This window comes from Larimichthys crocea, chromosome XVII (genome assembly GCF_000972845.2).
Source record: "Larimichthys crocea isolate SSNF chromosome XVII, L_crocea_2.0, whole genome shotgun sequence".
Classification (NCBI taxonomy): domain Eukaryota; kingdom Metazoa; phylum Chordata; class Actinopteri; family Sciaenidae; genus Larimichthys; species Larimichthys crocea.
This window is the reverse complement of record NC_040027.1, coordinates 25,530,502-25,732,827: the sequence shown is the minus strand read 5'-3', so window position 1 is coordinate 25,732,827 and position 202,326 is coordinate 25,530,502. Positions and strand designations below refer to the sequence as shown.

The 202,326-nt window shown below is 41.6% G+C and overlaps 6 protein-coding genes across 15 annotated transcripts; 3 read left to right on the top strand and 3 right to left on the bottom strand.

The window, feature by feature from the left end:
- Positions 1-29,424: 29,424 nt before the first annotated feature.
- On the top strand, positions 29,425-36,409 carry LOC104922760 (aquaporin-4). The gene is made up of 5 exons (XM_010735684.3): positions 29,425-29,643; positions 31,711-32,164; positions 32,325-32,489; positions 33,217-33,297; positions 34,664-36,409. The coding sequence occupies exons 1-5, from the start codon at positions 29,609-29,611 to the stop codon at positions 34,904-34,906; spliced, it is 978 nt and encodes a 325-aa protein (XP_010733986.2). The 5' UTR covers positions 29,425-29,608; the 3' UTR covers positions 34,907-36,409.
- A 10,799-nt stretch (positions 36,410-47,208) lies between these two features.
- On the top strand, positions 47,209-60,843 carry LOC104922759 (uncharacterized). Of its 2 annotated transcripts, XM_010735683.3 has the most exons (5): positions 47,213-50,403; positions 53,312-53,505; positions 56,054-56,198; positions 57,656-57,961; positions 60,541-60,843. In XM_010735683.3, the coding sequence occupies exons 1-5, from the start codon at positions 48,784-48,786 to the stop codon at positions 60,697-60,699; spliced, it is 2,424 nt and encodes an 807-aa protein (XP_010733985.3). In that variant the 5' UTR covers positions 47,213-48,783; the 3' UTR covers positions 60,700-60,843. The 2 variants fall into 2 exon arrangements, with proteins under 2 accessions (XP_019134525.2, XP_010733985.3); XM_019278980.2 differs by lacking the exon at positions 60,541-60,843 and having other exon boundaries at positions 47,209-50,403; positions 56,054-56,226; positions 57,656-57,747.
- Positions 60,844-62,709: 1,866 nt separating this feature from the next.
- On the bottom strand, positions 62,710-79,207 carry LOC104922763 (transcription initiation factor TFIID subunit 4-like). The gene is made up of 16 exons (XM_027290614.1): positions 78,852-79,207; positions 76,697-77,170; positions 76,382-76,503; positions 76,097-76,204; positions 75,142-75,270; positions 74,364-74,486; positions 74,059-74,148; positions 73,780-73,929; positions 72,290-72,422; positions 71,155-71,239; positions 70,892-71,052; positions 69,744-69,874; positions 69,039-69,164; positions 68,796-68,852; positions 65,455-65,562; positions 62,710-63,243 (listed from the first exon to the last, which is right to left on the bottom strand). Exons 2-16 carry the CDS (start codon positions 77,160-77,162, stop codon positions 63,118-63,120), a joined length of 2,115 nt encoding a protein of 704 aa, XP_027146415.1. The 5' UTR covers positions 77,163-77,170; positions 78,852-79,207; the 3' UTR covers positions 62,710-63,117.
- Positions 79,208-81,067: 1,860 nt separating this feature from the next.
- On the bottom strand, positions 81,068-86,708 carry ddx10 (DEAD (Asp-Glu-Ala-Asp) box polypeptide 10). The gene is made up of 2 exons (XM_027290448.1): positions 85,208-86,708; positions 81,068-83,586 (listed from the first exon to the last, which is right to left on the bottom strand). Exons 1-2 carry the CDS (start codon positions 86,555-86,557, stop codon positions 82,390-82,392), a joined length of 2,547 nt encoding a protein of 848 aa, XP_027146249.1. The 5' UTR covers positions 86,558-86,708; the 3' UTR covers positions 81,068-82,389.
- Positions 86,709-88,495: 1,787 nt separating this feature from the next.
- Positions 88,496-176,117, top strand: szt2 (SZT2 subunit of KICSTOR complex). 9 transcript variants are annotated; one of them, XM_019278985.2, is made up of 76 exons: positions 88,496-88,710; positions 89,416-89,541; positions 91,095-91,268; positions 93,462-93,632; positions 94,488-94,610; positions 95,196-95,358; positions 96,233-96,339; positions 96,727-96,937; positions 97,676-97,846; positions 97,928-98,159; positions 98,290-98,419; positions 99,231-99,376; positions 99,518-99,670; positions 100,177-100,291; positions 100,416-100,621; positions 100,700-100,936; positions 101,079-101,157; positions 101,299-101,387; positions 101,646-101,814; positions 102,000-102,117; positions 103,020-103,133; positions 103,239-103,442; positions 103,569-103,663; positions 104,305-104,443; positions 104,535-104,852; positions 104,978-105,185; positions 106,115-106,162; positions 107,705-107,832; positions 108,640-108,907; positions 109,039-109,210; positions 109,372-109,464; positions 109,600-109,678; positions 110,511-110,801; positions 110,904-111,039; positions 111,578-111,694; positions 111,800-111,869; positions 112,123-112,308; positions 112,861-113,091; positions 113,187-113,439; positions 113,819-113,893; positions 114,739-114,877; positions 115,062-115,179; positions 115,362-115,482; positions 115,627-115,779; positions 116,074-116,176; positions 116,940-117,051; positions 118,148-118,235; positions 122,142-122,260; positions 122,488-122,652; positions 123,471-123,555; positions 130,213-130,263; positions 133,780-133,959; positions 137,500-137,691; positions 137,816-138,015; positions 138,992-139,158; positions 140,704-140,801; positions 140,924-141,056; positions 141,837-141,967; positions 143,840-143,887; positions 145,672-145,793; positions 147,076-147,261; positions 151,742-151,997; positions 152,079-152,158; positions 153,496-153,621; positions 153,798-154,000; positions 154,660-154,756; positions 156,535-156,615; positions 157,962-158,036; positions 164,271-164,336; positions 166,890-167,103; positions 168,639-168,816; positions 168,903-169,025; positions 169,726-170,242; positions 171,671-171,781; positions 172,844-172,912; positions 173,007-176,117. In XM_019278985.2, exons 1-76 carry the CDS (start codon positions 88,687-88,689, stop codon positions 173,148-173,150), a joined length of 11,220 nt encoding a protein of 3,739 aa, XP_019134530.2. In that variant the 5' UTR covers positions 88,496-88,686; the 3' UTR covers positions 173,151-176,117. The 9 variants fall into 9 exon arrangements, with proteins under 9 accessions (XP_019134530.2, XP_019134529.2, XP_027145735.1 ...); XM_019278984.2 differs by having other exon boundaries at positions 115,627-115,788; positions 143,843-143,887; XM_027289934.1 differs by having other exon boundaries at positions 115,627-115,788.
- Positions 176,118-178,256: 2,139 nt separating this feature from the next.
- Positions 178,257-184,606, bottom strand: hyi (hydroxypyruvate isomerase). The gene is made up of 8 exons (XM_010753359.3): positions 184,295-184,606; positions 184,038-184,149; positions 181,934-182,048; positions 181,685-181,763; positions 180,206-180,255; positions 179,768-179,837; positions 179,218-179,352; positions 178,257-179,132 (listed from the first exon to the last, which is right to left on the bottom strand). The coding sequence occupies exons 1-8, from the start codon at positions 184,491-184,493 to the stop codon at positions 179,077-179,079; spliced, it is 816 nt and encodes a 271-aa protein (XP_010751661.1). The 5' UTR covers positions 184,494-184,606; the 3' UTR covers positions 178,257-179,076.
- Positions 184,607-202,326: the final 17,720 nt, after the last annotated feature.

Below are 202,326 nucleotides of genomic sequence, written 5' to 3'. Positions count from 1 at the left end.
TACTTCTATCATTTTATTTTTTTTTCATAAAATGCTTTTTTGTTTCATAACACTATTTGGATAGTCTCTGTCACGACACCAGCTCAGAAGTCCTAACACATGAGAAACATGGATGTACTGAATTGCTGCAATTAGTCACCTGCAGAGTAGAGACAAAATTAGGAACAGCAACAGTGTGGGGCCCATCACATCCTCATACGAGATTAAACATTTCAACTGTTTTCTATGTCTGGAGCTGTTAAACTGATTATCTATTAGGGTGTATGTGAAAACTCATGAACATTACTGACCAAGATGTTTTTTGTGCCCATGAATATGAGCATGGTTTTATTTGTTGAATCTCACTAATAAGCTGTTGAAATGTTACCAAACTAAATAAATAAATCTGTAGACAGCCTCTTTTCTTTTTAATTGACAGAATTTTTTTTTTAGAAAATCCTGTTTTTTGCCTTCTAATTTCCAGTAAACTGAACACACGCTCCAGAGTCACATAACTGAACACAAAAAGTCCATTACTGGATTAATCAAAGCCCAATATGACGCATTTTATCCAAAAGATTTCTGCCGGTTTGTGCTCTTTCGAGTTCACACCATGTACTACAGGTGACGTGCACAGTGTACCCTCATAGGCTGAATGGGGAATTAGATCTGACTTGTTTACTTTGTTATTTTCTACTTCATTTCACATTGATGTGTAGTACAACTCTAGCTGACTCTTCATTGGACTAACTCCAGATTATTATTTGTTTTAAACTGTCTATCCTTGCCAATACTGTTATAGGATCACTCTTCAGTACTCTTTTCCAGACTATAAACATCCCATTATTGTTCCACGGTTTTGTGTTGTGACTATCCACTAGAGGAGGCTTTACATGCGGTATGCAAGAGCACACTAGTCATCAGAGGTGTAGGCTTAGACTACTGGGAAACAGCCACCTGGTGGTGTCACAGCCAGGGGTCCAAGCGTCCAACCTTCTGGGTCAGGATTTATGCAAGGGGTTGCAAAAATATTAACACATCATTATCTTTATATGCATCCATTCAGAGCCATGGAGGTCCATGCTGACATTGTCATCTTATATAGAGAAGGAGCAAAGTGACTTGATGGATAAAAAGGAGCCATGCATTTGTGAGGACCTACACATCAGTGAAAACAAAAAGCATGGCACAACAGGACTCTCCAGTTTTCTTACACCTTAAGGACAAGGGACACTCTTTGTGACATGATGTCTGCATCTTGGATAGGAAAGACAGGTGGTTTAAAGGAGGCTATCTATGTAAAGTAGGGAAACCTTCACTCAGAGGAGGAGGCCTCCGACATCACTTATCAATCTTGAGGCTAAATACCTGGATCTCCCCACTGGTCAGTCAGAACTGAAGAGCCTCTTGGATAGAAGGCAAAACATCTTGGATCAATCTACAAACAAGTCTGTCAGGCCGGGACTCAAGGAGGACTCAGATGCAGAGTGAGGCAGAGAGCTGTTTTATTCAGATCTACAAGGATCCTCGAATGAGTGAGGTATGAAAGAAGGCCTAAACTAAGAGAAACAAAAACTCACTCCAAGGAGGAAAAAACTCTGAACTACTCTTATTAAAGATTGACAAAATCAAAATCACTCACACGGGAACAAACAAAAGGCTATGAAACATTAACTTAAGGCGCTCAAAAACGAGGCTGAAAACACCTAGGCTAAATACAAGAACAAAAGGACTAGACTACGAAGTACAACAGGAAATCACTCTTAGAGGAACACTGAGCTAAGATGCTGTGGCTGTGGACTATAACTAAGGCTTTGGTGAACGCTACGAGAGACGAAACACTTCGGCACGGGACAAAGGGAGACGCAGACAATATATACACAAGGTAATGGGGAACAGGTGGAAACAATCAGGGCGGGGAAGACAATCAGACCAGTTGACAATGCGTGACACATGAGGAAGGGCAAGTGACCTGAAACAAGAGGAGAGTTATCTTTCAAAATAAAACAGGAAATGACAAGACATAACAAAAACCCAGCTTGACCTCACCGCGGTGTGACAAAGTCCAGTTTCCCCAGATTTAACCTTTTATGAAGATCAATGTATAAGGCTGATTATAAGGCCTCACATCAAGTGATTGATTATTCATATTTGTAGCTGTCAAACACATTTCTCTGCAAAAGCCATGGGGGTTTGGAAATAGGACTAAATTGTTATTTTATGATAATCCAGATAATATGTACCAACCGACATGCAGAAGATACCATATGAAGAGCAAGGCAGTGAACCTCTAACTGCTCCCAGGGCATCGCTATGCCACCGTTTCTCCATGTTTGCATGCGTAAACTGGTTCTTTTTAGGTTCATTAGTGTTAATATTGTATTGTATTGTAATGTAACCTCATGTTATGGTAGAGTCACTGACATTACTTTTTCTTTCCCCTTCTCATAATGATTCTGAATATGATGTGAATGCAGCTTTAGCCATTTGTTTGACATGTAACAGGTTAACCAGCTAGTTACTTTAGCTATAAGTGGTTAGTAAACCAGTATGGCTGAGTTAGCTGAGTGTTTAATAGAGTGGATAGGAGGGCAGTATATCATAAAACGTACTAAATGAAGACATAACGATGTTATCTAATAGCAGATTCGCCTGTGGGTTGAATGAATGAATCTGTCATGCTGACGGCTGCTCCATCCTTCCTCCTCCTCCCCACGCTCTCATTTCTTCATTACAGCTTGTGTCCCATGTTGCTCATCTTTAGCTTTAGTTGTAACATTGCTCTTTTGTTGTCGCCTTCCTCAGTTGATTAGCTGCCTGCCCAGCTGCACATTATTCATTAGTATCTATAGGCATTTCAACAGGTAGAGCACAGGTGGAGTTAAAAACATTAGCAATGGCTCCTTCACCTAAGACAAGTCAAAAAACATTAAACAATAAACTGAGCAGGAAAAGCACAAGTGTAGTGAAAAACCTTAGAAATGATTTCAATGAACTAGCTTCAGGGTCTTGGCTCACTGTTATGACTAAATAAAATAGATAAATGAGCACTGAAAGCAGTGAACCAGAACAAAATACAGGCATTAATTCCATTAGTTACACTTGGGGTTGTCTAAACGTTCTGTGCATTTAATTGTGATGAATTTTTAGGGAAGCTCGCACCGCTTCTAAAAGTCTAATTACCAACATGGGTCATGTAAGCATTAAGTGGAGCATGTTTGAGGTATTTGTCCTGTTGCACCCTGTGATCCTCTACTACCTCTTTCTGTTCATCATAAGCAGGATATCTAGGTGCAGGTCCGGGGGGTGTCCGGTTTGTGTGACATTAGTGAAGCCCCTCTGTCCTTGTAGCTTCATCAGACTGTGAAGACTGATGTGCACTGAAGCCTGAGTGTGTCCCGTCATGTGAAGTTGTACAGCATACTGAGTTGTTGCCAGGAATGCATCAGCGCTTCATGATTATTTCACCATTACTTATCAGCAGTTTTGGCCAGTGGTGCATTACTGAGTACCTGTCTACAGTAATATGTTTTTTCCTTTCTGAGTATTGTAAAGGATTACAATTTGAAATTTAGGATAGGATTACAATTACTAATCTCAGTAATGTTGTCCTTCATCAGTTGAAGGACCTCAGGAGGATCTCAGTTGACAGTGGACAGACTGGTTAGGGATGTTAGCTCATCTTTACATTTATGTTTTGTCTTCTATGTCATTCAGAAATGACGTGGTTCGGAGGCTGTGTCAGGGCTTCAGCAATCACCAGGACCAAAATGAAGCAAGCTGTTGTTGCCGTGCATGACAGCAAAAAGTAAAAATAAAGGGATGCAGGAAAAAACTATTAAATACACAATGAATGACAAAAAAAAAACATTTTAAATTGCTATTATGGTGGTGTGGTCCTAATTCAGTGTGGAGCAGGATTGGTTTAGCCACGAGAAACCTCGGCAGAAGCCCCAAGCCAGACAGAAACAAATGATTCACTCGACGTCTGGATGTAATGTTAGGTCTAACGTTATGTAGCTTTGTTTATGGCACCCAGGGCTTCACAAAGGTATTCATTTAGAATTACAAAAATGTCTTTCATTTTTGTTTGTTCATTTATCTACAGAGATGGCGGCAGCCAGAGCCACCGCACTCTGTTTTACACTGTCTATGAGACAAACACAAAACTGACAACTTCAACTTTAAGTTGATGTGACAAACTTGTTCGCCAACAGTTGCTTATTTCAGTTATAAAGCAGCATTATCTCTATCCCTCTTTGTTTTCACACTGCGATTTTGGTCTGTACAAACTCCCGAGGCGAATATCTGGCTCTTTAGCTGCTAATTGGTCCACCATGTTCACCAGCAAGTCTCTATTTCTGTAACTATGTCTGTAATTGTGTCTGTGTGCTGGTAATGTAACAGGTAATGTGCGGTAGGTCTTTGGAACATTTTTCTGTGAAAACAGAACATGAGAGCAGTGAGAGTGAACCAGAATAATGCCAGACAGCTGAACAATGAGCTTCAACTCTTTTCTGTATTCATCACTGCGATCTCTTTCACATTATTTTGAATGTATATTAATATTCATTACAGTTCAGTTTTCAGAGGTGAACTCTCTCATCACGCTGGTGGAACAAGAAGCATGAGTCCATGAGGGACAGGAGGAGTGTGGAGGAGCAGAGTAACCTGTGTGGCAGAATGGGGAAATCAAGAAGGACAACTAGTGATAGATGTGGTTAATGTGTTTCTCCTCTTCTCCCTGTAGGTGGATGTGAGCAACAGATACGATGATGGAGGCTTGTATGTACCGAACGGGACACCATAGAGTGTATGACACCCAAGGGTTCTGTAATGCGTGGAAATAATTAATAACAGTGTCAACAATAAATATCTGATGCTTAAGGATTAGTGGGTTAGGGCCGCATGCTGATTACATGGGATTACATGTGAGGGCATCAAAGAAAGTAGCTGATAGAAACAACACCAACAGACAATCATAATCAGGTTATTAGTTAAAGAACAGATGTGAGGCAGCAATAAAAACAGCTATGAATGTTTTACAGTTCTTTTCGGGCTCAGACTGGATTTAATATGTGACCGTACAGCTGTGGAGGAGAAATGTTTGGTTTGTCTTGAGATTGCAGAAAACAGCTTTTTTGTGCTGAAGGCAAAGTTTTGTGGTTTCATTCAGGATCAGACACAGGATTAAACCCTTTTTATTTTATGAATAAATATGTTGGAGCCGCCATATGTGCTGTCCTCAGAGGTAGTGGCCACCCAGTAAGAAGTTTCTGCATAGGATTTACCTGACACATTTAACTGATTATAACATGCTTGATGATGGCAGTAGTGGTGTGTCGGTCGTGAACATATCGTTCAGTATGAACTAATCTTTTATATGACTCGGGAGTAATGAGTCGTTTCAGTGAGTGATTCGTTCATTTTGATGCACTATGTTTTCTCGCCACAAGACAGCTGCATGGCTGCTCAATACACACAGCAGTACGTTCATATGGATCGGTCTTTCGTTTATTTGTCATGTTTACTTCGGCCACAAGAAGGCTACAGCGCAGCACTATTGAATGAACAAAACCTTCCAGAATTTTGGTATGGAGGTCAAATATGTGTGTTTGCACAAGACCAGAATCAGAACAAATCTGGTGCTTTTCCAATCATTCAAACAAAAGGCTGTGGTGGTCTAAGGCATAAAAACACAGTGACCTGTGCTGGACTGAACTATGGTACCTGTTGTGTTCTGACTTAGTTTACGTTGTGTACCCAGTTTCTGTGTCTGTCTGGCCTGCTGTCTATACAGCAAATTAGTGAAACTAAGAAGTCTCCTTTGGTTTGTGACTGTTTGAAAAAGACAGAGAACTGTGGTCAAGCAACATGGACAGTGAATAAGAGAAAGAGAGCACATAGCAAAAAAGGCAGTAAATCAGCGAAAGATAAATATTACATTTTCTGATATATAAGTTTTAATAGTGGTTAAGTTTATCACAAATAAATACACCCCAGCACCAGATTTGGTTTAAATTTGACCTAAAGTTTAAGTTTGTTTGTGCTCATGCCAATTGGCTGAAAGGGGTCGTGATCAAAGTCAAAGTCAAAGTCAACTTTATTGTCAATGCTGCTATGTGTACAGGACATACAGAGCATCGAAATTACGTTTCTCTCTTGTCCAAAACAGCATGGACACGAGTATAGTAAAAGATGTAAAAGTATATAAAAAATATGTATATAGAATAGAAATATACAAATCTAAAAAATATATACAAGCAAAAGACATCTGTGAGGCAATATGGCACAGATACAGATACAGACTTGCACAAGATTTTGTGGAAAGGTTGGTCATGAGCTGAAGAAAAGCTGATTGTGCCAATTGGTCCATCCTTTGATTGGTCATGGCAGGGGAAAGTGTGTCCAACAAGAACCTAGAACAGTCTAAATTTCTGGTCAATATCTGACCAAAAGAAAAACATATTTGTAGCTTCTATTAGAGTTCAGAATCTGATGTAAAAGAACTTTTTCGGAGGCTGGTAAAGATAAGAACAGCAAAAAACCCAAGCAGCCCTGCAGATCTGCTGGTTTTTCGCTTTAAAATGTCCATGTAGATGAGTGAGCTTCAGCCTAGCCCCCATTCTCCTTGCTCAGTATGCTCCACAAGCACCTCAGCCTGCTGGAGATAACAGCCAAGGCCACAGGCCTGCTTAGCTCTGCTGATACTGTTGTTTCACTGCCAGCTTCCTGTCTTTGGGGTTTTTTCCACAGAGAGAATCTCACCACTCTACTCTATTTTTCCAGCCTAACTTCAAACTATATTCTTCAAAAAAAATGCTGAAATTCTTTAATTTAATGTAAGAAATATGATTAAATACACAACCTCAGTAATTGCAGTCAATGTTCAAAACTATAAATATGTATAATATTTAGTATGAGACTTTTTCCACAACACCCACACTGAAGCAAACACAACTTTCTATCCAGGAAGCTGAAATTTGCCACAGGGGTCGTGTTTGTGAGGTTGGCTCAGGCGTCTCTGTGTAAAGTGAAGTGACCGAGGGTTGAAGAATTGTGCGACTGATTGCTGTAAGGCCAGCTGTGGTAATGTAGGCACTGCATCAGACTGCACTCGTGTAGAGAGAGGTGAGCTACACAGTAAAGAACTCAATTTACTGGTCAATCTTCATTTTTGACCCTCCGCTTTAGGTAGAGACTGAAGGTTGAGATGAAGCTCCTCACCGTGCTTGATACAGACACAGACACACGTTTATACAAAGAGGCAAAGAAACTTCACGTCCGTGGATTCACTCGTCATCAAAAGCTCAGTACTTTGTGATTTTCCTTCCAGGGTAAAGCCAGTCCAGTGTTCTGTGTATTGGAGGCTTCAGATAGTAGCAAAGTAAAGAAAAGTAGTAAAGTGCAGCGTATGTACATATGTATAGAGGTTATATTTAAATAAACAGTAAGCAGTAGATATGAATATGCTATCACCGCGGTGCAGAGTTCAAAAAGGTGACACCCGAGGGGAAGACCATGTCCCTGAGCCTGCTGGCAGCCCTAGAACGGAGATTCCTGTAGCGTCTCCCAGGGGGTAGGAGGGCAAACAGTCTTTGGCTGGGGTGAGAGGTGTCTGACGATGCTGCTTGCCCTTCAGAGACACAATGTGCTGGACAGCCACAGTGGTGGGAAGTGTGTAGTACTGGTAATGCAGGTCTCCACCCTCTGCAGTGCAGTCAAAGACAGACATCAACAGTGCTCAGTAAGTAAGTCTTTTCCCTACAGGAATGTACCACTAGACATTTTCAGAAAAATAATCTACATACTGTGAATTAACTCCCAACAAATTAAAAGTGCATATCTCATTTCATCTTAAGTACTTCCTACAATGTTGCGTAGACAACTCCAGACCTGTCACATGAACATAATGGATGGGAAAAATCTGAGTTAACAGACCAGAGTCAAAGAGCCACACTAAGTTTCACTTCATGGAACGGAAACCAGCATCGATCCACAATGGATCCTGATCCACTTAATTAAAAAACAGCAGGAAAAATTATTACTATTAATTACTAATAAAAGAAGTCCTAAATAAATGTATGCCAAGGTATTCCCTGATACAATTCACTACAATCAAACTAGCTTCATACAAAATAAAAGTCTTACAAACATTAATAGAACTACTAAGACCAGAAACAAGACCTGACACTAAGAAAGCGTTCGACCAATGGATGGACTTAACTTTTCAAGTATTAGAAATGTTTGAATTTCCGGAATGATAAAGACAATTCATAGGTCAGGAGGACGTAAGTGGCAGTAAAAGTGGATGAAGAAAAACATGAATTTAATTATATACAACCTAATGTTTCACTCACCTCTTTTGTCTGGTCTAATAAAGAGGGGAGGGGGGTTATAATTTAATATCCGCAGGAACGCGGAGCAATAATTCATGAATAAACCTCCAAAATGTGGAGCTTAAGTGGGGCACTTGGAATGAAACATTTATCCGAAATAAATATGCAGATATTTACAGCTAAAAAAACTGGCTTAGTGAAAGTATCAACTGACGATATGATTTGGTGGCAGGACACTTTGAGGACGCTTTGGTGAAAGAAGCAGAAAGAATGTCAGGATGTACGACATGTTGCTGAAGGAACAATCTAAACATTACTCATAAATGTCTCCATTTTAAAGAAGCTTGTATCTCATTAAACAACATTACATACAATACAAGCCGATGACAATTACATACCATGGGAGTGACCGTGGCTCAGTGGTAGAGTGGGTTGTCCAATAACCTCTCCAATAGCTCTCACCACTCATAAAAGATTGTCACGGCTGAGGTGCCCTTGAGCAATGCACCGTACCCCCCTTACTCCCAACATCCACTCCATGCATGCTGTGAATTGATGCCCACCGCTCAGGTGAATCTGGAATCTGTCAATTTGAGTGTGTGACCCTGTGCATGTACCACACAAGAGATCAAATTGATTAAAAAGTTTCATCCAGATTCTTTTGACCGGTCTGGACATGTACTAAAGTAAACAAAGTGAGGACTGAATTCCAAGAATGTATTAATAATCTTTTACTAAGATTTAGTTCTCCGCTGAGCTGTGTATTTTTCAGAAAACATATTTACATATCTGGAAACCATTGATGAATATTATTTGACCACAGAAAGACAATGTCTGAAAATAACCATGAAATAAAGCAATTTAATGAGGTATGGAAGAACATTTATGAGGCTGTGTAAGACTTTTATCTTAATGTTCATCTTCATGTGAATCCCAATTAGCTTTGACAAAGTGTTTGTTAGTCTTTTGATTATAAGACAACTATTTTAAATGACACAACATCAAGAAGACCAGAAACTGCAAAATAAGTAATTATGGAGGCTCGTAATAATAATAAAATAATATCTGTGATTAATACATTCTTGTTTGAGTGAGCAGAATGGACTTTACTCTGTAAAGAACAGTTCTCATCATATAATATTTGTGGATTTAGTAGAGCTAAACTAACTAACTAGCAGAGCTCACTTGGTGTTTTATATACTCATGACAAAAAACCTAGATTTGAGTTTAGTAAACTTCATGGAGAAGATGTAATCCATAGACATATATACATAGACCCCTCATTGAGCAGGTTGCTCCGTTGCTGCGTTACGTTAACGCGTCCGCCATGTTGGATGTGGCAGATCTCCCCTGTGAACTAATAAAAAGAAATGTGTTTTATAAGACTGAGACTGAGCTTTATAAAGCACCTTTCTACAAAGTGTGTAACACTGTTACTGTGATAATAAATATTGAAATATTTATATTTAACATTTAATCTGTGTCTATAATAACCAGATCCTGAAATGTAGATGTTTTGATTAATAACTTTTATATTCACATTGGTAATTGATGAACATACATGCAGCTATACAACTGCAGTCTGTGTGTGTGTTTCCAAGTTAAAAACCTTGGTAAAGAATACTCTTGCACAGTTGTTCCGTGTGTTGCCACTCTGCAACTTAAGGGTTGCGCTCCACTTTGCCACATCCAAAATGGCGTCGACGTCGACGTACGTTTCAGCGCTCAATGCGGCGTCTACGTATATATGTCTATGATGTAATCAATCTGATCAGACTAATACAGACCTGCTCAGCTGATATCAATCTATAGACGTGCAATAGCATTAACAAGAACATTGCTATGAACAAATACAATACATTTATTTTTGGGCATATTCAAGACTAATTTGTTCATATCCCTTTTAGTAATGTATGCAACTCAATGTGTAGATACTCTCTCTGCTCTGCTAATGTTGGTGATGCACAGAACAAAGCTGAGTCATCAGCATACATAACTACATCTGCATTTAACAACACATAGTAAGTTATGAAAACTGAAAATAGAATTGCTAGTAACAGATTATAAGCAAAACCTCACTGTGGAAAACATGAAATAAAACAAAGATGATTATAAAAGAGAGAGAGAGCAGGGATGTCTGTTCTCCTGAGGTCGACGTGGCCTCAGAGAAGGTCAGGCTCGGGGAGTCCTCTGCATACTGCTGCCTGTTTGATGCTATTCATCTATTCAGCCATCCTTTGCATATCACAGGGTAACATCAGTGACTTGAGCCGCTGTTGGTCTCGTGTAAAGAGCACGGTGACATTTTTGTCACAAGAACAACAAACAGTCAGTCAGCAGAGACAGCAATGAGAGGTGAGGCGAGGTCTGACAGAATAAATACATGCCACCACTGTACACCCACACACAATCCACATGCAGTGTCTCTGTGAGGAATGTGTATTTTTCTCAGTGTAGAGTCTTGGCGATGTATTTGTAATTCTCAGAATCCTTTTTTTTCATCACTCTTTTTTACCGCTTTATGATTTGATAGCTCAGCTCGGAGAGCTGAAAATTCCTCCGCTCTCAGGAAGATGGATAGCATTAAACGTTTGCATGAAGGTCTCCTCTAGCCCCAGGCCAGAGCCTGCAGGGCTCACTAATTTCATAAACACCTCTTTGATGAGTTGGTGAATACCGAAGATTTAAGGTTTGCTTAGGAAGCATTGTCAGGGGGAATCTTAAAGCTCTGAGGGCTGAGCAAGTGTTTCACAGCAATATGAACTGTCATCCATGTAGCATAGATAGATAGCTGGATGTGAACATACAGGCAGAGGGACTGCTGTTCTTTTCATTAGCAACAACAAACATTTGACGTCTTTTGTGACTGATTGTGCCAGACCAGGATAACGCTGATAATCTAAATTGTCATTGACATTGTATTCATGCTGTCATGTTCATGTTGCGAAGTTGGAATTTTATCTTTCCCCAACCAATCAATAGTGAGTGAAATATTCACATCACCTACATCATTTTCAGCCAATACAGAAGTTGCTGTAATTCACATCATGAAAAGATATGTCTATAATATGCTACAAATGTAATGTCAGTGCGTTTGAAATTAAAGCACACCTTTTGACAGATATCTTGCACATTTAAATATTCCGCATACTGTGAATGTCTGCTCACTACCAGCTGAATACTTTGCACATTCCTGCACACAACAGTACAGCTCCTCTCCTTTTACATTCATAGTTTCTAGTACTTGACTCGTACATTCATTATCATTCTTTTATTAATTTGTTACTTGTTGCGTAAAAAAGAATATTGTGCGAAAATGTAGCTCCAGTGAAAAATGACAGAGAAGAAGGCAGCAAACGTGATGGCTACTTTATAAGCAGGCAGGTGAAATCATACATCTGCACCTGAGCCCTACATGCACTGACTGAGCACCCCAAAATCAATGCAGTGCCACAGAAAACACATAACTACATGCACCCTCAAAACAAAAACATTCTGCTCATGTTAAGCACCATTACTTCCCGTTCTTTTTATACACCACACTACTAATACTTAGAACTCAGATCTAATGATCTGCATTCGGAGTCATGCAGCAATTTATGTTTTTCAGGTTCTTGCTCCTCAGATTCTTGCTACACAGAGCGCTCCTATTGGTTGTTGACACTGTGACACTCTTTGAAAAAGACCTTCAAACTTTGTAGAAATCTTTGAGTTTTATGACCACCTTACATCATACATACAACGATCTAGATGACTCGAGCATGCCACAACTCCAGCAAAACTTTGGGTTTATGCAGAGATTGGAAATTAGTCAATGAGTTACAATAATGTGTACACATCAGTCCATCTAATGAACATTTTGTCTCATTTCATCTGATTTCGAGGTAAATCCAACAGCATGCGACCCTGTGGCAGGCATTACAGCACTGAGAATGCCTATATAGAAATAGTCCATCTTCTTGCTAATAGTCTGGTATGTTATGTAGTTCAAACCTCCTTGCACCCTTATTATAAAGCGTTACCACTATTTTCCTCAATAAGCACAACAGAGCACACCGGATCTTTCTGACCATCACTGAACAAATCACAGCCATGGTCAGTAATTCCAACTAACAACAAACAGGGTCACACAGCGACAGGAGTGATGATTGAAATCCTCCACTCACCCAGCTCACTGTACCAGCCTTCACCTGTCACTGGATCACAAACTTCTTGACAGACAAGAGGCAGCAAGTGAGGCTTTCTGCCTCCAGCACTGGGACAATCCCCCCAAGGGATGTGTGCTGTTACCACTGCTCTTCTGCCTCTACACAAGTGACTGCACCAAGGAGACCCATCTGTTAAAGTCCTGAAGTTTGCAGACTACCAAATGGTCATCAGCTTTGTCCAGGACTGTGAAGTCTGCGTAGAGACAAAGGGTCAAACAGTCGGTCCTCTAGTGTACACATGATAGTGGACAGAGCCTCCAAACCTGCCCCCCATCACCATGACCACACTGTCTGCAGTGGAAACATTCAGGTTTCTGGGATGCATTGTCTCCCAGGACCTAGAATGTGCATCCAACATTAACCTCATCATCAAACAGGCCCAGCAGAGGAAGCACTTCTTGTTCCAGCTCAGGAAATTCTAGTTCTCATCATCCAGTTTATTCTCTGCCCATTCATCACTGTCTGGTCTACATCGGCCACCAGACAGGACATGAACAGTTTACAGCAGACAGCAAGGACTGCAGAGAAATTCATTGTTTTTTCCATCCTGGACTTGTGCATGTCCAGAGTTAGGAAACATCACTGCAAAGTCATCTCATCCTGGACACAACTTCCCCCCTCTGGGAGGCGCTACTGGGACAGGGCACCAAAACAAACAGACATTTCCAATAACAATTCACACTGAAACATCCACCTACATATAAGAAATGATATATTCATAGTTTAATATGCACTGTTTAACATATACATGTCAAATATAAAACCTGCATGATGTCTATACATGCTTATACTGTACATATCCACTCACTTCATGTATATCTACTCAAAATTTATTTCTATACACTATTGTTTACAAGGTGCAGAAACCATTGACTTGTTCTATATACAGTAGATATATTGCATATTGTATTTACATTTATATATACATGGAGTACATGTCCACACACAGGCAGTCAGTGGGAGAGCACCATCCACCACAAACAGCCAAATCATGACTTACATTATTATTTTAGCCGAGTCAAATTCATATTTTATCAAGAAAAAAATGTCAATGGTGTAAGCCATTTAAAAAGAAAATGGAGTGCTATGTTATGTACAAATAATATTGACACAATTGCTGTTTTTGGCAAAAATGCATGTTTAGCCTCAGGGTTTTGTTGTTCAGCTCGCCATATAGCCACAAATAATGATATTTTCTACTCTGTGCCTTGCCTTTGACTGTGTGAATTTACAACAAAGCCAGCGAGAAAATAAGTCACCACAAAAATAATAAATGAAAAAAGGAACACGATGCATAAAAAAGACTTTTGCATAAATGTCAAATCTGAGAACAGATTTAACAGAAGAAACAGAGTCCCACCGCTGAGGCAGCCGTGACCATTAAACTCTGGTAACCTTTCGTTATTAGCCGGGATTTAGAAACAACCGAGGCCCCCTGCTCAGAGATCACAGTTTCAATTTATGTGGAAATATAGCAGACTTGATGGAAAGGTTAATAGAAGAGTCAACAGTGATATGATAAAAGAGCTGTACGGCTTAATGAAAGAGGTTTGATGATTTCCTTCTAATTTCAACTAATTATGGTTTCATCAAGCTCTTTAATGTAGAATAAAGTCTTCATTATTATACCATCGAAATGTCAAGCAAGTTCTCCACTAATTTACAGTAAGTGCATGGTGGTGGGTTCCACTGATCTCAGCTGCCTATCATAGTTTTCTTGGGTTAATAAAAATGTTTCCTCAGCTTCTTTTGTGGACATGTGATGTGAAGCCTCTGTCTTAACTAAATTAGCAATTATTTCTGAAAATCAAATAAGGATTCTACTTGGAGGAATGAAATAAAATGCTTTTTCAGATCAAACTTTAGGGACAGTCTTATCATAACTGCAGAGGAGAGCAGCTGGTTTCTTGCTAGCCTTTGGCTAAAGACTATGAAGCTCACTCCTCAAGCCTAGTGAGTATATTTAGGAGATACAAGATGAGTTGGCTCATCGCAGAGCGCTTTATTAGTATTTAGAGTCAAATTGAAGCAACGTTGTGGAGAAATTTGTATTTTTATGATTTGTTGCCCCCAGTTTTAGAGCCAGTTCCAAATTTACTCTTGTCCAACGGCTTCTTGCTCGCTCACTGTCTTCTTTTCTCTTCTTAGCTTCCACTGTCAGGTAATATCCTTTTTTACAAAGCTGGGACCAGGTAATACCCTACCCCTGAGATATTACATTTATGTAACACTTGTTAGTTTTTCCATTTTGAGAGGAATGCAATTGCCGTTCACATTGAGCTGCAATGTAAAAGGATGCCTCCACTGTTTAGGATTAGGGAACAAAGTCCTTTGGTCAAGATTAGTGAAAGATCGTCTTTTTCTATCTTGGGCAGCTGATCAGATGATCGGGGGTTTCAATCCCCGCCTCCTCCAGTCTGCATGTCAAAGTGTCCTTGGGCAAGATACTGAACCCCAAATTGCTCCCAAAGATTGCGCCCTCAGTGATTGAATGCGTATGAATGGTTAGCTCCTAAAACTGATAAACAGTTGGCACGTTGCATAGCAGCCAGGACCATCGATGTATGAAAGAAGCTTATTCAGTTCTAACTGACCAGTGGGGAGATCCTCCAGTCTGCAAGATACTGAACCCCAAATTGCTCCCTCACAATCGGTGTGTGAATGCATATGAATGATTTGCTAAAACTGATGAGTTGCCTGGCACCTAATGCATCAGTGTATGAATGTGTGAATGAGATATGTTGTGTAAAAAATATGTGTGGTCAGAAAACTTTAACCAAACACCTATGTTGTGGAATTTTCTATGCTTTGGTTACACAGGGTCGCACATGGGCCTTGAGGTCATAGACAGCACTAAATAATAAAAGAGAAGACTCTCACTCTTTGGTATGGAAGGCCGCTGCAACACTCAGTTTCTTTGACCAGGGTCAAAGAAACTAAATGTTGCTATCAGGAGGCACACAGAAGGATTCACGATGCAGACTCAGAGACAAAGGTGGAGGTTCAAAAAGTTTACTAGACAATAAAAAAAGTACAATAAATGTACAGGTGAAGGTACAAAGTCGTTGGGCGATAATCAGGGTCAAAAACAGGCTCAAGGTCGATAGTCAGGTAATCGAAAAACTAGAAATTCGAGACACCAGAACGTTGTACAAGACAAGACGAACTGGTGACAAACGAAGGGAGCACAGAGACTAAATACAGAGGGAAAAGGGGAGGCAGGTAATCAGGGAGCAGGGATGACTCACAGGGGAAGGTGGAGACCTAAAAGACAAGACAGGTGAGACATAAGGAGAACTGAAAATATGATTTAACAAGACAGTCACCTTCCTACACAGAATAGATAGCTTGCCATTGACGTTCCATTAACATGGACAGACAACACTGGCTCCAGACTACAATTTGCTGTCAGTAACACAAACATGGGTAAATACCTTCTCATTTTTTCGGCGTATAGTATATCATATGCATACCTGACTGTATGAGTGAGTGTCTCTAATTCTCCTTGGCCAAGCTTCAATAAATATTACAGCATAAGAGACTCCTGAACACTTTCTTCCCTCCAAACCTGGTGCAATTGATTTCAGCAATTTCTCCACAACAACCTAAACATAGCCAAACTTTTTTACTATGATGACAAAATGTCATTCACAAGGTCTACATTACATATTTTCTGCAGATTACTTGTACGTAAAGATGATTTCTAGCTGATGGAGTCTAAATATGTGTGTGATTTCATCAGGTCAGAACCTGAGACTTGAATGCTTTTAGTTTAACGGCCGGCTCTTTATATTGGAGAGCAGCTCGACAACTCGTTGTTTCCATAGCTTTCAAGAGCATCTTCTCCACCAGATGAAATGAGTCAGCTGGCATGGCTGCAACCTGGCTGAACTTTGGATGGACGGCAATGCAACACCAGGTCAATAAAAAATGACCAGGTTCACATTCTGTTTACTTTATGATCACCAAGATGGGGGATTAATTGATTGTTGCCATACTCACTTTCCAAAGATTCCTGTCTCATATCATAAAGCACTATGCTGTGTTTTAGTGTCTGATGGATAATATCATCTGCAGTATTGACTTCTTCTTTCTACCGGTAGCAACAAGCCCACACCAATGCATTGTGAATTGATTTTCCAGAAACTACTATATTTCTTTTTTTTTTCCACATCACCCAGTACAACGTGAGAGCTGATCAGTGTGTTGGATCATGTTTACACATGATAAATAAGTTATATGTTTTTCATGCTTCATAATTAGAGCGCTGTTAACCAGACTGATGCCATGTCGGGCAGCATCACGAGCTAAACTCCACTCACTCCAGCTGTCACACGCCAGTCACTCCTACAGTCGCGGGGACTTTTCTCTCTCCCTCCTCTCTCTGCTGCACTTTTTAATTTGTCTCCGTGCTCGAGAGATTCTCAGTAGAGAGGCGCGTCTCATTTCCTAATTATCTGTAGTGAAACAAGCAGGAGATGGAGAGTATGTTTTATGAGCCCATGTCAATCAAACAGACACCTGGCATTCCATTTGTGAGTGTTTGCTCCAGACGCCTGAGATTTGCATAAAGCTGACTAGCGATCTACTTTTGACAAATCCCCCTCACTGTTACATTTGCAAATTTTTTGGACGTTCACTCTCGCACCGCACGTTTGACACATTCTTGGCCAAGACACTGAACACCAAACTGCTCCCAAAGTGTGTGAAGAAACTGTGAACACAAATCCTGCAAATATCACTTAGTCTTCAACAAATTATTCACCGGATATTTCCAGAATTTAGTTTGTTTAAGTTGTCGACATGATTGTCTGACTGTATCTTGTTTTCCAGATTCTGATGGTGTTTCAAAAATGTAAATAAAAAGCCTTTGCATAAAGGTGTGCTCTCCCTGAGGGCTTTCTTTGGATTTATATGCAACCTCAATTCCAAATAAAGTTGGGACAATTTGGCTAATACTGCACAGTGTTTCTCACTGTTTGCCCAGTTAGATGTTTTGTTGCTTGAACTCCTCAGGTGTAAGACATTCGCTACATCAATGTGTAAAGCAAATACAGACAAAGTAACAGTTCAGCAAAGCACACAGTGCAGCAGTCAGCACAGAGTCGCTTTACTAGAACAGCAGATTTGGAAGTTTACGGACTCTTGCTTCTTATTGAAGACATAGATCATTTTGGGGGGAAAACACTGATGATATATGATGATGAACAGAGAGTTAGTATAAAACAGCAACCTGAGCGCAAAAATTTTACCAATTGATTGCTAACTCAGGGGAAGATCATGGATCCTCCCGACACCTTGTGTAATCATTTTTAAGATTTGTCAGCACAAGACAGATGAGCGCCACACTAATGAGCTCACCATAAGAATTTAGGACAGGCACCCATACTGCGCCATGGTAAAGGTGCTCTCTGTCACGTAACTAGGTCAAGAACCGTGTAAAAAACTGAAAAACTAAAGGCAGCAGATTTGCTTGACTTACTTGGAGTTCCACGACATGTTGGCTGGATTTAGCGCTCTACAGAACATCTTGTCATCAGGGTGGCTTTGTGGAAATCCAAACTGAACTCCTCATGTCTCCTGATTGTGCCAACAAATGAGGATTTGTGTCTTCTTGTCTCTGCTAACAAGAAGATAAAGTAAACAGCAAGTAGATAAAGTGCAGTGAGTACATGAATGTATTCAGACCTTTGTCGTGCATTTCCAATGGAAAGCCCATCCACTGCTGTGCTCCCAGTTTGACTAATTAAAAACATTTTATCAGTTCTTTTCTTCCAGTCATTTCCATATAAAAGTGCTGATCCATTTATAACCTCTGAAAGCATTTTATTAACTGGCAGACAATACGATAAAATGCTGTGAATGCATCTCTGTTCAACTCTCTCAGTGGAGACAGACTTGATAAACAGGATTTCATAGACTTTACGCAGAGTTTGTGTACTTCTGAGCAGAGAAGTTCAGCATCATGAACAGACTTCTCTTTTTTCCAATGGACCTTTACTGCTGACACAGCATCAAAACCAATGACAGTAAAAAGAATGGACAGAGCATGAGTCACCCGTGGTCATCCGTAGGTTTCCTAAGTGCCGTTTTGAAGCTCAAAATATGTGCAAAGACATGGATCATTGATGGACCTAAGGTGGGCCGAATGATGCTCTAATCTGTAACAACACCTGTCATTCCTGCATTACTTTAAGCTGTAATATCATTTGAACAGTTGTCATGAGCGGGGAAATTAACTACAGAGACCAAAATTTTATGGAGGTTGAAATGTTCTGTAGCCAGCCTCAAGTGGCCGCTCGAGGAACTGCAGTTTTTGGCACTTCCGTAATGGCTAAATCAAAGACATCTGCTAATGTCTACTTCAGTCTAACGTGATTATAATTATTATTATTCTAATTATAAATTGGCATAGCTACTGTAACTGCAGGGGGCGGGCTTAATTCAGCAGAAGGAAATAGAAGCCTCACTAAAGAGTTACTTTCTGTGTCACATGGTCCACCTTTAGGAGACCAGCAGGAGGTCTTCAGGCTGTTGACTGTAATGGGAGAGGTGGATGTGAGCACAGACTGCAGCAAACACTGGAGCCATGGTTCACAAGATACTCATCTTCGTAACTCTATTGTGAGATATGGCAGCACAGGTTTCTCCTCTCTCTGTTAGTGTGAGCAGTACTTATTACTGCACTAACATGTCCTTGTCGCGCTGTACTTTGACTGTTTCCCTTTTTTCGAAAGTTGCGTTGGATAAAAGCTTCATCTAAATGACCAAATGTAAATGTAATGTTCTCTGGCGTCTCAAAGAGCGCACCAAGAAAGAAGTAATTAGGATCGTCAGAAACAGAATGCAATGAATATTTAATGAATGTTCATGTTCCATCACAAACTTTTAGATGTTTGTGTTTGAACGTTACAGCTTTACAAGTCAAAGTGTCATGGTAACAACATGTGGACTGTGTTTGCTGTCTGATGTTGATGTTTGAGAGTCAGTGAATCCTCATATCTTCGCTCAGCTGAGCAGAACTAAATAAGTCGGACTGATCTGTTTCGTTCTGTGTTCTTAGCTGAGAAGCAGAAAGAGTCTCAGACAACAGCAGATAGGTCCATCATGCATCTGTTAGCAGACTGAATCAGCAGCTGGGATCTCACCTTCAGAGACAGACAGTTGTAATCTCAGCTGTACTGTATATTAATTATACAGCTTGTACAAAATTGAATTTACGTCTTGCCATCTGCACATTGTGTGTATTTACGTGTGTGTGCTTCCAGTCGTGTACAAAAACATCCAATTCATACACCCATGCAGTTACACATGTACACACACGCACACACACACACATACAAGTGTGCCACACAGAGAAATATCCCCCAAATTCCCAAGGAGACATTTGCACACATTCATATTCAGGAGACGAGGAAACGATCAGGCCGCGGAAATGTCAGAATCAATCAGCCAATCTCGGTCAAGAACAGAAACCCCCATGGTGTGTGAGGCTGACAAGAATGAAAGAACGTGTGTGTGTGTGTGTGTGTGTGTGTGTGTGTGTGTGTGTGTGTGTGTGTGTGAGAGAGAGAGAGAGAGACAGAGAGAGAGACAGAGAGGGAGAGATAGAGAAATAATTGCTTCAGTATAGTTAGAAAGATTTTTTTTCTGAAAATCACAGATAAAGAAGGAGATTGTAATTACCTTTGCTTGAAGTTTGGAAGAAAGAGAGAGAGAGAGAAAGAGAGAGAGAGAGAGAGAGAGAGAGAGAGAGAGAGAGAGAGAGAATATAATAGAAAGGCCTCGCGCTGTATTTTTGTTTTGTAGAACTCTTCTGCCCCCTAATGGACTGAGATAGTCCAGACAGGACTCCATTCATTCCAGCACTCAAATCAAGCTATAACCTTATAACAACAAGTACATGAAGTGTGTTGTAAGAACAGAACTGAAGGGATGACTCCATGTTGGTCCACGACCAATCACAGCTGGGCGTGTCTCTCACAACCTGCGTCATGTCATCAGGAGGGAGGTGTTTTGGATCAACTTCTGGGACGAAGAATGTTTGAGCAAGTGACGTTTATGTGTGTTCAACAAAAGAAACGATTGTGATCTTTCCCCACAGCACTGACTGTAATTTCTCTCCAACTCTAGTGTTGGGAAGTTCAAGTCTATTCTTGTGGGTAATGTAAACATAACAAATGAATGAATGAAAGACCGATCCGTATGAACGAACCGCTGTGTGTACTGCTCATCACACAGCCCTGTGGCTGAGCTACCTGTCACATTGCAAATGAACTAGAGACCAAAACTTGAGGACGCACAGTTGAGTCGTGAACTAATAATTTATTTTTCCTGTCCTGACTGAGCTTATGCAGCTGCCATGTGGTGAGGGAACACTCACTGAGACTGCTCATTACTCATACTTTACAGAATCAGTTTGAACAGTTTATTAAAACCAATGGTGAACTCAGGAGCAGACTGCCTGGATAAGATCTTGGAGGGTGGAGGGTGGAGTTGAGGCTGGTGGCGCAGGGCTGGTGGTGGAAGATAGCTCCAGGAGCAGGCGCTGGAATGAGACAGAGCTGGAGGTGACAGGGGGGAAATGACTGCTGCAAGGTTAGGCAGAATTTCACAAGGTTGGAACGAACTGTATAAGGTTGAGCCGCTCTTTTATTCAGCGGGGGTTGAAAGGATGGTGAGCAGCAGGTGGCGAGGTGATAACCAGGTGAGAGAGAGACTGCTGGAGGCCACGCCTAGCAACACACACCACAGAGAGAGACACACAGGAGGGAGGAGGAGGAGGGAGGAGGTAAAAAATACTTTGTGAACTTGTCACATTCACACATACGTTCATACACTGATGGCGGAAGCTGTTGTACAAGGTGCCAACTACAGCACTTCCTGGCCAACGCACAATGTCACACACATCAGGAGCAATTTGGAGTTCATTCTCTTGATGGGTGACTGGCCTGGAGACCCTCAACAACCTTAAGTATGAGGGCCATGGCATGTACCAAAGCTGACTTACCTCACCTTTGAGTTCAAGTGAGTGTTTGTAATACTGCACATCCACAGTGATGACAAGAATAACATTCATACCAGGATCTTTATTAAAGAGAATTAGTGATGAATAGCCCCCATTGCTTGAATCATACATCAATAATAGAATCATTGTATGTCCTCAACCATGAGGATGAAAATACAGAAAAATCAAAATGCAGGACAAAAAGACAGCATTTCGTCAATAATTCACAAATCCATACTCCTCCTGCTCTCCTCTAGTTCACATACTCTGTGTGCACGGTTGGGTTGAGGTCAGGTGAAGACCACAGCATGTGAATCACATGTTTTCACATGATTAGACCATTCAATGTGCCCTCTATACAGGGGGCATTGGAAAAGACCAGTCCTATCGTGCCTGGACCCCAAGACAAGTGTCTCAAACTGCCAGCCTGCAGGTCAGATCCTGATCAGGATCCAGAATAATAACTTCATGTGAGGAGCCAGACAATTTATTGTTACACTGAGACTGTATTTAATTCTTTGTCTTTTATTTGAATTAATAATAATGATTATGACAATTTGAATTGTGTTTAATATTTAATATTTAACAAGCTGTGCAAGATACATACTTTACCACAAACCCACAACCACTCCTGTAGTACCCAGGCTCCGTCTTGCTCGACGACAGTTTGTTTTTGTCTTTCATCGGTCTCTGGATGTTATTTCAAGACTACATCTCCTCTGCCCGACCTGCTTCACACGCACTCCAAGTAAGTAAAAAACTGGAGACAGGACAAGAAGCTGTGTCTGTCTGTGAGAAGATGTCAGCCAACATCTGAAATAAAACACACAGCAGTCTGTAGGTCGTGCAATGCAACATTTATGTCTGGAACCACCTCAAACTTCTAGCAGCATGAAGAAAGAAAGTATGAAGAAAGATAAGATCAGTTTAAGTCATGCTAGCTAGTTAATGTTAGAACTTATAGAGATAGATATTCAGCAGTATTAGCTGCAGTATATGTTCAGGACACTAGTTTCAGAGGGATTATTTCATTATCTCTACAAATTTTCAGCTGCTTTGATTTCTGTCTGGTTTTAGTGCCAGTACAATAAGGATGTAAGTAAATATACCTACAAAAATAGAGTGGTCATGGTTGGCAGGGCATGAATTTCAGAGCTCCCTCCCTACATTGACTGCATTGTGTCACTGCAGGACTCCAACTCTTTATAGATGTGGGTCTTTGTAGCCTTATCTCATGCATAAGTTATTCTATCTTGTACAGTTCCCATACTGTTTCAAGCCTGATGTTATATGTTGGTGGCTCAGGTCAAAAATCTCATTGTGATACATTTGCTGGCAGATCCCAAGATTGTAGCAAATAGATTTGGTCCTCTCTCCCCCTTCAGGAGTTGAATTAAGGAGGACCACTTTCAGGTATAGGGATATCTCGGTGAAACATATCTCTCAAGGCGTCTAATACATCCTTGTGGTTTTCCATTTTGTGGTCCACATTTTCTCCAACACTTGTCTGCAGTGGCCCGGTTGCTGTTACTGGTGATGTCCGAAAGTATCCCATTAAACTCTCCATCTGAACTCCCTCCAAATATTAGAATTGGTCATGTCTGTGTTCATTTCAACTTCCTGTTTCTCTCCTTTTATTTGTGTGGTACTGGGTTCATTGAAAGAAAAATTAAGTATATATATTGGAGATCGCTTTTCTAACCTAATTCCCAGCTTCCTGTTTTATAAAGAACTGTTCTATTGGGGCACTGGTTAGTGTTAGGTGTTAGGTGAAAGGGCCAACGGGCCAGAGAAAGTGGTGATCATTTGTTGTTACTGAGTTGTGACGTTTCTTGTGGTACACACACACATACAGCAATAAAAGAGGTGAATCAAGAGAAATCTTCCTCTGTGCTTTTATGGATTTTTTTTATGGAGGGGTCGCTTTTTGTGAACGTTTGAGATCCATATGAGGACCGCCTGTTCCATTTTCCATTTACACTTTATCAAAAGTGTGCGCAGTGTGGAGCTCGTACAGGTCAGGTCCTGGTCTTGAAGTGGTTTCCCCATCATGCCTTGCTCTCAGTCATGACTTGGTCCTAGTTAAGGTGGTGTGACTACAATACTGATTTACCACACCACACCTTACACCAAAATGTCTCTTTCTAAACCTAAACAGATGTTCTTGATTAATCGATTTTCTGTTTCAGTCACAGATTGTTCATTGATAACCGCAATGTATTTATTTAATATTGTTATGGTCAAATGTAGCTGCTCTTGTCTTGTCTTCAGTAATACTCTGATATGAAGTTCAGTTCTTCTCATTCTCTTCTGATCCACTGTATAAACTCTTTCTCCAGGATATCAGGAGACCAGATGTGGTGTCCTCAGAGAAAATAAGAACAGTCCATCCTGTTGGAAACAGAAATGTGTTCAGTGTGAACATGGGCACAGCAGACTTTGATGTGAACACTAGGGTAGCTGCCTCGTGGTTGCTGGTTAAAACCCTCTGCTCTTATTTTATATCAACAAGGTGAACCACTGTGATGAGTTGGACACTGTACATTCAAATGCTGGAATGCTTTAAACTTAAAGAGTGGAGGCATTTTAGGACAGGTGGACATGTGCTGTCCATGGAGTGCTGGGTTGTCATTGGCTTTTTGAAATAGCACACTGGCATGCTTCATGTCTGTTCTAATGCCACACCAGATGGACTCTCAAGTGGACCCAAATGTCCCTCTGGAGTGAGTTTAAGGCACAAAAGAGCTGTTACCCTAACATTGCTAATTTGTGGCCGCCACTGTTAGGACCAGTCCCATATGATGGATCTTCCACATTTCATATCTCCACCACACACTCCAACAAGAAAAATGACACACGTGAGCCAGATGTTGGCAGGTAAGATGAAGTTTAGCATTTTGGCCAGACAGGAGGAAAGCCGTGCGGATTTCTTAAAAAAAAGAAAGAAAAACAAACAGAGAGAGAATCGTCTCTGTTCATGTGGCTTTACAGTCTGTGTGTGTGCTGCAGTAGCTGGAACTAATGGGACACATTTGGTCTCCCAGCTGTGGAATATACAGGCTCTGCTGGAGGACTCAATGTCCTCCTGCTTCACAGTGACCGAGATCAGGTGCACATTTGTTCAATATTAATATTTATTATTAATATTAAAACATGCTGATGTTTAACTCAATAAATGTGTTATTGTTGAATGCAGATGCGGCGCACACACTTTCACACTGTGTCCCGTGTTGTGGGGTACAACACGATGTTTCTTTCTCTTTCTGTGTTGTTTGTTGTCGAATTTGTGGTTTGCCATCTTGTTTTTTTGAAACCAGAAGTGACCATCTTTAAACACATGCAGCCGGATTTGACTTTGGCCTGCAAAGTTAGAATCATTCATACCTGTACTACTACGAGAGAAATGGTCAAAAAACTGTTCAGTGAGGTCATAAATCATGTGAGAAGTCGGTTAATTTCTCCATAAAACATAATACAATCTGACCTTATTGTTGCAGCCAATGGAACTTTAGTAAGAATGCACATTGGCTTCTTTTTTCTGACCCAGAAGCTCTGTCTACCAAATATTTACTACTATCTACTACTACTATTTACTACTACATATGAATCGTTTTAATACAGAACGTGTGGAGGGACTTGAAGCACAGTTTTCGTAAACTTTTATTTGGATGCATTTTGAAGTGTCACATTATAAAAGTTTGATGGAATTCTAAAAATTCCAAAAATAGATATAAGTTTTTACACTGTTCTAAACAAAGTTCATTGGTGACATATTTTTAGAATAGGTTGTGCTCTAGTGAACATTTGAGTCACATGACTGATCAGGTGTTTCCTTGTAGCTCTCCTGGCTCTATAATTCATCCATGATAGCTCCACGCTGATCTGATGGAACCTTCCTCACATTATTACATGAAGCAAAAATCTGACTTATCTCCTGTATTCTGTGTTTCTCACAGGTTCCACTAGCTCTCTTTTAATGACGTCAACTTTCCTCTGTTCATTCCTCTTCCTCTAGTTTTCTGACTGGAGAATTTGTGCAACATACTACTTATCTCATGATCCAAATCTTAAATATTCACGTAACAATGGTAACAAGCATTCATTTGTCTTTGCTTTTGCAGCATTACCTGAAATGTCATTAGAATTTGCAGCACCTTTGGACGTAAACATGGCGAGTGACTGTAAACATCCCAACACAAAACAGATTAGTGGTGTAACAATGTAAATTGTCTGGGCAGGGTTGAGTCATGTGACTCAGGTCCACACCTCTGTCATGCATATGAAACTGCAGCATGTCTAGAGTGTCTTTGGTGGCTTCTAATCTACACTACAGAGACAAAAATATGTCATTAAACATGTATTTCTCTGCTCAGCCTCCATCTTCTGTTTTCAGACGTTCCACTAGATGTTGGATCCTGATGTTGAACCTACAGATCTAAAAATAGTTGTGTTTACCGCTGTCAGGAGACACTATTGTTTCCTTGTTTGCATTATTACAGTGTTCCCTGTTTACATTAAACATGTCCTCCTGTGGTGAGGACACCTCAGAATACACTTTCTGGCAGATTAGAGTGCAAATGCAAATGAGCTCCTCGTTATGAGTCTCCTGTAGTCGTTAAAGAAACAGCAAACAGTTAAACAAAGTGTTGATGTCTTGTTGGATTATTGGTTACTAAAGTCAGCATGGATCATCGTCTGGACACAGACACATGACATTCACAGCAACCTGTCCACTTTATCTGTGTTGTACAACTGGCCAGCCTACCTTCACGCCCTCTTTACCGCCCGCAGCGCCCTTACCACGAATAACCACCATGATTCCACCACATACAACATGTTGCCGCTGCTTGTGGGCGCAGTCGGGCCAAGGTGCTCTAACCCCAGTTGACCTATATCTTATCAGAACACACACACACACACACACACACACACACACACACACACATCATCCTTGCTGCAAGTGCAAACAGCAGAGCAATGCATCAGACAGTTGAGCTGGCTGCCTCTGGATCAGCCCGAGGGCTGGGGCAGGTCAGCCCAAAACACAGATAAGCATCTCTGAGGAGTCAGTAACAAAATATGGGAATGTGTTATTATCTGACCTTCAGTCTCATAATTTCTTTTACATGTTCCATGTATTTACTGATGATTCTTATGATTATTAATCGTTATTACTTTTGTTCCAGCGAGTATTTAGCATCAGTCTAACAGTGAAGGATTAATTGTAGATGTTTGCTGCTGTTTTTTTAACCTTTTTTTTTCAGTTTCAGCTACTTGTAGAATAATATGCATACATATTCACATTTCGTCTGTTGTTTCCCATTTATGATCTGCTGAAAACATCACATACTATGACATGCTTTAAGTTAAACATATGTGCAAAATGACATGCTTAAATTTTTATGTCGGGGAACTCGTGCATGAATGTATGCAGTTGCAATGTATTTACTGCCTTAGAATAGCTGTGGCAGAGCTCCACCTGTTAACAATTTTTTTTTTTTGAAGTCTCAAGGCGTAATTTATTTGTCCCATCTGATAAATTTCATATTTCATGTGTAATAAACATAAGCGCTGCAGTCAGTAATGTTTGTGCAATATATTTGTTTCTCCTTTATGTCAATTCATATTAGTCCTAGAATTGCCACCTTGGGATCTTTTATTACATTTTGCTGAAATACTTTTCCGAGTGCCTCAAAAACCTGTTCCCTAAGTATTTTCAATTTAGGTCCAAAATATGTGCGTATGGTTACTAATTTGTTTCCCGCAGCTTCTCCAGCATGTATCTGAGTGTGTGGGCCCCATTTTGGACATGATTGCTGGTGTCTGAAAGAATCTTGTCATTACCTGTCACTTGAATTTCCTCCATGTATCAGAGTTAGTTGCCTGATGTGTTCCTGTATCCTGTTTTATTTGGATTCATATCTAAAAATATTTGGTTAAAAAATGATTTCTTTTATCATTTTTTTTATTTCTGCGACCTGTTTGTATTTCTGATTTCAAATGATTTGAGGGGCCATCCTCATGAAGTTGGTGTTTGGAGTCAAAATGTGTTTTTGAATAAATTTGGTTGATTATGACACAAATTTGAAGAACAGATCTGACAGAATTGAATCATTTTTGTTGCCTCGTCAGAATGAAACTCGTTAAATGTTGCAGCAGTGAAAGAAAAGCCCAGAGTGTTTTCCTCTAAATGATAAAAATAGAAAACTAGATGAGTTACATAACCCACCACTTTGTTTTGACAGTGGCCCCGTTGTGATTTCTTATTTGTTTATTTTTTAATGATTTATTTTTTTTGTCCTCATCAACTCACACACACATTTCTGACAGTACTGTATCTCCAAACGGATATTGTGTAATACGTACATAACAGATACAATGAGGTGTGTGTGTATGTGTGTGTGTGTGTGATGTGACAGGGAGGAGGGTTTCTCTGTCAGCTTGCATGAAGAAGCACAAACACTGGCAGCTTTGTGTTTCAGCAGTGTGTCAGTATCTATCCAGTGGGATTGGGGTGTGTGTGTGTGTGTGTGTGTGTGTGGCTCCCCTAGCAAACAATAATAGTGACAACAAGCAGGGCAGCTTGCTGGCAACCAATCTGTTGTGTTTAGTGGTTTGTAATCTTCTGAGAACTGTGACTAGATGCTTTTTGCTGTTATTAGAGTACATTCATGCTGCACACTGTTCTGTTCTGTTTGGTTCTGTTCTGTTCTGTTTGGTTCTGTATGATGGACCCAGTTTGCTCTTGTTGGCTCCATGTGTAAGTAAAGATTTAGTTTGATAGCTCCAAACAAAACACAAGAGCAACAAGACAGAACTTCTAAAAGAGAAAGAACATCAACACTGAGGTATTTCATTTCAGATTAACTGGATTCCATATTTGGGGGCAAAGGCAGCAAAAGGACAAGATTCTCTAAGCTCTTTCAAAACCAGTTATTTTCTGACCTAAAAAAATATGTCACAAGTTTGTTAATAAGATTATATCCTTGCAGACTCACCTGGACTCATCACAAACATTCTTCATGAGTCAGATGTGAGCTGATCTACACGCGAGAACTGTTGAACCGATTCTTCTGTAGTTTTATCATCTGTTTCATGTACTTAGCAATTTATCTGAAAATCTCAGCAGGAATCTCAGAGAGTCACTTGATAAATGAAAGGACCAGTGTGGAAAACTTCTTACTGACAGTAAGTTACATTTTACACCGAACTCTACAGTCAGACGTCTGTCCATACAATGTCTGTCCATAACCGATTCAGCATTTATCTATGAGTTGAATATTAACAAAGTGCATTAAATAATCAAAAGTATATTGTTTTCCTGTTTTAATTGAATAATATTTGAGTGACAATAAAAATGTGTGGGGGTAAAAACAGCATCCAATAACATCCAAAGAACCTGCAGAAAAAGCTGATCAGCCGTGCCCTTTATTGTCATGAAGCCAGTCAGCACTTATAACCACGTGTCTTATATTTTTATTTGCAATATAATTTTAGAACATCTTTTTGAAGTGAAACTCCAGTTGGGTCTTAAATAGTGTCACTGCAATAGAACCCTTTTCTAAAGGTTCCTGAGCCTCGTTTGGTTCTCCAAAGACTCATTTTATGAAAGTTCTCCACAGCCCATAGAACACTGAAACATGCCGTGCTCTTGCTCATTTCAAAATGAATTAGGTTCTATAAAACAAAAACAAAAAAGTCTTTCTCATGCACTACAACAGCTCTGCAGCAACAAAGACACACAACTGAAGTTTCACTTCAATTTAACCAAAGAACCACGTCAGAATCTGACCTCCAAGCAGGATTCCCTTCATCACTTTATTATTTTTCACGTTGTAAACAATGACAAATCCCCAAAACTAAATAATTAAGTCTCTTCTAATGTTTACATACCACCATTACCTTTTTATAATCCGTGAACTGAGTCTATTCAGTTTTCCTGTTGTATTTTTCTGTCAACATCCGGTCCCATCCAGGCCAGGCCCTCAACAAGACCCTAACATCAAACAAACAAACGCACACACGCACAAGCCCCCGCTATAAAAGACCGAGACAGCCATCAGGCTGGTGGAGTCATGACGGAGAGCGTCGGGGCTCTGGAGCGCCTGAGGTGAGTACACGCGTAAAGACGCACAGGAGGAGCTGGGAAGAGAAGTTACACCAGAGGCTGCGACAGGAGAAAGAGGGTCCCCTTCTCTCTGTTTAGGTCTGATTGGCAGTTGTAATGAATGAACTGTATGTCTGACTGAGAACTGAGGCGCAGTTTGGTTAGTCCTGGGCTCTGGCGCTTGAGATTAGAGCTGCGGATGACGCTCCGAGTGTCATGTCATCAAACAGTGGCGTCCTTCGAGACAGGCAGGATAATCCAACGCTTTAAACTGAGCAGTGATCAGAGGAATATGGAGTATCCAGTAAAATTGTCTCTGTAGTTTCTGTTGTTGCTGACTTTACCTGCAAACAGAGATAAATGTGATGAGAGGGAGAAAACAGGACTCATGGTTTGAGCTGCGCTATACTTCTGATATTTATGATCCACAGAAGTGTGTTCTTGGCTCTGGTCTGTTCAGGTGTCTCTGCGGGGGATATTTGCAATGCTGAGATGTAAGCACAAGCTGCCATGAAGAATCATTACTCGAGTTTCTCTGGGATTTTAAATGCTGCGTTTAGAAATGGAGGCTTGCAGTAATACCATAACTATACACCTACAGAGGAGCGGCTGTGGTGGATTATGTAATAATATTTAATATATCATATTTGTCAAGCCACTTTTCACTGATACTGTGACAAGTACAGATACACTGTAAAAAATAAATCTGTAGATTTTATGTTGAAAAACACAACTGACTTTCCTTTTTACAGTGTAGTATTTAAATCACCACTATTGTGTGTTTTTGGTTGATATAGAGCAGATGGACTGATTTAAAAATATACTTACATTTTTATATTATATATTTATATTTACAAAACATACAGTACAGTAGAGTACAGTAGTTTGAACATTGTGCCCCTCGAGGGGCCCACAAAGATACTGTATGGAATTCATGGACCGTGATGGTTTGGCATTGTTTCCAGTTCAATCAAAGGACAAAGGAAGTCTTTTGTGGTAAAGATTGTTGGTTAATGAAAGCACATAAATGAAAATTTAGGCTCAAATGAAGCAGTCAGGGTAATGACTTGATATGCTTATTTAATCATGTGCAGGGCTGGATTAACCCTGTGAGGCACCTTGTGGCTCATGTAGCGTGAGCAAAGACAAATGTAATTAATCTATACATATATTTTGTTGATGTCACAGCTTTTTCACTCTGCTGACCAGAGGTCAGACAAATCTTATTCTAGAAGCCTCCAGGTTCACCACTCAGCCAATTTAATATACAGATATACTACACTAATATATACATCTGTTTATTACTGTTTATAATGTGTAAAGCACGAGGTAAACCAGGCCGACATCTACTGTGAACAATAATAAGTCTGATTCAATGGGTGTTTACATGAAAACTGCTTGACATGAGCACGGCCACTGGCTTAATGTCCTTTGTACAAGCTGAAGTTGTTTACATGTTGAGCTGTGAGAGAAAAGACAGTGATGTCAGTGACGTGTAGTCCTTTACAGTCTGCTGCAGGTTGTTTGTCGTTCTGTAGCTGCAGGTCATAGACCAGTCAGAGCTGGCTGTACCATCGCAACATACAGTAGTCCCCCCAACACAATGTTACTGCGATGACAACTCAGAAGAATCCATCTGCAGAATCTGCATATTGATTAGGAGTACAGTGCTGTAGGAGGAGGAGGTCATGGAGGCTGTAACGCGGCACAGCTGTTTGTTTCCTGCTTCCTGACGGTCAACGGCCAGCATTGTTTTGTTTCTTTTAAATCTTGACCACCATCGTCTCTAACATAACCTCATGGTTATTATTGTAACCATGGCGATGAAGATGCCCTAACCTGCCATAGTCATTTTAATCCAAGCTCTGATCCTTCCCTAAACCCAACCAGAGCTTTGCCACTTCATCAAAATGATGTCATCCTGCTGAACGGGGGAACGTCAGATTAGAAAGGTTACAAACAAGAACATATTTGGTTTACATTATGTGTTGAGATTCTGGTTATTTCTCCATTTCTGATCCATTCATTTCATTTCTTATTGATTTTTGGTCTTCCTGTCTTCCCTTCCAGAAGCTATTGCTTCCCCTGTACACCACAGTGTCAGTCCGGGCTCCCATCCTGCTGCACTCGGGATAAAGTCATGACTGCTTTCAAGGGTATCTGGACTCAGGAGTTCTGGCGCTGCGTGGGCGCCGAGTTCTTCGCCATGCTGCTCTTCGTCATGCTCGGCCTTGGCTCAACCATCAACTGGGGGGCTGTTGAGAAGAACCCACACCCCCCTGACCTGGTGCTCATCTCGCTCTGCTTCGGCCTGAGCATCGCAACCATGGTGCAGTGCTTCGGCCACATCAGTGGTGCTCACATCAACCCAGCGGTCACAGTAGCCATGGTGGTGACCAGGAAGCTAAGTCTCGCTAAAGCCGTCTTCTACCTGGTGGCCCAGTGTGTCGGAGCCATAGTGGGGGCCGCCATTCTGCTCGGGGTCACCCCAGCCTCTGTTAGGGGCGGTATGGGGGTCACCACGGTTTGTCTATACTTTTTAAATAACTGTTAACTGTTTATTTCAATGTAATGTTGTCATCTAATTTCAGTGTTTCATGTTTGATATCCAGATAGAGACACATCCTAACACGATGTCTAATAATATCTGGTGATATATTTCTACACTGCTGTTATGTTTCCAGGTGAACACAAGCATCTCTGTGGGAAGCGGGCTGGTTGTAGAACTCCTCATCACCTTTCAGCTGGTCTTCACGGTGTTCGCTACCTGTGACCACAAACGTAGTGACCTGAAGGGTTCATCTGCTCTGGCTATCGGCCTGTCAGTGTGTGTTGGTCACCTGTTTGCTGTAAGTACACATGTCCAGCTGTTAAAACCTTGCACTAAAACACCAGAAAGATAAGATACCTGAAGGAAAACAGCCCTCTAAGTACTATTCACTTAGAATCAAGTGACAGTTCTAGAGTGGACAGATTTAGACTGTCCAGTTGTTGGTAGTGCTAAGAGGAGAATATTCTCTGAAGAGCTGGAGGTCTTTAAAGAGAGGGACGCCCCTGACCTGGTAGGAACTGGCATGATGTTCCACCAACAGGGAACAACAGACAAGTTTAGCTTGACCTGAGTGTTGGGGTGTTGTTCATTGGAGGAGCGCAACAGTCAGGAGGTAACATGCCTGTATGAGGGCATTTCAGTAGATGACTGGTTGGATGAACTCTATGAAGCATGTGGGAAAGCATGACAAATTATGTCATTTTGCTGATTCATGCATTAAATCAGAGAAATACTTATTTGTACCATTTGGAAAGCACTTACAAATTCTATTCTATCTACTATTTATTGATTGCATCACATCATAAGGTCAGTATATTATACTGTATAAACATACACAGTATACTGTATGTATATATATATATATATATACCATATATATGTGTGTATGTGTTTATTGGCTTGATTGTTCCCTCAGATTCCTTACACTGGAGCCAGTATGAACCCCGCCCGATCCTTTGGTCCAGCAGTGGTCTATATACCATATATATGTGTGTATGTGTTTATTGGCTTGATTGTTCCCTCAGATTCCTTACACTGGAGCCAGTATGAACCCCGCCCGATCCTTTGGTCCAGCAGTGGTCACATGGTCCTGGGAAAACCACTGGGTAATTTACACTAATGATAGTTTATTATCAACAAGAGACTATTAATATATGTATATACTGTATTTATATTATATACTGCAAATACAGTATATAATATATAATTCATATAGACTTCCTATACATTCTACACTGCAGGAAATATCACATGATGCAGTTATTACAGCTGATTCTCCACAAGGGGGAGTTGATTATTAGACTTGAGTCTCATTCCTCTGCCTCCTCAGTTTAAACAGCCCTCGGTTGTTGTTTTTCACCCCAAAGTAAAGCAGAGAATCAAAGTCTTGTTTGAGTCAGGTTCAACAACCACACAGGCAGAGAGTCTCTGAGCTGACTCGCCTCTCTTCAGCGCTGCTTTGCTGACATCTCATTAGCATCGTGCAACTTTGTGCGTCCTCCCAGCTTTGATGTCATTTCTTGCTTCGGTTTTGATCTCGGAGATTGTAGTTGAAATGATCAACTACAAGTTGACACATGGAGCTGTCGATTTTTTCATGGGCTTCAGCCTGCTGAAACCATCATGATGCCATACCTGCTTCTGCATGACATGGTTGAACTGGATGTCTCTGCAGGTGGTAGTTTTGGTTAGTGGTCTCTAGAGACAGAAAGGTACTGTGTGTAAAACATAGGCAGATCTCTGTCTGTATTGTACATTATATTTTTTTAGCCACTTTACATTTACAATATTATACTTACATTAATTTGGTGTAAGCAAGCGTTAAAATATAATAATATATTATAATAAGGGCACGATGAAGACCTGAACACAAGCCCACAGGCTCACAGCCTCAAGGCAACCAAAGAGCTCATAGAACAATGAGAAGAAAACACTGATTTTGTCAAGAACCCTATTAAGTATGTAGGAATGTAAAAAAAAAAAAAAAAAAAAAGGAAATAAAATACATAATACAGGTAGAATTGTATAAAAAGTTAAAATTCACAGGAAATAATTAGCCCAAAATTCATCCAAATCTCTCGTGTGACACAATCGTCCTGCAATTATTGCGTTCACTGTTTGGGTTCATTAAACTTTTCATTAAACTTCCTCAGTTTAACAACTGAGGAAGTTTAGACAAGTTTACTCAATATTATTACTCAATAGTAATCTAATTACAGCCTCACCAGCTGCATGCTGGCACACAAGTGCACAGACAGTCACGATGCATTAATGATGAAATTGTTTGATTGTGCATGACTGACTCACTGCTACACAACAACATTTATATCTACAGTCCTTTTCCACAGTAGCCCAGAACAAACAAACTAAGTACTGACTCTTTAATCAAGTTTAAGGGGTGTTTTTTTTTTTTTTTAGCAATTTTAACTATATTTTTGTTTGTGCTGTGTGTTTCCTCTGTGTGTGTGTTAGGTGTACTGGGTGGGTCCATCTCTTGGTGGGGTCCTTGCTGCACCCCTTTATGAATATCTATTCTGTCCGGACCCGGAGGAGAAGAGACATTACACAGAGGCTTTCATCAAAACGCCCTTTGCTGCGACCATCAACCGACACGACTCCGTCACAGCCCAGGAGCCTCTCTTCACCGTCATGGACGTGGAGAGAGCTGAGATGAAGGAGAGGGAGGTATCGGGGGATGTCTTGTCTTCTGTATAACTAGAAAGGCGATCAAGTGAAAGGCTGCAGGTCTTTTGTCAGTAAAATGGAAGAAAAAGAAAAGTGGCATTGCTAAAAGAGTGTTTGTGCACATGCAAAATGTATTTTTGGAAAACGGAAATATATACAAATTGTTGCTTCACCTACAGTATATTTATTATTGACTGTGGGATCTTTCCTGCAGTGAAAACTGCATCTTAAATTTAATGTGTGAGAAGAGCAGGTGTAAAATGTGCAGCAGTGTTTGAAGAGACGCACACAGAGGAAAACAGATTACAGAAAGAGAGAAACAGTAATGAGATCCCCGTCCTCAGTCACAAAATAAAAAGACTTTAGAGACAGCAGTAAAGAATATATGGACTAATTAAAAGACACATTATAAGGGTACTTTAGAGCTCGGCAACAAGAGGAGCAGCCTGTTTCTTTTACTACATGAGTTTCTTTCAGTGACTTCCTGCTTGAATATGGATTTTTCCTGACTTTTAAAGACTCACGGCAGGCACAGTTTAGTGTTTTAGGCAGCCAGCGATCCTCGTTAAGTACAACATCACATTTTCATAACTCCAAGAGGCCTCGAGAACATTGATCCTTTTACTGCACTGACAATATTTTCTGACATGTAGTCACTACTGCAGCCCAGACAGTGAATGTCTTCTCTTCAACATGAATCAAAAAAGGTATGTGAAGTGGAGGAGGAGGACAGGATCTCTAACACTGATCTGGTTTTGGCCAACAAAAAAAAAGACAGAGGGCGTCGTCTCTCATTTTCATCTTCAATTCTACACTAACTGATTCTTACAGCAGCAGCATTTACTTTTAAAGACTTAAATCCTATCCTCAATGGATTTGGAGTGGGTGGACGGGGTCCGTTGGCTCAGCAACATGTTGCTGCACTCCGTTCACCCTGGACTAGACCCAGCGACAGCAGACAGCAGAAGCTGCAGAGCTGCTAAAGATTCTGTGAAATAGACTTTGCAGTCAGCTGAAGGATTTCAACTTCATCGATCCGTTTCCTATTTCTTCTTTACAAATTCTCTTCTCTGTGCGCGAGCACGAGGCGATAACGTCATGTAGAGGAGTTTATTTCACGCGATGATGAATGAGGCTTCACATTTATCTCAGTTGTATGACTGATGTGTGTAAACAAACAGCTTCTAATCTGTATTTTTATGATCTTTACAGCTGAAATCAAGATTGAGATTGTTACATTATCTTGTACTAACCCTAACCCTGAGCAGTCTAAAGCCTGAGTTGTATCTAGTCATTGTTTTACTGAGTCAGTTTTAATTGAATATAAGTATGTAGAGATGATGATATGGGCTGTTTTCCCTAATGTGTTGAGTCTACTGTTGTTTGATGGATTTCTGAGTAAACCGACTGATTTTGATGAACTGTCTTTTGCTGGTCACAGTTCTTATAAATCTTTGTATACACTAAAACTACACCATTGTTTAGTAGACTTTGAGTTTTCTTTGACATTTAATAAAGATGATGTAAAAATGACAGGATATAATAAAACAGAATGAGTTGGCATTTTGTTATAAACATCAAACACATATTATACTAAATGTTTTCTGGAGGAAGACGCCTCAGACCACACCTGTGAGCATCCAGGAATACAACTACCTGAGTGTTCAACGAAACAGCAAACTGAACTGGTCTGACAACACAGGCGTCCTGTACCAGAAGGGTCAAAGTCATCTCCACTTACTGAGGAGACTGAGGTCCTTTGGAGTGTGCAGGACTCTCTCTTCTATTCAGTCGTCTGCTGGGGAGGGGGGAAGCACGGAGAGGGACACAAAATGACTCAACAAAGAGGTCCAGCTCTGTCCTGGGCTGCCCCTAGACTTTAAAGAGGAAGTGATGGAGAGGAGGATGTTAGCAAAGCTGACATCCATCATGAACAACTCCTCTCACCTCCTGCAAGAGACTATGGAGGCCTTAAACAGCTACAGACTGCTACTCCCACCATGTACGGAGATCTACCACAGGTCCTTTATTCCAACAGCTGTCAGACTCTTTAACACCAGCATGACTTCATGACTTTTTCTATATATTTCTTCCGTGAGTAATTTCTTATGAAGCTTGTGCACAGTGCTTGAGAGAACAGACTCTTCTGACTCTGAAGTTTATCACATGATCGATGAAATTCAGCCACATTGAAAGCAGATCTCAGGTCAGTGCGAATACATTTTGAAGTACAAAACACTTAAACCACCAAAGAAATGCACATGAATATCAAAATTACTGACATGGAAAACAACTTGCTTTCACATTTGGAGGCAGATCTCAGACCTGTGTGGTCGACTGACAGCTCCGCCACTCTGCTGATAAATTTCACCTTCCTTTACTTTTGTAGCCATTAATTATGACTTGTCATAGCAGGGAAAACACTGCTCTGTTTAATGGATGACATTAACATTGGCTGATGTCTGTGTGGGTACTGGATGTCAGATGCATGGAACAGAGCCACTGTTAAAGGGCTGTAACAAATACCTGCTGGCAAAATGTCGCTCAATTTTGAGATAAAGTTTGCCTTTTTCTTTGTCAGATAACATGATGTGTTGTGCAACAGGATCCTATCCATTTTAAATGTCACAGGTAATCAGACGGTCAGAGCACAACGCCGGCCGCCACAGACGCTCTAAATACAGAAAACTGCAAAGTTGTGTTACTGAATGAAAACCTTCAAGGATTATCAGGTTTTATATTGCTGGTCAAACATCTGATCCATCAGGTGTTTCCCAGCACGCACTGAGGTTTTGTTCAGCAGTGGAGAGCAACTGCAGCTGACTTGATCCGGTGAGGCCAATGCCAGCATGGCAAAATATCGAGATATATAGATATTTTATTGAATTCAGCTGAACGTTGACTGAAATGAATGAATGAGGCTGTCATCACAATGAGACACTGAGCTGTGTGTGCTTCCATCAACCAGCAGATGTCACTAACAGCCTGATGGAATCTCTGGAGCCGAGGAAAATCCAGTGTGTGTATGTGTGTTTGTGATTGCAGCACGACTCCCCACTCAAGGGCCATTTATTAAAATTCACATCCTAATCGCTCTATTTAAATTAATTGGAGATAATGAATAAAACATTAAAACTGCAGCACATTCAGCGTTGAGTCACTTTGGCACATGAAGTAATCGACAGTGTCGTCCATCACTGCCTGTCGCAGTCACACAACAAAGCACAGAACATGATATTAAAAAACATCTCTGCTTTCACATTGCTCGGCCTCTGTGTATAAAAGGCATTTGTTTATCACGTTACAACCTCGTCTCCCAGAAATTATTTTTATATGTAACTCATTTGCAAGAGCAAATAGGGAAATGAAGGGAATGTTCTCTGTTAACATAATGAGGAAATGTTGCTAAGTAACATATCTACAGCTCCACATTCAACACTATTGCCCGCAGCAGACTGATTACCAAACTGTTTTAGACCTGAGTCTCACAAACTCTCTGTGCATATGAATCAAGGACTTTCTATCCTAAACCTCTAACCACTGACAGACAGTCAGACTTGGTGTCCTGACCCTCTGCCCCAGTGCTACAGGACCTAAAAGACCAGGCTGCAAGACAGTTTTTAGTTTCTAGTCTGACTCACCAGATGTAGACTATTGATACAAGCCTGCCACATGTGTGCTGTCTGCATAAAGAGTAACTAATCAGATTACAAAACATAATATAAAGATAACCATAATCAACACAGATTACATGTGAAAAACGTACATTTAGATTAATGTCAAGGACTAGCTGATTACATTTTTCTTTAAAATATGTGTATAATTTATGATAAGCATAAAAACCATACTATATTTTTAGTAATCCAGTGAATGTACCAGCTAGGAACCTACATGCTGAAAAGCTAACCGAACTAACCCTAACTTCGTTGCAAACTGTGCTAATGTAACCAGGCTAGCAGCGTTTAGTTCGTCTGTTGCAGGCATTGGAAATTTTAATGTCAGGCTTCGCCTCAAATGAGTCCCTCAACACTGTTTTATGAGGACTCTGTCACTGTAACAAGGACTCAGCATTGCCACAGATGATTGTAACTGGTTTAAAGCTTCTGGAAAACACTACTCCCATGTTAATTTGAGAAGAGAAATTTCCAAAAGCAGCAGGGAGCACCTGTTCTTTCTCTAACTCCCAAAGCCAAAGTTTTATACAATTTTAGCCTGAAAATCGGCAAGGAAATTGTCCATGATGCTTTTGGTTTGCGGCACACCTTTTTTGGCATTTTTGGCTACCTTCAAGGGGCTTCATTTAGAGATTTTCTGAGTGTCTCAGGGGAGAGACATAGAGTGTGTGCATGCACCTGTGCCTAATTACTCTGGCCTGCCGCTGACCCTGGTTGCTTGGCAACCTCAAACCTGCCTTTGACTAACTTTATTGAAGTCTCTGTATGATATCAATGACTATCAAGACTACATTTTTAATGTCGGCCATTTTATCCTTCTCTCTCGCAGACAGCACAGACACATAGATAGAGAGACAGACAGACACACACACACACACACACACACACACACACACACACACACACACACACAGCACACACAGACAGACAGGGCAGACACACAGAGACAGACAAGACAAACACACATGCACACGCACACCAAGACAAAAATCTTTCAAAATAAGAGTCCCTTCAAAATAAAAAACTTAAACTCTCTCATTAACAGACACAAGACCACACAAGCACGAACAAACAAAATACGAGTCCCTTCAAAATAAGAGCCCATTAAAAAGGCAATGATGACACAGCTTGTTATATTAATACTGAATTTGCTGAGCAGTGTCAATAATAATGTATGGGGCCGACGGGGCCAGAGTCAGGCACACTCAAAATTTCTTTTTTGAAAAATCTCTAGTTTGAAATATTGTTATTGATGTTTCTGTGTCTTTATTGATATTAGGTTTGAATTGGGAGTGGTTATTCTCACACATTTATTACACAACTAAGCACTCAATCCGTCTCAAAGCCAGTCGGAGCCTTTCACACCAAATTAATTGTTGCCTAGAAACAAAGACCGCTAACCCTAACCCCTGACTAACCTGACCCCCCTGTAGAATTATCCTAACCCTTTGTCAATGTAATGTGTCCATTGCACTAATAAACTCTTAACCATATTGCATTTTGTATTTTCCTTTGAGAAAGTGACGTCAGTTTGCAGTTTTTCTTGTCCTGCAGCTGTGACCTGTTACAGCGGTCAGCTGTGAATGACTGTTGTTTTTTCATTTTTTCAGGTGTCTTTGTCTCTAGTCATGAGAACTTCCTGTGGGGAGTTTTTGTTGATAACCTTCATGGCTAAAACGAAGGGCAGATATCCTCATTATATATTTATATAACTGAACTTCTCCTTGATCGGGCCAGGTGTAGGTCATAAATAAAATCTATGTTACATTTGTTTCACTCTTGGTCAGAGTCTGAATCGCTTTGTGTGTAAGCAGCTTCTGACCTTGAAAGGTTTGTGACTTCTCTGAGTAGTATTAATTCTAATGATGTTTTATGATCGCATGCTCATATTTTCTTCTTAACCTTATTTTATTCTACCTCTGTTTAATAATTCCAAGACAATATTGAAGTAACTTTTCTTATTTGTTCATCTCTCACTGGAGATTTCCCCCACATGAAACATTTTCTATATATATTTATGTATATAAATGTCATTTCTCAGAGACAGGGTTACAGAATGCTGAATGTGGTTGAGAAGAACAAAGTTCAGTGACTTGCAGAACTTTGTACTGACTTTTCTTCTTTTCTTCTGCAAAATGCAACACATTCCCCTTGTACCTTGTTCAAATGATCGACCAATCAAGAGGAATCTGAATAAATGAGTGGGCAAAAACAATGAAAGCACCTGCTTCTTTACAGGCCAATGGATGGCTTGAGGAAAATGATGTGAATCGCTGATGTGCTGCAGCCAGAATTCAACCCTACTGAACAGACAGCGCTCTTCATCACCATCATCCAAACACTTAGAGCATCTATGACAAGGAGCACTGAAGCACCGACTGAAGCTGTTTGCTTTAATTTGTCACTCATCTGTATCAGTCACAACAGCGTGTCACGTGATGTCCACTGGCTTTTGCACTCAACCCATGATTAACCGATCTGAAATGACTCTGTGTATGATGAGAATTTGAGTTCCAATGAAAATGTAACAAATCTCAGAAGGCTGTATAGTTAAACGATCTTCATGTGTCTTAAAAATATACTGAGAAGCCTGAAAAACCTTGTTGTTCCTTCAGCACACACATAAATGTTAGAACTGTGCAGCTCATTATGCAATTAAAATGTCTAATTATAGTTGACGTTTTTGGATTCATACTCTTTCTTTGTAATTTACTGCTGTAGATGGTTATGACTGAACTCATTTTAGACTGATAGACTGTTGGCCAACATAATCTACAGCAATGCACCATGGTCTGTAATATTATCATATGTTCCAAGCGCTCTGCTTTCAGTGATTGGAGTGATTTCTCCTTTTTTTTATAAATACACATGCGTGGTTGTCTTGGGCTGTGGTCAGTGGCTTTTCAGTTCAGTTGCAGACTGTGTACAGTAAGGTTTGTCCTCACAATAACTACTCACACACATGCACAGTTCCACCCAGACTCGCTGTGTGTGTGTGTGTGTGTGTGTGTGTGTGTGTGTGTGTGTGTGTGTGTGTGTGTGTGTGTGTGTGTGTATGCGTGCGTTTTGTGTTTGGCTAAGCACAGATTCTGATATGTGGCTTCAGGCCACCCAGTGGTTTGTCAGGTTATTAATAATGTATGATAGATCCATTTAAGACAAAGTGACGGCTCCTTCTCTGCTCAGATACAGTGGATGCTTAGAGATTCATATTTCTGGAGCTACAGATCAAACTCCAGCCTGGACCTCAGTGCAGAGACGGATGCAGTTTAACGTTTTGGTTTGCATTTGAGTGAAACTTAATACCAGCCTAATAGTGGCACAATAAAAACAGGCAACAGAGCTGTTACACCATCTTTGAGGAAGTTGATATGGAGCAAAGTGGTGAACTGACTGATGCCATCCTCATTTTTCAGTACATCTTATTTACATAGTACGTTCATGTCATTCATGTGATACTTCTTCAATACTCTGGACATACTTTATTATAATCTTATTCAATCACTCCACTTCTTACTTTTTTACTTTATTTTACTTTATTTCTGTATCTATCATTTTATCTTAAAGGTACAGTGCATAGGATTTGGTGGCGTCTAGTGATGAAATTGCAGATCGAAACCAACTGAATACCACTCGCCTCACGCACCCATCCTAACCTTGTAGGGGAAACTACAGTGGCGGCCAAACTCACGAGAGACAGGAAAGGTCCTATTTAGAGTTCTGGGTTTGGAGAAACAAGGCGGACTCCACAGAAGAGGACCTGCTTACTCAAGAACTCACAAGCTAATAAAAACATAATTATTCTTATTTTTAGGTTAACATACACAAATGAAAACATAGTTTAGAAAACATGGTGATTGTAGTCTGTCAGTAGATCCTCTTAAACAACTATTTTTTTAAATCCTAACTGTAACTTGTGTTCTTACTAGCTGTTTTTCTGTTTTTTCTTGTCCAACACATTTCATGAAAATGAAAAGTGGAATGAACATTCAAATAGCATGGCCAAAAATAATCAGGAGGAAAACAAGTGAAAAGTGACTCCCTTTAATTCCCTCACTTTGTTTTGGTTAGCACTGATGCCTTACAGCAAGAAGCCGACCCAAGGGTGTACCCTACCTATCGCCCAGTGTGAGCTGGGATTGGCTTCAGCCAAGTTAATTAAGTCATATAACCAATAATATTATATTCATATTCATAATAATTACAATGTAGATTTTTATTACTTTTGTTTAAGTTAATTAAATCAACTTGGAAAACTTGGAAAAAGAGGCAGCATAGACTTTTAAAGGACTACGTTATCCTGGTTTCCCCTTCCCATGTAAAATGTAAAATATAAATGTTGCTCCAAAAATGAAAGTCTGAAAGTGTAAAAATCATTTCAACTGTTTGTTTTTCCTTTATTTCTGGACTCACCGACATATGCAGACAGTTTGGATTGTTACTGTAGTAATGATGTTGGCTCTGTGAGTCCCTGGAAGACATGACAGTGTGACAGTGAGTCAGCATGCAGAATACTGGGACCCTGGAACTGAAATTACTCATTGTATGATTTTATTTATTATTCTATTTTCAATTCTCACCCCAATGTCAGCTGGGATTGGCCCCAACCCATCACCAACCTGCAAAGGATATGTGGCTATAGATAATGAAATGGATGGGTATTATTATTCACACTCTTTTCCTTCCTGTCACATGTTTTCTATGAAAAGGGCAAACCATTGAACATGTTAACACGGCTTATTGGATCTGGTGGTAATGTGTACCCCATGTACAAAGACTAAGTTCTTGCTATCTGTCTTTACCTGTCCTGCCAAAAATCTATTGGATATTTAGTCGAAAACTAACAACCAAACATCAGCAAACAACACAAGACATAGCAGCCAGCTAATAATTACTTACTAGTCCAACAGCAAGAAGCCCAGCTCAGCGTCTGCTCAGCCTTTTATTTCACAAAGCTCTCGCCAACGACTAAAAGTCAGTCCCAGATTAACTCTTGTCCAACAGCTTCTTGCTCACTCACTCCTCAGTCCAGCTCCGGTTCTGGCACAACACTGGCTCCACTCCCCATCAGCGCCCCGGGCCTAAAAACCAAAACTGGTGGTCCAAAACGCCTGTGGTACAAACACCAACACTCCCCTGGTGCTCTGAGCTCACAGTCTGGGCAGCCTGGCTAACAAACTGAGCTAACAGCAGCTGACAGCAGCTACAGTTGATGGCAGTTTACTTTACTGTCCATCAGGAAAAATCTGTAAGTCACAGAGAGTTGAAGCAGAGCAGTCGTAGGACATCAGACGGAAAACCAGGAAATATTTTCTGGTTTGTGATGTGTGAACAGGGGTATGGTGTGGGAATAACAGGAGCATCATTTCTCCTGATTCCAAGTCAGTGTAGCATCAAAATTAAAGATCACACAGTGTTGCCTCAAGGTTTATGACAGATTGGAGTCTTGGCCAAAATCTTGGCAGTCACTTGCTAGAACTCTGACCGGTGGAGGGAAAACTGTCTGAAAAAGCTCTGAGAGTCTGTTTGTAGAATTCAAACTTATTTTGCAGGGAATGACTGGTTTGTGTTGCCTGATAATTGTCGGTGTGTAAAGCATCTTAGAGTTTGGCTGCTAACTGCCAAAGCTGTTTAAACTCTAGTTTTAACCTGATCTAACCTCCACCCTACACTCCTCATCAGATGCACACAAACACCAACACTCCTGTATGTCTCATAAATGAATTATCCTCAGATATGCATGTACTTAAATGTACACACACACATACACATAAATACTGGTGAAAATGCAAGCTCTGGGTGAACTTGCTGAAAAAACGTGTGCGTACACATGCTCCCGTCGCCTCCGAGGTTGGTGCAGATCCTCGTCTGTTCCAGCTATTACACCTTGGTGTTAATTTCTTCAGGTTTTTTGACAAGCCTCCGAGCTAAAGCTTGTTCTTTGTGTAAGTGCTTTTTCTGAACTTCTCCCTATCTCTGCAGATTAGTCAGGGAGCAAATTACCTGCCTGCACAAAAAAAAAGCGCAGTCCTACACATTTTGCTGTGCTTGGTGTACAGATCTCCTTTTGAAGACAGGCTATGTTATTTCCCCTAGCCCTGCAGCGGTCCTGGCATGCAAATCATCATAAAATTAAATTTAAAAAACTGCACATGTACTCCGGGTGCTCTTATCAGCGTCTGCACAAACCGCATACAAATCAGGCCTGGATCATACACCACGGCAAAGGTCTCCACGTAAAAGGCTGGCTAATTGCTAATTGGGTCGCAAGGTCTGAAGCAGGCGCGGCTAACAAGAATTAAAATGCGGGGGCGCCTCATGCCTGTGAAGTGTCTCCGGCTTCCTGGTGACATGCCCCAGAGCAGAAACACACTGACAAACACCACAGCCACAGCAGGCCGCTGTGAGGCTCTGTCTACACAGCTGCTTCATAACATCACATGACGGCTAAGACACAGCAAACGATTTTTTGCTTTTCGGTGGCACTGACATAAAGTCATTACACTGAAATGAGATGAGTTTACTGTGCATGGATATATATATATACCACATGAGGCTTTCATCATTAGCTGTACATTGATGAAAAACACATTTTCATTGTATGATATTCACAGCAGACAGGAATCTATTCATACATGGTGTCTCCCCATTGACATCAATGAGTTCAAACACCATTTTATTGGTCTAATTGTTCTAATACATGGAATGATTATGAGAAAATGGGCATTTTTGGAACTTTACATTAAAATGAAATATATGAGTGTATATTTCCTGCTGTGTGTTTTCATTTGTGTAGCCTGCTTCATTGGTCAAAATAGTCATTACAAACACAACAAAGAAATACATGTTTTATGTATTTTTATTGCACTATAGTGCCCCCTACATAGAGTAAGTGTTCTCCTTGGGGGGGTGAAACGTTTGGTACCAACTGACAATGTCTGTACTGTTTTATTGGTGCTATATGTATGTGGGTGAGCTCTAAAAATACATTATAATATTACATCTTATATCTAGTGGTGAAGTTGCAGATCGCAATTAACTGAATACCCCTCACCTCAGCCTCTGCTACCAAGTGTGTAGAAGAAACTAGTGTTTGATTTGTCCTTTCTGGCCTACTGTAGAAACACGGCACAACATAGTAGAGTCTGTAGAAGTGGGTCCACAGCGTCTGCAGATATTAAACGCTCATTGTAAGGTAACAAAAACACAATAATTCTTATTTTCAGGTGATTATACATTACACAGAGCCCTTTAACTAGCTGGAGGCAAACTTTGTCAGCAGCTGACGACCTTTATTTCAGCTCTCCCTTACATTGCTCCATAATTTATTGATTCAATAATGAATTTATTGATTCAACATAAGTTCTGAGGTTATAGGACCACCATATTCTGTGTGTTTAGTTTGGTCATTTGACTTTACCGCAACAGGACCCATCGCTAAAAATATGTAGCATCAAACAAATACATTAAAATGAAATAATGACATGAATAAATTGAATGGAAATTGTATACATGAAAAATCATTTGTGGGGGTTTTATATGATTTTTATAATAGACATTTCATAATGCTCCTATTCAAAAGAATATTCTAGTTCATAGCGCTCACAGAAAAGATTTTACAACTCCTGGGCAAAGATTTTATCTTTCACTGCCCTGCCTCTGATTAACTTAACCTAATATTCTTTCCCAGAGCCTGACCAATCTCACTCCTCATGCCTAAACCTACCCAACCCAATCGACAAGGGAAGAAGTACTGGCCAATCAGAAGCAGAGTCCGACAGCTCATGCCTTCACCACAGGATTCATAAAGTGGCTGCAGGACAACCCTGTGTTGTTGTTGTTGTTGTTGTTTGCTGGAGTTCCCCTGTCTACTTCCTGTTTCTACCAACAGTGACGGTTGGGTTAATGAAGGCCACCTCATCATAATGAAGTTGCTATGATTCTAACCATAATGTTGAAGGTCCTTAATCATATATGCATAATAAGCACTTGATGGCACAGTTTGCACATACAGTACCCCTACCTGTACATATACACATACATGCACTCACACACACAGATCTCCATGTGTATCTATAACCGGACAGCAATAATGTTAAGTGGGGTGTCTTGAACTATGAATGTATGAGAAGTGTGTGATGGCTCTGGCTCATGCTTGCTTACACTTGGGTCTTTGCTGGTGGACAGAAGTGATGAGTTGATCAAAACTTTTTACTTTACAGTCCATGAGTCATCCAAGACATCTGAAGCTGTTGACCAGTGTTGGGTGTGTTTGATGTGCTAATGACCAGTTTTCTTTAGTTTTGCATGTACTTATCAGTGCGGTGCTGTGTGAGGCGAGGAACGGAGTGTTGGGAGGTTGTAACTATTATTTATGGCAGTGTATGTGAAGCCTGAGCTGATGGGTGAAGGTCTACACGGTCATTTGTGGATTGTGTAAAGGAAGTAATCTCTATAAACTGATATCTGCATATGAATGCAGCATCTGAAGGCAAGGGACCAGAGATTTTGGCAGTTTGTTGTGCGAGGAGTATTGACCAATCACGTTCGAGTGAGCTTTGGTTGCACACAGGTAAACATTCTGTGTGGGGCGCGAAAGAGGTGTAGGGGAATCCATCAGCAATCATTTGGCGATATTTATTTATTTTTATTCATTTGCAGACATCTGTCCATAGAGATTAGCAGAGATGTGTCTGTCTTGTCTCATGTATCAAGTTGCCAATCTGACTGCAGAGGAAGTCTTCGCTCAAATATCTGTTTTCCAGATATCTGCTGGCTACACCAGAAGCCCTCAAATACTGACCACTGCCCACAGAGGCCGAATCATTGACACTGTAAAATCATTTTAAAAACTGTTTTCAGTGAGTTTTAGTCCTGCTGCCTTTCAAAAATCTTTGCTCGTCTCTTCTTTTTTTTTTGCCTTCTTATGTAACACAAAAGTTACAAAGACGATGATGACCACCACTGTGAATCAGTAGCAGCGGACATAATAGTTTAATATGAGATAATAAGTTGACACAGTCCAAACAGCAATGAGAGCAGTGCATGGGGTGCAGACTGTATATCAAGGTCATGTTTGCCCAGGGGAGGAACCAGTGCTCTTAGCTGGGAGCAGGCATAGAGCATGATGGGATACTATATTAAGAAGCTGCTAAAATAACTGCTAATATAACGGCACATCAGAAAAGAGTGTCTCAGGCACAAAGGATCGATGTTACTTTCTTGCAGAGTTCAGAACAGGGACCAAATGCATCCCATTTATGTGTGTCAGTGTATTGTGGACTGTGTTAAGACTGTGAGAGGTCTGTCTTTCATGTTCCTAATAACAGTGCTTGAGTGAACTGCATGAACAACGCTCATTAATGTGCGCCATGACTGTCGTCGTTCAATCTGGGGCTTCTCCTGCCATTTAGAATCACACTAACATTAAGCTGCCAGAGTCTGACTCCTTCATCTTGACTCTGTCTTGAGCTTTCAATCGGATCACACAAAGTTTGCAAAGTCAGATCTCTCTGATGAAAATCATGTGATATGATTGAAATCACCTGAATCGGCTTCACATGAAGCATAACTTCTACTATTTATGCGGTTATGTGGAGCAGAATATGCATACAGCTCTGTGGATACACTCACACAAACATAGAGTCGTGCATATTTAAAAGACAAATAACCAAACAGAAGCAGACACATATGTAACTACTGAAACGAGCAAAGCAAGATGAAACACATAAACTCTGTGTGTGTGTGTGTGTGTGTGTGTGTGTGTGTTTTGATTTACATGTACCTCACCTTTAAATCTCTTTTTCATAATAATATAGTGATAATAACACATAATAATAGGCTGAGGGACTCAAAGTCAAATCTACATCAGCTCTCTTTAGCTGGTTTGTCTCTTGTCTTTATGCATTCAGACACTCATCTTGTGTCAAAGTGTTTGAAAAGTCGTCATAACGCTGTTTGTTTGGCTCGTTCTGAGACTGGAGGTCACCGTCCTGCAGTCCTGTTATCCACCACAGCACAGTGTTCATGCTGCCGGTCCAATATGCAGTCCAATACTGCAGCCTTTTGACGGAGAGCGCGCTTCCAAATTTACCCTCCCGCTGCGCTCGCTCCCTGGTACCTTAAAAAAAAGCGCGTGCACGGCTGAAGGTCACTTAAACACAAAAGGCTTTCAGCGCTGCGGTCCAATATAGCGCATGCGCGCTGCCGGAGGACTGCTTCACAGACCGCAATATGGCGAGAATGCCTGCCAGCGGAGACACGGAGCGGGAGCAGATGAGCTGCCCCGAGAGGAGCAGGGATGAGGAGAATGAGGAGGAAGATGAAGATGAGATCCAGGAGGTCCAGATCACCGGGGAGGAGGAGGATGAGGAGTCCGATAGAGATGCTATGGAGCTGGAGTGGGAGTCAGGGAGTACAGTGCTGGACTCCAGCGGCTCCACCGCGGAGACACGAGCGGTCGTTATGCGGAGTATGGACCGAGGAGAGGAGGAGGGAGAGGCGGACCCCTTCAGCGGCAGCATCCCCGCCGGGCTGGAGTCTCACCTGGAGGGAGAGCTCCAGCGGTCAGAGCGGAACAGGCTGAGCGAGAACACCCGCCTGGCCACCCGGTATGCAGTGAGGATCTTCAGGGAGTACCTGAGTGAGAAAGCCCAAAGTCCAGACTTTGAAACTCTGGACAAGGAGGCGCTCTGCGCTGTGCTGCGCTCCTTTTACGCGGAGGCGCGCTCCAAAAGTGGACAGTTGTACAGCAAGTCGTCCCTCATCAGCATCCGGAGCTCACTGAACCGGTACCTGAACGAGCCGCCCTACTGCCGCACCTTAGACCTCACCAAGGACCCAGAGCTGCGCAGCGCTAACCTGACCCTGGCCGCGGTCATAAGGAGGCTGGAGGAGCAGGGAGCCGGTCCCGTGGTGCAGAAACAAGCCATCACGCGCTCGGACCTGCGGAAACTGTACGAGTCCTCCGTGTTCAACACCGACACTCCGTTCGGACTGCTCAACAAAGTCTGGTTCGAGACCTGTATGTATTTCTGCACCAGGGGCCGGGAGAACCAGCGGGAACTGGAGGAGGACTCGTTCGGCCTGGCAGTGGATGAGGACGGGAGAAAGTTTGTGTATTTTAAAGCTCTCGGACCGTACCACAAGTCCCGCTCCGCCGCCTGGACCAAGAAGCGTCCGGACGCAGACGAGGACACTTTGCCGCGGATGTACGAGACTGGCACGGAGCAGTGCCCGTACGCCAGTTTCGTCCGGTACGTGTCGAAACGGAACCCCCTGTGCAGGGCGTTCTTCCAGCGTCCCCGGGACCACTGCTGCGCGAGCGACGTGACGTGGTACGAGAACAAAGCCATCGGTAAGAACCTGTTGGGCACGAGGATGCAGATGTTGTCGCGCGCTGCCAAGCTCTCCAAGACCTACACCAACCACTGCATCGGTGCCGTCTCCATAGCAACGCTCAACAGCATCGTGGGCGCCGCGGGCTCCAGGCCGACGACGACGACGCTTTACGTTGCCTCGGAAACGGTCAACGGTCACACGCAGTCCCACCTCCAGCTCGTGATCCCGTACCTCCGCCGGGTAACCGACTCCGCAGATCTGAAGCCGCAGCTGACAATGGCAGCAACGACAATAAACACGTCAGCGACAACAACAACAACAGCGAGCAGAGCCAGCTCTGAGGAAGACCCGGACCCGGGGGCTCCTTTCGCCAAGAAGCTGTGCGTGCGCCCCGGGACTCGCGCGGAGTCGCCTCTTGAGCGGAAAGAGAGCGAGACGGCGCCCACGAGAGCCAAGGAGTCCCATATTCACACACAGCCCGCCGTCCGGTCCCCGGTCGTTGTGGCCACACAGGTAACACGGTGCACGAGGCCGTATATCAGCTTCACTGTGTGAACGGCCCGTGCGTAAAATCCGCCTGCGGGCATCCGGCGTGTCCGTGCGTCCGCACCGCGTGTGAGCCCTGCATGAGGAGCACACGTGCTCATAATCCATACAAGATGTTTATGTTTAAAGGAGGACATGATGTTCAATCAAGTGCATGTACTAATGATGCAATACAGTACAGTGATGATGTCACTAATCAACAGGATGTGCGTCACTTTACTCATGTTTAGTGCTGTCCATAAGTATGACAGTGATGTTCTGTGATTTCTATTTTCTATATTAACAATGTGACAAACACACACGCAAACTTCACCAAACATTGCATGACCCTGTATGGAGCCTTTCAGATTTTGGTTCAGTGCTCCTCAGACTTCACTGTTTCACTTCACACTCTCACCAACCTGCAGCAGCAGCTGTTTCCAAAGCCACCGTACACCACCTGCTCAGCAGCAAACAGCCGACAGATGCAGTTAGAGGTTAGTTTGTGAACATAGTGGAGCGTTTAGCAGCTAAAGAGACAGAGATTTCCCTCAGGAGGCGGCGGAGCACGAAAACAGAGCAAAAGGTTTTGTTTGTGTTACTCCAAATGAATGCTTACATTTCTAAATAGGCAACTTCATTATGTTAATACTAACATATGTATGTACAGCATGTTGGGGAGTTTGAGTTCGAGTTTGCATGTTGTCCCTGTGTCAGCGTGGCTTCTTCCCACAGTCAAAAGTCACGCAGGTTAATTGGTGACTCGAAATTACCCGTAGGTGTGAACGTGAGTGTGAATGGTTGTTTGTCCCCATGTGTCAGCCCTGTGATGAACTGGTGTACCTCGCCTCTCCCCTGATGACAGCTGGGATTGGCTCCAGCCCCCTGTGAACCTGATAAGGATAAGCAGTTATGGAAAATTAATTCGGAGGCTTTATTTACTCAAAGTAAAAAAAAAAAAAAAATGAAGTCACAGACTTGAGGTGTGACCTTGCAAAGCTCAGAACTGAACAGAAGACAGTTTGAAGAGAGCTGTTTAAAGAATCTGAAGAATTAAAGACGGCACAACAGTGTCGAAGCAAGTGAGAGCCCAGGAGACTTTTGTTCCCCTCCTGTCAGGTACTGGCCTCTTACCAACCTGCCAATTGCTTCTTTTTGAGCTTAATGCTTTGCTTCATGCCAGGCACCTGGCATTGTAAAGTAGCCTACAAGGCAATTTGGAATAGCTGGTGCTCCGACAGAGCAAAGTCATATCTATGTGCCTGACAGGCTGTCCTTGTATTTCTCCGCTTCCTGTCAGGTTTCTGGCATTATCCTCCTGTCCCCAGGCTATGATTTGAAATCATCAGCACCTCTCTATAACTCTACTTGGTGGGGAAGGCCTGCCAGCCAGCTCGCAGGATGTCACAGGGTATAGTGTGATTGGCTCATTGTAGAGGAAAGGTAGCCTTGGAGATACCTGGCAGACTAAACTGATGAACAGTAGTCCTGACCTGACAAATATATTACCTAAAATAAAATTTGATATCAGAAGGGCATATTGAGACCTCTGTAATGTTCATCATTGCTTTGGACACTTGGAGGGAGCAAAACAAGGTGTAAACTCATCAACACCTTTTAAAGTTGTTCTTGAAAAAAACAAGCAAACGGTTGATAAGTGGCAACCTCTGTGGCTGTGAAATGAAGCCAACACAGGAAGTGCCAAAAACTGTAGTTCAAGCGTCCACTTGAAGCTGGTTACACAACAAGGCAGTCTCCATAAGTCCCCATGTTCAAATGTCCAATTTCACAGCAGAAATAAACATGTTTACAGCCTGGTACAAAAAACTGTTTTGGTCTCTATAGCTAATTTCCCTGTTCATGACAACTGTACTGAGGGTGAATTTTTAAAAAAAATCACCTGTTTAAATGATGTTTAAAGTTATGCAGAATTAACAGTGTGGCCACTTTGATTGACAGGTAGGTGCCATTCCACATGACTTGTTTGAGCACCCAGTTGTTATTCGGTCTGCTTCAGTTCCACCACATCTTTGCCAATTTTTAGAATAGCTGGGAGGCGGAAATAGTAGGACTACCAACATGGCAGATTTTTACAGAAGTCAGCATGCGCTGTCCATTCTTTTTTACTGTCCTTGGTTTACACTCCCACAATATTATGGGAAATGTAGTTCCTTTGCAGGACTATCACGCAAATAAGACAAGACTAAGAAGATTCTTTTAAAGGAAGTTTTTCTTTGCCAACATTCCAGAGTGTTGGCTCTAAGTGTCCTGTGGTAACTTCTGTCATAATTTGGCGTTATATAAATGAATTGAATTGAATGTTGGGTCTGATCTGACCCTCCTATCAACAGGACGATAAGTGCATTCAAAACTTACAAATGAAAAATCCGCATTTTGTTAAGGTGATGGTTATGGTTTTGGTTTAATGACTAGTAAGTTTTCTAGTTATGGGACCTTTGTCGTCATGGTTACAATAGTAAACACTGGGTTAAGGGTCGGGATTGATGGTTATCACAGAATTAATGTTGACTGTCAGTAGGAAACATGACGACACGAGGTCTCTGATTTTTTATTAACTCACCGTCCACCCTGTTCTCCTGTGTGAGTGTCTGATGCTTCCTTCAAATAACTTTGTGCCACCGGCATGCTGGTGTAATGATAATACAGTTTATATTTAAATTGATGATGTGGGATGATTGCGTCAGTTGTGACTCTGCACTCTGCACCGAGGATCTCTAAAATAAGTGGAACATTTTGTACAGGATTGTACTGACTGGCTGACTGGCCTCTGTTGACATCTGACAACCACACTACTAATAATGCTACTATTACTTTTATTTTGATACCACCACTGTTGTGTGTGTGTGTGTGTGCGTGTGTGTGTTTTGTGTCTCAGGACAGTCGTGGCAGCAGCAGCAGCAGTATGTCCAGTCAGCAGGTCGTCTCTGTGTCTCCTGTGTCTCCTCTGGGCTCCGCTGGGATCCCCACACCGGCCAAGCTCAACAAAACCAATGCACCTGTCCACATCGATGTAGGAGGACACATGTACACCAGCAGCCTGGGCACCCTCACCAAGTACCCTGAGTCACGGTGAGGCGCACACACACACACACACACACACACACACACACACACACACTGTCCCTTAATCATCTCCTAATTCATCTACTGAAAACACACTGGACACCTCATTTTAAATCAAGCTGTTATAGTCACAGTCTTCATCCTTTCATTTGTCTGTTCCAACTTAAGCCTCAAAATTAAACAACTCAGTTTCAAAAAGCCCTAAATTAACAAATTAAATAGATTTTAAGAGGTAAGTCACCTTGCCCTAATTTGCATATTCATTTTAAATAATTGACAAATGCATTAATTATCAAATTAAAGTGTTATTAAGGATGGGATTTGGCTTTGCAGCTAGGGGGTCTGAAATATCTTCAGGTGCAGATTAATGAGATTTTAAGAGAGTCTTTGCCAGTATTCAGCTTTATCCCAGATTTGGGATAGATTCAAGGATGAACAGGTCATACACCATTATTCAGATATATTTATGTGGATACATTAATGAGCTGTCTGCATGGTTTAAGGCATGGCTCTGTCAGGCATAAGGACCCTGTAACTGATACAGAGACGGTACACTACATGTATTATATGCAGTCGTGTGTGTAACGTGCATCCTGTAGTGCTAACTCACATGATTGCACAAGGATTCATGGGTCATTGTGGGTTTTTTGTTTTGTTTTTTAGTAATCCTATAAACTTTTTTATTATTTATTATTATCACATATGGAGCGTTCTCCTTACATGGAGCCTGACATCTTGTGAGTGCCGGCAAGTTTTTTTTTTACACAAGCCCAGAACGGACAAAGGGCTCTACAGAGCACGCTCCACCACAATGTTGCTGACATAGGAGGAAAAAAGAAGTAGTAGAAAAAGAAGACGGATGAGGTGGAGAGGAAGGAGAAGAAGCGTTTGCTGGTTCTGGATAACTGTGTTCAAGAGTTCAGTGCAACCAAACCACCAAATCTTAAACACTGTACCTTTAAATTGTATGAAATATTATTGCAGGTGTCAAAATGTCTTCAAGTACAAATGTACGTGTGATTATTTTCATGTTTATGTTGTTTGGTCACTGGTGAAGCCGGCAGATACCTCTCTATTCTTGAACATATAACAATACATTAATTTATCGATCAATTACCCCCATTTAGATCTCATTAAAACACCCTTATGACATTACTAATAAAGGGTACAAGAGGCGGACAAAAGGCAGAATGATCTGATCATATGTTCTGCCCTGCTGTGAGTCATCCGTCAGTCCTCGTCAGCGAGCTTCCCCTAGCCACCACTGGTACAATTAGCCTGTTTGCTCCATGTTTCCATGACTCACTGTTCATCTCGACCCCATAAGCTATTTTTTCCTTTGGCCCCCAGTGTCTCTACAATAACTGATTATGTGGCCTTTGCACAACACTGTTAGTGCCCTTGTGCTGCTTTAAAAAACTCAAGTAGCATTCAGCATGTCTGCCCCATTTGACTGATTGTGCAGTTATTTTTATTTAGTCTTGTAGGTGGTCCATTAATTTAACCCACACTTCCCTTTTTTTAAGGATCCTGTTATAAAGCATATTGGAGGAATATGAAAAAAGACAAATTAAAAATGGTGACTAATGCTTCCTAATGTTAGCAACCCTTAACTAGACATTGTTGTGTAACTTTACTGACTCAGTTTGCCGACTCTGCTTTACTTTCAGCATGTCACAGATCAACATTTTCACGGTTTTATCTCCAAAATAAAACAACAAGTGAACTCGTGTACCTCACCAGGAGACATCTTTGTTGTTTTTGGTCTCATTCCAGTCTCTCTCAGTCAGCTCACTCGATGAATCTAGCAGCGTAGTTGCTGGTTGCAACCCCCTTAGCCTCTGACACACTGGAGCTTTACCAGTCCTGCTTTTAAAAGCTATCTGGGGGTGCAACATGCTTCAGCATGTTGTAAATGGTACATCACAGCCAGGTGAGATCATACCTGACCACCACAACAACTGAAAATCAGTGCAGCCATTTTATTTTATGCTTCAAGAATCAGTGTGGACTCTTTAAAAGTTTCAAATCTGTCTGTTCCACATGTGCATTTAAGGAAAAACCATTTCATATCGGCCTTGAAGAACCACTGTGTGTTACAGACAGGGGATAAAATCCACAATTCCATGTGACAATGCACTGTAAAATTCACATGACGCCAATGTAAGGCTTCAGCAGTCAGTCAAAAAAAGAAAAAAAAAAATACTGTACTGGTCTAAAAATACTGTTAGCTTACTCTACACTCTACAGTAATCCAGGAAGCTGTTAAGCAGTTTTCACTTCTGATCATGGACATGGTCAGAGTGACAAACCCAGACAGAGAGAGGAAACTTTCACCATCCACTGACGTTAGAACACAGAAAACAGTGGATGATGGGAATTAAAGGCTGCTGCAGCATCTAATTATACTGAATATGTTAGAATAGGATTGAGTGTACTTTCCTTTGTCTGTCAACAAGGACATCTGTGAGCAGCCGACATGACAGCCCTTCCAACATTTGGTTGGTATTTGATGAAGAGTCCTCTCTGTCTTTGTCTTTACCGTCTCTGCCAGGATCGGTCGTCTATTTGATGGAACCGAGCCCATCGTGTTGGACAGCCTGAAGCAGCACTACTTCATCGATCGTGACGGACCCATGTTCCGCTACATACTCAACTTCCTCCGGACCTCCAAGCTCCTCATCCCTGATGACTTCAAAGTGAGTGTCTGTCTAGAGCTTTGATCAGGTACTAACACAGTTCATCACTGCAGGGAAACCAATAAACAAATGAACTGTCAATGAACTTTTTTTTGTTAAACTCTATTTTGGATTTTGAAATTTAAAATAACAGATTGACCAAAGTAATTATTCTTACATAAAATATTTATTTCATATTTTTTGTAAAAAGTTTCTGTGCACTATACTGCACACGTGACTGTAATCAGTCATATGTTGTTACTGGAACTATTTTTAACACTATTTACAGTAACTGTGGCTGAATATGTGCACTATGAGAACGCGTTACCTACATATGTATTGTTTTATTGACTTCGGTGCTGGCAGGATACCGCGCTGAATTCCCCAAAGTCAAAGACAAAGAAAATGATGTGGTGCTCCATGTAGAATCCACCTGAAAAACTTCATATATATGTACATTTGTGATTGTATTATCTTGCAAATGAATCTGATGACCTCTGCTTTTGTTTTGTAGAAAAATGAATATTGGTGCAGTCTATTCATTCGCTTCGCTTCAACTTAGATGATCATTTTCAAACTACACTTATTGTCTTTAACTGTGTACTCAATAAGTTAGTGGTTTAGTATCTCAACTGTTGACTGATATAAGTATCAATATATTTGTTTTGGTCTAACCATTCTTTGCCTCTGTGTCTCAAAGTGGTGACCATAATGTTTCCATTCACTCATGTTCAGAAATATTTATGCCACCATGTTAGAATGTTCGACCTCCTGGAACAGATTTATTTTGATCAACAAACTCAGTTAGCACATTCCAACAACCATGATGCACAATCATTTGTGTGTTCAGTATAACCTTATGTAATTCCCTTAAAAGGTTAGTGCAGACTACAAGACTTTCAAAATCTCTGAATATCTGTATTGATCTGTTTTGACTCTCAGAAAAAGATAATGATGATGCCGGAGGGATCATCAACTCAAGAAAATGATCCCGATATTTAATAAAAACATGTAAGAAGTCACTGAGTGTGTGTTGCTGCCTCCGTTCCCCCGGTTTCATCTTGCAGTCTCATTGGATACTGCTCACACCATGTCTCAAACTCTTCTCCAAGGTGCACCATCTCCAGACATACTGTTTTTGGATGAAAAATGTTTGATACCTGACGTAACGTCTCAGACAGCTCATGACAAATTCAAGACCCAAGACTTTCAAGACCCAGGCTGACAAATCCTGTAGTCTGCATTAAGCTGGTTTAGTCATCTGTCCTCTCGATTGGTCAATATATTGACATAATAATTTCATGAAGTCTGTTCTAAAAGTGGCAAATCTCTGCGTGACAAGTTGTCCAAATGTTCTGTTTGTGTTTGTGCTTACAAATGTGTGTATTCTCATAAGCCTTTCTTTTCTGTCTTTGTTTCTTCTGTCCACGTGTGCACGTCTCTGGCCTTGTCTTCATGTATACGGTGTGTGTTTGCAGGACTACTCTCTGCTGTATGAAGAGGCCACTTTCTTCCAGTTGGCTCCACTGCAGGCTGAGCTGGAGCGCTGGAGGACTGAGCGGGAGTGCGGGGGTGTGTGTCTGGAGTGTGAGTGTGTTGTGATTCATGTGGCTCCGGAACTTGGTGAGAGGATCAGCGTGAGCGCCCAGCGGGCCGTGATCGAGGAGGTTTTCCCCGAGGTGAGAGACGTCACGTCCAATTCCCTGAACACCAGCTGGAACCAGGACTCCACACACATCATTCGTTTCCCGCTCAACGGCTACTGCCACCTCAACTCTGTGCAGGTACAAAACACACTCTGGGTGTAGGTTTAACACCCTTCAACACTTAAGGTGCGGCCTGAGTTCATTAGTCTAGCCTTAAGCTGAAGTGTACAGTATATTGTTGGCGAGGCAGCAGCATCAAACTTACTCTCAGATTCGTCCACCATCCTTAAACTCTTTGACCATGTTTGCTTTTTTTGGATAGAATGTGTTTTATTTCTCTAAATGTAACTGAAATAAAGCTGATTCATAGATTTTATTCAGTTATTGGGTTGCACCATTACATATAAATCAATATCTTTGCAATTTAGCGCTCACCAGCCAACTACTTTGCGAACAGCTAAACATCAAGCAAGTGCACCAACACAAGACATAGCAGCCAGCTAACAATACTTACTAGTTCAACAGCAAGAAACCCAGCTCGGTGTCTGTATTTCAGACTTTTATTTCATGAAGCTCTTGCCAACGACTAAGAGCTAACACAGCTCAGGTTCTGGCATGACACCGGCTCCGCTCCCCTTCACCATTCCTTCGCACCCCAGGCCTGAAAACCTCTTCTTCTTGTTGGTCCAAAACACTTGTGGTACAAACACTAATATTCCCTCAGTACTTTGAGCTCACAGTCCAGACAGGCCAGCTAACAAATTGAGCTAATAGCAGCTACTTTACTGTATCTGTATATCACAGAGAGTTGATGTGCAGCAGCCAGAGGACATCACAGGGGAAACCAGAAACCATCGCTTCATAAAATATGAGTTATATGAATTACATAGTTCAGAAACAGACCTGATTACCAGATTACAAGTCAGTGTGGCATGAAAATGATTTAAATCTGTTTATGGTTATGGGAAAAGTTACACAATGTGGCTTTAATCCTACTTTGTCAGGTGTCACCACATTCTTCTTAGTTTTATTTGCAAACATATATGTTTTCTTAAAAACCTACTTTAATATCAAGTTTTTATATGATATTCATTGAATCTCGGATAAGCCCTGTCTTTTCCTTGAACTATCAGTAAGACTTAGTACAGTATTCCGTCAAGAGTACCAAGGCCGAGTCCTTACAGCAGCAGCCCGGGTTCAGTTCCAGCCTGTAGTCCTTTGGTGCATGTCAACCCCCATCCCCACCCGCTCTCCACCCCTTCCCTGTCTCTCTACAGATGTCACAGTCTAATATCTTCCTCGCTGATAAAGTAAATAGACTGAAACAAACAGCCAATAACTTTCTCGTGTGGAGATAAATTGACGGCTGACACATTTCATCACTGTGTGTCTGTCTGTCTCTGTCTCAGGGGAAATCTCAGTCAGTCAGACGGATGCAGTACAGAGGAGCAGAGACCTCCTGAGGGCAAAACACAGATAATGTCACCACGTTCACTTTGGTGGGAGGGGGAGGGAGAGAGGAGCTAATGGACTACTTCGGAAGTAGTTGATGTTTCAGCCCAGAGAGGCTGAGTGTGGGATGGATTTTACCTCGAGAAAATGAAGAGTGACCCTGGTCCCCCAGGAGCCAGCTATTGTTATCTCAGCTATTGTTAGCAACGCATTTAAGCACACACACACAAAAGAACTAAATCAGAGATCACATCAAACTGTCACGTACTATCCCACCCTTCCTTTTGGAGAAAATCTAATGATCTATCTAGCGCAGGTAAAGTTGCCCTAAAAGGTCAATGTGCTGCAACTGAAGAAAACATAAATAGACAAACGACACAAGTAAACGTACGGAAGCCCAAAACTGTCATTCGTACATTTTATTACCTCGATTTTCTCATGAAAACAAGTTAATTCTATTTGTATTAAGAGTAGTGTAGTTCCCTTTGAAATAGAGCAGTGTGTAAGTGAGAGTAAGAGTGGCAGGGACGGGCAGAGTGACTGTGTATGTAGGTGGAGCAAGAAAGCAGGTAAGACATACAGTGTAGGTTACAGTACACGATTACATAAATGGCTGAAGTGTCTCAATGTCAACTCCGAAACTCTGGGTCTTAAAAAATCAATAATAAATCTTAGCCCAGCAGGACGGCATCTCCTCCTGTGTTGCCTGGCCACGGCCTGGCAACCGAGCAGGAAAGGTTAGCACCGGGAAAAAAACAAAGTCTTGTTATCTCACAATCTCAAGAAAATGATCCCGTTATCTCGCACAAAGCAACATATAATAACTTGAGAACTCGAGAAAACAAATGAAATGAACTCGTTATCATGAGAAAACAGAGGAAATAAAACGCAGGAATGCATGACCACTTAGGGCTTCCGTACGAACAGATTTGACATGTATAGCATTTTAAATGCCGAATGTTACAATATGAGAAAACAACCAAACAATAACACACCTCTGAGCAGGCCTGCCTGAAAGGGCGGCCTGTACAGACACCTTGAAACTGTGCAACAACACCAGTTTATTTAGATTATCTGTGTGCACGTGTTGACTAATGGAACGCTCTGTGCCTCAGTGTCCGCCTTGGAGGGCGCCAAAGTGGGAACAAAATCTACATATGTTGTCTTCAAATTGACCCATGGGTTACAGTACTCTTGACTTCAGAGGCTCCTTGTCAGAACCTCATTATTGTGCTGCTGTCGTTTGGTTCTGTCCGTGTCTGCAGGTGTTGGAGCGGTTACAGCAGAGAGGGTTCTGGATCACATGCTCGTGCGGCGGTGGAGTGGACTCTTCCCAGTTTAGTGAATACATTCTACGGAGGGAGGGCCGGGCCGGCCGGCACCCACCCAACCTCATCCGGATCAAACAGGAAGTCATGGACTGAGCTCGCTGACATTTCCATTTTTGCACGACACAAACACACAGACTGGGATTAGTGAGTTAGTGTGTATCAGTTTTTGATACTTTACTTACAGTTGCCACATTCATATCAGACAGTGGTACCACTACAGTAAAAAAAAAAAAAAAAGATCCATCAGTACAGGGATTAGCATGTGATCCTAATTTTGAAGTTCACTGGCGTCAGCATTTCTGTTGATAAGAAATGGAGGCTAGTACTCAGGGGGTGTGCAGTGTGGATCTTTTACCATAGTACATTTACATCATTTTATAGTGTGATATAGTATATTTCATAGAAATTCAATTGAGAAACGATTGACAAATATCATAACCCGATGCTAATGTCTGATGCTTTTTGACTAATCCATTGAATTGAATACCTAACAAATCAAAGTGCATCACATTGATGCAGAAATTCTGGAAATCGATTGCCCACATTGGCCTAAAAACCTCCAGAGACGTTAAAGGGAGAGAAACTACAGCATGAAAACTGTGGCAAAATAACATTTATTATTGCTATTAATAGTCATATTGTACAAACCTACCATGATAAGTCGAGAGTTAACTCTACAAATTCAACTCATATAGTGCCAAATGTCATCTCATGACATGACATAATTTCCATCATTTAGAGACTCAATAATTCTGCGAGTCATTTCCGCTGTGGTGTCACAAGGTCCACATGCTGAGGCTGGAGACTTTGCCATGCCCACGTATACATGAACTTTCTCCTCATGCTGACATTCTTGGAAGTGACTGGTGGATAATGTGACTGCATGGTTTACACAAGGTTTTTTTTAACGCAGTTTAAACATTTTAATGACGCCGTATTTTAAAATGAACACTGGATGCTGCATTTTGTTATGTATGCATAAGAATTTCCTCTCAAGATACCATTTTGTTCTTGTGCGAATTAAAAAAGTCCTGACAGATTGATACCGATATTGGATTTCTCACATCAGTAACTGTCGCATAAATGTAGACGTGGGTGTTTTTCTGGCATCTAAACAAAGACTGCAGACAGTGACGGATGACATGTTGAACAGCAATATACATCGGTTCTACTGTCGTTTTACAGAGAGAATGACTTTGCACAGACTGCTCTGCGTCTTCTTTAACATGCAGGCAGCACATCAAGAGCACAACTTTGCCTTTCAGATCGAATCAGAGGTCTACGAGGATCGCATTGAAAACAATCTTTTTCCCAGCCGAGGCTGTAATGTACTTTATATATTGTATGGGTTCTGTACATGTTCAATGCAACTGTGTATCAGTTGTGCTGTATAAATTATGAGGCATGAGCCTTATCTGCATGTACTGTTTGATTGTTTTGGAATATCTGCAGAGACCATCAGTTACTTTCACCTGGAGCAAATCTTACTTTGCATTCAGTGAAGTGTAAAATTACAGCACAAGGGCAGTTCCCTGAAAAAAACAAAAACATATTAGGCTAAATTAGATTTATGGCATGTAATATCTTTGTTATAGATGCACAATGCAGTCTTCATTCTGTTTTGGGGAAACAGAGGGAGAAGATCTGTGCAAATCGTATTCTTTTTTACATATATTTTATATGATACGTTGGGGGTTAGCTCGTAGAGAAGCATGGAACAGAAAGCAGAGCCAGCAGCGTTTATTTGTACATCACGTTTTCTTTGTTTTGCATAATTATAGTAAGATCATCTCACGATGAATAAACTCATGAATAAGGATTTTCAAAAGGCTGAACGCAGCGATGTCTCATGAGTTTTACTTTGCCGAGACAGCTGCAGTGCTCCCTCATGCAGTCTAGATGGTATCAATCTAACATCTGTACGTTAAATATGAAACTTTCTGCGAGGATTTAACTAACAACATATAACATTATTAATAAAATCTAAGGTCTTGAAAATGTGGTTGTATTTCAACAGAGATGAGTTAGCACGTGTAATTGAGTACAGGAAATTTTGACAGAGGCTTGCTCAGCTGTGATTGGAGCACAGAGCGAAGTATTGACGTGACAGAGCGACATCACTCTCCTCACAGCCATGCTACTCTCATGGCTAAAACAGAAAACAGAGACAGAGTCAACGTCAGAATGTGACAGGTTTTTTTTAATGGCCAAACAAACTCAACATCCAACTGACAACTGAACAACACTCAATCCAACACTCTCTTCTTTTCTTTAGAAACAATCAAAACCAAAATTAGGAGTGCTTTTAGAGACCAGTCACTGATCCAGCACCATCCTCCAAACAACAAACTAAATAAAGCCTATAAATAAATAAAGATATCTGATATAATTAAAAAATAAATTAAGAGAAAGTGCAAAAAAAACCAAACAGATCCCAAAACTTGTGATCTCATCACAGAAACTATTATTATTCTTCTGATTCAGTCGTCAACAGTCGGAGAAGTCAGGCGGTCACAGCATGGCTTTGTAGAGAGTCAGAGAGTGGCGGAGGAAGTGCTCCTGCTCCATACACATCAGCAGATCCCTTAGCATGACCCGAGTCACTCTGTGAACGCTCTGTCTGGGCAGCAGAGTCATCTGACACACACACACACACACACACACACACACACACACACACAAAACAAATGTTCTGTATCATTTCTTTTCAGACTCGAGCAGTAACGTCCAGTGTGCTGGTCATCATCACAAAACACAGCAGCTGAGTGAAACTCGTGACAGGAACTTGCTGCTCTTATGCGGAGTGTATGACACAATTCAAATCAAACTATTACTTTAATAAACCAAAGTTAGTAGCTGTATTCCATGCAATGACAACTAAGTTTAATGTAATCATCTTATCAGACATTTTGAGTATAAAGGCCTTGGGAACTGTATTTTTTATACTCAGCGTGGACTTTGCTTTCTTGTTACGGAGTCTAAACTCTTACAACACACCAGATCAGCATCATGGGGTACCACGAGGAGAAGGATGGAGAGAGAGGGAGGTGAAGCAGGTCAACAGGGGGCAGCAGTGTGTACAAAGAGGTGATGATAAAAATCTCAACTCCTCTAAAAACAAGAACAGATGAACTGACCCTCAACAGGGACCAGGGGCATGCATCAAATCTAAACATCATTCTGTGAACGCTAGGGGTGCGCTCAAATAGTCATTGGCTTAGGAAGGTTCCTAACAGAGTAAAATGACGGAAGTATTGACGTAGCTGTTTGAATTCTCTAACTGTTAAGGTAAGGAGCTTCAATGCTTCTTTTATTATCTCCTTTAGCATAGGATACACCAGACCGTCCTTTATAAAAGATAAGAAGGTAATGCCGTCCCACAATTCCTTACGGCAGTGACAAAAAATTGATTTTAGGTCATTCACAACCAGACAAAAACAATAAACTGCAGCAGAGAGAACGTGTGAATATGGACAGACGTGTTGACGTGATAATAAACTTTGATCATGAAGTGTGTTCTGTTGTTGACTGTGGAGCTGTGTTTACACACACAGTACAAATGTTGTCTAACTGTGACTGTTGATGATCACATATATATATATATATATATATATATATATATACACACACACACACACATATATATCTTCGCCGTAACTTGCTAATATGTTTATATATGAGTGGACAGGAGGGTGAGCGACCATACCAGCGTAACAAACACTTCATTTATCATTTAAATTCTGACGTTGATAATGAAGTCGTATTTTGCAGGTTGACCGGGTTGTCAGCGTTTGTTTTCTGCAGCACACAGGGTGAAGGATGTAAGATGTGCATTTTGTAGTCCATCTGAACTTTGTAGTTTTACCACAGATCACTTCACATCTCACATTTGCGCCACATAATAATAATATTACATAATAATCTAGTGCAAGTGCAGTCGGATTCTCTGAACACCGTGGTTGTCTTCTCCTAAGTCCTTATGAATTCTCCTTCACATCTTTCCTTGACCTCGTGAAGTTTTCTATTGAGGTGAAGGAAAAGTGGTTAGGAAAGGACTTGGCAGCTATTACTAATCGACCGTACCTCAGAACCAATCCACTCCCAGCATCCACTGTGACAAGGTCAAAGGTCATCAAGGAGGAGTTATTTTCTAGCCACCTGTACGCCTGTGACTGAAGTTCTGAACTTCTGTAATCTCCATGACAACTGAGCATAATACACATGCAGAGGACACAGTCTAAATGTGTGTAAAAGCCATTTGAAAAACTAAATGTATTATACTTATGTCACTTTAAAGCTCATGTCTAGATGTTAGTGGTCCCGCAGTTCTGTCTGAGCATGTGCAGTAAGACATGAAGAGTCATACTGTACAAAGAGCTTGCCCTCCAAACACAGTTGCCATCCTGTCATATGTGCACACTGTGCCAGCTGTGGAAAAGCATGTGAAGAGGTAAAGGAAGCCCTGTGGCTGTGAGAGGAAAGAGAGACAGAGAGAGAGAGGAGGCAAGCAGCCGGATCCGCTGGGTAATGGAGTTCAAAGGCAGTGGGAAGTGTGCGCAGTTAACAGAGTGTCCTCATCGTTAAACCTACAGCCTGCAGGGCCACAGCTTAAACACACACAGAATTAAAGACTCGATGAGCTAAACTAACACTCTCACACACGCGCGCTAGCTGTGCTAAGATGTCTGCGTTGGCTGTGGAGGGGCAGCTGGAGCTGGAACGTGAAACATGCTGCTCTCTTTTATTTGAAGTATCTCTGATGCATTTTCAGATCGATTGGCTTATATAGTTCTCCGTCAACTATGATCCAGTTTTCAGCGCAGAAAGGAGACAGCACACAGACCTTACCTGGCTTTCGGTCTGTTCCATGGGTCTCTTCTTGCGAGGCCCGATGGCAGCCAGAGCAGTGAGGTTGGCCTCTCTTTGCTGCAGCTGAGCTTGTTCTATTTGCTGTAACTGCAAAGAAGAAGAAGAGAGGCAGAGAGAATGTTGGAAACGTGGCGATGTGCAAAGACTGAAGAGGAAACAGCTGTCCAAAACTATTCGCTCTTTCACAGGGGGTGATAGAAGACTATTTCTTGGCTGGACAAGTGACTTCCTAGAGTCTCCGCTGGTTGCTTGATGCTCAGAGCCAAAAATACACTTTGATTGCTGGCGGCAGTATTCATATTTACTGTACGGCTAACTAACCAATCCAGACAGCTAACAGGCATATTTCCAATGCAAGCTATTCCTTTAATGATTTGAACTGGGAAGCATCAGCTGTGAAATCGCTAAGCTATTTCTTCTCAGAGTCATAAGTCAGTCAAATCTGTACACTCATGCATGATCCACATATTTTTAGATTTTACATTTCCTGTTGATATTAACATGATCTCTGATGTCCAGTGAAGAAATGTCCAGGAAAACTCAAAAACTTGATTGAGAACTCCCACGTGTAGCTGAGTGGAACTCAGTGAATCCTTAGTTATATTATACTTCATGATTAAACCAAGTGGCAACCTGTGTGACTGAGAAATGAGGTGCCATTAACTGCAATACCTCAAGCAGCTGCTTGGGGCCGGCTACAGAACATTTCAACGTGTATAAGCGCCTGTAATAAAATAGAAACTTCACAGCAGAAATAAACATGTTTACAGCCTGGTACAAAAACTGTTTTTGTCTCTATAGCTAATTTCCCCGTTCATGACAACTGTACTGAGGGTGAATTTTTTTTTTAAATTCACCCATTCAAATTATATTGAGGCTTAAAGTTACTCATAAATAACAACATGACTGCTTTGACTGACAGGTACGTGCACTTACAGATGGCTTATTTGAGCACCCAGGCGTCATTCTGCCCATCTTAGGTCTGCCAATAATCCAGGTTTTCAGATTAGTTGGGAAGCGGAAGTACTCAAGTTTGTGTGTGTGTGTGTGTGTTGTGTATGTACATTGTCCCAAATGTCCCCTAACCCTAACCCAGAGAAATACTTTTTTTAAGTTGACAATATATTTCTACTTGACTCTAGTTGCTAGAACTTCCAGTTAAATACAGAATAGGCCGGAGTGTGAGGAAGAAGGTCAAAACTTGAATTCAGTCCCTCGTCTGTGAATGTGATTTCTGTCTGAGTCATGTCAGATTAAGAAAACAACGCTACTTCACAACATCACCAAACTGTCTTTTGTCATTGTTTTAAAGTGAAAGACCCCTTACAGTATAGTATGTACAACACTATGTTATAGTGACGCTATATACATTACTATATGAAACCCTAACCCCTAACTGAATCACAAACCAACAGTTTACCAACAAACAAATAAAGTTCGTCTGTCTCTGAGCTGCTGGCTTCCAACCAGAGAAATAAACACCAATTAAAATCACTTCCAATTAGCACCGCACCTACTCAGGCTTTGAGAGTGTGTGTGTGCATGTAGGTACAGACTTGGCAAAGTGTCATGGGTGTGTGTGTGTGTGAGTGTGTGGGCAGGGCATGTAAATGAACAGATTTTTTTTGTTGTGGAGAAATCTCTGGGAGCTCTGGGATGACTTGAAGCTACACAGCAGCCTGAGAAGGAAAACAAGCCCTGCGTGGTGTTACCGCCTCCTTAAATAGCCGCACTGCTACCGATGCCTTTCATCTCCCTCACACTTCTCCCTGCCCTGCCAGCACAAACACATTACACACACTATTGCATTACTAAATGAACAATTAGCATGAAAAATAACGGGGATTTAACGGGTTCCCAAACAGCATTTCCTGGCAGTTCACACTTGCAAGCTGAACTTAAAAAAAAAAAAAAGGGGGGTTGGCTGTGTTAGTCTGTGGCTAACCAGTTCACTCTGTGAGACTGGTTCAGGTAAAACATGAAATAACCCGAGCTAAACACCAAGGGTGACATCTTTAGCCAGACTTTAAAGGGGAGGAAATTATTTCTAGTTTTTCCAAAGCTAGAATAAGATGAATTATGTGATCGTATTCTTTGCGTTTCTCTTTGTTGAACATCATTTTAATTCTCTGTAAAAGATTTTTCCTGCAGGTATTACTCGAGTGTTTGCTCCCATCTCAATACTTAATCATAGTTCTGATTCTGTGTCTTGTAACGTAGTGGTTAACAAGAGCTGTGTGCGCATGAGTTAATGCTTTCGGTTTTATTGCACATACAGGGGGGACTTCAGCTGGAGTGCTAACACCAGAGAGCTGGTAAAGAAGGCACAGCAGAGACTCTATTTCCTGAGGATCCTCAGGAAAATCCATCTCTCCCAGAAGCTGCTTGTGTCCTTCTACCGATGTTCCACAGAGAGCTTCCTAACATACTGCATCTGTGTACGGTTTGCCAGCTGTACAGCTGCAGAAAGAAAAGCGCTCCAGAGGGTCATCAACACTGCCCACAAAATCATCGGCTGCCTCCTCCCCTCCCTGGAAGAGCTCTCAGCTCCCGCTGCCTCAAAAGAGGCCGGAACCCACATCCCACCCCGGCTACATCCTATTTGAACAGTCACCCATAGGCAGGTGATACAGAACAATGAAAACCCACACAAACAGATGAAAAAACTGCTTCCATGCTAAGGCCATAACTGCTAAATGACCACATGAAATAATGAATGGACTGTGCTCTGTATATACTGTATGTGGATGGATGTGCTGCTTTTTTCCCCAAAATCCTTTCCTTGTTTTATCCCTTTTATCTATGTTTTATTTATGTTTTATACTATGTGTTTTTCTGTACTGCACTGAAGATGGCACTTAAATTGTGTTATGCACTGCATAATGATAAAGATTTTTTATTCAGTGTATTGTTGGTGCGATCTCTGACTTTGACAGTGAATTCTTCTTTCGTGAAGGTCAGAATATTTCATTTGTGTAAACACTTTGTGCAAACTGTTAAACAGCGGTTGATTCAACTGTACGATCATTTTAGATGATGTAGTTTGTGCTGCGGTATTATATTAAACATGTTTAGAATATTTTGTCCACCTCATTAGCATCAATGCGGGTAGGCCACATAAGAAAAGATACATTAGATTTTTACGTGATGACGTACCGTTACCAGTCCAGTGTTTCCTTTGCTGAATGAACCACAAACAGATCTCTGTACAGCTTTTGGACTGGTTTAGTCTCCTGTCCTGGTTATTCAGCACATAGACGTGACATATGAGATTCTGTGTGGAGTCTCACAGATTTCTCCAGAATGAAACCCATACACACCTCTTTGGCTCTTTGCTTGAGCTGCTGCTGATGTGGATCCTCAGTGTGTGAGCGACTCTGTGATCACAAATAGGCAGAGGTCTCAGTGAGCTTCATTCAGTACTTAAATATAGGCACAGATGAAATTTACTCCAAGTGACCACGCTTTTAAAAAGTAGACTTAATACCATAAAAACATGCTAATCTTAGTTTGATCTTTGTTTCTGAGGACATACTGTAATAATAACTGTGGTTTAAGCTTACTCTGGCCAGACGTAGAAGTCTCTCTCTCTCCTCTTCATCTTTTCTCTTTTTCTTTAAACTCTCCACTTCCTCCAGGAAGCGGAGCTGGGAGCGTACATCACTCACTTTGGTATGCCACAGATCTTCCTGTTGCCACACAAACACAGACAAACACACACACACAAGTTAACAAGATGACAGGCTGGTGCAACAACCAGTATGAGCAGCGCGCCGACAGTTAAACTTTTTATTTTTTTGCCTATCTGTGTGATATTTGGGTGAACGGGTGGAGGAAAGGAACAAATAAGTGGGAGGTTCATTCAAATAAAGTAAATAAAATAAAGATCATTTGGGAGAAACTGAATTTTAAATGTCAGGATGACAACAGAATCACGTCTGTTTATTTAAGGAGAGCAATCTACTTCCACTGCAACAGAATTAAAACTGATATGGCTTCGCCAACATTTTTAATTATCTCTATCAATCAGTCTTTATTAATATGTGCTAATTTAGTATCAGTACTAATTAACTGTAAACACAAACTCACAATCTGCCTCCGGCTGCAGATTTGTGGTGCCAGTAATAATGAGAAAATAAGTCATCATGACATGAATAGTGTTTTGTAATAATGTGAAAAGGATCTTTCGAAAACATCAGAAAAAATAAATAAATCAAAAAATGTGACTGACTGCATCATGAGGCTATATGGCAGTATGGCTGCCGTACCTTCAGGGCTGCCTTCCGGTGCTCTGCCATCACAGTGAGCTTCTCTATGAGGCCACGGAGACACTCCTGTGTCGCATGAGAAACCAGAGCGACCACCTCCGGGCCCACATCAGTTATTGCCAGGGCCTGTCCTACAAACAAACAGACAGACCATATAGGCCAGGCATTTTCAAGGAAGTCAAGCTAAATAACTCATGAAAACCTTATATCACTGGATATATATATAGATAATATAGATAATAATATTAATATAATATATATATATAGATAATATATATATATATATATATAATATATAATATATATATATATAGGCAGCAAAACATTTATTTATTATGTAAAGATATAGTGCCGTACCCCAAGGCATGCTGCCGCCATGCAAGTCTCTGTATGTCAAACTTCTGGCTTTAAATGCTGCCGCCATGCAAGTCTCTGTATGTCAAACTTCTGGCTTTAAAAAAACATTTTCTAATCTGCATCACTGAATTAGGTTTTAATTTGTATAAACCATCAGTGAATGTTGGAACGAGTAACAAAGATGTGGAGTTTTATTTTGTGTCTTTCTAGTTCAAATGAAGCTACAATGTTACAGTGAAAATATCCAATGGAGTCTGGTGGTGAGTGACAGCGATAAAGGCAGTTTTCTTTAAAGGATCCTTCTCTTTAATAAAAAGGGATCCTTTTCATGGTGTTGTCAGAATAACAAACTGAGCGTGTCAGTGGCATTAAAAAGGTAGAGACTTTTTCTCAGGATTTATTTCAACCAATCCAGAGTTGATCATTGTTGAACAGCTGAAAGACAAAAGACTACATTTTATTTTGTTTCCGTCCAGTTTGATTATCTGCAAATTAACATTAATGCTTTTGTCAATGGAGTCTGGTGGGCCACAGGACCCATTTATTTTGTTGTGAGATGCTGGAGCTTTAGTGTGACCTATAGCGGTAGAGAATTTTATATACAACCTTTAACATATTAAAAAGACACTATATATCATTAAACGGTAAAATCATAAAACCACATTTAACTTTCAATCTCTTCATTAGTTGTCTTGTTGCTACATTATGCTTATAATATAATATACTATTATAACTATAATACATGAATAAAGCGGTATTTTTGTGGCTCTGCCTCAGTATGGATCTCGTACCTGTCTGAAGGATTCGGCTGAGCAGTGGATTAGGTGACAGGAAGGGCTGATCCTGGCATGACTGCACCACAGAGCCAACCATGGTGGTCAGGATCTGTGCGTTCTCCTCTCTCAGGTTGACTCCAGCCATGGAGGCCACATCATTAATGTCATCGTCTTCTCTGAGGAGCACACGCACACACATGAACGACACAGCTTTGTGCAGGTCAGCCAGCTTTGCACTGACCTGTTGTGAATGAGATATTCGGAGTTGTGTGTATTACTTGTAAGATCCTGAACTGTCCTTAAATGCAAATTTAGCAGGCCGAGACGGATCCTGAGCAAAAGGCTGCTTGAATGAGAAGGTTCCTGTAAAAAGAGAAATGTTCAAAGTTATTTGGAGAGCGGCATTTTAATTTAGCAAAGTCACACACGCGTACATACATTACTTAGATATTTAAGTTTGCTGAAATTGAATGACCACTCTGAAGGGCTCAGTAAGACCTGATATTAACATCTGTATCTCAATATGTTATCTATTGACATCTCTGGTATTAAAGTGCCATCTCATAAGCACAGTTTGGTCTACGTCAGTTGAATGTCAATATGGAAATCAGACAAAAGAGCTTGTGGACTTGATGTGGTTTGATCACACTAAGATTCATTCCTCCTGGTCAAGGTTCATTTATCAACAACTCAACAACACAGGGTTGCACAGCGAAATGCGTAAGCCCTCATACTGCACAAGAAAAACTATTATTTATCTTGTAGTTGAGGATGAGTTGAGTCTTATAGCCTGAGGAGAGAAGCTGCTCTGTAGTCTGGTGGATACTTCTGTACTGCTTGGCAGACAGCAGCAGAGAAAAGGCTGAAGTTGGGGTGGGTCTCTGTGCTGCAGAGCCCTTCTGTCCTGGACTGTGTACAAACCATGAACATTTGTAATGTTTCGAGTCAGGATTCTTTTCTATTGCTCCTCTGTAAAAGTTAACAAGAACTTGCCATCTTGAGAAATTTAGTCAAGCTTTCTTAACCTGTTTGGAGATGGTTGTCTGTGGTTCTGAGTTCCAGGAATCTAAAACTGTTTACATGGGGGCGATTGTGTTGAATGATGAGCTGAAATTAACAAACAGCATTCTGATTTAGGGGGTTTGTTCTTTTCAAGGTGTGTGAGGACTGAGTGGAGGCCAGTGGAGACGGCATCATCTGTAGGTCTGTTGGTTCTGAATGCAAATGGAAGAGGGTCGAAGAGGCTGGGATGTTGTTCTGGATGTTGTTCTTGATGTGCTGGAGAACCAGTTTCTCAGAGAACCACACAATATATGCAGAGCATGTTAACACCAGGTGGAAATAGGATCATTGTGACAGCAAGAAAAAGAATCAAATCGTGAGATTCTCCAAAATCCCCATGTCTACCATTACCTGTGAAATGTTTTCCTGTCTGGACCACTGTGTGTTTGGGGGTTGGTCTGCTGCTCTTAGATATGTAACTTCTGGACTGGGCTAATGTCATCAACCCAGGTCTCAGAGTCACTCCTTGAGGCTGCTGGATAACCTGCATGTTAAGGGCAGTCATTAAGCATCAGTTCCAGATGTGACATTTATTGCAGATGACACCCGCTTCTAGTGTGCTGAACTGACCCCAACTAACAGGGCAGGGAAATAAGTAACTTTCATATTTGTTGGTACTGAAGAAAACACATCAGTACTAATGCAGACTTTTTAGGAAAACTAAACATATTGTTTTAGCCCTTTGATGCATCAGTTTGAAGAGCTAACTCTGAAAATCGAGACAAATCTAGGACAGAACTCCAAATATCTGCAAATGGATGTCGTAAAATTCTTTGCAGGTAAACCGAGGACAATTTATGTCACACAAGTCCAGACACGCAATGGCATGATATGCAGTCATGCCAATGGTTTTGCACTATTCCACTGATCAGCATGTGGGGGTTACACGTCAGGATATGTGAGATTTTATATTTAAGTTTGTGTGTGCCTTAGTGCAAAGAGACAGCACAGACAGAAGAGAAGATGCAGACAGAGCAGAAAGTGTCTACATCTGCTATGACTCAGAATTCTAAAGGATTCTTTGTGTTAGTCAGTGATGGGAGTAACTGGTTAGACGTAATGTTATGTAAAGAAATTACAGTTACTAGTAAAGTATATATAGTAATAGTATATTATTTTCAGTTAAAAGCATATATGTTGCATATGACATGTAAAGGCTTTCTTTGAATGGTTTTAATGGACAGCTTGGGTCAGGAAAGCTGTTGGGATGATTTTATACATCTCCTTTTTTGAGACAGTTTTTGATTGGTTCTCATCTCACCGCTTCTCATCTGCCAATCACATCAATCTGCGTTGTTCTATGTAATCAGTGTTTAGTATTGTATGAGATTGAAGTGTTTTTAGAGTTGGCAGCCTCTGAGCGGTGCAGTCAACTCTGTGTCCTGACCACAGTTCTCAATTAGTTTTTGGTGTCAAACGTGTCAGAAGATGAACTCTCTTTGTAGTGTTCAGTATATATGGTTAATGTGACCACAGCCCCTCTGACATGATTTGTTGATTGCACTCTTGAGTTTTTTTGGCCACAAACAAAATCTTAGGGTCACTAAAGGCCTAGGGCTGATCCTGTTAAAAGTAATCAAATTAAATAAGCTACATAAATAATGAGTCATTAAAATAGTCACAAAAATTGTTACATTTTACAGGGTAACTAGTAACCTGTAATCTATTACATTTGAAAAGTAACCTTGACACGGGTGTTAGTTTCATTTAGACTTCTTTTCTTCCACCCCGCTTGCTGCAGCAGGTTTCTCATGTAATTGTACTCGATTACCTCACGTTACTGTGAGTATTGACGACCGATTTCTATAGAACTATAAACACTGCTTACTGCATTTCTTTACCTGCTGGCTCGTAGTGAAGGTTGGTCCTGTGCCTGTGCTGGGCTGTTTCATGGTGGAAGACGAGGTGATGGGGTGGCAGGTGGAAGTTGAAGCCTGTTGAATGAATAACTCTGGGTCTGCAGTGAGACGACGCACTGCAGGAAGACTTTTCTGGCAGCGACAAGGAGAAAGACGTGCTAACAACCAAATTCCTTGATTGGCTCAGGGCATCCTTAAATCTACAGCCTTGAGTTTGAAGCAGGACCTGAACATTAAATGTGTTGTTTAATCTGTGGTCACCTCGAGGAATGGCACCAAGCAAGGCTGAGGAGTCGACTTCAACTCGCGATAGAGCTGTTCTGTAAACTCCTCGGCTTCAAGCTTCCCTTCCTGGAAGAAACAAAAAAAAAAACACATACAAACACTCCAGGAAGTAAGATTTAATAGATTTGTTATACATAGAAAATTATGTTCAAAGCAAAAGAAAATAAACAGAAAGAAAAACTGAAATTCCAGATGAACTTTATGCAACTACAAAACAAGATAATTTTCTCTACTATTCTACTGAGTGAAAGCTCCTCTGGTGGTGAAGAGGTGACACGTACCAGCAGCCTCATGACCAGCCCTCTGACATTGTTGGCCATGTTGGCAGACCTGGAGTCACTGGAGGCCAGCTTGATCAGAGTCACCAGGAAGTTCTTGCACTTCTTCACACTCTCCATTGTCTCCTGAAACGACCAGAAAGAACATTTTCGACAAGAAAACTCATTTCATCATCATCATCCTGACCCTTCTCAGTCTCTTTCTAGAAACGGTTAAGTAATAGTTTGCAGAAGATATAAGGTATGCAATTTCCCGGCTTGTCTGACGTGGTGACTTTCGACCCCCAAGGCAGCGTCACATGTTGGCGTAGGCCACAGAGAAGTTCAACTCTGACATAGCATTCTCAAAGATGAGGTCAATGGCTCCCTTTGGCCTCTCCTCTGTGTCTATTGCCTGCTTCATCAGCTCCTAAAGCTTCTGGGGGCTCGGCTTGTTGAGGATACTGCGCTCAGAGCGGCTGTACATAGATCTGTAACAAGAGCACCTCCACCCGAAAAGTCTACAAACTATGGAACTTCATCGATTTGAATAGCAAGGCATCCGCATAGCGTCAAACTGGAGGCATAGCAACATCGGTGAACTGTAAATAGATAGTTATTTTATTTGAGCTCATAAACTCTCTTTAACTCTTGTATATGATACATAAAAAAAAAAATCATAAAATGAAGCAGAATATATATATCATATTTTCATTAGTGGAAGCAGTGCCAGTAATAATACAAAGTGATACTTTACTACTGTACAGGGATGAGCTCATGTCTGGGGGCTGGTTGGACTCACCTGACTAAACGTGGCTGGCGGCTCCTTCTTGGTTTCTGTGACGACCGCCTGAACGCGAGGCTGGCTGCCCCGCTCAGACACAGCACTGAGGTTCTGGACTACAGCTGGTTTGGGAGCTACGCCAATCACCTGAACGACACAATACGATCTATGACGACAAAACTATGCACTGATCAAACTGAGCAACGCTGGGGCAGAAGGCATGTATGTACTGCACGAACAAGTTGTGTGTGGTTGTGGTGCAGCAGGAATCAAACTCACTAGGGCTGTACTGGTCATTTTCTCGATTAATCAATAAGTTATTTGGTTTATAAAATGTCTAATGCGCTGTCATTTACAATACTGGCAAGCTGTAAACGAGAAGGAGCGATGTCTACTAGAACTATGCGACAATGTGTATGTTAAATTATTTGAAATATTGAAAAAATGAAAATTATACCTGTACATCACTCACATTGGGGCACAATCCATGTAGAAAAGGTCTATTTTCTTTCCAGCACAAAAATCAGCTGCACAATCAGTGATCAGTGAATTTTATCCCTCTAAAAAATAATTGGTTCTTAAAAATACACCAGTTTTTTTTTTTAATTTTATTTCACTGCAGGCTTTCCGTCATTATTCCGTCATCATTAGCATTAATTATGACAGGTGAAATCCATCTTCAGTCTAAACTGACAACGCTCGTCACCAACCGCCAACCTGAAGACTGTCAGGCGAGACGAAGTGCAACATCACTCATTAAAAGTTAGCACTCAAGGTGATCAAGACGCTGACTGTGACCGCGGCTGGAGAACTCTAATAAAATAATCAAGTCAATTAAAAAAATCAAAAGTGCTCATGTAATCTTTCCATTCTTCTGTCATCATTATCATTACATGTGACAGGTGAGGTCATTTGCAGGAACAGTGACCAAACACTACATGACCCGCTGTCAGTGACCGTTGAGTGTAAATACCTTCACCACAGCCGTCTTCTGGACTGGCGCTGGTTGGAAACTAGGAGGGGCTGCCATCCTGATCACCGTCACCTTCTCGTTACTTTTATTTCCAGCTGTTGCGCATACCTGAATCGCAGACATGACAGCTTGTTAACACCAGTGAGACGTAGCTATATTCGTACAATTCAGTATTTTAAAAAAGGGATAGTTCTGATTACATTACTTTGCGCCGACCGCAGTCTACAGTAGGTAACACATTGACTGTCCCTTTAAATAAAATAAAAGCAGTACACACACACACACCTGCGGGGTCAGTATTCTGGGCGCTTGACCACTGATACCTCTTGGTGCCTGCTGAGCCTGTGCCAAAGCCTGCTGGGACACCAGCATCAGCTGACCATTGTCACTGCGGATCAACATCATACCTGCCAGGGTTCAAAATCAGGAAATATTTTAATGAACTGTGGACAAACACAGAGCAAATGTAGTGGCAGACATTTAAACACACACAGACTAACATACAGTCCACTAAATATCAAAGATTGAAGCCAAGATGGAACATCTGTCAACATGGGTGATGTGAATACAAAGGAGACCACAAATGGTGGTGCAGCTCACCTGGTGGTATCTGGATGTTGGCTGGGAGCTGTGGTGAAGTGCCCTGCGGCAGCCGAGGGGCCACAGCAACCGTCTGTGGAGCTGCCGCCCTGGGTACAGTTATCACCACAGTCCTGCCTGGGGTTGCAGTCTGGCTCATCGAGGCTACCTGGCTCAAAGCTGGTTTGGTTACCTGCGGTTGGCTGTTGGCACTCACTCTACCTGGGGTGGCCACCTTCGTTATCACCACGACAGAAGGAGAGGAGGTCTGAAGGCCTGGCACTGTCACTGTAGAGGAGGCAGGTTGGTGGGGGATGACTTTAGGCGGGGCAGAGACACAGTCACCTGCAGCGGTAGGTGGAGGCTGCACGGCAGTGATGGATCCACATTTGGGTGGTACATGTAGTATCTTGACTTGAACGGCGTTGTCTCCTGCCCCGCACAACTCCAGCTTTTTGGCTTCAATAACCACTTTATCCGTGGCCATGATTTTTTCTAAATGGAAGAGCAACATGATTTTATTCACCATCCAAAAATATACAGTTACTGAAACTGTATTCTTCTTGAATATCATCTGCAGAATCCACTGATTTATGTTATTAGAATGCAGCTTGAAGTTTTTGTGTTCCACCATGACTCTTTTGTTAGAGCATTAACGAAGAATGCTCATAGAAAATCGTCATTTTAGTGTCCGAGTGTTCAGAAACCTAACCTGTTAAAATGAAGTCTGGTGCTTACTCCAGTGAGCGAAGTACAGAAATTATAGTGTTCCAGAGAACGTGGACAATCTAAACAAATAAACTCAAACTATATGCAATCTGAGTTAATGTTCACTTGTATCGTAGACTCAGGAGCTGCTGCTGCTCGTCATATACTGTATGTGACATTACATTTTGATAACTATTTTCTCATTTCATTTAAACATTTATACAACACTTTATCCAAAGCTACTGTTTTTATTTGCACTATATACAGTCTGTTGCTGTATGCCATCTACAAACTGTTCACATCTTTTTATTGTAGCTATATTCACACTGTTTGTATCTTTTTATATCGCTATATTTACAATTTTAATATCTTCTTATACTTGTATATATTTGAATATTTCATGTTTATTGCTCGTTTGCACCAGAGGAAACCAGGGAATATTTCATTTGTCTGTACGTCCTCGACATATGGAAGAGTTGACAGCAGAGTTGACTTGACGTTGTGCATGCCGTGAACCTTTGCACATTACCTGCTGAACACTGAGTACAAACTGCACAGCTTTCACTTTAAAAACACAGTGTGTGTTTTTATCTGCTCGTCCATTTCTTTTATCTTCCTTTATGTCTGCTACGCACTCAAAAACAGAATATACCTACACCTTTGTACCACTAACAGTATGGTTTGTACATGTATATGAATATCTCTATTTGTAGTTTCATTTCTTCTTTCTATTTTTTTTTTAAATATATAGTTTTCTACTTATAAAGAAGCACGGGTTTGATTAGATTTTTATCTTATAGGTTAACTTTAATGTTTGTTTACTGTGTTATAAGTTCATTTGAATGTATGCTTATGTGGACTGTCTCATGCTGCTACTGGATGCTTGAATTTCCCTCAATAAAGAATCTATCTATCTATCTATCTATCTATCTATCTATCTATCTATCTATCTATCTATCTATCTATCTCATTGAAAAGGAGAAAACACTTGACACAGTCCTGACTGGGTTGCCATAATTCATGCTGTACAGAGCTGGATATGACTGAAATAATTCAAACTTCACATTTAAAACTCAACAACAAGATGGAGGCTAAACTCACAAACTGAACCACTCTGCACAAACCAAAGACTGACCAGCTCCAGCTCGGTAAATTAGCAACTTGAACGAGCCCCAACATTTGTCTTTTAGGACTTGTGTTTATTTTGTTTGTTTTGTTTCTCTATTCACTAACTCCCCTGAGGGGTCTGTGCTTCAGACGAGGCCATGTCTGGTCGAGTTTCTAGAAAAAGTCGTCGTTTAAAGACAGGCGGACGTTAGCTGTGACTTCTGTTTGGAGTCATTTCATCCAAACAGACAAACTTTGACGTGAAATTATCGTTCGGGCTGTGTTCATTAAAATACTACACCTCCATGAACAGCTCCACCCTGCAGACTTTTAAGGAGAAAAAGCGGAGTCACAAGCTCACCTGTTGTAGGTGTTAGTTTGGCAGCATGGAGCCTGAACTCATCGTGGACCGGTGCTGCGTTTGTGGCGCAACGTACATATGGCTACCATCATTAGCTACAGCTAAATAAATAAATAAATAAATAATGACATTTTTTTTTTAATCTAGCTGTAGTGACACAAATGCACCAACACTCAAAAGTAGTTTGGTGGTTAGGTTGGTCAAATTTGACACAGTGAGCTAAAGTAATGTGGCCTATCAAAATGCAGTGGAACACACAGTGATTTGAATTAATAACCAGTGTAATTATTTTATATTAAATTTGAAATGCATTTACAACGTTACAGTTAGATACATCCGTCATGCACGCTGAAAGGTGACCACGTGTCTAGAGAAGCCCAGGTACGGAAGCCCTAAGCAGACTTACATTTAATTAAATTTGTTTACTCGAGATCTCAAGATATTTATATCAATGTGTTGAAATAACAAATATTGTTATCCTAAGATAACAGGATCATTTTCTAGAGATTGTGAGATAACAAAACTTTATTTCCCTGAGATAACAGGATTAACATAATTAACATCATTAATTTGAGGATAGTCTGGTATTAAATATTCAATTGTAACATTCTCCTGCTCCTCTGAGATTGCTACACTGAATGATGTTTCCTGCAATCATTTAATATACTAGATTAACCTTTTGTTTTCTGGAGATTATTAAATTAATGATGTTGTTATCTCAGGAAAACAAACTTTTGCTTCAGACAATATGTATAGTAATACCTGAAGGAAATGATCCTATCTCAGATAACAACATTTGTTATGTCAAGATGATGACATAAATAACTGGAGATATCAAGAACAAATTAACTCCTAAAATCTATGAATGCATGACAGCCTGGAAATATATAACAGAATATATACATCAGGCTCAACACTTTGAATGAGAACATTTTAGCATAAACAAAATTAATCAAGCGTGTCTATGCTCAGAGGAGCAGCTTGCATTGATGCTGCTGCTCATTAACATAAATATTCAGCTGTGACTGATCACTTTCCTGCACTCACTATAGATCACATTTTCATCTACAGTTGTTTAACTCAGTCCAACTTACATGAAGTCATGAAGCTGTGCTTTATAGTAATAAAGCCAAAGCCTGTGTTCATTATTTAACTAATACTCATAAGATGTTTTTTATTACTTGTCATCATGTGTGATATCTCTAACAAATAACAATAATAATAATAATAATAATTAAGTATTATATAATCAAAACCTTACTGTGAGTATGATATGCTGCTCTTGACTAATTCAACACTTGTATAACAAACTAAGTGCTGCTGTCTCACTGAGGACAGGCTGCTCGTTAAGAGTCACTATACCGCCTCCTGCTGGAGACAGACAGGACTGAAGAAACAAGGACGAGCACTGATGGGAGTCCATCCTCATGGGAGTTATTTTGAGTTTTGAGTTGATGGAAGTGGATATGTTGGGAATGATTTTGTTGATTGATGATTTTGTTTTCATCAGTCCACAACACGTCAGATGACTTGTGTGAGTTTTGAAACCTGTCATCTGACATGTCACTGTCAACCTGAGGATTAGAACATATGGAAGCCCTGTGCGGTCATACATTAATTTTCTGTATTCTCATGGTAACAAGTTAATATTATTCGTTTTCTCAAGATCTCAAGTTATTTACGTCATGTTATGTTATGTTGAACAAATGTTATCCTGACATAACAAGACTTTCTTTTCTCGAGACAATGGCAAAATGAATGAATTAACCTGACATTGCTACACTGAAAGATGTTTCCTGCAGTGATTTAAGAAACTAGACTATGCTTTTGATTCCTTGAGGTCATGTATTAATTATCTTGTTATATCGAGAAAACAAAGTATTGTCATCTCAAGAAAATACTAATCTTGAGAAAACTAAACTATTAACAGATGAAATACAATCGTTAATGGCGATGCCAACGATGAAACACAATAACCAGACATTATTTGTTCTGCAATCATTTATGTGCTGCTTTGTGTCTGCATGTTATCAATGTATGGTTTTCTGATGAGGTTAGCCTCCGTCACATTTCTCTTTCACAGGCTACAGAGAAAAAAGTAACAGGTAATGTTTGATGGAGATATGACTAAAAGTAGTAACAATGGTAATAATACAAATAATATTTGTAGCGGACATCATCAGGACCACGGCATCCTGAAAACTTTCTGTAACAATCTGACGGTCAGGCTCTTCATGTGGTGATTGGTCAGGTGTGTAAGTGGGCGGGGATTAACTGTCTTCCTAAGACAAGTGCAGCAGTATGACTGCTTTCGAGAAGAATGTGTGCAAGTATCTTATGATGATTATGATTCATCACGTCGACACAACAAACACATACCTGTTGGAGAGACATCTGGACAGGGAGACACACTGAGTTTACACGTGGTAGACAGGACGACACGTTGGCCAAACTAGTTGAAGCAGACTGAGACCTTAACTTGTGATGGCGTTAACTTCATTCACAGAGATGAATGCAGCTGTAAGGTGTCATGTAAAAGTTCAAATTCAATTTCAAACCATTAAAGTGAGTAATTAAATTCTTTAATACAATCACTCAGTGATCCAAGTTGACCCCAAGATGCTGATAGACTCTGACATTAAATTACATCGTTAACATGAGAAAAGACAAGTTCAAACAATAACTCCACCTCCAGTCTCTGCGATGATGATGAAGGGTGAGTCGACACACGAGAACTTTAAGAGAAGAAGGGAGGAGGATCATCAAACCATCTGTTACTAACATCCAGGTCTGCTGGAGTTAGTTTGTGAGTGACGGCTACTATCACAGATTTAATGATATGAGAATGAAGAGTGAGTCTGTCATGTCCACACACAGGCGACGCAGTACTCCGCTGACCTACAGAGGAACTCTCCTTGGTTGAAGCTAAGTGATGCACTGCTGTGGACGGGCAGCAACAAAACCTCTTTTAGCTACCTGAAGAGAATCAATAGACCAGGTGTACACTATATTTAGGATATTTACACTGCTTAAACCTGCTGTCAGACGGGCCTTTCTCACTGGAAACTTATTATCAATCTCCTCTCTCTTGAACGCCACCACACTCCATTGACCAAAACAGTGATCTTACCTCACAGAACATGAAGTTGCTGGCCAGTTCGTTAGAGTTATTGCATTAGTTTACATCTGGACTAACGCTAGTGGCTGCAGATTGAGGCAGCGGTAGAAGGACTCTGGTGGTCTCTGAGACAGTGATATAAAGTCTCTGTCTGACAGCAGGGTAAAGCAGTGAAGATATTGTTAATATAGCGTACTCGTGAATAATGTATATGGATATGCTGCTCCTCCTGTGTCCAAACTGGGGACGTGCTGACCGCAGTAAATGATCTGTATTATAGTACAGTATAGTATTAATAGGTCATTGGTTTTGTTAACACAAAATCATAAGAACATTTTTTGTCATTTCATTTCTGACTTTGTTCAAACTGATTTAACTCATGAGTTCAGAGTGTTTGTGAAGCGTCCTCTCCATCTGTCTCTACCTCCGTCCTCCCAGCAAATGTAAGACTAACTCCTCGTCTTCAGCCAGAGACAGTCCGGTGTCCAACACAGCGCCCTCTTCCTCCTGCTGCCTAACTCTCTTCTTCTTCGCTACCGTGAGCTCTTCCTCGTCGCTGCTTTCACTGCTGTACTGCCGTTTAGCTGACTTTATCTGATCCTCCTCGTCCTCCTCCTCCTCGTCCTCAGATCGCGGTTTGTCAGGGTCTGGCAGGGTGCTGGGGTCGAATTCGTCTTCGCTGTGATTGGCCAGGTAAGCCACCACGTCGTCCTCCTCTTCCTCGTCAGAGTTCTTTCCTTGCTGCTTGCTGGCCTCCCTCCTGGCTGCCTTGGCCTTCAGCTTCTGCTCCTTGTGTTTGGCCTTCACTTTGCGCCTGTACTCCTGCTTGTCGAACTCCTGGTCCTCGCGTCTCAGCCTCTCCTTGGCCTTCTCCACGTTGATACCCGAAACCTCCTCTTCCTCGTCTTCCTCTTCCGCAGTCGCAGACTTTTGGACGGGCGGCCACAGCTGCACGGCCTGTCCTTCTTCACTGAAAGTCACTTTGGTGTTGAGCTGGAAGTTTCTCTTGAGGGCCTTTTTGGCTTCTTTGAACTTTGTCTCTTTTACAGTTTTCTTTTTGGAATCCGTGTCAGAGTCTTCCTCCTCCGTCTCCTGACCCCCCGTCAGGTTAAAGACGTCCTTTCTTTTGACTGTCAGCAGCTCCAGATCTTTTAAATCGTCATCGTCTTCGCTGTCGCCATCCACACCCAGGAGCAGAGCCTTGGACTGATCCGCCTCTTTTTCATCACCGCTTTCCTCGTCGTCGCCTGAATCTTCTGACTCGGAGCTCTGGCTTTCCTTGTGAGGAACTTTTCCTCTCAGCTGGGCCTTAAAGCTTTTCAGATCTTCCTCTTCTTCAGACTCCTCCTCCTCTTCCTCCCTCTGTCCTCCTTTCTCAGCTCTCTGGGCCTGGGCTTTGTTCAAGAAGCGCACCCTCGGAGCCACAGCGAGGCCCAGAGAGAGCGCGTACTCGTGGAGCTGAAGTTTAAAGACATCAAACACCTCTTTGTTCTTCATCAGGTAGACGGAGCGCAGGTAGGAAACAAAACACCTCTGAGCTCTCTCCTTCTGCTCCTTCTCCTGAGCCAGGAAGGCCTCCAGCTTCTGCTGGACGTTCTGCAGCTTCTCTGCATTCACCTGGAATCAGTCAGACAATGACACGAATGAATACAGATGTTTGTTTGTTTCTCTTGTGAGTAACACTTCAGTCTTTTTAGTTTTTGCCCTCCACACAGGTCACATTCTTTTCTCTTTCTTGTTTCCTGGAAACAAACAGACTAACCCATCAAACAGCTCTTCAGTGGCATTTAAACTTGCTTACATCATCTCCTTAAAAGACTAAATTAGCAACTACTGAGAACAAACCAAGAATAAAATGAATGACGGGGTGTCTTCATTTCAAGAAATACTCCCCACACGAGCTCATTTCAATGAATATTAAGGCTGCAGATCAAACTAAACACCATTCAGCTCCACTGTGCTGTGGGAAGAATGTTTACTATTTGAGTGAAATGATAAATATGATAATAGGGATGCATCGGCTGAACATCGGTATCGCCTCCTTAACTGCCATCGGCAAATATATAACATTGACTGATGGCAGTGGCCGATGATTATATGGCGGGTTTTTGTAGCCAAAACACGGGCACTTCAGATCCTTCTTCCTGCGACCCTCTGTTCAGCAGGCAGCAGTCTCACTCACTCACTCATTACAGCTCTGGCTGACGTGCCCGCTAAACTCACAACAGACACTCCCACTAACTTCAGCTCACGCACGCCGGCCCCGCCCACCCTTAACCTACAAAATGGGCAGTGTAAGTAAAAAAAATCTTTTCATTGATTAGTTAGCTATACACCAATTTAGGAGGGGTTTTGAAAGTTATTTTTTTAGAAAAGAACATGTCATGTGTATTAGGGTTATATTAAATGTAAAAAAAAAAAAAAGACATTAAAAGTTTTTTTTGTTTTTTTAAAGATTATTTTTTTGGCCTTTTTTATGCCTTTAATGATAGGACAGTTGAAGATAGACAGGAAGCAGGGGGCAGAGAGAGGGGGAGTGACACGCAGTAAATGGCCATCCGATGCGATGGATTCAAACTGGGGCCAGCTGCAGCAAGGACTGTAGCCTCTACACACGGGGCGGCCGCCTAACCCACTACGCTACCGACTGCCCCTTAAAGGTTGTTTTTGGTTCATAAATATGTCTGATTGAATTTGTGCTCATTCAAGAATGGTACGATGAAGAGCGGTGAAGACTTTTAAGACAGTTCAGTAATGTTTCCGTGGCACAGAGGGAATAAATAACAAAAAGAAAAAACATGGCATCGGCCAAGTTGTTATTTTAAACATCGGTATCGGCCCAGAATTTCACAATCGGTGCATCCCTATATGATAATAAGAAAAAGACTCAAAAACTGGTCAAGGGGTCTAGATGGAGAGGAGGATGTTAGCAAAGCTGACATCCATTATGAACTCCTCTCATCCCCTGTACGACACTGTGGAGGCCTTAAACAGCTCCTTCAGCAACAGACTGCTACACCCACCATGTAAGAAGGAGTTCTGACAGGTCCTTCATTCCAACAGTCAGACTGACTGAGTAACACCATCATGACAGCGTGGGATCATTAAAGTCACTTAAAATCTCATCTCTTATCTTATCCACACATAATAATAATAAGTTTAAATACTAATATAAATAAAGACTGAATGACTGAATTACATTCCGCTGCCTGCACTGTGTGTGCACCGTGACGCTGACCTGGATCTTATTGATGGGGACCTTCTTCTCCTGCAGCTGGCTGGTCATGCCTTTCTCTTCTGAGGGCAGCAGCAGCAGCAGGGCCTCTCCGCCCTCCTTGTACCTGGCGGTGCGGCCCACCCTGTGGATGTAGGTGTCTGCGTCCTCCGGACAGTCGAACTGCAGCACCCAGTTGACGGCGGGGAAGTCCAGGCCTCTGGCGGCTATGTCGGTGGCGAAGAGCACGGCGTTGTTCTTCTTGAGGAAGTCGTTGTAGACCTCCACTCTCTTCATCTGCTGCTGTTTGCCGTGCAGAGCCAGAATGGGCATCCCGGGTCTGAGGCGGCAGAAGACCCGGAACAGGTACTGCACCTCCTTGCAGCAGGCAAAGAAGACGATGATCTTCTTCTTCAGGTGGCTCCTGATGAACGAGAAGAGCATGTTGACCTTCTGATGGAGCTCACACACCACGTAGTTCTGCTCCAGCGTGGCCGGGGTGCTGAACTTGGCCTTCTCGTGAACCCACACGTACTCCGGGTCTTTGAGGCTGAGCCGGGCCAGGTCTTTGACCGACTTGGTCTGCGTGGCGGAGAACAGCAGCGTCTGCCTGGTCTTTGGGAGGTTCTCCACGATGGCGTTGAGCGTATCAGCGAAGCCCATGTCCAGGATGCGGTCCGCCTCATCCAGGACCAGCATGTGGAGGTTGGAGGCGTGGAAGGTGGCCGTCTCGTCCATGTGCTGGAGCAGCCGGCCCGGGGTGCAGATGACGATGTTGGTGTGCTGGATCCTCTCCGACTCGCTCTTGAGGTCTTTGCCGCCGATGATGAGCCCCGCAGAGAACTCGTGGTTCTTGCCCACCTTGCGGAGGACTTCGAAGGTCTGATAGGCGAGCTCTCTGGTGGGGGATATGATGAGAGCACCGAGGCCGTCCATGGAGGTCCACTGCTGGCGGAACAGACACTCCAGCACCGGTATGAGGAAGGCTAACGTCTTCCCAGAGCCGGTCTTAGCCGCGCCGAGGACGTCTTTCCCCTGCAGAGCGAAGCCGACGGTCTGCCTCTGGATCTCGGTGGGCTGCCGGTACTGAGCCTCCTGCAGGCCCAGCAGGGTCTTCTTCGAGATGGGGAAGTCTGAGAACTTGACCACGTCCTTGTTGCTGATGTCGCCGTACCTGCTGACCAGCCTGTCGATGTACTCCCGCTCCACCTGCCACTCGGGCTTCTTCTTCTGCGCCCTCTCCCTCTTCACGCGTGTTTTCGTCTTGTTGTATTTTTTCTTCCACTTCTCGAAGTTTTTCACGGGGTCGGCGCCATCTTTCATCTTCGCGGGCTTGGGCTTCTTCCCGAAGGAGCTCGAGCCTTTCTTCTCCATGTCAAGACGAACGGAGAGTTAAAAACACGCGGACACGGACACGCGAACACTCTCCCCCGTGTGTGTGTACAGCGTGGGAAAAACAGGACCACGGCGCATTTAGAATGACGTAATTACCACGCGACACTATTGGGTGGGGCCAATTTGCCCCGAGTGTTACCTGCAAGGCAAAAGACTACAAATTAGACTAATTAATCAGAATCAGAAATACTTTAATAATAATCCCAGGGGGAATATATATAGATATATATAAATATAAAGGTATATACAAGAACAAAATTGACATTAAATAAAGTGCAACAGATGCAAAAGTAACGTTTTTACCCCAAACTTTATTGAAAGAACAAACAAATAAAGAATTCAGTCATACTCGTTCACATTGTACAATAGTAACATGGCACCAGCATAGTTACATGACAGTATAATAATGATCAAAAGGGAGAAGCATGAAAACAGAAAAAGCAAATCTAAAACACAGATGTGTTAGACTTAGTTAAAACTGTTGTGACAGGTTACTGGTTGGAAATATCTGCATGAATATTCATTATAGATAGACATTTCTTATTAGTAATTAACTTAAAATAGACTTAATAATCATCAACTTCAATCAAAAAAAGCTTCAATGACGTTGAAACTTCAATCAAAAAAAGCTTCAATGACGTTGATGAATCTTGACATTTACATTTATGGGTGTGAAATTTCCCTAATAAAATATAGATGTTGACAATAATATGTAGTTTCTTTTCTTTGTATTCAAAATAAGAAATTAAAGTTAGTAAAGACCAATTAGAGCGTTTATTAGCCCTTCACCTCCTTATTACGTCATTCTTTGTCAGCGTTGCATTTTTTTAAATTACTGCAATCTGCATTTCTTCTACCTCTATCTGTAAAACCTTAAAATGGAAATTAAGCAAATCGATAATTGTAGTTCTAGTTCATATTTTTATAAAACATTTCTGTTTCTACGGTTATACTTTTCTATTTGTATATATGTTAGCACGGGTTCACTTTTTAACACAGTTATATATTTATTTTCTATGCAAATGTTTAATTTCTTTACAAACGCTTCATCTCTGTATACATATTGAATTTAGATTTATCTCAGGTTCATTTTAACGTATGACTACTAGGTTGATTCTAATGTAATCTAATCTATCTAATTGAGTATTGAGTATTTTTTTAGACTTGTGTCTGTTCAGTTTTGCCTTTATCCAATATATATGATGATATACAGTATACTGATAATAAAGATAATAAATAATACACCAGTGTTCACCCTATAAGTCTTCAGCGTGAATCTGTCTATAAATATTCAACATTCTGTTATTCAGAGTAAAAAATCAACAATGTGATCTGACGCTGAGAAATAAGAGCCACCTGGAAGACTCGACTCTGGGCAAACCCCTCAGGGATTCATCAAATATCAAACATCAAATATCAAATATGAGGTGGGAAGTTGCTGAAATGGAAGAAAACATGTATATACATAAAATGCACGTATCTGCATGTTAAAGAATATAATTTATTTAATGTATTTGTCATGTTAAATCAGTTCTCTTGTTTTCAGTAGTCAGCTGTTTGTTTGTTTGTTTGTCACACAGGGGGAAAAAAAAGAAACGGTGACACTTCCGGATCACATGCCGCTTGAAAACAAGATTGACGGAAGTTTCATGAATGTCATTTCAAAACAAAACTATATGACTTGTGTTGAAGAATAAAACCTGTGGTCTAACTAATGGTTACTGTGAAAAATAACACGTTTGTAACTAAATGATATATAATAGAATATATATACACATTTTATGAATGACACGTTAATGTTAATAGACGTTTTTTATGATATAAGTTACAATATATATTCAATATAACATCTACATGGAATAGCTGACGCTGATGTGACGTTACCTGGAGACGCTCTACGTTTCATACGTTTTATTTTGTAAGGCATGACCGGAAGGTGTATGCGCAGTCTCCCTGTTTGAGCTTGACACCTGTTCTGCTAACACCTGATCAACAGACGAGACAGATGATAAACAAGTGTCGGGACAGATTATTTCGCACAGAATCCGAGTGAATATTCGTCCCCTGAGGCTCGCTGACCTCCCCGCAGTCCCTATGAGAGACACGGCATGGCAGAGAGACAGGACAATGAGGTAAGGTTAGCTCTCAGCTGCAGTCACAGCACAGGTTTGCATTGGTTTGGGTTGGGGCAGTGCATGTTTTCAGTGTGGCTGTTTGTCGTGACGGTCGGGAGCGGGCAAAGTGTTGTTTAAAGTGCGGGCACACACGCAGACGGTCGGGGCTGTGCTGACCACCGCGGACCGACACTAACTTGTGTTAGCCGCGCGTTAGCTCAGCGGCTAGCTGCACCGGATACATTGAAGTTTAGAGCTGGGACTGTTTCTCACAGTGTTTTGGTTCAATGAGGAGAACAAGACAGTGCCAAACACCACAAGAGTTCATTATTAAAATGATTCAAGTGTTGATTTGTTCAACGGCAAACGTGTATTTAAGTTATTACGACGTATTTGACGTGTTGTAAATGAGCTAAACAAAGATACAGTGAGTTTGGTGCACACTTCATGTCAGCCACAACAGGAAGAAGGCAGTTTATCAAAGTGGAAAGTTGATGGTGGCCATTGCCGAACAGTGCTAAGTTCATTAATGAACATAATTATTCATTGTATTTTTGCAGCAGTTCAAATTTGGGAGTGAAGAAACGTGTTTGAGTTTAAAGTGTCAGATTTTTTAATGGAGTCTGGTGTTGGAAACTAAATGAAGTTCAGCCAAGTAAGTCAGTGTTGTAGTGCTCATAGCTGTGTACCTCATGTGTGTCTACTGTGTTTGTTGTGGTCAAGGTGGAGGAGGCTGACCAGATCTACCTGCTGATGAAGGAGGAGTATCGCATCTCTAGGAATGTGCGCCTGGCGTGGTTCCTTGGTAAACTCAACCAAGTCATCTGGCCAGCCTCGAAGCCTGAACTGGTGAGTTAACACTGCTTCCCTTTTAAGGTTGTCAATGTTGACATCAAGCAAGACCACACAGAATCTGTGAGACGAGAAAGATGGAAAAACTAAAGCTGAGTTCGTAACATACATTCATGAGACATGGGTGTGTGGAGATATAAATATATATATATATGAACCACAAGGAACCCTGTGTTCTGAGAGCACAGTGTTCTAGAGAGGTAACAGGCTACTGTGAACTCTGATGAAGATGCAGACCATGAAAAGATTTCTAGGCAATCTAAAAGTAACAAATGCGTGGACTATTTTTTTCTGAATCTTTGTGAGATGGGATGCGCCTGATTTTTGTGAAGTTACTTAGGTGAAAGTTATGGTAGCTATCAGTGAAGCAGGACGGTAAATGCTGACTAAGCATTATACAACAAGTAGCTTCCGACCGAGCAATGTGATTGCTCAACTAGACATTTAGAATGTGCTCAAATCAGCATGACTGCACACCTGACTCATCACTAAAAATATTACTCCTCCATCTCCACAAAATCTATAACATGTAAACAAATATGAATAAGTCCACTGGAAGTCAACTTTAATAAAGTAATACATATGAATTTACAATTTCAGCTTTCTTTAATGAATATTCTGTGTTACAGAGCTGTTGGACTGCCTCGTTAATACAGGTGTGTGCCTCGTTAATACAGGTGTGTACCTTGTTAATACAGGTGTGTACCTCGTTAATACAGGTGTGTACCTCATTAATGTGCAGCACGTCAGAGATCAAACAGTTTAGTGAGCTCAGAGAAAATATTAAAGACTAAAGGTGGATTAATATGGACTGAAGAGGAATATTACATTAGATAAAAACATGTTGTTCATTTTGATTCCATATATTTGTTCAATATATTTTGACTTTTGACCTTTACAACGCTGTGGAGTTACTGGAAATGTTTGGGTCATCCTCCATCAGCTGTTCCGGTGAGTCACTGATACAGCGCTAGCTTAAAAATAAATGTGAAGTTCATGGACTTAGGACTTAGCAAAGCAGTTTAATGTCTATATGTGCAGTATTAATTCAGTATTTATTCAGCTAACGGGCCGCATCAGTGAAATGCCAATAATAAGTTAAAGCTCACTTTGAGTGTAATATTGTACAAAAAAAATACAATAATTACCAACCTAAATAAAATATATCATCAAAAGATATTCATGTTATGGGGCAATTTGCTCTCAAAATAAACATTTCTTTACTTGCGAGTCAGGTGTGCTGTCATGCTGATTTGAGCACATTTTAAATGTCTAGTTGACCAATCTCATTGCTCGGCCGGCCCTACTTGTTGTATAATAAGGATTAACATATGCCACTGGTAAATACCAGAACAGGAGTGATGTGCTGTTATCATGTGCACCATGCTGGTAAAAATAAAACAGAACCATACCAATACAGTATGACATATGTGTGACATATCCCTAAGAAATGGTGTATGATATAAAAACAGAAGTAGCAGGCTGACAAATGCTTGTGTAGTCCAGAACTACATAAATGATGATGTCCCGTTGGACTCTCTTTATTACAGTTGAACTCAGAGAATGAATTGGACTTACTGAGCATCTTACCTAAAGGATGGCAGTCGGATTTCTCCCCCACCATGTACCCCTACATGTTGATGCCGTCCACTCGGGCCACTTTCCTGGCCCGGAGGTACCGCTTCATCATCGAACTGGACCTCAGCCCCTCCACAGGGATAGTGGTAAGACTTGAACACACTTTAACGGGTGATAACTGTTCAGGGTTGTATAATATCTACAGAACATTTATTATAAACCTGAGCTGGTTCACTCTGAGGACATGACCTATGCTGCATTGCCCATGGGTTCCTAGTCTCTTGGCTGCTCCAGTTTGCAGCTATGCATATCTTTAGTGTGCTACTTGCCAGTGTAACCAAGACCTGCTGGCATATCAATGTGAAGACTGGACTGGTCAAAGCAAAGATGTCTCTTTTTAAGTATCAGTGTATACAGAGCACAGAGAAATCTCAGGGGACACCAGGTGCTGTTAAGTGATTTCCATCGAGTTATGATTGTACAGTTACAATTTGGACATATCAGCGTCTAGATCATTAAAAGCCTGTCCAGATTGAAATGCCTGGATATTGGATACATTGTCAAATGTTCCCAACAGGATGAAATGTAACCCTGAAATTTTATCTACAGACATCATTAGGGCAGAATTTCAGTTTGTCCAGTGCTCAGAAGCTAAAACGGGTGTCATAAGAAGGATTTTATTAAACTGGGTCATCAGATAGAATCAACATGGACTCTTAAAACACAATTCCACCCCTTTCAGACAGTTTATTATTTATTATTGTTTGACTGCTTCATATGAGACTCCAGACACAGATTCATGTCAACTGTAGTTGACATGAATCAATGCACCACTGTCACAACACAGAATTAAAAAGAATCACATAACAGAGGCATACAAAAGTTAAGTTTCACTTCTCTCTTCATTTTTACATCTGTATTATGCTCTGTCAGTCACGTTATTGCTGTATTATTTTTAACCCCTTCTGCACCAGACGCACAGCAAATGGAAAATTTAAATTATATGACCAATTAATTTCTTTTCACCTTGTGTTGATGTTAAATTACCATTACCTTGACTGTATCCTGATTAAAAGGCTTGTGGAGAGGATGGGTGTCTCTGGGAGCACCCTTGACTGGTTCTCTTCCTATCTCTCAGATAGAAGTTTTTCTGTTTCACTTCTGTCTTTCTGTCACTGTCCGTACATGTCATAAACAGCTGCTCTGTCCTGTGGTGTGCCACAGGGTTCTGTGTTGGGTGCTTTTTTATTTACCTTATATATGCTTCTGTTAAGTTATATCAATAGCAATTTTAAATGTATCACTTATCTGCTGATGATGCGTAACCGTATGTGTCTTTTAGGCTTTATGAGTCTAAAAAGCTGCCAGAACTAAACAAAACAGAAAAAAATCTGAATTCATTCATTTTATTGCATCCGATGCAAGGTTGCTCAGTGCATTGTCTCTCTCTCCAGCTGTAAAGTCTTCTCTTAGAAATCTTGTTGTTATTTTCCATCAGGCTATACACTTCAACCTCTTCTACCTGAGAAACATTGCCAAACATAGGACAGTTATATCACAACCTAAACTACAAATGATAATTCAAGCCTTTATGTCTTGTATCTTATATCTAGATTATCGTAACTCTGTTTTTACCTGCCTGAATAAGGTGTCTTTGTACTATCAGAACTAGCAGGACTGTTGACCAGGTCGAAGAAAATACAGCTCACATCACTCCCATATTATCTGCTTTACACTGAATTCCAATCAGGATTCATTTTAAAGTTCTTCTGTTCACATATAGAGCTCTGCACAGTCAGGCACAAGAATACATCTGCAATATGCAGGTCACTTGGATCTTCTGACCAGGGCTTACTTGCCCCCTGTACACGATTTAAAAACAAAAGGTCACCATGTCTTTGAAGTGGTGGCTCCAACACTAAGGAATGTTCTTCCTGTAGACCTACATTCTGCGGTGGCTCTTCTACTGTATATGTTTGATTCAGTGTCATCAGTTTTAGACTGTAGTTTGTCCAACAGTGAAAACTGATGAAATGTGAGCAAATGTGTGATGTTCAGTTTGTTGGGATGTTCTGCCCCCAAGTGGCCAAGCGGAGAAATGTATCTGTAATAATGAAATGAATGGATCGCCTACAGAAATATTCATGTTATGTGTTTCTGTTAAAAAAAAACCCATCACAGGTCAATATCATGTTTTTTTTTTTTGTTTTACAGCTGTTTGGACTTTAACTCAAGAGTACAGTCTCCGTTACTCTGGCAGAAGATGCTTTAGAAGTTACTGAGCGCAGAAAAGAGTTGTCAGTTTGTGTTTGAGTTGTGTTCTGTTGTCTGTTCTGCAGGACGACAGCACAGGAGAGATGATCTTCGATGAGGTGTTCCACGCCTTGTCAAGGTGCTTGGCTGGTCTGGCTCAACCATTTCAAGTCCCTGGAACTGATCAGTTTTTCAAGCCTAAGATCTTCGTCACCATCTTGGCGTATTCGTCAATTATTGGCCTCACCTCCCATCAGGTCGTTACAGCAACTTACACGCCATCCTGTTTTTGTTAACTGGTGTTTTACAAAGTATGCTCAGGAGCCTTGAAATGGATCATGTGAAATAAATGCCTTAAAGAGTAACTTGAATAGAACAAGTTCATTTTCAAAGGTAGGAAAAATCCTGTCTTCTCATCACAGGAGCAGTTCCTAAACATATGGCTGTATCATCTTCTATCTTATCTTAACTTAAGAAATCCTAACTGGAACTGCAAACTCAATTCTTCATTCAGCACTCGTTCGTTGATGTCTATACTGTGTTTTGAATGTAGACTGCCTGGACCTTGACGACTTGTCTCACTTCACTTGTGACCTGTCTTTTCCTGTCTGTTATTGCATTCTAGCTAGTTTGGGGTGGCAAGAGGTTGTAGATGCTGTCATTGTCATGCTATACAACATATTAGCAGTTGATGTATAGCAGTTAGACATGGTCCATATTCAGTGTTGTTTTCTGTACATTGAAATTGTTCTGATTGCACATTGCTAATACTGACCTGACTACAGTATGATGTATTTGCAGTGCTTCTTAGATAAAATAATATAAACCCCCCAAAGTTCTTGTAATCAGCAGCCTCTACACTGTTATATTAATAAAGCTCAGTGTGTCTCTGTCCTTTGTTAGGTCCCAAGGACGTCCCATATTTAGAGCTCTGTAGTTTAATCAGCTTGTCCCTGAAACTTGTTCTTCAAACAGATTTTTTTCTGCCCCTAAACTTCTTAACCATGGGGCACTTGCGTCACTAAAAATAAATATAAGCACAGAGCTATGATGCACAAAGCTGCTGTAGATGTTATTGCCGTCCTCTGACAGCCTCGATTTCCTCCCTGCAGGTTTTGGTACAGGGCTGTCAGCTCGATAGAACAGACCTCGATGAGTTCCTGCATCACATCTATCAGCAGCTCAGAGCAGTGGAGAGCAACATCGCACAAGTCCTCCATCAGCAGCACGAACAGGCAAGTGTTTATGAACAGTACTTACACTGTATTTTAAAATAAAGATGAGGACAGATGCTGTTAATAAAAAAACAACAGATCTCATCCATAAGTTTAAGGGGAAGGTCTGAGCCTTCTGGAGGCCTAATTCAGTGAAACAGGAGATGACCTTGATAACTCCAGAGGCAAACATATTCTCATTCAATAAATTCAGATTAACTGGCCGGTGACCTGCCTAATGTCCTGATGTCTTAACATATCTAAGGTTCAGAAACACTTGAAAACAACTCCATTCAAATTTTAAATAATATACAATAATAAATAATATTACATATAATAAATTTAAAGCATTGTTAAGAGGACAGTATTAATGAATACATGTTCCACCTGTGAGGCTCATGTTTGTCATTCTAAAAATAAAGCAGTTGCTGGAGATTTGATATTCTATATCAAAGCTATGCTACATTGCTGTTGTTGTTGTTGCTGCACGGGGTGCTGAAAAAGCATACCGTCCCCAGGAGTTGGCGCACATGCAAGACTTTTTGATATAAGACCCACTGCAAGACAACAAATTATCCTTATTATTTTTCTTTCTCGTGTCTTTAGTCGGTGGAGCCAGTCCAAAGCTCAGGTCTTCATAGCAACACCCTGGATGACCAGCCCCACAGAAAACAGGGCATTTCCATGGTGTCAGCTGACATGGGTCTCGTCAGCATGGTGCGCCAAGGCATCCTGGCCCTTCAGTTGCTGCCCCCAAACTCCAGTGCAGGTAGGTTTGTCTGAAGCACCCAAGTTGTCATTAAGTTTCTCCACCAAGGGTTTGTCATCCAACAGTCAACACTGTAACTCAAAGATTAACCAGGGTTTGTTTAACATGTTTTCTAACCCCAGTCCTAATGACATTATTTATTTTTCCTGACTGCCAATGTTTTTGTTTGAATTAGTGCTTTTTAATCTGGGGGACACCAGTCAAAATCACCCAGTTCCTCCTGTGCAGTTTTAATAGATATATTTATTTATATTTTATTTTAATAGAATATTTATTTGAATTCATGTTTGCTGTGGGTTTAGGTTTAAAGTATCATACACTCTCAAGAAGGGAAGGGGCATTTTCAGTTCCTTTAAAGGAGACATGATGAGTGGTGGAACAGCTGCTCTGCATCTATATGAACTTTTTACTGAGATGTAAAAAAAACTGTTTGGTAGGATTTGAATGTCTGAGTTTGTTCAGGAACATGAAAACTCTGATGAACCAGTGAGAGCTGAAATTAAACCCTCTAACCGATCCATTGTGTACAGAAACAGACTGATGAGTCAAAACACATCATGCTGTTTGGACTGCTTACAGCGCACATGCCTGTTCCACTGAACTGTGTCTTTGAGATCAGATACTGCTTGCATCATTGTGGAAAAGTTCATTGTTGGCTCGTTTTCCATCATCGCTGATGAATAGTCAGCCTCAGTAACTTCATTTAGCCACAAACCAAGCATGTTCATCACTTTTTAATGTCTCTTTCTAAATAGTGTGCATGTTGTACTGTATTTACATCTGTTTGCAGTGCATTGTGCTTTTAAAAGCACATCATGTGACTTTATCCCACTTCACACTATAACTTGTTTCTGTGTGTGTGTGTGTGCTTCAGGTATCATTATAATTACAGATGGAGTGACGAGTGTCCCTGATGTAGCCGTGTGTGAAACCCTGTTGAACCAGCTCAGGAGTGGAACTATCGCCTGCTCCTTTGTGCAGGTAAAGACGACAACATCTGGATGTTTGCAGCTCTGACTGACTCATATAGCTTCCCTTTCCAGATGTAAGACTGAAAATAGTCATTAGACAGTGTTGTCAGTAGTTTTCATTCTGTGCTTAAAGGTGTTGCTGCATTTGTATTTGTGTAGACAAATTAGGAGTTGTTTAAAATGAGCAGCAGGTTTCTCTTTAACTGCTTTTTGTGACTTGGATGTTAGAAAAATGAGAGGCTGAGATTTGATGGATAATGTTGGAATCATGCATACAAACAGGTATACCAATAACCAGATTACTCTATATTAACTCCACTCAAAGAAACGTTACGTACAAGGGTTTCTGTGACAAAAACCAATCCAGAATCTCAACTGCTCTCCTTTGAACGTCCAGGTTGGCGGTGCGTACTCCTACGACTGCAGCTTTGGCTACATCCCCAACGTAGAACTGATGAAGTTCATCTCATTAGCCACCTTTGGTTCATACCTGCCCAGCTGTCCTGAAGTGGACCTGAACAGTCAGGAGATGAATGCCTACCATAAGGCCTTCTTAACATATTCCTTCCTCAAGACCCCCGAGTCTATGAACTCAGAGTACTTCTGTGGTGAGTCTGTTTGCAGATACTTACGTTACTGACAGATCTGAATTGATGTGAAAATATTGCAATTTTGTAAAATCATAAAGCTAATTTGAAATGTGAGATGTATCTGAAGCAGCATCGTATAGAAATGTTTGATTTAGTTTCCAAGTGTAATCCCAAATCGTAAATATGGACAGCTGTACGCGTGTGTTTGTTAGGATTACATCACTTACTAATGAGTCAACAACTTTGCTAATAGCCAAACATCAAGCAAGCGCAACAACACAATACATAGTAGCCAGCTAATATTACTCACTAGTCAAACAGCAAGAAGCCTAGCTTAGCGTCTGTATTTCAGCCTGTTATTTCATGAACGCAGCTCCGGTTCTGGCATGACACCGGCTCCACTTCTCGTCACTATTCCCTTCTGCCCCGGCCTGAAAATCTCTTCTTGGTGGTCCAAAGTGTTAACTGTGGTACAAACACTAACACTCCCCCCATGCTCTGAGCTCAAAGTCCAGGAAGCCTGGATAACAGACTGAGCTAACATTAGCTAACAGCTGCTACACAGCAGCCAGCTAATATTACTCGCTAGTCCTGCAGCAAGAAGCCCATCCCTGCGTCTGTCTGTCAGCCTTTTAAGTGCATTTTAAAATCATTTCGATGTATAGGACAAAGGTTCCTCATGGTGTAGCATACGGTACGTCTGTAATGATCATGATGGTTAACATCAAGCACACTGACCGCTTCACTGTTTTGCAGTTTCTCAGCACAAACTGTTCAACGAGCACCTGGTGTCAGCCAGCGGTAACCCCGCCCTGGTCATGAGGAGGAAGAAGCACACGGAGAAAGAAGTCCACGCTCATTTAATCAGCGTGGTGTCTGTGCGACTCAGAGAGGGCTACACCATCAGAGAGATCAGCCTCACCAAAGGTTTGTCTCTACAGAAGTCTGAAGTTTGAAAGGTGTGTCATCCTCATCTTTGCAGAGAATGAAGCTCTCTCCTCTCTTAAGGTGGGACTCAGCTGGAGGTGAAACTGGTGCTGCTGTGGAAACACAACATGCACATCGAGTACTTGGCTGCCGCCTCCTGGCCGCTGGACCCTGCCAAGAGAACCACCAGGGTGGAGGTGACAATGGAGGGAAGCTACGACATCCTACACGACATTAGCTGTACTCAGAGGAAACCCATCACCAGCCCATACCGCACCTCCGTCATCCGACGCTTCTGGAACACGCTGCAGAGGTACACCAGTCTCTGCGCAGCTCCACCTTCATGTAGAACATAAAATAACAATGACACATTTGATAGAGATCAGCTGATGTTCTTTCAATGGTGGATGTGTTGTTAGCTAAATTCCTGTGTGTCCTTCCAGCATCAACCAGACTGATCAGATGTTGGTGCACCTGCAGTCTTTCAATTCAATCCCTGAGAACTACATGATTCCTGAGAGCACCAAAAACGGAGTTCCTCTGTTCTACATCCCTCCCGGCTCTACTACTCCGGTATGGTGCACCTTCACTGATCATACCAGTATGTTGAAAACACATTGACATTCTTGTATGTTACGGACACAAACACAGAAACCCAGTCAACCTGTAAATTACAGCTAGAAAACAGTCAACCTGAGACAAACATGGACATGGGTGCTGATCAGAACCGGCTTAAGGCGGTGAAAAAAAGGTAGAAGAAATATCTAAAGAGACAGTTCAACTTGTAACGTTTTCTTTCAGGAACTATATAAATGGTAAGACAGTTAAAACATGTTGCTGCAGAGGTGCTGTTATCCGTGACAGAAGAGAATCTGAACATCTGAACACCTTAAAAAATGAATGGGTAATTAATGTTGGGGGCAATTAATGTCTACAGAGAGCAGTCGGGTTTCATTGAACTTGACAAAGTGGAAGCCCAGTGTTTCATTAGTGGACCACTGCCAGCAGGTTCAACACACTCTTATCCAATACTGAATACATGACTCAGCAAAACCTGCAGCTGACTACATGGATAACTTTAATCTGTTCGGGGTTCTTTTGTGGTGAAGGCATCTACTCAGATTAAGGTTAAAGCATGTTGACAACCAGCTCACACAGCAGCATGAAAACAGCACAGCCTGCTGATAAACAGTTCATCGACTAGTCTACTTCACTGTCCCCTGCCTCACCTCTTTTGGGATTCACTGATGAAAACACTGATCCAACATGTTGTCTGCCTCCACCACAACCTGATGATGATTAGGAAGACAACAAAATCTATCTCTGTCTGCCTTCCCCTGTTAGCCTCGGGCTTTTCAACTGAACTCTCTCTTCTTTTTTCCAGGTCCTGTCGTTGCAGCACAGCGGATCCAAAGACTCCTCTCAGTCTCAGTTTGCTTCCTACTGGAAGCCCATCCTCTCCATGGACGCTAACTTCTGGCAGAGATGGCTGCACATGCATCGCATCGCTATCATCCTTGAACATGACATGTGAGGAAAAAAACAATTTATAGACAAAGACCACTGACACCAACTAGACCAGATATAAGAGGGATATTTATGTGGATGATGCAAACGCTTGATGTTTATATTTGTTATTCGCCATCTTTGTTTGCCTCTGTTTATCCCCAGGCCTGTCCCCAAACACCTGCACACAGCTGGAAACAATGGACGCTACAGCACCATTCAGTGTCGTATCTCGCACTCAGCCCTCACATCACTGCTGCGGGACTGGAGCAGCTTCGTGCTGGTGGAGGGTTACTCGTATGTTAAACTCATATACAGGTGAGACAGCAGATGTGAAGAGCACTGACACCTGCCCTTCATTTGCTACTGGAAATACACATGTCATCCAGAGCTGGAAGAACTGGCACTAAGATTATTAACTATAAATGTGTGTTTATGTTGATTGGTGGTTAACATTTAGAATCTTTGGTTTTGATCATACTCAAAGTAAATTCCCCTTAAGATGTGTGGAACACGGCCCATAGATCAGTGCTTTCCAATCTGGGACCCTTGGAGGGATCTCAACAGAAATATGAGAAAGTACCAACATGATTATAAGAAATCAAAATATGTATTTCTGCTGCACAAAATTGAGTTTCATCCAAAGATTGTCTTTATACGAAGTACTAAACACTGTCATATCAGGGGTTTACCCTTTAAATCTAATAATCCGTGCAGGAAGAATGGTCAAAGATGTGGCCACATGGCAAACCAAAGAGGGTGAAGTAACACTGCCTAGGGTCACAGCCAGCTTCAGTGACATTCATTGAATTCTGTCTCCACAGTTCTTCTGACCAGCCTCCCACATCCTTCTACCTGGTCCGTCTCATCTCCAAGACACCCTGCATGGTGCTGCGTCTGGGCTTCCCCATCGGCACACCAGCCCACGTTAGAAACAAGGTACAAAGAGTCAGACAGACAGGGCGCTAACACAGTACAGATCCTGTCGATTGAATGCGACTACAGACAGTTTGTGTTTACTCTGACCTCACGGGTGACGTATTGTGTGTGTGTCTTTCATCAGATTGTGGATGAGCTGCGAGAGCAGATCCTCAAACTCCGCTTCCCTCACCGCGTTCAGAACAAAGAGGCGACTCCGAAAACCAAGAGGAAAAACGTCAGCCATCCGTCGCCGTCCAAATCTCCCTCCATCCCTGCTCCCAAGCCCGCACTGTCAGACAGACCCTGTGTGGTGGTGCTCAACAAGCCTCTGGAGAAGCTGCTCATAAGGTGAGTAAGGCATATGACACGCCACAAGCCTGACACTTCTTCCATTAAAAGGATGAATAAACTGCAGGTGATTTGCAGGTATGAGAAGCTGCCGTTGGACTTCAGGACTCCGTTTATTTTCAACATGGAGAACTTTCCTCAGCCCTCCAACAGCACTGTGCCCCTCAGCATGGCAGCCAACCGGACAGCTTCCTCCACCCTGGCCTCTCTGTCCCGTTACTTCCTGCACCAGCGTTGGGTGTGGGCCGTGCAGAGCAGCCAGGGATCGACTGTGGCCATGCAGGCTGTGGCTCACATCCTGTCTATGCTGTCTGAGTGAGCTCACACACTTATTTAGCTTATACCCAAAATATCTCCAATTTCTTTATATATTAGTCTGAAGTCAAACTGTTTATCTCATAAATGCTCAGAGAATCAGCAGCCGGGTTGTTTTGATGTTCTCTTGATGTTTGCGCAGGATCCGCCTGTCAGAAGGCTTTCACTTTGCTGCCAGTGGAGAGGGCATCGTTAACATGGTAATCGAACTGCCGATGAAGGTAAAGAACAGCAGGACACCAAATCACACAGTTCTTCCACTTGCATCATTTGTTTGGTTTTATTTTCAGCACTGTAATGTTTATGTGCGCTATTACTGCTCGTCCTAATCTGCCTGCACGGAATTGAATTTCTGTCCTCAGGGCATGTCAGGGGACACGGACAGAGAGAGTCACTCTTGTATTGTTCAGTACATCCTGTTCCCACCTCACTCTACATCGACTAAGGACAGGTAACAGTGGCCGTAATCTTCTATTTTTAACACTAGAATCAGTTACATTTAGATTTAGCCATTTAGCTGACGCTTTTATCCGAGTCGACTTACAAAAAAGGGAAACAATCAAGGTGCAGTGCAGCAAGGACATGTTAGAGGAGCGCATTAGAGGCTTACCAGTACTTGGCGGGGTCAGGTATAAGGAGTTGAACACGTCCTCTGGTGTGATGGTACATTTGACAGCCTGCTGTTTTTTGTCTTTCATGGGGACTTCAGCTTCTCCACTGATGATGACAACGACACAGAGGTGGAGGCTGTAGACTTGGACACGGAGCTGAACCTCGTGACAGAGTGCTGGGTAGAACCTCAGAGTGGCACAGTGATGAACTGCATGGACCAGCATCGCCACTTCCAGGGCCTCAAGTACCAGGAGGTCCCTCAAGCAGTAAGTATGACGGCAGCAGATCCCAGACTGACAGACTGTCAACCTACTCTGGTCTCAATCGAAGCCCTGTGTTTACCGTGTCTCAATAAGTTATCTGCATTTAAGAAGCACGACGTTGTGGTTAATAGTGACTCACTGTGTGTGTGTGTGTGTGTGTGTGTGTGTGTGTGTGTGTGTTGTTTTAGATCTTTCCCAGGGATCTGGCCTGTATGTCCACCATGATGACCTTTGAGTTTCTGAGTCAACTGTGTCAGAATAAGGACCAGGTCTGCTCACTGCCAGCTGGACTTAAGGACATGAGAGGTAACGACTCACTCTGCTCTGTTGTTCAGAATATCATGTTAACCTGACTGCTCCAGGTGGTTTGTAACACAGAACCATCTGTAAATGTGTTGTTGGAAACTGTTTGGAAAAGTGCAGGTTGATCACTTTGCTTACAACCGCTGGAAGCACACCTGTAGTCCAAACACATCATTCCTCCTCACCCTGGGCCTGAAAGCCTCCTCTTCTTCCCGGTGGTCCCGATGGCCATGTTACGAACACTCCCCTGGTTCTCTGAGCTCAGAGTCCGGGCGTTCTGGCTAACACACTGAGAACACATCTGGGGTCAGGTCACAGTGGCAGCAGATTTAGCAGGGTGCTCTAGATGTCCGTCCTCCCAGCAACCCATTTTAGCTCCTCCTGGAGGATCCTGAGGCCTTTCCAGACTAGATGGGCTATGTAGAGCGAGTCCTGGGTCTGCCCCAGGGTTTCCTTTCAGTTGGACATGCACAGAACACCTCTGAAGGCAGGCATCCTGGGAGCATCCTAATCAGATGCTTTTGTTGCAAAGGAGCAGCAGCTTTGGTCCAAGCTCCTTGCCTTATATCTAAGGCTGAGCCAGGCTCATTTCACCGCTTTGTATCCTCGATCTCATACTTTCAGTCTCTACACAAAGCTCACGGCCATAGGTGAGTGTTGGGACGTAGAGGGACTGCCTCCAGCTCAGCTCCTTCTTCCCCACAATGACCCGGTACAACGTTTAAAGCACTGCAGACGCAGCACCTCACATACTCCATTCATTTTACATCACTGTTATAGATTACTGCATTACAATAATCATACCATCAAAATCTATAATTAATGCTTCCATAATAGATAAATCTGTGTTTTGCTTTATTTCAAAGACAAAGTGAATAGTGGATGTGTTTCCTGTGTTTGTGCAGGAGAAGCCCCGGCCTGTGAGGACAGCATTCACATGGTCCCTTTTCAGTTTGACCTCATTCAGCTGCTCCCAAAGTGCCAGCAGGTCGAGCTCTTCTTCCTCACATTCAGTACAGGTACTGTACTCCTCAGTTCCATCTGTAACAATGAGAATAATGTACATCCATCCTGAAATAAAGAAAAAAAACACAAGTATTCTGTGTTGTCGTGTGTGTGAGCAGCAGTGGAGAATGACGAGCAGGTACACAGCTCCACCTGTCTGCCCAACGAGCTCCTGCTCAGCCTCTTCCACAACAGCCTGGAGCACGAGCTCAGTGACCGAGAAATCCCATTGGCTGATGGCGACCACGTCGCCTTCATTCATCACATCTTGGAGCGAGAGCGAGACGGCCATGTCGCTCCTTTTTCCTTACCTGTTATTAAAGGTCAGGACACGCCTGAACACCTCTGTTACTCTATCCTCGCCAATGTATATACCGCAGGGCTTTAAGGCGATGGCAGGTACCTTCTATTCTCTCACATTCTGCCTTTTCTTTTTTGTGCTTTGTCAGAGGAGTGTGTGAAGCCTGCAGACAGACAGGACATGACGTCATTCCACACCACCTGCAGCAGCAAAGAGGTGATGGGATCCACCAGCACCTTACAGGTAAGCCCGTCCATAAAACAAGCTGAGCAGCTGGCACTTACAGAGCTGATTCGAATCTGTCAGTGAAACTCAACACGTTGTGCTGATTTTTCACAGTAATATGGAGGAAACGTTACATGAGAGGGTGAGCTTTACCCTCTTTGATTCTAGTCACCAGGTGATTTGATCAAGTTTCAAATGAACTACTATTTGTTTAATAATCTTTGTGGTGTCAAAAAATACATTATACTGAATGAATATCAAGGCAGCAGATAAACATGGAGTAAATGTATTGAAATGTATTGATTTATATAAAATTTGTTTCAATATGAAATTAAAACAGGATTTTACAAAACAGAGAGGACTCAAATATAAAGGCCTATCTCTGCTTCTCTCTGCAGCTGTGGTAAATAAATGATTTGCAGGGTTATGGTAGAATGAAATGGTTGTAAATAGTGGCACCCTAGTAGAATCTGGCTGACTGAATCTACACAGTGGTCTGTGGTCTTTGTCTGCCTCTGGCTGTAGCTATCTAAAAAAGTCAGAAATGCTCCCCTCAAACAATTAAACACTTTTCCACTGGAGAGCTGCAGTGGAGCTACTCTATCATTGAGTCCATGCAAGTAAGCTATAAACATTAGTTCCCTCTCTGTCTCTGGCAGAGTTTCAGTAATGCAGACCTTGTGGATGAAGAACCTCTGCTGGGGGAGAGGAACTGCTCCACGCCACAGTGGAGGTGCTATGCCAAGTACATCAACTCCCAGCAGATCCTCCTCACCTTTCTCCCTGCTTCCTTCACAGGTATACCAAGATTTGTCTTTACTGTAACGTGCTTTTTAGCTTTCTGCCACACTCCCAAAGAGTTAATGTGGCTTCCATGTTTGTTTTGCAGATGTTCTGATGTTGATGGCATCGGGGTTGGAGCCTCAGAGTAATGTCAGCACGCAGGAGGACGACACTCTGACTCCAAGCAACAAATCTCAGGCGGACTCCCTGTCTGGCTCCACCAGTGGGATGGAGAGGTCTGAGTCTGGCCTCAGTCTGGCCAGTAAAATGCGAAGGAGCTCCAGCAGTGGACACTTCACCGCCAGGTCCCCTGTGCTTTCACCACGGTCTGAGAGCCAAACTGGGCCTGTTGACTCCCTGAACCTGGACCAGGACAGCTTGGACAGTAGAATGTCTGAGACAGAGACCGGGACACCAGGCTCAGGTCAGTCTTGTGCTTGTCCAGGACTGTAGTCAAAACCAACTGTTACCACATTGCATACATTTTTGTATTTTACACAAACACAGGTAGGGCTTAAGGATGTGAACGATTCTTTTCTAATCGTCCAGATCTGGGAGAAAAAGAGGGAGTCCAGTTCTCTGAACCACAGAAGGCAGATTTCCACATCAGCTTCAGCAGGCAGGTTTCTCAGCAGAGTGCCAGTGACAGCAGCCAGTTAAAGTGTCCTGTCTACGTCTACAACTGCTCCCTGGATCACCTGAAAGAGCAACTGGTACACCCCAACTCCAGCCACCAACCCAGGGACATCTTCTTCAGGTACTGTGCTCTCTTGCAGGAATAAGGACAAACGTAGAAAGAAAGGGGGGAAAAAGTTTCAGGGAATTGAAGTGTTAAAGTATGGTAGAAAGTTTTCCACTTTCCATCATGTCTTTCTGCAGCAGAACCACACTGTAGATTAATCTTTGCAGTGGGACATTATTACTTACTATTAACATGGTATGCCAGGAACATTAATTATTAACATAGATTAAGATCATTCCAGTTTATTACAACTTGAGTCTTATTTGTTGAGTTTTGGCCTTCATTTATATTAGTAATGATGTTTTACTCAGCTAGACACATTTCTGTGATCGGTGACCATAGCGACGTCACTAAGAAGTAGTCCGCCTCATGTACTGTAGCTAATATGTGAATGTATAGGTGCATTGTTGATATTTGGTGTGAAATGCCGTTTGAATGGCAGCAGCAAGTGCTTGGTACGTCGCTTTGGACACAAGCGTCTTGTGAACGAGCAAAATGAATGTAAATGTCATGTAAGTGGCACGACCTACTGTATCCAGAGATATTTTGGGGTAAGTTTGGCTCCAAATGCACTCTGGGAATCCTTTTTATTTTTTTAGCCATCAAAATATCTTTGGACTGTATAACGGTCACCCAAGCCTAGAGGTTATTATTAATTGTAATTAATCTGGACAGACTATTGATTTGTGAACAACCTGTCTGATGTGCGAGTACATTATGTCCCCAGATTTCAACAGTTACTTTGTGGTGAGTATAAAGTTATCATAACTGATATAAATGATGGACGAAGCTCCAAAGAGAAGAGCCAAGTTGTAACGGACATATTTATTATCCTCTCATTGAATTATTTCCCCACCGTTAGTGACCCATGAACATTGTCAGGAGTAAGTTGCAGTCCAGTTGCTAACATGTGTGTCTTTGATTGTCTTCACGCGTGAGAATAGAGCTCAAGATGCTGAATCCTGGGAGATGAATCAGCAGATGAAGTTCAGGTAGCGACGCTTGATTCTGTTTCTCTGCTCTCCTTCCCTCTCTGACGAGGCGCTGCTCCGCTTTCACTGGACGTCTCTGAGAAGTTAGGACGCGCTTGTTTCCTGTAGAGCGGGAAAGTGTTGCTTTTCTAATGCTGTAGGCTCCGAAGCCACCTTCCCTTCCCGGGCCTGTCTGTGCTTCCTCTTCGGGCTTCTGTAGCTACATACATACAGCAGGCGCAGTGCCACATGAGGCATGAGTTTAGGCTTCATCACTTTATTCTCACATATACATAACACTTTTAGAAGGTTTAGCTTGTCACATGTTTTGTCTCCATGTTGTTGTGGAGTTCTTTTGCCTCCAAGTGGCTTTTTTAGGGTACTGTTTTGTTGTGTGTGTGAAAGAGACCTGAAGGGCAAAGCAAGAAGATGAGCACATTGAAGTAGTTTGTGAGTAAACATTAAACTAAGAATTCAAACTTTAAGAAACGTTTTACTTTGTTTTTGCTGGAAATGCAGGTCAGACTTGCAGAATCTGAAACAGCCATGCAGCTACTGCATCTGTACTCTCGACTGGTATCCGGTTACTCAACGATGTGACCACTTTTTAAAATTTTGTTGTCAAAGTACGCCCATGATAGCTGCAAAATATCATACATGTCATACCTTCCCCCAAACAGTTACAGTTATAAAAAAATCATATTTCAGGTTTAAGTGGTGGGTAGGTGGAGTCTAGACAGGAGAGTTACAAAAACTACAAAGTTCTTCTTATGATCGATCTTGCAGGTATGATGGTGAGTATGGAAAGCCAGCCAGTTCAAATATACACCACTTTCAACATGTTGACAACACACGCTAAACATGTCACAGATACAGAGAGATCCATTCTTCTGCTCTCTAACTGAGCAGCGTGTTTGTCTTCACTGACACCAGATGAGATCAAACTCATTATTATTATTATCATATTTTAGTATTTAACATTCTATGACTCCATACATCTGCACATGTTGCTGTTTGTGTTATAAACTGATATAGCTGTAAAACTAAAGTGTGTGTGTAGTACTAAAACTAGACCACTGTGCTTGCTGTAGCTTTGCAGGTGAGTGTGTGTGTGTGTGTGTGAGATGCAGCAGTTTGTCTTGAATGAACTTTTGACACCTCGCTGTTAATGAACAAAATCACTTCACTGCAGATGCACCATCTTCTCACCTGTTCATGTTTCTCTTTTTGTTGTTTCTCTTTTGTCCCGATGAGAGATCTGTGTTCTCCGAACACGACGCTTTGCACGCATGCTGTGTCCCTCACAGCCTCGTTGGCTTCTTTGACTTTTGCTAACTGTGGTGGAGATCTGGGCTAAAGCTCTAAACGTTCCGCAAAATGACATGGAATGGAATTTTCTGTACTTTTAACTTGCATTGTGTTTGTACACCTGTGAAATATGTGGATAAGCAAATATGGCAAATATGAAATGAAGTTGTAGTTTATTTTTATCGTCTTACAAACTGAGCATGCTCATTTCCTGTGTGTGTGTGTGTGTGTGTGCGTGTGTGTGTCCTCTGGCAGGTCACTGTCTCAGGACCGCAGCAGTCCGTCCCCTTGGATTGACCTCCTGGGTCAGCATCACAAACACAAGGAGCTGGCCAACTACTGCAGCCTGCTTCAAGAGCATTACCACCAGAGCTACGTCAGAGGTGACCGCTACCATCCTTCCCTCCCTCCCTCCATCCACCCTTTCCTCCCTCCTTACAGATTTTTAAGTATAACTCAAACTGGCAGGTGTTGCAGTGCAATATTACCCAGTCTAGTATTTAGACCATGACACAAACCATCGAAAGAGGAAATGGCTTTTCTTCAGGGTGTGCTGAGTGTGATGTGTGTACACATCTTTATAGCATCAGTGGGAAAGCAAATGACAGTACAGGGAGAGGTAAATGTGCAGATGAAACAGTTAAATGTTGTCACACTCATTTCTATGTCTGTCCCTAGTTGCCACAGTTCCACAAGTTTTCACCAGGTCATTTCATGACTAACTCATGACAGTCTGTGTCAGTCGTATGAAGTGGTATACGGACACGCTCCCTAGTATAGTGAAGTATAGTGAACATCCTGTGGATAGATGAAAGCAGATTGTGTTGTCCCGGAGATGGTTCAGAAAGTTCTCATAATCTGAGCTCATGTTCACGTCTCCCGTTACAGTCAACAGACTTAGGAGCAGCTGCTGGTGGCTGAACCCACGTGACACAGACGCACCAAACGACTCTTCAATGAGGCATCTGTCTCTGCTGCTTCACTGCAGCTTTTTTTTATATTATAAAAAAATGTGCAAGAAGTAAAGCCATGAAGAATTTTGCATGGATGCAGCATGTAGGAGATGTTTAAAGAATCATCGGATATTGTTTCATAATCTTATCGTTAACATGAAAACACAAAAACCAACAACGTGTAAATCAGTCTCTCAGTTTTAAAAGACGAGTGAAAGTCAGTGTGTGTGTCCTCAGGTGTGTACCGCAGCCTGCAGCAGTCCTACAGCATCAGCTCCCAGGACGTCCTGATGGCCATGGACTACTGTGAAGAATCCCTGCAGGAGATCGACGTCACCTCCTTCCTGCATACCCTCTGTGGACACATCAGGGTCTTCAGGGAGCACGGCGAGGGTCCGGGATTCGGAGGGAGTCTAAAACCCTCTGCGACCCCTGCCACCTTTACAGTCGGAGAGGTGGAAGAGGACCAAGCAGACGACAGAGCCCCCCTGGCCTCCTCGTCTAGGTAAGGCTGTGTATATGAATTTATATAAAATGGAATCAGTCAGTTTACTGAGGTCTACAGGCAGCTGTTTCCTATAAACTAACTTTATCAACTAACATAAGCTAACACAGTTGTGACATCTCTGTGAATAGCGTTGACATGGAGGATGTCAGTGAAGCTGAATCTAGAGGGAAGTCCTCTGCTCCTACATCTCCACTCATCCTGGATGAGTCCAAGACAACCACGATCCCGGAGTTCCCTCTGATGCTGCTTCAGACGCAGCCCAAGTGTGAAGTGTATCCAGACCTGCACAAAATAATCCAGGTGAAATGATTCACCGGCTCCTGATTTCATATCTTTGAAGTAGACCTTAGTGTTCCTTTTATAATCGTAGACTGACCTCTGAGTAATTAGTACGTACATGAGCTAATGAGCTAACAGGGTGAAAGTGATGTCATTCAAATTGAAACCTAATCATTGGACAGGATAAATTCATGGGGATCGTGTCTCAGTACTTCAAAACTGTGCCCTCCAATCCACACTACTTCTTCTACTGCCCATCGTCATCCAAGAGAGAGGTGAGTCGACAAAGCTGTTGTTGATGTTCGTTGTCACATCACGTGATCAATCCAGAACAGGAAATGGCAGTAACAAACCAAATGCTGCTGTCGATTAGACTGGATGCACGCTCACTCTGCGCTTTGTCTCCTCAGGAGGACTCCGAGGACGGTGAGGTCGGGAGGAGACCCAGCGAGGAGCTGGTGTCAGACGCTGAGCCAGCTACAGAGGACGGTGAGTTCAAATATTCAAATATTTTCATGGCAGTTTGAGACACCTGTTAGTTATATTGTTTAATCCTGACAACGCATTCATACAGTCGACTTGAAATGTTGATGCACAGTCAGAATTATTCCACACAGAGTTTAAGTTGTGCTGATTAACCCTGTGAATCTCTGTATTTTGCAGCATGCAGAGTTTTAAAATGAGAAAAATGAGTCAGTGGATGGTTTTCAAACAGCAAGGTTAGCTTTTTAAACCCAAAATGTTGCATCTACGCACCTGTGGAATAGCCGTCTTTCCTCAGTGATCATACATGACAACAAGCCACAAAGTTCACATTTCGTAGTTTATCTGTTCTGCGATGCGAGAGGCGTCACTTGTCTTTGTCTTCATTTGCCAACGGCTGCTTTGGGTCTCAAGCTGAGTACTTTAGTTCACTTCCTGGGGTCCAAAAGAGGATTTTTGTTGCTGAGATTAGGACTCATTCAGCGTGTTTCTGTAATTACTCTCACTGCCAGGAGGGGAAGACAACGATTTGGCACCTCAGGTTTAAATTGAATCTGGTTCAGTTAAATCAGGAGTTAAAAATGTGATCGGTTAAAGGTTAAGTTATCTGTTTACTTATTATTAAGACCCTAGAGACAGCTCAAACAACATACTGAATGCTATTTGATCTGCTTGATACATCGTGACTTTTCCTAATTCTACAAGAATTAATCTTAAAAATGAAGTCATGATTTATGACTAATATGTTTAAAGTCTGCTACAAACATGTTTGAGCTCTAAAAGATCTGTGATCACCTCCCAAATCCCCGACTGCTCAGTTTCTCATTTCTGTGTGCAGAAAACGTGTTGAGCTGCTGCATCATGACGGAGAGTGACACAGATCTGGTGGTGGAGTATGAGGAGCATCCAGGAGCCAGCTCACACGGAGAGGGAGAAGACCAGTCCCTGTCAGACTCCAACACTGTCAACCAGGACCAGGACTCCTTCAGCATCCTGGAGGGAGACTCCTTGCTGGAGCCGGAGGGGCCTCAGTTGGACATGCCGCCGCTGTTCGTTCACGTCACATGTTCGGTCAATATGAAAAGCTGCCATGGCTCCATGCCCATACAAACACTGCCCACCTGCCTCGGTGAGTGTCTCTTCACTTCTAGTTAAGATCTCTGTGCTCATCATTTGACCACTGACACTTTTGCTGCAGTGCTTTTATTATTATTTTTTTTTCTGATTGCAGGTGAGATTATTTCCTGTCTGGAGAATGCTGAGGCCTTACAGTCTGTGGATTTGAACGAACTCTCAGTCACCTTAGATATTTTTGTTCTGACACTACCTCTGGAGATTGAAGTCATGGCTGACTTCCATCATAACAGGTGAGTTCTGAATGAGAAAAAAAAACACAGTTCAGCAGGTTTGTATGAAACATAATACGTCTGATCTTCTTACCCTATTCCTAAAGCCAAGCCTGGCCACCCAGCCGAGGAAGCTCATTTCGGCTGCTTGTATCCCAGATCTCATTCTTTCAGTCTGTACCCAAAGCTCATGACCACAGGCGAGGGTTAGAATGTAGAGCTTTGACTTCCAGCTCAGCTCCCTCTTGCACCAACCCGCCGGCTGTGAACAAGACCCCGAGATACTTGAATTCCTTTGCTTGGGGCAGCAACTTGCTGTGGCATCTAGCACTAGTAATAACAAAAAAAGGATGTTATTAGATTTAAAAGAATCATTTTAAAAGATAATATAAATACAGTCAAATCCTACACATAGTATCTTTGTAATATATCATGAACAGTAAGAAAAGATGTCCATTCCTTGAACCTAAATATCCTCTGATGTTATACGATGATCTGTAGAATCACTTTGAAACATGAAACCATGGTGCGGGACATCAGATCGCCTCTTTGTGTGCAGGTACACCTCAGAGAGCAGCGTGTCCCTGAATCGTTCACCAGGACAGCCCTCCTCCTATCGCTCTGATGAGGAGCTGATGGCAGTGCTGGACAGTCTGAGGGGAGCCTGTGTTGATGGGTGAGTTTGCTCAACACATAAGCTCGTCCTACGGGACTTTATCTGATTCTGTCAGTAAGCAGAAGCTTCTGTTTTTTTTCTGATATTTGTCTCGTCTTCCATCAGGGTCTCCGGTGATTCTTTATCCAAACTCCCAGTGCCTCACAAGTTAGCGATTCTGGCTACAATGGACGAGGTGAGTTTTATTCCTCTAAACATGAGCTAATAAATAACATCATCTAAGACAGGACAGAGCTAGGAGCTTTACTCATACTCAGCATTCCTTCAGCATCACCCTCAGGAAAAACACAGGGTGTATGATAACATACTTCTTAGAGATTAATGAATTAGATGATTATTAGGAATTTATTGACCACATCAATGTGCAGTTGACGTGTTTACCTCATTGTTGGTCTGATCGTAAGAATATGAAACTCTGTGCGTTTCAGATCCGCTGGCTGCTGGAAGACGAGATTGTCTCCGCTCTGCGTCACTCTCGGGTCATCAGCTCGGCCACGCTGCAGAAAGTAGCGGAGCATGTGTTGCGCTCCAGCGGTCGACCTCACTGTCACTGCGAAGACGTCCCGCTGCAGTTTGTCTTCGGGCCTGAGCAGTCTCTGGAGAAATTCAAAGAGGCAAGGACACACACACACACACATAGACACACACACGCACACGCACGCACACACACACACACACACACACACACACAGTTCCTGGAGCCTCGACACAGACCCAAAAATCAGCTTTTTCCTATTTGGGGACAAGATTTTCGTCTCCATTTGGACAGGCTGTCCCCAATTTACTGGTCTTTAGTCTGAAACGTGTCCTTGGAGGTACACACACCTGCATGTATAAATATAATTTCAAATATAGATTTTATTTAGTTTATAGTGTGGAAGCAAAGCTGCATTCTGGACCGAATGTTACACCCCTTTATGTTTTTTAACCAGCTTTGATAGCAGACAGGTTTGTTCATGTCGGCTTTTATTTGAAAAAGAGCAGTACTCTAACAGTGGTGCAGTACATTATATTGATTAAACAGCATGGATTTTATTATTTTAAGAAGATACTTTGTTCATCTTGTATTCTTTGGCTCATTCCCTTTAATCAGCCTCAGGAGTTTTCCTGGTACAGGAAGTGAACACACACTGTTTGATTGTGATGTATGATGGATGATCCTGCAGGAGTTTCGCAGAATGTCTTTCTCTGGATACGTGCTGAACGGAGAACAGGACAACTTCTACTACATGTCCCTGAGCAGACTGCACCCTCAGAGGATCCATGCCACCAAGAGGCTGTCTGAGAGCACTGCAGACCCCCCACAACAGACCGCCGCCTGCAGTGTCGCAGCACAGGTGGAGGAGGTGATGCTGGAGAGTGAAGCAGAGGCTCAGGCAGCGGAGGCAGACAGCGAGGTCAGATACTAGTCTATAAAAGTCTGAGAAGTCCTTTGTTGAGGTTTTACAGTAGACATGTTTTGCATCTTTACTTGAATTCTGTCCACCTGCAGAGCGAAGACAAGAAGTCCATCAGCGCCGCTGCTGACACTCCCAGTGACTCAACTGCAGAAGCCAGTGAGCCAGCCAGAGCCTCAAGACCTGAGGCTCCTGACAACGTTTCTCAGAGTTCATTTAGTATGGCGGCGGACAGAGGGCAGCCCGGTACCCCTCAGCTCCAGCCTGAACGCTTCACGGAACCCAACTCACCCCCCAAGACACCGTCCAGTGTCAGCCTGGCTGAGTCCATGCAGTCAGCCTCTCATAGTGAGTGTTACAGAGACACATCTGTGATGGATTCATGACATTATAAGAGCTGCTATAAGCCCACAGTTAATGAATAGTAATTATTAGCCATTATAAGTATGATCGTCATGCTGTAGCACAGTCTGGTATCACATTGTGGATATGTCATGATGACAGGCCATTCTCTGCTACATATGAAAAGCAACATTTCTGTATTGCTGTATCAGTCACTGCATCACATACTCAAACAGCCAGTCACCGCCAGCTCTCTCTACACCATCTTTCTTTCAAAACCTACGATGGCTGTCTCAGGGCAGGCAGCAGGTTCTTTAGGGTCTGAGCTCATCTGTGATTTGTGACACTGAACCGGTGACAGAAATGTTGAATTGTCTTTCCTCAGGCTGTGGAAAGCTCAGGCCGAGTCGGGTCCAGAGTGTCGTCTCCAGCCAGGGCAGTCTGGACTCAGACATGCAGGGTAAGTGCTGCACAAAGCTGAATGATGCTTGACCAGCATGACCAGAGTTAGAGAGCTTTGAATAGTGAGGTGGCTGTGTTCAAACCTAAATGGTTGGTATGAGTAAGAGTTGGCTGGAACGCAGCACGTCCAGTCTTGCTCTGTTAAACACCACCATCTCGTGGACAATTTCCATCATTGCATTCTCTCTAAAATGGATGGTTGTGATTTTTAACATTATTACCATGATGCCTGATGTTTAAAAAGCACCTCCTGTCTCTTACACTGAGCTCTAAAGCTGAAATGCCTCTACAAGTTTTTGACTATAGAAACTGAAATACACAAAGAGCCAACAGTTTAGCCTGTCAAAGCAATCTTAAAGAGTAATTAATTATTCATGGTTTATTTGAAAGAGTAACTTTATTATCAACCTTAACTTTATTTTCTCATTGTTTGTGACTAATTGGGACAACAATTTTTAGGTTTAGCATAAAGAGTTTATTACTAAACCAGAGTTTTAATTTTTGTAGCAGTGGAAAAACAAATGAAGGTTCAAGTTTGAATGACTATTATATTACAAGGTAAAATGACGTGAAAAATGAAGTAACACATATTATATTTATTTTATTAAACATGTTTCCAAAGCAGTTTCACACTTTTCAAATGAAGTTTAGATCAGAAATGACCATCAAACTATATAAACATTCCAAACTATAAAAAAAAGTTATGTGGAATAAAGTGGAACGATAGGAGGAAAAAAGTATTGAACACACTAACTGGAATATATTTAATACTTGGTGGAGAAGCCTTTATTTGTAACAACATCGTTATGTTCCTTTTTGTGGCTTTGCTCTGTGTGGTTGAAGGTTATGATGGCGGCAGTAGTGACTCTGAGTGTGAGAGCCCCACCCTGGATGAACAGGAGCGTCAGTCACCACTAATGCCCGACTTCTGGCTGATTGTTAAGATATACCAGGACAGAGTGAAGGTCTACTCACATTCCAGGTCTGGACATGCACACCACAGTCCATTCTTTCTTCTGTAATCTGTGTAATCTATATTTGTCAAGTAATCCAGACTAATTAAATCAAATGCTGAACACAATTCCTTGGACAGAGTCTTGCATGCTCGATCACAGCTGGTGATTGGATCCTGTACGCTTCTTAGGATTTTTTTCATATTTTTGCAGGTGCTTCACAGAAGGGAAAGAGGTCGGTGCTGAGGAGTTGGAGAAGAAGGAAGAAGATCAGGAACTGCATCAAATGGTGGTCAGGAAGATCGGTGAAATCTGCAGAATAGTCAATCAGGTAACTATGGCAGCACTCAACAAACTGCATGTTGTCTCATGACAATATTAAAAGAGTGCAAACTCATTGTGCCAAACAAGATTTGGTGTAGATCATGTAACATAAATACAACTGCACAGTCCATGAAATGTGTCCTTTGCTTGCTACTCGGTTTCTGCTGTAAATACTGTGTGTGTGTGTAGCGCATGCTGCTGCAGGACCTACACGACAGCCATGTGTGTAACTCTCTGCTGGTGGCTGAGAGTGAAGAAGACATCTGGAAGAACGAGTCTCTCTACAGGCAGAGGCTCAACAACTCCGATGGTAAGACAGGAGAAGGTCCAGGTTTAGAGGTTTCTGTGTGCAAAGCTGTTAGAAAGTAGTGGAGGTGAAAGGAACAGACCCTAACGTGACACACACACTCACACATTTCCATGCCCTCACTCTTATATTTTCCTTACCATACAGATTACAACACAGAGGAGAGTTACCAGGCCAGAGACTACCTGGCAGCCACCATGCAGTTCATCCCAGGACATTTTGCCTGTGACGTGGTGTGGAGCACAATCATCCACATCCACCCACGCCTCAAGATGGGACCCAACATAGGGGTCTCCAGGGGTGAGTGGGGTAAGGGGACGTTTATCAGCACAAGTGCCACCACGTAAAACTCCCAACTCAAGCAGTGGGGCAGAGTTAGTGTGGTTACACTGTGCAGCTCAGTGTGTGACCATCTTTATCTTCCAAATCTTTTCCAGTGGTTATTATGTAATATAATGTCTTTTCTGAGCATGTTTTAGCTTCATAGGTTTGATATTCAACACCTCACTTCAATGTGTTGTTGAGAGATGATCCTCTCATTAAGATTATTTGATTCATTTCGCAAACATTCTTAACATGTCTCCCTATCTTTAGCTATCCAAGCCCTGCGGTCTGTGCTCAACTCTTTCTGCGTGGTCAACAGGAAAAACATGTTTGTGTACCAGGAACGCACAACTAAATCAGTCTTCTACCTCAGGTTCGACTTGTCCTTGTTACTCTTCTCTTCTTCATTCACAAACACAGAATGTCCTGTGAACCCTCCTTTACATACAAGGACTTTATCCCTTAGAGGGTAATGCTGAGTTTGGGGGAGATGGGGAGAAGCTGTAAACTGAACTGCTGTCAAACACGGCAAACAACATTTTGTGACGCTCTGAGCCAGATGATGCAGCTTCCATATCACATCTTTAACTGTGAGATCGGAGAGAGCAGTGCTGTGATCCTACACTTCACAAATCATCACACAACCAACAAGAGGAAAGATTAGAAGTTACCCAAGACCTGCATGGTCCACACATCCTGCTAAGTTCTCTTGTGTTCAATTTTTGCTCTAATATTTTATTCTTCATATCATACGTTTCATAATGTTGTGTAGTGGCTGTGAAGACTTTAGGACAGGTGTTCACAGTGAAGCTTGCTTCTGTATAAAACACCCCTCTGATACATTATAGGGGAAGGTATCGAGCCAAGCTTGGACACAGCAGCAATAAAAGCCAACATGAAACTGTTTATTTATTTGGTTGTGTTTATTTGTCTTTATTTTATTAGTTATCTTTAGCCTTTAGCATGCAGTTTACTGACTTGTTAAATCAAGTAAATTAAGCGAGAGTGGTTTTCAGATAACAAACCGAGGAAGGATGAGAAAGCTAAGAGAAGAAAGATCACATTAGTCAGGAGCAGCTGGGGAAGTTTGATTTCCAGCTTGGTAACGCACCTGTTCCTCGTGTTCTTCTTTCCAGACTCTGTGAAATGTCACTAACCGGGAAATACTCCGACGTGGATGGAAATCTCCACAGTCGCTCAATCGCGCTTGCCAGGAGTCAAGAGCCCCTGATCTCCGATGACATTATGGTAAGTGAGGAAAATGGGTTTCCAATGGCTACACAGAGACATTTCAGCTTTACTTAAACAAAACAATTCACCCATTGTCAGACTCCACAAAACTTCAACAAGGGCCGCATAAACACTTAACAGCTCTGTTGGCTTTATGTCGACTCCTGGCTGACATTACCACTGCACATTATTCTTAATTGGAATAGGCTTTGTGGAAGTTTCTTTGGGAAAACTACACTAAGTGTATATCTTTTCAACTGTAATAGTCCTGCACTGTCCAACACTTCACTGAAGTCAGGAAGTCATCACCTGTCAGCTGTTTATTTCAGAAAAATCACTGTCAATCGCAGTGTTCCTTATTTGGACGAGAAGCAGTGTTCATCTCCAGTGCAGAGTAACACAAATAACATTGAATGTGAAAGTGTGTCCAAACTTTTCACTGGTACTCTATGTAGAACTTTTGAGAAGTCTGTAACCAAGTTACAGAGAGGATTACAGGAAAGTTTGAGTTTGATGACAGACATTCTAATCCCGGTGCTTTCCTACAGTTTATCTGATGCACTGAAGTGGAAATTAAATCGTGACCTGCCAGTTCCAGTATGTAGGCGATAAGGCAGGAAACCGTGCCATTTCCCCTGCATCCCACTCAAATTCATTCTACCAGGGGTTGATGGACAGTTTTGAAAGGACTTACATAAAGCAAGCATACGTAATGCTCAGCATACTCCCACCATATTTCCAGACCATCCTGTGCCTGTAGAGCAGACAGGAACTGGGTTACTAACTATGTTCTAAATGCCAACATGAGGTGCAGTCTGTAGAGTAGAACTATCTTGACTTGTCGGTTGCAGAAGTAGAGAGGAAAAACAGATGTTGATAAGTCTATTAAAACAGGATATAGAAGCTCACCGTGTTTACCTGCGCTGATCTCCAGATAAGTAGAACGGTTCATTGGAGAATAACAAAAAGTAGGGCAAGAGAAGGATTTTGGTCTGTATTAAATGCCAAGTCCCTGCGCAAACACTTCACAGAGTCTTCATTCTCAGTCTGCATTAGTGGAGTAGTCAGTGTTCTGATGCCAAATTGTTGACAGCTTTGTTGTCTCTTTTCTCAGGGCTCCAGGTCTTCTCTGGACAGCTCTCGACCAGTTGGCCAAGTAGACAAGCACATCCTGCTGCTGGTGCATGGAGTAGGAAACGCAGGTAAGAGCAATAGTAACACTGGATTGCCAGAGGTATATTGTCCAAGGCTGTAAAGACGGCTCAGATATCAAGATCATCAACTATATAGAGCAATGTGTCATCAGCATAGCAACGAAACCTGTCACTTATTACACTTTAATGCCATGCCTTACTCCTACCCAATTTTCCAACCTATCACAGGTGTTGTCTGCTGTACAGGTTGTTAAGCCCCCTGAGGACAATTGGTCCAACTAATTGGACTAATTTCAAAATGCAACACTTCACAGTCAACAGGCAGACAAAAAGCTTTTCAAATACAACGAGAAATAGTTAGAAACCTGATCCATGTAACATGTAATATATATATAAGAATATATTCAATAATAGAACTGACAACCTGCTCATACTCACAGGGTATTGCACTTTTTCTGCCTTTTATCAGTCTAGAATTAAATCAGCATATTGCCATGTTAACATTAGCATTGCTGCTAATTATTTTGTCTGTTCACTGATTGATTCAACTTCCCGATTCCACTGATTGTCTGCTCAGTTCTCCCATTTGTGTCTTTATCATTTAACGCACGAGGAGGACTCTGATGGGCCCCATGATCCATCATATAATTTGGTTTTCTGTGCAATCAGCATTACAGCTTACAGAGCAGCTCTATGGAGTTTGTTCATTGGTTATTTCCTTGCCACCGTCACTAAGTGCTTGCTCATGGTGGGAATGGTTGAGTCTCTGTGAATAATATAAAGATTACAGTCTGGATCTGCTTTATATGGAAAGTGTCATGAGATAACCTCTGTTATGATACACTGAATCACAGTAGTTTAGATAAAATACAGCATTATGAATATAAAATACATATATACATATGTATTTGCATAGTTCTGCATGTGATTAAAGTTGGCATTTCACTGTACTGACACCATCACCCTCCCATCTGTGGATATTGTAGAAACAAACGTTGCTCTCTGTGGCTGTAGAAGAGCGCAGCAGATCATGCGTAAATGGCAAAGCAGTCCTTGATAACTCCCTGACCGCCTTTGGCTAATTGTGTTGCTTGTGGTGTTATGGGATGAGGCATTTTGGAGCTGGATGGCAGTCAACACAAATGAAGGCCTGCAGCAGAAGCAGCAGTCGGCACTCCTCTGCGGAACGAGCTGGTGACTGATGCTGCTCCACTGCTGACAGCTCTGTGACGAGCCGGTGGAAAACAGCCAGGCTTGGAGACAGTTTTGCTAACATCCTCTGCTGCTCTCCTGCTCTCACTGAGTGTGTCTCAGTCCAGTGACACAGCAGCCATTTGTCACATACTTTTGACAGACATCTTCTGTGGGGGGAAAAAAGGGTTTTGCCGAGTAGATGTGCAAGCACCAACTTAGATACAATAGTACGCAGTTTGTCATGTGTACAGTAAGTCCTTTGAGTTGCATGCTTGTGTGCACTGTTTGTAGTGGAGGCAACTGTTAGTCTGTGTTGAAATTTGCATCATGTATTTTTTTTTTCTCAGATGGACTGGAATAAGGCTTCTTGAAAGACTGGGCGAAGGCTTGGAACTTAAGATCAGTCTAGTCTAATCATTGTAGCTGTGTACTATAGTCTGGCCAACACTGAATTTCTGAGGCCAAGGCCGATATCAGTATTTGACAGTTTAAAGGATGAGGCTGACACAAATCCAGAATGTGTTAGTCTGTCTCTTTATACTGCCTGGCTCGCCTCCCCTGTCCATGGCTCTCACATCCAAGCCCATTGACTCTACTGAAGATGTAAATGTTAAAAAACAGCTCACAAGTACACAGCTTCGTTTTTAAAAATGTCCGACAGGGGACACTAGTTTATAACACATTACTCAAACAGGAGGATATGGCACTTTTGATGAGGACTATTTTTAACAGCGGATTAATACTACATCACTTGGATTCTGGAAGACCGTCAACAGGAATCCAGATGTCATTTCTCTGGATGAGAGCATGATGGTAAAATTAGGGGAAGCTGTCAGAGAACGGCACATTGCTTTCCAAAATTCAAATATTAGAACTTTTGTCATCCACCGTGATGTTACAGATGTTACGAGGAGAAAACATCTGAACAGCGAGAAGCTAATTAAAAATTAATGGCATAAAACAACAGACATGAAATTATTTTATTTAATAGATTTCATTCCACTCTTTGTGTTGAATACAACATCACCATGGCAACACATTGCCAAACATCTTTTTGCCATTCTGGTTGGACTGTTTGTTTGGTTTTTTCCCGTCCTGTCCAGAAGGTTTTGTCTGTCTGCCTGAATCCATGTGAATGCAGCTTTGTCCACATTCCATGCTCCAGTGAGGATTTGTGGCAGCCTGGCAGCCGGATAGTGTGTGTGTGTGTGTGTGTGTGTGTGTGTGTGTGTGTGTGTGTGTGTGTGTGAGAGAGAGAGTTTTCGTGGTAACATGTCGGGCAGTACTACAGTTGTTAACTGTCAAACTCAACATCCATTCTCCTGCATACAGCAGCTGCTTGATCAACAGCTGAGTCATGTGTCATCACGTCACACCTTTCACACTCAGGTTCGGGGCACTGGTTACGGGCAGGGTTTAGTTTAATGTGATGAGCTCTTTGTGTTACTTCTGTCATTATTTAGTTTGACCTTTTATTAATGTTGCTGTGCTTTGCTGCCATTGGTCCAGACCACACCTTGATAACACTCAGCAGTGTCTGTGGTGTGCAGGCTGCTGTTCCTCCTGTGGGTGCCTTGATGGCACTGTTGTACTGGGAATATTTCCCTTCTCAGACAGACTGGGATCACAGCAGCAGTTTCTCAGAGGCTAATTAAATTCCTTGTCTGTTTCCTCCACTCACTGTACTTTGAACTCTTTTGGCAACATCACTATAGCTGTATTGACTCTCCATGATGTATGTGTGTGTGTGTGTGTGTGTGTGTACACCACTATGGCCTTTTGTGAGCAGAAGAACTATTGTAATTAAAAGAATACACGGCCCTCTGACACATTAATAAATCACACATGTAAACAATTATCAGATACTTACTAACATTGTGCAACACTGTAGCACACACACATAAGTAGAAATGTTAATAACTGAGCATGAAGTTATTATTTTGCTAGATTTTTTTCAGTGTATTCAGCCACATCTCATATCTGTGATCTCTCTTCAGGCGATTGGATTCTCAGTTGAAGTGGAGACAGCTTATATGTCCAAGTTGTCAAAGTTTTTTTTGACCAAAAATTGACCAGACTACATGTACAGACACATATTGATGCACAGAAAAGGCCAAAAGCTGACATATTCGAGCTCACTTCATTTTTGTCTGCATCTGTCAAACAAAACGTGTTTTAATGCCACGGGGGAAACGGCCGGGCATTTCTAATTCATCTATTCTGATGATAAAAACATCACAAAGATGAGCTTGAAAGTTCATTCTTGACTTCTCAACTTTTCAGTCATGCCATCCTTGAACTAGATGGAATGTTTAAGATGCCTTTTTGATGTTTGTATGTATGTTTGGTTCACTCTATGTACATGTGCAACACATTTCTATGTGATAGACACTGGTGTTACAATTGACCTTGGATTTAACATGCTCCACCTTGGTCCATGCTACCCCCTTCCACCAAGTTTTATGAAAATCAGGCCATGAGTTTTTCTGTAATCCTGCTGACAAACAAACACCCCAAATAAAACCTCCTTGGCCAGCTGTTAGCATGTGACCAGATTCCATATTTCAGTTGGAAATATATACTTTCATACCTTGGCACACCTGGCCAGCTTGGTTTCTGACTTGTTGTTTCAGATGCTCTTCATCCATCAAGCACGTTATGTGAAGCATCCTGAGACCTTTTTAATTTGTGTACTGGTTGGAACATTAATGTATTTGCAGTGTGTGGGTGACGCAGTGTTTCTTTTTTTTTCACTTTCAGGTCCAGAGATCACGGACGAGCTGGTTAAGGTGCTCCGTAAACGCCTGGATGAGACCACATTGGACATCATCACTGTCATGCTTGTCAGGAACTGCAAGCTGACACCGGCCGACGTAGAGGTGAGTTGTTCCTTTTTGTGGACTGTGATTCGAATAGAAGAAATTGGGGAAAACGCTGCTGCTCTGTAGTTCTGTGCACACAGACCTGTGTAATTCAGTGAGCAAATTGCTTACTGTTTCAGAATTATAGGTTTTATTCTCACTGGGGCAACCAAAAAACACTTGTATGCACTCTCTGCTGAAAATTGCTTTCGATAAAAGCCTTCACCAAATGTTTGTCTGGTCAGTTCATCCAGCCATCTGGATCTCCTGCCACTGAGGTGATGAACTTCAGCCTCCCACAGTACTGTCTTCCCTGCCTGCCTGCTGTGGCTCACTACCTCAGGCAGAACCTCCTCATCTTCCTGCATGTCCCAAAATACACTGACAGCAACACAGCACACCACTTCAAGGTACCGTTTAAGGTTAATGTCTATTATTTGATGTTTCTCATGAATGCTTGAAAAAGAAAAGAACTGTTCTTCTGAACATGAAACATTGTTTGAAGTTCAGACAAAGGAGTTAGAAGCAGAGGGTTGGAAGATTGATACCACTCATATGGCTTTGCATTAACTGTGAAACTCAAGCCAAACAAATGAATTAGCTTAATCTTGGCATAAAGACTGGCAGCAGAAGAAACCGGCTAGCCTAGCTCTCTCTCTCTCCTTGAACTTAAGAAATAAACTTACACCTCTAAAGCTCATTAATGAATATGTTATATCTCTGTTAATATATCTAAAATAAGATCATCTGTTTTTACCAAGCTAGAAGCTAATTCTCTCACTGTCACAACATTTGCCAAATCCCGTGGACTATTTGTTCGGCAGCTATCAAATCACTCATCACGAGGATTTGTGACTCACATAATCCTAAAAACTGTTTGTGCGTGTCTGATGTCTGAGTGAGCAGCGAGAAAGTCTGGGTCATAAAAAACCCCAAAGTAAACAATCAGTCTCTGAGTACTTTGAATGATTTGTTGACTTGTAATAAGTCATCGCTGCTTGTGAATCGACAACGCCTCTCTGCACTGATAGATGACAGTTTGACATATGCAAGTGAACTACCTGCAAACAACTCTGTTTAAAGTGATCGGGATTCAAAATGAATAAATCTCTGATACGGGAGGCTCCCGGCTCTGCAAAAAAACTCATCTCATTGTGATGTTTGAAATAAATGCTGACTTGTGTGCTTTGAGCATCCGGAGTGATTTGCTCTCCTGTTCTGTCTGTAGCACTACTTTCATTTGAGCAGCGACTTGGCTGACGGTGATATCTACCTCTACAATAAACCTGGAGGCCAGGGGACAGGAGGCAAAGGTAATCACATTCTCCCAGACCTGCATGCCCTCACAGCCATCAGGCCTCAGTACTCCTCTGTGTATGTGTGTGTTTTTGACTTGGCTAACTTCAGGGTTACATTTCAGACTAAACACCAGTGAACTAGGCACAGCTTGTCCACTTGTGGATCAAAGCAACGTCACCAATTGGGAGAAAAACCTAATTTTAGGGTTAGTGGTTAAGGGTTAGGTTTAGACAAGTCTTAGGCAGTCTCTAGGAAATGAATGTACGTCCCCATGTGTCCAAAACAAATATCACCAAAGTGCCTCAATATTCTGTGACCCCAATATAAGATGAACCCTGATCATTAGATGACACAGCCTTTTTTTTTTTAGCACTTATAAGAAACATCCATGTTAGTGCTGAAATATTTAATCAATAAATGTATCAGTCATGAGTCCCTGCATGCATTCCCTGCTTGCTTTACGTCAGACCTGAAAATACTATTTAGTTAAAATAATAATAACTATTATATAATATTTTATTAAGGTTGCGTCTGAGATGTTATGTAGCCCTCCCTCTCCACACTAATGCTCACGCTGGTTGTACGAGATGTCATGTTTGTCTCGCTTTAGAAGTTAAATTATAGTCACAACATTTCGTTACCGTGGCCTACTTTAGGATTAGACAGGCTGATTTCACTCTACCACCTAACCTCACACAACAAATCAGTTTGAGATGACACTATGGAACAAGCTACGCTATGGTGGAGCTGTGGTTGTAAGGTAATGACATAATAAAATATCTGTCAGCCTCTGTATATGCTGATAGATAATGTAGCATTAGCTGTAACACTATCCTGTGTATCTCATTCAAGTATGTTTTGTTGTTCACATCACAAAGTGAATCTAGCCAGTGATGAATAAAAACAGTTAAGACATCAGGTATAAAGTTATTCCACAACACTGAAGCAGCCATGAGCGTGATTTCTCTCTAATAACAGACAGCGTAGAAAGACATCTATCCTATTTCAGACGCATTCAGCAGGATATATCAATATGAATTGAACAGATGAGTTAAAACTAAAAAAGTATAGAGACCAAAACTATATTTCAATCAATGACCCGCTCACCCTGAACGCCCAACACGTGTTTGCCCCTGTCGTTCTTTGGTGAAGTATTGGTTGTACTACACTGAACAAAAATATAATTGCAACACTTTTGTTTTTGCTCCCATTTTTCATGAGCTGAACTCAAAGATCTAAAACATTTTCTATATACACAAAATAACCATTTCTCAAATATTGTTCACAAATCTGTGATAGTGAGCACTTCTCCTTTGCCGAGATAATCCATCCCACCTCACAATAAATGGCCACTCTGAAACATGCAGCACAATGCCACAGATGTCGCAAGTTTTGAGGGAGCGTGCAATTGGCATGCTGACAGCAAGAATGTCCACCAGAGCTGTTGCCTGTGAATAGAAAGTTAATTTCTCTACCATAAGCCGACTCCAAAGGAGTTTCAGAGAATTTGGCAGTACATCCAACCGGCCTCACAACTGCAGACCACGTGTAACCACACCAGCCCAGGACCTCCACATCCAGCATGTTCACCTCCAAGATCGTCTGAGAGCAGCCACTCGGACAGCTGCTGCAACAATGGTTTGCGTAACCAAAGAATTTCTGCACAAACTGTCAGAAACCGTCTCAGGGAGGCTCATCTGCATGCTCGTCGTCCTCGTCGGGGTCTCGACCTGACTGCAGTTCGTCGTCGTAAACGACTTGAGTGGGCAAATGTTCACATTCGATGGCGTCTGGCACATTGGAGAGGTGTTCTCTTCACTGATGATTCCCAGTTTTCACTGTTCAGGGCAGATGGCAGACAGTGTGTGTGGCATCGTGTGGATGAGCAGTTTTCTGATGTCAATGTTGTGGAACGAATGGCCCATGGTGGCGGTGGAGTTATGGTATGGGCAAGTGTATGTTACGGACGAACATAGGTGCATTTTATTGATGGCATTGTGAATGCACAGAGATACCGTGACGAGATCCTGAGGCCCATTGTTGTGCCATTCATCCACGACCATCACCTCATGTTGCAGCATGATAATGCACGGCCCCATGTTGCAAGGATCTGTACACAATTCCTTGAAGCTGAAAACATCCCAGTTCTTGCATGGTCAGCATATTCACTGAACAGGTCACCCACTGAGCATGTTTGGGATGCTCTGGATCGGCGTATATGACAGCGTGTTCCAGTTCCTGCCAATATCCAGCAACTTTGCACAGCCATTGACGAGGAGTGGACCAACATTCCACAGGCCACAATCAACAACCTGATCAACTCTATGCGAAGGAGATGTGTTGCACTGCATGAGGCAAATGGTGGTCACACCAGAGACTGACTGGTTTTGTGACCCCACCAAAAAAACAAAACTGAACATTTCAGAGTGGCCTTTTATTGTGGCCAGCCTAAGGCACACCTGTGCAATAATCATGCTGTCTAATCAGCATCTTCATATGCCACACCTGTGAGGTGGGATGGATTATCTCGGCGAAAGAGAAGTGCTCACTATCACAGATTTATGAACAGTATTTGAGAGAAATGGTTATTTTGTGTACGTAGAAAATATTTTAGATCTTTGAGTTCAGCTCATGAAAAATGGGAGCAAAAACAAAAGTGTTACAATTTTATATTTGTTCAGTGTAGTTGATAAGGCTAGGCAGTTTGGAGTACATTGGTCATTGTGTTTGTTGTGGTCGTCTTTAGTGCCATGTGACAACACATCTGCTTGACCAATCACGACTGGCAACACTGCTGCCAACATGGAAGTACGTGAAATATGCATTCATTATTACCTCCTGGGTCCAAATTTAGTCTGAGGAGCGGAAAAGCAGAACCCCTGACGATGACGTTATGTTTGTAAGTTCCTGCAGTAGCAAAAGCCTCGGTCTGAAACTTTGAGAAAAAAAAACTATATTAACGTGTAATTAGGACAGGAAATGGAGCGCAACAACGGATCACAAGAGGCAGACGTTTTAAACGGAACTCAAACCACATTGTTCTTATCTAACTTGGATGCATCCTTTTTCTTTTCTTTAGTCTTTGTTTTTATTTTCTTCATCTACTGCACAGCATCGATGTTAGATAAATTCTCCTTGTTTACTACGAGCAAATAATTGATTGGAAACTGTGCTGTAACCTCGGGCTTCGGCTCAGTTGTAGACTTTTTCATTGGCTCCTCTCTCCCATTGTTATGCTGCTGATTTGGTAGCAGTATGATATGATAGGATATGCTGACAGTTTCTATTTATAACTCCCCCACATTAAATTCAGAACATGTTTTTCTCTGCTTGTCTGGCATAACAGAACCTACTACACTCCTCTCCTCTTCACTGTGCTCGCAGTGCTAATTTCTTTGATGAGCATCAGCACAATTATTTTCCCGAGGTGGCCTCACTGTGCACCAAACCTCAGCAGACTCCTTTTCTCTCTCTGCTGGTATCGGCCTTTTTGTTCCACTTGCTGTGTAATTTTCAGGCATGGGCTTTGCATTTAGATTGCCGCCTTAATTTGCCTTCTTACCAGAGATGACCAGGCTGCTACAGGAAACCATCTTAACTGTCTTCTTCATTATACGTTGGTTTGTTGACAGCCATGCAAACAGCTCACAAATGTCGTTTGTGAGTAGCTGACTGCTGCCCTGCCTTACCAGACATGCAGACTGGTAGTGCAGTTTGTGATGTCACACCTGTGTAGAAACTGGTCTTAAAGGTCCAGTGTGTAACATTTAAGGGAATGTATCGGCAGAAATGAAATAACTATATTCTCATCTGTGTTTTCATAACCTAATAAAAGCAGTCATTATGTTTTTACTACCTTTAGGTATTCAGTTGGTTGTAATCTGCAACTTCACCACTAGATGCCATTAAATCCTACACGCTGCACCTTTAACAGCACCTTGTCTGAATGCATGCTTTTACACCAATGAAGTTGAAATGATGTTCAACTAAGTGACTCCTCCATATATTTCCCTTCCACTTAGAAGTGATCAGTGTCATTTCCTGTTGACATATTTTCTCATTTATCAATTTGCTCGTGTTGTCCTCTGGCATTTGAAGTCAGTTAAAGGGGAGTGCTGCTTTGACTGAAGGCGTACCATGTGGCTGTGTAGAATTTATATAAGCATATGAATAACTCTGCCATCCTTCAACAGCTCCCAACAAAGGGCAGCTAATTATGGACATAAATGATGAGTTTACTCAATTAAACCCTCATTTATAATTTCTAGTATTTTTGTTAGACACTACCTTGAATAAGCATTTTAACTTAACATTTGGCTTTTAATCACAGTGCTACATTTTCATTTGCAGAACACAAACACACACAAGTATGTGCATTAAACAGAAGGCAGATACAATCAGGCTATTGTTTTCTTTCTGTGCAGTAAAAAAAGTTTCAGGTATTTGAAGTCACGTTACTTGGACAGACTGAATCTGAGTTTGTCTCAGCTCTGCTTAAAATCTCATCATTGGAATCATATGTTCATGGCAAACAGCAGTTTACCACGCGATTGATTCAGAGTTTTAGTAATGTGATTTTTACTGCACCTGTTCCCAGTTTGGATGTTCACTTCAGTCTGAGTGGTATTTACCAGAAATATCTGCATGCAACCGGCAGTCCATGTGGAGAGCAAAAGGGGTGGAACACATTGGCCAAAATGCAATCTTGGAACCTATCAGTGATTTAGCATTTTACATATCTGCATTTATATCCAGATATTGGGACATCCTTAATTTAAATGTATGTTTGAAGTTACACAGGATTTCAATGTTTTTTTTTATTTTATTTATTTTGAAATCGGAACAACTAAGAGCTCAGCTAACACATTAAAATACAGCAATGTTCCCAACTGCAGGGCACCAGGTGAAGTCATCTTTAGTTTCTCTTTAAAAATGACCTCCCTGCGCCCGTCGAATCCGAAACATCGAAGCTGACACGAAGAGTTCCCTCCTTACTTCTGTTCTCCTTTGACTTGCTGTCCAACTAGTTTTTAATTGCTGTGCAGAGGAGCTCTGACTCCATCTCATTAATTTTAGCAGCTGCGGAACAAGGTGCTTAAGTTATATGATGTTACCCGATCCCTGCCCCGTGTATGAAATAACTCTGTCAGTGTTGGACAGCTCAAGCAATGTTTTGGCAAAGCGGGAGGTTCCCAGATACTCACCTGTGTTTCCTGTCAGCTAATTAATGAGATGTCTTCTAATGACTCCACTGCGTGGAACGGTTAAAGCTGAACAGTTAGAGTGTGCTGAATCCCAGCGGACATACTTTGATTTAGACTGATGAGACTTTTTTAAAGACTAGTATAATTGCAGACCATTTATTATGTGATGACTGTTTGTGTGGGATAACAAGGAGTTCTCAATTCTTCCCCTGCTGCTATGGATGAATTGCTCCAATCAAATAAAAACATTGAATCAACCTCCAATATTTAAACGTATTTCACGGCCACCGTTTCTCCTTCCTTGCATGAAGGAAAGGTTGAAGAGAGGGTGTTGCAATCAGCATTTACAGCACTAGATGCCACTGAAACCACACTGGTTTGGAACACACTGGATGGTGTTTTATTGAGATTAGATGTTGACATTTGCAATTAAGTTGTTCAAAGTGCTGGAGATGACAAGCTAATTGGTGATCTGGCCTGCAAACTGACATTAAATAATTATCATTGGCTGTATGGAATATCAGAGAACTGCTTTATATAAATGCAATTTGAAATGAAAATGCTCACGTCCGCGTGCATTGAAATTGTCATTGGTTGCTGTAACCACCCCTTCAGTCCAGACTGGCTGTACAGTGGTTGCATTCAGTCTTTATTAAATACAAAAATGCTTAGTCTTTATCATCTCATACTCAGTGTGGGAGCTCAGACTAAACATGAACCCGAGTGTTTTTTGCGGTCTGTGGTAATTCGACACTATATCAACGGTGCAGAGGTTATCTGCAAGCTAGCTAATAATGTACACTGTGTGTTTAGATGTGGAACATATCTGTGTGTCTTAACCTCAAACGTATTTCAGATCGTTCTTGGCACTCAGCTCTTTCCTCTGTTTTCCTTCAGATTCTCTCGTTTTTAGTTATTCTTGTGTAAACACAAATTGAACTTGCAAAAATGTAATCGTTAAGTAGGGCTATGGTTTGTACAAAACACACTGCAGCATTAGAGCTCCATATTAGCTTTGGCTGACCTATAGAGTACATTTTTGCATGAATGAAGAAGAAGAATTACAGACAAACAATAACTCTGGAAACTAAACATATCCTTTGATACATCATGTCAGTGATAGCATTACAAAAGACACTGTCGCAGACTGAACCTACATTGAGAAGAATGGGCTGGATGCAACATGGAGACTCCATGTATTTTCAACAGGAACGTTGCTTCAAAATTATTCCATCCACTCTCTTACTTGCCTTTTCCATTCTGTTTGGCAAAAAGGAGGTGGACATTATAGAAAGGTCATCAGCCTGTGTGAGCAATTGGTGGAAGTAGAAGAAAACTTACCTTGAACTTATGACCTCCTTGCGATAAGGCAGCAGCACCTTCCAACTTGGACTTTACTTGGACTGGAAGTGAATAAATGACGGTATTCCTAATGCTGTTCTCTGGGTGTCTCTAATGTTGACTCAGGTACCATGTCGGAGCTGGTTCAGCAACTCTTCCCACCTTCTCAGTTTAAAGGTACCACCACATGTCTTCGTCTGTCCCCTTTACGACCTTTCACACCCATTGTGTTGACTGAACCCATGCTGCCGCTGCTGCTGCTGCTGCTGCTGCTGGCCCCGTGTGCTCTGCTCTTGGCCCTTTTTTTTCTTCTTTTTTTTCCCCTCCATGGTATTTCTTTGCAGTGCTGTACCTCTTTTAGTTAAGGCTTCCCTCTGCATATCCGCATTTTTATTTAAAAATCCATCTTTGAACTGCCTGGAGATTAGACATGGACCTCGAGGGTGCATGAAGTGTGGCGTTTCTGGTTGTTTGAGCCAGAGTTTCTCTGCTATCGCTGTATTTGTCCTGGACTGGCTTTTGCCACACTGACTGCTGTTAAACAGACCCTAACACAACCGCACTACATATTTTAAACACACAAAATAGGACTTCCTACTGTAAGTACTCCAATATCAACGAGGTAGAAATATTTTGAGCCAACTCTACAAATCCTCATGGACATTTGGGGATATATTTTCATGCCGTTACAACTATAACGCAAACAGCGGTCCAAACGTTTGGTACTGCCGGTGGAGGAGAGGAACAAACGAGGTTGATTTAAATGAGGCGGGGTGCTTTCGGTGGGAATCGGGTCCTCAACGCTGCAGAGAGAGACCGCTTCGATTTTTTTTGTCTTTCTGGTGTAGTCACTCAGCTGCCACAAACAATACACATGGGTTCACAGCGATTTTGGAATAGTATTTAAAATGCAAATTAAACAGCATCTTGCCAGTAGGTGTGTTTAAATTGGCATCAAAAATATATTTTTTTCAAGTTGTCAAAGCGAAAGCGAATTAGTCTGAATGGATCTATGGATGAATATGAGTGATTCAACAGTAATGGACCACTCAAGGTGCTTTTACATAATATATCTCATTCACCCATTCACCCATTCACCCAGACATTCATACATTGACGGCATCTAACTATTCAAACACATTCACACAACGATGACACATCATTTCGCTCAAGGACTGACATGCAGACTGGAGGAACCAGGGTTAAACCACGGTTCACCTGATTAGTGGATGACCGTTTCCTGAACCACAGCCGCCCACAGTTGTCGTGGACTTGTTGTCCACAGCTGCATGTTTAAACAAAAAAGCTTCTCCATCAGTTTATTAGATCCCTGCAGCATTCAAAGGCAGCAGCACACATATGTAGATACATACTGTGTTTACTGTCATTGAGTCACGCTCAGACGACAGCAGGCTGCTACAGAATAATCCCATACACTTCTGCATTCATCACACTGGTCCCTTTTAATTTTCTGCCTTTTTATGCAGGAGATGTCAAATCACCAGAGCTCATTAATGCTGCGTGTCGACGCCTCCTTTCTCCACAGTTTTTGAGAATTCCATGATTTATTCTTCAAATGGGGCCCCGTCTCATTTTCAGATCGTGAACGTGAAATACAGAAGAATTAAGATTGAAATAGCATAATAAGTAAAATAAAATATCTAATGCTTTGTACCAGAGTTAGCCCAGGGATAATTTGCAGTCTCCTGCCAGGTCACAATGAAAACATCTGCACAGTGACAGAACAGCACTAAATAAACTGGGCAAAACGATGATACACAGGTGTACATCACACACACATCCCATGCCAGCACCATGTTTCTATCATGGTCTCATTGTACTAATTAAGTGTTACAAAAAACACACACCATCTGCCTTTGTCTCTTCCTTTAGTGAGCTGTCTTCATGCTTCTCTGTGATTGGCTCAGATGTTTCAGTACAATCACATCAGGGATATTAGTCCATACCTTTGAACCTTCCGCTGTGCACTTGTTGTGCATTGTGTGATTGAAATAAACACATTACTCTTTTTTATTATTATTATTTGTAAAGGCAGCAGTTTATGATTTCTAAAGTGAAGGTTTTTGAGTGAGCCAGCTGCTCTCACAGTGTCACCCTTTGTTCACATACTGTATTTCGGATGTGCCACGTAACCTCAGAGTGATGGAGTAACTGTCTCGGTCAGTGCTGGAAGATGCCAGCTTTCAGACACATAGTGAGTTCCATCACTTTAAGACTGTCCATTAAGGCTGTGTTGTAGCAATCATCGGCTTCATTTCCCAGGTTGACACGGTCAGCCATCATGAGCAACCGTTGCTAAGGCAACTGTCAAGAAACATATTCGTCTTCAGCTCGAATTTAAAAACATAAAAATCACACAAAACTGGTTGTTGTTTCTTGAATTCTTTTTGTGAAAAGAAAACTGTACATTTTACACCATTTCAGCAAAGCTCCTCTAAAGTCTTTAATCCTCGATACGATGTTATCTGACAGTCCATCAGACGAAACCTCTCCTTTACGTATGCTGTCTGTGAAGGGTTTCCATTGTTTAGCAGTACATTAGCTACAGATACACCGCCCTCTTGCTCAGTGTTACCATTCATTCATCTCAGACGTTTTTTTCTCATGTTTAGTTTCAAAAAGGACGTTTTAAATGTTTGACGCCACTTTTTCTCAGCAAAATGTGCATTTCAGAGTCTTCTCCTCGTCAGGAGCTCTCAGCATGAAGTGTACATTACACACACAGATTCAACATATCGTCATGTCCACATCAGGTCATCGCGTTGGTTTAATCTGTAGTGACGTGTGTCAGAACTGTAGTACAGGATCTGCTCTCATGTAATGCTGAAATGCTTTCTGATCCTCTGCAGTCTTCAGTGCACTTTCAGAGTCATTTGAAGTTTATGCACAATGGCTTCTATTCACTTCTCTTTAATAACCGCATTTAAAGTGATTTACGTGGCTTTTTGTGCTCGTTCAACTCTACGTCAATTACATTTGCTCCAAAGCTTCCTTTAGTGACGAGTATAATGCTTCCCTCTCACCGTGAATGATGTGCTCATTTTGGTGTTTATAGTAATGCTATATGTGATGTGAATCATTAAACACGAGGCATTCATGTTTTGTTTGTTTCTTTTTTTTTCTTTTTTTTTTTTAAGTGATTTGTCTTTGAAATTCATCAGCGTGTGCCGTCTTCAGCCCCCCTCCTTGCGCGGTGCTGCTTTCTCATTGTGCACAATAATAGCCAGTGTCAAAGCCAACGCATCCAGCAATGTCTCACCACGGCAGTGTTACAGGGCAGCTATGCTTCACGGTGAAGCATGTGCACAGCTCTAATGTGGCGAGGAAGTGACATGGACATTAACACTCCACCTTTTCTATTCGGTCCTGCCACAACAAAATCCACAACATTTTGACAAAACACAAGGGGAAGGTGAAGGACACTGTAACAATTAAACCAAAGTATTATATTTCCCAGGTATACAAATGGATATCTGAGTAATAACCCCAAGGTTAGATGAAAATTGCTTCTTTGTGAAGGATGTTTGTATGATTGCCAAGGAAAGCTAATCATTTGTGACTCAGGAGGCTGTAGAAATTGAAAACCTAATGATCTGGCTAGATTTTTTTCAATTTTAAAAACTTTGCACAAGTTTGTTTGTCATTCTAACGCATCCCCTTTTGCTCTTTTAGGTATTGCCTGCATCACCCTGTCATTTGTCGACACCCACGGCCGTCCCCTTCAGGTTCCAGCTCAGGACTGTGCCGGACTGCAGAGATCAGAAAATTGCACCATCCCCCTTCATCCAGATCATTTCGATGAGCTGACCACTGTGGGTAAAGTGTACTCCATCAACGTCAGCTCAGGTTCAGGTAAGCACAGCACTGAGCAGACACGCTTAATCTGTCCTGCGCCGGGTTGGATGAAGATGTTTGTCACACGCAGGAAGTGACAAACATCGCTGCTTCTGAAAAGCAGCCAGCAAACTCTCCATTCACAGAAAAAACGGCTTCATTTTAGTCTTATGATTGTGTAGTAAAAGCTAAAGACCGGCCAAGGTGGTAAAACATAAACATGCTCAGTTTACTGCTGACATGAGGGTCATGAATTAATGGGGCCTTGAAGCAGCAATGTCAGAAAATGGAAGATGAAGCAAAATTGAAGGTCCAAAAATGTCTTCCATAATGAAGTAAACTCCATGTACATTTATTTTCATGGACTTGTCACACATTCACACATGAATGCAGTTACCATCCCTACTAATAAGGTAAGTTAGTGTGAAGTAAACTTTACTGAAGCCACGCAGGGGAATGAAAAGTGTCACAGCAGCAGAAAAGTATAAAACAGCTGAATAGTAGAGTTTAGAAAAATGACCAAGTGGCTAAAGATAAGAATATTAGGAAGAAGTGAGTCACAACATGATATAAGAAAAATACAGGGTTGCATTAAACAAGACTGGAATATTTGTGTAAAGTGATGGTTGAATGGTGAAAGTAATTCACTTAAGATGAACACTTTTGTTTATTTGAGAGTCGACAGTGTAGACAGACAGAAACAAGTGGACAGAGACGGGCATGATGTGCAACAAAGGTCCAGAACTGAACTGAAATGAACTGTGGACCTTGCGGTCGCACTGACCGGCAGGCCTTCCCGGGCACCGCAGAATGGAGAGGTTATTAATCAAAGTGTGGCAGAATTTGAACAGAAATTGCTAACACAAGCAAACAACAGGAAGAAAACAATGTTGGCTCAGAGACACAGGGGTGAAAATGAACAGCTTCAAGATGGAGTGTGAAAATAAAGATGTGAAGAATGCTTGGTACGCTGTAAATGAATTGTGTTTCCCAAAATGTGCATGAAACTCCCAACAAATGGAGCACAGGGAAAATATCCCCAGGGGAGAAGAAAGAAATATGTATACATTTGATTTCAGGGTATTGAAATGAAAAATGTTGAGTCACCTCGCTCCTTTTTGTCTGTTGCATCTGAAGCATTTGTGAAGCAACCTCAGGCTGGTTAGTATTGTCCGCCTGTAAAGTTGGCCCACTTGTAAAATGGCTTTTTTTTTTTTTTAAGTTCAAAACTAAGGTGACATTTCTGACTATTCTTACTATGGAATAACATTTAAAATGCTAACCTCTCATAAAGCAATTTATTATACAGTTATGGCCCAAACTACAAACACCCTTACATATTGGTCACATAATGCACTACATCTCCCAGAAAATTATTGCAGTCACAAATGCTTTGGGTATTCTCATGTTTATTTCTTTTGTTTGCATTGAAACAACACAAAAAAGCACAAAAGCTCCTTTTGTTTGTGATTAAACTCACCTACAGTAGTAATTCACAGGTTCTGGCAATATAAAAATCACACTTGCAACCAGTTAAAATGGAGAAATCTACAAGTCCATCTCCAGAGATCATGGTGTTCCTGTGTCCATATTGTGAAGAAGATTACAGTCCATGGCACTGTAGCTAATCTCCATACACGTCAGAATCATCAATGAAAAATTGCAATGAAGTGACAGTCAACTAGTGGATAAAGAACCATGATGATCAACTTCCAAACCAATTCAAGCAGACCTGTAGACACAATGGTGACAGCTCACACTATCGTATATATGAATGAAAAGGAACACTATGGTAGGACCTCACTGCTAACATAGAAACATAAAAACGCCAGAATAGAGTTTGCCAAAACTTACCTGAGGAAGCCAAAATCCTTCTGGGGGAATGTTCTGTAGAAACTTAATGATTTCAGTTATTTTTTCCAAAGGGTGTGCCAATAATTTTGTAGAGTCCAAACCAAAGAAATAATCATGAGAATACTAAGTCATTTGTGCCTGCAAGAGTTTTGTGGGAGATGTAGTGCATTAAGTATCTATATTTTTGGCCATGACTGTATATATTCTATATAATATTACATATTGTCATTAGACATCTCCACTTTGTAATGCTACACCTTGTATTAACACGAGTGTTGTATCTGGATGATGACATCTGATCACAGGCCTTTGCTGTTGCAGAGTCAGACTGTCCAAACGTCATTTAAACCTGTCTGAGATCAGATCTTAGCAGCAGGCTGTGGGGTCTTAAAGAGCTCAGACAGTGGTTATTTTCATGGACTTGGCCAAAGCTCTGACAAATCCACAACTTTTTGCAGAAGCTGAGTACCAACCAGCTGGATTTGCTGGGTGAAACCAGTGCATTTCCCACTTTTTTTCTGTTCCAAAGTCATTCTGCAGCAGAGAATGAGCTCCGTTTCATTGCTTTGCACGTTGTTCTTTCTCATCTTGAGACTCATTTTGGATCTGATTATGTTGCAAGGTTACAGCCAGTGCCAGGAGTCATTTTATTGTGTAAACTGCACTAATTTAAAAATGGATTAATTACAGCCATAAACGTCAAGCTACGTCATGGGTAACAGTCCGGCCATTAAATTTAAAGTCTAAATATGAAATGCCACTAAAATTGAACGAGTAAATCTTCCTGATTAATGAATGCAACTGTGTAATATGAAGAGAGTTTTGTTCCTGGAGGCTAAATTTGTCAATGTGACACTTCATCACAGGGCCATAAATCAAAATTAAATCTTAGTTTTGGGGATTTATTAATATAATTGTTTTTATAAAGTGTTCATCATACTTGGTGTTGCAACAGGGAGGGAAAAAAAACAACAAATATGACTCCAGCTGTTTGTTTTTGAGCGTTAAAAATTAGAGCCATCTTCAAATGGTTGGTTTAATTGTGGCTTTAATTCATTAAAACTTTACTGTGCAATGACAATCAAAATACATAATTCCCCATCTGTGCACTTGTATATCGTTCGAAGACATCTTAATTAAAGGTTACCCGAAATATTCAAAGCGTGCATGATGTGGAATTTTGATGATGCTGCTGGGATCAAAGCGGAGCGCGGAGGACAGAAGGCAGGAAGAAAGTTTGCGTCAGTTCCAGATCACTCATGACGCCTGGTTTCTGAGTTATGTCCTTATAGCATGAACACGAATCATATTTCTCATCATCCCTCTGAAGATGAGCAGCACTGTAGCCTGTTAGAGGTGAGAGGTGTGTGAGAGGCTGAGCCAGCAAGACGGATGTGGATAATCATTGGCTTGTAAGCAGTGTACGGACGGTGTATTACGGTATACAGTGTTTTTAAACATCAGTGTGTCATAGTCAGAATAATGGTGTTCCCTCTGAAAAAAATGACACCATGGTGGAGATGATTAATGACTTCTATATCTGTTGTTAGTATTGCTGGTCCAACATTAAGACCACATTTCCCATAAACCCCTAAACCTAATGTATGTACTCCCGTTGATCCTGTTTTAGAGGCTAAAACAACATTCCTATATGCCGAGACTAATGTTTGTTCATGTTAATGTGTTTAATGTGTCTTCTGACAGAGCCACAGCTGTATGTGCGCTTCGACATCTGGGAGCAAGGCAATGTCAGCCCCTTACAGCTGAGTGACAAACTACAGGGGGCGCTGCGCCACGCTCTGTGTGACGTCGTCATGGAGCTGAGAGTCTTACCGAATCCCCTCTGCGTCGGGGGGCCGTGCCCGGCAACCAAAGCTCAGAGAGAAGAGGCTAAAGGTTAGCTCAGCACTGTATGAATATGCCATCAGAATGCATGTTTGTATACGCTGAGGAACACAACTTTAGTTCACATCCAGACTAATCTGAATGTTACTCTGCCTCCTCTTTCGAAAATCTTTAGAACTCTTAAATCCATTGCCTGAGGTGAGAGAAGTGAAGGACAGCCACAGGCAGCGCAGCGGATCACGGGTCTTTAAAAGCAGCCCTTCCCCCATTACCTTGACGCAAGCCGTTGGGAACACGTCCATGACGGGGACCAGCACACCAGAGTCCACCACACCCACCAGCAAGAGCACCCGCAGGAGCTTCTGGGACATACTGGTCAGTTTTCCCAGAGGTGGAAGGCTTTTATAATGGAACTCTGCTTTGTGGAGCCGAATGCTAACACTAAATGATATTCATGGACACATTGTTTAGAAGCGAAACCACTTATTTCCTGATTAATCAGTGATTTCTGTACTCCAACAGACCAAACAGTCTTAAATAGTCTTCAACAGTCTTCAACAGTCTTCAACCTTTAAACTGAATGAAATATGGAGGCAGCGCTTCACCTAAAACTTACAGTTGATGTCCAACCTACAGAACAGCAGATGATGATTGTATTTATTATTTATTGTTATATTTATTTTTTATTAAAAAACAGAAATAGTTATGAAGACACACTTCAGACTCCATAGAAATTAGGGCTCACTTCTAGGTCAGATCCTCTTCCCTATTCATACTTTACCTTTAGCTCATCCTTTAAGCAGACACACTGTATGTGACCATGTATGTGAAACCCTGTTGATGAAACCAAACAGAGAGGAGTCTTATCGCAGAGCTAACTCTGCAACTCAGGGCAGAAAAAGCTCAAATTCTTGTCCCAGGTCATGAAAATTCATTAATCAGCCCTGAACGTGAATCGTTAGCCTCCAAACATGGACAAACACTGCTGACGTCATGATGACAACCTCAGCGTAGACCAGCATGTTAAAGCAGTGATTATCTTTTCACTAATCACCGCTGTGATGCTCTGATGTCTCCCATTATAATGGCCTTATGTACAGTAAGAAAAATATCAAACAGTCCTCCAGACAGTTTGTGCTGAGCTCACTACTTTCCTCTGTGTGAGTTTTTAGATTATTTTTAAGTTTGCATTAATCACCGTTGAGACACGTCTGGATCTGTGACCCGCTTACATTTTAGACTTTGTTCCTTCAGTGCATCGACCTGAGATGGAGTCAGTTGTTTTTCTTCTCGTCACCGGGCTTATGTTGGATATTTGTGACTTAAATGTGTCCTTTTCCCGTCTTTGCAGAGTAAGCCTGACTCATCGGAGCTCGGGAGCCCAAAGACAACTGACGACATAGTGCAAGAAAAAGGAGAGGAGGGCCGAGCGGCACGACGAAGACACAAAACGGAGAATGTAAAACAGCAGTGGAGTCAAGAGAAAGCTATGGCTGTGGAGCTGGAGCAGGCCCAGAGGTGGAGTTAAACTGAAAAGATATAAGTAACATCACTGCAATGAACTACGACCAATGAATACTAAAATCGTAAAAGGCTGCCTCCTTTTTTCAACAGATAAAAGTCTAAATTGTATAATATGTTAATATTTTTCATTACTGAAAGAGAAAAAAAGCTCAGTGGGGAAACATCAGAAAGTCTTTATAACCTCCAAGCCTCTGTGTCGGCAGGAAGTGTCCATGTTTGATTGACAGAAGACTCCCAATGTCAACAAACCAGTGCAGCTAACTGTAGCTTACAAGGGCGGGTATTTTGTTGGCAGTGTTGTAGAAACAGTACGCCACCATTCTGCATCTAAAATAACTCCTGTTGAAATTTAAACACATGTTTTTAAAGCAGCACCAACCGACAAATTGTAATATTAACAGTACGAAAAACTGTTTTGGTCTCTTTAGCTAATTTCTCCGTTCATGACAACTGTGCTGAGGGGGAATTTTTATAGAACTCACCTGTTCATATTACATTAAGGCTTAAAGCTATGCAGAATTAACAGGGTGGCCGTTTTGATTGACAGGTGGGTGCCATTGCAGATGGCTTGTTTGAGCACCCAACAGTCATTTGGCCTGCCTCAGGTCTGTCGATGATCCGCGTCTTTGCCGATTTTTAGATTAGACGGGAGGCGAATGAGGCCGGACAGCCAGTATGGCGCCAGCTGGCGCCGCATACCAAAATGTTGCTTTGGAAAGATGAGTGACATTCATACAATGTCCATTCTTTTTACTGTCATTGCATGAAACCCCATTTTTAAGGTGTTGTGTAAAATGTAAATCAAAACTGAATGCAATGATTTGCAAATTGTTCCTGATCGATATTCAGTTAAAGTCAGGACAAAGTGTTGAGGAACTCATTTAGAGACTAGCTGGTGAACATGAAAGCTTATGTTGCTCTGTTTGTGCTTGATGGATCAGTAGGTAAACAGATACAGATAATATGTCAGTGTTGTATTTACGGCATGTTGCACTGCCCCCATGTGGCCAAAGCAGTCAATGCAATGTGGCCAATTTTGTTTTTTACTTTTAACCATCTGCAGTACACTGTGTGCATATGTATTTTGTTCTTCATGAAGATTAAGTTATGTTGTTCAACAACTTTATTACATCTCACAAACAACACATAAAAATTCTGGCTCATGTTCTTGAGGGGGTTCAGCAGTGTCCCAGGCAAATAAATTAAAGAAGAAAAATAGAACTGCTAGGAAGTTGTGAGGCTCTTTTTGTGTGGTGTCACGGCGCATTGCTGGCATGACAACAAAGTGTAGTCTCAAAGTTTCTTCCTTGTGGTGTTGACGTGTCATCCACAGCAGCAGGGACAAAAAATGTATTTCACTTCAACAAATAACCAGAACAAACTGATCATATGTCAAAACTTCAAGGCAAAGCGCTGCTGCTACACCACCATGAGTTAACAGTGCCATGAAACTGAGTTGCGAAAGCCAAAAATGTCTTTTAGTGCTACAGGCGCTGTAAAAATGTCCTAATGCGTGGTAACTGTTTTGTGGCTGTGTAGGCGGCAGGTGTCTCAGTTGGAGGAAGGAGACGTGGGCACCCTACACCACATCTACCAGGTTACCTTCCAGCCGTGGATCACTTTCATGGCTAAACTTGGTAAGTGATGTTTAATTCTCCCATATTTTCTGCACCGGTGTCAACAGACGATAAGATGTTTTGTGGCGTATAAGCTCACTCCGTGTCTCTGTTTTCCCTTCTGACTGGCGGCTGGTAAACAGGCTGCTCGTCCATTCAGCAGTGCACGGCTGAAATTGCTTCACACTTCCTGCTGCCTTCCATCTTGGCAGAGATTGTCAATTTGGTCAGTTCTCTGGCCAGTGACACAACAGTGAAGGCATTTGAAAGGAGAAGGTGAGTTTTTTTTTGTGTGTGTGTGTGTGTGTGTGTGCTTAATACGAAATTCCAAACTGTACACTGTGACATTTTGAGTCCTGAACAGCTTCTGCTTCCTGTTTGAGAATCAGTAGTGACTCATTCTGCCACTGCCACATACTGTTGTGATATTTAGTTTTTATTGCTGTCATATAGCGCCAAGCTTCACCTGACATTGTACCTGCTGTCACAGGTGACATACTAACTGTCAGTCCAGCTGCTGACAGTGAACAGTCTACTATCTCTGGTGCTTCAGCCTCAACTGCAAATCCTCCACACATCAACTGAAATCATTTTTTCACCAAATTTTGCTCATGGTGAATACGCTCGCTAGCTATCAAGTAGCTTTCTCATTAGCAACCGGCACTTTGTCAAACGTTGTGCCAAGCAGCACTTCATTTTGTTTATGTCTGTAATCATGGAGTCCCGTGTCACCAGAAATCTGTTGTGTGTGTCGGTGGGTCTTCACTGTTACACTTTAAAGGTTCAGCTGCCTTCAGTGTTTACTCCACTTCTTTTACCTGTGAATAACCAGCTGACAATTCACCTGCTGGTAATCTTCAATTCATTCAACCTCTTTGAGTGTTTAAATACAAACAGTTTAACTGTGTACATTTCAGTTACATATATAGACAGTGGTGTGTAGTTTTATAAAGCCCCTAAGTAAACGTCCTTAGTGTTTGTCTTCCATTAAAGAAGAAGCTGAACAAATTAAAGTAAAAATATTCCGCAATGTTTTTTCTCCATTTTCCTTTTTAGCTGTCCCACATCTGGGGACATCTTTGTACCGTTCCCTCTTGTCCAGAACCTCATCCAGCCTCCGGGCACTACAAGGAGCTTCATCCTCGTTGGCCGCAACTTCCACCAGTGGCACTGTAGCACAGAGCAAGGTAAGCAGTGACAGCAGTCACCTGCTGCCTCGATGCTCAGCCTCCGCACTGCTTACTAAACTGTACAGCACACACAAATGCAGCACGGACGACTGATTATCAATCCTGAATGTCTGTTTGGACATACATTGCATTTAGAGTCCAAGTTTTAAGGAGTAAGTAGAAGGACTGATTCAGAAATAAGAGCAAATAAATTTGAGCCATGACCTGGGTCAGTGTGAAGCTTGCCAGTTTCACAATGTTCAAATTTCTGAACACATTTTAACGAAATTTCATGGACTGAACCAACCTAACGTACAGCTCCTGGAAATCTGAATATTTGAAAGTTTAAAGCCAGCATTGAGTCTAACATTTCTGGTTTATTACTTTAGAACACTGGTTCTCAAACTGTGGTACCGGGTACCACCAGTCATATGCATCCTTCCTGAAAATTCTCTTAAATATACTCTGGATATATATATATATATTGTTGTATTTTATATGTCATGCTTATGCTGTTTGCACGGGATGAGAGCGAAATGCAATTTCAATACTCTGTATGTCCTGTACATATAGCAGCACTGACGATAAAGCTGACTTGAACTTGAAAATAAAGAAAATTAAACAATGAGATTGTTGGAATGTAATTAAAATAAGTTTTGCATTTGCTTAAATATTTAGTTTCAATGTCAGCCTGCTGCATCTTCACATTTATACATGTAGCACAGGCATACATCAGTGATTAGTTCAAATATGACCATGAGATAGTAAGTGGATTTAAATTGTGGCTCTAAATACGAAATATTATGAAGAGAAAAGGATCAGATTAGAATCAGTAGTGCCTCTTCATGGTTTTTGAACTGGTTTCTCCACAACAGACTAAATAATCATATACAGTAAATCTGCTTCCTAATACACTGCTGTGTTTTCTGAGGTGGTACATTTGAGAAGCGCTGCTTTATAACATAAATGATGTCTTTCTGTGTATTAGAAAAATCCTGTTTGACAGTATTACAAACCACTTACAACTCATGGATCTGTTACTTGATCTGGATTTAATTTAATTGCAGTTTATGGGTCGTTCTGTTCTGTAATTATCATGAATATAATATGAAATCAGTCAGCTCAATGACAGATAAGGGGTCTCTTAATGAAAAAGGTTGGGAACCAGTGCTCTAAATCATGTTTCAAAGCTACATTTGTAATTAAAGTTGCTGAATTTATCAAATGAGTTCTACACATCTCACCCTTGATACTTAATTCATAATTAGTAGCACAGTAACAAGATTTAAAGCTCAGTCACTGAGTTCAAGGTTGGCTTCTCTCAAAAAAACAAAGAAAAAAAACATTTGGTTTTGTTTCCCTCATTCGCCTGACTGGACCGGCTCAGTGAGTTGGTAATGCTCCAGTCATAGTCTACTGTGGTGACGGCGATGAGACTTTTTTTAAAGTCATAACTGTGAGGGGAATGGATACTGTGAGAGTAAAGAAATCCAACTCTTTATAGTGTAACTGAAGTCATTTGAAATAGAAGACAAAAGATAAAGACAGAATATGATGGTAACCATGCAGAGGAGCTGATATTAATGAATGTCTATCAAGTCCGTCATTATTACATGACAACAGCATGTTGCTAACACCTGTGTTAACCTCTGTGTAGCGTAGAAGAAGAAGTCGGAGCATGAGTGTGTGTTTGTGTGGCAGCTTTTTATTTTTCGACTTTGCTCCTCCTCGCTGCCGCTCTTTGATTCTGTGTTTCTCTGTCCATGCTAGCAGCTGTCCAAACATTAACCGTGTTATTTTGCTAGTGTCTGCTTACATCAGTTTGTGCCGAGCTCTGTGTTTCACTGTCCACGCCGCCTTGCTGTTTGTGCCATCTCTGTTTGCCTACAGAAGACAGTTCAGATGAGGAAAACACCCCAGTGCTAAATAGGTTCACACGTAAGTTGGCCTCTCGGCTTAACACTTTGATGCTGACAGGATGTTTGAAATGTTTGTTTTTTTTTCTATTTTTTGATTTTAAAAAAAATGTATGTTGTTAGTTATCAAATTCAAACACAGAGGCAATTCATGCCCTTGAGGCGTCAAACAAAGACATTGGGCCTATTTTTGTGAGTCGAGGTGTGCGGCACAAACACAGTCAAGAAAATAAAAGTTTAAGTTAAAGTTTGTGATCAATGAAAGTTTTTTTTTTTTTTTCCTTCTGCAGCCCGTTGATCTAAAGTAAATGTTGATTGCAAAGTGTAATGGCTATAGAATGACACCATCTGTGTTCACTGCGCCGTCTGTCTGCTACCAGGCACCATTTCCTGTGAGCATGAAGGCTGGATTTATGAGACTAAATGAATGAATAAACTCACCATTGTTCCCTGAATGTTTTCCTGTAACATTAATGTTACTACACACTGATGCACACTGATGCAAAACACTGCTGTAATTAGTTATATCGTTACCCAAACTGTTATTACTCTGCAGTGCTTATCATCACAAAGGCTTTCTGCCCGTTCCCGAATTCAGTATAGAAGTGTGACAATTTCAATTTACTTCTCCAGTGAACATGCTTCTTTCTCCTCTCTTATTTCCAAAGTGGTGTTGATTGGTGAGCTTCACAGCTCTGAGGGAAATGGAAAAGTGATCCGGCCTTTACGATGGCGGCACGAGCTTTGATATCACGTGGAAACACCAGGGAGGGAGAGGTTAAAGACGTGTTTGTTTCCGCTGTAAAGGAAATCTTGACGGTGCAAAACAGATTTTCTCATCTTAAACTGGTGTTGACCCCAGATCAGCTTCAACGGTGGCAGATTATATCAGCTCATCAACTAAGATTTGAATCCAAATTTGGATCAAGCATCTCGTGAACAACAAGGTGTGTCTGATACATTTAATCGACATTTCACGTCTTATGCTGAGACACTGTGTATACTGAGCGTCTCCAGTACAAACCTTCAGGATAAGTAAAGTTTTATTTGATGTCATTCTCAGGTCACAGGTGCAGTTTGTGTAAAAAGAACTTTGTCACAAAAGTCAGTGAGCCACTAAAAAACTGAGCTTGTCCATCAGTATCTGATGAGAGAACTCTGTACTTTGTGCTGCAAGCCTGCATGAAAGTAGAGCCCAATTTAAAGAGAAATGAAATACATTAAAAAGGATCAAATTAAATAAAGATTTACTTTTAGTGTTTCAATACAGTTATGAATGGTTCCAAAGAAGAGTTTAGAGTTGAAGCAGCTTTGATAACAACATCATAATTTCTGTTTCCTTCCTGTTCTGATAAAACATCCACAACATGTAGACAGATACTTGAGTCTGAAGAATACCCGTAAGATTTTATTTTGCGATGCAAAGAATAAACACGCCTTGTTTTTTTGCTCCCACTGATGACGTACAGCACATTTTTTTTCTCCTTGAAATAACTGGAATTACCACACCAGCGTTCCTTTTGTGTTCTAATATGTAAAGCTTTTAGCTAAACCTCGATTGAAGCGTGATTTTTTTCAGTGCAGCCTCTGGGCTTGTAAAGAGCCACTGAATGAAAATTAATTACATGTAAAAAGTAATGGAAGGCTCCTGTCCATCCACTGCAATCCTGTAGTTAGATAAAGAATAGATGAAAGGCCGTCCTAACAGTCAGGAGGGAGCCCATGTTAAAGGACTTTCCATGGCGTGCGGTCTGTCTGCCTTTGATTCATTTTCCGTTTCACTGAGTTTCTCTCTCTTCTGCCCAGCTCATAAGGGCTTCCAGCGCTTCGAGGCTCTGGAGCAGAGTGATTGGTTCAGTCCCAGCCAGGCCGGGGCAGGACTGGCACCCCGCCAGAGGTTCCTCTTCATCAGTATCCTGGACAAAAAGGTGACTTGGCAACTGTATTGTGAATATCCCTCAGGCAGAGCAGAGGACAAGGCAGAATTATCTCATATTGAAAAGGTCCTGTTTGTTTGAGCTGTGAATACATCTGACCAGTGAGTTTCAGTGGGATTAAAGTGCTCACCGGTCCTCTGGTCCATTTAATGGTTGCTTCACCCAAAAGAAAAGTCACACTTAGCCGTAGCTGTATGTCAGCATTCAAATATACCTCACATGAAACTACGTACCTCCAACATTTATTTGCATTTACACGTGACCTGAACCAGGAATATCATGTTTTCTGTTCACCAGAACTCAGCTGTCAGGGAGATTTAGGTCTTGTCAACTGCAGAAGTAGATGAAGTTTAGTTTGTGGTGTTCCCACATTGAACAATGTTCCAGTTACTCTGGGCAGTTTTCGTTTCAAAAAAAAAAAAAAAATGCCTGTGAAAATGACAGCTTGGTCTGTGGATTATCTGCAGTAATGAAGATAAAAACAGTTTGTATGAATCAATAATGCCTAGAGACAAGTTTTTGTTTGTTTGTTCATAATATGTGTAATTGTGTGAGATAAAATTCTTATCTTGTAAATATGCTTCATAATGTGAAAATTTGTGTATATATATTGTGTTCACAGATGCTCGCAGCTCGTATTGTTACATGGTGTTTAAGGGATTATATTGGTAACACATTACATGGCTATTTCTAGAGTTACAAGTATGTGTAAGTATTAATAGATTGTGCAGTTGTAATATCTTATTGGCATTCTTTAAACAACATATACTCGATAATACCAAATTTTATCACTAAATATTGCATGTGACACAGCTGTTTACACAGCATACAGATGTTCAAAGCACGACATGAAGATTGTCAGGGACAGGATTATATTACGAGCTATATTTAACATGAAAGACGATTGGCTCGTTGTTTATTAACTTTCCAGCAGTGTACTTCACAAACGAGTTAGCAACTTACAGTGAAGACACTGCTTACTTTCCACCACCATCTGCTCAGCTGCGACGCTTACCCTGCTGCTGCCGACAGACCGGAGAGGACCACACTAAAGGGTTAACATCACTGAGAGCTGCTTCTTCTCTCTTTTTTGAATTTAGCAGAACGTCTCGTAATGACTGAATGCCAGTTCAGTGGGTTTGCACAAAATGAACCGCCGCTGTACTTGTTCCTTTAATTTGTGCGTCACTATTGTGTAAAACAACTTTTTCGAAGAATGCATGAAATATATTCTGAATTATAAGCACAAGCTGCTTCATGTGTTTTTCTTCAGGTGACTCTGTACAGCTATAACTGGTCTGTAGACCTCGGCGCCTCTCTGAATCGGGAACTAGTCCGCCTCGTTAAGTGGCAGAACGCGAGGGCTCATGTCGTCCACTGCCTGCTCAACCAGAAGATGGGCCTCTTCCATCACTACTGCTTCTCTGATGCACCCATCCATGAAATGGACTCCAAGCAGGTAAAGACACTAAATAAATTCGGCAGTCATTATTTGTTTCATTAGTCCACTGTGAGTTAGTGGTCTGATCAGATTATTCCTGCAGCTCTGGTCCTGCTCACTGTCCCTCTTAGACACATTTGTGAAAACAGCATCGAAGTGTTGAGCGTTGGGTGATGTTGGGAACAGCTTTGATAGAACATCTTACTGCGTAGCCTACAAACATTGACGACAGTCAACATTTAGTAGGACCAGTCGTGCTGTGTCATCGGCAGCTTCTGCACACTCGTCCCTGTGGGGGCTTACTAGCATTAGCTGTCATAGGTCCCAGATGTGGTGACAGCAGAGCTGAAAGCAGAGGGTAGATCTGTAACATCAGCACTGCAGAGGTTACTCTGTGATTCCAGCCATGACCTGCTGTAACACAGTGAGGGCTCAAATGACAGCTGAGACTCTGTTTCAAATGAGTCAGCATTAATTATAGGTACAGTAATAAGAGAGACAATTCATTTAATTTAAATCATATTACAACATCATGTTACGGGAATTTTAAATAACAACCCTTAAATAAGGAGGATCGGATTCAAAGCATCAAAGTTTAAGTTGAATTTATTGTTCTTGTACAAGAGGAGCGTTTCACAGTGCAACCCCCTAAAGGGGTTACAGAGAAAAAGGCTCCCAGAGGAGCGTTAACAGTTGGTTCTTATACATTTTCCTGAAGATGGGCTGTCTCAACCCCTGTAAATTGTTAACAGTCAATTTGCATATAATGCCTTTAAACAGCTTATTTCCTAAAGAGTAGCCAGGATGTCCCCAATCTTGATGTCATCTCCCTGACTCATTCTGTTCTCAAATTCCTCTATTTATACGTTAACCTGGACTTTACCTTACCCTGCCAGTCTGAGTAAAACATCAATAAAGGGAAGTGCCCTAAGAACATATAATGTAAGAACAAACATTGTATAAGTTTAAAACATCCAACTAGCTGTGTAACCCTAATTTTTATAACACATCACAAAATCATGTTTTTGAAGCAGTAAGTTTTTTCCAGTTCTAGACTGCTGAGACAGACAGACCTGAGCAGCACTTTTTCGGATAAAAGCATTTCCTCCATCAGCATTTGCTCCCTTGCAGACATTTACAGACGTGCCGACGCATTCCAAACGTGCCACTGAAACAGTAGCCGTAACGCCTTCTGTTTCAAACTGCCAGTCTAGTTCGCCTCCATACGGTGGAGGCCAGGATCTGCTGAGGAGAGCAGGCTGCTAGCTCAGGTGGAATCAGCCTGTCGGGGCAGCATCTGGTTCGACACCATCACAGAAGGTAGCAGGTCCAGGGGCAGACTTCGTACAGCTGTTATATCCCAGGGAGGAATTCTGGTGTCTTCCACCTAAATGATGATGTCAGTACCTGTTACACTATCAGCCTGTTTGACATGTGGCTAGAAACACGTGGCTGTTTCTACACACACTTGTGCCATGACACAGCATTTCTAACCACAGACAGTCCTGTCTTTAAATCTGCATTTTTTCTGGCCACTTGAGGCTGCGTAACAAGCTACAAAATGCTGACATATTATCATCATATACAGTATTTACACGTACAACTCGCTGGACAATCAGGTTCATGACAAAACAGTAAAGATGGGCATTTGAAAACCAAAACAATGGACTGAAAGATGCTAAAATGCTCATTAGAACTTAGGGGAGCTGCAGAGTTAAACGATAACTCTTGATGGATGTTGTAAAAACTTGACATATTACAAATGTCAATATGATTTTTGAATTTTTGTTTTCTTACTTTTAGAGCAGAACCCAGAAGTCCTGCTTTCACTTGGGTTTTTAGATAGATCTCGAACCAATATTAAAACTGTTAACTGGCTCTAAATGAGTAATTCCACCGTCTGTTACTGCAGATGTATTCAGACAACCTTTGGGGAACAGAATGCATTTCCTCATCCACGTAAGATTGAATTAAAATTTAATCAATTCTAGGTGAAGAAATGTGACATTCAGTATAAACGCTGGCAGCCAGAGGCAGTCACTAAATTCCCTCCCATATTTCCGTCACCTGGAGCTTCATCACAGCTTGTTGCTGCTTCATTCAGGCTTGTTTTCTGTTTTGAGGATCTCAGCAAAAGCGCTGGACCTCCTGTATTAAATAAGGAGCTACAGATCAATATGCGACTGATGGTCTCTGCAGCACAAACCAAAACAAGATCTCTCAGCCATGTGACTAAGCATTTCTCTTCTTCTTGATTATTACTCTTCTGTATTTCCTGCCTTCTTGTGTTGTCCTGATCATATCCTGGAAATACAACCCTGTCACATCAACAGCCTTGTTTTTCAAAATGAAACACTTAACTACCTCAATGCAATTTAATCCTTGTCACTTTCCATTTATCCACCTGGATTATTTATGATCAGCTCTGGTACAGAGAGGAACGAATAGGAAAGTTTTCACAGTCTTGTGTTTTTAAGTGTGCTGCCAGTTACAAAACTGTTTGCGAGGCATATTTAACAGCCCGGCTTCCTTCACACTCCTATCCCTGCTCTCCTCCACTTCTCACATCATGACTCAGCTGTCATATCAACCTCACTGTTCCCACTGGTGAGTGAGAGGACAGCGATGCAGCAAAACTCCGTTTCCAACTCCGCGTCCAGTGATTTTCATTTCCACAGCCGCCAGAGAGCCCGGCGTAGCGTAAGAGAACATGGCAGAAGTTGCATATACACGAGAAAATACAGATTCTAACAGTAGAATGGAGGTAGGGTGAAAATTGGGCTAAGGTTGCTTCGTCCAGACTTGGTACAGGTTGGGGAAATGTGGGCAGAGAAGAGCAGAAGTAACAGTCTTACCGCCCTCAGCAACTGCTGTTAAGGTAAAATAACAATGTATTTTTTTCTCCCCATCACTATTAACGTCCATGCCAAGAATAAGGCCACCGAGCTGCAGGTTTTCCTTATCTCAGGAAATAATAGGCTTCCACTGTTTCTAAAAAAAATCCATTAAAAACCAGGTGGCAGTGACTTACTGCTGCCTTACCTGAGATAATACATCATTTTGAATAACACATCAGTTTAGTTATCTATAATTTGATTTTGAAATCATCGCAGTTGCATCAAAAGTTGTTCTGTCCTGCTAGAATTCTGTGAGGAAATCCATGCATAGATAGGCATGAGATTAGATCAAGAAAACTGTAATTAGGAAAGCAGGTACTGAGACCCAAAGTGTTGCAGTGTTGAGCTACCATGTTCTGTTTCCAGTACAACAGCCCACATATCATGTTGGGAAATCGTGAATTTGATGAGTGTGAAGAGGCTGAATTAGCAGGCCGGAAAACCCCAGATACAACGCACGTCAAGTGATTTGTAGTAATTTGATTAAGTGAAAATTACTTTGGGTACGGGCACCTGAAAGCACAATAACAGCTGATATGATGAGGGCCAAGCAGGAGGTCATGGGCACTTTGATCGTTTCAGTCCATGTAGTCCAATGCTTCTTCGGTTCATGTGTTTGCAGCAGCACAAAGCAGAAAAGGGGCTGGATGATGCTTACATGATGCTTACACAAAATTAATTAATTTGTGTTCAATCCAATTACCACACAGAAAACCTTTGGCCAGTTAGCTTTCCAACATAGGAATAACACAAGGCAGGAAGGGCATGGGGGTAAATGGGTTAATAGGGGTCCAGGAGCTCATTTTGCCCTAGGGCCCCCCAGCAGGTCAATCTAACCATAGTGACATTGCATGCTAAGTTAAAAAGGAAAAATGTCATGTGCACTACAGTGTTGTGTAGAAGAGGCTGCAGTAGAGATTTATTCGAGCAGCAGTCTACAGCAAAGAAAGACACCAAATGCCCTTTTAGCCTCCCCCCATGGCCAATTACAAAGCAAGCTCAAAGAAAAGAAAGAAGCAAAGTTTTCCCTTCCCTTCGATGGCCTCGCTCTTCATCGCTGCATTACTAATGAGTCCGGACAGAAGGCAGAGTCAGAGCAGCAGAAAATTTGCCTGCACAGAGCTTCATCTGTCATGGTCCTGATGAGAAGCAGAGGGAGCACCAGTGCACAGTTTGACCCTCCAGCCTGTGGGCATGGTGCAGCCAGCTCTGCCACACTTGGGCATCTGGGCCCTGAGCTGCTCTGCTGAACAAACTCGCCCAAAAGTTCCTCCCAACAGCCACCAGGGAATATGAAAACGCTCTGAAAATGTTAGCATACAATAATATTAATACCCATAAACTTGCATGAAGTGTTATTATTACGGGTACCCTACATTCAATGCATACAGCATTTCTCAGATGAAGGGATGAAGGTCACTGCTATCGTTTTACCCGGATATTCCTCAAAAGCTTTTTGAACCTTTCACTCACTGGAGTGTTATTATTTAAAAGTATCCGTCCTCTTTGCTCCTGATGATAAAAGAGGCTCTGTCTTTGCTGTTTAGAATTTATTGTCACACTATTCATGTTTCCTGTCTTTTTTCATCTATCTTTTCCAGGATCCCAACCCATTCCTAAGCCCCTCCATGGAACCCGATGCGTTGCTGCGTAGTGCAGTTCCTCCTTTGCCCAGTAAAGAGCAGGGCAGGCTGAGTAGCTCTGGGCGAAGTCTTGCTCCTCTTCACTTCCCCTCTGAGCTGCTTCCCTTCGACGAGGCTCTGAGGGACGTCTGCACAATCCGACCCTTGATGGAGGGCGATGCGGTAGCCCGGCATGGCGGCCAGCTCTTGGATATCAAAGCTGCTGAGCGGAGAGGTTAATATCATTTTTGTCCATTGAGCCCATGAAGCTCCACACTCGACAGAAGGGATAATGACTTTGTCTTTGTTCTGACAGAAATGGAGAAGCAGATGAAGATCGAGAACCTGTTTGTAACTTGGCAGCAGAGGTCAGCACAGTCCAACATGCCCATTTCAGTAAGTACCCTGAGTCAAATACAGATATAAATAAATGAAATACAGTCTTGTAATGGTTAAATTTGTTCACACTGCAAGGAAAGTGGACAAAATCTTTTATCTTCATATGTGGAGTACAAGTTTATTTTTTTGTTTTAACTACAGTGTGAACAAACACTAAAATAACATTAAAATATGACATCATGTTTTATGGTTCTAACTAATACAATACTGATACAAGTGAGACAACCTCAACAGTTATTTCACTTTATGATTAACAAATTAGCTAGCGTTTGGCTAGCATTAGCAATCAGATGTAACTAACAATTTATGTAAATTAGCTAGATAGTTGGCTAGCTCTTTGCTAACATTAGCTAGTAGTAAATTTGTGGCATTATATATATATATATATATATATATATATATAAGTTGCTTTTATTCATCTTCAAACTGGTTGTGTTTTCAACGTGGAGCTAGCCAATAGCATAAATACAAGGAAGGAAAGGGAAACAGAGAACTGTTCAACTGTGATTGGAGCACAGAGCAAAAAGAGGCGGTACTTAGGAAGGGGCAATCAAATGTATTGGTATTGTACTTTTGTTCATGGGGTTTGTTCAGGAATGTTGAAAATGGTATTAGATATTATATTAAGAAACTTAATGTGTCCAATATAACAACAAATTGGATCTGACCAGTAAGTCAGAATTGAGTATTAGATTTTTGTACTGTGTAGGTAGCCTAATATCTAATATAGCTAATTGGACTTGACAAAACCTTGGAGAATGGTGGCTTTCACCACTTTGAGGAGCTACAATTACAGTTCACCCCTCTGGGAAATCATTTAGTATTGCCTTGTTTCCAAGTGTGGAATATTGGCGCTAATTAAAAAGGTTTCTATCTGCCACAGTGACATCTCATGAGAGGTTATGCGGTGGCATTAAATTTAAGAATTTGATATTTCAGCAGACACCCACAGAGCAATCCAACTCAAGAACACACAAGAGGAGGTCTGCAGCCTGACCTGGGTCCAACAGGGCCCACAGCCATTTCCACTGACATTTTGGTTTTAGGCAGATTTTCATGTCACTAAATGAACTGAATGAACTCTTAGATGTGATCTGACTACATCATAGTCAAGTTTGGAACTGAATGTCAGGCCCCTGTATTTAATGTACTAAGTTTAAAGTCCATCTGCCAAATGTCTGATGTCACAACTGTCTGTGAGCACTGGTTAGTCTTATAGACTTTATCATTTAATGTAAAGCTGTGTGTCACAGTCATCCCACTTAATGCAACCCAGTTTAATGCAGTGTCACCATCTTATCTTCAAGTCATACTCACTATGAATGTCTCAACAGGGGACAGATTTGGAGACCTTGAAACATTCATCCAGGCTGGTCCACTACTGCGCCACCCCTCTCCTCTTTGACCCCGTCTTCCGCAAACAGATCCAAGAGGAGCAGATCGTTCAGCCTCCAGTGAAGGTGCGTTTGTCGTCTGACTCAAAGGAAAGTTACAGGGAGGGGAGGTTGTGTCTTCATGAACTGGTGTCTATAACCGTGTGGCTTTATATACACAATAGTACACTAATTCAGGTCAGCATATTTAAGTGATGAACATTGTACTGTGAATGTTTGAAATTCTGATATATGTGCACCAGAAACGGCATCGCTCCAGCGACTCCACGGCTTCAGGTCGGGACCGAAGCTACAGCACTGACTCAGCTGACATGCTGCCCAGCCGACTGAAGGAAGAACCCTGGCTGCTTGAGATTTCCAGCACCTTCCTCCAGCAGTACGTTCAGTACCTGCAGAGCATGGGCTTCATTCTGGTCCAGGTCCGGCCTCAGTCTCCAGCTCGCAGGTTCGCATCACCATATTTTTTGCCTCCAGTTGTTGTTGTGTGTCTCTGCCAGTGAATAAGAGGAAAGCTTCGTAGGTCATAATAACGTACACAAAACAAAGTACACTTGACGGCATGTGAGACTTTAAAGCAGGACACATCGAATCCTAACGGCAGTAGACAAAGTAGCTAACTTTTTTTTTAAGTATTACACTGTTTCTATCTAATGTAGGGTTTTTCAAACAACAGCCCAAGCTCTTGGTTGTGAAATAGATGACCTGCCTGACCAGTCCATTAGTAAATGGATGGTATGTGTTGACACAGAATCACATCAAGTATTTTCTGGCATGCAGCTCATTTTTGGTGTGAAACTTGAAATGTATTTACCAGTTTATCTTTCTCATTGTGAGCAGCATTCATCCGTTAGTCATCATATGTGTTTTGATCCTCACCTGACCTCTGAACTCCCACCACTGCTGCCCTGTGGCTGATAGAACCAGAGATGCCGCACTATCTGTCACTTTCCAGGCTCCGACTGTCTCTCAATTATATCTTCCGGGTTGGCTGTGCGGTGTCTGTGGAGCCATCAGATGAAAAGTGTTGGAGATGGAGAGAGAACATTTAAGCGTATTTTAACTGACCCCTGCACTTCTCCTCCTTCCTCTTACCATCTCTTACAGCATCGCCCGGGCTCGCGCTGCCATGCTGAGCTCCATGTCATCGGAAGGGAGGATGTCTTTTTCTTATGTAAAGCAAAAGAGTGAGGACAGTCCTAAGGTGAGTGTTCACCTCAGAGCGGCACAAATCTTATTCTCCAAAGACACACACACACACACACACACACACACACAGACATACATGCAAACCTTGCTAATGGAGGACCTGTTATAGTTCACAGCCAAGTGGGGACTGGTGTTTCTGGGCATTTTAAAAACACAAAATTAAAACTGAAAATTTAGAATTTAGTTTTAAGGTCTTTTAATATAATATTGCTTGTGATTTTTTTTTTTTAAATAATTTTTTATTTTTTTAAATTGCCAAGTGGGGACTTGCAGCCTTTAGAGATGTTTACCTACCAAAGAGGGGACGTCCAGTGATGACAGCAGTAGTGACAATTGTCCATGTGTCCAGCTATTCCCCAGAAACAGTGCAACATTCTTTACTTCATTTCTTTTAATTTTTCTAATTTATGTTTTCTTTAGTTCCCTTCTTGAAACTGACACATGGACCATATCATTTTTTTAATAGTCGTTGTAGTAACAGTTAAGTTAAATACAATTCTAAAAATTATAAAACCAACCTGTACAGTACCCAGTCTGCAGCAGGAAGCCAAAAGCTGGGCAGTGCAGAGAAAGAAGTTCATGCATTGTAAACTGGTACATTGCTGTTCACTGCACGGATCAACGCTAACTTTTAAAAGTGGTTTCCAGGCATCAGCTTTCAGTTGGTTTCTTTGGTTTTCTTCTGGTTCTTTGCTAGTTTAAATCAATATGCACATTTTGTTTGTGATGTTGTCATGTTAGTCGAACTGTTCAGCCCACAGGCAAGCGATTTCATTTAGTTTGCTTGATGCACAACGCACATTAGCACACTAATTGTTATTCACCATCCTCATAATGTGTGATCATCGTAACACATTTGGCTGTCCCTGTTTTTTGCTTGTTGAAAAGTACTTGCCACCGATGGCAAGCAATAGCCAGAATTGGCTGCCAATAACAAATAGTTATTGTAGTACTCTGTACTGTTTTGTGTATTTATAAACTGGATTTATGTGTCCAAAGACAATATTTCTTGAGAGTGTGTGTTGTTGTAATAATGAAAAAAGACTGCAGTGCTCAATTCCCTGCAGGCCATTCAAGAAACACAGTGTATTCTTTTGTCAGGTAGTGGTAACCTTTTCACTGCTGCTAACATCAGTAACAGTGGTTTGTATTAAAAGTTTTTGTCTTTTGTGGCACACCGATAAACTAACCAACTTTAACAACTTACAAAAAGGGCCTCGTCATGAAACCCAGCCCTGAGTTTGAACTGGTTCTAAGTTTATAGAACCTGGATATATTTTGAGTTTGGTTCTTTTCTCTGTACTTAAATGAAACCAGGGACTGAGATTAGCAGAGCAGAAAATTTGGTTTGGCTGTAATTTACTGTCACACATGCAGCCTCTGCTCTCTGTCTATCTCTCTTCTGCTATCTGTATCGGTGACCATGGTTACCAAGGGTCAAACATGACTGGTCAGTGCTACTCAGACAACAGACAGAAATACAGAAACATTTTCAGTGTCAAAATTTTGGTCTCTATGCATATATGCAGATATCTGTTTACAGAGATTACTTTTACACAGTCATATTGTAGAGGGCTCTGTTAGATCTACACATTTTTATAGACCTGCTGGCTGAGATAGCAGCTCCCCATTCCAAAACCAGCTCCTCATCCCTCTACCAGCCTCACCTGCACAGAGGTCACTTCAGTCGAAAAAAAATAATTACAGCACAAAAATATCAGCAGCTGAATTTGTCTTCAATGGATAAATTATTAATGTAAATGAACTTTGCAGACGACAGCATCTGGCCCGACTGCTTATCACCTCCAGAGGGCGCTGCCAGGGGGGATCGTGTTGATGGAACTGGCTTTTCAGGTAAGAACAGGATCACTATGGTGCTACACTATACTAACATGTTTGGCAATATTACAATGTTTTTAATCTGTTGGTCCCTTTGATATTCTCATAAGAGTACATTTAACTGCAACAATGGAGCATACTGTAACTTCAAACACCCTTTCAAAATGGTCAAGAGTTTAAAAAGGCTACAAGTATTGCACCATGTAACTGACACAATATTGAAAAGAGTAAAATTGTGTCACTATGATTGATTACAAACCTCAGGCAAGTTTCAAGTCTCTTTTAGTGTAAACCAGCAGATCCCTGCAATATAGGAAATCAGCCTCAGAATGTTGGTCATAGCTGAGGCTGATGGGAATGTCATTAGTTTTGCAGGTATTTGGTCACAAACCAAAGTATTAGAAAGTTAGAGGGTCACCACAGTTCTTACAATTCATCCTGAGGGGAACATGAATGTCAGAACCAATGTCATCATAGTCCATCAAAAAATTGCTGACATATTTCACTCAAAAGTCAGGGGTTTTCCAAACGTGTTTGATTCATCCTCTGGGGAAAATGAATGTCAACAAATTTAAAGTTCATGGCATCCCATCCAATAGTTGTTGATATTTCACTCTGGATTGAAGTGGTGGACCGACCAACTGACTTTTCCATTCCTAGAGTCACAGTAAAAGCATCATCTCAATCAAAAGGAGATACCCTGACTGTTAGACTATCAGTCCCTATAGGAAGCATCAAATAATGTCCTACTCTTTGCATACTGCAGTTCGGTAGCATCTTTCATCAGACCTTTCTGTTAACAGTTTGTAGTTTCCAAGCCCAAGCTGAGATAATTAAGTAATGTCACATTAGTCATTTTGTCAGACTTGACAAAGCTCCTACAGAGCCGTCCAAGATGACATAATACCACTTTCACAAGATGAGGGAAATAAGGCCAAAAGGTTTACTTTCACCAGAAGATATTAATGGGCCCAGGAGTAATGTGTAATTCCATTTCCATGTCTTTATGGTACCGTATGACCATATATGTATTGTCTGCAGCTGTATTACTTCCATTCAAACATCACAATTAGTTCCCTGGTGTCTGTTTTTTCTTGGCTGTAGTAACTGCACATTCAGAGGGAAATAAACCATGTGTGGATGGACTTAGGAAGCTAAATTAGGCTGAATTTCAACTGAAGGTCATTTAAAAAGGTCTTAAAATATCATCGTGTCTCTACAAAACCTGAAACTCCTCTGATGTATATGAGTAGTATATTAGAAAGTACTATGCTTAAAGAATTCAATGTACCATTCTCCCCATGGAAGGCTTCATCAACTACACATCTCTAATGTTTTCCCTAAATAACCATGTGTTCCAGGGGTGTTACTTCTGTGTGAAGCAGTATGCACTGGAGTGTTCCCGCATTCCCATGGGCCAAACAGTCAACTCACAGGTAAATGCTTAACAGAAATCTGCACTGCTGTGTGGATCCACAACACTGAGCTGTGCCTTTTCCTCTGTGGGGACTAAACGCATGAAAGAGTCATGAGCTGGTCCTGACAGGACGTGAAGATGTGAACAGCACTTTGAGTCTTTCCAACAAAACATCTGTCTGCGTTGCCAAGCCCATTGTTTAATGATTAGATGAGTAATCTGCTCTAAGTAAACGTCACTGTAACATTTCTTTGCATTTTGCCGCTCTGTGGTCAATGCTGTAGTCTTGCTTTATTTTGTCTCTGAAGTTGGTGCTCTGATATATGTGGGATTCTCAAGTGTTAGTGTGTTAGTGTTTACACTGAACTTTAAGAAAATGACTGGAAATACAGTTTGTGAGGTCCCATGTATCTATTGATGACGTTTGTGTAGCTGGTGCTCCTTACGTCATCTGTTCATCCATAGTGGAGGGTTTTGGTCATAGAAACAACAGATTAGAGGATAAAGCTGTCTCTATTTTGTTATTGTTCCCATGATCCCATGAAAAGACTAGATGTGTAAGTCGTCTCTCAATACTTTAAAAATGTCCTACTTGCTCAGTGGCTCTCTGAAAACATTAATCTTTTTGCTCGTACAGTACACACGTGGAAAATAAAATCCTCATACAGAGAAAGTAAATGGACAAACAGCTGGATGGAAGACGGCATCGATTAAAAGTCTGACTAGATGTGTGTGCAGTGCTCATGTGCATGAAGAAACACCTGACAGATGCAGTTGTTGTTTTTTCTCTATAATTTACAATGTTCTAGCACAATAGACAGTATGATCCATCTAATTGTCGATGTTCGAACCTGCAACAAACTCAGTTGCTGCTGACTCATACAAAACTAAAAAGGAAAAACTTGCACGGCACACAGACGGTCATGTTTCAGACAGTTGTCTGTCAACACCAGCAGCTGTCAGTGTTTTGTGCACAGTGTTTGTTTTTTTTTAACTCCTCACCTCTCCACAGTGGGTGAGATGCTGCCCTGTGCATAGAAGACTATGAATAAAATAAGAAAGCACTGGATTTACAGGAGGAAAACTTGCCAGGCAGCAGAAAACCTGTGCAAATACTGCATAAACTCATGTGGACGTTCAGTAAACACACAGCCTCCCTCTCATTACTGGACATTCAGCCTATTCACATTATTTAACAAGACTATTTGAAAAATCTTCCTTTTTATAAGTTAGAGGAAGGCAAGCTGTCATGTCAAGATACTGAAGTAAAAAAAACATTTGTTTATCCTTCAGATGTATTTATTAGATATTGTTCATACAACAACAGAATAATAACAAGTTCCTGAAGGGAAACTGTAAAATGATCTTGCTCTGGCCAGAATGGGGAAATCTGACTAACCTGCTGCATGTATTTGTGGGTTTACAGTAACCAGCTCCCTGCAGTGCAGGTAAATGTATACTTTTTAAAAAAATATATATAACTCTTTCTTCTTTTTAATTAAATGATGCTGTGAGTTAATGAGCTCCAGTAATCTGACATCTTGCACATAAAGAGGCAGAATACAGAGTTCTAACTGACCATTGAAGTGGGCTTCTTGTCTTGCAGCCTGGGGTCATGTACTGTAATGATACTGTACTCTGGCGCGGCACTCCTCCAATCAGAGGCTGCAGATTTATCAACATGTGTGTGCTGCTGCCTTCAGATGCTGCAGAGGCTCAATGGAGTGAAGGAGAAGCTTTTCATACAGTATAAAGCAGCTGTGGACAGCAGATACTCTAAGAATCGCTTGGGTTCTCATAGAGATCAGTTCATTAGTCTCATCTGTTTTATTCTAGTTTGAATACATAGTCTCTGTGACATCACCCACAGATTAACATAGGACTCAATGTGGATTCTCTGGCCATTGCCAGCTCCCCACTAATCCAAAAATGGGCCCATGGTGTGGGCTGAATCAAGCCTAGTTGCTCAAACAAAGCACCTGTAACTGCACCCACCTGCCAGTCATGTTTATAATACAGCATAACGTTAAGCCTTAATGTCATTCAATAATCCTCATCAACAGGTAAGTTGTATATAAATTCACCCTCAGTACAGTTGTCATGAACGGGGTAATTATTTATAGAGACCAAAACAGTTTTTTGTACCAGGCTGTAAACATGTTTATTTCTGCTGTGAAGTTGTATTTTAACATGGGGACTTATGGAGACTGACTCATTCTGCAGCCAGCCTTAAGAGGACGTTTGATGAACTGCAGTTTTTAACTCTTCGCAGCCACAGAGATTGCATTTCTGATTATAAGTATACAGGAGGTGTTGTTTTACTATCAACAGTAGCTTTATCTTCTAGCTGTATCCTTCTGTGACAGTGCTCAGCACATAATGATAAATAAGGTGTTATTTTGCTAAGGGGGTTGCCATGGCAACATAACCTGATGAATGAATGAATGAATGAATGAATGTCGCAGAAAGTATGTGTAAAGTTTATGGCCAGGCATTGCTGTTTTACACATTATACTGTACAAGCAGTTGTGACCAAGCACAGCGTGCTCATAACTGCCGCTTGTGTAAATGTGTCTGCTTTGTTTGCTCCTGTTTGAAGATCAGGAAAATACTGTCAGCACGCTGCATGTGCTGGACTTTGCACCACCACCAAATAAATACTCCAGTGTGGATGTGTGTCCATTGTAATGAAGAAACAACAGTGTAGCTCACTGATGTGTTAATAGTTTTCGGACAACAATCGAGCTCTATGACACTGAGAAAGAAGATATATCAGACTTATATACACACACGGTACCAGTTAGTAGATACATTCAGTGTTGGGCTGAGTCTTTTAATGGATACTCCATCAAAAGATGAAAAGAATAAAATGTTGCCAGCGTGATCCTGTATCTAGGAGAAGCAAGGAATTAGTTGCTGGTCGACATCGTGTCTGTCAAGCCTCCCAATCAACATTCATCTTCATAAAAAGTCTCAGCATTGTACAGTAAATCCATTTCATTGCAGCTCATTTCGATCTTTACCGGGATTTACTGAACAGTTCCTGTCAGTTATAAGAAGAAGCCGTGATAGCAGCCATTCTTCAGATGTTTCCCAGAGCTCGTCTCTCAGATCCCCGGGGTCCAGCTGATTGACTTGTCTTCCTCCGTCTCTCCTCCTCACATTCTTTCACTCCTCCTCTCTGTATATTACAGCTGAAACTGAGCCCAGGTTAGCTGGGAATTACTTAGTATAAATATTTAGATTGAAGTTACCAACTGCGTTGACCATGTCGACCCGTTTATATCTGCTCTGCAGTTGTTACTATTGTTGCCATTAATCTACACATATTATTATACACATCATGGAGGAACTGTGAGTTGAATACAATATGTAATTATTTGGAAACAAATTTGTACACATCGTTGGTATTCCCTTGACCTCCAAATGTATATTTAACTAGCCTTTTTGTTTTTGGACCTTGGGTTTCTATCCGTTCTCAGCACTGGAGGTGATTTGTTTTTGTTTTTTCGGTTCAGACCCTTTCAAAACGTAACCGCCTGTGAAGATGAGATCCTGATGCTCCACAAGAGTGATTCTTCATCTGGAAAGAAAATAACTTTGCTTCAGTACGTTCACCATTCAGAGTGTTATTCACACCATGTCACTTTTCAGACTTCATTGGGTTCTCCAATCCGTACTGTCTCATACATTCCCAGAGACGAATTACTGCAAGAAGGAAAGAAGTATTGTACGGCAGACACACATGCGGAGCTGTCTGCTCTCTGAAGTGGTGGAGTGAAGTCTGTAAAAAGTTCAAAAGTGTGCATTTGTAACTAAATAAGTGTTAATTAGACTGGTGCTCTTGCCATCAGCTCTTCTAAATGCTGTAAATTGCTATTATTTAGCTCCCATGTTCTTTCTTTACTCAAATTCCATTATCTTTACTTCCCTTTTGAGACAGCCAGGCAGTGTTGAGTCACAGGGAACAAAAGGTCCAAACATGGAACACTGCTGTCACCTGAGCCTCTCTTCTGATGGCTGTGTGGCAGTCATTAGGCTCAGCTAGTTGCTACAGACTGTCATAAGTCGAGTGACATGATGGAAGAGAGCGAAGACCATGAGGAAAGTTTACAGGAGAAAAACTGACAAAAATCATCTCAGTGGAATTGACACAGACAGTTTTCACTTGAAGTAAAGTCACGCAAATGTTTCACATCAAGTTTAACACTGGTGAACTTCTCCACGAGAATTCGGCAGGTGGAAATTGTCTTGACAGGTCTGACCTTTGACAGAATGAGAGCTGTAGCCTCCAAGCGTAGCTTCTTTTCCGAAGAATAACAACTTGAACTTGAGCCACAAGTGAATACAAAATAAGCAGTCTGTTGTTTCCACCATCTTCCAGATGTGATTTGCATCTTCCATGAGAACAGCCAGAATCAGCTTTCAGCTTTCATTTTTAAGTCTTATTTGATATTTGTGTAACTAAAAAGCTATTCTAAAGTTTAAGTACTTTTAACATACGTTTAAAGATGAAATACAACTGCATCTGTGATTTATCATTTTTGAAGGATTTCACTCATAACTTTAATTCCACCTGCCGACACCCCACAGGTTCATTTCCTGTTCCCAGCCATAGTCCTACTGTATATTAGTTCTATCATTTACTCTTTCATTTTCAGATTTGAGATGTCATGGCACTTGTTGTCAAAAGTATGTCTTGTAAAAGCGATGGAGGCTTTATGCACAGCGGCGTGGCAAAAAGGTTTAAGTGGTGAGAAAGGCAGAAAGGATGTGTTTATCACAGCTGCTGTGTGTGCTCCTCAAATAGTCTGAAAAACGGTTTGAAATTGAAGTTGGGGCTAAATAAACGATTAAGATTAATTGTTGCATTCATAAATTAAATTGTCTCTCTGAAAACAGCGATGTAGTAATCATGTGAGAAGGATTTATAATTGCAGTTCATGTTAATCTGAAGTGGGTAATTGGATGCTGTGCCAGTAATCCTTAGTCACTCTAATATGGACATTGTGGACATTGTTGCCTGGCCTTAGTGACCAACATTTTATGCACAAACAGTATTACCAGCAAGAAATATTGATCAAAATCTAATTTTATGGTCCATTAACTGACATCAGCAGCATTGTCAAAATGTGCTTAAACACTAAGTAAACAATAAAGATATGACTATGACCTCCTGTTATGATAATTAAATGAACTTTCTTTAATGAATATAACTTATGGTGCTGTTAGACTGCCCTGTAAATACTGTAAAAAGATCATTATTACATCGTTTTACAACACTTTTCAACTTTTGGACCTTAAGATGCTGTGTGGAGTTATTAGAAATGTTTGGATCACAACCTCCATCAGCTGTGCAGTGAGACACACACAGCGCTAGCACATCAAGACTGAACTTGTAAGGCATTGTTTAAATGTGTGATATTTACTCACTGAAGTTTTTTTTAAAATGTGTTGTAGTTATCCACCTTAGTGTTTACATGTGCGGTATTTATTCAGTTTAGTGTTTACATGTGTGGTATTTATTCGGTTTAGTGTCTATATGTGTGGTATTTATTCAGTTTAGTGTCTATATGTGTGGTATTTATTCAGTTTAGTGTTTACATGTGTGGTATTTATTCAGTTTAGTGTTTACATGTGTTTATTCATATGGATTTATAGAAAGCCTTCATTTTAGTAGACTGGGACAAGAATGGTCGCCACTATGTAAACTGAATTCTATTACATATTGGTGTGCTGATTGTTTTCCGGTTATTAGTCAGACTCCAAGTATCTCCATGGAAACAGAGATAACAGAAGCAAACAAATGTGACGTTGCCCCTCAATATGAATACTTTTAGATTATCTATATGTTTAGTTTATTTGGTGATTGTTGTATAATCATGATATTACATTACAGGGTTTGCTTTAGCATTATTGCCACTTCAGACAGCATCACTGCCATGTCAATACTCAAAGCACACCCTCTCATGTAATATTGCTTTATTAACTACTGTATATACTGTGCCCACAGCATTGACTAGTGGTTTTACCACACATGGTGAAATGTGTATACAACAGACATGATTAGGCATCAAACGGCATCAAAAGGTTCACCGCTCTAATGTTTGTATGTAATGCATGTCTCATGGAAAAGGTTTGAGAAGCCATGTTCTCATTTATTCAGGTAGTATCTCCTCAGTCCTCCTTTCCATCCATCTGTCTGTGTGTCTGTGTGTCTGCCTAGTCCCACCTCATGTCATCTCTCCATCAGGGCAGCCTCCTCACCAAACCTCGTTGCAAGCCGTTCCCAGATGCCACCCCAGTATCTGACTGTGCGGTATGTCCCAGCCATTCTCAAGGGAGGGGTGTCTCACTACAATCAGGCTTCACCCCTCCCCGCCACTCTGCTTGCTGCCATCAGTCCTGGTCTCTTCCTTTTCCAAATCTACATGTCTGTGTTGTTGTCTCTTCGGGAATGAATGGGTTTCAAGTGTTTAATGAAGTGTGCTTTCATACCTATGGGAACTACAGTTGCTACAACATCCAGCTTGACTGTAAAGCAAGTTACCAGGGTTAGCTGGATGTTATATCTCAAAGACTGGTTTAACTTGGGCAAAGGTCAGGTATTAATATCTTCTTTTTTTTAAGGTTCAGGCCTGAATCAAGCTCCCCTGTGATTTCCTTTTCCTCCTTGCCTTTCCACAGGCTGTCCGTCTCCGTGCTTGCTGGTCGTGGGTGTCTCAGCTTGTGATTTTCTAAGTGTCCGTGCAAACACTGTTGCGCCCTTTGCCCTTTCTCTGATAATCTTACTACATTTCCTCTTGCATCTTTGGTAGCCGGGGGGTTGACTGGAGCTAGGAGTTTCTTCCGCAAACTTCCACTATCATGTCGATGTATCTCTTTGGGTTTAAAGGGGTCAATCATTGAATAACACAGGGCTAAAATAACTGCTGCTGCTCTGCTCGCTATAGATGATTATGTAGACAGGATGTAAAATTGGGTTGGATTTCCCAGCTCTAAATTTTTTTGACATGCTATTTAAAATAAAGAGATTATTTGTGTCAATGACTATGTAAAGTATACCTGAGTGAACAAAAATGATGCGGCATTCCCCAGAGTGCATTTTTAGGACTTCTTCCGTTCAAACTCTACATGCTCCCAAACACTAGCTTCAGTTATGTAAAACTATTGAGTGCAAGTCAGTGATTGGATATGCTAAAAACAAGGAATTTGAGGACTGTAGGATTGTAGCAATGTAGTCTGTAGGCTAATTTCATTATGTACAGTATAGATGTATATATGTGTAATTTCACAATGTATGTAATGTTTCACTTTTTGTTTACATGTCTAACACCATTTGACATGTGAAAAAAAATTACATATTGCCTGATGGAGTTAGTTTCACTTATTTACACCTATAGGTTTGGTTTAATGACAACATTTGAATTTGTTTTTAGAAAACTAAAGTTGTGGACGTTTGTTTTTCTTGGCCTTTTTGCAGCCCACCATCCATTTATCAGGATGAAAACTGACATTAAATGTCAAATATTTGAAGTAAGGTAGTTAAAAAACTACAAACTATAATCATAAACTAAATCAAAACTCTTTGGTCAAAGAGTCACACATTACTCAGGTTCTTAACTAACTTTACTAGCTATCATGTGAGTACAAACTGAAATGTCATTGGACTATTTTTAAGCTTTCCTATCATGACTGTTCATGTCTGTTTTCAGTCAACATGCTTTGTGTATTCTCTTCTTCTATGACTCCAGATGATTACAGATTCTCACATCATTGTTGCCACTGCTATTAGTATCACTTGCAGGGAGTAAGGCTGACATGAGACGAGCTGCAGCCCTGTGACTCACCCGAACAATGTGTTCCTGTCAAAGCTACACAGGGTGTTCAATTAGCTAGAACATGAACAGTTTGGGATAACAGGTTAGGAAGTAAGAAATGTTAGCTCAATAGTCGACAGGAAATGTTCTACCTCTGAGCTAAAGAGATGTCTATAGTCCCAGTGGCTCCCTGGCTTCGTAGATAGCAGGCTAAGAGGTCACACCTAATTTGTCTGCCAGACAATGGGAACACCGCCTGGGAAAGAAGAGTTAATGTTCATCTTTCATTTGTCTGTGCCAAAAGAATCTTCTTCTTTCTTATCTATGCAGTGGGGTAGTGACGATGGTGAAAGTCTCCTACCCTTTTACTACTTTCCTAACAAATGTTAAGGCAGGAAAAGGTGTTGAAAGGTACCAGACACTGGCACAGAGATACAGAGTGCTGCAATTTCTCCTGCCTCTTTGATCTGATAATGCCTATTTGTATATGTTCCAGGCAAATGGTCCAGATGAAAGTAAATGCAGGAGTATCATTTAGCTCTCCCTGTAAACTCTTATTGTGCCGTAATTAACTGCACACCGTAGCCTCTCTGTGCATCCATTTGCATTTGCAATTAATGCTTTTGTCAGCCCCCTTTTGATGTTTAATTAAATAAGATGCTATTATGAATCTGATTGATATCAAAGTTGCTTACAAAAGGCTCTCGCCAAGGAGCAATAGGAGTCACAGAGCAGCAGGGCCTTAAGGTGCACAGCACAAAGCAGTCGAAGCTGGAAGCAGCTGGAGCGGCAGGGTATTCCCCTTCAAATGCAAAGCAGGTTCATCAGTGAATGATTACACAGATAACTATTCAGACAAAGCTGTGTCTGCCAGATTCGATTAATTCCAGAGTGATCTGTTTAATGAAAATGGCCAGACTTGAGTTTGGTGAGAGGACCTTCTGCACAGAAAATACTTGTTGTCTGTGACTTCTTTTGCCCTGAGTGTCCACTTGTTATTCAGTGCTGGTAATGACTGTGCCCCTCCTCCCCAACCCACCCCTCTGTTTTAGCTCTCTATGCTCTTCACTGAGGAGTGTGATAAGGTGCGGGACCTGATGCACGTTCACTCCTTCAGCTACGACTTCCACCTGCGAGTGGTTCACCAGTACCTGGTCGGCTGCCACATGACACTACGCCAGGGCTACCAGCTCACCGACTTCCTGGACGACTTCATCTCCCATCACCCAGACATTCCCAAGTTTGGCCGAAACCACGTCTTCCAAGGTGACTTTGGTGTGAAGTAATATTTCAAGTTGCCCTAATTTGCTCCAAACATCTAGAATCGTCAGTAATATGTAGATCAGGTGAAGGTTGGGGCTGGAAACGGCAAACTTGCATCCAAACAACATTCATGCCTAAAAAGTTTGGACCCTCAGTAAAACGCATATAAAGATGATGAGATCGACTTACAGAAAGTGTACCAGCGTTCTGTATTTTGAGGAGGGTTCAGTCTTGGGCAAATGGATGTAGTTGTAGATCTGGGAAGATATTTTGCCTCTCATCCAAGAAGCTTCTTCAGTTCTGACTGACCAGTGGGGAGATCCGAGTATTTGGCCTAGGCAGGATCGTAGACCCGGCCATAGCTTCTACTTGGTTCGTTAATGCTCATTCAAGTATTCGGATCTCCCCACCTGTCAGTCAGAATGAGAATGAGAGTCGAAGTGTTTTCATCAACCAAGTCCAGTTGTCCCAGATTTAACCCTTACTGAAGAAAGATTATCTGAATGACTGAGAACCTCCACAGACTCAGTGTTCTGTAGTCTGTTTTAAATGTTTTTGGAATTCGTGGTGTCTCCAGGCAAAAGAGGGAAAGAACCGTCTAGATTACCACCACATAGTTTAAAAGCCAGCATCTGTCATGGTATGGGGGTGTGTCAATGTCACTAAGACCTGATTCAAACCAAATCCTTTTAGAGAAACACACCCTGATGTCATGCTGCAATGATCAGACCTGTCAAACCTCCACAGTCAGCTGGAAATGTTACTGAAATTGAGCACTATCCATGTAGATTCATACACCAATTATATGACAGTTCTCTCAGTTGTATTCTGGCTTGGTTTATTTCACATATGCAGTTTCTACATATGTGTCTGAGTTGCAGTCTATGCTGCAAAATAGTGACACTAGGAAGTGTCCTTTGGTCTGTGTCTGATGGTGTGAGAGAGAGAGGGAGACAGCTGGGCTTGAGCAACTTGAACAGTGAATGAGAGAGAGGGAGTGCCAGTATCGGATCAGAGAAATAAAGAGAGATTTTCTGATAGTGTAGCAGTTGCATTCAAACCCCCCCCCCACTCCACACCACACAACCCTTCACCACAACAACGGCCCATTTGGTCTGAATACGGCTTAAATTCTGCTCATTGGTCCTTTAAGCTGTGAGCGGTAGTCAAGTTATTATCCTGTGCTGCATGTCAGACACCACCTCCAGCTCTCTCTCCGGCTTACTGCTGTCCAAAATAAAATTCCACTGAAAAAAATCTTTCGAGTAAATCTTTCGAATTGCTTCACTGCCAGAAAAAAGAGATGAGTTAAATCCCAACTGCTTTCATTTGCTTTGTTCTTTGCATTATGTATCTGTTCAGCACTCCTGCTTCAGCTTTACCAGGAGGTCTTTCTGAGTCATTCTGGAGATAAAAGATAGATATTTGCATCATGGTTTTTTCACATGAATGGTTTTAAAGCTCCGTGGGTGAGCAGGAAGAACGGGGATATGGTGATGATCATCTTTGTGAGAGTCTCTGATCCTTGTGTTCATAAGGGAGCTTCTCCATCTCCACGGGGATGATAACGGCTCACCAGCTGTACAACTACATCACCGACCACGCCAGCACCTACGGCATGAAGCCGCTCCGCATGTCCAAGGCTACAGTCACCAGTGACAGCAAGAAAGGGGCACCTGACTTGCACGAGTACGCACTGGTGGCTCTCTGGAACAGGTAAAATCATTACAGAATAAATGTATTCTCCTTTCATGAGCAGCTACTTTTCAACCTCGTCGGTCTTCCCTTCTTTCTTGCTTCAGTTCGGGCTCTTACAAAGATCTGGAGGGCCTGCACCACCACGATGACTTCGACGTGTCCCTGGTGGTGTGCCATAATGCAGCTCCATTTGAGGAACAGTCAGACGGGGAGAGGCACTTGCTGAGGTAAAGAGCAATGAAGGCATAAAGACTAAAATACGACATCATAATAACATTGGTTGATGAGACCAGAATACAGCACTACTGTTACACCGCGCCTCACACCACACACTGTGGAGAATCTGGGAAGAGGCTAGTTTTCTTATTATTCATCTTACTTCAGTGGTCTACGCTGTTTGCATGCAGGGTGCGTTTGTTACTTAGTTTCCCCCCAGTTGTTTTCTTAAGTGCTTAAACCATTAGTTGATTAATCCATTTGATAATGGGCAGAAAATTAAGAGACAGCATTTTTAAATTTGTCAAACACTCTCTAGTTTCAGCTATGACGATTTTCTCTGTTATGTAAAAAAAAAAAAAAATGTGCAAATCATTTCATATTGAGCAATATATCATCAGATATATATCATCCTCAAACATTCAGGCAAGTAGAAAGACTAAATACTGTACTTTGGTTTGGGTGAGCATCTGTGATGAGCTTTAAAGTAGGACTATGTCTCTTCTGAAAGAAATCAAACAACTCACTATCTCCCACAGATGAAAAATCTTTGAGACAACAGACTCAAAAGAATCTTGGGAAATGAAAAAAAATTCAATATCATGTAATTACTACGAGGCCACAGTGTCATAGTCTTGCTTTAAAGGAATCAGTCAACATGCACAGATGTGAACGTATGATGTATAATGTATCATCCACCTTTGGTTGTAGGTTGCGCTTCTATGTGATCATGACCAGTCAGAGAGAGCTCTTCCCCCGCCTCACTGCTGATATGCGCCGTTTCAAGAAGCTTCCTCAGATCCACCGTGACCCCGGTGAGCTGGGAGGCCGTCTCCCCCCAGATCGAGCAGAGGCCTGCGGGTCACGCGGCGCCGAGCAGGACCTCTGGGAGGACACGTCATCCGAAGCTGCAGTTGCCTTGGCCCCCAGCGATGGCAATGAGTTTTACCCTCTGGCAGTTGGTGGACCAGAGGCTCAGGGGCTGCTTTACCCCTCTCCCCTGTTCCCTCTGCTCAACAATGAGGTGGCGTCAGCCCGCAGACAGATCCAGGCCAGCGTGGAGCAGGCCATGGGTCACTGTCGCAGGGATAACCTGTGGAGGAGGCTGTTCCATGGAGAGCACCTGGCGCTGGACAAACTGAAGCTGACCAAGCTGTCGTTCAGCGAGCTGGAAGAGCTGCTGGATGCCGTGCAGAGCCGCTCGGTTGGGGAGATCGACCCGCAACTGGTAAGAGTCAGCACTCAAAACTAAGCTGTGGGAATATGGGGGTCATTGTGATTTATTACAGCCTATATCTTAGGTTAAGTTATAAAAACATTGTGAAGGTCCATAGCTGAGATCTGGGAACACAATGAAATCTCTGTAAAGTCTGATGGACTGCCTGTCATAAACATTCTTCAGAGGTAGATACAGCCACAGAGAAGTCACCAAGTCCTAACTATGAAGTTCTGAATCAAGTCGTGCTGGTGAACGCTGTCACATGACCCTTTCTCTTCTCTTACTCCACGTGATTGGCTGGAGTATATATCTGTAGTAGAAGAGTTGATGCTGCATACCTTTTTCATCTTTGGGTTTAGAGTGGTAATTGAATCATTTCAAGGCAGTAAGCTTTGTTTTTTTAATCGCGTTACGGTTAACCGAAATATTGAGAAATATTATATTACTGTTACAGTTTTAATAGTCCGTAAAGAGATTCCATTGTCCTCCTCTGTATTGTGATGGGGTCAGAAAGACATTAGATATCTGAAAACCAAAACTTTCACCATGGACAGATCACTCAGAGGGGTGACCGAAATAAGAAGATTACTGTTTGATGCAACGCCACAATCTATGGCCTCATAAACAAGTGCAGAGTTGAGTCAACACTTGACAGGAACTTTAATACTGTATTGATTTTGTATTGTGTAGGGATATATTACATTGAAACAATCTCCATTGAGAATCTCATCTCATCAGTAGAGACAGTATCTCAAACAAAATGTTGGCTGATCTCATGCAACCGTGACATCCATCCATCCATCCATCCATTTTCTTCTACTTATCCGGGGTTGGGTCGTGGTGGCAGCAGGTTTAGCAAGGAACTCCAGACGTCCTTCTCCCCAGCAACACGTTCCGGCTCCTCCTGAAGGATCCCGTGGTGTCCCCAGGCTAGACTATTGTAGTCCCTCCTTCAGATGTCCGAGCTCCCCCACAATGGTCTGGTACAGTCCCATCCCACTGGTCCATCTCACACTTAATTTCCCCATCACTCGTCAACAAGACCCCAAGATACTTGAACTCCTTCGCTTGGGGCAGCAACATGGCCTTAGACTTGAAGGTGCTGGTCCTGTTCCGTTCTATGAATATCACAAACAGAATCAGGGACTAGGGGCAACCAACACCAACTGAGTATGTCTATCTGATGTATTTGACTTTGTGCCAAGAATACAGACACAACTCTCACTTTGGTTGTACAAGAACCAGACCTGCTGGTAGCATCCCGTACTCCCTCAGTGCCCCCTACAAGAACCTCTGGGGGACACCTAGGTTATATGCCATCATGACAGAGAAGCTTTATTCACTAAACAGGAGCTTTTTATAATATTTGAATATGAGGGAAAAGTCAAATGAAACACGGTTTGTGGTAATGACAGTGTGTGTGATGTGTCTCTGTAGGACTGTTTCCTGACCATGAGTCCAGCCTGGTACCAGAGTCTGATCAAAGTCCTCCTGAACCGCTTCCCCCAGAGCTGCAGGCACTTCGACGACAAGGGCATCCAATATCTGGTGAGGAGACGCTCTTTAGTGTGTCAGTGATTCAGTGTAAACAAAAGACTCCAGAGGGATTCTCTTCATCTCGCGGGGGATAATTATGGAATCGTTCAGAGTTCAGGAGACTCATTCGATTTGTAAATGAGAAATCTGGAGATCAAAAGAATCTCTTTTGGCTCTTCGCCATCCTGACCTCTCACTTCTGGCTTTTCCCTGTTTACATTTTAATAACTGCGCCTTTTTCTGTCGAATGTTTCATCGTGTCGTTGCACATGTTTAGCTCCATGGAGTCACTCCAAACAAACGGAGACTCATGGGTAGGGCCAATCAAATCAGTTCACCGTTGTGCTTCAGAAATTTAAATGTACTGTTCCTGCTGCTCCAGGCAGCTATTGGTTATTAAATCTGAACAACTACTAGCACACTTTTGAAACTCACCTGAACATTAAATGTGCATTTGTTCTTTTCAGTTCCACTAATGTTTATTTATCAGAAGGTAAAACTTCCTTTAGAACCTTTCGAACGCGATTTCTCTGAATAAATGTGAAATTGTTGGGTTGGGGTTTTTTTCCTCACACTCACTGCTCACACAAGATGTAAACAGCTTTAAATAAACTCTGAAGTTTCTGCAGCTGGACACTGTAGATTTTATCAAAGAGAAGGAAACTTTGCTTTTGTTTGGGAACTATTTTCAACAGCGGATTCATTCACATTTGGTACTCCAGTGAGTATTTGCAGTGTGTCTACAGTGTGAGAGGCTCTTTGGCACTTGTTCGTAGAATACATTCAATGGTGGTTTGTGGGATTTGCCGACAACAAGAACAGTATAGAATATCACCAGACTTACCCTATCAATATTTACTGTAGAACTAAAGGTCAAAACAAAAGCTTACAGTATGCAGTACTTCAGTTATCCAGGAGACTTCATTGTTTCGGTGTTGAGGAACATTGTAGTTTTGAGGAGAGGAAACCTCAAATAGGACTTTGGGTGAATAAATTCCTCTACAAGCAGCAGCTCTGAACACTTCAATCCTGTTTGGTCACTTTTTAAATGTCTTATCCGTCATCTGCTTTCAGGCTGTTCTCAACCAGAAGTTCACTGACTGCTTTGTTTTGGTCTTTCTGGACACCCAAGCTGGAAAAACAGTGAGTTTTAAAACTGATATGACAATTAATATTCTTGTAATAACACTATAGTTGTGTCAACATCTCAGAGATATTTTGTTTCCTCCTCCCACAGAGTCTAAAGGTCGTGTTCCGGGAGCCGCTGCCGTCACAGACGCAGGCCAGCAGCAGTCCTCCTCCTCAGCTGGTGTCCATGTATCATCACCTGGAGTCTGTCATCAACACGGCCTGTTATAACCTCTGGACGGGACTGTTATAGAGCTGAGTGTTACCTAAACTTATGTGATCCTTGGAAACAGGAAGCGATGGTAGAGGAACAGAACACAGGAGGTCATTTGGGGAAAATCTCCCAGCAGTGGAGGAGCAGCATGTTTCTGTACTTATTTAAAGGCCTGCAGCTTACAGGACGTGTTTACTAGAAGTGTTTACAGCTCAGAGAATTGATGGCCAACAGAAAAAGACTGGAGATCCAGGCAAAAAACTCAAACCTGAATGGACTATCTGCCCGCACACTGTGTGCCATCTCTTTTCCTTTTTTCAAGCAGTGTAGAGTTCTTGCATCAGTTCACCTCCTCAGCCCCAAAACAATCGGAAAAAATCTTTAAATGGCTCCAAAGTGGTACACAGAAAACCTCCATTAGCTGGTTCAGTATCCTCAATCCTCTGATGTACTTAGGCATTCATGTATGCAGTAGAACCAGCCCATATATCCTGTGTTACTCCAGAGCGTCAGTTCTGTGCAGGAATTAACGCGACACATCCACAAGATGGAATGTTAAAAAGAAATCAATCACAAGCATTCACTGAGTGCTGCGTCACTTTTCTCTGTGAACATACGAAGTGCAAAATCTGTAAAAAACTGCCGACAGTGAAGCTCACTGAGCCAGGCTAACTGATGAATGAGCAGGGTTTCCCTCAGTGTGTTACAGTGTTACAGTGGGGGCACAGCGCCTCTGCTAACATCAGAACAAATATACACATTTATAAAACATAATATTAAGCTGCAAGGAAAATTAGCTCTGCTAAATAAAGCTGCCCAGACACCATCTGTTGTGTTAAGTTATATAATCAGCATTTCACGCCGTACTGACTGGACAAGAAGTGAAGTGAAGGAGATGTGACTGGCAGGTTAGATTCTTATTTCTGTTTCCTGTGTGCATTTGCCAAAAGACAGAGAAAGAAATCATGTAAAACAATCAAAGTTGATTCTTTTTTCATATGGAGATCAAATATTCCAGTCACCCATTAGAAATTCCTGTTTGACCCACTAAGCCACCCCGACGTTCTTTGGATCACGACCATCCTTTTTTCTCCATTTATTTGAACCAAAACAATGTAACAAAGTACGTAGTGTTTCTTGGCATGTTTTCGGGTATCTCTGGCATAAACAGACAAACCTCAGGCATTAGTACAGAATTCCCAGGTCAGTTTTGTCCAGTAACACTTCCAGTAAAGTTCACAAGACGAAAAAGAGAGAAAGAAAGAGTTTATTCGTACAAGTCTACCGTGAATGTAAAGTAAAAAGAACTGGAACACACAGGCAATATGATGTCTGTTCTGCAGAGACAGCAGCCGAAGCCATAACATTACATTTAACATGCTTCTTTAGTAATATTTAAACAAGTTTACTAGTACAAAACCAGGAGAGAAATCAGACCACTGGACTGATCGAAGTAACTGCAAGGAGACGACTGAAATTTCTGACTGAATTCAACTGTCCATCGAAGAGCCAGATTGTTGATAGTTCAAACAATTAAGCAGGAGTCATGACTACAAACTGAACGACAAATGAAAAAGGCTCCTCGTCCCATGGTGAGGACAGTCATTTGCCGATTAAAGACACATCTTGCGTCATCAAACCAAAATCCAAATTTTGCACAGTCCGTAGACTTGTAGCAGTTTGATTTGAACTCAACCTGCAGCTGAGAGGGGTTTACAAAGTCTGGACCAGACACCCCTTTGGGTTGGGTCCTCAGGGTTTTCAGGGATCAGGTCTGTCTGAAGACCTTTAGCACAGAGCCTTTTCACTGTTTGACTTTGACCATCCTGAACTAGACGAGAAAAACGTGTAGATGAGTAGATGTCCGTCTCTTTGGTGTCGTGTCATGAGCGGAATGCTTCTGGGCTGGTGGATCAGAACCTGAGAGAAGAAGGTGCTCTGACCTGTTTGTATCAGTGGGGAAGACATTTATCCACTGTATTTATCTCATCACTTTAAATATGTATTAGCAGTTGTGATGCTGAAACGCAGTGCGAGTCGGTCATAAGCAACCAATGATGAAGCCTACTGGCTGCACGAGGTTTCCGCTCCACAGCTTCATGAAAAGGTCTGAGCTCTCTTGGATCTTGTGCCTTCTTGTAGCATTTTGCTAGCTCTTCATACCGCATCAGTGTTCCATATGAGTGAGAGTCAGCTGAGCTGTCAGTGCTTTTATGTTTTCACAAGTGTCAAACCTCTTACTCACTTGAACCCCACTGCCGTATCTGGTGTCCCAAAGTGCCTTTTTCTGTTTATTTATCCCTCCTCCTTTCTTTTTTTTCTAAATTCCCAAACCTATGAAGTGATACTGTTGTCATTCCATCAGCTCTGCATAGAAGATCTTTGGAAACACACACTCCTGACGTTATGCAGTGAAAGTGCCTAAGTGGGTTTGGAGAATGTGACAAAAATTGCCTTTTATAGGAAAGAAAATGGGTCATATTAACTTTGATGATTTGCATAATAGCATGCCACATGTCATCAGCGCTGAGTGTTTTCCAAAGCATGTTCGGAGCGATGAGTTTGACTTGTGCATTCTGAAACGCCGCGGCTGGTAATCACACCTCAATTTACACAAGGGCAGGAGCCAGCCTCAAACAAGAGCGTGTCATCGCAACACGAAGGCTCGATGTTCATCGCGGCGCCGTCATTAATGACATACTGAGCAGCCTTAGATTTTTTGACACGCTGTCACAGGAAGGAAACCAAAAACATGTTTGAGCTTCCTCATGGATGTAAAATGAAGAAACGCTGAGCGGCGCTGTCAGCGCTCAGAGGATTCAGTCTGAATGTTAAACACTGGATATCCATCATGCAAAATGTGAAGTGTAACGAGTAAGCCCTTAGCATTTTGACTCTGTAATATAAACACTGCAATGTCTCTGACTGTATAATGTATATTATGTATATACAGAACACTTTATACAGTATGTGAAATGCTTAATAAAGCAGTAGGATGAAGGTGAACGTGTCACATCGTTTTTATATGAACACAAGAACAATAAGTCCCTGTGGGAGATCATTAAAGGCAAATAAACCTCAATAAATAAAGACAAAACTAAGATGAACTCATTCAGATTAATGAGACTGTGTTTGTCATTCATGGATAACCAACTCCAGGTCTGATTTCTAAGTTCTTCAGACATGACTTCACATTAAATTTTTGTCTGCTGCACGTACATATCTGCCCTGTAAATCTTTTGTTCCTCTTCGATTTCCGCATTAATTCAGCAGAACGCCGTTAGTTCTGGAGACCTTATTTCAATACAGCCAATCAAATCTTGCATAAAGCAGTAACATCAGTCTGTCAGAGGAAGAGCAGACAGCAGCTATACGCAACACGAGAATGACTTTATTAATCCCTCTGTGGGAAATGTTATTTTTCACTCCATTGTTAGATTACACACACACACACACAAAGACATGCCAGACATGAAGTCTGTGTTGAATAAAAATGTATGTGCTGGTTTATTACAGCCAAAGACAGGCAGGACTGGGGGAGAGTGAGTGATTGCTTGGAACTGAACCCACACTGCTGCATCCAATGTTCATTATGTCACCCATTTTTCAATTTAGTCTTAGTCTTGTTTCAAAGTTCATTCTTAGTCTTAGTCACTTTTAGTCTTTCACAAATCATTTTTGTTAGTCATATTTTAGTCCAGTTTTAGTCAAACGTGAACACAGGGAATTTTAGTCCAGTTTTAATCAAAACATTTTAGTCTTTTTCTATTTATTTCAGGAATATATCACTTGTGTTCCACAGCTAACATATTGATTTAAATGTCTTGATTGAATTGAATGAATTCATCTTCAATGCAGCTTTGCTAAGTGTCTTGTCTGTTGTTTCAATACACACGTAATATGCACTTGATTTCATTTTTTAATCTACTAATAGCAGGTACACCATATTATGACATGTTCTGTCATCTTCTACATGCAATTGTTAAATTTCAATATAAATAAATTGATTTTATCCCAGTTGCATCTACTAAAATGTTCAAATTAAGATGAGTCCATCACTGTTAGTGTTTAGCACAAATGGGGAGGCTAGACTCATTCTTGACTGTTATGCCATATGCGCACATTTTAATAATGTCGGGCTGCATACGGGTTCGGGCTCCATAAAGCTGTCAATCAAAACGGGCCGGCCTGGGCTCGGGTAGAATTCTACCGGGCCCGGGCCGGGTCGGGCCTGACTTCTAAGGCCCGTTTCATGCTCTAGATTGCACTGTCCGTACGCCGCATTTCTCCTGCATGCTGTTTGTTTTCAAGCCACAGGTGCGAGAGAAGCAAGAGGATCTCAAACGTGTGGCCGTGACGTTGCTACAGTAAAAGAAGTGCTGGCACAAACACATGACAGCAGGACTGGATGCTGCTTTTTTTCTTATATAGTAGACGAAAACAAGGAGGACGTTTTTGTTCTTGCGTGATATTTTCATCTCGTTTTTATTCGTCAACAAAAACCCACATTGGCACATTTTTCGTCAGTGTTTTTAGAACATTGTATTGTCTCGTCATCGTTTCGTCTTTGTCAAGGGAAAAAGGCTTGTTGACGAACATATTTGGTCTGACGAAATGAACACTGGCTGCGTCCCAGTTATAGTCCTTCAATTATAGGCAACAAGGAAGAAATGCTGAGTTAATCATAATGTATAAAGTTAAAGAAGGAATCAAGATCTTTCAGTACAATTATCAAAATTTATTTTTTACAGTAAAAATGTTTATACATAATAAAATGTGTTATACAACAGAAGTTAAAGACCAAGTCCAACACGACATCAACACTTCGGCTTTAAATAAACTCAATAAAGTTCCATGGCAGCCAATCATGAGTACGATCATATGATCAGCCAACAATACGAGTGCTGATCACGCTTTCAACTCTGCACCACAGATGATGTATTCTAGCTGGATACGGGGCGGCTCTGAATCGCTGTTGACACCGACTGAATCACACTGCTGTCAGACTGGTGTGATTCACAGTGCGTTACTCCATTGTTAAAAGAATATTAAAAGACCTGAAAAGGTCACAGAGACGACGAGAATGTGATGAAATAATAAGCCTCATGTGCAGAGGCTGAACGGGCTGCTTTGTTTTTAAGAACATTAAGTCTCCATCACCATGGCTGTATGACTGAGCTTTGGAAAAAAAGTGAATGAATATCAAAGTCGTATCACAAACGTAGCACCGCCAATTTGTGCAACCGCCAAAAACGAGGGCAGAAAACCTGCACGGAATACCGCCGACGCTCAGCCAGTCAAACCTCCGAGAGCATCCAAGGTTTCCACTTATTCTGGTCGATTAAACTTCTGCAGGTTTAAAGCGAGTTGAACTCCGTGTACTAATAATGACAAAGGTAATTTGTCTCGCCCGACAAAGCTGACAATAGAGTGTGGGGAGGTCAATCAAGTCACGGGAAGAGCTCCAATCACTGGAAATAACTGAACTCATCCAGGAGGGTTTGGTTTGGGTGCACAGTCCGACTACAGAGGCCAGGACTTGACCTCGACGGGCCAAACGTACAGCTCTGCTGCGAAATATGGATTCTATGCTTTGCTACTCAATGACTTCCAACAATAGTCCAACAGATGTCACGTGTAGAGCAGCTGCCGAGCTGAACTGTGGAATCAGTCAAGACTTTATCATCAGCAGTCTGAGTCTCCAGACGGTCTTTGCTTCTTCCACTTCATCATTTTTAAGAAATAAAAAAAAAAAGAATCATGGGAGAAAATTCTCATCTAGTCACGTTGGTTTTATTTTCAAATAAGAGCTCACTCGACTCCAATTAACACGATCATTTCTTTCTGCCTGAGATCATATTTGCCTGAGTCAAGCAAACCTTGTTAAAAAAGGTTAAAAATAACTGTGATGAAACTGATATGTTCATAACGTGTTCGCGCGTCTGTGATTGGACAGCCGGGCTCATCACTTGCTGTGTGTGCGGTAGTCTTTGAGCCAGCCCAGACCTTCCTCCGTGGAGCCTGCAGTGGACAGAGATGGTTAATTAACGTGACTTTTTTTTTTGTTCTATCACTCCATAATAAATCAAATGAACAGAGCGCTCACGCTGTGGCTTGTATTCACAGCCGATGTACCCCTGGTAGCCGTGGTTTTCCAGCGTGTTGAACAGGTAGCTGTAGTTGAGCTCTCCGGCGCTGTCGGGCTCGTTCCTGCCTGGAACCTGAGCGATCTGAGTGTGACCTGAGACAGACCACAAGACTTCTTCACAGACTGCTGATGCCTTTCTTTGTATCTTTCATTACATTCAAAGGCTTGACTGATGCTCTTTAGTGAACAACACTCGCATCAGGTCTCACATTTTTTGAATTATCGCCATCTATCTCTACAGAGCTGCACAGCTTTAGCCTCTTTCAGAACTCTGTTTTGCTGCTGTGTGTCTGCTGGATGTATAAGAGGCTTTATCCATCCATGTTTTCCAGTTTAGCTGAAGAGCAGCGATATAGTACAGCCACATACATATATCATCACATATCATCCTCCCCTCTTGTCATCTAATTACAGAACATCAGACGGCGTGCTGTATTCTCATTCATCTGCATGGATATCGTGTCTGGATGTAAGCTGTGCAAATTGCTTTATGTCACATCATACTCACCGATTATGTGGAAATACTTTTCTATGTTTTGTGTCAGGTTTCCATCCATAATTTGCCAGTGGAAGACGTCCTGAAACAGTTCAGACATCTGTTAGGTCAGGAGCGAAGATTTTATTTCCTTCATTTATCTCAAATTAAAAAAAGGTCCAGTGTGCAGGATCCAGTAGCATCTCCATCCTAACTTTCAAACTATGCTCGCCACGAAACACAAATCACCTAATTCAGAAAGAGTGTTTAGTTTGTCTGTTCTGGGCTACTGCAGAAATATGGTGGACTCCATAAAAGAGGACCCACAGCACCTGTAGAGATAAAAGACTAAATGATTCTCATTTTCAGGTGATTACACATGGATGAAACAGAGTTATGAGTATTATATTCTGTAAATGGAACCACCTAAATCTGACACACCGGACCTTCAAGACAAATATGAACACCCACCATTTGCAGTTTGATGTTTGCTTTTCCAACCTTCTCCAGGATCGCAGCAGCTACAGACACAAAAATGGAAATCAGCTGAGAAATAAGTCATGGCAGGTAGCCAGACATTATGTATGTCAGACAGGGGGTTGTACTCAACATTGTACAGCATCAAATCTGCTGAGCATACTATTCTAACATCACACACACACACACACACACACACACACACACACACACACTGTAACTCATTCTGTCTGAATCCATTCCATCACGACTCATGATCATGTACGGAGTGTGCCGTGCACGCACATCAGTGGACCTGATGGGAAAAATGTGTTTGTGGTGGCAAACTGACTTCTGACATATTATCAGAAGTGGAAGAACATGATGACATACACACACACACACACACACACACACACACACACAGAGGACATTTGAACTCAGTGAGTACTACTGTGGAGAAATTGCTGAAGTCAAAGGTCAATGGTGAGGTCAGGAAGAAAGAAAGTGTTCAGGAGCCTCTGATGTCTTATGCTGTATTATTTATTATTTATTAGAGACATTCTCAAAGTTCATCAGAAGTTCCTGAGTCGGTCTCAAATTCTGCCCAACTCATCCTGGTGGATAGACTTTAAACCAAACGATCACACCACAAATACTACACGCCCCAGAATTAGTCAAAGAGAATGTCTTTACCCATGGAGGTGTTATTGTCAGCATATTCTAGTCTGGAGACACAGATGTCTGTTTACGCAGATTGGAACAGCAATTTAGGAAGGCAGCAATAGGTCTCCTTCCCAATCAAAGCCAAACAATTAATACTGCTGAGGACCTCAAGGCCCACACATGACCTTGTGTAACCTAAGGATAGAAAATTCCATAACAAGTACAAATATTAAAGGTGCAGGGTGTAGGATTTAGTGGCAGCTAGTGGTGAAGCTGCAGACTGCAACCAAGTGAGTACTGCTTGCCTCACCCTCCCATTGCAAGTATGAAGGATAAAGTACAGTGGCCATCTAGAAGCAATGATTGGTTTGTAGAAACATGGCGGTAAAGTAATAAAAACATTCATACTCTTATTATATTCCACTGCACGCCGGACCTTTAAACTTGGAATGCTCCGTCAGAAATCTAAACATAAAGGTTTTTTCTTCTTTGGACAGTTTAAGTCTGCCGGTGGGGCTGATCTGCCCTCCACCAATCTAAAATATTGGGATGTAAAAATTTTAAACATTCAATTAAATTATTCCGCAGCATAACTGACCTTCACTTACTGTCTAATATCTGACAGCTTCCTGTGCAAACTGATTCTGTTTAACACATCAGAGTGTGGGCAAATCAAGTGCCTACCACTCCAAGATGAATAACAGATGAATAAAAATGATTGAGAATGTCAAGAGTGTGCAAAGCTGTCCTAAAGAAAAAGGTGGAGGCAACCCCACTCCCCACATGTAAGTCGTGCTTGAGGTTCCTGCCTCATAACGTGTGTCTTACCTTGATGAGGAGAGTCCAGGAAATACCTGGGATCTGTAATCCGCGTGTTGATTGGCTCAATCAAACCAGTGATTCCTTCCTGTGACATTTCAACAACATTCACATCAACACAGAGAGCATCAGCACTGACTTATGGTGTAAAATAATTGTAGTAAATTAAATTCCAGGAAATGTCAGTTACATGTGTTTTAATCTGATCTTTTCATTTCTGCAGAGTGTCATTATGTTGGAAAGAAAAAGGTCCCGCACCTTCGAGAGGACATCAGCAGCATAGCTTAGGTTCTGCACAAAGACGCCCTCCATCTCCTTGGCAACCGCTGTTCTTTGTAAGCCCACAGGGACCCTCCCTGCCATCAGGTGGATCCTGATGGATTCATGAAAATACTTGTACATAAATGCAATGTTGAAGAGGTGAAAAGCCGCTTTATGCATGAAGGCTGTCCAAATGATTGTATTTAAATAGGTCCCTTCCTATAATGACACGCTTTTTTTTTATTTCCGTGAAACGTTATTTTGATTATTAGAATCCAGACATTGATCTTTACATTTGTCAGAGCTTTTTTTTAAGTAAACATGTACATCTACACTCAATGTACTTTGTGTAATCTGTAGAAATGAACGCAGCATTCACATAAAAGATGTTCTATCAGCCGTCCTGCAGTGAAAACACTGTTATATTAGTATTCATGTCACTGTTTACGGTATTGTTACATCATCACTGTACTTCTACTTTATTCAGTCTATCTATAGCATTAGCTACCCTGCTGTCTGCAGATATTACCAACACAACTGTAGCTGCTGTTAGCTAATGTTAGACGGGCTGCCCAGACTGTGAGCTTAACGCACCAGAGGAGTGTCAGTGTTTGTACCACGGGGGAAGAGAAGGGTTTCAGACCCAGGGTGGCAGGGGATGCAGACAGGGAGTGATGCCAGAATGTGCACCAGAATGAGAGCAAGGAGAGTGGACAAAGAGCATGGCAGAGGCGAAGTGACCTGAAGGGACCTTGATGAAGGGAGCTAAGACTGTTGAATGTAGGTGGCGCTAAATTGGAAAAATACCAATTTCTACATGTTGCTTTAAATCCCAGTTCACAAAGTGACATTAACTAATTACACTTATGTTATACTGACTAATTATATTACAAAATATTAGGCTGGAAATAGAGCTTAAAGTGAAGTCAAGTTACATAGAACTATTCAAAACCTCTTTAGCAGAGTTGTGCAAACATCACCACAGTGCAGCTGGTTTAACTAAAACATCAGCCATCACAATCATAAAAATGCTGTAACAAAGTACAGATTTTAAAAAATAGATTTACCCTGGACAACAGGTAACAACTTTCAGCACTTCATTTGCGAACCTTTGACTGACACCTTGTGTGGTTCCCGTGCCTGCGTTGGCCTTTCTCCGGGCGTTCCGGTTTCCTCTTACAGTTCAAAGTCGGGCAGGTTAATTGGCGACTCTAAATGTGCGACTGTGAGCACGAACAGTTTGTCACTATGTGTCCACTCTGTGACTGACAGCCTATCCAGCGTGTACCCTGCCTCTCGCTCAATGTCAGCTGGGATTGGCTCCAGCCCCGTGACCCTTTAAAGGATAAGCCGGTGCTGCTAACGGACAGACGATTCGGTCCGACAAGTTGTACGACTTGTGTGATAAAGTCACGTCCTGTTTGAAGGACAGAGACTACTTTGTGTCGATGGGTAATTGGACATTTTGTGCAAACAAAAATGGCGCATGGAGTTTCCTTTCTGTCATCTGTCAACATCTGCATGATCCAACTAAGGCCGGTGGGTTCTGAGTTCAACTGCTGAAAGACACTAAAACGCTCTATAGAGCTGAGGAGTGCTTCACAGTGCACAGTTATATGGAAGGTGTGCATGTTGGCTCTATGGCTATTCATCACACCTTCCTCTGAGGAGGTTTGCAAAGACATGCACAAGCCCGCCACGGCTCTGCAGCACAGAAAGAAGGAGGTGGTGGTGGTGGTGACCTGATCACAGCTCCACACAGAGGCGTGTTGGATGCCTGATAGTGCAGCCTTTTGTCCTAAATGAAGCTGTCATGTTTCCTCTCGTTTATTACACTCGATAGGTGCGGTCCTGACACTTGCATCCATCATCAAATAGAGCTGAGATCCCGTTCAAGCAATTATCCAGTGAAACCTACTCTGCGCTGACTCTGATGAAGACACAGTAGTGGTGAATGTGGGTCTGTTTGCGCAATTAAAGGCTCTGAATCAATCAAGTTCAATGATATCGAACTGAGAGGCACGTGACCGAGCTGCATGCTGCAGGAACATGCTCACAGAACAGCACATGCACATCTCCATGTTCTGCTGTGAAGCTTCACCTTTTGCACCCCAGAGCTCTGGCATACTTCAAGGACAGATCCAGACCCTGTCTGAACTCGGCTTCTCTTCCAGGAACTGCTCCGAGACCAAGATCACCTGCCTTTGCATCTCCTGCAACACACACACACACACACACACACACACAAGATGATTAACATCATCTGATCAGAACCACCATGGAAGCATCAGCAGCAGCACAGTGTGGCTGAAGTGAGCAGCAGCTGTGTGAGGGTCCACGCTGGTGCGTTTAGTTTACCCTGTGGAGTGTTGATGAGGACCACCTCCACCCCTGTAGCCTCTCTGGCCCTCTGGAGCTCCTGCAGGTCGCAGTCGTAGAGCCAGGCTGCCTCCACAGCCTGAAAGCCCGCCGCGGCAGCCGCGTAGATCCTCTGACTGAAGTCTGGCAGCTCCGTGAACAGCCAGGAGATGTTCGCACAGAACCGGAGCGGAGCCATGTTAACTCTCACCGAGGGAGGCAACAAGAACAACCGGAGCCGGGGCAACGACCCCGCGGTCAGTCCGGCTTCAGGATGTACTTTGACTCTGCCGGGTTAAGTTCGCTACACTTAGAGCGGAAGACAGACGGGTGCACTTTCAAAATAAAGTTACGTGGCTTATCATTTAGAAAAAAAACGCAGTGATTTTACCTTATCAGTTTTGGGGATAGGTGTGTTTTTTTTCCACATGCCTATATTCTTCTTCTAGCGATATTCATTCATAATTGTGTAGGGGTCGTTGCTTTATTATGAAGACGTAGCAGTAGGACGTGTTGCGGTAAGTGACCTGAACATCCGGAGAGAGTTGTTATTGTCACATGACTAGTGGCATGCTTCCTTCCCTGAGACTTGCGCATGCGCAGAAGGCTCCTTAACTTCATTTTTGAACAGAAAGTCAAATAAAAGAATAAAGTAAAAAGCAGTGACTAACTTTCCAGCTGCTCCTGAGAAACATTCACTCTTTAAGTATAGCCTCATGTATTAAATCCACAATAATTATACAACAACAATAATATTAATTAACATACACAGTGCAATTTGTTACATGATTACAGTCCTCTTCAATGAGGATGAGGCAATAGGCATTATTATTGTAAGCTGGCTTAATATCAGCAGTTTAAGTAAATGTGTGCTAAAATAACTAGCCAGCGAAATATAAATGTGTGAAGGTTCATCTAAATATCGGCAGAGTCGTGGATCATCGACAGACCTGAGGCAGACAGAATGGTGGGTGCTTGAATAAGCCATCTGTAATGGCACCTGCCTGTCAATCAAAGCGGCCACACTGTTAATTATGCATAACTTTAAGTCTTAATATCATTTGAACAGGTGAGTTTTATAAAAATGAATGAGGAAATTAGCTATAGAGACCTATATAGCTATATTTCTGCTGTGAAGTTGGACATTTGAACATGGGGACTTATGGAGACTGACTCACTTCTACGGCTGCTCAAGTAACTACAGCTTTTAGCACTTCTGCATTGGCTTCATTTCCCAGAACTGGAGGTTGCCGCTTGGCCACAACCCCAGAAGTAAATGGTAAACGGACTGTTCTTATATAGTCTTGCGACCACTCAAAGCACTTTTAAACTACATATCACATTCACACACATTGGCTGCCATACAAGGTTCCAACTAGTGGCAGCAGATAAAGCAGGGCATTCTGTAACATTTTCCAGCTCCTGCTTGGGCATCCTCAGGTACACCCAGACTAAATTGGATATGTCATCTCTTCAGTGACTTCTGGGTCTGCCCTAGGGTCTCCACCAAGCTAGACTTGTACAGAAAACTTCCAAAAGAAAGTGCCCAAGAGGCATCCTAATCAGATGCCTAAACCACCTCAACTGTCTTCTTTCAACATGAAGGAGCAGCGGCTTTACTTTCACACTATTTCTAAGGTGAGTCAGGCCACCCTACAGAGGAAGCTCATTTTGGTGGCTTGTATCAGTGATCTCATTATTTCGGTCACTACCCTGAGCTCATGGCCATAGGTGAGGGCTGGAATACAGATCAACTGGTGAATTGAGAGTTTCAACTCGGTTCCCTCTTCCCCACAACAGTCAGTACAACGTCTGCATTACTGCTGACAGTGTTCCAATCCACCTGTCCATTTCTTGATCCATTTTTCTGTAACTCATGAATGAGATCCCAAGATGTTTCAACATTGCTTGGGGCAGCAACTCATTCCCAATCCAGAGGGAGCAAGCCAATGTTTTTTCCAGCAGAGAACCATTTGGAAGTGCTGACTCTCCTCCACTGCTTCACACTCAGCTGAAAACTGTCCCAATGTGTGTTGAAGGTCATGGTCTAATGAAACTAACAGGATTACAGAATTGTCTCAGAGTCAATGTGTCAATTATAACAAAACATGAAGAGAAGCTCTATTTTTCAACACATTTTATCATGTTTGTGTCTAAGTAACAAAAGGGGGCAACAATTCTTTATTATGCTTCATATTAAGTGAGCGTCATGAATTGCACTGCAGAAATCCTTCTGGGCAATTGCACACCATAAGTGTACATCCCTCAAGTGGTATTTCTCTGTTGATTACAGAAACCTCTTCAGCATCAGCGCCCAACACATTGCCAACACCATGTGTCAGACCTTCGCTAACTAAAAGACTGCACCTGATCTCTTACTGCTTTATCGCATCTCAGAATATTACAGAAAGAAATCTACAGAGATAGACCTTTTTTGTTTATCCAGAAACAGCCTTTACATCATTTAGTTTGCCAGACTTCACTGAGAAACAGTTTTTTTTGTGTGTGTTAGTGGCTTATTCGGTTAGTTTATTAGTGCTATTGTGTGTTTGGTGTTTTAGATCCAAGCTGACATCTGGTAGTGCCAGAATTCTTCAGTTCTATTTGTACTAATCAGCTTATTCTGATACCATGTTATCTAGATCAGGGAGCATTTATGTTCTTAATTTCACTAATAGAGTGGTGGTATCCTGCAGTGACTGCATGGCTCACACCGATGTGTTCAGACATCCACCTGTTAATGAGGCCACCAGCAGGCCAGATGGCTGGGTTTCCATGAGAGGGCAGGAAATTGAATAGCAGACCACCAGCCCTCATATGTCTGTACACTAACAAGCCTGGAATGGGTTGACAGACTCAGACAGGACATTATATTGATTTCTCTTTTTTTCCAGGCTGATGTTTTTACTGACAGCTACCAAATACTGATGGATGTCTCAGCTGCTGCAGGAGGAAACGAGGACAGTGTGGGTCACATGAGGGAAAACTCGATCCTGTATTTCAGGTGAGCTTTTGCTCTTTGTATGATGTTCTATATTTAAATTCATTTCATCATAAAACAAGATGCCCTTAGAATACCTTTAACATACCCCTGATAACATAATACAAAGATATTGAGTTGTTGACGAGAGATCCCCAAGCTTGACTTTCCTTCAATTTACACATTTTATTTAGCATAGAGGCTCTCAAAAGGCCAAAATGAAACAATTTAAACCTTCTTGCATCTTAATTTACTCTTGAAAACACAGCAAACCCTTTATTCACATTAAGGTATTCAGGAAATTGCATTTCATGTGATTAAGTAAATTAAGGGTGAAGGGTTCATTTCCCCTCTGGAAGATGAATAAATTATATTATCTCATCTTGTCCAACAGTGAGTTTTATGTTCTACACTGAACAAAAATATAAATGCAACACTTGTTTTTGCTCCTATTTTTCATGACCTGAACTCAAAGATCTAAAACAAATATTGTTCACAAATCTGTGTAAATCTGTGATAGTGAGCACTTCTCCTTTGTCGAGATAATATAGATATGCATAGGATTAATCCATGAAGAAAACACCTCGCTAACGTGCCAGACACCATCGACAATGAACTGGGGTCAGGTCGAGACCCCGACGAGGACGACAAGCATGCAGATGAGCCTCCCTGAGACGGTTTCTGACAGTTTGTGCAGAAATTCTTTGGTTACGCAAACCATTGTTGCAGCAGCTGTCCGAGTGGCTGGTCTCAGACGATCTTGGAGGTGAACATGCTGGATGTGGAGGTCCTGGGCTGGTGTGGTTACACGTGGTCTGCAGTTGTGAGGCCGGTTGGATGTACTGCCAAATTCTCTGAAATTTGGAGTCGGCTTATGGTAGAGAAATGAACTTTCTATTCACGGGCAACAGCTCTGGTGGACATTCCTGCTGTCAGCATGCCAATTGCACGCTCCCTCAAAACTTGCGACATCTGTGGCATTTTGCTGCATGTTTCAGAGTGGCCTTTTATTGTGACCAGCCTAAGGCACACCTGTGCAATAAATCATGATGTCTAATCAGCATCTTCATATGCCACACCTGTGAGGTGGGATGGATTATCTCGGCAAAGGAGAAGTGCTCACTATCACAGATTTGTGAACAATATTTGAGAGATGGTTATTTTGTGTATACAGAAAATGTTTTAGATCTTTGAGTTCAGCTCAAGAAAAATGGGAGCAAAAACAAAAGTGTTGCATTTATATTTTTGTTCAGTGTATGTATAGATTTCAATTCCATGCATATTCTTCTGCACCTTCTTCATCTTCTATGGTATGGCGTGGTAGTTATGTCACTACACAAGTGTGTGAAATCAGAGAGATGTGCATCCTGTGATCCTGGAAGTCTTTTTCTATAAGTTACATTCCAGCTGCTCTTTATGCTCTGCATCTCACCTTCATTCAAGCAACCCTAACTTCACTCAGTGCTAAAGTAATGCATAAGTATCTTAAGATGTACTTCTCTCTTGAGATCTCTAAAATCTCTTGAAGCCCATACTCACAAACTCCCAAATTGTCTCAAGACGCTTAGTCGCTTGATTTCTTTGTACTAGAACGCTGGCTCTCTGTCATTGTCACTTTCATTATGTGCCTTGGGGTCACTTGTAAATGTCATTGTTGAAATAAGAAGACGTTATTGTAAGATGTGGTGCCCTCAAGTGGTAGTATAAAAAACGATGATGTATAAGAGTTTTTCTCATTTGCTAAAACACTAAAACCCACTGGCTGAACAAAGTTCTCAGTTGCCTGAACTCATTTAGCTAATCCATCCATCTATACTGGTAAACACAAGTGGCAAAAATGAAATACAAATAGAGCAGACATGTCATTGATTACAGTTTGCTAAAACACAATTTCTGAAACCTTGCTCCATTTTCTGAAAATATTAAACCCAAAACCTCATCTTCAAGCACTTTTACAAAACCTCTGACCCAAAATCAAACTTTCCCTTCAGAACAGATTTACCTGTGCTCAAAACCAAACACTGCTCTCAAATCATAAACAAAGCGATCAAAATGATCTACACTATCAAGCAGTCAATAAACAATACACCAAAAAAATAGAAAACATTGTTCAAAACATATAGTTCTCAGGGAGAAGTACATTTTTAATCTAACAAATTTCATATTTTTCTGTTATTGTCTTTTGTTGAACGAAAACACGTTCCATCATAGTTTAAAATTGATCAGAAATTACCTCCCTGCTTTGCTCTTTGCATTTGTTTTTCATCCTCCGTGTTGCTTGAATTTCATCAGATGTTTCCACTCTTTGTCTTCCTCTTCCTCACTTGTGTTTACCAGTATGGATGACGTGCAAAATGTGAATGGAGGGGCCGTGGTGCATCAGCTGCAAGAGAGCTCAGGAGAGCAGCACCAGGTGAGAGTGATTGACACACCGGTTTCCTGTTGAGCTAATCACTCTCTCCTTTTAAAACACAGTAATGTGCTGGACCTGGGAGAAGAGAGACACACGAGACAAGGAGAAACGCTCATGGCTGTCGGCAGCACTAAAACAAAGGAGATGCCTGCGAGCGACACCGACTGAGCTGTATTGTATCGTGAGCCAAAATAAGCAATTAAAACGTCATCGCTGTTTGAGTCATTATCTGCTGAAGAAACCACAGTGGCATCAGACCACACCGCAATGTGTTTTTTGCTGAAAAGTGTAAGTGAGATCTGCTCACTTAGCTAAATGAGTTCAAGAAAGTGAGAACTTTAGTGTTTTAGTATTTTAGCAATTGATGGAAAAACTGTAAACACAGCCACTCAAAATTGATTTCACTTGTTTCAAATGATGTGAAACAACCAATATAAGCCAGTTCAGACAGCAAACAGGTTGTTGAAGGTGGGAATGAGAAAGTCTGAGAATAGATAGAAGAAACTATGTGAGAGGAGTGCGTATGAGAGGTGGAGGACAAGAAAGAAGAAGACAAAGAGTGAAAATATCCAATGAAGCAACAATCAGAGCATGGACTGACAATGTATACTGTTATTGTCTGGCCCTGAACATTGTGCTTTCCATTTGTTTACAGTACTGACTGCTCAATAGATTTTGACTGGTTGCAGGTTCATATCAACAAAGAACAAGAATTACAGGATCACAGAGAAAGGACATGTTTGTGAGATGCAGGGTACAGTACTGTGAAAATACAAGGAGGAGGAAGAACAAAACAAATGCAAAGAGCAAAGCAGAGCAGTAATTTCTGATCAGTTTTAAACTATGATGGAACATGTTTTCGTTCAACAAAAGCTGATGCACCACGCCCCCTCCATAGACATTTTGCACTCTAATGCACATGTCATCCATACTGGTAAACACAAGTGAGGAAGACGAAGACAAAGAGTGGAAACATCTGATGAAATTCAAGCAACACGGAGGATGAAAAACAAATGCAAAGAGCAAAGCAGGGAGGTAACTTCTGATCAATTTTAAACTATGATGGAACGTGTTTTTGTTCCATAAAAGACAATAACAGAAAAATATGAAATTTGTTTTGAGATTAAAAATGTACTTCTCCCTGAGAACTATGTTTTGAACAATGTTTTCTATTTTTATGGTGTATTTATTGACTGCTTGATAGTGTATATCATTTTGATCACTTTGTTTATGATTTGAGAGCAGTGTTTGGTTTTGAGCACAGGTAAATCTGTTCTGAAGGGAAAGTTTGATTTTGGGTCAGAGGTTTTGTAAATAGTGCTTGAAGATGAGGTTTTGGGTTTAATATTTTCAGAAAATGGAGCAAGGTTTCAGAAATTTTTGCTAAAAATTTTTAGCAAATGAGAAACAGTAACTCAAACTGTGAATGTGAGTGTGACCGGTGGTTTGTCTCAATGTGCCCTGTGATGATGAACTGCCAACTTGGCTTAAGTCAGCTGGGATATGCTCAAGCTCCACGATGACCCTGATGAGGATAAGCAGTTACCGATGATGGGTGGATGGACACACAGACTGCCCCACTCTTTATAATTTCTGTCTCATGGTATGTGAGCAGAATCATTTGAAAGTTTCTGTAATGCCAGAAAAAAACTACAACTTTCTGCTGGAAACACGACCGGTGATGACAGTGCTGAGACAGACTGAGTGTTTTATTGTCCTGGCTCTCAACTTTACTGCTTTGGTTCAAAGTAAAGTGCAGAGCGGGTGCTAACTTTCTGTAGGTATACACCTCTCAACCCATTGTCTAAAGTATCAGCATCGATCAGCTTGATTAGTTGTGCCTCTATTGCCACATCTAATCACTCTTTACTTATCAGGAGAAACTCACAGTAATGTGGAAGCAGAACATCTACATCTGCAGAGAGACTACCCCCCAACACCATCAGTTGTTTCAGCAAATGCCTCAGCCAACATCTTTTTACATCAAGCAGCAACTTCTGTGGAAGTAACAAAGCGAGTATAAGCCTCCATGTTAAAATGCCCAACTCCAAGTGGTTGTTTTATTTATAAAGGCTATGATTTACATATAAATGGAATGAGTTATGATGAAGGAGGTCATGTGATTTTTATTATAGAGCAAAAGTAGGGAGGACCACATATGGGGGTGGTTGGGGTGGATAAGAGTCACTATTCATTTCCTGTTTCCAGCCCACAGTCATCATTCGGTTCTGTTATCGAAGACCACTGTTGCACTCTAACCTTAATGTTGAGTTTATTATTTTAGCTATAAAGCAATAAATTCAACCCAAATCTTGATGTTACTGTGAACCTTAACAGGTCATGTTTGGACCTAAACCTAATGAAACTAAGAGATGATGTGATTGTCTAATGGGTAATTTGGAAAACTTGATGTCCACAATCTGGTTTTGGATTTGAAATACAGTGTTCTCTTAGATATTGTATATCTGTGGTGGTGTGTGTACTGTGTGCACGCGCGCACACACACACACACAGATTTTGCATTTGTAAATAATCACTGTGGCAATATTTGGCCTGGCATCAGAGGCAGATTTCCATTTGAAATGCGGTGCTGAACTGTCAGATAGGTGAGCTGTTTTAGGTTGACACTAACAGGTGTCCAGAGTCACTGCTGGCTTCATTATCTGTGAGCAAACAGCCCTGCTGACTTAGTCTAATGTATGCAAATGCTAACATGGTTGCACCTCTGACAACAGCTGATAATGGTGGTTTTAGCTGCTGTTGTCATCTACACTGGCACCCTCCGGCTATGAAAGAGCCCTGTGAATTCACTGCACTCCAAGGCACAGATACTACTGCAAAAATACAGGTAAGTAGTTGTACACAGAAAGGCTTTGGTGCCCTCTTCATAAACTCATTTGTTTCACAAGTGCAAGTGTGCGAACAAAGCATTTCACCACAGGTTTCATCAGTCTTGCCTTACAGTAATCTTACACACACAAAGAACAATAAATAGTCTCAGTGAAACATCCAAACACATCGATCACAGGTGCATACAATGAGAGGGTGGGTGACAGAGGGGCTGCAGCTATTTTTCTGACCGCTACATGGTGTTCAGAACAAGATATCTACTGTACATAACAGCCAAAATATTAACTGTTTTAAAGAGTTCTCTGTGCTGCATGTAAGCGAAACAGTGAAGTGAGTGCAAGTTTGGTGGCAAACCATTTTAGAAAGGCAGATGAGGCCAATTTCATATTAAACTCTTAACAACAAATGATTCCACTGTGAGGCAGAGAAGTGTGCTTCAACACTAGACTACTTTTATGCAGAGTGCTGACACAACCCATCTTGTGTATATGTGTGTATATATATAAAATGAACTGGATCTGTATCACATCCAAAATATGGCAACAAATGGTCAAATACAGTACTTTGGCTTCTTTAGAGCACAGAGTAAAAAAACAAGAAAAGCTCTCACTGTATAGTACTACTGCCAAACCACAAGTGGGCTAGTGGACATTTTTAGTATTATTAGTCATACTAGCATGTAAATTCAAGATGTAAATGAAGAAAGCGGGATGATGAGAAAATCCCAAGTCTTCATTGGTTGACTTTTTTTTTTTTTAACTGGAGTGCCAATAGGAAGTTTTCCGCTTTGCCCATGCCCTGATTAGGACATGAGTACTACTAGTTGCTCTAGCAATTTAGGTCTTACTAGCACTTTTAGTAGACATTTACTAGTAGTACTAGAGGCGCTGTCCCAATCTGCACTTACCAGTTCATTTCATTCATTGACTCTATCAATGCCCCCACTCCAATATGCTCCACTGCAATCAGCACACACACACACACACACACACACACACACACACACACACACCTGCTAATTATCTGCACACACACCTGATTCAAATTGACTCACCCACTAATTTAAACCCCAGCTCTCCACTCATTCCCTGCCAGATTGTTCTTTGCTGATCACACACACACGACTCGCTGGCGTTCACCATTTGTAATTTCAGTTGCCGACTCTGCATGTTTCTGACTACGAGACTCTGGTCTGAGTTTTCTGGCTATGATTCGTGTTCTTATTGAGTGGCTTGGGAAATTTTCCTATTTGACTCTCTGCTGGTGATTCCTGACTGTAACTTAGTCTGTGATGCAAATTAAAAACACATTGAGAACTGTACCTTCTCGTCTGTTAATGTGCGTGCAACTGGATCCACCTCCAAATTTTACAAGGGCGGCAACGTTATGCAGGCTTTTTGCCTTACCAGTAAGGCCCAAACTACTCCTAATACCAAATGCCATATTAATATTGCCAAAATGCATACTAGTACCAGAAATGAGCATTTCAGCATTTAATACGTTTGCAGAAATAAACAGCTGTTGCTGTCTGTTTGATGTTGATCATGTGGTCTACACTGACAGTATAAAGAATGGACAGAGCATTGGTGACGTCACCCATTGGCTTCATCATTTTCTAGCCATGGAGGTTGCCCTTGCGTCCACAGTGGGTTTATCAGTTCTGACCCCGAAAATACGCTGCATGCGGAACGGCTCCGCTCCGGAACGACAGCGTACAGTACTCCGCCGTCCACCAACTCACACATGATCCGTTTGTGATGCACTCAGGTGCGTCTCCGCCAGCTAATGCGAATTCACGCATAATCGCACGATGTTGCCGGCTGTAGTCTCTTTGACTCCTGCAATGGCATTCCATGCCAAATCTTTTTTCTGGTGTCCTTATAAAAAGGATGTGAGGTGTCATTAATGATTACACCTGAAAACCCCTCACCTGTTGACTTCAGGTCGCCCCCCGCCCATTATGACGTGTTCTTGGAATGAAATTCAATCCGCTTAGAACACGGAGTATTTTATTTTGAAAATCAACCGGGGTTTTATTTTGTATTCTGTAGCTGATTTCCTTCCCCGCACGGTCTGCTCTGTGCTGTGCTGAATTTATGCGCCATGCTCCGGCGTCCGTGAAAAATAGATCTCTGCGTATGTGTTGCGGAGGGCTGCCGGACGCCGCAGTCGTTCCGGAGCCGTGACACAGCGGGGACGGAGACTGTGTGAGCTGACACATTGACTAACATTGATTCCGCATGCAGTGTATTTTAGCCTTGAGACTGAACCAAAACATTGAAGTAAACCAAAACAACGGGCTGAAAGACTCTATGAAGCTCTGAGGGTTCATTATGACAAGCATGAAAGACTCTATGAAGCTCTGAGGGTTCATTATGACAAGCAATAAGCTCGATTCATTGCTAAAATTCTGACAAGTTGAAAATGTATCTGATCACATGAAATGGTCATTCCACATTTATTTCCAGCTTTTCTGACTTATTTGTATCATGTTATTTTGTATAAGAAGCACTGTGTAACTAACACACCAGCAAGTCCCTGAAATACACCGGTGAGAGGAGTTAACTGCCATTATTAAATAAAGCCAAAGATGATATAAATATTCTGACAGAAGCAGGTTACACTGTAAAGTGAAGCAGTAATCGCCTCTGGGGGCTCAGTGCCACATGACCCAGGAGGATTAGCATTCTGCCAACACACCACAAACTCTGTCACACACTGAGTGGAGGGAGGATTCACATTTGATTTCACAGTCAGCACAGAGACTTCTGTATGAGAACCAGCTTGTCTCTGACCCTCCATAAATCTGATCTGATTCTGACAAGAATGTGATGGTCTGGTCTGACTTTCTTGTGTGATCCGCTGATAACAGAAACCAAATAATTTATTTAGAAATGTGAGCGTAGCTTAAACCTCTCATGACAGTCTCTTTTTTTAGATATAAGATATTACACAGATAATCCATTTAGCTGTTGTCAGACGTCACTTTCAATTGACAGACTGAGTGGATTCAATTTACAAACAGCTGCTCAGAAATATGTACACTTTTCATATATGAGAAACATAGCGCACCACCAAAGCCTCGTTCATTTACATCACAGGTGAACTTTGAGAAGCAGCATCTACGTCTCTTGTTGATCACCAGAGAGTACTGACGAGTTTATTTTTACACTGTTAAATGTTGCATTCAGTACAGTACTGGTAACAATGATGGATATGTAATGATTGATAAATCCAGGGTTTCTATAGACCCTTAAAAGATCTAAAACAGGGGTTGGCAATTAATTTTCCCAAGGGGCCCCAGGAGATTCTGCAAAGGTCATAGAGAGCCAGACTAATACTCTGAACTCAATTCTGCTCAATAATTTCATTGCTTTATAAAATGCAGTAAATTATATGGTTTTGAGCTGCTACTGGTAAGAATACACATACATAATATGATAACACTGTTATTGTGGAGTCAAATATAGCAGTAAAAAATAGTAAAAACTCCAAAAAACTAATTATCCTACTTTTTGATTTATTTAAAACACAATATAGAACATGTATATATGTTTTGCAGTACCAGCAATTTATTTACTTCATTCAAAGAGCAATAAATGCTTTCAGTTTTTTTTTTTTTAGTTCTTTTATTATTTAGTGAGAAAGGTCCAGTCTGTCTTGGGCTTCGAAGTCTAGCAGTGGCTATGCGAAGGACAGCTGACAAGTGATCATCAGTGAGAGAGGATCTGTATCTGGATTTATTGAACTTCATCACTGAGAATGTTTGTTCACATGTGTAGGTAGATCCAAAGAGAGCCAACATCTTCTCAGCACGCCTTTTAATGTTTGGAAAGTTCTGCTCTTTGAGAGAGGAGTAAAACTCCAGCAGTGATACTGACTTAAAGTGCTCTGCCAGTAGTCGATCACACTGCAGGTCAATCAGTTCGAGCTGAACATCACTTGGTGTATTAGCAACACTACAGGTAAAGGGAGAAGCTATCATGTTCAATTTCACTCTCAGCTGTTTTGAAGTCTTGAAATCGCCTTAAACTCACAATGCAGTGCTCCTAACATGGATGACAGCCTGTGGAGGTGGTCAGATGATGGTGTGGTTTTGTTTAGTGTTGGCAAGTGAGTGAGAATGTTTTCCTCTATACTGCACTTTACTCATGAATCTTGGCTCTCAGACTCTTTTAAGCACTTTGCCTAGGCTGAGCCATCTGACAGCTGTGTGGTAGCCTGTGTCACTATGCTCACTATCATTCTCCCCCCAAAGTGCAACAAACTGTGATTCAGTGCTCTTGCCCTGATGAAGTTAACGATTTTAGTTACAACATCGATAACATGGTTAAATTTTTAGCACTGACTTACACAACACCTACTGTATTGATGAATAATACAGTGAAAAAATACCAATTTCCGTTTAGGGTTAGTTTCAGTAACCCTGTGGTACACATGAAAGGTGTGTCGGCGGAATGAACGATCAACAGAACCCACGTGAAAAGTGCCAACTAACGAAAATGTACTCAAAGACATGGTTTGGGTCTTTTGAAGTGTGAAGGGTTCTATAAGGTCCTTAGCTATGGTCAGTGTGTTGCATACAGCACACGGCGCAGTGTGCCCCTAGTTGGAGAAGCAGACTCTGCACTGCTGTGGACAGGATCAGCAGAAAAGTATTTTAGCCACGTCAGAAAAAAATGTATCAATTGAAGTGTAGCTATTTTAAGAATATTTTCAACACTTTACCTCCTTGTTAGAGGGATATTTTCTTTGGCACTAACTGGTAGAACTTACGCTGCAGCTCAGCTGTCAGAAGTTGCAGAACAGACTGAAAGGTTACAAAGACGGTGCATGCTTGTGTTTTTCTGTACTGCAGTAACTCTGATCGAAACAGCTGATCTGCCGCATAAACAGTATGTAGAAAAAGAGGTAGGCCTTTTTTAGATAACTAAATACATTTATCTGCAGCTACTGTTCAGTGGTGCATAGCTCTGGAGGACTCGCATAGAAGCATGGTCCTCCAATGTGGGTATGTTGGCTCTACTGTAGGTAACAGATTAATCATACAACCACACTTAAAAAACCAACCTATCCCTGAGGTTGATATCCATCTGAACATCTCACCACTGAAAAAAACAAGTACACATATTTCACTTTTATTTTTTATTTTTATTTACTGTAGAAGACAGTACTATAGTGAACACATTGCATTCAAGGGACTGACACATATTGGGGAAGACTCGACTTCCAGTCCATCTGATGTCCAACCGTCATCGGTGGTCATGAGCTTTGAATAGTGAACAAAAGCATGAGATCAGGGATACAAGTAACTGGAATGAGCTTTCTCCGCCGGGTGGCCGGGCTCAGCCTTAGAGATAGTGTAAGAAGCTCGGACACCTGAGGGGTGCTCGGAGTAGAGCGGCTGCTCCTTCACGTCGAACGGGTGCCATCTGAGGTGGTTGGGGCATGATTAGGATGCCCCCTGGGCACCTACCTTTGGAGGTGTTCCGGACATGTTCAACTTGGAGGAGACATGGAGCAGAGCCAGAACCTGCGGGAGGGACATATGCCTATTCATGGGAACACCTCGGGATCCCCCAGGAGGAGCTGGGATGTGTTGCTGGGGAGAAGGACATTTGGAGTGCCCTGTTAAACCGTTGCCACCCGACCTGACCCTGGAAAGAGCAAGATGATGGATGGATGGCACTTCTGCACTGGCCACGGAGGTGCCACTTGATTGCATCTAGTGTGTCGCTCTTTGGCTCACTTGTTATATATATATATATATATATATATATATTATAGATATATAGAGAGAGAGAGAGAGAGAGAGAGAGAGAGAGAGTAACACACGCTACTGTAAGTGGAAAATACATTGTACTATTATATCAAACTGTAGGTTTTATCATCTGAAATAACACTAAATCTAAAGAGTATGTCTTGTCTTGGTGTCTTTACATAGTCTTCTTGAAATTCTTTACTTACCTTTTCACATGAAAGGGTAATTCATAAGAATTTTTTTACTGCAGTCATTAATTATGTCATTAACCAGACTGTTCCATTGTAAGCCTTTACTCGTCTTTCTTAGGTATTTCAGTAGCATGGAGAATATTCTTTATTCAACCTTTATTTGACCTGTCCAGACTTGCGCACAGTGTAAAGCTCAAACGTAGTCTTTGCACACACCAGTGTCCTCTCTCTGAAATCCTTCTTCTTTTATCATTCCCGTTTTAAGGCAGTAGTAGTTTCTGTGTGAGAGTATTTAAAGCCTGTCTGCAGTTCAGGGATCAAAACTTTTCCATTCTTAAAAGAAACCGAGATTCAAAGAGAAACCCACTGTTGTGAGTCATTCCTCTTGAATTATAAAGCTTTAAGAATTTAAACTGGGAAAACGAGTCTCACTCTTTGCTTAAAAAGCAAATATTCTATCTATGTCACCAAGCACAATGATTCTAGCTCAGAGGAAAGCAGATCGTTGGAACTGATCAGCAGGAAAATCTCATTCATATGGAAACAATGATACTACTGTGTCGGCATCATTTCATTCAACGCACATAGTTTAGTCAGAAGAAGGCTGGAAGTGTAAAGCCCCACTAATGCTAAACTTAGGACTTTGAATGAATTTCAATTAAATTTGAAAGTGATTTTTTTATTTCATCTGTTTCATAGATAAAGTGCTGCTTTATCAGGAGGTCATGTAGTGGATGTGGGCTATTGTCTATTATGCGGAGAAGTTTATGGAGCACCTTCTCTCTACAACTAGCTCCACACAGCCTCACCATCTTTCCTAACCATTTGTTTCGTTTTTTTAGTGTTGTGCTGTGATGCGGCTGCACAAACAGATGGCTACAAAGAACAATACACCTGCAGCAACCGACTGATTGAACATCTGTAACATTTTGCTGCACACATTAAAGAACCTGAGCCTTCCTCAAGAAGTAGAACCTCATGGTTTGGGTTGGTAGGTTGACGTGCCATGTTATTGATCCTCCCATCTGGCCTGACTCCTTCTGGTTGTACTGGGCAGCTCTCAGGATAAATGTGTATAACTGGTATAAATGTGAAGCGGGTATGTTGAGAGCAAACATTGCATCAGTAAGAAACTGTCAGCACTTAAAATAGCCTCCTGAACAGCATCCTGGGAGCTGATGATAGGGCAATTTTGCTGACATTTCCAAAGACCTTTACCAGGCAATAACCAATACTTACCAGTAGAGATATCTGGAAAATAAAACCCTGCTGACATGAACATGAGCTCTCGCTGTGCGTCCTGCAGCAGCGCTCCTCATTTATGGACACAAATGATTTCTTATGATCTCAACAGGCTTCTCTTTGTGCTGCAGAGAAGGACGATCATTCTAGTAAACTTGTGCCCAGTGTTTTTAAATGATTCCTCTGCTGCGATCCTGCAATCTCTAGGAGAGGTTTTATAGGTGCTGGCTTTTTCTTTTCTACTTTCCTTTTCTATGATACAGTTTATGCTCACACTACTGGAAAAAATAAAGATATCTAAATCAATAAAACAAAAGATATGAAACCATAAAAGGTTTTAACAAGTTACTTTTAATCATTTCCAAGACATTTAAGGCCACTTTGAATGCTATCCTGGCAACAAAAAGGATGAATTGCGTTTATTTGATTGATGTTTAGCTACCGTGTGTAAAATTAATGTTTAATGGACATTATGTTACGCTGGGGTTGGACTTTGGTGGTGCTAAAAGAACAATACTGGTAATAAGTGTTTGCTTTTTACAACAGCTTTATGTTTTTCTGACTTCATAGCAATGCCTTCATACCCAAAGTTCTGAATTTCAGGCTTCAAACTAAATGTGCTGTTCTCAGAAATGGCCACGCTAATACTGTCCTAAGCTTAGACAATGGTGGTTGGAATTTTGAGAAATCTTGAAAAAGTGCTGTCTTGGGACATTTCTTTAACATCTGTGATCAAATGCGTGGGACTTGACCGATCTGAGGCTCCCCTCTCAAAGGATAAAAGGTTTTGTGAGCTTAGCCATTACAGCTGACAAAAGATGTATCACAACTAAGTGGAATCATGAAGATCTTTCCAATATCACTCGATAGATTAATGAAGTAATTCATGCAAATCCCTTAGATAAAATAACCTACACCATTAGAGGCAGCCTACAGCTCTTTCATAAGACTTGGGACCCATGGATGACCTATATGGAATCGTATCACTGTAATATTTAACTATTCACTTCTCAATTTCATTTTATACCTAGGTCTTTACTTTATGTGTGTATGGGGGTAGGAAGTAGGAAGTGGCTCTGCCAGTTGCGTTAATAGTTACTGGTTTCACATTGACAGTCATTTGAGGTCATTTCACATTTTTACTAAAAACACATTTAAGACTAAGACTGAAGTTAATGCATCCTCAACAAAGTAACATTGCCTTCATAATCCAACCATTTTTAAGACGTGTCAAAATAGTCTTTCACAGATTTCAAAGGGCCAGTGTGTCATGTTGAGGGGGTTCATATGCAGAAATGGCAGAAATTTAATATAATATTCACAATTGTTTACATTAGTGTATATCAGCTGAAAATAAGAAGCATGGTACTTTGTTATTTAGAATGAACCTTTATATCTACAGATGTTGAAGGTCCACTTCCATGGAGTCCACCATGTTAAACCATAATGTTTTCTACAGTAGCCCAGAACAGACAACTAAATACTGGCTCTAGATAGGGTCTTTTTGCATTTTGCAGCCCGACTAGTTTCTCTTTCATGCTAGGAGAAATGGAGGTGAGTTGTTACAACACCTACACTGCTAAATACCAATATATCCTACACACTGGATCTTGAAGGCTAAATTCAGTGATTGGACTTTAGAGTAGTCCTGTGATGAACTGGCAACTTGTCCAGGGTGTATCCTGCCTCTTGCCCAGTGGGATTGACTCCAGCCCACCGCTAAAAACATTTTAGATCAGACCTGGGCATTAGGCGGCCTGCGGGCCACATCCGGCCCGTTGCTGTACCTATCTGGCCCGCGTGGGGTTATCCAGAAATTAGAAATCAATACAGTAACAACCAGTGCTTTTATTGAAGGCAATTTTACGTACGAGGTCAGGCGCACCACCAGTTATTCAAGAAGACAGTTAAAAATAACTTTGCTAAAAATGGTATCTCACGTAAAAAAGAAAAGTTGACACTGAATGTCGACTTTTTAACAAGACATGACTCCCAAGTATTTCTTCACAGAAATCAAAGGTAACACAGTGTGTTTAGTGTGTGGAGCACAAGCTGCTGCTTGAAAGACTATAATTTGAATCGCCACTACGTGATCAAACACTCGGATAAATTTAAAACCGGTGCAGAGCGGAACAGGAGGCTAATGCTTTGCTAGCAAAACTGCAAAAACAGCAAGGATGCTTCACCAAGCTTCACGCATCCAGGGATGCAGTAGTCCGGACGAGTTACGTAATTGCCCACAAAATCGCTAAGAAGAGTAAGCCGTTTTCTGGAGAAAACAATAAAGGAGTGTTTGGTGGACTCCCGGTGCTGTTATGCCTTGGAAATGAAACGTCCCGCTCTCCAGACAACTGTAACTAGAAGGGTAGAGGACATCGCAGGAAATCTGGAGCTTCAGCTGCAAAACCAAGTGAACAATTTAGATTTTTTTCTCCTTGGCTTCAGATGAGAGCAGCGATGTATCTTTGTCCGTGGAATAATGAAGGACTTTAAACTAATGGAGGAGCTGGCAGCAATGCAGTCAATAAAATGGTGGATGGTTGTCCAAATCTGATGGGGAAAAATGTCAGACTTTTGAAAAGGATGCAGGATAAT

Coding starts and splice junctions, on each gene's coding strand:
- LOC104922760 (XM_010735684.3), top strand. CDS start 29,609: ATGACGGAGAGCGTCGGGGCTCTGGAGCGCCTGAG. Junction 29,644..31,710: donor GGGGCTCTGGAGCGCCTGAG/GTGAGTACACGC, acceptor CTTCCCTTCCAG/AAGCTATTGCTTCCCCTGTA. Junction 32,490..33,216: donor GTGTTGGTCACCTGTTTGCT/GTAAGTACACAT, acceptor TTGTTCCCTCAG/ATTCCTTACACTGGAGCCAG.
- LOC104922759 (XM_010735683.3), top strand. CDS start 48,784: ATGGCGAGAATGCCTGCCAGCGGAGACACGGAGCGGGAGCAGATGAGC. Junction 50,404..53,311: donor CGGTCGTTGTGGCCACACAG/GTAACACGGTGC, acceptor TTTGTGTCTCAG/GACAGTCGTGGCAGCAGCAG. Junction 56,199..57,655: donor TCATCCCTGATGACTTCAAA/GTGAGTGTCTGT, acceptor GTGTGTTTGCAG/GACTACTCTCTGCTGTATGA.
- LOC104922763 (XM_027290614.1), bottom strand. CDS start 77,162: ATGGCCACGGATAAAGTGGTTATTGAAGCCAAAAAGCTGGAGTTGTGC. Junction 73,930..74,058: donor GCTTGGTGCCATTCCTCGAG/GTGACCACAGAT, acceptor TGTCGCTGCCAG/AAAAGTCTTCCTGCAGTGCG. Junction 69,165..69,743: donor ACCGGAAGGCAGCCCTGAAG/GTACGGCAGCCA, acceptor GTGTGGCAACAG/GAAGATCTGTGGCATACCAA.
- ddx10 (XM_027290448.1), bottom strand. CDS start 86,557: ATGGAGAAGAAAGGCTCGAGCTCCTTCGGGAAGAAGCCCAAGCCCGCG. Junction 83,587..85,207: donor TCCCCATCAATAAGATCCAG/GTCAGCGTCACG, acceptor GACTGATTCCAG/GTGAATGCAGAGAAGCTGCA.
- szt2 (XM_027289934.1), top strand. CDS start 88,687: ATGGCAGAGAGACAGGACAATGAG. Junction 101,388..101,645: donor TCTACATCGACTAAGGACAG/GTAACAGTGGCC, acceptor TGGGGACTTCAG/CTTCTCCACTGATGATGACA. Junction 104,444..104,534: donor TCTCCCTGCTTCCTTCACAG/GTATACCAAGAT, acceptor TTTGTTTTGCAG/ATGTTCTGATGTTGATGGCA.
- hyi (XM_010753359.3), bottom strand. CDS start 184,493: ATGGCTCCGCTCCGGTTCTGTGCGAACATCTCCTGGCTGTTCACGGAG. Junction 184,150..184,294: donor CCTCATCAACACTCCACAGG/GTAAACTAAACG, acceptor TGTGTGTTGCAG/GAGATGCAAAGGCAGGTGAT. Junction 179,353..179,767: donor AAAGTATTTCCACATAATCG/GTGAGTATGATG, acceptor GGTCTGTCTCAG/GTCACACTCAGATCGCTCAG.